The following is a 214,288-nucleotide window of genomic DNA, read 5'->3' as shown; positions in this document are numbered from 1 at the left end:
CTGTCTTTCTGTACCTTTCATGGGACAGAGAGCCACTGCTAAGCATTATACATTCTAAATGATGTAACCTCAAAGAAGCAACATGCTCTCTATAGCATCAAGGAGGTCAGGGGTGTGGGCCTTGGGGCCAAATCTTGGCTCTGTTCCTTATTAACATGTGAACCTGGGAAATTTACTTAATCTCCTCTAAAGTTAGTTTCATTAGCTTCACTGGAATAATTATACCAACCCCATGGGATTGTTATGAGGATGAAAATGGCTACATATAAATGTAAGACCTGGCTGCTAGTAGGCACTAAATAAATGGTAGCAGTGTAGTAACAATATTTTGCTCATCACTATCTGAGGACCAGGAGATAAAACCTCAGGTGAGAGGAGTGAAGAAATAGTGAAAGCTTCATCACATCTATTTCTGGCTTGCCCTCTGTCCTCTTTGTATTTCTCTATTGTAGTAAGAAGTACAAGGGGTGGAGGACACTCTGGAATATTGGGAAGAGCCACAGCCAGGCTTTAGGCCTAGCTCAGGATTTCAGGGAAATAGGTGAAGCAGATCATTTTGCTTACTCTCCAGGCTAGCTCACCACGGTAGTAGAGCAGAGATGGAGTCAGAAGTTTTAGTTAGGAGTGTAGACTATGCCTAGGGCTGCAGAGTTTTCTGCATTGCATTTCCCAAGGCATCTGAGAAAAACAACCTGTGACAAGATGGGCTGCACATTCAGGACTCTCATCTTAGACAATTCTTACACCAATTAAATTAGTAATTTTTAAAAGTTCTAAAACCATGTGTAGGTGGGCAAGGGGACCTAGGTATACTTATATGATACTGGAAACACTACAAATGAGTACACTTTCAAGACAGTAGATGGAATGAGAATTAGGAGAGAAACACGAAAATAATCATATTGGTCAAGACTTCCTTTATATTTAGGTAAAAAAATGCATTCTTCTATAACTTTGAAGGACTAGGGTTGCTGACGTTATTTAAGATTGAGCTGTTGCCCATCTAAGGCCTATATCCTACATCTCAAGATCCAAGGGAAAGAGAGGGCTATCTTTCCCTCAACAACGTGGACACTAATTGGACACATGCTCTCCCACCAATAAGTGAGCCACTTGTCCAGTGGAATACAGGACAACGAGAGACTTGCCAGTGAAGGTGGATCCCGTGAATGACCACACTCTCCAGGTGACTCTCCACCTCAGGCACTCCTCAAAGTAAAGAGGAGGGTGGCACCAGATGACAGTGCATGGGAAAGAATCCTGCACAAAATAAAAGTCAGCATAATTCAGTATTTTAGTCATGCCCATGGCAGTGAGACAATTTTTCCTGAGATTATATCCTAAGAAGTAAGTTGAAACAGGGGTGGGGGCAGGTTTGTGTGATTACTATGCCAACACATTGTAGGTGTGTATGTTTCAACAGAATAAAAACAACCTGGAAATGGTCCACGTGTTCAAACACTGAGGAAAGGTAAAGGTACTTTGGAGTATGGTAATAATAAGCCATTTCATTCAATTCAATGTATTAAATATCAACAATGTGATAGTGGTAATACAAGAATGGATAAGACATGGGCCCTCCCAACCCCTAAGTGGTCACTACGTAGTGTTATTGATAATAGCAATAGGCATTTTTGAGTACCTCCTAGTTGATGGGCTGTGTGTCAGGAGCTGCATTGTTATACAATCCTTTGAGCAATATTTTGAGATAGGCACTTTTCTTCTATCCATTTTATAGAGGATGAAACTGATTTTAACTTCTTTAAATGTATATGGTTAATAAATGATGAAAATAGGACTCCACCCCAGGTTTTCTAATCCCAAAGTTCACACTGTAATAGGGTTTTACAATAAAATTCTAGGAGTTTCCATCGTGGATCAGTGGAAACGAATCTGACTAGTATCCATGAGGAAGCAGGTTCAATCCCTGGCCTCACTCAGTGGGTTAAGAATTCAGCGTTACCGTGAACTGTGGTAGAGGTCATAGATGCAGCTTAGATCTGGCATTGCTGTGGCTCTGGTGTAGGCCAGCGGCTACAGATCCTATTCGACCCCTTGCCTGGGAACCTCCATATAGTGCAGGTGCGGCCCTAAAAAGACAAAATAAAAATAAAATTCTATATGAACACAAAGAGAATGACTATTTTATAGCTTCAACGAGTTATAATTTAACATGCAATAAGCTGTATACACTTAAAAGTATATAAAGTATAAATTTGATAAGCTTTGAAATGCTCCTGTAAAGCCATCTGATCACTTCTCTGTAATTATAAAGTGCAATTTCTAGAGTTTTAGATTTGCTTGACTTCTTTTGACTCAGCCTGATTATATTGAAATTCATCCATAGTGTTGCATATATAAAAATCTGAATTCTTTTTACTGCTGAATAGTATTCCATTGTTTGGATAGACCATAAAATATTTATCCACTCACCTGCTGAATGATTTCGAGATCTTTCCAGTTTTAGGCTATTACAAATAAAACTATGAATGGTCTTATACAAGTCTTTGTATGGACACAAGCTTTCATTTCTCTTGGGTGAATATACCTAGGAGTGGAAAGGCAGGATTCTATGGTTATAATAAAATTATATAATTTTTAAGTTAAACTTTATTATTTTAAGGTAATTGGAGATTCAAATGCAGTTGCAAAAAAAATGCAAATATCCTCTGTTTACTCAGTTTTCTCCCAATAATAAATCTTGCAAAGCTATACTATAATATCAAAACCAGGATATTGGAGTTCCCGTCATAGCTCAGCAGTAATGAACCCAACTATTATCCATGAGACCTCGGGTTCAATCCCTGACCTCGCTCAGTGGGCTAAAGATCTGGAGTTGCTGTGAGTTGCAGTGTAGGTCACAGATGTGGCTCAGATCCTGCATTACTGTGGCTGTGGTGTAGGCCAGCAGCTATAGCTCCGAATCAGCCCCTAGCCTGGGAACTTCCATGTGCCACGGGTGTAGTCCTAAAAAGACACAGCAAAAACAACAAAAAAAAACACCCACCAGGATATTGACATCAAGAAGGTCAAAATACATAATGTTTCTATCACCACAAGGATTCTTGATTTTGTCCTTTTATAGCTACATTCATTTCCCTCCTTAACCAAACACTAATTAGTTCTCCATTTCTAGAATTCATTTCAAGAATATTATATAAATGGAATAATACAGTATGTAGCCATGGGGGTTAGAAATTTTTATGCAGAATAATTCTCTGGAGATTTATCCAGGTTGCTGTGTATATCAATAATTCATTCCTTTTTATTGTTAAGCTGTATTTCATGATATGGATTAACCACAATTTGTTTAACCACATTGTTTCCAATTTTTGCCTGTTACAAAAAGGCTGCTATATACACTCATGTACAAATACTGATATGAACATACTTCTTCATTTTTCTGGGATAAATATCCAGGAGTATAATTACATGGTTATATGGTACTTGCATGGTGAGTTTATGAAGACACTACCAAACTGTTTTCCAGAGTGGCTATACCATATCACATTCCCACCAGCAAAGTGTGAGTGATCCAGTTTCTTCATGTCATGTTGCCAGTATTTAGTGTTATCATTATGTTTTCTCTCAGCCGATGAAAATATTCATGGTAACTTTGGTCACATGCAAATGCAAATTAAAACTGCAACAAAATACTACTGTAGGCACACCAGAATGGCTAAATTTAAAAGACTGACAGTACCCAGCATTAGTGAGGTTATTGAGTAATTAGAATGCTCAAAATGTAAAACCACTCTGAAAACAGTATGTCTGCATGTTATAAAGCTAAATATACACCTACCACATAACTTTGTAATCCCTCTCCTGGATATTTACCAATGAAACATGAAAGCATATATCCATGTAATAATTGCACATGTATATTCATATAGATTTTTTTCATAACACCCCCAAATTTGGTTCAAATGCCCAAGTCATAAATGGATAAACAAATTGTAGCACATCCATTTAATGGACTAGTATACAATATAAAAAGGAATAAACTGAATACAACAACACTCAAAAGATTATGATATATGAAAGAATCCAGATATAAAAGGTGATGATGTTTCACAAAAGGCAAAAATATATAGGGCCAGAAAATATATTAATTATTCCAAAGGCCTAGGGATGAAGTAAAGGGCTTTACCTCAGGAGGAGGAGAACTTTCAGGGATAATGGAAATGGAAAATTTTATAGTAATGTATGTGTTTGTCAAAACTCACAAATCATACACCTTAAAAGAATAAAATTTATTGGATATAAATTATATGTCAATAAATCTGAAAAAAATGTAATCAGTTTTTGCTATGGCAGTTGCAACTAATTTAAATTTGCATCCCACATTATGAGAACACCTGTGCCTCTATATCCTGCTAATAAGAGTAATATTAAACAAAGTTTTAAATCTTTGTTAATCTTATAGGTTAGAAAATAGTATCCCATTGCTTATTTAGCATGTACCTTTTATTTTCTGGATGAGCATTTATTTTCACTGTTAGTATTTTTTATATATGAAATGACTTTTTTTTTTTAATGGTAGCACCTGTGGCATATGGACGTTCCTGAGCCAGGGATTGAATCTGAGCAGCAGCTGTGACTTATGCCCAAGCTGCAACCTATGCCGCAGCTGCAGCAACACCGGATCTTTTAACCCACTGCACCTTGCCAGGGATTGAACCCACACCTCTTCAGTGGCCTGAGCCACTGCAGTTGGGTCTTTAACCCACTGTGCCACAGTGGGAACTCCTGAAAAAACTTTTCATATAATTTCCCATATTTCTATTGTTGGTGTTCATCTTTTCCTACTGAGTTATAAAAAGAACTTAATGTGGAATTTTAATTGAAACTTTGTAATTTACCTTCAGATGTTTTTGCCAATATGCGTTAACTTTATTATATACAGTTTTCATGGAAATGTTACTAATTTTAAACAGTCAGATTTATTTATTCTTTTCCTTTATATAATCCTGGTTTTATATCACACTAAGACAAGCTATTCATACTTCAAGATTTCATATAGTAATCTATGTTTTCTTCTAGTACCTTATGGAATCATTTTTACTGTAAAATATAGCTTCATGCAGAATTTATTTTGGTATAAGTTGTCTGAACATGACTTATTTGAAGAATCTGTCTTTTCCCCACTAATGCCACATAGTCATATAGTAAACTTTTATACCTATTAGACCTCATTTGTGGATTATATTTTGTTTCATTAATGTTTTTATTCATATGTAATAATTATCCATTAATTGTTGGTAATATTCACAACCTTGCCCTAAGAAAGGAGTATGCATCTATCCATCTTCTATTTGCATTTTATCACAAGAAAGCTAAGTGATTTCTCAGCTTAGTATTTTAATAAGTCTTATGCAAAGTGTATCTTTCAAATACACCATTTTATATCCATTACTGAGTGTTATATTTATATTAGATCAAAATAATAACTCTGAAAAAGTAAAAAATATAATAACAAAGGATACTAGGAAATTTTTAATCTTTTAGCCTCAGTGAAATGAACTTACGGTATTATATTTAGTTACCCTATTTAAGACCTCTAACATAACAGTGTTTTTGTAGTTTTATGGTCTGCTCCAAGGAATGATTGGTAATTATGTTTACTTCAGCAAACAGTGATTTTCTGATTGCACTGCAAACCAAGTTCATTAGGACTGAGCCAGAATGAGCTTGCACATTTTGAATTAGACTGCAGAAGAGTCCAAGTAGTAAATGAACCTTGGCACCATTTCCAGATTGGCATGTGAAATACCAAAAGATGCCCTTTGTCCATAGTCATTGCTTCAAATGGTGAAGAATTAATAATGCTTCTGTTCTAAAAGAATATGTTAAAATTGAAAGACTGGTGAACAAATCTTTTTTTAGTAACAGGGTCAGTAAACATGAATCACCATTTGTCTACAATTCCAATAGATTATAAGAGTTGTCCATGGCCTCCCCAGCCCGGGTACAAATAGGGTCATGGTCACAGCAACAACCCCAAGTCCTAATCCTTTTTGTATCAAAATATTTTAGATGAGTTCTTTGTGTAAAACATACAGCTAGATTGTATTTTGAAATCCCATTTAGCAATCTCTGGGTTTCAAAAGACCAATTTAATCTATTTTCATTTATCATGATCACTCATATAATTGTTATAATTCCTACCATATTGTTTTGTGGTTTCTACTATCTTGGTTTTTATCTGTCCCTTCTCCTACTTTATTTATTTTTATTTATTTTTGATAGATTGAGTTTTCTTTACTTGCTTTTTCCTTCTCCAGAGATTTAAGCATTACTGATCATACTTGATTGAAAAATCTAAAATTAGTAAAAATTTCTTCCTCCTTAAAATGTAAGGACTCTGATTACAACAGGTCCCTATGACCCATGTTAATTTGGATATTTTCTCAGTTATGCCTTATTTTTCTGGTTCCATAATAGTGAGTCTTCACTTTTTCTTTTTTATATAATCAACTATTAATTTGATTTATCCACATTGTTTCATTCATATGATTCTTACAGCTCACTTTTTATTCTGGTTTAAGTTTCCTATTTACTTTTATAAATCTTTCTTCAAAGATCTGAGTGCAATAAACTTATCCTTTGCTTGTTTAGAAGGGATTTTAGTTTTTCTTTATTCTTGAAGACAGTTCATTATGGTATAGCTTTATAGACTGAGAGTTATTTTTCCTCAACATTTAAAAATTATTATTTTATCATCTTATGACGGTCAACATAACAACTCTTCAGTTAGTCAGTTGAATTTTTTTCCATTATAAATACATTGTCTTTTCCTCTTTGGTGTCTTCTAAAATTTTCCTTCTGTCTTTGGTATTCTCTACTTTTGGTGACAGTGTGCCTAGTTCTGCATTTCATTGTGCATATCAAACAGGGAGGGGACTTTCTGTACCTTCAGTCTGAAGACTCTTCTTTGGCATATGTGTCTTCACATCTTTATTCCTTCCTTGTAGAACTGTTTTGAGATGTATTTTTGATCTGGTAATTACATCCTTCATGTCTTATAACCTCTCTTTTTTGTTTTCTGCATCTTTAATCTGAATTTGTGTGATATCTAGAGATCTATTTCCAGGTTACTAGTTCCCCTTTTCAATATTTAAACACTGAGTTTTAAATTCCAATGACCATAATGACTGTATTCATTAATAAAAATATTATACTTGGTTCTTTTAAATATTTGCCTCTTTTTGTCATAGTGGCTTTTTCATCAGGGTGATTTCTATTACTGCTTTCATCTCTTTGATCATTTAAACAAATTTGTTTTGTTTAAATGATTTTATGAGATTGTTCTATAACCCAAGTCTCAGACTATTAATTCTCTAGTTTGTGCTGTCTGGTGACCCTTCTTTAAACCAGATCATCTCATGCTATTCGTAAATTTTTATTGCTAGCTTAACTTTAATTCAGGCTTGCTTTGTACGTGTAATTAATGAATTCTGGGGTGTGGAAAGTTCTCCGTGGAACAATGTTGTGGTTTCTTTTTCCTTGCTGGGTGCCCTAAATTAATATAATAGTTATGGATAATGTTTAAACTAAAGTCTTAAACTAGGTAAAAAAAATTCAGATCCTCTACAAACACACTCCTAGAGACCAGAGGTGGAGTGGTCTCAAAGTTTCAGTTTCTTAGAATTTGAAGCACCTTGGCGTCACAATATCAGGCAAATAACCAGCTACTTTACATCTTCCTAAAACCTCATAGGTGAAGTCTTTCTAATTTCCTTTTCATAGAAATACAGAATATGATTTCCTTTGGGAGATCCTAGATTTATTGAGGAAGCTCAGTTCCAGTTCCTTATTTAGGCTCAAAGCTAGATCTCAAAGTTATTCAAGTCACTATAAAAATATTAAAACCCTAATCCCTAGAGTTCCTGTCATGACTCAGCAGAGACAAATCCAACCAGGAACCATGAAATTGCGGGTTTGATCCCTGGCCTCACTCAGTGGGTTAAGGATCCAACGTTGCTGTGAGCTGTGGTATAGGTTGCAGATGCAGCTCAGATCTGGGGTTGCTGTGGCTGTGGCTATGGCCGGCAGCTGTAGCTCTGATTAGACCCCTAGGGAAGCTCCATATGCTGTGGGTGTGGCCCTAAAAAGCAAAAGAAGAAGCAAATAAGACCTTAATCCCTAATTATTAGGCATGATTAAGACTTCCTCTTCTGGTGATAGTGGACTAGGCAATTTGAATCAATCCTTTTGTTGAAGACAACTTTAAAAGTGTCAAAATAAAACAATCAGATTCTTAAAAGTATCTAAAAAGGCAGAAGTTATTGAGGAAATACTGGAGTTAGATACAGAGTAGAGGACCACAATTCAGAGATTTGCTTGTGCCTAGGGAACATTCAGTGATTCAGAAAAGGTAGCTGAGAAAAATTTCTTTCTCTACCTGTTATATTCAGGCCTTCAGTAGATTGGATGAGGCCCATCTCAATAGGCTTTACTCAATCCATCTACAAAATGTTAATCTCAGCAAGACATATTCTCACAGACATACCCAGAAATAATGTTTATCTAAATATCTGAGCATCATGGCCCATCCAAGATGACACATAAAATTAACCAACATGATTGGTTCTTATCTGTAGCCAAGGTTGAGAAGCATTGTTCTGCATATTGCAAAGAATGAAATTCGAAGTCTAAAACTTTCTTGGAGTTCCCATCTGGCTCAGTGGTTAACGAATCCGACTAGGAACCATGAGGTTTCAGGTTTGATCCCTGGCCTTGCTCAGTGGGTTGCCATGAGCTGTGGTGTAGGTTGCAGATGCAGCTTGGATCCCACATTGCTGGCATAGGCCAGCAGCTACAGCTCTGATTGGGACCCCTAGCCTGGGAACCTCCATATGCTGCAGGAGCGGCCCTAGAAAAGGCAAAAAGACAAAAAAAAATTAAAAATAAATAAATAAATAAATAAAACTTTCTTCAAGGAGTAAAGTCATCTCAATGGTCAGGTGCTTCTCATGATAAGTAGGCATATAAGTGTAGAGAATGGCTAAATAGGTCAGCTTGGGATGGAGAAATTGGAGGAAGTGGTATTCTAACAAAGGTTTGCTTTATGGAGATCTAGAAATATGTTCACTTTTGTCCACACCCCCACACTTATCATATTCTAAATACAGAATTTTGATTTCTTTAAGCAATGAGCCACTTCAAAATTCTGATGCAGGTCTGTTGCATTGAACAAGAAAGATGACTTTAATTTTCTAGTATAATTTGAAAACTTGCCATTCAATTACTAAATATTTAAAAACTTTTCAGTATGTTCCCTCTTCTATTCTTATAAACCTTTTATGAGTTGGGAAAAAACCAGTGTAGCCTTCATGAATAAGTAAGCACAAAGAGTACATTGGTGCAAATTCAATGATCATCACTATTTTGTTTTGTCATTTGGCAGCAAGAATAGACTTAACATCTAAACATAATCAGTACTCAATTTGTGATGTTTTATTCTACAATCTAAATTTCACAATACAGAATTTGAATCTGTTTATCTTTTCATAATATATTTAGGCACCAAAGGCCATGGTCGAGTGTGAATCCTGTTTCCTATTGGCAAAGTGTGGATCAGTTCTCCACTTGGTGTAGCATTTTTGTCACATCAACTGGGAAATTATACATGAAGAGATGAGAAAAAACTAGTGATGTATTCTTATCTCAATCAAAGGCCAGCTTCTGACCAACTTCTTGTTGTCATGAAGCTAATCTCAGAGCTAACCACCTCTGGCAGGATAGAAAACAATCTCAAAACAGACTTAGATGATCTGAGTTCTAAATTCCAGTTTCTTATTCTGTATGACTTAGTTAACTTTGGGAATGTTATCGAGGCTCACTGAGTCTCTTTTTATTAATTAATACAACCAAAAATTATCACATTTACCTCACAGGGTTGTCATAAATATTAAATGACATAATCTATTTAAAATCAACAGTGCAGCAATAGGTGATGGTTCTCTCCATCTCTCTACCAGTTTTCTACCACCTTCCCTCTTCCTCAGATAGAATGTACCTGGACTTCACTTGTCTAAACTTATATCTTGGATAATGCCATATAATAGTATTAGGCCAAAGCTGACCAAAATGGGAGGAAGAAAATAATTCATGCCAAATTCCAATATTTGATAGAAATGAAACTGAGGGATACAGTGAGTCTAGATAAATTAGAAGCTCCTGAGAATCATAGGAATGTGAGCATATCAAGATGTCTGTTGTATGAAAAGGGTTGTTGCTGTATTGTGTCAGTCCCAGAGATACTGGAAGAGAGAGAAAGAGACTTCCTTGATAAATAATTGAAATTAATTCGCAAATACTTATAGAGGCTGGAGTCCAACTCCACGAATGTGTTCAAATTTAACTATTATATCTGCTTCCTATAGCTTTCTATTTCAGCTATAGGGAGCAATTATAGTTTGAAGCTACTTGGCCTCACAATATCAGCCAAATGACCAGCTACTGATTTTCTGATTTCAGCCTATCCTTCACACATTGGTACTTGAATATTATCTCCTAAAAATTAAAAAAACAAACAAAAATTTATACAACAGTTTAAACTTACAATTTTGCCTAACTCCCAATATTCCAATAAATTTATATGCCTCTTCCTCATCAAAACCCCATTTTACCTGTCAAAAGGTCTCCATGTATAGCAGAAACTGATACAACACTGTAAACCAACTATATTAAAATAAAAAATTGAAAAAAATTAAAAAAAAAACAAGAGAATACTCCTGAAGCAGTAAACAATGAGACAGACCTCTGCTGTCTAACAGACACCGAGTTCAAAAAGGGGATAATGAAAATACTGAGGGAATTAAGAACAGATATTAATAGTAATGTGGGTTACTTTAAAAAGGGACTAGAAAATATAAGGAGGAGCCAAGAAAAATTAGAAAATTCATTTGCAGGGATGAAAGTTGAATTAAAGGCATTGACTACCAGAATGAATAATGCAGAGGAATGAATAAGTGACTTGGAAGATAGAATAATGGAAATCATCAAATCAGGATGGCAGACAGAAAACCAAATGAAAAAAAAAATGAAAGCAAATAAGAAACCTATGGGATAATATAGAGCAGGCCAATCTACATATAATAGGGATTCCATAAGAGAAGAAAAAGAAAAGGGGATTGAAAAAATTATTTGAAGAAATTATGGCTGAAAACTTTCCAACTCTAAAGGAAACAGTTATCAAGATACAGGAAGCACAGAAGGTCCCAAACAAGTTGAATCCAAACAAACCTACATCAAGACATGTTATAACAAAAATGGCAAAAGTTAAAGATAAGGAGAGGACTTTAAAAGCAACAAAAAAAAACAAAGAGTTTATAAGGAAACCTCCATAAGGTTATCAGCTGATTTCTCTACAGAAATACTACAAGCCAGAAGAGAGAGGCAAGATGCATTCTAAGTTCTAAAAGAGAAAAAGTGGCAGCCTAGAATACTCTACCTAGCAAGATTATAATTTAAAATAGGAGAAATAAAGAATTTCTCTGATAAATAAAAAATAAATGAATGCAGCAATACTAAACCCATTCTAAAAGAAACACTGAAAGGTATCCTCTAAGTAGTATATAAATAGGAAAATAAATAAATAGAAAAGAAATAAGAAGATACAGGATGGAGGAAATCACATTAGGGTAGTAATCACTTTGTTAAGTCAGTATACAAATCAAAAAGTAAAAAAACTTTTTGTAAACACAAGAAACAGCAAAAGGATAATATATGAAGATGTTAAAAAGGACATCAAAATCATAATATGTGAGGAAGGAGAGAAAGAAAATCCAGACTCCTTTTTTTTAGAATGTATTTGAGCCTATATGACTATCAGGCTAAAGCAAGCATATATAGGAAGGGGTTAACATATTTGAAAAATAGAGCAACCACAAACCAAAACCAAACTGTACATTAACAAAAACTAAAAAGAAAGAACACAAGCATAAAACAAAATTATCCAATCCAAAAAAAAAGGAACAAATGAGAAACAAAATCAAATGGGAAAACAAGCTTTAAATTGGCAATAGGAGTTGCCGTCGTGGCGCAGTGGTTAGCGAATCCGGCTAGAAACCATGAGGTTGCAGGTTCGGTCCCTGCCCCTGCTCAGTGGGTTAACGATCCGGCGTTGCCGTGAGCTGTGGTGTAGGTCGCAGATGCGGCTCGGATCCCAAGTTGCTGTGGCTCTGGTGTAGGCCGGTGGCTACAGCTCTGATTGGACCCCTAGCCTGGGAACCTCCATATGCTGTGGGAGCGGCCCAAAGAAATAGCAAAAAGACAAAAAAAAATTAAAAATAAATAAATAAATAAAAATAAATTGGCAATAAACACAAATTTATCAATAATTACCTTACATGTCAATGGACAAAATGCTCCAATCAAAATACACAGAGTGGCAGACTGGATAAAAAAAGGGTGGGGGGCCTACAATACGCTGCCTTCAAGAGACTCATCTTAGGGCAAAGTCCACGTATAAATTGAAAGTGAGGGAGTGGAAAAAGATATTTCAAAGCAAATGAAAATGACAGGAAAGCAGGAGTCACAATACTCAGACAAAATAGACTTTAAAACCAAGGCCATAAAGAAAGATAAAGATATTTAATGAAACAAAGGATCAATTCCAGAAGAGGATATTACACACCTCAATATATATGCCCCTACTATAGGCTCCCCCAAATACTTATAACAAATAGTAACAGACATAAAAGGAGAAATTGATGTCAATACAATCATAATAGGAGATTTTAACACCTCACTCACATCAACGGACAGATCTTCTAGACAGAAAATCGCCAAGGTAACAGAGATTCCAAATGATACAACAGAATGGTTAGAGTTAGCTGATTTTCAGGACATTACATCTAAAAAAACTAGAATATACATTATTTTCGAGGACATATGGAACATTCTCTAGGATTGACCACATACTGGGGCACAAAACTAACTTCAACCAGTTTAACAGTAAAGAAATTATTTGGGAGTGTCCACAGATGAACCCAACTAATATCCACGAAGATGTGAGTTCAATTCCTGGCCCTGCTCAGTGGATTAAGGATCCGGCATTGCTGTGAGCTGTGGTGTAGGTTGCAGACATATCTCAGATCCTACGTTGCTGTGGCATAGGCCATCAGCTACAGCTCTGATTTGACCCGTAGCCTGGGAACCACCATATGCCATGGGGGTGGCCCTAAAAGAGAGGGAAAAAAATAAAAGAAATTATTTCAAGCATCTTCTCTGACCACAATGTCATGAAACTAGAAATCAAACACAGGAAAAGAAATGAGAAAAAAACTGACTACATGGATACTAATCAACATGCTACTAAAAAATCAACGGGTCAACAGGGACATCAAAAAGGAAATTTAAAAACATCTTGAGGAGTTCCTGTTGTGGCACAGTGGTTAACAAATCCGACTAGGAACCATGAGGTTGCAGATTCGGTGCCTGCCCTTGCTTAGTGGGTTAAGGATCTGGTGTTGCCATGAGCTGTGGTGTAGGTCAACAGATGCGGCTCAGATCCCGCATTGCTGTGGCTCTGGTGTAGGCCAGTGGCTACAGCTCCAATTCAACCCTTAGCCTGGGAGCCTCCATATGCTGCAGGAGTGGCCCAAGAAATGGCAAAAAGACAACAAAAAAACCCAAAAAACAAAAAACAAAAAACACCTTGAGACAATGACAATGAAAACACAACCATATAAAATCTATGGGATAGTGCAAAAGCAGTGCTTAGAGGGAAGTTCATAGCAATACAGGCTTTCCTCAAAAAAGAATAAAAATCTCAAATCGACAACTTAACCTACTATCTAAAAGAATAGAAAGAAGAATAAAAAAAGCCTAAAGTCAGCAGAAGGAAGGAAATCATAAAGATCACAGAGGAAATCAATAAAATAGATTTTTAAAAATAGAAGAATCAATCAAACCAAGAGCTGGTCCTTTGAAAGGGTAAATGAAATTGGCAAACCCCTGGCCAGAAACCAAGGAGAGAGAGATTTCAAATAAACAAAATAAGAAATGAAACAGGAGAAATCTCAACTGATACTGCAGAAATACAAAAAACCATAAGAGAGTACCCTGAAAAATTATATGCCAAAAATTTGACAACCTAGAAGAAATGGACAACTTTCTAGAGACTTACAGCCCACCAAAACTGAATCAAGAAGAAACAGATCACCTGAACAGACCAATCACTAGAAATTGCATTGAATATAATAATAATAATACGGAGTTCCTGTCGTGGCGCAGTGGTTAACGAATCCGACTAGGAACCATGAGGTTGCGGGTTCGGTCCCTGCCTTTGCTCAGTGGGTTAACGATCCGGCGTTGCCGTGAGCTTTGGTGTAGGTTGCAGACGCGGCTCGGATCCCGCGTTGCTGTGGCTCTGGCGTAGGCCGGTGGCTACAGCTCCGATTGGACCCCTAGCCTGGGAACCTCCATATGCCGCGGGAGTGGCCCAAGAAATAGCAACAACAACAACAACAAAAGAGACAAAAGACAAAAATAATAATAATAATAATAATAATAATAATAATAATAATAATAATACCCCAAAACAAAAGTCCAGGACCAGATGACTTCATAGACAAGTCCTACCAAACATACAAAGAAAAACTTATACCCATCCTTCTTAAATTTTTCCAAGAGACTGAAGAAGAGGGAATACTCCCAAAGACATTCTGTGAAGCCACCATCACCCTAATACCAAAACCAGACAAAGACACTACCAAAAAAGAAAATTATAGGCCAATATCTTTGATGAATATAGATGCAAAAATTCTCAACAAAATTTTAGCCAACCAAATCCAACAACACATAAACATGATTATACACTATGATGAAGTGGGATTCCCCAGGTTCACAAGGATGGTTCAACATAGGCAAATCAATCAATGTCATACACCACACTGACAAAAGAAAAGTCAAAAAGCACATGGTCATCTCAATAGTTTCATTTGACAAAATCCAGTATCCATTCATGATAAAAACTCTTATAAAAGTGGGTATAGATGGAACATATCTCAACATAATAAAAACCATTTATGACAAATGCACAGTCAATATACTACTCAATGGAGAAATGCTGAAAGCCTTCCTACTAAAATCTGGAATAAGGCAAGGATGCCCACTTATACCACTTTTATTCAACATAGTATTGGAAGTCCTGACCACAGCAATCAGAAAAATAAAAGAAATTAAAGGTATCCAAATTGGAGGAGAAGAGGTAAAATTGTCACTTCAAGTAGATGACATAATACTATATATAGAAAACCTTACGGCCGCCACACAGAAACTACCTAATCTGATAAATGAATTTAGCAAAGTAGCAGGATACAGGATTAATATTCAGAAAAGTTTTCATTTTTGTATACTAACATGAAACATTAGAAAAGGAATATAAAAAGCAATAACTTTTAAAATCACACCACCCAAATTAAATACATAAGAATAAACTTGACCAAGGAGGTGAAAGACTTACATGCTGAGAAGTATAAACATTATTAAGGGAAATTAAAGAAGATTCAAACGTATGGATAATTTGCTGTAGAGCAGAAATTAACTGAAGATTGAAAATCAACTATAACAAACAAACAAAGATAGGGAAAGATAACCCATGCTCCTGGATTGGAAGAATTAATAGTCTTAAAATGGCCATAATACCCAAAGGAATCTATAGATTTAATGTAGTTTTTATCAAATTACCCATGACATTTTTCACAGAACTAGAACAAATAATCTAAAAATTTATATGGAACCATGAAAGATTTGGAATTGCCAAAGTAATCTGAGGGAGGGGGAGAGGAAGCAGGAGGCATAACTCTATCATACTTCAGACAATATTACAAATCTACAGTAATCAAGACAGTGTGGTTGTTTCCATGTCTTGGCTATTTTAAATAGTGCTGCAGTGAACATTGGAGTACATGTGTCTTTGCGAGTCATGGTTTTCTCTGGATGGATGCCCAGGAGTGGGATTGCTGGATCAAATGGGAGTTCTATTTTTAGTTTTCTGAGGAATCTCCAACTGTTTTCCATAGTGGTTACACCAATTTACAATATCACCAACAGTGTAATAGGGTTCCTTTTTCTCCACACCCTCTCCAGCACTTATTGTTTGTAGACTTTTGGATGATGGCCATTCTGGCTGGTGTAAGGTGGTACCTCATCGTGGTTTTGATTTGCATCTCTCTAATAATGAGTGATGTTGAGCATCTTTTCATATGGTTTTCGGCCATCTGTATGTCTTCTTTGGAGAACTGTCTGTTTAGATCTTTTGCCCATGTTTTGATGGGGTTGTTTGTTTTTTTGGTATGGAGGTGCAGAGGGTGTTTATACATTTTGGAGATTAATCCCTTGTCAGTCGATTCATTTGCAAAGATTTTCTCCCATTCTGTGGGTTGTCTTTTCGTTTTATTTACGGTTTCCTTTGTGGTGTAGAAACTTTTCAGTTTAATTAGGTCCCATTTATTTATTTTTGTTTTTACTGTCATGACTCCAAGAGGTGGATCTGAGAAGATGCTGCTGTTGTTTATGTCAGAGAGTGTTTGACCTATGTTTTCCTCTAAGAGTTTTATAGTATCTGGTCTTATTTCTAGGTCTTTAATCCATTTGGAGTTTATCTTTGTGTATGGTGTTAGGGAGTGTTCTAATTTCATTCTTTTCCATGTGGCTGTCCAGTTTTCCCAGCACCACTTATTGAACAAGCTGTCCTTTCTGCATTGTATATTCTTGCCTCCTTGTCATAGATGAGTTGGCTGTAAGTGCACGGGTTTAATTCTGGGCTTTCTATCCTGTTCCGCTGATCTATATTTCTGTCTTTGTGCCAGTACCATGCAGTTTTGACAACTGTTGCTTTGTAGTATCATCTGAAGTCCGGGAGCCTGATTCCTCCAGCTCCGTTTTTCTTTTTCAGGATGTCTTTGGCTATTCTGGGTCTTTTGTGCTTCCAAACAAACTTTAAAATATTTTGTTCGAGTTCTGTGAAAAATATCCTTGGTAATTTGATAGGGATTGCATGGAATCTGTAGATTGCCTTGGGTAGTATAGTCATTTTGATGATATTAATTAACTCTTCCAATCCATGAGCATGGTATGTCTTCCCATCTATTTGTGTCATCTTTGATTTCTTTCATCAGTGTCTTATAGTTTTCAGAGTACAGGTCTTTTGTCTCTTTAGGTAGGTTTACTCCTAGGTATTTTATTCTTTTTGATGCGATGGTAAATGGGATTGCTTCCCTAATTTCTCTCTCTGATCTTTCATTGTTAGTGTATGAAATACTGACAATTTTGGTGCATTAATTTTGTATCCTGCAACTTTGCCAAATTCATGGATGAGCTCTAACAGTTTTCTGGTAGAGTCTTTAGGATTCTCTAGGTATAGTATCATGTCATCTGCAAATAGTAGTAGCTTTACGTCTTCCTTTCCAATTTAGATTCCTTTTATTTCTTTTACTTCTCTGGTTGCTGTGGCTAGGATTTCCAAATTTATGTTGAAGAGTAGTGGCGAGAATGGTCATCCTTGTCTTGTTCCTGATCTCAGCGGGAATTCTTTCAGCTTTTCACCATTGAGAATGATGTTTGCTGTGGGTTTGTCATATATGGCCTTTATCATGTTGAGGTAGGTTCCCCTTATGCCCACTTTCTGAAGGGTTTTTATCATAAATGGGTGTTGAATTTTGTCAAAGGCTTTTTCCGCGTCTATTGAGAGGATCATATGGTTTTTATTCTTGAGTTTGTTAATGTGGTGTATCACACTGATGGATGTGCGGATATTGAAGTACCCTTGTATCCCTGGGTTAAATCCCACTTGATCATGATGTACAATCCTTTTAATGTATTGTTGGATGTGGTTTGCTTGTATTTTGCTGAGGATTTTTGCATTGACGTTCATCAGTGATATTGGCCTGTAGTTTTCTTTTTTTTTTTTTTGTGGCGTCTTTGTCTGGTTTTGGTACCAGGGTGACGGTGGCCTCATAGAATGAGTTTAAGAGTATCCCTTCTTCTACAATTTTTTGAAATAGTTTCAGAAGGATAGGTGTCAGCTCTTCTCTAAATCTTTGATAGAATTCGCCTGTGAAGCCATCTAGTCCTGGACTTTTGTTTGTTGGAAGTTTTCTTTGTTTTTTTTGTTATTTTTTTTTTTTTTTTTTTTTTGTCTTTTTGCTATTTCTTTGGGCCGCTCCCGTGGCATATGGAGGTTTCCAGGCTAGGGGTCGAATCGGAGCTGTGGCCACTGGCTACAGCAACGCGGGATCCGAGCCACATCTGCAACCTACACCACAGCTCACAGCAACACCGGATGGTTAACCAACAGAGCAAGGGCAGGGACCGAACCAGCAACCTCATGGTTCCTAGTCAGATTCATTAACCACTGCGCCACGACGGGAACTCCCGTTGGAAGTTTTTTAATCACAGTTTCAATTTCAGTTCTTGTGATGGGTCCATTCATCTTTTCTATTTCATCTTGGTTTAGTCTTGGAAGATTGTACTTTTCTAAGAATTTGTCCATTTCTTCTAGGTTTCCATTTTATTGGCATATAGTTGCATATAGTAGTCTTTTATGATCCTTTGTATTTCTGGGGTGTCCATTGTTACTTCTCCTTTTTCATTTCTAATAATATTGATTTGAGTCCTCTCTCTTTTTTGCTTGATAAGTCTGGCTAGGGGTTTATCAGTTTTGTTGATCTTTTCAAAGAACCAGCTTTTCATTTCATTGATCTTTTCTATGGTTTTCTTTGTTTCTATTTCATTGATTTCTGCTCTGATCTTTATGATATCTTTCCTTCTACTAACTTTAGGTCTTGTCTGTTCTTCTCTCTCAAGCTGCTTTAGATGTAAAGTTAGGTTCTTTACTTGAGGTTTTTTCTTGTTTTCTGAGGTGGGCTTGTATTGCTTTAAACTTTCCTCTTAGAACGGCTTTTGCTGCATCCCATAGGTTTTGGAGTGTCATATCTTCGTTGTCATTTGCTGCTAGGTATTTTTTAATTTCCTCTTTGATTTCTTCAGTGATCCATTGATTGTTTAATAGCATGTTGTTGAGTCTTCACGTGTTTGTGTTTTTTGCAGTTTTTTTCTTGTTGCTGATTTCCAGTTGTATAGCATTGTGGTCGGAAAAGATGCTTGATATGATTTCAATTTTCTTGAAGTTACTGATGTTGGATTTGTAGCCCAGGATATGGTCAATCTTGGAGAATGTTCCATGTGCACTTGAGAAGAATGTGTATTCTGTTGCTTTTGGATGAAATGTCCTATAAATATCTATTAAATCCATCTGGTTTAATGCTTCATTCAGGGCCTGTGTTTCCTTATTGATTTTCTCTCTGGTTGATCTGTCCATTGCTGTAAGTGGGGTGTTAAAGTCCCCCACTATGATTGTGTTATTGTCAATTTCTCCTTTTAAGGTTGTTAGCAGTTGCCTTATATATTGTGGTGAACCTAAGCTGGGTGCGTAGATATTTAAAATTTTTATAACATCTTCTTGGATTGATCCTTTGATCATTATGTAATGTCCTTCTTTGTCCCTGAAAATATTCTTCATTTTAAAGTCTATTTTGTCTGATAGGAGTATTGCTACTCCAGCTTTCTTTTTCTTTTGCGTGAAATATTTTCTTCCATCCTCTCAATTTCAATTTGTACGTGTCCCTAGAAGTGAAGTGGGTCTCTTGAAGACAGCATATATGTGGGTCTTGTTTTTGTATCCATTCAGCCATTCTATGTCTTTTGGTTGCTGCATTTAGTCCATTCACATTTAAGGTAATTATTGATATGTATGTTCTTATTGCCATTTTATTAATTACTTTGGATTTGTTTTTGCTGCTCTTTTTCCTTTCCTTCTTCTCTTGTTCTTTTCTACCTATAGAAGTTCCTTTAGTATTTGTTGTAAGGCTGGTTTAGTGTTGCTGAATTCTCTCAGCTTTTGCTTATCTGAGAAGGTTTTGATTTCTCCTTCAAATCTGAACGAGAGCCTTGCTGGGTAGAGTAATCTTGGTTGAAGGTTTTTTCCTTTCATCATGTTGAGTATATCATGCCACTCCCTTCTGGCCTGCAGAGTTTCTGTTGAAAAATCTGCCAATAACCTTACTGGGGTTCCCTTGTATGTTATTTGTTTCTTTTCCCTAGCTGCTTTCAAGATTTTTTCTTTGTCTTTAATTTTGGTCAGTTTGATTAGTATGTGTCTTGGGGTGTTCCTCCTTGGGTTTATTTTGTATGGTACTCGTTGTGCTTCCTGGATTTGAGTGAGTGATTCCTTCCCCATGTTAGGGAAGTTTTTGGCTATTATCTCTTGGAATATTTTTTCTGTCCCCTTCTCTCTCTCTTCTCCTTCTGGGCACCCCATAATACGGATGTTGGTGCGTTTAATGTTGTCCCAGAGTTCTCTGAGACTCTCTTCATTTGTTTTCCATCTTTTTTCTCTTTTCTGTTCTGCCTCCGTAATTTCCACTAATCTGTCCTCCACCTCGCTTACTCATTCTTCTGCCTCCTGTGTTCTGCTGTTAGCTGCTTCTAGTGAATTTTTTATTTCAGTTATTGTATTTTACATCTCTTCCTATTTACGTTTTATATCTTGTATCTCTTTGCTCAGTGTTTCCTGTAAGTTATCCATCTTTGCCTCCAATTTATTTCCATGTCTTGCATCATCTTCAGCATCAACAGTCTAAAGTCTTTTTCCTGGAGGCTGAGAATCTCCTCATGGCATAGCTGTTTTTCTGGTTTTTTTTCTTTCTCCCTCATCTGAGTTACAGTTCTCTGTCTTTTCATTTTTATAGGTTTTTGGTATGGTGACCTTTTTACAGATAACAGAGTTGTAGCCTCTCTTACTTCTGATGTCTGCCCCCCTGTGGCTGAAGTCAGTATGGGGGCTTGGTGTGGGCTTCCTGATGGGAGGGGCTGATGCTTGCCCACTGGTAGGAAGAGCTGATTCTAATCCCTCTGGTGGGTGGGGCTTAGTCTGGATGGGATTAGAGGCAGCTGTGTGCCTGAGGGGTCTTTACATAGCCTGTTTACTGAGGAGTGGGGCTGTGATCCCACCTGGGTTGTTGTTTGCCCAGGGGCTTCTCAGCAGCTGGCTGACAGGTGGGGCCAGATTTTCCCAAAATGGCCACCTCCAGAGAAAGGCATGCTGGCTGCTGAATATTCCCGAGAGCTTTGACTTCAATATCCGCCCCCACAACAAGCCACATTCACCCCTGTTTTCCCAGGATGTCCTCCAAGAACTGCAGTCAGGTTTGACCCAGATTCCTTTGGAGACTTTGCTTTGCCCTGGGACTCAGTGCACATGAAAGTCTGTGTGTGCCTTTTAAGAATGGGGTCTCCATTTCTCCCAGTCCTGTGGAGCTCCTGCACACAAGCCCCACTGGCCTTCAATGCCAGATGCTCCGGGGCTCTTTCTCCCTGTGCCAGATCCCCACACGTGAGAGTTTGATGTGTGGCTCAGAACTCTCACTCCTGTAAGTGAGTCTCTGTGAACCAGTTAGTTTTCAGTCTGTGGAGCTTCCCACCCAGGAGGTATGGGGTTGTTTATATCATGAAATCGCCCCTCCTACCTCTTGATGTGGCCTCCTCTTTTTCTTCTGGAGTAGGGTATCTTTTTTAAGGTTTCCGGTCTATTTGGGTGAAGAGTGCTCAGTCTTCAGTTGTGAATTTTGTTGTTTTTAGGAGAGAAGTTGAGCTCCAGTCCTTCTATTCTGCCATCTTAATCCCGTCTCTAAAAGCTTTTTCTGCATCAACTGAGATGATAGTGTGGTTTTTATACTTCAATTTATTAATGTGGTATATCGCATTGATTGTTTTGCAGATTTTGAAAAATACTTGCATCCCTAGGATAAATCCTACTTAATCATGTTTCATGATCTTTTAAATATATTATTAGATTTGGTTTAATACTTTGTTAAGGATTATTGCATCTATGTTCATCAGTGATATTGTTCTAAAATTATCTTTTTATGTGATATCTTTGTCTGGTTTTGATATCAGTGTAATGCTGGCCTTGTAGAATGAGTTCCTTCTTCTGCAATTTTTGGGAATAGTTAGAGAAGGATAGGTCTTAACTCTTCTCTAAATACTTGGTAGAATTTACCTGTGAAGCCATTGGTCCTGGACTTTTGTTTGTTGGGAGTTTTTTTAATACTGATTCAATATCATGACTGGTACTTGGTCTTCATATTTTCCATTTCTTTTTAGTTCAGTCTCGGGAGATTGTATATTTTTAGGAATTTGCCCATTCTTCTAGGTGGTCCATTTTGTTGCTATATAGTTTTTCATAGTAGTCTCTTATGTTCCTTTGTAGTTCTGTGGTGCCAGTTGTAACAGCTCCCTTTTCATTTCTGATTGATTTAGGCCCTCATTCTTTTTTTTTTTTTCCTGGATGCCCTATGGCACATGGACTTCCTGGGCCAGGGATCAGACCTGAGCCACAGATGCAACCTAAGCTACAGCTGTGGCAATGACAGATCCTTAACCCACTGTGCCAGTCTGGGGATTGAACCTGTGTCTCAGCACTCCCAAGATGCCTTGGATCCCTTGTACCACGGTGGGAATTCTCTATTTTTTTTTGATCAGTCTGGCTGAAGGTTTATATTTTTTTAATTAAAGTATAGTTGATTTACAATGTTGTGAAAATTTCTGCTGTACAGCAAAATGACTCAGTCTCACACACACACACACACACACACACACACATACACACACACTCCCATTCTTATATTATCTCCTGTCATGGCCTACCCTAAGAGACTGGATATAGTTCCTTGTGCTATATGAGTAGGACCTCATTGCTTCTAAATATAGTTGTTTGCATCTACTAACCCCAAACTCCCAGTCCATCCCATCCCCTTCCCCATCCCCCTTGACAACCACGAGTCTGTTGTCTATGTCTCTGAGTCTGTTTGTTTTATAGATAGGTTTGTTTGTGCCATATTTAAGATTCTAAATATAAATGATATCAATGGTATTTGACTTCCTCTTTCTGATGTAGTTCATTTAGTATGAGAATCTCTAGTTTCTTTAATGTTGCTGCAGATGGCATTATTTTGTTCTTTTCATAGCTGAGTATATTCCATTTTATATATGTATCATCTTCTTTTTCTTTCCTTTTTTTTTTTTTTTTTTGCTTTTTAGGGCCACATCCAAGGCATATTGAGGTTCCCAGGCTAGGGGTTGAATTGGAGCTGCAGGTGCCAGCCTACACCACAGTCACAGCAAGTCAGGATCTGAGCTGCATCTGTGACCTACACCACAGCTCACAGCAATGCTAGATCCTTAACCCACTGAGCAAGGCCAAGGATTGAACCCACATCCTCATGGATCCTAGTCAGGTTCGTTAACCACTGAGCTATGAAGGGAACTCCGTATCACATCTTCTGAATCCATTCATCTGTCATTGGACATTTAGTTTGTTTCCATATCTTGGCTATTGTGAGTAGTGCTGTTATGAACATAGGGTGCGTGTATCTTTTTGAATTATAGTTTTATCTGGATATATGCTCCAGGAATGGGAGTGCTGGATCAAATGGTATTTCTATATTTAGTTTTCTAAGAACCTCCATACAGTTTTCCTTGTAAAACAGTACAGGTTGTTTACACCAACTTACATTCCTACTAACAGTGTAGGAGGGTTCTTTTACTCCACAGCCTCAGCAACTCCAGCGTTTGATATTTGTAAACATTAATGACAGCCATTCTGACCATGTTTTTGATTTGCATTTCTCTAATAATTAGTGATGTTGAGCATTTTTTCATGTGCCTACTGGCCATCTGTGTGTCTTCTTCAGAAAAATGTCTACTTAGCTTTTCTGCCCATTTTCTGATTTTTTTTTTTTTTTTTTGCTGATGAATTGTATGAGTTGTTTGTATATTTGGAAGATCAAGCCCTTGTTGATTGCATCATTTGCAATTTTCTCCCATTCTGTAGATTGACTTTTTTTAATGTTTTCCTTTGCTGTACAAAAGCTTGTAAGTTTGATTAGGTCCCATTTGTTTGTTTGTTTGTTTTTCTTTTGCCTTGGGAGACTGACCCAAAAAACGTTTGTACAATTTATGTCAGAGGATGTTTTGCCTACATTCACTTCTTGGAGTTTTGTGGTGTCATGTCTTATGTTTATGACTTTAAGCCATTCTGAGTTTATTTTTGTGTGCTGTGTAAAGGTTCATTTTAGATTCATTAATTTACAAACAGCTGTCCAGTTTTCCCAGTACCACCAGCTGAGAGATTCTTTTCCCCATTTTATATAGTTGCCTCTTTTGTCAAAGATTAATTGACATAGGTGTCTGAGTTTATTTCTGGGCTCTTTATGGTGTTCCATTGTTCTGTATGTCTCCTTTTGTAGTAGTACCACACTATGGTTTTTTTTCTTTTTTTATTACTCAATGAATTTATTACATTTATAGTTGTACAATGATCATCACAACCCAGTTTTATAGCATTTCCATCCCAAACCACCAGCACATCCCCCTACTCCCCAACCTGTCTCCTTTGGAAACCATAGGTTTTTCAAAGTCTGTGAGTCAATATCTGTTCTGCAAAGAAGTTCCTTGTGTCCTTTTTTTAGATTCCACATGTAAGTGATAGCATTTCATGTTGGTGTCTCATTGTCTGACTGACTTCACTCAGCATGATAATTTCTATGCCCATCCATGTTGCTAAAAATGGTGTTATGTCTTTCCTTTTAATGGTTGAGTAATATTCCATTGTGTCTATGTATCACATCTTCTTTATTCACTCCAGAATCCAAATTGGAAAGGAAGACGTAAAGCTACCACTATTTGCAGATGACATGATACTATACCTAGAGAATCCTAAAGACTCTACCAGAAAACTGTTAGAGCTCATCCATGAATTTGGCAAAGTTGCAGGATACAAAATTAATGCACCAAAATTGTCAGTATTTCATACACTAACAATGAAAGATCAGAGAGAGAAATTAGGGAAGCAATCCCATTTACCATCGCATCAAAAAGAATAAAATACCTAGGAGTAAACCTACCTAAAGAGACAAAAGACCTGTACTCTGAAAACTATAAGACACTGATGAAAGAAATCAAAGATGACACAAATAGATGGGAAGACATACCATGCTCATGGATTGGAAGAGTTAATTAATATCATCAAAATGACTATACTACCCAAGGCAATCTACAGATTCCATGCAATCCCTATCAAATTACCAAGGATATTTTTCACAGAACTCGAACAAAATATTTTAAAGTTTGTTTGGAAGCACAAAAGACCCAGAATAGCCAAAGACATCCTGAAAAAGAAAAACGGAGCTGGAGGAATCAGGCTCCCGGACTTCAGATGATACTACAAAGCAACAGTTGTCAAAACTGCATGGTACTGGCACAAAGACAGAAATATAGATCAGCGGAACAGGATAGAAAGCCCAGAATTAAACCCGTGCACTTACAGCCAACTCATCTATGACAAAGGAGGCAAGAATATACAATGCAGAAAGGACAGCTTGTTCAATAAGTGGTGCTGGGAAAACTGGACAGCCACATGGAAAAGAATGAAATTAGAACACTCCCTAACACCATACACAAAGATAAACTCCAAATGGATTAAAGACCTAGAAATAAGACCAGATACTATAAAACTCTTAGAGGAAAACATAGGTCAAACACTCTCTGACATAAACAACAGCAGCATCTTCTCAGATCCACCTCTTGGAGTCATGACAGTAAAAACAAAAATAAATAAATGGGACCTAATTAAACTGAAAAGTTTCTACACCACAAAGGAAACCGTAAATAAAACGAAAAGACAACCCACAGAATGGGAGAAAATCTTTGCAAATGAATCGACTGACAAGGGATTAATCTCCAAAATGTATAAACACCCTCTGCACCTCCATACCAAAAAAACAAACAACCCCATCAAAACATGGGCAAAAGATCTAAACAGACAGTTCTCCAAAGAAGACATACAGATGGCCGAAAACCATATGAAAAGATGCTCAACATCACTCATTATTAGAGAGATGCAAATCAAAACCACGATGAGGTACCACCTTACACCAGCCAGAATGGCCATCATCCAAAAGTCTACAAACAATAAGTGCTGGAGAGGGTGTGGAGAAAAAGGAACCCTATTACACTGTTGGTGATATTGTAAATTGGTGTAACCACTATGGAAAACAGTTGGAGATTCCTCAGAAAACTAAAAATAGAACTCCCATTTGATCCAGCAATCCCACTCCTGGGCATCCATCCAGAGAAAACCATGACTCGCAAAGACACATGTACTCCAATGTTCACTGCAGCACTATTTAAAATAGCCAAGACATGGAAACAACCTAAATGTCCATCGACAGAAGAGTGGATCAAGAAGATGTGGTACATATACACAATGGAATATTACTCAGAAATCAAAAAGAACGAAATACCAGCATTTTTAGCAACATGGATGGACCTAGAAACTATCATGCTAAGTGAAGTCAGCCATACAATGAGACAACAACATCAAATGTTTTTACTGACAAGTGGAATCTGAAAAAAGGACACAATAAACTTCTTCGCAGAACAGATGCTGACTCACAGACATTGAAAAACTTATGGTCTCGGGAGGAGACAGTTTGGGGGGTGGGGGGATGTGCTTGGGCTGTGGGATGGAAATCCTATGAAATCAGATTGTTATGATCATTATACAACTACAGATGTGATAAATTCATTTGAGTAATAAAAAAAATGAAAAAAAAGAAAAAGCTTTTAACAAAATTTAACATCCATTTATGATAAGACGAAAAACCTAACATCTAATATCATACACAATGGTGAAAATTTGAAAGCATTTCCTCTAAGATCAAAAATAAAACAAGGATAGCCACTCAGGCTTACTTAACATGGTATTGGAAGTCCTAACCACAGCAATCAGGCTTTGAAAAAAATAAAGAAAAGGGATCTAAACTGGAAAAGAAGTAAAACTGTCACTATTGGCAGATGACATGATATCATACATAGAAAATTCTAAAGACACCACCAGAAATATGCTACAGTTCATCAAAGAATTCAGTAAAGTTTCAGGGTACAATTTTTTTAAATTACTCAATGAATTTTATTACATTTATATGTGTACAATGATCATTACAACCCGATTTTATAGCATTTCCATCCCAAACCCCCAGCATATTCCCCCAACACTGAACCTGTCTCATTTGTAAACCATAAGTTTTTCAAAGTCTGTGAGTCAGTATCTGTTCTGCAAAGAAGTTCAGTGTGTCCTTTTTTTAGATTCCACATGTAAGTGATAGCATTTGATGTTGGTGTCTCACTGCCTGGTTAACTTCACTTAGCATGATAATTTCTAGCTCCATCCATGTTGCTGCAAATGCCATTATTTCTTTCCTTTTAATGGTTGACAGGATACAAAATTAATATACAAAAATCTGTTGCATTTCTATACGCTAACAACAAACTTTCAAAAAGAGAAATTTAGGAAACAATCCCATTTACCATCACATCAAAAAGAATAAAATACCTAGGCATAAACCTACCTAAGAACCTGTACTCAGAAAAGTATAAAACAATGATTAAAGAAATTGAAAATGACACAGATGGAAAGATATACTGTGATCAGAGACTAGAAGAATTAACATTATTAAAATGACTATATTACCCAAGGCAATATAAAGATTCAATGGAATCTTTGTGAAAATACCAAGAATATTTTTCATAGAACTGTAACAAATTTTTATTTTTTATTTATTTTTTTCTTTTTAGGGCCACACCCATGGCATATGGAAGTTCTCAGGGTAGGAGTCAAATCGGAGCCACAGGCGCCAGCCTAGGCCACAGCCACAGCAACTCCAGATCCAAACTGCATTTTCAACCTACACCACAGTTCATGGCAATGCTGGATCCCTGATGCACTGAGCAAGGCCAGGGATTGAGTCCGCATCCTCATGGATACTAGTTGGATTCATTTCCACTGAGCCACAAGAGGAACTCCAAAAATAATTTTAAACTGTGAATGGAAACACAAAAGAGCCCGTATAGTCAAAATAATCTTGAAAAAAAAAACAGAGCTGGAGGTGCTTCTGGTAAACTCATGCTCCCTGACTTCAGATAACAAATCTATAGGAAGCAAAATGGCATGATGCTCCCACAGAAACAGACACGAAGATCAATAGAGCAGAATAGAGAGCCCAGAAATAAACCCAATACTTAATGGTCAATTAATTTGCAACAAAGAAAGCAAGAATATAAAATGAAGAAAAGATCGTTTCTTCAATAAGGGTGCTGGGAAATTAAACAGCTACATGTAAAAGAATGAAATTAGAGCATTTTCTCACACCATAAACATTTTACTATTTTTGATTTTTAACCTTCCTACTAGCTTTGTAAGTGGTCAATTTACTACTTTACTCTATATTTGCCTTTACCAATGAGATTTTTTTCTTTTCATAATTTTCATATTTCTACTTGTGGCCTTTTCACTTGCAGAAGACCCTTTAACACTTCTAGGATAGCTGGATTTAGAGTGCTGAACTCTTTTAGTTTTTCCCTTTCTTTAATTATTTTGATCTCTCCTTCAAATCTGAATGATAGCTTTGCTGGGTAAAGTATTCCCGATTGAGATTTTTTCTCTTTTATCATTTTAAATAGACGTGTAAGATGTGAATGTCTCTAAAAAGAGGAGTGTCTTCCTAAACCATTTTTCTTTTACAATTTATTTTAGAGCAATTTTAAGTTCACAGCAAAATTGAGAGGGATATATAGATATTTCTCTTATACTTTCAGCTGAATAACTTCTTTAAAGTTTTTTTTTTTTTTTTTTAGGATGAAGAATTTGGTTATACTAAAAATCTTCTCCCGAGATGAATCTTTTTAGTAGTTATGTGTGAAAATTATAGTCATTTGATTGAGCCTTATTAAGCCTGTGGAATCCATTCCTGAGTTCAAAATAACGAATTTAAAAATTTTGGGATTCATAGTTTTTAATTGATCTAAACTGGTCACACTTAAACTCCTAATGGTTCTTATATTTACCAGATGAAGCAAAGGATGCAAAAAAGTTTCGCTGTGATTTGTGTCATCCTCCAGGAGTTTCACCAGATTGTGTTTGCCCACTAGCTACAATAAAGCTAATGCATCTACTAACATAAAATAATGCACTGCTTTTGTTGAGGTTTATTTACTATCCTAATGATGATTTCAGTAAACTCAGGGCTCTAAATGACAACCACTTGGATAACTGCATTGTAATATGTTTGCAATTTAGTCAGGCTTAATTCTGTATCTAACAGAATTAGCACCCTACAAATGTTGTAGTTGGTGTAATATGAATGAAAAACAACTTATTTGCATTGTTGTATTGTAGTGTTTGAACATATTAGTTCCAATACCATGTACTTGTAATTTTAAAGTACTACTTAATAGTATTAATATCACTGTTATTTACTGCTTGTTTTAGAAATTAATTTTTATTTTTCAGAATGAGTCAGTATACAATTTTGTCAATGAAAGGTAAGATTGCTAATTCCCTTTTCTGCAAACTTGTAGCTCTGTGATTGCTAATGTTCTCAAAAGAACTTGATACCTACTGGGGTGACTTAATTGAGAGCTTGGTTGTCATACGATTGGTCATTTAAATTCTAAAGATTTGTGGTTTGCCTTATCATTATCTTTGTGTTACCTTTGATAAATAGAAGACCTTAAGTAGAATGTAGACAACTTTATGAATCTTTCACTATGATAAGTGTTTTTTGTATTCTTTTTAAGAAAACTTTCCATATTCCAAATTCATGAAATCATTCGTCTATGTTATTTCTTAAAGTTTTATCATTGGTCTTTCACATTTAGATTATAATCCACCTTTAACTGTTTTCAAATACAGTGTGAGGTAAGGTAAAATTCACATTTTTTTCATCCCAATGAAGCTTTCATTCTCTTCTGATCTGGAGTGGAGTAGCATCTTTGTCATAAATAAAAATTCTATTATAGCACAACTCTGATGTCATTACATAATAAATACAATGGGATGCCGTCTAATTTGACAACAAAATATTCCACACTCCACTGTGTCTTACAAATGTGACATTTAGAGTCAAATTTTACCTGATTTATTTGTATTGACATAATGAGGATGCACTGGTAATAAAAATAAAATAAATGTTGCACTTTGTCCATACACATGCCACTTGAAACATTGTTAAGTTGTAACTGCATCATTACAATTTACAGCGGCATCACACAGCAGTGTGAAGTGATGAGAGGGCTGCATATGCTCTCTGTTGCAATGACTCAACTCTACCCACAAGTGTAAAAGCAGACACTGACAGTATATGAGCAAATAAGTGAGAGGCTGTGTTCCAATAAAACTTTAAGGTTTTAAATTAGGGAAATTTAAATTTCATATAGTTTTCAGGTATCACAAAGCATTATCCTTTTGATTTTTTCCAACCATTAAAAAAATGTAAAAATAGTTCTTAACTGACAGGCTGTACAAAAATAAGCAGCAAGACTGATTTGGACATTGGCTCAAATTTGTCAATTCTTAACCTATACGGTCATCACAATAGTATTTATCAAAATGTGCTTTGAGGAACTCCACTCCTAGGAAATTTTTCTTAAGAATAAAATGTCAAATAACATTATAAAAAGCCATATACTATATTTTACAGTTAGAGATTCATTCTGTGGATTTTTAACACTGAAAACTTCTGTAATAACAAAACACTTTTGCCTACTCCAGCTGTACAAACTTTATTTGCCAGAAAACATGTATTTTCACACAACATTCCTATTTGCCTATCTTAGACCTAAGGTGTTTGATATAGTTGGAGATATATTGCCATGACCTGATGAGTGAAATGAGGTAACAAACTACTGAAAACAAAAATGTTATTTTTCTAGAAAGGGCTGACCATTTATTGGCCCTAACAACAATAACAAATAGAACTTATTAAAAACCTGTACTAATCTATCAAAAATAACATTATACCAGTAATCAGCCAATCAATGATAGCCCCCTCTGAAAGTCAGCTTCAATCCAGTAAGCATGCTACTGGAAGTCAGCCAATCAGCAATCTTATTTAATTAACTACAGTAAATAGGTAAAGGATAGCTAGTCCCTGAACACTTCTTTCCAATCTCCAAGCTTATGTATAAAGAAACAAATAATAAAAATTTCATGGCAGAGGGTGACTGTGCAAATGGATTCATTATTTGGAAACAACTAATTTTTCATTAGCATCTAGTGTTTTTGCCTACCTTTCCAGGTAAAACACTTGAGGCAAACCTAAGTAAGGCTATTTGCAAATCTTGGTATATATGCTATAACAGGTATTTTGAGGAAAGGTCACATCTTCCCCATCATGAAGGCATTTTTTAAAAAGTTTTATTGGAGTATAGTTGATTTACAATGTTGTATTATTTTCAGCTGTACAACAAATATATTTTATTACAAACTATTGAGTAGATTTCCCTGTGTTTTACAGTAGGTTCTTTTTAATTACCTATTTTTTATAGTGTGTATATATTATTCCAATCCTCCCTCCTACAATTTCCCCTATGGTAACCCTAAGATTGTATTTGAAATCTGTAAGCTTGTTTCTGTTTTTTAAAAAAGTTCTTTGTATCATTTTAAATTAGATTCCACATGTAAGTGATATCATGAATTAATCTTCTCTGTTTTACTTCACATAGCATGATAATCTCTAGGTCCATCCATGTTGTTGCAAATGGTATTATTTCACTTTTTCGTGGCTTAGTAATATTCCATTATATATATAATGGACATATTCTTATACATTCCTCTTTTGATGGACATTCAGGTTGCTTCCATGTCTGAACCATTGTAAATAGTGCTGCAACGAACATTGGGGTGCATGTATCTTTTTGAATTATGCTTTTCTCCAGATATATGCCCAGGAATGGAATTGCAGGATCATATGATAGGTCTGTATTTATTTTTTAAAGAAACCTCCATTATGTTTTCCACAGTGCCTGCACCAATTTACATTCCCACCAACAGTGTAGCAGGGGTTCCCTTTTCTCTACACCTTCTCAAGCATTTATTGTTTGAAGACTTTTTGATGATTGCCCTTCTGAAGAGTGTTAGTACTTCATTGCAGTTTTTTGTTTTTGTTTTTTTTATGTGCTTTTTTAGTGGCATATGGAAGTTTCTAGGCTAGGAGTTGAATCAGAGCTGCAGCTGCCAGCCTATGCCACAGCCACAGCAATGCAGGATCCAAACCTTGTCTGTGACCTATACCACAGCTCACAGCAATGCCAGACCCTCACCCCACTGGGCAGGGCCAGGGATATAATCCACATCTTCATGGATACTAGTCAGGGCTGTTACCACTGAGCCACAATGTGAACTCTTTCATTGTAGTTTTGAATTGCATTCTCTAATAGTGATGTTGAGTATCTTTTCATGTGTTGCTTGGCCATCTGTCTTCTTTGGAGAATTTGTTTAGATCTTCTGCCCATTTTTTTGATTGGGTTGTATTTTTTCATATAAAGTTGCATGAGATGTTTGTATATTTTGGAGATTAATCCCTTGTCAGTTGCTTCCTTTGCAAGTATTTTCTGCATTCTGTGAGCTGCCTTTTAGATTTCTTTTATGGTTTCCTTTGCTGTGCAACAGCTTTTAAGTTTGATTAGGTCCCATTTATTTTTGTTTCTGTTTTCATTACTCTAGGAGGTAGATCAATCAAGATACTGCTGCAATTTATGTTCTGCCTATGTTTTCCTCTAGGAGTTTTATAGTTTCCAGCCTTATGTTTAGGTTCTTAATCCAATTTGAGTTTTTTTGTGTGTATGGTTGTAGAGAATGTCCTAACTTCATTCTTTTACATGCAGGCATCCTGTATTCCCTGCACCACTTATTGAAGAGACTGTCTTTCCTTCATTTTATGTTCTTGCCTCTTTTGTCATAGAGTAGTTGACCACGGGCGCTTGGGTTTATTTATGGGCTTTCTATCCTGTTCCATTGATCTACATTTCTGGTTTTGTGCCAGTACCATACTGTATTGATGACTGTAGCTTTGTAGTACAGTTTGAAGTCAGGAAGCCTGAGTCCTCCAGTTGTTTTTCTTTTTCAATATTGCTTTGGCTATTTGGGGTCTTTTGTGTTTCCACACAAATTTTAATTATTTTGTTCTGGGTCTACGAAGAATGTCATTGGTAATTTGATAGCAATTGTATTGAATCTGTAAATTTCCTTGGGTACTATAGTCATTTTGATAATATTTATTTTTCCCAACCCACAAGCATGGTATATCCTGAAAGCATTTTTGACATTTAAGGCAAAAACAAGTTCTGGAGACTGCATGTGTGGGTAGAGAAGCTAAATCTCTGGCTCTCATCCTGGGTCTTTATCTATTGGCTCTTTATATCTGAAAGTAGCTTTAGAAGCCTGGCTATTATTCTGGCAATAAAATTTTGGCAGATTGCTTAACTGCTGAGAATAAAAAGTTCTCACCTTCTGTTCCAGGAAAGGACATTTTCCTCTGCCCATACATCAAGTAACCTCCACAATCAGGTTTTAAACATATCACAATCTATCAATGAATCAGCAACTATGCTTCTGAAAGCTAGAACATTTGTCACCAAGCTAATATTTTTAGTATGTCATTATCGCCCTTCTCAAATTACAGTTAGTCAACTGTTTAGCTCTTTATTGAATACCTATTACGTGTCAGGATGTTCTTGGTCAGTAGTTCTCAATTTTGGCCACATATAGATCAACTGTAAAGATTTTGAAATCATTGTGCCTGTGTCTCATTCACAAATTATCTGTCTAGAATGTAGCTTGAATACTGAATTTTTAATAAAGCTTTACTGATTCTTATAAGAATTGAAAACTGGGTCTTGAAAAGATATTTGTACAACTTTGCTCATAGCAGCATTACTCATAATAGCTAGGACATGGGAGCAACTCATGTCCATATATAGATGAAAGGAAACACAAAATATGTGTTTACCTATAATGGAATATTATTCACCCTTAAAAAGGAATTAAATTCTGACATATGCTCCAACATGGATGAACCTTGAGGACATTATGCTGAGTGAAATAAGCTAGTTAGAAAAAAGAAAAATATTGTATGATTCCACTTAATATGAGGAACTTAGCATCAAAATCAAGAGACAGAGAGTAGAATTGTGGTTGTCAGAGGCTGGAGGGAGGTGTGGATAAGGAATTATTATTTAATGGGCATAGAAATTTGCAAAATGAGATCTGGAAATGAATGGTAGTAATGGTTACGCATCAATATGAATGCACATAATACCACTGAATTACATACAAAAAGGTTTAAGATGGTAAACTGTGTATTACCTGTATTTTACCATAATAAAATTGTGACTCTATTCAATCAATCAATCAGTCTATCTATCTATCAATCTATCGATCTATCTATCTCTTCTGGATTCTTTGGGATTTTTAAAATATAGGTTCATGTCATCTGTGAATAGGCATAGTTTTTCTTCATCCTTACCAATCCAGATGGCTTCTATTTACTTTTCTTGCCTAACTGCTCTGGATAGAACTTTTCTGGCTCTAACCAATACAATGTTGAACAGCAACTGTGAAAGCAGGCACCCATGTCTTGGTCCTGAACTTAGGCAAAAACTTTCAGGTTTTCACCATTTAGTATGGTTTTTGCTGTAAGATTTTCATAACTATTCTTTATTTTGTTGAAAAGTTCCCTTCTAAGTTTTCTTAGTTTTTATCATGAAAATGTATTGGATCTTGTCAAATTTTTTTCATCAGTTGAGATGATCATGTGGTATTTTTCCTCCCTTCTACTAATGTGATGTATGTATCACCTTGATTTAATTTATGTTGAACCACTTTTGCATTCCTAGGATAAATTCCACTTGGTCAAACTGTTTAATCTATTAATGTGCCATTGAATTTGGTTTGCTAATATTTTTTGAGGAATTTTTCATCTATATTCATAAAAGATATTGATCTACAGTTTTCTTGTGATGTTCGTGTGTGTGTGTGTCTTTTGAGGGCTGCACTTGTGGCATATGAAGGTTCCCAGGCTAGGGGTCTAATCAGAGCTGTTGCTGCCGGCCTATGCCAGAGCCATAGCAATGCCACATCTGAGCCGTGTCTGTGACCTACACCACAGCTCACAGCAATGCCAGATCCTTAACCCACTGAGTGAGGCCAGGGATCAAACCCTCAACCTCATGGTTCCTAGTCGGATTCACTTCCACTGTGCCACAACGGGAACTCCTCTTGTGATGTCTTTATAGGACTTCTGTATCAGGGTAATGCTGGCCTCACAGAATGAGTTACAAAGTTTTCCCTCCTCTTCTATTTTTTTTTTTAAGAGTTTGAGAAAGATTGGTGTTGATACTTTGAACGTCTGGTATAATTCACCAGAGGAGCCATCCGGTCCTGTATTGTTCTTTGTTGAAAGGTTTTTTTAAAAGTACTGATTCAATCTCTTCACTTGTTATAATTCTGTTCAGATTTTCTATTTCTTTTTGATTCAGTTTTGGTAATTTGTGTGTTTCTAGGAATATATTTGTGTTACCTAAATTATCTAATCCTTTGGCATACAACTGTTCAGTGTTCTTTTATAATTCTTTTCATTTCACTTATGTCAGTAGTAATGTTCCCATTACTAATTTGGTTATTAATTACTAATGTTTCATTTCTAATATGGTTATTTTTGCTTCTTGTGATTTTTTTGGTAAGCTACTTTTCATTTTAAGTCAGCAAGAGTAGCTTTTCTAGTCACAGAAGTTTGACTAACAAAGCAGGCATGCCTGATTTACTCTTGGTTTGGTGAAATTTTAACATTGGCTTCTACCTGAAATTTTCCTTAGATTAAATATCTACAGAAACTTTTAAGAAAAGTTTGGCCTGGTATTGCAAGTGCTTACACTTCAAATTTGTTTGATTTGTGTTTTGATTTGTGTGGTTTTTTTTAAGGAATAAACAATCTCCCTTACTACTACTGTTTTTAATTGCAAAATTATTATAAGGATTCCAGTTCTGGGTAAGATGGAGTAAGCACACTCCATTCTGACTCTCCCAATGAATGCAGCTACAAAACCTGGGCAGAATACATGCAACAGTTTTCAAGGACTGTGAAAAGTAATTAGTAATAGGTGGATTGGAGAAGTAGGACAGAATTCAAAGTATCACCTAATCAGTGGTGAGTAACCTGTTTTTTTTTCCCCTCTGGTATCCCTGTTTCTATTTAAGCAGCCTGAAATGAGGAAGTGGGTATTGGTGTAGTCAGAGAGGGGTTCCAGAGAAGCCTTCTAGCTCAGGGTCAAAGAGTCTTCTGGTAGCTTTAGGACCACACAATCACCAAAAACTGAAGAGGAAAAGTTTCCAGAGGGGTTAAAGTCTCAAGAGGGTGAGGTGATCCCCACTGTTTAACTCTCACCAACTTCCCTCCACTTAGACCTGGACATGAGGGCAGTTACGGTAAATGCATGGCAGAAAGAAGTAAACAAAGCCCCAGTATTATAGATGGGGAATCTAAAGGGAGCCCCAGGAAGTTGGGAAGTACTGAGGAGAATAATTTCGGGGGGATGCTTTTGACAATTAGCTAACAATACTCCTAGTACCATTTCTGAGGAAGGCACCTATGGTTGTGATACTAAACAACATACTCAAGACTGAGAACTAAGCTAAGAAAAAGGACTACAGACCATCACTCAGGCTGGCCACTGAGAAGCACACAGGTGAGAAAGATTTGAATATAACTGTGAAGCCTTTGAAAAAGGAACTGACATTGAAACCAGAACTCACAGATGGCAGTTGGAACTTGGAGCCTGAACCCACCCAGGTTCACTGCCTGCTAAAACAAAAATATCAACATTCTCCATAGGACTTAAACAAAGCACAGAGTCTCATAACATAATATTCAAAACATTCAGGATGCCATCCAGAATTATTCAGCATATGAAGAACCAGAAATATCTGAACTCATATGAGAAAAAGACAATTAACACATACCAATGCTGATTTTTTAAACTGAAGTAAGTATAGTTATTATATCAGTTTCAGGTGTACAACATAGTGACTAAATATTTTTAGATTATACTCCATTTAACCTTATTATAAAATAAAGACTATATTTCCCTGTGCTATACAGTATATCCCATGTTGTTTATCTACTTTATTACGAGTGCTGATTTGACACAGATGGTTCAGTTATCTGATAAAGCACTAAAGAAGCTATTATAAAAGTGTTCCAGGAAGTAAGGGCGAACACTCTTAATACAACTGGAAAGAAAAATATAAAGTCTTAGTAAAGAAATGGGAGCTATAAAGAATGAACTGAGAACTTTATAATAAAAAATACAATTACTATATATGTTTTGCTTTTTAGGGCTGCACCTGCAGCATGTGGAAGTTCCTAGGCTAGGGGTTGAATTGGAGCTACAGCTGCCAGCCTAAGCCACAGCCACAGCAACTCCAGATCCAAGCCATGTCTGCAACCTACAACATAGCTCACGGCAACACAGGATCCTTAACCCACTAAGCGAGGACAGGGATTGAACCCCCATCCTCACAGATACTAGATACCCAGTGAGCCACAACAGGAACTCCCAATAACTATATTTTTTAAAAATATCACTGGATGCAATTGAGATGGCAAAAAAGAATCAGTTAATTAGAATACAGATCAATAGAAACTGTCTGAAAACAGAGAACAATTTCTTTAAAAAGTACAGAGCCTAAGGAACTTGTGAGAAACTATCAAAAGGTCTTCTATTTGTATTATCAGAGTTCCAGACAAAGAGAAAAAGAAATAGGGAGTTCCCATTGTGGCACAGTGGAAACGAATCTGACTAGGAACCATGAGGTTGCAGGTTCCATCTCTGGCCTTGCTTAGTGGGTTATGGATCTGGCACTGCCGTGAGCTGTGGTGTAGGTTGCAGACGCAGCTTGGATCCCATGTTGCTATGGCTGTGGTGTAAGCCAGCAGCAACAGCTCTGATTAGACCCCTAGCCTGGGAACCGCCATATGCCACGGGTATGGCCCTAAAAAGACAAAAAACAAAAAAGAAAAAGGAAAAGAAATAAGAGCTAATACCCCATTAACTCAGAAAAAAGTATCAAAAACACTTAAATTAACATATGTTGGTGAGGATGTAGAGAAACTGGTATCCTCATGCCAGGCTTGTGGTGATATAGAATGCTGTAGCCACCACAGAAAAGCCTGTCAATTTCTCAAAATGTTAAATATAGAATTACAACATGACTTTGCAATTCCACGCTTAAGAGTATACAAAAAGAACAGAAAAAAAGACTCAAACAGATACTTGTACACAAATGTTCAGAGCAGCATTATTTACAATAGCTACAAAGTGGAAATAACCCAAATGTATATCAACAGATAAACAAACAAAATGTGGCATATATACTCAAGGGAATATTATTCAGTCATAAACAAGAATGAAATTCTGAAATAAGCTACAACATAGATGAAACTTGAAAACTTTATGCTAAATGAAATAACAGAGAAATAAAACAATAAAAAGTCACTAGAGGAGTTCCCATCTTGGCGCAGAGGGAACAAATCCAACTAGGAACCATGAGATTGCAGGTTCGATCCCTGGCCTTGCTCAGTGGGTTAAGGATATGGCGTTGCCGTGAGCTGTGGTGTAGGTCGCAGATGCAGCTTGGATCTGGTGTTGCTGTGGCTGTGGTATAGGCCGGCAGCAAGAGCTCTGATTAGACCCCTAGCCTGGGAACCTCCGTATGCCACGGGTGCAGCCCTAAAAAGACAACAACAACAACAACAAGTTACTAGAGACTAGGGGGAAGAGAAATGGGTATTTAATATCTTTATGGAGATAGAGTTTCTGTTTGGGATAACAAAAAAGTTCTGGCAATAAATAGTAGTGATGGTTGTACAACATGATAAATGTACTGAATACCACTGAATTGTATACTTAAAATGTTAAAATAGTAAATTTTATGTTATGGATATTTTACCAAAATTTTAAAAAGGGTTCCCCACTGACCAAAAAACTTGCCAAATTTGGCAAAAGACAGAAACCTACAGATTCAAGAAGTCAGCAAATCCCAAATAGGATTATTCTAAAGAAATTCACACTGAAACACATCATAGTCAAACTGCTGGAAACCAGAGACAAAATAAGTTGAAAGCAGTCAAAGAAAAATAACACCTTATTACAGAGGAAAAATACTTCAAATGACTGCTGGTTTCTTACTAGGAAGCATGGAGACCCAAACAAAATGGCACACTTTTTAAAGTGCAGGAAGAAAAAAAATCTGTGTACTTGAAATTCTATATCTGGATAAAATGTTATTTAGGAACCAAGGTGAAATAAAGGCATTCTCAGATGAAGGAAAACTAAGAGAATTTGTTATCAGATCTAATCTTAAAAAATAATAATAATAATTAAAGGAAGTTCTTCAGACAAAAGGAAAATGAAACCTAAAGGGAACCAGGCATATCATTAATAAAGGATGAGCAAAAGAAATGGCAAATTTCTGAGTAAATTTAATAAACTATTCTCTCTTGAATTCTTTAAAATAACATTATCTAATGGAGTTTTTAATGAATATATATATATATAATATATATGACAATCACAACATAACACAAGGAGGATAAAAGGAAATATGGTGGTAAGTTTTCTACATTCCACGTTAAGAGGTAAAATATTTATCCAAAGAAAAATGTGAAAAGTTAGGTATGCAAATTGTGTAGCGACTCTAGAAAATAGTTTTTTACCTTCTTATAAAGTTAAACATACATTTAAATGTGACTCAGCAATCCTTCTCAGAGGTATTTACCCCAAAGAAATGAAAACTTATGATCACACAAAAGTATGTACATGAAAATTTATACCAACCCTGCTTATAATCACTAAAAAAGAAATAACTCATATGTCATTTAAAACATGAATGGATAAACACACTTAGTTCATCCATATAATGGATAGTTAGCCAGAAAAAGGAATCAACTATTAATATATACAACAGCTTATATGTATTTCATAGGCATAACACTAAGTGAAAGGAGCCAGTCTCAAAAGGTTACATAAAGTATTATTCTATTTATATAATATTCTCAAAAAGACAAAACTATAGTAACAGAGACCATGGCAGTGGTTGCAATACACTGAAGAATTAAAATGTGAATCAGAGTGAGAATTTTAACTAACATTACTCAGTAAGTGATAAAACAAGTAGACAAAATCAGTTAGGATATAAAAGGTTTGAATCATAAAAATGAAGAAAATTAACATAATGGACATATGTAGAACATGTACCCAACAACAGCAGAATATATATCTTTCAAGTACATATGAAACATTAAACAAAAGTGACATTTACTCAACTATGAAGAAAATTTCAACGCATGTCAAAGGCCGAAATCATGCAGGATATATTCTCTGTATAGCACTATAATAAAGATACTATTACACATCTACCAAAATGGATAAAATTAAAGAGACTGACCATACCAAGTACTGGTGACAATTTGCAACAACTGAAACTCTCATATAATGCTGATGAAAATATAAAACAATGTAGCCCCCATGGAAAAACAGTTCAGAAATTTCCTGAAGAATTAAACATACACTTACCATGTGACACAGTCATCCCACTCTTAGTATTTATCAGAGGTAAATGAAAATATATGTCCATACAAAGATTTGTATTTGATGTTCGCAGAAGCTTATGAGAGCTGAAAACTGAAAACAACCTTTACTGGTTTTCTGTGCTGCATAAAAGAATTACTACAAACTAATGCCTTAAAAGAGTTATTTTATTTAAATTAATTTTTAATAGGCAATTCACTAACATAGTTAAAAAGGTCAAAGATATATATAGGTATAAAGTGAAAAGTCTTCATTGCACTCTGGACCCCAAGGCATCTACTTTCCCTCCCTACTGCAACCTTTGTTTAGAGAGTTTTTAAAGAACTATTTTGTGCATATAAAAGCACACGTCTTTATGTGCATGCATGTAGATGTGTGCACACATGTGCATTTATATTTTGGTGTGAGTATAGAGAATGAATGGTACATGTCAGGCTATTATCATTGGTTATTTGTGTGTGTTGGTTAAGGGGGAAAATAGAAATAAAGAAAATCTATTTCTTTAACACATTTGTATCATTTAACTATTGATCTAATTCTAGTCAAAAGCTCAGGCTTTTGAGGAGCAGATTACCTTTACAAATTTTTTATTCTTTCTGTGCTACAATTTCCTTATTTACAAATGGAGGTACTAATAGTTTCTATCTCATAAGATTTGGGGGACAATTACAGCAAATAATTGATACAAAGTACTTTTAGTCTAAAGCCTAGCATTTAGTAAATGGTTCACAAATGTTAACCATAAAAATAAGCATCTTAAACTAATTTTTAGAAGACAAGAATATTTCAAAAGGGTCTAAGCATCCAAATAAAGAAGCTAGAAAAAGGACAAAATAAACTTAGAGAAATGTGAAAGGGACATTTCAGATCAAGAGTATAAATTCACACTTTAAACTCTCCTTATGGAGTTCCCGTCATGGCTCAGTGATTAACGAATTTGACTAGGAACCATGAGGTTGTGGGTTCAATCGCTCAGTGGGTTAAGGGATCCAGTGTTGCTGTGAGCTGTGGTGTAGGTTGCAGATTTGGCTCGAATCCCGAGTTGCTGTGGCACTGGCGTAGGCCGGTGGCTACAGCTCCGATTGGACCCCTAGCCTGGGAACCTCCATATGCCACAAAGTGTGGCCCTGGAAAAAGACAAAAAAAAAAAAAAAAAAAAAAAAACCCCCACCTCTCCTTATGCTTTATATATGTAAATTATAGATTCGATTAACAACAAGAAGAGGACTGATTCATGCTCAAATACAAAACAAGCATTTCTTTGTGTCATAAACAGAAGGCAACAAAGTAGAAAGATATGGCTAAAGCTATAGCCCTGCAGATTTCTCAGTCCAGGAAGCAGCTAGAAGCCACTGGGAGTGTTTACTTCTCTGATGTGACAAAAGCACTACATATAGGTGGCATGGAATCATGGTATATAGTTGCACTCTGTGTGAAAATAGCTGGTGATCACTGTCTGATGTTACTGCTTATGTAAACCTCTATATTATTGGTGAGATAAACAGAGAAAATTTCAGAGAGACTTGGGCAAAGCTGCATACTACCTCTAATACTGGGCCAGCTGCGGCCCCAAACCACTTTGGGGCAGGAGTTTCTAGCCATGGAGGCCTAATTTTGTAGTAGGGTCCTGGATGAGCAGAGGGAGGAAACTGCCAAACAGGGAGGCATGAGCACAGAAGGAGGAGAGAAGGAAAAACAAAACACTGAAAATGAATCTGCAGGTGAAAATTCCAAATCGTCTGATGAAAATTAATATTAAGAAAAAGGGCTTACTTCGGCAGTACATATATTAAAATTGGAATGATACAGAGAAGATTAGCATGGCCCCTGCACAAGGATGACACGCAAATTTGTGAAGAATTTCATATTTTTCTCTAAATTAAAAAAAAAAAGGAAGAACTAGGATGGAGGAAACCACAATTGGAAAGCAGTCACTTAAATAAGCCAGCATACAGATCCAAACATGAAGATGTTAATTTAAAAAAAAAAAAAAGACATATCATGCAATGTGGCTAAGGGAAGTAAGAAAAAATAGATTCTTTTTTTAATCTTAATGATGTGTTTGAGCCTATATGATTATCAGGCAAAAGCAAGCAGTTATAGGAAGGGGTTAACATACTTAAAAAACAGGGAAACCACAAATCAAAGCCAAACATTACATTCACAAAAACTGAAAAGAAAAATACTCAAGTATAAAATAAATGGAAACCATCCAACCAAAAAAATAAAATTAGAAAAGAGAAACATAGAGTCAACTAGAAAACAAGGCTTAAAATGGCAATAAATAAATAAATATCTATCAATAATCACCTTAAATGTCAATGGACTGAATGCTCCAATCCAAAGACACAGAGTGGCAGATTGGATAAAAAAGCAAAAACCTTCAATCTGCTGCCTACAGGAAACTCACCTTAGGGCAAAGGATAAATATAGATTGAAAGTGACAGTATGGGAAAAGATATTTCATGCCAATGGACAAAGCAGGAAAAGCAGGAGTAGCAATACTCATATGAGACAAAATAGACTTTAAAATGAAGGCCATAAAGAAAGACAAAGAAGGACACTATTTAATGGTTAAAGGATCCACTCAAGAAGAGGATATTACAATCATCAATATTAATGCCCCTAATATAGGAGCACCCAGATACCTACAACAAATACTAACAGACATAAAAGGAGAAACTGATGAGAATACAATCAGAGTAGAAGATTTTAACACCTCACTCACATCAATGCACAGATATTTTCAGGACATTACATCCAAAAAAATCAGAATACACATTCTTCTCAAGTGCACATGGAACATTCTCGAGAATTGATCATATACTGGGGCACAAAGCTAACCTCAACAAATTTAAGAGTGTAGAAATTATTTAAGTATCTTCTCTGATCACAATGGCATGAAACTAGAAATCAACCACAGGAGAAGAAATGAGAAAAAACCTACTACATGGAGACTAAACAACAGGCTACTAAAAAACCAATGGGTCAGTGAGGAAATCAAGAAGGAAATTAAAAAATACCTAGAGACAAATGATAATGAAGGTACAACCACTCAAAATCTTTGGGATGCTGCAAAAGCAGTGCTCAGGAGGAAGTTCATAGCAACACAGGCCTTCCCCAAAAAAGAAGAAAAATCCCAAATCCGCAACTTAACCCACCACCTAAATGAATTAGAAAAAGAACAAGAAAAACCTTAAGTCAGCAGAAGGAAGGAAATTATAAAGATCAAAGAGGAAATCAATAAAATAGAGATTCAAAAAACAATAGACAAAATCAATCAGACCAAGAGCTGGTTCTTTGAAAAGGTAAACAAAATTTACAAATCTCTGGCTAGACTCACCAAGACAAGGAGAGAAAAAACCCAAATAAACAAAATAAGAAATGAAAAAGGAGAAATCACAATGGATACTACAGAAATACAAAAAACCATATGAGAATACTATAAACAATTATATGCCAACAAATTTGACAACCAAGAAGAAATGGACAACTTTCTAGAGACTTACAGCCTGCCAAAACTGAATCTAGAAGAAATACATCAACTGAACAGACCAATCACTAGAAATGAAATTGAGTATGTCATAAGAACACTCCCTACAAATAGAAGTCCAGGACCAGATGGCTTCACAGGCGAATTCTACCAAACATTCAAAGAGGAAATTATACCCATCCTCCTTAAACTTTTTCAAAAGGTTGAAGAAGAAGGAACACTCCCAAAGACATTCTATGATGCCACCATCACCCTAATTCCAAAATCATGCAAAGATACCACCAAAAAATAAAACTATAAGCCAATATCTTTGATGAATATAGACGCAAAAATTCTCAACAAAATTTTAGCCGTCCGAATCCAACAACATATCAAAAAGATCATACACCACGACCAGGCGGGATTCATCCCAGGTTCACAAGGATGGTTCAACATACACAAACCAATCAACATCATACACCACATTAACAAAAGAAAAGTAAAAAACAACATGACCATCTCAATAGATGGAGAAAAAGCATTTGATAAAGTCCAACATCCATTCATGATCAAAATTCTTACCAAAGTGGGTATAGAGGGAACATTCCTTAACATAATTAAAGCCATTTATGACACACCCACAGCAAATATAATACTCAATGGAGAAAAGCTGAAAGCCTTTCCATTAAAATCTGAAACAAGACAAGGATGCCTGCTCTCACCACTGTTACTCAACATAGTATTGGAAGTCCTAGCCCCAGTAATCAGACAAACAAAAGAAATAAAAGGCATCCAAAAAGGAAGAGAAAAGGTAAAACTGTCACTATATGCAGATGACATGATACTATACATAGAAAACCCCAAGGACTCAACCCCAAAACTACTTGAACTAGTCAACAAATACAGCACAGTAACAGGATATAAAATTAACATTCAGAAATCAGTCACATTTCTGTATACTAACAATGAAATATTGGAAAAGGAATACAAAAATACAGTACCTTTTAAAATTGTGCCCCCCCAAAATCAAATACCTGGGAATACACCTGACCAAGGAGGTAAAGGACTTATATGCTGAGAACTATAAAACATTAATCAAGGAAATTAAAGAAGATGTAAAGAAATGGAAAGATATTCCATGCTCCTGGGTTGGAAAAATTAATATTGTAAAAATGACCAGACTACCCAAAGCAATCTCCAGATTCAATGCAATCCCTATCAAATTACCCATGACATTTTTCACAGAACTAGAACAAACAATCCAAAAATTTATATGGAGCCACAAAAGACCCAGAATTGTCAAAGCAATTCTGAGGAACAAAACCCAAGCCAGAGGCATAACTTTCCCAGACTTCAGGCAATATTACACAGCCACAGTCATCAAGACAGTGTGGTACTGGTACCAAAACAAACATACAGACGAATGGAACAGAAAAGAGAACCCAGAAATAAACCCAGACACCTATGGTCAATTAATCTTTGACAAAGGAGGCAAGAACATAAAATGGGAAAAAGACAGTCTTTTCAGTAAGTATTGCTGGGAAACCTGGAAAGCTGCATGCAAATCAATGAAACTAGAACATACCCTCATACCATGCATGAAAATAAACTCAAAATGTCTAAAAGGCTTAAATATAAGACAAGACACCATCAAACTCCTGGAAGAGAACATAGGCAAAACATTCTCTGACATCAACCTTATGAACATTTTCTCAGGTCAGTCTCCCAAAGCAACAGAAATAAGAGCAGAAATAAACCAATGGGAGCTAATCACACTGACAAGCTTTTTCACAGCAAAGGAAACCAAACAGAAAACAAAAAGACAACTTACAGATTGGGAGAAAATCATTTCATTGATGCAACTGACAAGGGCTTAATCTCTAAAACAAATAAACAACTTATACAACTCAATAGCAAAAAAGCCAACTACCCAATTGAAAAATGGGCAAAAGACCCGAATAGACATTTTTCCAAGGAAGATTTACAGATGGCCAATAAAACATGAAAAAATACTCAACATCCCTGATTTTAGAGAAATGCAAATCAAACTACCAGGAGACACCACCTCACACCAGTCAGAATGGCCATCGTTCATAAGTCCACAAATAACAAATGCTGGAGTGGGGTGTGGAGAAAAGGGAACCCTCTTGCACTCTTGGTGGAAATGTAAGCTGGTACAACCACTATGGAGAACAGTATGGAGGTATCTTAGAAAACTATACATAGAACTACCATATGACCCAGCAATCTCACTCTTTGGCATATATCTGGACAAAACTTTTCTTAAAAAAGACATGCACCCACATGTCCATTGCAGCTCTATTCATAATAGGCAAGACATGGAAACAACCCAAATGTCCATCGACAGATAATTGGATTAGGGAGATATGGTGTATACACACACAATAGAATACTACTCAGCCATAAGAAAAAACAAAGTAATGCCATTTGCAGCAACATGGATAGAACTAGAGACTCTCATACTGAGTGAAGTACGTCAGAAGGAGAAAGACGAATACCATATGATATCACTTATATCTGGAATCTAATATATGGCACAAATGAACCTTTCCACAGAAAAGAAAATCATGGACTTGGAGAACAGACTTGTGGTTGCCAAGGGAGAGGGGGAGAGAGTGGGATGGTTCAGGAACTTAGGGTTAATAGATGCAAACTATTGCCTTTGGAATGGATTAGCAATGAGATCCTACTGTGTAGCCCTGGGAACTATGTCTAGTCACTTATGATGGAGCATGATAATGCGAGAAAATAGGATGTGTACATGTATGTGTAACTGGGTCACCATGCTGTACAGTAGAAAAAAAATTGTACTAGGGAAATAATCAAAAAAATAAAATTAAATTCAAAAACTTTTTTTAAAAAAGAAAAAGGGTCAAGAACAGAATTCACTGAATATAACTGTAAGTCTGGACATATATTTTAAATAAGTCTTCTTAAATGGATCCATAATCTAGAAAGAAATAAGGAGAACTCATGAGAACACTTATTGATGGCAGGAACCCAGAGAATTTAAGAAGTTGATTTCTACTTTGATTAACTTACTAAACTGGATGAGCCTGAGCATCATCTTTACAGCCTTGCCCCTTAAGAAGGAAAAGAAAGTTTATGTCAAATCAGAGACTGAGACTACAAAAACTGAGACCACAGAGGTTTACTTCCTGGTGTAAAGATGAATTAGGAGTTCACACTGTGGTTAAGAATCTGGTGTTGTCTCCGTGGTAACATGGGTTCAATCCCTAGCCCACCACAGTGGGTTAAGTATGTGGTGTTGCCACAGCTGTGGTGTATGTCACAGCTGCAGCTCAGATTCCATATGCCACAGTTGCGGCCAAAAACTCCACACTCCTTCAACCACTGGGACTGCAAGAAAAATGACTAGTTTGATAACTGTAGCGTTAGGGGTAAGGAATATTTCCCCTGAGATTTGTATTCACAATCTGTCCTTCAAGCAGGTTTGCATCCTGAATTCATTACTTTGGTAGTCCATAAAATCTCAAATCATGAATTAAAAGTTGTAATGGACTAGTACTACCTCCCCATGCTTGATAAAATCTAACCTTCTTTGGAAGAAACTTCCTTCATTCCACGCCTCTAAAAATTACCATATAGGGAAACTGACATTTAGATCACAATAAAAATAAAACCACTAAATATCAAGGACATAAGACTCTATTAGTGAGAACAGCTGAAACAAAAGAGAGCAGAGTCAGAACTGAAAAAACTTCAGATCTCCTCTACAGAGTAAATAGTACCACAGAGAATCACAAGTCAAAATTGCTAATTTATGGAATATTTTGCTTCCACAATATGTTATTTTTGGAACACCACTGATGAGATTTGTACAATGTGTCCTATACACATAAACCTACTAATATTTATTTTCTTGCAGGAATGACTCACTGTTAGCAGCAGCTATATTTATAAGGAGGCAATAGTGACAATTACGACTCAGTGATCAGACTGTGACCACTTCTCTTCTATGCCTCATTGTGGTCCTGGAAATGGTGACTTAACTTCTGGACTCCACATATCAGCATTCCCAGATCTTACTTTTGGGCTTGACTTCAGAGGACTCCTACAAACCAGTAATGGCTCTAAATCTATTATTAAGCTTTAATTTTCACAGGGGATTTTCAATACTTTTTTCCTATTTCATCAATTTCTTGTCTGGTTTAAACTTGAAACTCAGAAAAATATATGTTTCCCAAGAAATGCTGTGAAGGAATTTCTGAATAGAAACACTTCAGGCCTCTCCTTCATCTAAGTAATTGGTAGGATGGCCATATTCTTAATTAAGTTTCTTGCTTAGCCCTTTTCCTTTTACTGGTTGGGGATGAAAAGTTTGGCTTTTTCCAACCCTGCAAGTATCTGAATTTATTGACTTTTTCTATTCTCTTTTGTTCCCGCTTTCAATCCTACCATTTCTCATCTGAGGTCACTTCTTTCTTAAAGTAACATTGTCAAATGCAGTCAATATAGTAACCAAACCATGTTATTAACATTCTGTTATCCAAACTCCACCAATAGATTTACAACTTCATTAAGTATTATAGTCAAGTTTACCAAATCTTTCACCATAGCAGAATGTGGATCACCTGATGTAACCTTGCCATCTGTCACCTAAACCAAAGCTTAGTTTAATTTACTTCAGGTGTATTTCTTCTTAGGGTAGCAATCCAGGGTTAATTCCTGTATCAGTAGGGATAGGCTTAGTTATGCTATAGGACAAAAATTCTCCAGGGTTAATTCCTGTATCAGTAGGGATAGGCTTAGTTATGCTATAGGACAAAAATTCTCTAGCTGCAATAGCTTAAAACAAAAATGCTTATTTCTCCTTCATGCTATATGTCCATCTAAATAATCAGAAAGGCTCTTTTCATAGTTCCCCAGGGACCTAGCCTGATAGAGCGATTATCATCTCAACACTAAAAAGTCTCCATACCTTAGGGAAAAGAGGGCTCTGAAGAGCCTCATATCAACAATTAAATGCTCCAAACCATAAGTCACTTTCACTCACAACTCACTAGATAGGAACTAGTCATATGGCCTCACACTAGAACTATTTGGTAAATAGCAGGAATGAAAATCTACATGAGGCTAAAATAAGTTGACTGTTTGAAGAGTCAGAGAAAAAAATCTAGATAAATAAACACTATTCCTACAAGTTAATTCTGGAACAAGAAGATTTCCACAAGTATTGTGGTGAGGTAATTAAAATCTATATGGGTCTCTATTTTTCAACATAAAAACTGAATACTCTTCAATTTAATAAATTGTATACTTAAAATTTTAGTACAAGTAAATAAAACATGAACCAAATGTATGAAATAAGAGTTTCACTGCAGTGTCTATAATAGTGAAAATAAAAAAGCAGTTATGAAATTATGATATACCCATATAATAATATAGGGCAGGGGTTGGCAAACTTTTTCTTAAAGAGCCAGATTGTAAATTCTTGAGGCTTGTGGACCATATGGTCTCTGTCATGTACAACTGTGCTGCTGTAGTGCAAAAGCTATGACAGGCAATATATAATCAAATAACTAGGATGTTTTATAATAAAATTGTGTTCACAAAAATTGGTGGCCAACTCTGGAACATAGTTTGCTAGCCCCTGATACAGAGGAATTAAAGTCAAGTTTTTAAGGCAATGGGTAAATACTTAAAATTTTCAAAGTTTAAAATTACAGTTTATGATTACCAAATTCACCACAAATGGCAGGCTCTGGAAACCCAAACCCAAGGTAACTTCTGTGATCAGCAGTCATTCAGGCCATTAACCTCTGCAGCTACAGCTTCATTTACAGCTTGGTCCAAAAATCTTCGTAACGATGACCTACTGTGTCATCAAAGAAGACTAAATTATGTTTAGTGTAGTCTTTTAAATAACAAAAGTGATTTTGTAACACTTTGAACAAGCAATTCAAAGTTACCTTTAGCTAACTGTAAAATTCCACCAAGATATCTCATCCTTCAATGATGTTACAGATGCTGCTATAGATTGTTTAATTCTCTATAAGATGATCCAAGTGAAGGATCTTTGAATTTACAGATTTTGAGCTGAAAATTAAACATTACCGTGACTTAAAAAAACTGTTTGACTATTCTGTCCACATGGCTCTGCAAATGTGCCTCTGCACATATGAGTAAACAGTATTTTAGAAAATTTTTATAGCCAACACATGGCACATGGAAGTTCCTGGGCCAGGGATTGAATCTGAGCCACTGCTGCAAGCTATGCCACAGCTACAGCAATGCCAGATCATTTAACCCACTGCACCAGGCCAGGGATTGAACCTGCACCTTTGCAGCTACCTGAGTTAATACAGTCAGGTTCTTAACCAATTATACCATAGTGGGAACTCTGTAGGAAACGATACTTTAATTATTTCTCTTTTAAGGCTTAGAAATAGGTAAATTATCTCAACTCTTAAGTGAAAAAACAATTCAGTTTTATAGTAATCTAGTAAAATTGAAACACTTGCATTCTTTTTAGTGCCTCCATACATACAAAAAGTTTTATTTCACTGACATCAGTACAAGGAGTGATCCTGGAGTAAGAATTTTGATGTTACAAAAGCGATCATATCAACCATGATGTCAAAAAAATGACATTACCAAATCCTAAGTAATGATGTCAAAATGTCTATTATATAAACTATCTTTTAATTCACATGCTGTCTTTCCTATTAATATTTACTAGCCGCTCTTATTGAGGTGAAAGTCCTCAATTCCTATTAATAAAAGAGATCGGGGCATTCCCTTTGTGGCTCAGTGGTTAATGAATCTGACTAGGAACCATGGGGTTGCAGGTTCAATCTCTGGCCTTGCTCAATGGGTTAGGGATCCGGCATTGCCGTGAGCTACGGTGTAGGTCGCAGACGCAGCTCGGATCTGGTGTTGCTGTGGCTCTGGCATAAGCCAGCAGCAACAGCTCCAATTAGACCTCTAGCCTGGGAACCTCCATATGCCGTGGGGTACGGCCCTGGAAAAAGACAAAAAAAAAAAAGGAGAGAGAGAGAGAGAGATCAGTAGGTCCTTTTCTTTCGGTTAAGAGGTCCGCTATTCCATATGCATATAATATAGAGATAATAAATAAAACTGTAATTAGTACCATGAGTGGGAGGGTTATTTGCAAGAACTGACCCAGATATTTGGTTTCCTCATCTTTTTACTTACTGCTAAAACAAGATGACTCATATCTTGTCAGTTCCTTTTAAAAAATGTTTAGGTCTTTAAAACTTTACAGGGTGAAAAAAATTCCAACTTCCTCCCTAAAACATTGGAGAGATGCAAAGGGGATGAAACAATATAAATAAATAGCATTCAGATTTTCAATGTAAATTAAAAGTGCATCCACAAAATGAATGTTTCTTAATGTCACTGAAGTGCACTTATGTTTAATCCTAATTCTATTGTTTGGTAACAGGGAACTATAATAAGTTCCAGTAAGGCACCCTGGCAGTTAGTTCTTCAGCAGAGTCACTAGAATGCATTATTGGCTTTCACAGTCATATCAAGAAAGTCTCAGTGCTTGTCATGTATGGGCTTTTTATGATTTCATATCCACTTGTTTATGACTTAAGCAAAGTTGTTTTGATCTAAAGGGTGAATTTATTTACATTGAGGAAGTTATGCAAGGATGATGTCATCAACATCTGCTGTTGTCAGTAAGTACTTAGTAGCTCAGCCATTAATGGGTGCTGCTGGATTGGGTGGAGGGGGGAAGCTAATCTATATGAACAGATGGAAGAACAGCTATCATGTGATGGACATTTAAACTTTAAATACCAAGAATTTATGAGGACTTACCGACAGTGTCTAGTCTGGGCAAGGCTATTCTCTGCTGACTTAAATAGCTCGCTCAAGATGTTAAGATACTTGCAGTTGCTGTAGCCAGTCCACTCTTGGTCCTCTGCAGTGTTAAAACTGTATAGCAGTCTCAGGAAGAGATGGGGCATCTCCTGCCTTAGCAAGGCTACTCCTGGGGTAAACAGTGGTGCAAGCCATATAAGAGTCCCTGGAATAATAACATTTGGAGCAACCCAGCTTGCTTACCAAAATCACTGCTGTCACCTGCTAGCTACATGGCCCAGCAGCAAGGGACCTATGCTGGCAGCTGATATCCATCTTTTAGTTGGAAGGAGTGAGTCTACGGAGAAACAATTCATGGAAAAGTACACCTTTGGACTTTATTTCTTTCATCTTCTCTTTGCAAGAACAATATGTAATCAAGCTATTGTTGGTTTGGAGTATGTTATTTATTTATTGCTTTATTAACAGACAATAATTATCCTGTACTATATTGGCTTGTGAGATATTGTTATTATAAACTACAATTCCCAAAATAAACTTTGTTAAGTAAATTAATGGCAAAGAAAATCTCAGTCTCTGAGCACGATTTACCCAGACAAAACAGCACTCTAAAGCAGGTGGAGGCAAACTACAGTTCACTGGCCAAACCCAACCAACATTCTGTTTTTGTAAATAAAGTTTTATTGGAACACAAACAGGCTACATATACATATTGTCTACAGCTGCTTTCAAGCTATGAAGACAAGTTGGATAATTGTGACCACATGGTCTGTAATTATTTATTATCTGGCTCTACACAGAAAAAGCTTGCTGACCACTGTTCTAAAGCACTGCTACTCAAAAGGTTTGGTCTGTATACCTGAATTGTTTGTTTCTGATCAGAAATGAGATAAGGAGATTATGTGAAAACATAAACCAATTATGCTTCCAAAGTACAATGTTTATTTCATCTACTTTTTTGCCTCATTGCTAGACTTTCTCACTGAAGACTTTACACTCTGGTACAGGTTCCTTTTCTCATAGTGGACAGGTATAAACAGTTCATTGATCAAGAACTTTGAATACCACTACCATAAGTATATAGGGGCAGGAGAAGGAACTAATGAAAGTTCAAAAGGAATTACAGTGTCACTTAGAGTTTTTTTTTTTTTTTTTTGGCATGGTGCTCTAGGATTTTATGGCATTAGTTGATACACTTGGCAACTAATTGAATGAGATTCAGAAAGTGGTCTTTACATAGACTTTCTTTTATCCCTGTTCTTCTAACATTTAAAATACTACAAAAGTCTTCTTTGCTACAGATTTATGTTTCAACAAGACAAAGGATGACAGCTAATAAGTCTCTTTCTCCCCATCTTTTCTTGGGAGAAGAAAAGATAAAAATATTTGCCCCCACCCACAAAATATTCAATAAAATAAGTCAATGATATATTTTGCCTATTTAGCCTCTTCAATTTACTGAGCAGTTAGAAAACTATAATATTAAATTATAATTCTCTTTAGTGGAAGAATTTGTAAAGCAAATCTATCCTCTGTAAATATCAGCAGTTTTTTCCCCTGTACTTTAAATCTTAATTTAAAATAAATCATGCATCAATTAAAGAATACAGAATGAAATTCTACCACTAACTTTAACATGAAATTTCCTTGAACAATACACAATTTTGAAAGGCGCCAAAGGTAATTCGACTCAAGCAGCTTTCTGAAAAATAAAATTATTCAGGGACAGATTTTTATTGCAAATATTTACTCAAAAACTACTATGTACAGCAGAACTTTAATAGCTGTTTAAAATATTTAACATTCAGTGAAACAAAATTTAAGAATTCAAAGCACATTTTAAGAAGTAAAAATGTAGCGTTTAAATAAAAGTTTATTAGTACTTCAAAGCAAACTACTGTTACTCATATTATTCATTTCTACATCTATTATTTTCTATATGATTAAAAAAACTGAAAAATCAATTTAGCAGCCATCTTATGGATAAATTAGGCTAAATACCCCAAACCAAATTTTTACATCCTGCTTTAGGTCCCATGTGAAGTTTCTATTTTACAGTTACAGAAAAAGTCACTTTAACATGGCTGAATTCATGCCAGGACATGTTTTCAGTTTACTGCTTTACAATATCTACGTTATACCATACTTTGGTTTGGTTTCCAGACCATTTTTATGGGTCTATTTCTAAAGAAGATCATTAAAACAATATTAAAAGCGTAACAGCTACAGGAGTTTCAACAATAGGTTTCTACTTTATACAACTAGAACATTAAGGGATTTCTGCACAACTTACATACTGACAAAAAGCACAAATATAAATTTTTATTTTAATAATTTCACTTTCACTGAAAGTTTAAGGTAAGCTTACAGCCTGGCAGGCTAACACTTGTATGGAGGTACACAGATTCAAATATTCTTTTTACATGCTTCTGGCAGTCTGGAATGTTATATTAAATCCAAAATTAAGTCTATGTTCATCCAAATTCTTAGATCAACTAATTTAGCACTCTAAGCATGCCCCATTTACCAGCAACATACGAAGCCTTCATTAACAATGCCAATCAGCTATTATTTTAAGTCAACTATTCCCAGAAGGTATATAGTTTCCAAATCTCTTCCTTTAAGTTAATTGAAAAGGATGTACAGGTATTAAGGACTTTTAGCTTAGGATAGATGGAAATTTCGAAGGCTTTATTAACATAACTAATGTTCTTAATAATCAATTCATAAGGACCACCAAGTTCTATATCCTTGAAAACTGCTGAGACTTTTTCATTGCAAACTTAACTTTCATTAAAATCTTATTCATGTTGTAAAAACTGCTTGGAAATTCATACTAATCATGCTATTAATGGAGAACTGACTCAATAACTTAGGTTGAACATCCAGGTAAAGTGTATAATGACCTCCCTCACATTTTTCTACCTCTGAACTCTGCAACAGTACCACTGAGCTCACCTGATATAGCACTGTTCCAAATGCTCTTACCATTGGTACACTAAAACTTAGAATGACTAATTAATTTCAACTTCTTCTTTCTTTTTCATCTGCCAGGTCTCCTGATGTCTCTGTTGTGCTAAGGCTATTTTCTCCAGGAACATCTGTATGATCAGACACTACTTCATCAGTCTTGGCTGACGGATCACCACTACCTTTGTGAAGAATCTCTGTGGCTTCATACTCAAGTACCTCTGATGGAGTCAAAGGTTCCAAATGAACACTGCCTTGCTCACTAACATCAGAACTGACAGATCCAGGTTCATCTCTTTTCCTCAAAAACTGATCAATGCTAACATCACCAGATGTTAACCGCAAATCCTTAATATTCTTCAAAGATAATCTAGCTTCACTGGCATTACATTCTTCAGTCTGATCACATGCAATGATGTTTTCTGAACTGCGGCACATCTTCAACTTTGTTTCCTGACAAATACGCTCTATTTGCTTTTCTTTTTCCACTTTATCTGCATCAGTAACTGAATCATAACTGAAGACATGCTTTGAGCCAGTTTCCTGGTCTTCAAGACAGGTATCATTTTCCTTATCTGAAACTGACATGCCTTCTTCACTTTTTGTTGTTGATGGGCCTTCAAATAAATGTGCATTACATCCATTTTTTATTTCCTCTGAAGAAGCTTCATCTTGTTTACTGAAAAAAAATAAAGCCATTTATTATCTATTCCTTCATAATACAATGTATTTGAAAAACATTAAAATAAAGACATTTTTTTAAGGAAAGGCACATTTGCCCACCAAAAACGAAAAAAAATTCAGGTCCCCAGTCCTTGCCCTGATGTTAGGTTTAGGAGGTAGCCAAATTCCTAGGCAACAGAGTGAGAAACCTCCATGGTCACATATTAAAAGGAGACTGGATGAGTCTATTCACTGGTTTTAGTCTTAGTTACCATTATTTTTTCTTTTCATATTCTTGCTTGTTTTTAGTTAAAATGTAAGTGCTCTTATTAGTTTGTAAAAGTACTTTAAATAAAGAATGAATATATGTAGAAGAAAACCTAGGTTTTTTTAGGCTTAGAGTTTCTTTCCCTATGTGAAATCAAGTTAGTATTCACAAACATTTCCCTGATTTTTAATTTTTTCCCTAGTTTAAAAAGCATAAACACATGCCTAAAATATGTAAATATAAAACAGGCACACTTATATGTGCCTCTGTGTTTACTTTTATCCTTGTATGTTAACAGAAATTATTTATTGAGTCATAAAACATTAGAAACAGAAAATTTTATTACAGGATATTGAATATATTACTCTGTGCTACATAGTAGGATCTTGTTTATCTATTTTATATATAGTATTTTGTATCTGCTAATTCCAAACTCTTAATTTATCCCTCTCCCATCTGTTTTCTCCATTGGTAAGCATATGTTTGTTTTCTATGTCTGTGAGTCTTAGAGAAGATTTCCAAGAGGATGTCAAGCCTCTCCTGTAGACATAACAATGCTTATTTCAACAAAAAGAAATTTAACAACTACCCTTATTTCTTAAATTAATTGACCTGGAATTTAGACTTTTTCCTAATGAATTGCTCAAATATCAAAGCAACTGTTATCAGAGAATCACCTATTATTTACTAAATTATATTTATAAGGCTGTTTCTCTGTTACTTGTTTTGCTGTGACGTGTCTTTAGACTGTTACAGGCCAATGCCATCCAGTTTTATAAGAGTTATAGATTAACACTGTACTTTATTATCTAATAGGTCAAATTACATCCTACTATTCTTCTCCCCAAATTAATATTTGAAAATGTAAAAGATATTTGTACAAGGATGCTCATTAAAACAATGTTTAAAATAGTGAATACAGAAACAACCTAATATCTAACAGAACCATGATTTTTAAAATTATGGTATTAATAAATCAAAAAATATGAATATTGCTTTAAACACTGCTGGTTTCCAAACCAAATCCTATCTGGATTTTCAAATGAATGTTCATTAATCATAAACTAATTTGGAAAATGATCTAAGTTACTAGTATATTATTTTCTATCTCAGTAAATTTTGTTTTTCTTCCAAGTCTTCTAAATAGATCCTGTGCATTTCTCATTTTGATATTATTGTGGATTAACTCTTTTATCCATTATATTTTGTAATCAGATGGTATTTGTATGTTGGAAGAATTCTGAATATTACACCAAGCTACTTTAATTAATACTCTCATTAACTTCAATAATTCTTAGTTTATCATCTTGGATCTTAAAGCTCAATTACATCATCTTCCAAAAATTATATTTCCCTCATTTAAATTTGTAAAATTCTTATTTTTATTGAACTAACTCCAATTTACAAAAAATGTTAAAGAATACAGAGGTGACTAGTCAGCTTTTCCAAATTCTTAGTTGAAGTCTTGCTGACTTTTCCCATCCAGATTTCTAGTAAAAAGGCTAAGTGATGAGGGGGTTAGATTATTTTTCTAGTGAAGTCTAAGAAACATCTTTGGAAGGCCTTACTCCATAATTTTCTTTTTTAGGGGTAATAGATTAATCATCTTATCAGTTTAACAAACAACATACTATAAAACACAGCATAAAGAAGGAAGTAGGGAAATTACTTAAGTCAAAAACAGCTGTATTTGGAATGAAGTTCTAATTAGAATGTTGGATCCTTTTTTTGCTAAAAAAGACTGTAAAATCTGTGTTCTGTAATGCTGTACTTGAACATTAAATTTTTAAAAACCAGTCCCTGAATTTTGGAACTTTTATGTTGAGATCCCACCATAGAAGTAGATTTATAGCTTTTTGAAAATACTTCAAAAATAAGATTTTTAAATTACCTATTCACAATAATTGTCACCATCTTATAACCTGTAGCATCTCATAACTATTTTCGTTTAACAAAGGCAATTAAAATCTGCTAACATTTTATTTACTTATAACTACTTCAAAAAATTTTTAAAGTATGCTGCATGTTTAAAAAACTTCAATTCAAAACCAAGGATCCACAGGATATTTTTGTTGTATTAAAATTTGAAATATTGATTTTAGTTAGGGCATTACTAAAAGGAATACCACATACAAAAATTTTTTTTGCCTTTTTTGTCTTTTTAGGGCCTCACCCGCAGCATATAGAGGTTCCCAGGCTAGCGGTCTAATCGGAGCTGTTGCCAGAGCCACAGCAACGTGGAATCCGAGCCGCGTCTGCGACCTACACCACAGCTCATGGCAACGCCAGATCCTCAACTCACTGAGCAAGGCCAGGGATAGAACCCGCCAACGTTATGGTTCCTAGTTGGATTCATTTCCACTGCGCCACGATGGGAACTCCCCATATACAAAATTTAAATAGCCCTTTGCCAATTAACTAAACTAACACAGCTCAAGTTTCATTTTACATACATGAATTTCAAGAGATTCGATTTTCTCTGTATTTACCTTTCAGAACTTGATGTTTCTGTTTCTCCTTCAGCCATGTTAGGTCTTGCAATTTCCTGAAATGATTAATAATATTTTTTCTTTTTATATTCATAAGTAAGCTTAAACTACTTTTTATTATACTAAACTCTCTAGATAAAAAGAACTTAAGTGTGTAGCCTAGCATACTAAAGAAATAGGAAAACAGTTCCTTAATTTAAAGTATATATTTCTCATAATTAAAAGCAGTATTTTAAAAATTGTTTCCTAAAAATCTATAAGAATTTCAGTACACCAAAAGTTTCTGAATCAAGGATATGAAAGTTATCCTGTTATAATAATATCTGCTTTCCTTTGACTCTTTCAAATATGGGCCATAATTATAATTACTTGACTAGAAAACTAGTAGAACACATCCTGAATATGAATAAATGTCATCCACAGTATTTTATACACATATTAAATACAGGTACTTAAAACATTTCTGAAATTATTATTTTAATTTGGAGCCATGGTAACCCTTTCAATGTTAAACCAGGTGATACTAAAAAAGAGACAAATTAAATATTTCATTTATTTAAAAAGTTATGGAGAGGAGAGAATACAACAAAATTTCAGTAAGCCAGAGGGCAGCCTTACAGATTATAACTATTAGCAATTATTGAGCAAATGTGATGAATGAGGCAGCATGTTAAGAACTTTATCTCATTTCTTCCTCAAGTTAAATACCATAAACTCCATTTTCACAAATGAGAATAAAGACTACATGGGTTAAGTGGAAAACCCAAGGCAATATCATAGTAAGTGGTGAAGTTCAAACCTAGGTCCAGCTCTTACCCACTACAGTGACAGACCTGAGCCTGTGAAAACCATGGTGTATTAATCATATATATGTATTACCTCACTCTCCAAAAACTCTGCTAAAATGAGGGAAAAATATAAAACATTTTTATTCTAGGAGTTCCCGTCATGGCTCAGTGGTTAACGAATCCGACTAGGAACCATGAGGTTGTGGGTTCGATCCATGGCCTTCCTCAGTGGGTTAAGGATCTGGCGTTGCTGTGAGCTATGGTGTAGGTTACAGACACAGCTCAGACCCCGCATTTCTGTGGCTCTGGTGTAGGCCAGCAGCTCCAGCTCCAATTCGACCCCTAGCCTGGGAACCTCCATATTCCGCGGGAGTGGTCCAAGAAAAATGGCAAAAAGACGGAAAAAAAAAAACATTTTCATTCTAAAGATCAATTAAACATCAAAGGATATTAACTGTCAAAAATATTTCAACAAATTTTTACATGGAAACTGGGTAGAGGAATGGAAATTGACCTCACACTGTATAGAAGTTCCAACTAAATGTCTAGGTAGGGGAGTGCAAGGGGAAGAGAATCAATATGCCCAGAGAACATAAGAGATCTGGTACTTGGAGAAATTGAGTAAAATATCCAGCACATAAAAAGTAAAAGTGAAACATGAGTACAACTAAGAAATCTAAATGCTCTTTCCCCAACTTACACAACCGGTACCTATCCTTTACTACCAAAGCTTAACTCTGAACTGGAAATAGTATAGATGTGTGAACACCAGGGATAGCAAAGGGCAAGCATGAAGTACTGAAAGAAAACAGAAAAATTTAGTAAAGGTCCATAAACTGAATAAAGGAACCTACAATTATCTCTCCATTTGGCTCCCAGAATGCAACCAGTCACCCAGCTGGAATCTAGAAGATTCCTCTTTGGACAAAATTATCAGTCTCAAAGACTGAGAGCACCTTCCCCACCAAAGGATCAGTCAGTTCAGCATCAGATTTTCCTGTTCTGAAGTCTAAACAATCACCATGCAGACTGTGCAGGTTGTATAACACACTAATGAAACAGGCAACTGTGCATAAAGCACTGCTATTGCACACTGAAAACACCTGGATCTGTGATTGAGTTGCAAGCTGAACTTAGCCACATTTTTTTCATGGAACAGAATTATTTTAAAGAATGACTATCAAACTATGAATATTTAGACTTGAATATTTAGAAGACATTTTCTTCAAAATTGACAAAGTGAACATGTCACATCAAAGGAAACAACAAACAGTATTTATTGCCAGTAATAACATTCAAGGAAAACAGAATAGCCATCATTTAAAAGTCCACAAATAACAAATGCTAGAGAGAGTGTGGAGAAAAGGGAACCCTCCTACACTGTTGGTGGGAATGTAAATTGGTACAACCACTATGGAAAATGTATGTAGGTACCACAGAAAACTAAATATAGAACTAGCACATGACTTGGCAATCCCACTCTTGGGCATATATCCGGCCAAAACTTTCCTTGAAAAAGACACATGCACCTGTATGTTCATTGCAGCACTATTCATAATAGCCAAGACATGGAAACAAACCAAATGTCCATGATAGATGATTGGATTAGGAAGATGTGGTGTATATACACAATGGAATACTACTCAGCCATAAAAAAGAACAAAATAATGCCATTTGCAGCAACATGGATGGAGCTAGCAACTCTCATACTAAGGAAGTCAGAAAGAGAAAGACAAATACCAGAAGATACCACTTATATCTGGAATCTAGTATATGACACAAATGAACCTTTCCACAAAAATGAAACGCATGGACTTGGAGAACAGACTTGTGGTTGCCAAGAGGGAGGGAATGGGATGAACTGGGAATCTGGGGTTAATAGATGCAAACTCTTGCCTTTGGAATGGATAAGCAATGAGATCCTGCTATATAGCACTGGGAACTATATCTAGTCACTTATGATGGAGCATGATGGAGGATAATGTGAAAAAAAAGAATATGTACATCTATGTGTAACTGGGTCATTGCTGTACAGTAGAAAATTGACAGAAAACTAAACCAGCTATATGGGAAAAAATAAAAATCACTAAAAAAACTAAATGCAATATATGCTTTTGAACTTCCTTTTGTTAGAAGGAATATTATTGTGACCACTGGAGAAACTTGAATGGTGTTTGTAGATTAAACAGTAGGAATGTGTGAATTTTAATTTGTTGGCAACAGAATTCTTTGTACTGTGTTTGAAATTTTCAAAAAAGAAAATCATGGACTTGGAGAATAGACTTGTGGTAGCCAAGGGGGAGGAGGAGGGAGTGGGATGGATGGGGAGCTTGGGGTTAATAGATGCAGACTATTGCCTTTGGAATGGATTAGCAATGAGATCCTGCTGTGTAGCCCTGCGACCTATGTCTAGTCACTCATGATGGAGCATGATAATGTGAGAAAAAAGAATGTATACATGTATGCGTAACTGGGTCACCATGCTGTACAGTAGGAAAAAATAATGTATTGGGGAAATAAAAAAAAATTAAATGACACTTCTCCAGTGGGGAGGAATAAATAAATATAAAAATAAAATAAACAAAATAAATTTTAGGATAATTCGTATCTACTATTCATGAGATTAATGTTAATATTAATGAATGTGATTACTTGATAATATATAATGAAACATATCAACACTTAGAAGATCTATATAACTTGTGAACCAATATATTCCAAATGACTAAAGTATGATGTTATAAAATCATGCATGGATAAAAAATCCAATCAAAGTGTATCACAGAACAATAGATTTTAATGTAACAAAGAACAAAAAAATTCAGTGATATGGAGTCAGGTTCCACACTGCAACAAATCTTTAAGAAAACTTCCATTGTCTACATTTAATATCATAAAAAAGAACAATAATCACTATTATCTGAAAAGATTCTTTAAGTACTAAATGAGGCTGGATATTATTCAGATATTTCAACCAAAATAACATCACAACACTCTGAATGCAGAAATATAGAATTCATTTTTCTTCTATTTAACTAGATATTAAAGAGATATCAAAAGTCCAAAACAATTCATTCTTCTAAGAAAAATTTTGGTCGTGACAAATAGTTATTTTTCAGAAAAATATATCATTTATGTATTTTAAGTAACATTATTTTAAAAATTTCATATTTTCAATTTCTACTACAGTAAACATCAATAAATTTTGAGAGTACAAAGAAGTACATATAAATATACTAGGCATATATAAATGCACTCTGTGGAGGGCTGCAGTGCACAACCTGTATGGCTATGTGAGGTGGCCCTATCCCTACCCAAACACAAGGTTTTCAATGAACTTTTTCATGCTTTACTTTTTAATATGTATGCACAGCCAAGGATCACACACAAGTGAAGACATCCTTTACATCAGAAAGTTCACAATAAACAAGAGAATAAAGAAAGAGACTAGGAGACATCAGAGATTTTTCTGGGACCAAAAGAAATATATATATATATATATATATATATATATATATATATATATATTTAATATCCCTGGAGAGGTATGAGATGCTATTATACTCGCTAAATAAAAACAAAAAAGTATGAAAAAAATTGAAGAAAAAATTAAAGAGCAATTCAAAATTAAATATGTGGTAACTAAAATAAGTAATTAAGTTTAGAAACTCTGTTTTGAAAGACTGAATGAAAAGACAAAAAGATGGAAGGCAAGAAAGAAAATGCCACACAATCAGGGGAATTAGGGCAGGAAGTATAGTGTCAGATCAATTGGAGTTTCAAAAAAAGAGAGAGAAAGGGAGAGACATAGAGAACGGAGAAATAAAAGTCAAAATTTACCAAAGAAATAATACAATAACTTAAATAGCATCAGACTTTAAAAAATACTTACAAAAATGCATAGGAAAAATGTTTTCTCTGTACTTCAGTTAAACCATCATTAGGTAAAATAGTTTTAAATTTACAGGAAGTGAGAAAAGGTGCAACCCTTCTGCAGAAGTTGTTAGAGGACTTTTTATCAAAATAAGGAGTGAAACAAGAAAAGAGGAACTCACAGTTCAGGAAACAGGGCATCCAACACAAGAAAGTGCTCAGGGAAAATCCTGATACAACAATCTGCATTGGAGTTCCCACTGTGGCACAGTGGGTTAATGATCTGGCATTGTCTCTGTGGCAGCACAGGTTCAATTCCTAGCCTGGTGCAGTGGCTTAAGGATCTAGAACACAGCTGTGGCTCAGACTGATTACATGGCTTAGGAACTTTCATATACTATGGGTGCAGCCAAAAAGAAAAAAACAAAAAACAAAACAAAAAAACTATGCATCAAGCTTAGAGAGCAACTAGTTTAAATTGATGCAGATCGGAGAGATCTCCAGACCCTCCAACAAATTTTCTTTTGATGTGCGTGAACATTTGGAAAACATACTTACAAATAGACAGATCACAGGATTTTAGAAAACAGCTTTATGTGCATGGAAAACTAAACAAATCAGTAAAAATATAGTTTTACCTCAGAAAAATAAAATGAAGTATAGGAAAGGAAATCGTAGTATACTTCCTGGCTCATTATACATAATGGTCTCAAAAATTATAATGTTAACTATGCTGAGATCAGTGCTATGCCAAGCCATATAGGAATGAGAGATAAAATACACATAAAATTTACCATCTTAATTGTATAGTTCTGTGGTATTAAACACATTCACATTGTTATGCGGCCATTATTACCATCCATCCACATAAAGTTCTTCATCTTGTAAAACTGAAACTCTATACCCATTAAACAATAACTCCTCATTCTTCCCTGCTGCCAGCCTCTGGCAACCACCACTACTTTCTTTTTGTGACTGCTCTAAGTACTTGATATAAATGAAATCATATATTATCTTCCTATAACTAGCTTATTTCATTAGCAAAATGTCCTCATAGTTCATCCATATTGCAGCATTCCATTCCTTCTCATGGCTGAATGTTTCATGGTGTGTACATAATACATTTTGCTTATCCATTCATCTATTGATGGACATGGTTTACTTCCATGTTTTAGCTAAGATCAATCATGCTTCTATGAAAATATGTGTACAAATATCTCTTCTGCTCTGATTTCAGTTCTTTTGGATATACCCAATAGTGGAACTGCTGGATCATATAATTTTTTCAAGAAACTGCCATACTGCTTTCTACAATGGCTGTACCATTTTTCAATCCTACCAACAATGCACAAGGGCTCTAATTTCTCCACATGATCCTTAATATGTTTTCCGTTCGGGATTTTTTCTTTTTGATAGTAGCCATCTTAATGGGTGTGAGGTGGTATCTCACTGTAGTTTTTGATTTGCATTTCTCTAATGATTAGTGATGCTGCACATCTTTCATATGCTTACTGGCCATTCACATATCTTCTTTCTAGACATGTCTAAGTCCTTGGTGAATTTCTGAATTGGGCTATTTTTATTGTTACTGAGTTTTAGAAGTTTGCTATATATTATGGATATTAATCCCTTATCAGATATATGATTTGCAAATATTTTATGCCATTCTATGCATTGCATTTTTATTCTCTGGATAGTAAATTTTGCTTGTCTTTTTAGGGCAACACCTGCAGAACATGGAGGTTCTTGGGCTACAGGTCACAGCCACAGCCACACAGGATCTGAGCCACGTCTGTGACCTATACCATAGCTCATGGAAAACTGGATCCTTAACCCACTGAGAAAGGCCAGGAATCGAAACTGCGTCCTCATGGATGCTAGTCAGAGTCCACTGAGCCATGATGGGAACTCCTCTGGACAGTACATTCGATGAACAAAATTTTTAAATTTGTACAATCTATTTTTTCTTTCATTAACTGTTCTTTTGGTATAATACTCTCCAAAATCACTGCAAATTTCAATGATGTGAAGCTTACGTCTGATGACGTAAAATGAGAATTTTATCATTTTAGGTCTTACATTTAAATCCATCATTTTTGGAGTCCCCATTGTGGCTCAGTGGTTCACAAATCTGACTAGGAACCATGTGGTTGTGGGTTCGATCCCTGACCTTGCTCAGTGGGTTAAGGATCTGGCATTGCTGTGAGCTGTGGGGTAGGTCAAAGACGCAGCTTGGATCCTGCGTTGCTGTGGCCGTGGTGTAGGCCGGCGGCTATAGATCCAATTAGACCCCTGGCCTGGGAACCCCCATATGCCATGGGTGTGGCCCCAGAAAAGACAAAAAGGCAAAAATAAATAAATAAATACATAAAGCCATCATTTTGAGGTAATGTTTAAATATAATGCTGGGTAAAAGTCCAACTTAATTCTTTTGCGTGTGGATATCCAGGAAGCATCATTCTTTGAAAAGACTGTCCTTTTCCCATTGGTCTTGGCCCTCTCATAAAAATCATTTGACCATATATATAAAGGTTTATTTCTGGGCTCTCTATTCTATTCTACTGATCTACAGGTCTGTCTTTACCCCAGTACCACACTGCTTTGTTTAATGTAGCTTTGCTGTAAATTTTAAAACCAGAATGTTTTAGTCCTGTAGTTTGCCCTGCTTTATCAAAGTTGTTGTGGCTATTTGAAGTACCCTGAGATGCCATATACATTTTAGGATGAGTTTTTTCTATTTCTGCAAAAAACATCTTTGTGATTTTTGTAGGGATTCCAATAAACCTGTAGGTTGCTTTGGGCAGTATTGGCATTTTAACATTGTCTTCTAATCCATGAATGTGGGTTCACTTTCTGTTTATGTCTTTTATCTAATTTCTTTCAGCAAGGTTTTATAGTTTCATTTTTTTTGTCTCTTTAATTCCTACTTTATTTTTTATTCTATTGAAAATTGTGCTTTTTTGTAATTTCCTTTTCAGATTGTTGTGTACAGTAATAAAACTGATTTTTGCATTGACTTTGTATCTTACTACTTTACTGAATGAATTTTAGTTCTAATAGGGTTTTTGTGTGGAATCTTTAGGGTTTCCACATAAAATGGTATCTTCTAATAGATCATTTTACTTATTTTCCAATTTGCATGTCATTTCTTTCTTTATTGAGTAATTGCTCTGGCTAGAATTTCCAGTACTATGATGAAAAGTAGTAGTGAAAGTGGGCATCCTTGCCTAGTTCTTGATCTTAAAGGAAAATCTTTTAGCCTCTTACCATTGCGTATGATGTTTGCTGTGGGTTTTTCTTACATTGTGTATAAAAAGCCAATATGCTGTGGCTTTATTATGTTGAGGTACTTTCCTTCTATTCCTAGGTAGCCTGTTAAGCATTTTCACCTGAATTCTGTCAAATGCATTTTCTGCATCAACTGAAGTGATAATGTGGGTTTTTTAACTTCCTTTTGTTGACGTGGCCTATAACACTGAATAATTTTCCTTTAATTAAAACATTCTTGCATTCCAGGAATGAATCCTATTTGCTCATGGCCTATAATCCTTTTAATATGTTGTTGAATTCTGTTTGCTTAGTGTTTTGTAAAGGATACTTGCATCAATGTTTATAAGAGACACTGATCTTTAGTTTTGTCTTCTTGTAGGTCTCTGTCTGGCTTTGGTCATGGTGATGCTGGCCTCACAGAATGAGTGAGGAAGTGTACCTTCATTCTCAATTTTGGAAAAGTTTGAAAGAATTGATTTTAGTTCTTATTTAGATGTTTGGAAGAATTCACTAGGGAAAATGATCAGGTCAAGCACTTTTCTTTGTTGAAAGACTTGATTACTGATTCACTCTCCTTCCTAGTTATGAGTCTATTCAAATCTTCTATTTATTCATGATTTAGTCTTAATGGGTTTTGAGTTTCTAGTAATTTGTCCATTTCATGTAAATTATCCAATTTGCTAGCATACAGTTCAGTATTCTTATGATTTTTATTTCTATAGAATTTGTAATAATGTATCTGTTTCATTTCTAATCTTTTTTCTTTCTAAATCCTTCTAGCTAAAGGTTTGTCAATTTTTGTTTATCTTTGCAATGAACCAACTTTTAGTTTCATTAGTTTTCTCTATTGCTTTTCTATTCTCTATTTCATTTATTTCTGCATTAATCTTATTTCTTTTCTTCTGCAAGCTTTGGGTTTAGTTTGTCCTTTTTTCTACTTCCTGAGGTTGCACAATTAGGTTGTTGCTTAGAGATCTTTTTTTTTTCCCCCTTTTTACAGCCACACCTGCAGCATATCAAAGTTCCTGGGCCAGAGGTCAAAAAGCAGCTGCAGCTGCAGCCTAGGCCACAGCAATACAAGAACCACGCCCCATCTACAACCCATGCTGCAGCTTCTGGCAATGCCAGATCACCAACCCATTAGGCAAGGCCAGGGATAGAACATGTATCCTTACAGAAACAAGGCTGGGTCCTTAAGCCACTGAGCCATAATGGGAACTCCAAGATCTCTCATTTGTTAACATAAGCATTTACAGACATATAATTTTCCCTTTAGCATCATTTTCATTTTGTTTCAGATGTTGTATTTTTTATTTCATTCTTATCTAAGTATTTTCTAATTTCCCTTGTGATTTTTCTTTAATCCATTGGTTTGTGGTTTTTGTTTAAATTTTTTTTGTCTTTTTAGGGCTGCACTCACAAACAAGGGAGGTTCCCAGGCTAGGGGTCAAATTGGAGCTGTAGCTGCTGGCCTAAGCCACAGCCACAGCAACACCAGATCTGAGCCACGACTATGACCTACACCACAACTCATGGCAATGTCAGATCCTAACCCACTGAGCGAGGCCAGGTATTGAACCCACATCCTCATGAATATTAGTTGGGTTCGTAAACTGCTGAACCACAACAGGAACTCCCATTGGTTGTTTTAAAGTGTGTTGTTTTATTCCTAAAATCTGGTGAAGTTTTCAGTTTTCCTTTTATTGTTGATTTCTAATTTCATTCTGATGATATCAGAGAAAATGACTGTCAATGGCATCTATCTTTTAAAATTTATTCAGACTTAATTTGTGGCTAACTGTGTGGTCTATTCTGGAAAATGTCCCATGTGCACTTAAAAAGAATGTGTATTTTGTCATCTGCAAAATCTAGTAGGTTTATTAAATCTTCTAGTTCCTTGTCTTATGTCTGATTGTTCTATTAATTATTATGAGCAGGGTACTGAAGTCTCCAACCGTCAATGTAGAATCGTCTATTTTTCCCTTCAATTCTGTCAGTTTTTGCTTCATATATTTCATTTTTGATCGTCTGTCATTAGGTGTGTAAATGTTTATAATTCTTATAGCTTCTTGCTACATTAAACTTTTTACTATATAATGTCCTTTTTTTCCTTTGTGATTTAAGTCTATTTTGTCTGATATTAGTAAAGCCATCAACGCTCACTTTTGATTACTATTTGCCATGGATTATCTACTTCATCCTTTCATTTTAAGCTTGTGTCTTTGAATTTCGAGTGGGTCTCTTACAGATAGCATGTAATTGGTTCATGTGTTTTTAGCTACTCTGTCAACCTCTACCTTTTGATTGAGATGTTTAACCCATGAAGACTTAAACTAATTACTGATCAGGAGGGACTTATTTTGTCTTTGTGCTATTTGCTTTCTGTATGTATTATAACTTTTTTGGCTCTCATTTCCTGCACCACTGACTTCTCCGTTTAGTTGATTTTTTATAGCAAAATGTTTAAATTCCTTTCTCATTTCCCTTTGTATATGTTCTACAGCTATTTTCTTTGTGGTTACTTTGAGAATTATATTTAACATCTTAAAATTATAACCCTCCAAGTTGAATTTGTAGCGGCAAACTTCAATAACATACAAAAATTCTGTTCCTTTATACTTCCATTCCCCACTCCTTTTGGTTGCTGATGTCACAAAATTACATCTTTATTTATTATGTACCCAGATATAAACTAATAATTATTTTAAATGCATTAGTCCCCTAAATTGTGTAGAAAACAAGGTCTGAAATTATAAACCAAAGTTACAGTAATACTAAATTTTATTACACTAAGTTTTTTTAAAAATGTATTCATCTCTTACCTCAAGTACAAAAAATACAGCTACAAACCACTGTTACAAAATACTAACTTTTATAATTGCCCATCCACTTACCTTTATTGAGATCTTTACTTTGCCACAGAGCTTTGAGTTATCATGCACTGTCCTTTCATTTCACCATGCAGGAAATGAAAGTATTTCTTGCAGGGCAGATCTAGTGGTCACAAACTCTGTTTTGTTTATGTGGGAATGTTTTAATTTCTACCTTTTGAAGGACAGTATTGCTGGATATAGGATTCTTGAGTTTTTTCACTTAGCTCTTTGAATACATCACCTCACTGCTTCTTGGCTTCCAAAATACCTGAGGAGAAATCTGTGGATAATTTTACTGAGAACCCCTCATATGTGACAAGCCACTTCTTTCTTGCTTTCAAGATTCTCGATCTTTTGAAAGCTTGATTATAATATGTCTCAGTGTGGAACTCTTTGGCTTCCTCTCGCTTGGAATTCACTGTGCTTTCTGAATGTTTAATCACGTATTTCATTAAATTTGGGAAGTTTGTAGTCATCATTTCTTCAAATATTCTACCTCTTCCTTTCTCTTTTCCTTCTGGGACTCTCATGATGTGTATATTGGTCTGCTTAATGATGTCCTATAGCCCCCTTAGACTCTGTTCACTTTTCTTCAATCTGTTATCTCTTTTCCTCAAACTCAGTAATTTTCATTGTCTCTTCAAGTTTGCTGTTTCTTTCTTCTATCTGCTCAAATTTGCCTTTGAATCCCTCCAGTGAATTTTTCATTTTCAGTTATTGCACTTTTCATCTTCAGAATTTTTCTTTGTAAGTTTTCTATTCCTTTATTTATATTTCCATTTGTTCATATACTGTTTTCTTGACTTTCTCCACACATTCCTTTTGTTCTTTGGACATCTTTAAGACAGATGTTTTAAAGTTTTTGTCTAATATATCTGCCATTATGTTCTTTTCAGGAACAGTTTCTGATTTTTTTTCTTTTGAATGGGCCACAACTTGTCTGTTTCTTTTTGTGTGTGACTTTTTTTTTTTTTTTTTTTGCTGAACACTGGACAGTTGAATCTAATAATGTAGTAATTCTGAGAATCAGATTTTCCCCCTTCCTCAGCATTTTCTAGTTTTATTTTTATTTTTATTGTTGTAGGCTGTATCTGTTCCCAGATCAGCCTGAGATGTAAAGTTAGGGTCCTCTAATGTTTTTACTCAGCCTTTCCCTGCACATGTGCAATTGCTGTCTAACTTTACCCATATATAGTTGCTTTTGAATGTTCCAATTTTTAACATCTGGCTCCTGAAAGGGAGGAAAGTGACCAATAAAGAGAGAAAAAGGGCTGTCCACTCAAATTCCTTGGAAGTTACCTCAGCTGTAGGGGGAGTGGCTTGAAACAATGGAGGGGCAACAATACGGTGCCCACTTTTTTGCCTGCAACTCTGTGTTAAGAAGCAGTGATCAATGATAATAGCACAGATTTCCAGTATCTGAAGGACAAGATCTTTTTTTGCCCACCCTGGCTCTCATAAGTTGTGTGCAAGCTGCTCCAGTAACATGTGTATACAGCTGCCTGCCATATGGCTGCTACAGTGCTAAGTGCTTAAACTGAATAAAACTGATTGCAATTCATCTTTCCCCTGGAAAGTGTAAGCCTTCAACAGAACTTACAGCTCCAAAATAGTTACATCAGATAGATTCTGCCAATGCAAATTGTCTAGGTGGGGAGACAGATTCTTGATGCTTCCTCCTCTGCCATCTTCCCAGAATCCTCCTCTCTGTGTATTTTTAAAAGTTTTTCCTCCAGAACATTAAAGTAGTTGAAAAATTAATAAGAGGATTTATGCAGGAGTTCTCTTATGGCACAGTGGAAACGAATCTGACTAGTATCCATGAGGATGTGGGTTCATTCCCTGGTCTCACTCAGTGGGTCATGGATCTGGCACTGCAGTGAGCTGTGGTGGAGGTCACAGATGTGACTCGGATCCTGTGTTGCTGTGACTGTGGTGTAGGCTGGCAGCTGTAGCTCTGATTTGACCCCTAGCCTGGGAACTTCCACATGCCGTGGGTGCAGCCCTAAAAAACAAACAAAAAAGGAGATTTAGGAGTTCCCGTCGTGGCGCAGTGGTTAACAAATCCGACTAGGAACCATGAGGTTGCGGGTTCGGTCCCTGCCCTTGCTCAGTGGGTTAACGATCCAGCGTTGCCGTGAGCTGTGGTGTAGGTTGCAGACGCGGCTCGGATCCCGCGTTGCTGTGGCTCTGGTGTAGGCCGGTGGCTCCAGCTCCGATCGGACCCCTAGCCTGGGAACCTCCATGTGCCGCAGGAGCGGCCCAAGAAATAGCAAAAAGCCAAAAAAAAAAAAAAAAGGAGATTTATAAAACCCACAAAAGTAGTTTAAGTTTCAACACTGTATGCCTACCCAAACCAGAATTCATTATCGTTTTACTTTACTGGCTTTAACGAAAGCAAGTATATCAATAATATTTTCAAAATCTTATTCTTTTCTTATATTGTTTTCAAATAAGTAAACTGCCAGTTTGGCAATTTCTCTTGATCAGTGACACTTTTAAATAATTTAAAATAACTTCAGCTTACTGAAACTTCTTTGCAAAATGCTACTGTGACTGGTATTGTTTTAAATTCTGAACACCACTTTGTGAATCAGTTTTAGAAGACCCCCCAAAAATGCTTATACTGTAATTTTATTGATATTATGTTGCTTTAAACTATTCCACATGAAATTTCTATAAAACTTAAATTGTCAGCATCTTTAAGAATTGAGTCAGTAGTTGCTTTTTGTAAATCAGATGTAATTTATACAAGATAACTTTTCCCCAGTTCAGAAATTCAAAATTAGAAGACATTTCATTTTAATTTTCATATATCTAATTCAAATATGATGTTAGGGCATTTACAAACTTAATGTCTACTTGGCAAGCATTTCTCCCATAATTATCTATATTCTCATTTAGTGATTCATGCATTTCTTACTGCTTTACTTTTTTCACTTATTTTTGAATTGAGGAAGAATATTCATATTTCTTGCTCAAGTTTTACATTCATTGAACACAGTTTCAAACTTACTTTCTCTCATTTCTGTTAAGCAAAGGAATGGGATTTTTTATTAAGCACGCAGCTTTATATATGGTCATGTTTTCTGACTGCAAAGCTTTTATTAAACTTTTGCCACCTTGTTCAAAATATTATTCCATATAGATGATTTGTGTAAAAATCTGTAATATATTTATACGAAGATACTTATGATCTCAACACAATGTATTTTGACATTTGATATTATATCTTCTTATATTTGATAAAAATCTTTAATTTGTGTACAAAGTATCTTGATTGCATTTAATCTGGATGCCCATCAAGCACTTACATGTGATTTTAATGTTGTTCTTAGAACTGATAAGAATATTGAGTATTATCTGCTCATTGAATTATCCCCACTCCTAAAATCTGTAATCTTTGTATAATACTAAAAAACAAACAAACAAAAACAAAAAAAACGATGACCATATTTGAATTCATGGATGCATCATCTTTCAAATCAGGGGAATTTGTGTTGTGGCTCAGTGAGTTAAGAACCTCACACAGTGTCTGTGAGGGTACAGGTCTGATCCCTGGCCTTGTTCAGTGGGTTGAGGATCCAACATTGCCGCAAGCTGTGGCAGAGGTTGCAGATGTGGCTCATATCTGGCATTGCTGTGGCTGTGGCATAGGCTGGCAGCAGCAGCTCTGATTCAACCCCTAGACTGAGAACTTCCATCTGCTGCAGGTGTGACCATAAAAAGAAAAAATCAAATAAAGTTATGATTTTGAGCTGAGCAAGGCATAAATTTGGCATAATTCCATCACCATATCCTAGCCAGGATAAATATTTTTACACAAATATCGCCTCTTTCTTGTGACAAGCTAGACCATTTCTGATTTTTTTTTTTTTTTTTTAGATAACAGCTTTTTTGGGGGGTGGAGGCTTCATTGGCAGCATACAGGAGTTTCCAGGTCAGGGATTCAATCCAAGCCACAGCTGTGACCTACACTACATCTGTGGCAATGCCAGATCCTTAATCCACTGCACTGAGCTGGGAATCAAACTCATGCTGCAGCAGGAAATGCTGGATTCTTAACCCACTGTGCCACACCAGGAACTCCTGATAACAGATTTTGTTTTGTTTTTTTGTCTTTTGTCTTTTTAGGGCCACACCCCATGGCATATGGAGGTTCCCAGATTAGGGGTTGAGTCAGAGCTACAGCCACCAGCCTACACCTCAGCCACAGCCATGTCTGTGACCTACACCACAGCTCACGGCAATGCTGGATCCTTAACTCATTGAGCAAGGTCAGGAATAGAACCCTCGTCCTCATGGATACTGGTCAGGTTCATTAACCACTGAGCCTTCTGATAACAGCTTTAATGAGATATTATTATCCAGGTTTTTCTTCTGTTTTAATTAATTCCAAACTTTCTTCTCTTGCAATGACATCATTTTTAATGTAAACACATCTGGTAATCATAAACATTCATTAATGATGTACTGTATCTGGTTTATATAATCAAAAAGTAAGGAAAAGTATTTTGCTTCCTTTATTCTCAATAGTATTTCAGATTTAGCATGATTTGCTTTAGCATTATAAATCTGTTATAAATTTTACTAGACAAATAAAACAGAATATTTTAATGATTAGTTATATGATTATGTCTTTAGTTCAACTAAATTTAGAAATATTCCAGCACTTGAGCTTCAAGTAATTTCTTGTGACCCTCTGAGAGACAAATTATTTTTGCACAAAACACACAATATGTAACATCACTCATACATATTTTATCAAATTCTGTAAAGCATCAACTATTAAACTATCAATTTGAACATGCATTACAAATTCTATTTTTAAAAGCATTACAACAAAATATGAAATTTTCATGATCATAAATTCTGTTTAAATTTTTCCAATCTTTGAAACCACTTTTTGAGTGGCAAGTATTTGATTCTATTGTATTTTTTTTTCAGCCTATCCTTTTTTCCTTTTTCTCTTCTTTTTTTTTTTTTCTTGTCTTTTTGCCTTTTCTAGGGCTGCTCCCAAGGCACATGGAGGTTCTCAGGCTAGGGGTCTAATAGGAGCTGTAGCCACTGGCCTACGCCACAGCCACAGCAACTCAGGATTTGAGCCGAATCTGCAACCTACACCACAGCTCACAGCAACGCCAGATCCTTAAGCCACTGAGCAAGGCCAGGGATCAAACCCACAACCTTAAGGTTCCTAGTTGGATTCGTTAACCACTGCACCACGATGGGAACTCCCTGATTCTATTGTATTTTTGCTAAAGAGAATGCACAGGAAACAAAATAAAGATAAGGATTCTTTGGAATAATTGAGGCAGTCACAATGAATTAACTCACCACTAGACTTTTTTTTCTTTTAGGGCCCCACCTGTGCATATGGAAGTTCCTGGGCAAAGGGTCAAATTGGAGCTACTGCTGCCAGCCTTTGCCACAGCCACAGCAATGCTGGATCCAAGTTGCATCTGTGACCTATAACACAGCTTGTGGCAATGCTGGATCCTGAACTCACTGAGCGAGGCCAGGGAAGGAACACCCATCCTCATGGACACTATGTGGAGTTCTTCACCCACTGAGCCACAATGGGAACTCTACCACTAGACTATTTTTTAAAACACCCATCTTTGAAAAGTTTTGCCCATAAAAATCTGCATTTTGTACTTGGATGGGCCCATACTCTATTAAAATCATTTTTACTTTATTAGAAATAGGTGGCCATGATGAAGAATTTAAAATTTAATTCAAATGGCATCTTCTTATTTTCTTGTACATGCTTATATTCACTACCTTCTGAAATTTCTAACATTTTATCTTTTTCTCACAATTCAAAGAAAGTTCTTTATTAAACTCTAAATTTCATAATAATTCTATTCTATAAGTGTCAATTTAGAATCTCATTTTAAGGAGCTGAAATATTTTTCTCTACTAAACCTGTTACTGTCCCCCTTAATTGTGATCAATTTCTATATGCATTTTTCTTGTTCTAAACAATGGACCAAGTTACTTTTTAAATGCCAAATTTATTTTTAAGAATTTTGGTATAAATTTTTAAACATTTATTTTTAATTAATACATTCAGTTAAATGTATTAGACATTTAATTAATTTATATGAATTAACTTCATTCATATAAATTATAGTATTTAACAAACATGTCTATAAAAACATTTGTATGAAAAAAATCAATGATTAAAACAACAAAAAACTACATACCATATTTCCAATGTGGTGAAAAAAGAATAGTGAAAATAATTTTTATATAAACAAGTAAGTAACACTAAATTATCAATGTTTTAAGTGAAGAAAGTATGAAGTTTCCTGGAAAGAAAATACTTTTTCAGCGAATTTTGACATTTCATCAAATTTTATTTGTGAAAGGTCAAATATATTAATAAACAAACTTACCTTTGTGTGCTTAACAATATTGTAAAAATCACACAAACATGTATCTGTAATTAAACAAAACTTTCCCATTTACTTAGCAGTACTATGGAATGAAGCTATAAACAGTGAAAACAGCTTGTCACTTTCCCACCTGACTGAACAAGGACCGTCAGAAAAAAACAGCAGGTGAGAGACTTAACTTGTGCTTGTGTTCCCTATGTGCATGACTCTCAGGGTCACACAAGTGCAGGGTTGGATCCTGTCTTTAATTAAAATTTTGAATTTATGATCATCATGGATTACTCTGCATTAATTCTAATTCTTTTTTTTTTTTTTTTTTGTCTTTTTAGGGCCGCACCATATGGAGGTCCCCAGACTAGAGGCTGAATAGGAGCTGCAGCTGCTGGCCTACACCACAGCCACAACAACATTAGATTCGAGCCATGTCTGCGACCTACTCCACAGCTTGTGGCAACACCAGATCCTTAACCTTCTTGAGCAAGGTCAGGCAGGGGTCAAACGTGCTTCCTCATGGAAACCAGACAGATTCATTTCCACTTAGCTACGATGGGAACTTCTAATTGTTAAAAAATATTAAATAAAAATATTCATCTGATTATTCAATTTTTTGAAGCCCCCTTAATTTTCTGCCTGAGTTGAGGCCTCTCTTGCCTCACTCTAATTCTAATTCTGGCCCTGGCTGGGATGCTGGGGCTGAAGGGAAAGAGGAAAGTAAGGATGGTGGTCTAGAGAAGTAAATTCTTAATTATTATAACAGTTAAAGTTCAAAAACTGATTATATTACTTAGAAATATGGAGATAAATATTAAACCAAATAGCTAAGAGAGTTGGAAATGGCTGCCTCGAAACAGCTGGAAGGGAAAAAGGTGAGGCAGATGAATCACTACTTTCATGATAAACTATCTGCACAAATTTTTAATTTGATAAAAATAAAGGTAATTTTATAAAATCTGAAACTCTCAAGTGTCTGAAAAAGTTACAAAGCACAAAGTGACAAAAACATAACAGAAAAAGAAAAATAAATACCTTGAAAATTCTTTATGGATGGCCCCAACTAGCCTTACAGGAATAAAGACTAGAGTTAATTTGCCATTTCATTGATGAAATAACAGAGAACCTCTACTTTGCATATTATGTGTATGTTTGAACTGACAAAAGAATATTTAGAAAAGAGAGAAAAAAAAAACCACCACAGTCATCCTGAGGAGACTCTCGTGTGTACCTACATAACTAATATACTTAAAATATGGTAGTTATCTTATTGGATTACAATTCTTTCATGCCTAATTGTCCTAGATTTTGATCACCTTAGGGATAGGGAAATAATTTTATTAATTTTTATTAACTTTATTAATCTTTGTTCCCACTAGAAAGATTCCTGGAACATGCTATCAAGTGTTTCCTAATAGCTGAGGAAGGAAGCAAGGAAAGAGAAAGGTATCTATCCCTACCTTCGAAGTCTCTTAACCCACTACTTAGTTATAAAGAAACTACGTTAATATCAGACTGAAGGGGAAGAATTATGGTATGTATATATTAGTGAGGAAAGAAGAGCAGTAAAATGTTGCAGTGTGTAGAATATACACAGTGTATAGAATATATACAGAAAAGAGGTTATTTTAGAAACCTACTCTGTAATATGAATTCCAAATACAATCTAGTAAATGAGAGCAATTAATTTTGAAAGAGGAAATGTAAAACTATACAAATGAAACTGATAACAGGAAAATATTACTGGGGTATATAACATTGATTCCACTACAATGCATCTGATCAAAATCTTGAAGATTAATTCATGCTACTGACCATATCACATATCTTAAAATAAATACCTGGACCTATTCAAGGAACTATCCATATATACACTTGGAAGAAGTACCCAGACCAAGATTGTTCTATGTGGACTTCCATTCAATATGACTTCCTTTAACTTTGCTTATGGCTTGCTAAATTTTTAGTATAAGCTTTATTTCTTTTAACAAAAAACAAACTTAAGAAAGCTGGTTTATATATGAAAAGATTGGTTTACTTGACACAGATGAAACAGGGCAATCAAAGGAAAGTAAGAATTTGATGATTTATTCAATTATGAATGCATCAGGAAAGAATCCATGGATGATGCTATGAAATAATGACTTAATAAAATTTCTTCATGTTCATACCTTTATGTAGTTGAAAAGAAAAGAGGCAAACCCTGCTGTCCACAGGGCACAAGTACCAACTGTGACTTGGTGATAGAAGAAAGCATTTCTATTCTCAAGATCCAGAGACAGAGAGGCAGCTTGAGAGCCTCAGAAGAACACAGAACGTCACCCCAATCTCCACCACCTGCCACTAGATTAGCAAACATCAAATAACAAGCAAAAATAGTGCTGCTGGAAAAAATGCAAGAGTGGAGAGAGAGAGACAAACTCTGTGGCTCAATCACACATGGAAAGACTAAAACTGAGTGTGGAAGAAGGACAATTAAAAAAAAAAACAAAAAACCTTCAGCAATATAATTTCCACTCTAAGCACAAGGAAATGCTAGAGGAACTGAACTTGGCAGTGTGAGGGTAACCATGGTGACTAAAAAAAAAAAGCAAAACTCAAATCAACTTACTATTAGGTGGACACAAATCCCATTCTAATGGCCTAATAAAGAAAATGCATGTCTATATTCAGATATAAATACTATTTATGTCAGTCCCACACATAATGTCTTGCTTTCATCCAAATATGTACAGAAAAATCAAAGGGGGAAAATACGCTGTCAGGAGATAAAACAATCAGCAGAACCAGACTTAGATGTAACCCACCTGTTGGAACTATCAGACAGAACATTTCAAATTACTATAATTAATATGCTAAATTCTTAGGAAGAAAAAGGAGGAAAACATGCATGACCAGATGAAATTTTATCAGAACACCAGGAACTGTAAGAATCGATGCAAATGCTATGGGAAAAACCCCAAACAAAACACAATGACAGAGATGGAAAATATTTTTGATAGGTTTATCGGTAGACTTGATACAACTGAAAAATTAATCAGTAAACAGGTTGGTTAATAGTTAGAAATTACCCCAAATGAAACAATAAGGGGAAAAAAAAAGAGTGGAAGGTGGAGACTAGAACAGGATATCTAAGAAAAGGGATTAACATCAAATAGTATAACATATGTGGAGTTCCTGCTGAGGCACAGTGGGTTAAGAATCCAACTGCAGGAGTTCCCGTCGTGGCGCAGTGGTTAACGAATCGGACTAGGAACCATGAGGTTGCGGGTTCGGTCCCTGCCCTCGCTCAGTGGGTTAACGATCGATCCGGCGTTGCCGTGAGCCCTGGTGTAGGTTGCAGACACGGCTCGGATCCCGCGTTGCTGTGGCTCTGGCGTAGGCCGGTGGCTCCAGCTCCGATTCGACCCCTAGCCTGGGAACCTCCATATGCCGCGGGAGCGGCCCAAGAAATAGCAACAACAACAACAACAAAAAAGACAAAAGACAAAAAAAAAAAAAAAGAATCCAACTGCAGCAGCTTGGGTAGCTAGAGGTGTGGGTTCGATCCTTGGCCCAGCACAGTGGATTAAAGGACCCAGTGTTGCCAGAGCTGTGGCTTAGGTCATAGCTGTGGCTCGGAGTCAATCCCTGGCTCAGGAACTTCCAGATGCTGTGGGTGTGGCTTAAAAAAAATGATACAACATATATGAAATCAAAACCCTTGAAGTAGAAGATAACAGGACAAATCAGAGAATACCTCAGGATGAATGCCAAAAATAAATACATAAACAGATAAACATATAGACAAATGAACAAACCAGAAATAGACAAATGATGTTCAAACTGATAAGAACTAAAGATAAAAACAAAATCTTGAGGGCAAAGAAAACTGACACATTATACACACACACACACACACACACACACACACATATATGAAGAAACAAAGATAAAAATTACAGTAAGACATCTTATCTGGAAATATGCAAGCCAAGAGACAATAAAATTACTTCTTTAAAATTCTGAAAGAAAAGTCAATCCAGATTTCTTTACTCACGAAAAATTACTTTCAAAAATGAAAAATAAAGATTTTTTTGAAGGAAAAAAGCATGGAAGAAGTAATTACCGGTAGTTCTGCAACATGATATTTGAAAGGAAGTTTTTTAGGCAAAAAGAAATATGATACTAGACAGAAACTAAGAGCTACATAAAGAAATGAAGAGCACTTGAAATGGTAGAAATGAAGGTGAATATAAAAATATTTTAGTATTTAGTAACTGCTCCCAAAAATAACTATTTAAAACAAAAATGGTAACACTGTACTCTGTCCTTATAATCTAGGTAAAAGTAAAATACATGACAATATTAGAAACAAAAAGAACATACAAACTATCAATATCAGAAATGAAAGACAAGATTATCACTGCAGGCTGCACAGGCATTAAAAGAATAAGGGAGGAGTCTCTTGTGGCACAGCAGGTTAAGGATCCAGCACTGTCACTGGAACAGTTTGGGTTGCTGCTGTGGCACAGGTTCAATCCCTGGCCTGGAAACTTTCACATTCTGTAGGCGCGGCCAAAATAAATAAATAAATAAATAAATAAATAAAGGAATACTACAAACAACTCTATACATATAAACTCAACATCTTAGATAATACGCACCAATTTCTCAAAAACCAAACACCAAAACTGACTCAAGAATAAAGAGGTAACCAAAAAATCCTGTATCTATTAAAGACATTTATTTGCAGTTAAAAACCTTTCAAACAAAAGATAATTTTCTTCGGGATAAAGGACAGTCACTTGGGAGAAGGCTCATATTGTCTAGGTTTCACTTACTGGACAAGATAGAAGTGCTACTTGAAATATAAATGCTGAACTGGCCTGACTTCATAATACTCAGAAAGAGACAAGTAATTTTAATTGAGTGATATTTTTAAAACCGACACCAAGAAAGCAAATACATAAGCAAAATTACTTTTACATTCATTCATTAGACTGTCCAGTAAATTACATTTATATGATAGCCCTGAGTGCTTTATTCAGAGTGCGTGTTTAAGACAGCTAAAACACATTTTTAAAATATCCAAAATATTTCCATTTTAAAAACTATTAAAATCTTTTTCAAAGTTTTAGAAAATAAAATCTTCTAGAAAGATTAAATTCAAATGTGTCAAAGTTTGATGTTTTAATGATTTCAGGATTTTTAAGTCATAAATTTATATCCATTACTTACTAGTTGAACTAAATAACAGGCAAGGGAAATATGTGATGGCTCTGTCAAAATAAAACAATTCACAATTTTATTTAGGGTTAGGTATTTTTATATATAATGAAAACAAAAGCCTCCATTTTTTTTTCTTTCTGATAGCATGCCAGTAATTGTTAGCGATCCACGCACATTGAAGTATTTTAAATATCACACCAACAATAAATTAAAATATATAAACCTTTAAGCAGTACAAAATATAACATAATTTACCTCAGACACAGGTACTTGTTCCTTAGTGGGAGCTTGATTTTTTAATCTTGAAAACAAAATAAATATTGAGTATTTTATTTTATGTTTACAATGGAAAAATATGAAAGCAATTCTATGCATGCTTAAAATAATTTAAATGCACATCTAAATTAATGTGTACATCCACTATAATAGTAAATGACATAAATGTTTTAAGGGAAAAATAAATGCATGAGAATAAATAGGTATCCAATATATATTCTAAATAAATAAATACAGACATGCATTTCTTCTCTAAAAACAAGAACACTTAAGAAATGTTTTCTATTGTATTAAGTACAATTAAAAAAAATTTTAGTAGAACAGTTCCCAAAAAAGAATTACCCTTTAAAAAAATAAAAGCAGCTACGCTTAATATTTATAATATGCATCAGTATTTACTACTATAGGATTCAAAAAGTGACAGGAAATATCTATTGTAAAAATTCAAAATAGTAACGTAATTTCAATATACATTACAATTAACTTACTCTAGAATTTTGAAGAATGTATTCTCTTAAAAACCTTTATAAGCATAGCCCAAACAGTAACTATAATTTTTAAAGTCTGATTTCTAAAAAATACTAATTACACTTCTGACAACATTAACAAAGGCATTTGTTAATCTATAAAATCTTTTAAAATATATCAATTTAACATAAAAGCTAGCTTTCCAAAGGATCTTTGTCTTAGAAGGTGCTGATGCTAAATATTATTTGTTGATATTGCATATTAAACTATTTTAATTTGCATAAGTAGAGCATCTGGCTGATCCTAAATGTCATTAACAGTTAAGTGATTCAAAACTTAGTGAAGGAGTTCCCGTCATGGCTCAGTGGTTAACAAATCCAACTAGGAACCATGAGGTTTCGGGTTCGATCCCTGGCCTCGCTCAGTGGGTTGCCGTGAGCTGTGGTGCAGGTTGCAGACTCGGCTCGGATCTGGCCTTACTGTGTGGCTCTGGTGTAGGCCAGCAGCTACAGCTCTGATTAGACCTCTAGCCTGGGAACCTCCATATGCTGCACATGCAGCCCTAGAAAAGACAAAAAGACAAAACAAAAGAAAAAAAAATTAATGAAGACTTAATGACTATACTTAAGGATTAATATATTTAACATAAGCAACAACTATACTGACTTAAATTTCATGGACAGGAGTTCCTGTCATGGCTCAGTGGAAATGAATCTGACTAGTATCCATGAGTATACAGGTGCAATCCCTGGCCCTGCTCAGTGTGTTAAGGATCCAGTATTGCTAGAGTAGGTCACTGCAGATGTGGTTCTGATCTGGTGTTACTGTGGCCGTGGCCGTAGCATAGGCCAGTGGCTACAGCTCTGATTCAACCCCTAGCCTGGCAACCTCCATATGCCATTGGTACGGCTCTAAAAAGACAGAAATTAACTAATTAATTTTTAAAAATAAATTTCATGGACAAAAATAAAGATATCTAGTACAATATCAATCATTCTAAAAGCTAATCTCATGGTTACTCAATGAAATATGGAGTTGGCAAACACCCCTCTTTATCTGCTCTCTGAGGATACATTAAAGTATTAAGTTTATAAATGCTGTTTTCTTAAATCTTAGTGATAACTGTATAAAATTACTTATTTGCATTTTAGTAATTACATGTAATTGTAACAATCTAAAATAAAACCTGTCCTTTTTTGAAGAGGTACTATATTGATAGTGTTTAAAATAATTGTCAACTAATTTTACTAAATAAATCTAAATGAATAAAACCCGCACAAAAAATGGACAAAATGCACACGTTTTTCATTGTGGGGGTTACATATTTTGTAATTCTCTCAGACAAGTAATTGTGAAAAATGTTCAAAAAGATGAAATAACATCAAGTGTACAGTACAACTTCACTGCTTTAATAACATATGTAAGAAAATAATAGTTGTAAGAATAACATCTATAAAGTTGTAAGAAACATGAAAAATCAGTGGGAAGAAAAAAAAGCGATATTGGATTAATGAAGTTTTGAAATAACTTTGAATGTTAAAACTGATTTCTATTTCTAAGCATTTAAAAATTTTAAACTCAGTTTGAAAAACTGAAACAAATTGGCTGCAAGGCAGTTTAAAAATATTTCATAAAAGCATTTTCCTTTTCAGCTTTCTATTGAAAATATTATCAAAGACTAACCTTAAATTCTTACAAAAGAAACATTACTATGATAATCATTTTTGCATATGGCTATTTTAATAAATTGATTTTTTGCAGCAATTAAAGTGAAAGCTATTAAGCATGTTTTACTACTATCGCTGGCATTTCAATTGGGGAAACTGAATTTTTAAAATATCTCTTTAAGGGAGGTTGGTGACAGGTTTTTATAACTCTTCATTTTACTGGCTAAGAAACTGACACACAAGAACAAAATACGTTACTGAAATAACTAGCAATAAGAGGCTTATGTTTCCAATCTTTTTCTGTGGCTTTAACCATACTAGTATTCTGTTTAAGGGGCAGAATTATAATAACCAGTGAAAACATTTAGAAAAACAAATCTAAAAAAATTAGAAAAGCATGTGACACAAAGTTTCATTAAGTTATAAATTTGTCATTAAAATGTACACTATGTTTTTGTAACTAGAAAAGCATACTTTAAAAAACTTTAATACAACTACTAATACATCACTACACTTTTGAAAAGAAAAATATTCTTACCTTTAATCTTATTCATTAAAGATACTTGCTGAAATAGTCATCATTTCAGATATTCAATTGCTTGGTAGAAGACAGTGAAATTTGCTAAGCTCAAAGTTCTGAGCTAATGACCTGTCATTAGGTAATTACACTTTTCACCTGTGAATGTTGCAATATTTTTTAATAAAAAAATTGTATAGCATTTAAAACAAACACTATTTAAGATTTCAGTGTAAAGAGAACAGAAGGACTGGTTATGAATTTCAAAAACAATCACTAGAAATTAAGATTGTTAAATAATTAATTTTTCTTCTGTATGTAAACCTGCTTTCCCCTCTAAGTTTCAAAATGAAATAAATGTCCCTACTCGTATTTTTCTACAGCACACATGACCAGACCAAAGCTACATGTGAAATGAGTATTTTGGTTAAATTACATTATTGTGTTCTTTTGATGTTTCATTTATACTACAAACATACCATGAGATAGAGGGAAGAGCCTTAAGGGGAAAAATGTTGAGATTCATTTCAGTCAGACCACATTCTTTCCTTCTAATAACATTTAAAAGCCAAAAGTTTCAATGCTAATTTTCAAAATGTAATCTTTAAGAATGTTTGTAAGTAAACTCCAAAAGCTGAAAAGAGGTTTATAACAAGTCAGTAGTCAAGTCAACCAGTTCTCAAGAACTTATACATTCAAGATTAAATCTGGAATAGCAATCATCAGACTAGTAAGAGTAAAACATCTAGTGCACAATTTCTGATTTATTGTTCTGAAATATGTTAAGAGATATGCAGAAAGGATGATTGATCTAAACATTTGCCAGGCTTCATCTACATCATGTACTATGCTAAGAGTCTCAGTCCAAAGTTAAGACACACCTCTTCCTGTTAAGGAGTTCACTGTGAAGGAAATACACTGAAGCAAATGTTTACAGAATTGTCAAGTGTTAGAAAAGAGACATCTATATTGTGGCTATACAAAGGATCAGGATTCTACAAAGGGGAAAGATGCAAGGAAGCAGGGAGACTATTACTGTGAATATGGTTTTACAGCAAAAGCAGGAGTTAACAAAGTAGGGAAAGGAGATTCAAAGCAGAACAAAAGCAAATGTAATACATGACAGCAATTATATGATACTGAATGGTCTCATATTACTAGAATGTAAAGAACAAGGGAGAATAGTCGAAGATGCAACTGAAGAGATAGCAAAGGATACTTCAGGAAAGGTCTTGATTGTCACACTAAAATGTTGGTACCAAGAACTTTTATTCTAAGGTTAATAGAAAGTATCAGATTTGTGTATCAGAAAGAGAAAAGGCAGTATCAGAAGAGGATTAAGTTCCAGTCAGGGAGTATAGACAGGAGACAATTAATGACCGTGACAAGTAAACCAGCAGGAGTGTCAATGAAGAGGAGGAAGGTTTTTTTGGGGGGAGGGGTGATAAAGGAAAACCAACAAAATATAAGTATTGATTGGATAAAGGTACACAAGGAGAGCAAATATGACCTCCTTCATGTCTGCCTTGAGTGGCAAGAGAATGGTAACACCATTAACCAAAAAAGATTTCAGGGGGAGAAAAAGCATATTTTGCAGAAAACATGAATTCAGTTTTGAACTTAACTGAATTTGTGGTGCTTGCAGAATATTCATATAAAAATATTGATCACTCAGATCTACTCAGTCTTGTAAAGCTCATCTTTTGGCACAAATGAAACACACTTCCATAAAGATAACCCCCAAATCATCATCTAGAACATGACCCCTACATTTTCACTATTTATTTTTCAATCAACAATTCAAAAATATCACAGTATATTAGAATTACAGTTGAGTCCTAAGAGAGATTATCCAATTGCCCCTAACCTGTAGATGAGAAAAATGTGAGGCCTAAAAATGCTAAAGTAATAAATCCACTAAGCAAAAGAACAGGTCCTACTTCAAATTTCTACTGTACTGCTTCACAGCCAACTTCCCTCTTAAAATCAGCCTCCCTTATAATCATGCTTGGAAACATGAAAAACATTCTCTCAGCCTCTAGATGATTTCTCCTCTAAAGCATACTGAATATCACTGCCAAATTAATATTACTAATAGACCAATTTATGCTGTTGTTTGCTGAAATGTTCTACTTCCCATACATCAAAGAAATACTGCTATGAAATACTGCATAGGCATATGGTATAGAAATAAACATAGAAAGATTAGGAGGCTAGATTCTGGTTCCAATACTCCAACTATATCAGCTGCTGCCTACTCTCCTGGGGAAACAGGGCCTTCACATTGAAGCTTAGGCCCATCAAACTACTCAGCCAATCACAACACAACAAGGAAAGTACATTTGGAACCACAAGTACAACCAGGAAAGCAAATAGAGTATTTGCTTTACTAGCACTTATTAGTCTCTGAAGACAGACTACAATAATTTAAAATGAGGATCTTCACTTTTAACAGCTATGTGACCTTGAGCAAATGACTTATCTGTATCTCAGTGGCCTCGTCCATAAAACTGGGACAAGAACAGTGCATATCTCATTAGTTTGTGAGAATTAAATGAGTGGATAAATGTAGAACAGTGTATATACTCAATAAAGGTTAGCTATTATGACTTCCATGGGTAGAATCAGCAATTAATCTTGCTGTCTGGAATTCACTTGAGTATGCCACACAGGCCTTTTATTACCTAAGTATGGTCAATATTTTGAGACTTCCTGCCACATTTCCTTCATCCTCAAACAAAATACATTACGTATTAATTCTGATTGCTGGTCAATTTACTCTAGTATGAAGTGATCTAACCACTCCTGAAGACATAGGTATGATTTGGTCATCTAAAGTCGGGGAAGACAGAGTGAAAAATCATTTTAGATAGATAGAGGAAAGAAATAGACAAAAACAAAGAATCAATAGACACAAAACATTTGTATGTATAAATACAAAGAAGAAAATAAGATCATCAGTGGAGGCAGAAGATTCTAATGTCAGAGTCAGGCTATAATTTTGTTATTTTCTTTATTTTTCTGGCAATATTAAATTAAGCCCTGAATATTTAATTAATAATCAATAAGCAACCACTCTCAGAAACAGAAGAGTGAAAAAACGGTAGTAACCCCAGAAACACTGGTAGAATTTGGTTGAGTTTGCCGTAAATGGAGGACTACCTTAAACTTTCTTTTACGTTTCCCTTTCAGTGGTTCTCCCATTATTCCCTGCTTACCAGCTTTCAAAGGCAGAGGTTCACAGTGTCAGAAGCCACTGTATTTTGATGCACAGCTCCTATTTACTGGCTTGCAATTACAAAGTCGGGGCAAATGTATTATACTCATTTTGAAAAGAAAAAACTATTTCACAGTTATAAAGATTTAGTTTGAAACAGTAATGTCCATGGAAGGATAAGAAAATCTAAGGGCATGATCCCCCAATCCCAGTTACATTTCAAATGTTTAGAGAAAGAAACAAGCCCCCATGTATTCCTAGATGAGATCAGTTTGCTTTTTTCCCCTTCTAAATCAAATATATGAAACGTAGAAACCTGACCATTTTGAACACTTAAGACTAATAATTTGGATTATGTCCAGAGGCAATAATTCCTCCAAATAAGTTCAGAATTTCAAGGAAAATAATGGGATGATTCCTTACATATTCTTCAATGGAAAGAGAGGTAGTAGAAATAAACATTTTTTTAACAGAAATCTCATTTTCAAATATAAAACTTATTTAAAAAGTTGTCATTCTGCTCATAAAAGAGCTTACTTCCAGCTTGCATTTATGAAAGATAATTAATGAATTACTAGTTTAGTTGAGAGTAGCATAATAAACTGATATTTCTCTTTGCAACAAATGCACATTGTCTTCTGGTTCAGCACTTCACAAAAATCATATAATGTAAAATATACATGATGTTAGTGGTTTAACTAATTAAGAAACCAGTTTACTGTGTGGCCCTGAGAAGATGTGTACTGAGTGTCTCCATTTCTGACCTCCTTATTCTGTAATTTACCCTGGTGCCATGAACTATGTCTTATTTATGTTTTCATTTCCACCACTTGACAAAGAGTCATACACACAGAAGGCAGGGAATCAATGTTTGATGTCAATGAATCTGTGGAAGGGTTGTCTATATTATACTATGCAAGAGCCATGTAGTTACCACTGGTGTTCTGTATAAAGCTCAGAAGCCAAATATAAGAGTGAGGAACTCACAGCTTCAAGGAAAGTCAGTTTTACATTTTCAATTCTTCCTATTACTCTTTAAATGAGGGGAGCATAATAAAATATAAAACATATTTTTACCTGTAAAACAAATTTTACATTTCTTTTAAATCTTCAAAACAATCATGTGAAGTTTTTTTTTTGTTTGTTTGTTTGTCTTTTTAGGGCCACACCCACAGCATACAGAAGTTCCCAGGCTAGGGGTTAAATTGGAGCAACAGCTGCTGGCCTCACCACAGCCATAGCAACACAGGACCCGAGCCATATCTGTGATCTACACCACAGCTCATGGCAATGCTGGATCCTTAACCACTGAGCAAGGCCAGGGATTAAACCTGTGACCTCATGAATACTAGCTGGGTTCATTACCACTGAGCCACCATGGGAACTCCAACAACTGTGTAAAGATTATTTACAAATGAATAAAGTGAAATAACCTAAACATAAAGCAGGAGAGCTCAGTTTTGAACTTTGACATTTGGATTCCAGTCATTGCCCTTATATTATACTTTGCTTACAACAAAATTGGAAGTCATTGAGAGAACTAAATCAACTTTTAATATCAACTCAAATTGTAGTTTTAGGACATTTGATTCAATCATTAAATAGACAACTTTGGCTGTGGTATAGGCCAGCAGCTGCCACTCCGATTCAACTCCTAGCCTGGGAACTTCAGTTATGTCGTGGGTGTGGCCCTAAAAAGACAAAAAAAAAAAAAAACTTTGCTTAGTTTTCCAAGCTGGAGATATTATAAATTCACTTCAGATTCTTTTGCTCTGAATATTGCTAGAGGGAAATATCTATTTTCAAATTTTTGTCAAGAAAACAAACCTTGTGAAATTTAAAACCTTACTTCTACTCTGTTATAATTCATCTATTCAGGTAAGTATATAGAAAGAGGAGGAAGAGGTAAATAAGGTACAGGAGAAAAAGAAAAGAGCAATTCCATGACTGAGTTACAATCTAACATCTGAGACAGAGATTTTTTTTAAATAAATAATTTTAAAGGCCTACAGCTTATTTCAAAGCTGTACTCCCTTAACACCATACTTCACAGAGGTAAGGATACAGATATTTTTCAGTGTGCAGAATAAAAAAGAGTATGTTCTTACATTTCAATAAATGATATAGAAAATGAGATGCACAGTAGCTTCTCCAAGTTTGTAAAGGAGGGTAAGCTCTTCCAGGTGGTCAAATACCAACAGGACTAAAGTGAAGCTGTAGAAGGATCTCAAATTCAGAGGGGCGGAGTAAAATTATGAGATGAACCATAGTGCGGTCAGTATAAGGTAGTAAAAATTTATGGAAAAATACTATTTATACAATTTATAAAAGACAGGTATGACTTAAATGAACCCAGGAGCATTCATAGACATTGCCTAAAAATACAAGTTTATTGAGTTTTATTTAGACACCAAAAACCTAATGGTGCAACTAATACGTAGTTCAAACAATTAGCTCCTAAGAAAGATTTACTGGGTCACAGAAGTTAACATAAATGATCTATAAAAATGGTCTGAGAAAGTTAGAATGAAAAGTAGGCTGATTAGTATAACTGTATCTGAATAAAATACAGGGAGAAGTAAAATCATGAAGAGTAGTAACAATGACAACTTCATACTTGTATAGTGATTCCTATGTACCACTCACTTTCTAAGTAGTAATATACATATACTAACTCATTTAATTCCCTCTACATGTTAGGAGCAGGTACTGTTTATATGTGTTTTACAAATGAGGAATGAGGCACAGAAGTCTGTAAACTACCCCAAATCATCCATGTTCTAGTAAACTGCAGGTAGTAACTTCAAAGTAGGCAATCCACTGGAGATCCTGTGCTTGTTAACCACTACACCACACCGTATTTTCAAGGGTCTGAGAGGGTTTAAAACGAAACTGGCTATCAAATCTCCTAACCATAGTATCAGAGAAGACCTCCTGAAACTGTTTTAGTAGGAAGTAAAACTTTACAAGAAACTCCTTCACAGATAATAAATGGCTGAAAATATCCTCAAGAAAAGTAGGTAAGTGGGTAAATTGATAAGCGTAAGGAGTTACAGAGAGAAACTAGAAATATGAAAGACTCTTATTAAGCTTCTTAGTGTGAAATCATGTAAAGTAACCACAATCTCCAACAACAAAAAATTCCCTTCCTGTTATAATCAGAGGCAGAATCAGCTAGAATAAACAATAATAAGGATATTGTTTATAATTTCTAAAAATATGAAAATGTACATTACTGGTATCTCGTTACAAACTCCACCTTAAAAATGATTCATAAACATAAATGAAATGTCTAGGAATCCATCTTGGGCAATACCCTATACAACTACCTTTTATTTCCCAGTTCATAAAATCTGAAGAAGCTCATTAAGAAGGGAGAGAACCCAAATAAACAAAATAAGAAATGAAAAATGAGAAATCTCAAAAAATCTAAGAGAAAACAACAAATAATTTTATGTCAACAAATTTGACATCTAGAAGAAATGGACAACTTTCTAGAAACATACAGCACACCAAAACTGAATCAAGAAGAAATAGATAATTTGAACAGACCTATCACTAGAAATGAAATTCAATATGTAATAAACAAAAAAAACTCCCACAAAATTTCAGGACCAAATGGCTTCACAGGAGACTTCTACCGAACATATAAAGAAGAATTTGTACCCATCCTTCTTAAAATTTTCCAAGAGACTGAAGAGGAGGGAATACTCCCAAAGACATTCTATGAAGCCACGACCACCCTAATACCAAACCAGACAAAGATACTACCAAAAAAAAAAAAAAGTAAAGGCTCATATCTTTGATGAATATAGATTAAAATTTTTCAATAAAATTTTAGCCAACCAGAGTTCCAGTCATGGCTCAGTGGAAATGAAACTGACTAGCATCCCTGCAGGTTTGATACCTGGCCTTGCTCATAGGTTAAGGATCCAGCATTGCCATGAGCTGTGGTGTAGGTCATGACACAGCTCAGATATGACATCACTGTGGCTGTGGTGTAGGCCAGCGGCTACAGCTCCAATTTGATTCCTAGCCTGGGAACCTCCATATGCCTCAGGGGCAGCCTTAAAAAAAAAAAAAATTAGCCAACCAAATCCAACAACACATAAAAAAATTATATACCATGACCAAGTGGTTCAACATGTGCAATCAATTGATGCAATATTCCACATTAACAAAAGTCAAAAATCACATGATAATCTTAATAGATGCAGAAAAAGAATTTGACAAAATTCAATATCCATTCATGATAAAATCTCTTACCAAAGTGGGTAAAGAGGAAACATATCTCAACAGAATGAAAACCATTTATGACAAACCCACAGCCAAGATAATACTTGATGGAGAAAATCTGAAAGCCTTCCCATGAAAATCAAGAATAAAACAAGGATTCCCACTTTCACTTTTATTTAACATAGTATTAGAAGTCCTGACCAAAGCAATCAGACAAGAAAAAGAAATAAAAGGTATCCAAATTGGAAGAGATGAGGTAAAACGGTCACTCTCTGCAGATGACATGATACTATATATAGAAAATCCTAAGGTCTCCAGACAAAAATTACTTGATCTGGTCAACAAATTCAGCAGAATAGTGGGATACAAAATTAACATTCAGAACTCAGTTGCAGTTTTTTATGGCTTTTTTTTGTAGGGCCAAACCCAGAGCATATGGAAGTTCCCAGGGTAGGGGTCAAATTGGAGCTACAGCTGCTGGTCTACTCCAGAGCCACAGCAACATGGGATCCAAGTCACATCTGTGACCTACACAACTCATAGGAACACTTGATTTTTAACCCACTGAATGAAGCCAGGGATTGAACCCACATCCTCATGGATAAGAATCAGATGCGTTTCCACTGAGCCACAATAGGAACTCCCTGGAAATCAGTTGCATTTCTGTATGTTAAAAATGAAGTATCAGGAAAGGAATGTAAAAAAGCAATACTTTTTAAAATTGCACCAAAAAATAAAATACCTAGGAATAAACCTGGCCAAGGAGGTGAAAGATTTATATGCTGAGAACTATAAAACTCTAATAAAGAAAATTAAAGAGAATTCAAAGAAATGGAAAGACATCCCATGCTCCTAGATTGGAAGAATTAATATTGTTAAAATGGCCATACTACCCAAAGCAACCTACAGATTTAATACAACTGCTATCAAATCATCCATGACATTTTTCACAAACTAGAACAATCCAAAAATTTATATGGAACCATAAAAGACTGAAGACTGCCAAAATAATCTTGAAAAGAAAAAAAACAAAGCAGGAGGCATAACTCTCATGACTTCAGATAATATTGCAAAGCTACAGTAATAAAACAGTATGGTATTGGTACGAAAACATATACATGGATCAACAGAACAGAATATAGAGCCCAGGAATAAACCCAGACTTTTATGGTTAATTAATCTTCAAAAAAGGAGATAAAGATATAATATGGGAAAAAGACAGTCTCTTCAGCAAGTAGTGCTGGAAAACTGGACAGTGCATGTAAATAATGAAACCAGAACATACCCTCACACTATGCACTAAAATAAACTCAAACTGGCTTAAAGACTTCAATGTAAGATATGACACTATAACACTCCTAGAAAAGAACACAGGCAAAATATTCTCTGGCATAAACCATACAGATGTTTTCTTAAGTCCATTTTCCAAGGCAATAAAAATAAAAATAAACCAATGGGACCTAATCAAACTTACAAATTTTTGCACAGCAAAGGAAAGGACAACCTACAGAATGGGAGAAAATAGTTGCATGTGATGCAACCAACAGGGGCTTAATCTCCAAAATCTACAAACTCATACAACTCAACAGCAAAAACAAACAAAAATCACAAAATGGGCAGAAGACCTACATAGACATTTCTCCAAAGAAGACATCCAGATGGCCAGTAGACCATCTGGTCTCAAAATTACTGATTATTAGAGAAATGCAAATCAAAACTACAATGAGGTTCCATCTCACACCAGTCAGAATGGCCATGATTAACAAGTCTAAAAATAAACATTGCACAGGGTGTGGAGAAAAGGGAAGCTGCCTACACCATCAGTGAGAATGTAAATTGGTACAACCACTATGGAAAACAGTACGGAGGTTCTCAGAAAACTAAATATAGAACTACCATATGATCCAGCAATCCTATTCCTGGGCACATACATGGGAACGACCTAAATGTCCATCAAAAGATGAACAGATTAAGAAGATGTGATATATATACACAATAGAATATTAATCAGCCATAAAAAAGAACAAAATAATGCCATCTGCAGCAACATGGATGCAACTAGAGATTCTCATACTAACTGAAGTCAGAAAGAGAAAGACAAATACCATATGATATCTCTTATAGGTAGTATCAAAAATATGACACAAATGAACCTATCTACATACTACAAACAGACACACATAGAGAACAGACTTGTGGTTGCCAAGGAAGAGGAGGAAAGGAATGGGATGGACACGGACTTTGGGGTTAGTAGATGAAAACTATTACATTTAAGAGTCTCATGCTCTACTGACTGAACTAGCCGGGCGGGACAAAAACTATTACATTTAGATAGGATAAACAAGGACCTATTATACAGCCCAGGGACCTATGTCCATGATAGAAAACAATATTTTAAAAAAAGAATGCATATATATGTATGACTGAGTCACTCTGCTATACAGCAGAAATTGGCACAACACTGTAAATCAACTGTAATTTAAAAAAACCTGAACAATTACCCAGAACAGTATTCTACACACTCTTTCATGGAGATTTCTTAAGAAGTTAATAAGAATTCACAGAAAAATTCTAAGATCAAAAATTCTCACATATATAAGCCACACATAAGCATAGAAAAATTCCATATTAAAGAATCATTAATTTTAACTTGCATTGCCTAAATCCATTTGACCACAGAAACTTTTCTCCCAACTTATTAATTATGGACATGAGTTCTATAGTACAGAATGTGGGAAAAATGACCTTGCTACCTTCCTAAATAGAAGTGTAAGAGAACTACTTTTACAAGAGTACATGAAAGAGTTAAATGTGGTGAGGAATGATGTGAACATTTAATTTTCCCAAGGTCAAAGAGTCTCTGTTTCTGTTACTGGGGATAAGGATGCGTGGCATTCTAAATTCACCTTCTCATATGAACATATTATGACATGTAAGTATAACAAATACTGAATGAAGGAATCCCAGAAACTCTAGAACAAAGTCAGCATTCACATTTTACGAATAGGGTAACTGAGGCTTCAAGGAGAGTGCCACTCCCCTGGTTCTCCTCCCACTTCACTGGCCATTCCTTCTCAGTGTTCTTTCCCAATTTCTTATCTTCTCCCTCACCTTTTATTCTCAGATTCCCTAGAGCTCAGTCTGTGGACCTTGCCCTTTTTCTCCCTCAACTGTATCCCCTGGTGATCTCATATAGTCCCATGACATTTTTCACTGAATTTTAAATTTTGGTATAGCTGTACATTCACATGCAGTTACTAAAGAGAGGTTTCCACGTACACTTTGTCCAGTTTACCCAAAGATAACATCTTATAGTACAAAATTATAGCACAAAAGCATAACCAGGATGTTGAAAGTGGTGTACATACCAATCTTATTTGGCTTTTCCCAGTACAATGAATGAATGTATTCATTCCCATGACATTTTAAAGTGTTAAATGATATTTACAGTCTAGAACACTCTCTAAATTCATACAGGTGAATTATTATGATGTCTCAACTTGGGTATCTAATAGATATCTCAAATTAAAATATGTCCCAAAACGTCATTCTCTTGTGGTATGGCAGGTTAAGGATCCAGCACTGTCACTGCAGCAACTGGGGTTGCTGCTATAGCACAGCTTCGTTCCCTGGCCAAGGAACTTCCACATGCTGTGGAAATGGCCAAAAACAGAAACAAAACCCAAAAAAAGTCCCAAATCAAAGTCATCATCTGTCTCAAAGCTATTACTTCTAGTCTTGTCTATGTCAGTTAATATCAACACCATCTTTCTAGTTTCTCAGACTAAAAACTAGACTCATCCTCAAAACTTTTGCACTTCATAACTAAACCACCAACAATTTCAAAATATACCCCAAATCAAACCTCTCATCACTGACACTGCTAGCAGCCTAGTCTAAACCCCCACCATCTCATACCTGGATTATTACAATGACCTCCTAATTAATCTCCTTGATTTTGTCCTGGGCCTTCTACAGTTTATTCCTAAGACAGTAGCTAGAGTAACATAGCCACTCTTCTATATTTAAAGGTTTATGTTGATTGTGGTTTTAACTGAGGTATAAAATACTGCTCTATTTAAAAATCCTCTAACAGTGTATTATCTCAGAGTAAAAGCAGAATTCCTTACAAAGGTCCATAAGGTCCTATACATATGGCCCACATTACCTTACAGGCCCCAACTCCTATTATTCTACCGTATAATGTCTCATTTGCAGCAAAGCCAATCTCCATGCAGTTCTTCCTTCATATCTTTACCCAAAGGTCATCTCTCAGTAAGATCTTCCCTGACTATCAAATTTTAAATGGCAGCCACCATACCTCCACCCAGTACTCCATGTATCCCTACCCTACTTTTTCCTCCAGAGTATTGACCATTATCTAACATACTGTATATTTAATTTACTTTATATTGCCTGTTTTTTACCACTAAAATGTTAGCTCTGTGAGGGAAGACATTTCAGTCCATTTTTTTAGCACTTAGAACGGTGCCAGGCACAACGTAGATGTTCAAGAAATATTCGATGAATAAATAAATGAAGCCAAAGAGGTGAGGTGTTTTGCCAAACCATGACAAAAAGAGGGCAAGAATCCAAGTCTCTGAAGTTTAAAAATCATTTTGTCTCAGAATGGTGATGGACACAAATGGAAGCAATTTCACTTTTAATTCAGTGGTAACCAAAACCACTTATGCAAGAAATGGCAATCTCTGATCAGTTGAATAAACTATTAAGAGTAACCTGATGGCAAGGAGGGATCAGACTCAAGCTAAAACTCTTTAGCACCAAATTAAAATTCAACCAACTGCCTATAATAAGCAAGTTTTTTACTAACTGCCTTAAGTGTTTTAATTAAACAAATTTTTTGAAAAGAAGTTACAGGTGGTAGAACTTATAAGAAAATGAATTTGATAATACTATAAAATAGAGTCCTAAGGAAGAACAGAAAGAAGTACTCCTATACTGTTACATCAAGAGTGCAATTTTTCATATTTTTAAACTATAACCAAGGTAGGGCAAATACCTGTGAATAAAAAATGAACTTATATTAAAAATGTAAAAAAGCTGTTTCTGGGCAAAATTTTTAAGTAATTTTAAAAATTAAGTAGAAAGAGAGTGAATGACAAAACTTCCTAAAGACAGATAAGGAAATAAAGACTAGCATACCACCAAGTTCACCTATTAAGAAACAAGCTACTTTTAGAGCTTTTGGAAAAATTATTCACTTACAGTAGAAATTAGTTTGGAAATTTAAAACTAATGGGTTTAATTTTTTATTATTAATTGCAAGGAGTATATTATATAATAAGCATCATCTAAATTAGCTTTAAATCTGTTTCAAAGTAAAACTGAAGAAGTTCTAATTTCAAAGCTAAAAAAAAAAAAACATGAATAACACTTTCAGAGCCTGCGTAACACCTATAGCAACTAAGATCACAAAAGGTATTTTGTGTATCGCTAAAACTGAATAAACCAGTATACTATAAACAGTGACCTTTCGATTGTCCTAGAGGAAAAGATGCAAGTTGTACTAAGTGTACATAGCTTTCTGTCTGCAGGCCAAATAACAGGGCTCTGTGAAACAAAGAAATATACCTATTTATATGATTAAATCTATAACTTTTCATATGAAATTATTTATTAGTAAATAATTCCTGAGGCACTTAAACAATAGAATTTTTATTAAAAAAATACCATCAAAACTGTTTATTAGATGTATAGTCAATATAACTAAAATAAACAAAATGTCACCTTTAAAATATATATATGTGGAAATATATTTTATATATCATAAAAACAAGTGCATTATTGGCTCCAATATTTGTAGTGTCACCCCATCCAAAGCAACTATTAATTGCTAAGTAGATATATATGAGATGTACAAATATATAGCTTTAAAACTTGTTTCAAGGTCTGCAAGAAGACATTTTGTCAATTCTTTATAACTTACAACTCACAATTAAATAATTGTAATATTATAATAAAATATTAATAATAATAGTCCTGAAATAAGAAAGAGGGATATAATAATGCCTAGTGGTTCAAACAAGAGCTAAATTAAAAAGCTGTAAATAAGCAGCTGTAGGAAATCTGTAGAGAATTCTAGGTAATATCTTAGAGTTTTTAACAAAACAAACACTAAACAACAGTTTTAAAGAAAAGATTAGAAAAACAGACATCATAAAATAGACATTAATAAATTTGGAGAACACAAAACCAAGCTATCAAAATTAAATTAAATTTTTTAAAAATAAAAAATCTGATAATTGATGTTGAAAAACAATAAAGTTACTACTGGGTAAAATATTTTAAATAACAGTAAAAATAAGTGAAATTTTGGAACACAACTGTAGAGATGTGTTGTTCCAAAGACATGAAAATAACCATGGTTTCCTAACAATCAGAGCTTTTGTATTCCTTGGATGCATACATGGCAGAAGATTAAAGGGCAGCAGCCAAAATGACTAAACTTCAACTTGGATGTTGAAGCACAGATTTTATTTTCTTGGCCAGAAGTGACCCACAAGCTTAAAATCAAGGGCCAAAGCCCCCAGTGGGAAGTTGTGCTCAATTTGGTGGGCCTTGCGACCATCTCTGGCTACATCAGCCTCAGCCTATGGAAGGCCACCCATGAAGGAAGGGAGTCTCCCCAAGATCTGATTTCTTGAGACCACAACCTAGAGCAGGTCCCACAGTCAAATTAGTCACACTCCTTGGAAAGAGAGAACAGGCATCAGTTGTGTCCATCGAAGGGGGACACTGTCCAGGAGTACCCTGGACATTTTTTGAAATCTCTGGGCTGTTTCTCCATCTGAAAAATAAGAAAAATAGCACAATGACAGACAACGAATGAGGAAAAAGACAATCATCTGGCCTAAAAACTTAAGACTTAAAAGAAATTAAGAAAGCAGACAAAACAGACAAAAAGACAAACAGCCATATTATTTGAACATATTATTCTGAAGGCAAGTACAGCAAAGAGAAACACAAGTTATTTTAAGCAAAGTAAGAAATGACCATAGCAACAAAACTTATTTTTGGAGAGAGCCAACTAGAGAAAAAAAAAAAAAAGTATGTTAAGATATGTCAACCTGACACAAAGATAAGGTGGAATAAGAATCTAGTTCCATCTGAAGCTGAAAAGAGCTAAATAATGAGAGCTAGTGTCATGAACTTGGCTGCTGAACTGCCTTTGTGTAAGAAAACATCTCAGAACTTTGAACTTAGGAAATTCCAACTTGTCTTGCACCAGGTCACGAGCTCCATAGAGCAGGAACCTATTTCAACAAGCAGCTTTAAAACAAAAACAAAAACAAAATACTTTAATATTTTTTCATTTCTATCAATGATACATTTAAAAATGCAATAGAGCTAAAATCCATCAAAGTAAAACAGTGAATAAAAATCAAACTTACTCAGAAAGATGTTCAGAAGTTGGAATACAAACAGAAACTGAAATTAGAAGAAAAGTTTTATATTTAAAACAGCATATGAAATATGATGATTTAGAATAATGATTTAGTAAAGCGCACATACTGTGGCTGACCAAAAATACTGGAATAAATATTAAAAATCCAAAGTAACACAAGTATATACATACCTTTCTCTATTACAACTTGACAAGTATGAGTTTCATGTAGACTTAAGTGTGTAGCCATATTATCTAAGCCAGAAACATCAGCTAGGAAATCACAATTAAGGCACACTAGAGTAATGCCCCTATAAAAAACAAAGCAAATAGTAGAGAAGAAAACATTTTTATCTTTTATGAAAATCCATATACCATTTCAATGATTATTTTTCCATGATTTGCTTTCTGTATAAGTCACTTCAAATTTTGTTATATAAACCTGATATAACTGAAATGATTCTCTAGAAAATGGCAGAGTTATATTCAAATAATGCTACCATTTATTTACAGAAAGTGTTTTTACTTTATAAACTTTTCTCTCTTATACCAGTTACCAAAAGCTAAGAGTCAAGAGACATAAAGCCCCGTTTTGGTTCACTGACCACAGGTGCCACTTTGCCAAGTCACAATCTATCTGTGCCTATATCTATCTGCAAAGCAAGAGTACAGTATATAAAAGGGTACAATATATGGATTAGTTAATACATATTTATCAAGGCTGTCTTTATGCATACTATACTATTACACTGTATTGTGAATATCATGATAACAAAAAAAATACAGTGTAAGCTCTAATGAGGAATTTATTTAGTGTTTATCTAGGTGGGGAAAAATTAGAAATGTGAAGGCTTTAAAAACAGATTGTTGTTGGAGTTCCCGTCGTGGCTTAGTGGTTAATGAACCTGACTGGCACCCATGAGGATACAGGTTCGATCCCTGGCCTCGCTCAGCTCCAGAGTTGCCATGAGCTGTGGTGCAGATTCAGCTCAGATCTGGCGTTGCTGTGGCCAGCAGCTATAGCTCGGATTGGACCCCTAGCCTAGGAACCTCCATGTGCCACAGGTGCGGGAGAAAGGAAAAAAAAAAAAAAAAAAGATTATGTTGTAGCTGCTATCACAGTGTACTGTGCGTCAAAAACTTTCCCATATATTATTTAGTTTAATTCTCACCATAACATTCAAGGTTGGTATCATTTTCATATAACAATGAATTAAGTAAAGAAGCTAATTCAGTATTGAAGTCCAAAGTTTGAGTTCCTCAGCATCCCAGTGCTGTGAACTGGCCCACTTGCTTGGATCTTAACTACGCATTCCCTTAACATAACTTCATTGAGTACTATAGTTCTTAGATGAGATATGCAATGATTACAAATTTTCAGAAAGGTTAGGAAACAATGGTTTTTGGTGAATAGAGGAATAGTTTTTAATACTTACTGGATTAAATTGCATAGCATTTGCTATTTGAAGTATTTAAACATAATTAGCACATTACAGTACATAAAACTTGTATTAAGATTCTAATTTTTTTTTTTTTGTCTTTTTGCCATTTCTTAGGCCGCTCCCGCGGCATATGGAGGTTCCCAGGCTAGGGGGCAAATCGGAGCTGTAGCCACCAGCCTATGCCAGAGCCACAGCAACTCGGGATCCCAGCCGCGTCTGCAACCTACACCACAGCTCACAGCAACGCCGGATCGTTAACCCACTAAGCATGGGCAGGGACCGAACCCGCAACCTCATGGTTCCTAGTCGGATTCGTTAACCACTGCGCCATGATGGGAACTCCTAAGACTCTAATTTAAAATGAGTTTAAACTTTTAATTTTTAGTTGAAAGGTATTTTAAAATTTTATTAAGTCTGCAAAGATATGCAGATGTTTCAGAGAATTTAGACAGCCACTATATTTACTAGAATTAAGCATTGGGGAACTTACAGATCAAGCATCTGAAGAACTATTAGTAGAAAATCAAATATATTAAACATACAAATGATACGTGTTAACGGTAACTGAACTGTAAATCAGAGTTTTAAAAAATTTGTTCTGTTCAGCTTAAACGAAATTTATCAAAAAGTATATAAAGGCCCTCTTGAAAGTGACTATTAAAATGTACTAAATTTCTGGGAGTTCCCGTCATGGCGCAGTGGTTAACGAATCCGACTAGGAACCATGAGGTTGCGGGCTCAGTCCCTGCCCTTGCTCAGTGGGTTAACGATCCGGCGTTGCCGTGAGCTGTGGTGTAGGTTGCAGACTTAGCTCGGATCCAGCGCTGCTGTGGCTCTGGCGTAGGCCAGTGGCTACACCTCCAATTAGACCCCTAGCCTGGGAACCTCCATATGCCACGGGAGCGGCCCAAGAAGTAGCAAAAAGACAAAAAAAAAAAAAAGTACTAGATTTCTAAATGTAATATTTTTAAGCTTAAGAAAAGTTAGGATTTAAATATTTACATTTAATAATTAATTACACTCTCTCATATTAAAAAACTGCCCTCACAGACACTAATAGTCTCAATGGTAAATAGTAGCTAAATGCCTATTCCACCTGACATAGTTAATTGGACCAGGGGTAGACCGCCTGACTCAAGCATTCTCTGAATAGGGAGCTGTAATTAGGATTTATAATCAAATTTCTTGATCTGGGAAAATGTGAGAGGCTGGAAATACTGTGTTTGGGGGTTATCAAAACAGAAAATGTGTCTGCATTGAGAAAGATTGGAGCCCATGTCTGGAGAAAATAGTAAAGACAAGATCATCCTGCTTCAGCAAGTCAGACTAGAAAGAAACTGTCAGTAACAGATGACTTTATGTTTCCTTATATATTCTGGCTGTATCTCTTCCATCTAGGGGTCCAAGAGATTCTTTGGAATTTTTCTTTGGTGAAAAAAAAAATAGATCATATAATATGATTACTATTATTGTCAGCTTATTAACAAAGCATAAATACATTAACTTCATCACATACTTTAAAATTTTAAGTGTTTTACCAAAATACACAAATAAACAAATAACATACCTTAGATTGACTTCTCCCCTAAAGCTCTAGTCTAATAGTATGCTTTGTATTTTCCCTAGATATCACATTGGCACATAAAAATCTGACGATCACAAAACTAAGATCACGTACTTCCGTCCCAAATTAACTCTTCCTGACTGGCCTCTCTCATGATGCCATTTCCTCTAAAAATAAACTCAACCTATAGTTACTCTTCTCTGTCTCTTCTGTCTCTTCTTCCTTAAGCAGTCAACATGTCAGGTATTTTATATCAGCAATTTATTGAGTAATTATTCTGTGCTAGCCTCACAATTTTAGGCATACCATCTCATGCAAATCTTACAACAATCCATAAAAGATGATATAATTTATCACCTTTTTATAAGGGAAAGAGTTAGCTTAATATAATCTACCAAGGACACAGATCTGGTAAAGGTCAGGACCAGGTTTGAAATCGAGCCCTTTCATTCCAGAGCCCAATTTCTTAAAGATGTAATACTACCTCACCATTTTAATTCGGATCCATAGTAGATTATTCATAACTACCACAAAAGTCCTAATCCATAGAATTCATGCATCTGTAACTTGCCCTGCTGCTGAAGGTCAGAAGAAATTCAACATTCCTTCAGTGTCACTCAATTCTATATAAAGCATCAAAGTTTCTCCAATGCCCTCCAAAATTAAGTCCAAACTCCTTAGCCTTATTTTCAACACTTTCACAATCTGGCCCTAAACTTAAAACTACTGCCTGCCCCAGATATCCATCTTATTCCATTATACGAGCTTCAATGCTCTATCTATTTACTATCACCATTTCCCCTGTGTGCCTTCTACTTTTTCATTTCTGTGGTTTATTCATGCTGTTTCAACCCAAATGCCCTGTACCTCTTCTATTGGTATAAACAATAACCAGCCAAAAAAACTACTACCTATTCAGATCATTCCAAGAAAAGTAATCTCCTCTTTGTCTTTTTTTTTTTTTTTTAAGGGCTGCACCCACAGTGTATGGAAGATATATACCTTACTTTAGTCAACAAATATTCACTGACTGCCTGCTATGTGTCAGGCACTAATCAATGCCTGGCATAAGCAAAAATCCAAACCACACACATTCTATTGAGAGGACAAGAAAATAAACAACACTGTATGGGATGACAAAAAAATGATCCAGAGAAAAATGAAGCATACAAAAGAGATAAAAAAAAAAAAAAACACTGGGGTAAAGCGCAGGAGAGAGGATACAATTTTTTTTGGCGGGGGGGGGCTGTACCTGCAGCTTTTTTTTTTAAGAGGATGCAATTTTAAATCAAGTGGTCAGGGAAAGGCTTGCACATCAGAATAGAAGACAAACGAGATAAAGGAGCTAAGTGTAGAGAAATCTGGGCAAGAGTAAACTAGTCACAGAGAATAATAAGTACAAAGGTCTTAAGACAGAATATAGTAGGTACAAAGGTCCTGAGACATAATATTATCCCCTCTTCCACCTTTTCCACTAATTCAAAACATCAAAACAAGTGCTGGCTAACCTTATATGTATATACAGCTTGGTACAATAAAGACACTGGTGGAGTTCCCGTCGTGGCGCAGTGGTTAACGAATCCGACTAGGAACCATGAGGTTGCGGGTTTGGTCCCTGCCCTCGCTCAGTGGGTTAACGATCCGGCGTTGCCGTGGGCTGTGGTGTAGGTTGCAGACGCGGCTCGGATCCCGCGTTGCTGTGGCTCTGGCGTAGGCCGGTGGCTCCAGCTCCGATTCAACCCCTAGCCTGGGAACCTCCATATGCCGCGGGAGCGGCCCAAGAAATAGCAACAACAACAACAACAACAATAACAACAACAAAAGACAAAAAAAAAAGACACTGGTATTTCAAGGAGCAATGGCAACATGAGCAAAATAAATAAAGAGCAAAGGGATCCAAAGAATTCAGAAGACTATGAAAAGCATGGTGCTCAGCAGATTCTGAGTTAAGCATGTGGTAAAACAAAAGTTAACTATCAATGTCTTTAGAAATATTCATCGACAATTCTTTCTGCACAGTAAGCAAGTTGTACACTTTTATTTGAAAAAGAAAAGGAATGATAAAGATTATACATTAATTTTAAGAATTCCAGTGTTTCAGAAATTTACTTCAAAACTGATAAAGTGTTAGTCACTTCACTAAGTATTTTAGGTATCTTTTTATTTTTCAAATATTTCTGGAGAACCTTATTTTTGTTCTCATTTTACAATGCAAATACACAGGATTTTATCTTGATACCACTTTCACCCCTCACACAAATTTAGTGAGAAAATATGAACTAATCATACCTTCAGCCTAAGGACACAATGACTAGAACTCTGTAATATCCAGCAGCAATCATTTAGATTTCCAAACTGGGTATCTCGACATGAGTTTAAACAAAACTTATAATAAACCACAATAAGATACCACTTCATGCCCACTAGGAAGAATATAATCAAAAAGAGATGATAACAAGTGCTGACAAGTGGAGAAAATAGACCCTTCATACACTGATGATGGGTATGTAAAAGAGTGGAGGTACTTTGTAAATCAGTCTAGCAGTTCCTCAAAGGCTTGACATAAAGTTGACCCAGCAATTCTAATCCTAGACATACACTAAAGAAAAATAAAAGACATGTCCAGACAAAAACAGTTACACAAATGATCACAACAGATATCCATAATGGCTTTAAAGTTAAAATAACCTAAATGGACAAACAAACTATCATATATCCACACAAGGGAATATATTATTCAGCAGTAAGAAAAAGAGGTACTGATACATGCTATAACATGGATGAATCTTGAAAACACTATGATAAATAGAAGACATAAATCATAAAGGGTCACATATTTTAATCATTCTACTTATAATAAATGTCCAGAATAGGCAAAGTAGATTACTGGTTGCTTAAGGATGGAAGGAGTTGGAAGGAAGTAAGGATAACCACTAATAGGTACAGAGTGTTTTTTTTGACGTGATCAAAATATACTAAAATTACTGTGGTGACTACACTACTCTGCAAATATACCAAAAACCATTAATTGTATAATTTAAATGTGTGAAATGCATGGTATATGAACTGTATTTCAATAAAAATGCTATATATAAAAATTAAAGTCATATACTTTTTGAATAGAAAAAAACTTAAAAGATCAACTAGTTACCTGAGATCTTCTGAATACTTCTTAAAGATACAAAACCTTTTACTTGGACGATTACTATGAAAGCTGGGAGAGAGAAAACAGATTTTATTAATTTTATTATACAGCAAGTCATATTAATTTATAATTATTTATCAAGTCTATACTTAAATTTCAGGTTTTGAATAAAATATCATAATAATGTTCACCATCACTGTTTAATTCAGTGTTTGAACTTACATTCCATTTTACCTATTTATTTTCTAGTGAAACATATTTCCCTAGGCATACTTTTATATAATCCCTCATCCTCACATAAAAAAGGAAGTACTTGAGAGTTAAAAAAAGTAAAGAACATCTTAAAATTTTTGCTATTAACATTTTTGCTATAATATGAATGGTTATCAATAATGATCATTTTAAAAAATCATTTCCAATTTCAACATGTTTGTGTCAAGGTAGGAGAGTAGAATCCAAATGATCTTGGAAAGAAACAGTACTTGAGCTAAATGCCACTGTTTACCATTTGTAAAATCAAACATTTAGAATCCTTTGCAATCACTAGTAGAGGTTAAAAAAAAACAACCACCACCAAAAAACAGAACTCAGGAGCTAAAACAATGCTTCCTCTAAGCACAGAATAGAAAAGAAAATCCCTAACCAAACTCTGTAGCAAATGATAATTAATTTTATATCCCTTTTTCAATCTGATAAAGAAAGCTTTCTTGTACCAGAAAGCCAGGATTAGCTTTATATAGCATTATTTAGCAAAGATAAAAGTGGAATCATAGACTAATAACACCAGAATCACCTGGGAGTTTCTTAAAAAATGCAGTCTTGTGTCTCCCCCACAAACCTACTGAAATAATCTCTAGCAGTGGGGCCCAGGAATCTGTTTTTACAAGCTTTTTCAGTAATTCTTATGAAGCTCAAGTTAGAGAAGCTATAGTTTGCAAAGACAGACCAAGTAGCCAACACACTAGGTCAACTCTACATCTCAGATACAAGGTAACCATCACCAACAGTGCATGTATGTATGGAAAAGAATATAATCCTTAGACTATACTCAGGTTTCTAATAGTTATTTCTTCAATTTGGGGATAACTACTATTAAGAAGTTTACAAATTCAATACAACATGACAGAAGTAATTAAACTATTTTTCAGAAAGAGAACATCTGGGGGGTGGGAAACACTGAAATTATATGCAAAAATTTATGGACACAACCGAATTTCCTCAGAGGAATACTTTCAAAATTTTATCTGATTCCCAAAAAATGTGAACCAAGTAAATTATTTTTTAATGAGATTTAAAAGTAACTTTTAAAAGCTCTTTCTTTCTTCTTCTCAAACACAGTTTTGCTTTCTTTATTTGATTAGAGGAGAGGAAAAAAATACATTTTAGGGTCTTTTGATGGCTTCTATTTCTATATATAGCTTGTACCTTATTAAAATTTGATACTTATAAAATTTCAATTGTCTGAATCTAGTTTTAATTTAGAGTTCCCTATCTATAAAAGTCATATTGTCACTTTATTCCATACTTATAGTTTTGTTTATCATAGGAATGAGAAAGTAGATCTATAGCTCACAAATAAAAAGGGAAAAGAAGACCTTTCTTCCTCTTATTAGAACTGCCTAAAAGTAACAATACAGAAATAGTCTAGGAGATAAAACTTAACATTTTTATTACATCACAGTAAAAACATAACATTAAAATCCAGGTTTTAAAAATTCACCACCTGTTTATATGAAACTCACTAAACTGTTCTCTAAAAATAAGTGAATTTTATATTATATGAGTTATACCTCAATAAGATTAAAGGAAAAAAACTCACTCTAACCATGTTTTCTTAATAATCTTGATTTGGTATAAATAAAATTTTATTTCCAAAAGAACACAAAAGGAATGATTCCCTAAATATTCAACAATATTGACAACATGCCTACTTATTTAAGACACTAGACTAGAGATTAATGATACAGTGAGAAAGGCAAGTTGTCTACCTTGGAGTTCATTGTCCAGGGTTTGTGGGGGAAGGCAGTCAAAAAGCAGCTAGCACAGGATAAATGTCTAATAAATATCTGCTAAACATAGTCATAAGTAATTACCATGAGATAAACATCAACAGTGACACAAAATTTTATGGTTGCATGAAGGAAAGCTGCAGGTAAATGGAGAAGTCGGCTAACAATTAGTAGTACACTTCAATTAGGAAGATCCCTGTACTGACTCACTCTAGGGAAAGCAAAGAAAATAAGAGTTGAAGGCACTGGAAAAGTAGTTAGGAATCAGATATTAAAAAGTTTTACAGTCTCCAGAAAATTTGAGCTTCATCTTATTAATGTTAAGGCAAAGAATTTTAAGCCAAACAAATGACCTGACCAGATAATAGTTAACAAAAGGAAGGAAGAAATGGAAAAGGGGCCAGGGATGGGTTGAAAACAGGAAACTATTTATGATGCCATCACAACAATCTGTTCTTCTAATGACCATCATTTAGTGCCAATAAATTTATATAAAACATATAATGGACTAAAGCATATCATAAAAATTAATTTAGTACTCTGTCTTACCTATTGTATAGGAACAAAGTGTTAGATCAGCTTTCTTCTTTGTTGGAAAAATTTTAAATCCTTCAAAGCCTAAATGAAGTATCATTTATACAATACCTTCTGTTATTTCTTATTTAAAGAATTCAACCTTACCTTCTCTGGGCTCTCAGTCATTTGTTTTATCACATTAAGCTAGGTAAATATATCTCTCCCACTAAATTGTGAAAGTTAAAGACAAGGACTTTACCTACAATACCTAATAATGACAACTTAGAAATAATTGCTATAATTACTTGAATATCTCCTAGGTGCAAATAATTTTATAAAGTACCCTAAGTACATTTTTTCCATTAAACACAATAACTTTCTCTTCAAGAAAAGCAAAATGGGAGTCATTTAAGTAACCGACCCAAAGCTACACAGGTAATAAATAAATGGTAAAGCTTGGTTTCAAATCCAGCTTTGTCTGATTCTTCACCACTAGCTTATCACACTTTCTAGGAAATAGTAAACTGTGCTAGAAAAAGAGACTGAGTACTTGTATCTTTTTACCTTAATTCTATTACATGTAGAGAAAAAGCCTTGTTTCTTATATGTAATGTTGAAGAATAATAGCAATATTACACAGCAATCCGTTTGCATTTTTTTCAGGTGACTTCTATTTAACAACCAAACCCAAATAATGCTACTTTTTTAAAAAAAAAAAATCACTTAAAAATTACGTTTAATGATGTACTTCTCTGAAGTCTCCTTCCAAAAATGTTCTAACTGCAAGTTTTTTAATATCCTCTTTTGAGATTTTATTTAAAGACTTTTATAATTATAATGATACCACTTGCTATTTCTAATGTGCTAGGTGACATGGCAAATACAAAGTGCCCATTTTTTTCAAGGAAATAATATAGATACAAACAAAATAGTAAAAGCCAGAAGAGATAAGTGACACACTACTCAAAGTATGGAATGATCCCTATGAGTGGTTGTGGTGATCAGATACTACAAAGAAGGTAAAGTGAAAGTAAGGACAGGGGCATCCCAGGGACTAACAAAGAATAAGGAAAAGCCATTGTCAAAAATGATTATGGGAGAAAGTTTATTCTGAGGAAGAGCAGTCAACTGATGGGGATGGGAGTCTTTATAGAATGGACTGGGGCAGACATGAGACAGGAGAGAAAAAGACCAATTCAGAGTAGTACAGAGGTGGTATAAGATAAGGATTAAAGGCACTCATCCTCCAAAGAAAATGAAGTTTCTGTACATACAAAACTCAAGCCTATAACAAGAATCCACACTGGGCAGAGGTAGTAGTTGGGCCTTCAATGTGAAATACCTTAGGCAGTGAATGAGGTAAGGGTACAAGTGAGGTTGAAAAAAAAGAAAAGGGATCTACCAAACCCTGAGAGTGGCAATGAAAGCTTTCAGTTCCATATGAGGTTAACAATGAGTAAGAGTGTATGTCATGACAATGAAATGCATAGTTGGGGCTCACTGGGAATTGGGATAAGGGTAGAAAGGAGCTGGGCTAACTGGGAATGTTTTTGAGTAGAATGGATTTGGAGGTGAGAAGCCTATGATAAATGGGAGAGGGAAGAGTGGAATGACCCTTGGTTCAGGAAAACAAAATATTTTCTGGTTTGATCCCCTATAAATTAAGGGCAGAATTAAAACCAAATTTGGGCAGCCACATTTCTGTCACAGAATAAGACATTCCACACAGGAGTATACTGTGAAAAGGATACCTGGGGCCTGATTTAAAGGAAATGGGTTATAAGTGAGGTCCACCACAGTATATGGGAGGCAGCATGGCAGAATGCACAAAGTGTTGTTCAAGAAGCCATGATACACAGTGGCAGGCTGAAAGAACCTCATGAACTTACGAAACTTGGGACAGGGAATTTTTTCTAGCTAGTATTCCACATTCATACAAATGATGCCCTGAAAGAGTATCTGGATGGTAGTAATGTGAATTCTGGAAAGGTGACATCTGGTTTATTTAGGTTCTTTTTAGTGAGTCAAAAGTAAAAACATATATAAAATAATTAGAAATAAAGAGACCTCAGGGAAACTAAGGAATGAAAGTGTAGGTTTTAAAGTTGAAAGGTACAAGTGACAGTGGTCATGTTATCAAGAAAAGAAATGAGAGAAAAGAAAACAAAAGAGCCAAGAAGAGCCAAGAAAAGAAAAGTGCTAAGAAGAGCCGAGGAAGAATAGGCAATGAAATAGAAGTAGCCAGAAAGGATGGAAAAAAAAGTGGTAAGAGTTTAGCACAAACTGAGGAAAACAGTTTCAAAAGTCAGTGAGAGCAATGACTCTAAGTGGTAAAGTGAAAAAAAGTGAATAATTGTGATGTTAAATACATGACAGATAATTTTAAAGAGGGCATGTTAGTTGGCAGGTGGGGATGATACTCAAAAAGGTAAAGAAATGAATTAACAAATAAACTAGTAACATATACTTTTTACAAATGTTTCATGGTAAGAAGACAAGAAATAAGGAAAGTAAGGAAAAATTGCCCTGATCTTTAAAAAATAAAAATAAATAATTAAAAAAAAAAAAACTGAAAATGTAAGTAGAAGGAACCTGGTAGACAGAAGAGATGAAGTTGCAAGGTAACTGAATGAGGCTGTAGAAGAACTAGAGGAATAAGGGGCAACTTTGGAGAAGTGGAACATGTGGAACTAGAGGGATAAAGTTAACTTTGGAGAAGTAGAACATGTCTGATTTCTGAGATCAATGTCTGGATGATGGTAAAGGGGAAAAAAATTGAGGCCAAAAAGATTAATTAAAAGGATGACCTCCAATTGAATAACTAGTAGGCCAGTTTAGGAATGAGAAGAGGCTGAAAATAAAATTTTAACAGTACTAAAAAAGGGTTTAATAAGATACTGCAGGTAAAAATAAAGAAGTATTTAAAAATAGATAGGATCCAACTGAAGTTAAAGATCACGAGTCAGAGTTAATTGAATCCAACACTGTTTGGTAGTCTAGAATTGAGCATAAAGTTTAGAGGAAGATGTTCAAGCCTTTGTCCTTTATACCAGGTGAGTATGACTAGAGATGTAAAGGATTCCAGAACAAAAACAAAGCAGCAGTCAAAACAGGTGACCCTCAGAGTGAGGATGACTATAAAGTTAGACGGGTGTTGCTGGACTAGAAAAAAGAGTCAAAGCCCAGAAAGTCATGGGGCAATGGGAATTCAAAAGAAATGAAGAACATATATGATAAAATTAAAATGGTAGTGTGGAGAGAAATGGGGTACAAAACTTAAAAGTTGATGTAAAAGCACGGGTACTGAAGAAGTCAAGGTACCATGAAGACAGGATAGTCGTCGAGGAGGTTAAAAAAACTGTGAGAAAAGTGCTGAAGCCATCAAGAAATGTGAGAGAATCCTTAAAATGAGGAGCTGGATAACAGCCAGAAAGTAATAGAGGTCATGTTGTGATTTAAAAGAAAATCCTTTTATTCGTTATACTCTAACTTTTGAAAAAAAGGAAAACTCACTTTGAATAATCAACCTAACTGGCTTATATCTAAGCAATTTTTTACTATTAAAAAAAATAAAAATCTATCCTGAAGAATGGCCCTACTAAGATACAAATGAAAATAACATAGACTGCGAAGACTTTCTCTACATAGAGTAAATACCTGGACTCAAATAATCTAAGTTGAATGAATTAATGAAAAAGAAGTTCAGCGGTGGCACCCTAACTAAAAAAGTCTCTCATTTCACTGAATGGATGCAGTATCTATAGCTTGATGGATGCACAGATAGACAGATGAATTACAGAGAAAGAGAAAGAAAGCAGCAGACCCAATGAAGTTTCTAATACCTCTGGAAATCCTGGAATCTCTCAAAGTGACTTCTTTGAAGAGAGTAACACTCACGATATTCCGTGTATTTGTTTCATAAATATATTTAAAACATTTAACTTCCTATCTTTGGAAGTAACCATTTTTGAAAGTTTACTATAGGAAAAAGAAAATTCCCATATAAAAGCTATTTTCCCTAAAAAGCTAGCCTAATTTCATTAGTCTGTTCTTACAATTTGAGTTCTAGTAACTATGAATTACTATGCTGAAAAATAGTACCAAAAATGATCCCAGAAGTTCTCTATTGCTCCCTGGAGAGACACACTGGCTTCTAAGAGAAAACTGTTTTCAAAAACAAACTTACTGAACTATAATTTTAATTGGTACTTAGAGATGTTAACTCATCTTACCTCATCATATGATTCACATAGGCTTTGCTACAGCTAGTGTTGTATCTGCAAAAACTACAGTGGACATATGTAGGAAAGTGGTTTGCAAAATCTTTTATTTCAGAACAACACTCAATGCACTTGTGAACTCCCCGACGATACCTTATGGAGATATAAAGGAAATAATAAAAATATATTTTAAAACAAAACTAATAAGGGAAAGCCCTATTAATGTTCTGTTAATTAAAGCCAAGGTGCTTAAATTAATATCTTAAAAGAGACTTATAATTTGGAAAAGTCTGCTATGGAACAACAGCTAGAATAAGTATAAACAATCTAATATCACCTAATGTTTCTTACTGGAATAAAAGGGATTATATTAACCAATTCAAACATTACAAGATATAAGCACAACATAAAACGTCAGTATAATAAATGAATATTAGAGGAAAAAAACTAATTCGAGTACTGTTCGACAGTTGTAAAAATATTTTTTTATTATTTGCTTGGCCTTTTAAGTGACAGTATAAAAATGTACAAGAGAATTGGGTAATGGGGTAAATTTATATTAAGTTTTCATACTTAAGATTAAATTAGTATTGTGTATCAGGAATAAAAGATTACCTTAAGTTTCTCAATGCTGTATTGACTTTACTTTTTTTATTGCTACTAGCCAATGTGCTTTGTTTCTTTTGCATATTAGAGATTTTTGATTTGTATTTAGGTTTACTTCCATTAGGCTTACTTGTATTAGGTTTACTTGCAATGGATTTAGTTATATTAGGTTTACTTGTGTTAGATTTTGCGGGATTTTTAGCAGTTATATTTTTAGTCCTTGGAGGTGAGAGCTGAAGTGTAGAAGTGCTTGCACTAATGGAAGGTGTAGTTGAAGATCCTGATTGAAGAGGTCCAACTGAAGCTCGTATAGTAACCTGCAAAAATGAAGATAATATCTGCTTTAGAAAATTAATCATTGCATTACTGCTAAAATATCACTGAATAACAAAAATTTTAAATCAAGTATTTAGAAAGGGCAAGTATAAGGGGATAAGTCTTTCATTTATTCTAAATGTTCCAACCAATTAAATGAAATTAAATTTGATATTTACTCAGTTGTAATACTACATTTTTGTACTGATATCAGTTATATGTTAACAGTTATTAATGTATAATTAGGAGTTAAAGCAAATTATATGAATATTAAAAGAGCATATTCCATAGCTATTTCTATGTTCTGATACAACTTTAAAAATTCACAAACACAGAGGTTAAAATTTAAATCTCAAAGCCTAAAAATAACTCTAGAAAGGCCTACATTTACCCTTCAGCAACTATGATACAAACAAAGTAACTGTGACTTCCTCTTTCCAGGGGCTCACTGGGCAGGATGTATGTTTACAAAGGTTACAGGACAGGTTATATCAATTGAGTATACTGTATGGAGAATTTAATAATATTCAGAATTTCCTTAAAGGGAACTAATACAGGCTTATCGTTTTGTATTCAGAAATTACATTTGCTGGTTGACAATGGAAAACACACTTGCCTACCAATGTTCTCATTAATTACGTGACTATACTCCCTCATGTATTTGAGGAACAGCTTATGAGGAAGTACCATGAAAAAATGTGCTTTGGTATATGACTAGGAATCAAAACGCCCTGAAGTTAAATCTAATACTAATCCTTCCTAGACATGTGACCTTGAATAAGTAACTTATCTTCTCTAAGCTCTTTTATCTATAATAATGGACAATACCTGCCTTGTCTACCTCACTGGGTTACTATATGGATTGACCAATAGAATATATTAACAAGCATTCTGAAAGCCTAATTCTAAGGTGCTATAAAAACAAGTAGTATCATTATTATTATTATTATTATTATTACTATTATTATTATTAAGGGAAAATATGAGAGAGGACTGCACTGCTTACATTAGTGTTCTGCATGTCTAGTCCCAGCATGGAATGAATGGATTGCAGGGAAGGATGCTGGATAGCTTCTCTTGCTCTAGGTCTTCAGAGCATGGCTTTATACTGTTTTAGTTAATTCAAATAACAGACATACCCACATTCAAAGGTAAGTACCCAAAGCCAAATATAAATGTTTTGGGGATTATTTCACTTTGGATTATCCATGCCTCTGTTTCCCTCCACTGGAGCAAATATTCAAGAGCTGACTGTGTATAAAGAAGTCAGAGAAAACAGAGGTATATAAGGCAAAAAGGGCAAAGTAAATTACAATCATCAGTATGCAGTCAGACATGTGTTTGCTCACTTAAAACAATGCTATCCAGCAGCAGAACTTGCTTTTCTGAGAGAAGACTCAATAATAACTTCAATAAATATTTGAGAACCTATAGCATTCAAGGCACTATACCAGGTGCTGAGGACACAAAGATAAATAAAACATGATTCCTGATCTCAAGCATCTTATAGTTCAGCAGATAAAACTGCTATACATACTGCCAACTGGAATCGTTCAAAAATAGCCTATGTAATATTGACAAGACCCACTGACCTGGGAACAGTTTATCTTAGCCACACTTTTTACACAGGAATACTACTCAAGCGCAGTATACACTATTGACCAAAAATCAATGGTTAGTATTTTCCCCCTAACCACAGGAATAATAAAACCTAAAATTAATGTATAAATTAAAATCAGAAATCATTTGTAAAGTATAACATTCAATAGAAAAAACATGCAGGAGCCATTTCTATTAACATACAAAATGTTAAAAATATAACATATTCAAACTCACTTTTGTTCCAGGAGGCAATCCTTCTAATTGTTTAGGTTTTATAAATGTCCTATGATGCTGAGTCTTATGGTCCATTTTCTCTTTGCATGTTAAAAACTGAAGTCTGCATTTTGTACAACGATGTATTCCTTTTTTCTGTTTAGAAAAAGGGAAGAAAAATAATTTCTACAACCACAAATCCTGTATCTTGAAACTGCTAATTTTAAAACTAGTATTTTACATCTATCATAAGTAATAGCAAAATACTATTTTATTTTTTAAAACCCTTTGCACTATATTTAGGTTTCAAAAATGTCTATTCAGAAATTGAACATAAAAGTTGTATCAACCGAGTCTAATGAAAGTTCTCTCAATAGTGGTGTGAAAGCTCATTTAATTATAAAGTACTTAGACACAAGATACTGTGAAAATGAGCTATGCTACATTTTTATCCCACAAAAAAGGTAAATTCTTCTTAATTTTTATTTCCAGTTGGTTGACAAGTTGGAAAAATAAGTTCAAATATCCTACCACACATTCGAAGAAAGATGTTACAACAATGGCTGTATAAAGCAGTGACATCTAATGAAACTTTCTGCAACTCCTGATGAGAATGTTCTAGAGCTGCAATGTCCAATATAGTAGCAACTAGACCTCTGGTTATTGAACATATATAATGTGCCAAATGCAACTGATAAACCAAATTTTAAATTTTATTTAATTAAGTGTAAACAGCCACATACATCAAGTGGCTATAACACTGGACAGTGTGGATACGGAAGCATAAATCAAAACAGCTATTCCCAATCTACTTACTGGTTGAGACACCTAGACGGAATCCCTCCTCAAACCTGATAATGTTATTATTCCACAGATGGAAAAGAGGATCCAAGAAAAATCTAAATAACTTTCCTATAGCTATTCAGTGACATTGCCAGAGGCCTGATTTAGTATTCCTTCTACTATAAAATAGCAATTACATTCTTTACCTATATGCTTTCATTAAGAATTATTCATATGCATACATATATATAAACTAAAAACAACACATACAAAAGAAGCTATGATCTAGCAGATGCATCACTATTTCCAATTAAATACAATCCATCTTCTTTGGAGAAATGTCTATTTAGGTCTTATGCCCATTTTTCAATTGGGTTGTTTGTTTTTTTGTTGCTGAATTGCACAAGTTGTTTATTTTGGAGATTAGGCCCTATCTGTTCCATTGTTGGCAAAGATTTTCTTCCATTCTGCGGGTTGTCTTTTCGTTTGTTTAATGGTTTCTTTTGCTGTGCAAAAGCTTTGGAGTTTGATTAGGTCCCAATGGTTTACTGTATCTTTATTGTCATTATTCCAAGAGGTAGATCAAACAAGATGTTGCTGTGATTTATGTCAAAGAGTGTTCTGCCTATGTTTTCCTCTAGGAGTTTTAGTGTCTGGCCTTGTATTTAGGTCTTTAATCCATGTTGAGTTTACTTTTGTATAAGGTGTTATATAGTGTTCTACTTTCATTCTTTTACATGTAGCTTTCCAGTTTTCCCAGCACCATTTATTGAAGGTGCTATCTTTCTTCTACTGTACCTTCTGTCCTCCTTTGTCATAGATTAGTTGTCCATAGGTACTTGGGTTTATATCTGGGCTTTCAATTCTGTTCTATTGGTCTATATTTCTGTTTTTGTGCCAGTACCATATGGTTTTGATGACTGTAGCTTTGTAGTATTGTCTAAAGTCAGAAGTTTGATTCCTCCATTTTCCTTTTTCAATATTGCTTTCCAAGCTCCTATGTTTCCAACATTGCTCCTATGTTTCCAAGCAAATTTTAAAATATTCTGTTCTAGCTCTGTGAAGAATGTCTTTGGTAATTTGATAGGGATTGCACTGAATCTGTAGATTGCCTTGGGTAGTGTAATCATTTTGACATTTATTCTTCCAATTCAAGAGCACGGCATACCTTTCCATCTGTTTGTGTCATCTTTGATTTCTTTCCTCAACATTTTATAGTTTCAGAATATAGGTCTTTTATCTCTTTATGTAGGTTTATTCCTAGGTATTTTATTATTTTTGATGTGATTGTAAATGGGATGGTTTCTCTGATTTCTCTTTCTGATCTTTCATTATTAGTACATAGAAATGCAATTCATTTCTGTGTATTAATTTTGTAGGCTGCAACTTTGCCAAATTAAGAAAAAGGCAAATACCATAGGATATCACTTGTTTGTGGAATCTAAAATATGGAACAGATGATACTATCTAAAAATAGCAAACAAAAAACAGAAACAGATCATGGCCAAGAAGAGAAGACTTGGGGGTTCCCAAGGCAGAAAGAGGAGGGAGTGGGATGGATGGGCATTTTGGGGGTATTTTTGGATATAAACTGTTAATACTTGGAATGGATGGACAATGGGATCCTACTGTACAGCACAGAGAAATGTATGTGATTGGGTCACTCTGTTGTACAACAGAACTTGATAAAACATTGTAAATCAACTATAATAATAAGTAAATAAAATGAAAAAAATAATTATAATCAGTCATTTATAAAATTCACACAGGTAATATACTGGCAAGTACCTAACATAGTTATGGGCACATAGCAGGCATTTCATAAATAAAATTCTTCATGAGGTTCGAAGCAATATATAAATATAATAAGTTTGTATTACTATTCCAGATGCATCTTGAGACTATTTTAGAAGTAGGATGCATTGGATTATATTGGAGGTACAGACATCTTAATCTAATTCATTCATATGTGCTAAAAGAAGAGGAAGAAAAAGAGAAAACTTGGGCAAGAAACAGATACCAAGTCAATAGGACAGAGAAAGAGTTCTCCAAAATGTAGTACCCAGAACTATTCTCTATCTATAATCACTCCCTCGGTTACCTCATCATTTCATGGCTTTAAATACCATCTATCCAACTGAACTGCCTACCTGACGTCACTACTTGATGTCTAATATGCATCTCAAACCAATATGAACAAAACTGAACTCTAGATTTCCTCCCTACCTCATGCTCCCCAAAATATGTTCTTTCCTCAGTCTCTTCACCATATGATAATATATGAAAATTCCATACTTGCTGTTGTTTAGGACAAAAAACTTGATCACTCTCTCTCACTTCCCATTTCCAAAACCCATTAACAAAACTTGTCACTCTACCTTTAAAAACTGTCATAATAGTTTTACTTATTACCTCCAAACACTGCTACTGTACTTGCCCAAGCCACTCACCTTGACTACTAGTATAATAATCTCCTATCTTTCCCCTGTAATGTATTTTCCTTCCTATGGTCTATTCTCTCCATAGCTGCCTATGATCTTAAAACATGGCAAATCTTTCACATGCTTAAAACACTAATGGCTTTCCAAAGTCCTAATTCTGCATACAAGTCTCTATATGAACTGGCCTGCATTCTATGGTTATAACCTTATGTCCTACTACTTTTCCTCTTACTACTTTACTTTGCTTCAGCCACAACTGGCCTCTCTGCTGTTTTGTGAGTGCCCTAGGTACACGCTCACTTCACTCTGTATATAGTGTTACCTCTCCCAGATTTCCACATGGCTTACTCTTTTATTTCCTTCAGAGAGGCTCTTTTTTGATCACTATATATAAAAAACAGCAACAATTCCTCCACTCCCAACAACTCCCTAATCCTTAGCATTCCTTATCTTCCACATCCACAGTACTTATCACCAACTAGCATGAATTCAAACAAAAGGCACACATATTTATTGTTTTTCTCCACTATAATCCAAATTCAAGAAGCCACAAACTATACTTTGTTTATGTAATACCTAAAAACAGTCCCTGACCCTAGTAAAGCACTTGGTAAATATTTGTTAAATAAATGGACAGTGGGCAAGAGACTGATAGAAAGTACATATGGACAGCCGGTTCAATTTAACTATTTCCAAATGACTGCCATTCCATTCAATGAACATTTGTCCAGAAGCCTGTGACAGACTACATTAATCTACTATTTCCAATCTACTATTCCCTTAGTTGGATACAAGTCTTACACATCTCTCTTGTGTATGTATGCATTTAAATGTGCAAATGGTAATAAAGAGACAGTACATTTTAAATAACATATTCAATCAAAGAAACAGTGGTCTATTTCAAGGGTAGATAACTATCTCTGTTGATCTTTTTGATAAGCAAACTACATATTGTTTAGAAGACCTGAAGGACTTAAGGGTAGTTCTAACTATATATAATTTCTGACCTTAGACCTAAATAATACCAATATGAAATCTGACTCTGTGTTAGAACCATAAAAGCTTGGGCTCAGAAATCAGATTTTAACTCTGTGACACGAAGCAACTTGCTTTCTCCAAGACTTTGTTTCCTCATGTACAAGTGTGACTGTGAGGATTAAACAAGATAATACCTGTAAAGCACTTACTGCTGCCAAAGGTAAATGGCTGCATGTTAACTGCTTACTGTTTTTATTAAAGATCTAATGAACATATTTCACACAGCCAAAGTCACTTTCATTGTTTCTTAAAATTCATACAAACCGGATTGTTAGCTCTAAAAATCACCTAAGACAATAATATATCATCTTAAAGAAAAGCTACAACCAAAGTCTTCTAAGACAATAAAAGGAGCCATGGAATCAACAACTTCTATTATTTAATACTGCACTAATAATGTCATCTCAATTACAAGTTTTTGTCTAGCTATTATTTTCCAGTCTTTTGTAAATTATCAAACTGTAAATAACTTGAAGGATGCCTGATGATCCTTCTTATGAATAGATTTTCCCTCTTAACTGCTAGCTTTCTACTTCCTAGATCCTCCAAACAAATAAAAAAGAAAATTGGGCACCCATGGCAAGTGAAGACATAAAACTTAGGGCATACAAACTGATAATAAACCACACAGCCCACATAGTGGGCTCATACCTCACTTTCATAGTTATCATTCTTCCCACATTTACATTTCCCTCTGGAACTTAGTAAAGCACATGGGGAAAATGATGTTAAAAGCCCCATAACGAAATGAAACTACTTTTTTATACTTCATTGTCCTTTCAAAATACTAAAGGCCAAAGATGAAACAGAGTACAAAGAATACTGTTCCCCAAACTTTGTTCAAGAAATGTTAACAGATATTGTGCAAATAAAGGGCCAAATAAATCTCAGAAATAATACATACTATATTCCTTTGAGAGATTTACAGTGTCTATTAGCATACTGAAATCTCTGAGGAGTCCTGTTTTAAAAAAAATAAACTACTTAATTTTATAAATCTAGGCATTTACCAAATTCATTTATCAGTAGCAATTGAAAGGGGTGAGCATCTATTAACAACTGATGGAACATTGCTGGGGATACCTAGAATAGAAAGATCTTGCCAGAACTTCTCAAGGATAGGTAGCATTCCAGTCACAACATAGGTGATCCCAAATTCATTTGTAAATTCTACTTTTATGATGTTTCCCAATGACAAACCACAAGTAGGTTTCATTATTATCTAATGACTGGAATGGAAAGCAAAGTGAGCACCAATGCTGAATAAATTGACATGCCAATTTAATCAATAAGAGGACAATGTAATGAGCTAATCAGTAAGGTGGCAAAACTTGATTTTATGATCAGATTCAACAAATCCACTGATTTTGATTTGAAAAAGGCACTGTTGTTGCTCTTTCAAGAACTTAAGATCAGGAACAGTGTTCATAAAATTTTTCAGCCCAAACAAAGGATGATTTAATTGCTTAAGGAAAACAACCAGTAAGTATAACATCATACTTAAGAAAAGGGTACATAAGCACTAATATTGCATTCCAAAAAATTACGCAGCAGAACTGCCAGAAGTCATCCACAAAACAAGTTATGCACTGAATATAGTTCTTTGGCAGAGTCCATAAATCAAAGAATAAGTGTCATTACTATTTCTTCTATCACTGGCAGCTATAAAAAACCACCCCTGATCAATGATGTCAACATGTCTTCTTATAATATAGGTGCTAAAAATGGAAATACAGTTTGAAGAAAAAGAGGAAAACAAGATTGAGTCCTCAATCTTTCCTTTATCAGTTCAAACTCTTCTTCTCCTCTGCTCCTGATACTTACCTTTGAAAACATCCCCATACCCATTCTTACCCTCTGAAATATCCAATTATTTGGATATTCCTCCACTCTTCTCTTTTTTTCCTTCAATCCAAGGTTTCCTATTTTTAACTATCTTTCAGAATTTTCATGTCTGAGCCACATCTTACCAGAAAGGAAGCAAGGAAAGGAAGTAGAAGTTTCACACGTAATTCAAATTAATTGGAAATTAATTATGTTATTTGGAACAACAATGCTTCTCTTGCAGAACAAATCTAGTTAATGTTATATCACATAATCTATCTTTCCCCTAAAACAATAGGAATGAATAAGAACTAAGGAATCTCACCTGATGCTTCATATAATGATGCATATAGGGTGTTGCAATTTTAATAACTTTGAGGCAAAATGGACACAGCAAGTTCTTAGTGTTTTCATGGGATGTCCTAAAATGAGTTTCTACATCAGAAAATGATGATGATCTATAATTGCAAACCTATAAAAAAAAGATTCAGTTTAATCTGATTATTTCATAATGATATCCAATTTGAAAGTAACAATGATAAGTTATTTGTTGAGAAGAAAAACATTCTACATTCACCTCTGATGCCTACAAAACCAAGAATCCCACTAATGCAAACACCAAAAGACAATGTTTGAGACTGAAGCTACCTTTCAAAATTTAGGGGTAGCTTCCAAAACATAACTAGATAGTCTTCTTTTTATGAGATACTTATTATCCCCAATCTTGACTTGAATTTTCAAACTCTTGACAACCCTTGTTCTATAAAATTCTTTCTGTTATATAAAACAGCATCTTCCTTTAGATTATAAAAGGTCTCCAGGCTATGTCAGTGATAATTTATTTTTAATCTTACTTTCCTATTCCTCCAAATTCTAGAAAAATACTAGTCCCCAAAGCACATGGTAGGGTTCTCTGAACTAAAAGCATTTCATATTTTCCTATATGCCTACAATCTTCCATATATGGTTAAGATAAGTCCATGTTTGTCTTTCTGCAACATGGTTTTCTTTGCTAGTACAGGAGTGGGCAAACAGGGGCTTCTGGGTCAGTTCCAACTCTGCTGACCACAATAACAGTGTATGAATTATGCCAAAGGCAGACCTCTTACTAATAATTAATTTTCAAAAGAGATTTTAATTTTAGTAACCAATTTCATCTAAATGATTAGAAAAATAGGAGTTCCAGTCATGGCTCAAGAAACTAATCTGACTAGTATCCATGAGGATGAAGGTTTGATCCCTGGCCTCATTCAGGGGTTTAAGGACCTGGCATTGCTATGAGCTATGGTGTAGGTCGCAGATGTGGCTTGAATCCTGTATTGCTGTGGCTGTGGTGTACGATTCAACCCCTAGCCTGGGAACATCCATATGCCATGGGTACGGCCCTAAAAAAACAATAAATAAATGATTAGAAAAATAAAAGAATATATTTCGTGACACACGAAAATTATATGAAATTCAAATTTTAGTGTCCAAAGTAAAGTTTTATTGAAACCCAGTGACACCCATTCATTTACTTATTGTTGATGGCTGCCTTTGTGCTACAATGGCAGAGTTGATTAGTTGCAACAGAGAACATATGACCCCCAAAGCCTGAATATTTACTATCTTGCTCTTTATAGAAAAAAATTTGCGAACGCCTGGCCTAACAGGTTTAAATTTTACAACTAAAACGACAGATAACAAAAAACCAAACAATACATATACAATAAAATATGTGTATACCTGGCAAATATATGGCATTTCACCAGGTTTATGATTGTCCTTCATATGTTGTAAAAGAATATGCTCTGTTTCAAATGATAATTCACATATTTTGCAAATGGCTAAAAGTGGGGAGAAAAAAAGACATTACACCATTTTAAGATATATATATACACACACACACAGTATCAAAACATTATGTTATACACCTTAAACTTAATACAATGTTACATATCAATCATACTTCAGTATCTTTTAAGTATCCTCTCCAAGCAAACAAACAAAAATACACACACATTTCATTCTGTACATCTGTATCAACAACAACAATGGTAGAATTGATGGTAGTGGCAGCGGTGAACAGTTCCATAGCTGTTAACTATGCACCAAGCATAGTTCTAAGCACTGTACCCTCATTAGCTCACTTAACTCCCATGAAAACATTATGAAGTGGGTATTTCTATTAAACTCATTATTCAGATATTAAGTGACTTGCCTGAGATCACATGACGATCACATATTAGAAGGAAGAGCTGGAATTTGAGCCCAAGCTGTCTTGCTCCAAAATCTGTGATTTTAACTACTACTGTGTTTACTTTCTTATTCAGGTTTAAATGAAGGACAATGACTTCGTATTTGAAAACTATGACCTTAGGCTTCTAATTTAGCCCCCAAGATATATATATATATATATATATATAAAATGCACAGGTTATTAACCTTTATGAATTTACGAGAGACTTTAATTTTAGTAACTAATTTTATTTGAAAGTTTATAAAGGTTAAAACTTTATTTTTTCAGAGTTCCCATCGTGGCTCAGCAGTTAACAAACCCAAAAAGCATCCATGAGGAAGCGGGTTCGATCCATGGCCTTGCTCAGTGTGTTAATGATCTGGCACTGCTGTGAGCCCTGATGTAGGTCACAGACATGGCTTGGATCCCGCATTGCTATGGCTCTGGCATAGGCTACTGGATGCAGCTCCAATTCAACCCCTAGCCTAGGTACACCTCCATATGCCATGGGTACAATCCTAAAAAGACAAAAACAAAAATAAAAAAACTTTACTTTTTCAATTTTGCTCTCAAATTCCAAAGTCTTATTCTTATTTTTCTAACATGCTTGTTCAGGTCTTCTCATAGTTTATACCACTAAAATCAACAATATTCAATATTTAAATGAAATTATAACTTACTAGAAAATTCATGGGGTGTGTGTGTACTTTCAATGTGACACTGCAGTTGAAATGGTGTGGGAAACTGACGATAACAGTGCTGGCAGGTGGTGTGGTTTTCCCAGCTTTCACTGCTCTGCTTCTCAAGTTCCAAATGATGTTTCATGTGGTTCATAAACCTATAAATGATTGTCAACAGGTGCAAAAATTCAGATTTAAAAAAAAAACCTCACAAATAAGTACTTAAATCTAAATCTTAAAATTACACATATATTATGGAAAATACAATCTCAAAAGGCTTAAAGTCCTCTAGAAAAGTGTGTACTTTAAATAATCACTTTCATTAAGTAGCTAAGTAAACATCACTTCATCTTTGTTTTAAAATAAATTATCATTAATTTGAAATATCCTAATTTGCTCTCTTAATCATTTCATTTTATTAAAAATTTTTAATGAAAAAAACAGCAACTTTCTTTTCCATACAAGAAATACTACTTACATTTTTAAATAAAATACTAAAAGGAAGGAAAGTCTACCACCAAAAGCAGCCACAGAGTCATGAGAGAAATCTTTTAAGGCTGTGAAGATATACAATAGATTCCAGCTGCTTAAAAGACAAATTACTAGTCTTTTTACTTGTGTCTTAGTTTCCAAATGCATGTAATAGCAATTTTAATGCCTACAATTACAAGAACCTTTTGTCTTATTTAATGATGCCGGTTTACTGTTAGCACAGACTGTTCATTTTAACTTACAGACTTTGCCCTTTGTAGGCAACGTCCATTTTTCAGTTTTACATTTTGCTATTTCAGCTTCTCTAAAAGGCTTCTTATGAGCAGGAACTGTGACCTTCAAAAGCAGAGTGCAATAAAAATGGAAATACCTACTTTAAAAAGCTTACTGAAGCTTTTTGCTAAATTTGAAAGTAAAGTTATTCAATCAAAATAATTTTTAGACTGGGTCGACCATTAACAATTATTCATTTTGAGTCACTAAAGAAAATAAGGTTGAAACTACGTGATGACATCATCAATCTGGACAGCGATTATCATAAAGATTTTAACATTATTTCTTTTCCACACCTCTCACAACACCACTATTTAGTACAAGTTATGGTACGCTTTCTGAAATATCTTTTAGCCTTCCTTTTTTTTTTGGTCATTTTAGGGCCTCACCCATGGCAAATGGAGGTTCCCTGGCTAGGGGTCAAATTAGAGCTGTAGCCACTAGCCTACACCACAGCCACAACAATGCCAGATTTGAGCCACATCTGTGACCTACACCACAGCTTACAGCAATGCTGGATCCTTAATCCACTGAATGAGGGCAGGGATCGAACCTGCGTCCTCATGGATGCTAGTCTGATTCACTTCCATTGAGCCATGTCGGAACTCCTTCCTTTAGTTTTAACACCAGCTGTATAAACACCTATAGTAAATCCTGGTCTTGGCTGAATATTTACACAGAAAATGTCACAAGCCATCTGACTTTCAGCTCACACCTTCCAACAATTAAAATGTATCTGTATAAAGTAATCTCTTAATTAGCAAGCTTTCCTTCAATTATTGTATGGGCCCCCATCAGGAACTAATACTGATTAAACTGACAAATGGAAATGAGGGAAACAAAAAAAGCAAACATCCTGCAATGACATTCACAGAATGAAATAAATCTGTTTTGGGTGACACTCAATGTAGGAAAAAAAAAAACAAAAACAAAAAACAGTATGTTGACAGGGCAGAGAATAGAAATCTGAAACTATCAATTTCTTACCATCATCTACAAACACCCAGTTTTAAATTTCAAGGTAAAGTATTATTTAATATTTACTCTCCTAGTTTTAAATGTCAAGGTAAAGTATTATTTAATATATATCAATTCTTTGGTTATCAACTGTTTTCCATTAAGGTTACATTTACTAAAGCATCAGTATTTCAAAAAACACTCAACTCTCAGATGTTAAAAGATGCTGTTTGCTTAAAATTTCTATATATTATGATACTCTAGAAATATGTAACTAGTATTCTGAAACAATTATAAAAAAGAAACTTTTTACTTTTTTAACTCATATGTTTAATATTAATGTGTTAATCTCAAAGGAAAATCCAAAAACCTACTGTGGAAACATCATATCATATACATAATACTTAAACATAATAAAGAACTAAGTAGGTGAACTATATTTCTATGCATTTTACTATATTTATCAGCATGATTTTTGGTGATTTTACTATTAAAACTGTAAAAATATTGGAAACAGGAGACAGGATTCTGTAATACTGTTTCAGTGTTTTATCACGAAGTACAATATCCCTTCTGTTAAACTACTTGGACCATTAGCTACTGCTGACTGTAAAAGGTCTGATAAAAGGAGATAAATCTGAAAAGTCATATGAAATGATGTATGTAAAAGAACTTTTTAAACTTTAAAGCACTACAATAAACAAAATAATTGTTATAGGAGTTTGTCGCAGTGTATTTCAAGGTTTCTTAATATGTTTCTTCTTGGACCCAAGAACTCACTGGAAAATAAAATAAATGCTGGGCCTAGAAGTAACCTACAAGTAGCTAATTACAAATAATAATTATCAGGGAAAACATAAAAAGGTATACATATATATGTTTGTACACATACACGCCTTATCTAAAGGAAGGACACTGATATCTGGAATTTACTTTGAAATGCATGAAAGAAACCCAAATAGTTTGAAAGAAGGATGAATAGATACATGCTAAAGCAAGTACAATTAAGTGTTAATGGTAGAATCAAGATGATAACTAAACAAGAGTCCATTATAAAATATATTAAACAATGCCAAATGCTGGAAATTTTTATAATAAAATGATAGAAAAACCTTACCAACTATAAATTCAAGCATATAACCAATGAAAAATATCCATCAATATATCTTTTTACTTTGCTTTTGTTACTAAATCATTTATTTGTAGGAAGACAGCTACTAACATGCCATTACAAAGTATAACTCCTAAAATTTAAAGTATACATGTATGAAATTTTCAAAATTCCACTGAAATTAAATCTCTCATTTTTAAAGTGGTTAAAATTTAAAATTAAAGCAGTCATGTTTCTTAGAATTGAGACTTTGCTAAAGAAGACTCATTTTCCTGCAACGTAAATGTTCTAAAAATTATAAACATGAATTGAAAGATTTGAGCATTAAGTAAGATTAGCATATAAGAGGTCAAACTTGAAAAAACATAAGTGGTTCTTCCTGTGATATAAAGAAAAATAAAATTCAAAGGCAGCTAAAAATGAAAATTATCTCATGAAAATTCCTAGATCACTGACAATAAAGGGAAAATGAGTTAATTTTGTTTTATTTGAAATAGTTTGTCATTTCTTAAGTTATTTTAAAGAAAGAAATACAACTACATTTAACATCAACTCTAAAATACAAGAAAGGTCAAAAGCTTTTCAGTAGGACAATCTGCCTTTATTCTTAGTACAAAGTATTAAAATCACCTATCTAGAATAACATTAAAAATGGAAGATAAAGATAGAACATTGATATCTGTACCATTCCAATTTTTAGGTAAAAATAAAAATGAGTGTTTACATACCTAATATTATTTTTAAGTATTTTCAAGCAACTGAAGCATTTAAAGGTTGTGTAAGTCTTCTGTTCTTCCTGGACATCTCCTTCATGTTTTCCATAGTAAAAGTCATTAACTAACATGATCAATTTTCCTTTTTCTGAATCAATAGTCTTATTTTTATTTGCTGTACTTGAAAATTCTGTTTTAGCCAGTCCCAAAAAGTTATTTATCATATCTGGACAACAGTACTGAAAGAGAAAAAATAGAAGCCTTATTTATCTCTTTAAAAAATTAGATACCAAAATATGGTTCTTTGTTTATAACTAAGTCCAGACTATGTAAAGCTATGCTTGGTGATATATCTGAAAAAATATTCACCAAATGCTTGTGAATATGTGTAAACAAATTCTAAAAAATTTAAACAGTAAACATCTATTATCTTTAAAAAAATTTAAAGAAAGAAAAGAAAAATCTTAAAACTAGGACTTGGCTATTGATCTAATAATTTTTCCTTACAATTTACCTTTCCAGATGTAAATATTTAATAATACTTAAATTAACTAAACATTACTCATATCCCTGCCATTACAGAGTACAGAAAGGAAGTGTTGTTTTACATGCCTGAATGTGAATGTTTAATTATCAAGTGATATTCTAAATTTCATAGCATCTGGTCGAAAGCAGACACTGAGCACTGCTAACTTGCCATTCCTTTGACTCAAAAATGTTAGAAAATGTATGGGCGAAAAAAACAAAAGAAGCATCAGTTATATCTTGAAATACTGAGTGCTTAAATATTTGAAGGGAAAATTTAGATCCTCGTGAATTAAAATCAAGATGTCACATAAACTGGTTCTAATGTAAAGTACTTTCATATATGAGCTTTTTTTAAATAAGATAAAACTAATTTATTGCACATATTTTTCAATTTTAGAATTTCTCTAAAGCAGTTTTACTGAAAAGGCAATCCTAGGAAGACCTGCATTGGGAAAATCACAAGTGCTTGTCAAAATGCTAACTCCTGGGCCCACTTCAAACCAATAAACCACAAAGTCTACAGCTAGGGCCCTATATCTGTATTTTTAAACAAGCCACCCATGTAATTCTTTTACAACAAAACCAACTGATAAACTCTTCCTAACCATGTTATTTAGTAAATTAGTAGCAACATAAAAAAGCTTGAAAATCCAAACATAACTCTATTCCATTTAGATAACAGCATCTACTTCCTCTCCTGCCATATTGAAATGTTAGATTATTGGTGAGTCTTTCTGTCATATGGGGAAGCTGGGCTTTTGATGCAAGACAGATCTATAACATTTCCTTCAAATGCTCTTATTCACTTGTCAATTTTGAAACCTATAAAGAAAAACACACACTAAAAAAAAATCTAAAACAGATCCAAAAGAGGGAAAAAAATACTAAATAAAATGAACTAACAAGAAGTTATATAATTTGTGCTAAGGAGTTAAGGCTACACCCATAAGCTAAATGAGAATAAGTACATTAGTTCTCTCATACAGTATGATTCTCTGTAGTCTACAATTCTGAATAGAGTTGAAATGAAACCACAATAAAAAGAGAGAAATGAGAAAGGCTTTGCTGTTTCTCGATTCTTCTTCAGACACATATAATATTTAAGAGCTTAAAGTTAGGAAAGTCAAACTGTTACAGAGGACTTTACAAAGCTCAGTTCCTTCTTAAAAAAAAAATACTGTTTTTGACTTTAAGGACAAATGGAGAAAAGGATGAATCATGGTAAACCCACTAGCACTATCAGAAAAATGATTTAATACATGTGTCTTACTACATATGATGTATACCAGTAACCTTATTTTGATAGACAAAACTCCTCACTTTATCTGCAATTTTACCATAGGGATGATCTCAAACATCAAGAGGAAAAAATTATAATGCACAAAAATAACAATACAGATGAGTATCCCTAATTAGAAATGTGGATAATCTTAACATACTCAAACATTAAATCTGGCTTTCAGACTGCAGAACTTATTCTGAGTCATATTTGAGAACTGATTCTCTTCTGAAATCTATAAAATAATCTAAGTAATCTACATCAGAGTAGGCTTCAAGGTTTATATTCTTCTGAAATGTCTAATTCACATCTAAAAAAGTTTAAGTTACTCTAAATACTCAGAAACTCATAACAGATGATCAATTGTTGCTGTTCTTCCACTTTTTAACAAAAAATTAAGACAAGGATCAGATTTCTAAAATAAACATACAAAATTTCATTCACTGTCTTCTTTTCATCTATTTATTTTTGTCTTTTTAGGGCTACACCCACAGTGTATGGAAGTTCCCAGGCTAGGGGACTGAATCAGAGCTGCAGCTGCTGGCCTATGCCACAGCTCACAGCAATGCTGATCCTTAACCCACTGAGAAACCCGCATCCTCATGGATATCAGTTGGGTTCGTTACCAATCGGGTTCATTACTACTGACCCACAACAAAAACTCCCATAATATCTTTTAAACAATGTTTCAGAGCTCTATAAAACAGATGAATGATAAACCATGGACAACCAAGAATGGACAAGGTACACTGAACTAGGTTGGTGGATTTAGTAATTGAGAGTAAAGCAAAATATCTTACAGAAAATATTCAAGAGGCAAAAAAGCAAGTTAAAAAATATGATCTATGCCGCAGCTGGGGCTACCTCGGATTCCCTAACCCACTGCGCTGGGCCAGGGATTGATCCCACACCTCTGCAGCAATTCAAGCAACTGCACTGGAATGCTCATTAACCCAGTGCACCACAGCAGGAACTCTACTAAACTGTCTTTCAAGAATGAACTATAGTCAAACTGTTTTAAACATGAAAAAACTCAAAAAACACTGTTCTGTGTCATTTTTTTCTTTTTTTTATTCTTGAAAGTACTTTATTATTTTTTATTTTTTAATTGTTATTTCCCCAATACAATTTTTTTTCTACTGTACTTCATGGTGACCCAGTTAAACATACATGTGTACATTCTTTTTTCACACATTATCATACTTTCAAATGATGCAACTGACAAGGGCTTAATCTCTAAAATATACAAGCAACTTATACAACTCAACAGCAAAAAAGCCAACAACTCAATTGAAAAAATGGGCAAAAGACCTGAATAGACATTTCTCCAAGGAAGATATACAGATGGCCAACAAGCACATGAAAAAATGCTGAACATCCCTGATTATTAGAGAAATGGGCCATTTTTGAGGAAATTACTAGAGGATGGATTTCAATCAAACAAGAGATAACCAAAGAAATCACGACAAAAAAGACTGGTGATGAACACTGAGTATATTTCCTGTGGAAAAGAATTAAAACGAATAGGAAAATAAGGTTAAGAAAACTGAATGAAAATGTTACATGCTCTGACAATGGAAAAATGAAAACTGAGAAGGGGTTAAGGGACAGTAAGTATGAGGTCAAGAAAGTTTATAGATTGCTTCAGGTATGATACCAGCACATCAAGGAGTATAATTTAGAGCTACCAAATAAAGAAGTAGAGATATGAGTGTTTTGAATAGTACAAAGGTAAACAGAATGATAATACTGATTAAAATCAGTAGGAGAGAAGAAGGTAAGGATGAGGTTAGGAATAGGAAATTTAATGCTACTTTAATCAATTTTAATAGTAGAGAATGCCAAAGGAATAGAGGACTACTGGAATTATATTAACATTAAAAAATTAGGAGGAAAAGGATAAACAGGAGAACAAAAATACAACTCCCCTAAAAACCCAAACTACATACATATAAAGCAATGGAAGGAAGAGAGGAGGGAGGAAGGGAGGGAGGGCAAAAAAATTGTGACAGAACCAAGATCAAATAACTCCATCACACCAATGAAAATAAATTTAACTCAATTACTGAAACAAAAAAGATTTTCATATAGGGTCACAAAGGATCACAACACTGCCTAAATAAAGCAAGAGACGTGCTTAAAGCAGAGTGACAGAAAGGTTGAAAATAAAAGGATGAAGAATATGCTAGACAAACAGAAACCAGAAGAAAACAATGGTTGTGAGCCTAAAAGGCATTAAACTTTAAGGCAAAAAAGGACATTCTATAAAAATGCTAAAGAATGCATTCACAATACAGTTGTAAAAGAGATCCATCTGTATCACAAAAAACAGCAACAATCTTGAAACAAATGCAATACACTAAAGAAAATATTGGTACTGAAAGATGTGGATTGAGATGTGGTATTTTTCAATTCAACTCAATTTCTACAGAGCAAGTAGACAAAAAAAAAGTGAAGATATAGATATCAAAATAATGTCCTTAATAATCTAGATCTGGTTAATAAACATCAAATTCCATACCCCAAAAAAGAAATAACATACCTATCTTCAAGTTTTCATGTAACATTAAATAGCCCATATACTTGTCAAAAGGAAAAAAAATAAGTCTTTGGGAGAATTTGAGCTTTTTATCTTTAAAGGTTTGAATGCCAGTTATGCCAATTAACTGACTAATAAGACAATAAGAAAAACGTCTATCTCAAAGAACTTTATAAGGACTAAAAGGAGTAATTTATTTTAAGCTTAATAGTCTGGGACTTCCTGTTGTGGCATAGTGGAAATAAATCCAACTAGTATCATGAGCATGTGGGTTCAATCCCTAGCCTCACTCAGTGGGTCAGGGAATCCGGCATTGCTGTGAGCTGTGGGGTAGGTCGCAGATACAGCTCAGATCTGGCGATGTTGCGGCTGTGATGTAGGCCAGAGGCTGCAGCTCTGTTTTGGCCCCTAGTCTGGGAATTTCCATGTGTCAACAGATGCGGTTCTGAAAAGACAAAAAAAAAAAAAAAAAAAAGCTTAGTTGTTTTGCACATGGTCTCACATAAGTAAATTGTTATTATTGTAGCATATTTGAATTATGGTTTAGGTAGTCTTCATTAAAAAAACATGTCTGTGGTATAGTCATCTACTTATAATAAAAGCAAAAAACTCATTTACAAATAATCTAAAAATCAAAATTTTTTCAAAATGGAAATTAACCTTAAAACTTTAACTGATACATAAAATGCATAAGCTAGAACATGTCTCCACAATTTTATGCTTTCCTGTTCTAGAGTTGGTGACTATTCTCTAAGATGTCTTTATGATAAAATAAATATAATAAGCTAGCCACATTAAACTAAGCTTAGTTCAATAATATATCTTAAAGCTACCTTCCGCATGTCATCATTATAGAGATTCCATCATTTTTTAAAGTGCTACATAGTGTTTATTATATGAAATTTTGGTTGATCCTAATATGAGTAGTCATAAACAATGTTATAATATTTTTTAGAAGTACAGAGACATTTTGGAAAATAGTTGCCAATCCCTTTAGGTACAGTGTATATAATATGCTACAGGTTACATACAAAACAGAAAGGAAATAAGTTTTCACCTGTTTATACAGAAAGAAAGTCAGGGAGGACAGAAAATAAACTAATAATTATTTTCTGGAGCCTAGTGAATTAAGGACCCGATGCGGGTTTGAACCTTACTCGGTGGATTAAGGATTCAGCATTGCTGCAAGCTGCTGCACAGGTCTGTAGATGCAGCTCAAATCCAATGTTACAATGGCTGTGGCATAGGCCTGCAGCTATAGTTCCAATTAAACCCCTAGCATGGGAACTTGCATATGCCACAGGTGTAGCCCTTAAAAAAAGAAAAGAAAAAAAATTATTTTCTTTGACGGTCACACTGGGAACCAGGTAAATAAGAGAGTTTTTATTTGCATGCCTTTGTAAACTAAATTATCATCTGACTGTATTACCTACTCAAATAATTAAAGAATTTACCCTTTCTTTTTTCTCTCTATCCAAAATGCAAAACATAAAAAACATCAGATATCTCACCAAAATATTATATAAACAGGAAAACTGAAAGCACTTGCACAGGTTAATTCTCATATAAGAATAAAAAAAGTGCAATTATCAGGGACTACACATTATGAGCTGGAAACAGTGACAGACCAAAAATAGTTCTTTATGTAAATAAAGAGACTGTATTTGAAATTCTTAAAAAGTTCCTTTTTTTTTTTTTAACTTTTCTGGTAAAATACTGAATTTCAATAAAGATCTATCAATCTCTGAAATGGTGAGCAAGAACTTTTCCTTTGATATTTCCTTTCCATTGCATCCTTCTCCTTCTTTCTTTTTTCCATATGATCTACACTGCTTTTCTCTTTCTCACTTCCTTACATTGATATTGGGCACAGAGGAGGAATAAAGGCTAACTTTATACAGACACAGCAGGGTACTGTAATATCTACTAAAATATTTTAAGGGAAGTACTACCTAAACCTCCAATTTCATTTGTACTTTGAAAAGTTTTTAAAGTCTAATTTTAGGAGCTTCCTGTACAATGAAAAGCTCAAATTAATTTATAGCAATTACACAAAATATATTCTGGACTAAGTTAAAACAATTATATCATATGAAACGCTCCACCATTTGGAGTTTATATCTGAGTGTTGAAAATTAAATGCAAAACTAAGATTTTCACTGTGTGACATGCACATTTTAGCATGGACAATAAAGTAAGGTAACTAAATGAAATTATTAACTTATTTGAAATATTAAACACATAATAAAAGGCCTTTTTAAAAAAAGTTTTAAGTGCACATAAGCTAGTAAATAAGATGTTCTGATTAATGCATTGTTTTCATTTAAAATTACAATAAGTATACATTATAATGGATATGAAATTAATCTTTAAAATTTGATGATTCAGAAGGAATTTTAAAATCTTATATGAAGACAATCATGAATATAAATTTTTACATAAGTTATATGTAAATACCAATATGAGAATATTTCTTATCCAAATATTTGAACAAATTATTATTTACTATAAATCAATATTTTTAAGGATTTGCAAATCTTTTTTTTTTTCTCCTTTTTAGGGCCACAACCATGGCATACGGAGATTCCCAGGCTAGGAGCTACAGTTGCTGGCCTATGCCACAACCACAGCAACACCAGATCCAAGCCACGTCTGCAACCTACACCACAGCTCAGGGCAACACTGGATGCTTAACCCACTGAGCAAGGCCAGGGATCGAACCTGCAACCTCATGGTTCCTAGTCGAATTCATTTTTGCTGTGCCACGATGTGAACTCTTTTTCTTTTTTGCAAACCTTTTTAAAATTAAGTTTTGAAAAAGTTTTACCTTCATGTGATTTTTGAGAGGATCCAAAAGATTGAAATGAATGTTGCACTTTGGACATGCTCTTGGAAAAGGTGTCCCATTTTTAGATTGATTTGATGAGGTATTCATACCTAAAATAAATTCAAAATATACATGATTCAAAATACATCACTTTTTAATCTTTAAAAAACACTATTAATAGTACTACAATTTCCATAATTCATATATAAATACTATGATTTCTTTTTTATATGCCACATTGTATATTTACCTTTTGATGGCATAGCCTGGGAAGAAGTCACTGAAAGAGATTTAACTGAAGAAAGTACAGCTGAGGAATTTGTTCCAGAAACACCTTCACTAGGCTTAGACTTTTTTGGATTAACACTGTTTACTTCAGAAGTAGAAGGACGTTTCGATAAAAATGAACTTTCATTTATACCTACAATGATTTAAATAGAGGGAAAATATTTTTAGAGTTTAGAATATTATTTACAACTAAGTATAAATACTTTGGAGCTAAATTAAAGGTAATATAATTATCATGTAAAAATGACAATAAAAATGATAAAAACAGATATATCAAAAGTTAGGGGATGTAAAGAAATTGTACAAACATCTACATACTATATCTGTTCAAATAATTCATAAAATTAAACTTTCTATGCAAGACAATACTAAATATGGCTTCAAATAAATATCCAGGAGTTCCTGCAGTGGCTCAGAAGGTTAGAAACCCAAAATATTGTCTGTGAGGATGCAGGTTCAATCCCTGGCCTTGCTCAGTGGTTTAAGGATCCGGCGTTGCTGTGAGCTGTGGTGTAGGTCACAAACACAGCTTGGATCCCCGCTGCTGTGGCTGTGGGGGTAGGCCGGCAGCTATAGCTCCAATTTGACCCCTAGCCTGGGAACTTCCATATGCTGCAAGTGTGGCTGTAAAAAAAAAAAAAAAAAATAATAATAATAATAATAATAATAAAATAAAATAAAAAGAGAGAGAGAAAGAAATACCCAAACAGCTATTACAAAAGAAGACTGAGCAAAATATGTCAACCAAAAAAATGTTGGGTGCTTAAGTGAATGAGTTTGCAAAAAAAATTAAAAATCCAAAAATTTAGTAGCTTTTTATTTAACAATTTAAAATGTCTAACAAAAAGTTAATTATTCATCCACTTAACAGAAAGGTGGTCAACTCATGGCTTTAGGTTGCATTATCCATTTATTCCTACATACAAAGTGCAAACAACTAATTGTGAATGGTAATACCGCAAAATGGAAGGAGTCAGTGCAATGGTTTTCGAATTATCTTTTCCAGAGACTAATGGACTTCTCTTAGGGAATATAGTGGGTGTGTTTGACTCTCGTTTTACATTTTATTTATTAGACTTTTGCATAAAATTTTGTTTTTACAGGGACTTCATTCCTAAAAATGGTTTTAAGTTTGAAAACTATCATCTTAAAGCTGAAGGATTTTAGTCTTATTAAATAGAGTATTACCCAGAGAAATGGGGATATTTAGACTGTAACAGGATGGGGAAAAGTTCTCCTTGGAAATAACACATAATTGTACTTGATAAAAAGGATTTTAAAACTACATATCATATTTTAATATTCCAAACTACATACTAAAAGTAGAAGCAGTAAATATATCAGAAATATTCCAGGCTCTTAAATCAAACAGGATAAGTTCAAATCCAGGCTATCACTGACTAGCTATTTATTCTTGGCTTATTTAACTTCTTTGAGCCTCTGCTTTCTTCTTTTGTAATGTAAGAGTTGTAATACCTTATTTTAACAAGCTGTTTTAAGATCAAATAAGATAGTGTATTTAAAGTACCCAACACAGTATCTGCCACATAGAAAGCCTTCAATAAAAAAAGACAGCTATTATCATTACTAACAAAATACCTTATATTATTAACTTACTTTAGAGGGGAAAATTATTCTAATCGATTCACTTGTCAAATTTTTAATAAGGGGAAATATGCTAAGAAAATAAGAGTATTACAGTAGTTGGCTCCTTTGTTTCATCCTTTGAGATAACAAAAAATTATCCCCCCCTTCAAAGAATATGATTACTGATAGCTATACTATGGTTACTTGGGGAAGGAAGATTTTATGTAATCACATTAGCATTCTTATGAGATGCTTAGGTTACTTGAAACACCAATGAGTGCTGGTATTTTGGATTAAGATCCTGACTATATAATATAAGATGCTAGAGAGTACAAATAGATTGTTTTAATATAAGAATTTTTTAACCTAAGAAATAAAATTACTCTGCATTTATGAATTTTAAATTCTAACCCTTTAACTTATCTCTATTGTCTTTGGCCTGTGTTGTTTCCTATACTCAAAACCTCTATTTCTGCTAGTAAAAATCCTACTCTCATTCAAGATCAAACTCAAACCCAGTTCTCTCCAAATATCCATGATCACTTGACCCTGATTAGTTAATTGTACTACTGAACATATTGTACCTATTATAATTCAAATCACATGTCTGTTTTTGAGTCCTTTAAAGCTTATAATGCATTTCACATTTTACTTATCCTTTAGTTCTCAGAGTGCCCTAACTAAAAGCAAGAATTAAAATTATATCTACAAACGGCTGATTGCAGGTCTGGAGAATGAATGCTTTCAATATGAAAAATAAAATCTCCACCTTAATACTGTAAGAAAACTGAAGCAAAGAGACTTGATAAAGACTACAAAAATCTTAAGAATAACAGTTCAAATCTACAGACTAAAGTTTTTCTCTCTGCAGTAAAAAACTCAGAAGGAGAGCAGGAGTCACTGTCCTTAGTCCCAAGAAGTTTCAGGAATTAAGGCTTTTTCTATAAATAAAGTCCATGTGATTTGTAAAATCAGACTTAAGACAACTCTTTTTTTCTCCTTGTTTCTTTTGGTTCTTACCTATTTTACTAACTAGTTTTTACAAATACGGAAGTGATAGCCAAAGAAATGAATATCAACTAAACATTATCACATAAAAAAACATTTTTCGCATTAATACTGCTATAAAAAAATTGGGCAAGTGTTTGGTCACTTTTCCACACCAATTTATTAGTAAATAATCTAAAAATTCTCCCAAATCTTTACTTAGTTAAATATTTGAAATACATCAAAATTGCTAATATACAAAGTATAACTGCCTGCACAAGGAATTTTCAACAAGATAAAATTCTTTCATAGCATACTAATTTATCTTAGGTTAATGAAAAACTTTGTTATAGTAAATAATAAAAATAGCCCTTCTTCAACAGGTAAATTTCATTACTCCTTCAATGGGTACTTACTAAGTTCTGACTACAGACAAATTCATTGCAGCCATTTCATAATAGTACTCTATAACCATATTTCATATCTAAATCATTCATTAAATAGAAATACACCAACCAGAGTTCCCATCATGGCTCAGTTAACAAACCCAACTAACATCCATGAGGATGCAGGTTTGATCCCTGCCCTTGCTCAGTGGGTTAGGATCTGGTGTTGCCATGAGCTGTAGTGGAGGTCACAGATGCGGCTCAGATCCCCATTGCTATGGCTGTGGTGTAGGCCAGTAGCTTCAGCTCCAATTCGGCCCCTAGCCTGAGAACCTCCATAAGCTGCAGGTATGGCCCTAAAAAGACAAAAAAAATACTAACCTAGTTAAGAAATTAACTATATACTTTTCCACACTAGTGGCCACGGAACCTAATAAATACTTCTTTTAACAGAGTATTTAGGGAATCAGATGACTTATCTAACTTATAGAAATTAAGATTTTTCAGAAGTGCATTGACTTGGAGAACAGACTTGTGGTTGCCAAGGCGGAGGGAGTGAGATAGACTGGAAGTCTGGGCTTAGTAGATGAATTAGGAGTGGATAAGCAATGAGATCCTGCTGTATAGCAAAGGGAACTATATCTAGTCACTTGTGATGGAATAGGAAGGAGGATAATGTGAGAAAAAGAAAGTATATATATATATATATATATATATTTATGTGTGTGTGTGTGTGTGTGTGTGACTGAGTCACTTTGCTGTACACAGTAAAAAATTGACAGAACACTGTAAACCATAAGGGAAAAAATAAAGATCAGTAAATTTAAAAAAATAAAAACAAAAAAAAAACAGAAATTAAGATTTTTCAGCCCATGTTTAATACCAAACAAAAATAAGTTCAGTTGACTAGCCTACTTAATTAACAAAAAGAAAGAAAATACTCTATTATTAAATATTTTATTTAAAATTACCAAGAAAGGCATTCAAGAACAGTCAGCTCCATTCCACCTTGCAATATGTGAAAAACTTAACATGAAGGGATGCACTTCAATACAGAAAGCCAACTCCATTTGCATATTCATCAAGTTTCTTTTTCCAATTTTTTTAAAAAGTGCTAAAACCAACCTGCTATAGAAAGTGTTGTTCCTCCTTGGTAATGTGGTAAGCCTGTATCCTGGGTCAAGTCAAACAGTAATTCTGAAGAATTATTAGTTACAACTCGTGATGAGTTGGTTATATAACCCTGTCAAAATATTTCAAAGGGAGAACATGACATGTATTCAATGTAGTTATAATTATTTTTTCATAAACTTTTGTAAAGGCAAATTTAACTGTATGCCAATATTTTAAGGATAACCTTTGATGATTCCATTTCTAGTATGTTATAAAACACAAAGGCAATTATTGATATCTGCTAAAATTATCATCTACTAAAACTGAAAACAAGCAATAACTTAGAACAGGCTTATTCCTAACTAGAAAATTTAAATGCGGGGGGGAGGGGGCAAATTCTCCTTTTTTTTTCTAGGTAAGAGTTACTAAAAATGCAGTATTCCTATCAAAAAGGAAAACAGCAGAACTTATCAAAATCTTTGGGTAAAAGCAACGAACGAAAATAAGAAAACATACTGACCTAAGTACAAACTTAAAAACTCCTCTATCTTTAAAAACCCCACAGATAAAAGAGCAGGGCAAACAAACTGGAAATTAATCTGCAGTATGGTGCATCAGGGTTAAGGATAAATATATTATCTGGTAAAAGTTTTGGAATCATCTTTATTGGCAAAATTTATAAGCCAAGGGTCAGGAAGAGAAAGAACGGGTCCCCCACTCTTCTCACCATCCCACAGAAAGCCATTCTAGGCCAGGCAATCTCCTATCTCATTGGGCAAATTATGAAAGCTGCCTGGTCAGCAGGGTGAATAAGTAAGAAAGCCATGCACACAGGGTTTAGAATGGAAGTTGTTTATAGGAATGATCTGGGACAGCTGCTCTGCTCCTGGAGGCCTTAGACTCAAGGAGTATCAGCCTTTCCATCAGGAGAAAGGGTGGTCCCAGCTAACAGAAAGGTATCAAGAAGAGAAGAGTGAAAACTATGAGATGACTCATAATATAGTCAAGTATAAAGTAGTATAATTTTACATGTTAGCCACCACATATATTTAGTATAAATAATTATAAAAAGCATAGTCAATGTAAGTTAGGACTATAAACAGACTGCGAAACTATTATATGTTAAATATTCTGATATACACACATAAACACACACACACACACGATTCCAAAGCTATTTATAAAAAGACTAGAGAATAAGTTCTCAGAGTGACTTTTGAACCATTTTATACATCACAATATATATAACAAGCAAAAGCTTTAAGATTTATAATGCTTAAAGATCAAAAGGGAAAAAGTCACTTAAAAACAAAAACAGGCAAAGGACATAAACCAAGGCATTTCAAAAGCAAAATACAAATTATCAATACATACAAAAAACTTTCTTCCAACTTACTAAAGAAATACAAATAAAGATAATGGCAATTATACAATACAAAATAACTGCCAACTTCTCTTACAAGTATCAAAGTCATGATAGACAAAGAATAAGAAACTGTACAAAAATATGAAGAGACTAAGAAGAAATAACAAACTGTAACGTGTGATCCTGAATAGGATTCTGGGAAAGAAAAATGACATTAATATTAAAACTGGTAAAATTTGAACAAGGCCTACAACTGAGTTATAAGATATTAGCATTAGGGGAGACTAGGTTAGGGATATATTGTATTATTTTTCCTAAGTCTAAAATTAGTTTGAAATAAAAATTTATGAGTTAAAAAATAATAGCATATACTATTTGCAAAGTAGAATGTTTAATGTAAAAAGAGAAATCCATGTCTGTGTATACAGTATGGTCCTGATTGATATACTTTATACTCTGTCTTCAAGGGACAAAAAAGAAATCAAAATACAATATGTACTCTTCTTTGTTTCTAAACTTTCCCACCAAAATACATATTACTTCAAAATAAAAACAGGAGTTCCCGTCATGGCTCAGCAGAAATGAATCTGACTCAGAACCATGAGGTTGCGGGTTCGATCCCTGGCCTCACTCAGTGGGTTAATGATCTGGCGTTGCCATGAGCTGTGGAGGTCAGAGACAAAGCTCAGATCTGGCGTTGCTGTGGCTGTGGTGTAGGCCGGCAGCTGTAGCTCCGATTTGACCCCTAGCCTGGGAATTTCCATATGCTGTGAGTGTGACCCTAAAAAAAAAAAAATAAAAAATAAAAAAATAAAAACAGAGAGCCTTCCTTTTGTGTTTAAAAATTAAAGAATAAAAAATTTTAAGAATTTTGGTTTACTATTAACTTTTCTGTTGACATTGGTTTGTCCATAAGAAGCTATTGAAACAAAGATATGGGTAAAGGGAGTCAAAGGTACAAGCTTCCAGTTATAAAATAAATAAGTCATGGGGATGTGATGGTCACCATGGTGACTATAGTTAACAATGCTGTATTGCATATGTGACAGTAGCTAAGAAAGATCTTAAAATTTCTTATCACAAGAAAAAAACATTCTGTAATGATGTACAGTGACAGACTAACTAGAGTTTGGTGACTATGTCACAACATATACAAATACTGAATCATTATGTTGTAAACTGAAACTAAAATAAAGCTGTATGTTACGTCAATACAAATTTTTTTCTTAACTTTAAAAAGAAGAAATAAGCCTTCTTGACCAGACTTTGCAAAAATTGCAGATTTGTGACTAAATAAATGATTGTTGTTTTTTTAAAAAAAAAAAAAAAGAAAAGAAGTTGTTATGGGAATATATTGAAGTAACCCAAATTACTCCTATAATTTGAGGCCTAACAGCCAGATATTCACATTTAAGCCTTAATCTGTGGTATTTTAAAAAAAAAAAAATCCGTAATGCCATATGACTTAATTATAACCAAGCACAATCTTTCTTCAAGATAAATATCTTCTTCAGGAGTTCCCACTGTGGCTCTGCGGATTAAGAATCCAACTAGTTTGAATGAGGATGCAGGTTTAATCCCTGACCTCACTCAGTGGGTTAAAGGATCTGGCATTCCACGAGCTGCTATGTAGGTCGCAGATGCAACTCGGATTCTGTGTTGCTGTGGTTGTGGCATAGGCCAGCAGCTACAGCTCTGATTTGACCGTGAGCCTGGGAACTTCGATATGTCACAGGTACAGCAGTAAAATGAAAAAAAAAAAGATAAATATCTTCTTCAAATATTTATACTTAAAAAAATGGAAAATATTCACTTGCATTTTCAAAATCAATTATTTAACATAAGTATAAAGTTAACTGTTAAACCTTTTCCTAGGAAAACAACTCATTAATTTAAGCACCACAATTTCAGAGAGGAGGCATACACAACAAAAACTTGTTAAAATAATTATCCAACATGAAATTTTTAATGTCTTCTAAACAGTTCAGGAAAATATCAAACACAACAGTAAGGGTAGATAGGTGGTAGACTGGGATCCTGAAGATCCACACATTTATTGAGCTACAAAACTCTGGGCAAGTCACTTCTGAACTTCAAGTTTTAAACCTTTCAAACTGGAGTTCCCATTCATGGAGCAGTGGAAACGAATCCAATTAGGAACCATGAGTTTGAGGGTTCGACCCCTCAAACTCATGTGGGTTAAGCCTTGCCATGAGCTGTGGTGTAGGTCAGACATGGCTTGGCTCTGGCATTGCTGTGGCTCTGGAGTAGGCTGGCAGCTACAGCTCTGATTCAACCCCTAGCCTGGGAACCTCCATATACTGCGGGTGCAGCCCAGAAAGACAAAAGACAAAAAATAAATTAAGTAAATAAAAATAAAAAATAAAACTTTCACACTTAAAAAACAGCCACAATTGTATTTTAAACATACATGTATTTCATGGTACACTGTATGTACATCATCAAGTAGTCGTCACAACAGCACTAATTAAAACAATATTATACCCCATTTTATAAACAGGGTTAGGTGTGGTAACATAAGGTTCCCAACACAGCCCCACTTATTACTGATGAAGCTATAATGGGAACGTGGGTCTAATTATAAAGGATATAACCTTAACTATATCACACTGACTTTTTAAATGATAATAATATAGCCTCGCTATGTGAAAGAAATTTGAGATATTGAAGTATAGAAATAATACATGGAAAACATACACACATAAACACAAAACATAAAATGAAAAGCTGTAATTATAATTTATTAAAAAACAGTGGCTTCCAAAACTTGGAGTGAATTCCCTTACATAGGATTCTCAATTTACTCTGTAATACATCCCCATCATTCTTAACTGCACAGTCTAATGTATGCACACATTGGAATCACCTGGAGAGCTTTTCAAAGTATATTATTTCCAAGACCCATCCACCCAGAACAACTGACAAAATTTCTTTTAAATTAAAAACGCCCCAAGATCAGGAATCAGCAATTGAGGTGCTCTGATTTAAAAACTATGCCCACAGAAGTAAAACATTTTGAATTAGAAAAAGCTCTAGTTTCTAACTTTTATAACACCAAAGATATCAATTCTCACTTTGTTATTTTTTATTCCCTGGGTTCAATGTTGAAAAGATTTTTATCTATCAAAGCAAATTAAGTAATAGTTTCTTCTGTTGATTTTCTACCCCAAGTGCCAAACAGTTTACAATAAGCATGAGAAAACCACCAAGTTAAGTTGACTCCAACTAATAACAAAGAATCTTTACATTTTGGGTAGCTTGCCATCTTAGGATTCAGGATTTGACAGTCAGAGGTCCGGGTAAAATTTTATCTCATTTTAGAAATGAAGAAAATAAGGCTCAAAGAGGTTTTGACAATGCTTAAGAATAAGGCAGAATCAACATTCAAGTCTCTTGCTTCAATCTAAGTTTTAAAACTACCAGTCCAGGGCTCATTTCAATACTAATTATTTCAGAATGCTAAAACCACAGAAAAGATTCAGGAGGAAATTGGGGGGGGGGGAGTGTTTACCCAAAGATACTCTTATGTTTTTATGATACATATCATCTTCAAAATATAAGTGGGAGTTGAGTTTATTTAGCCATGGACTTTCCTTTTTATGAAATTAAATTTAATAGTCTTCCTGAAAGATACCACCTCAAAATATCAATTTTTAAAATATGCAGATTACCTTACAGTAGTATGATATGAAATACAGGAAAATACTAAAAATATCTGGATTCAACTCTGGTTTTGAACTTGAATATCTGCCAAGAAAATTTATAGGTGCTCCGGTAGTTGTTTCACTTATTGTTAAAAAGAACAAACATTAAAGGAAAGTTTACTATTTCTCTAAGGTCAATGCCAAATACCTTATTAGAGCATGAAAAAAGCACTGAGTAATTAGATTCCAACTAATAACAAAGAATCTTCACATTTGGGGTAACTTTTTGTTTTAATACCTCTAACTCCTTGGTTACATAACCCCTTTACAAATTTAAAAATTACTGAGGACTCAAAGGATTTTTATTTAGGCAGGTTATTATCTACTGATATTTACTATATTAGAGATTAAAACAGAATTTTTAAAAATACTTAATTTCATTTTAAATAATAATAAATCCATTACAGATTAACATAAATAACATTTCTATTAAAAATGGCTATTAGCAAACACACACCAAAAAAGTGAAAATAGTAGCATTGTTCTACATTTCTGCAAATCTCTTTAATGTCTAGATTAATCAAAAACTGCTATACTCTCATATCTTCTGCTTTCATTCTGTAGGAATACATGGTTTGCATTGAAAATATAAACTGGCTTCATAAAGATTGATATTTGAAAGGAATTTTCAAATAGCACATTAAGATAAATGTTGATATATTTCTTTGATACTATACCAAAACTCAAGAGTTGTTATTTTCCTAAAAGTCTATTCCAAAACAGAATCTGGCTCCTTATCCCTGAATTTTTTAACTTTGTTACATTAAAATCTATTGTCTATCTTCCACTCTAAATGAGTATTATCCACTAATGGTTTTATTGTATCATATATCATTTAGAAAATACTGAGTTTTTTGAAGTATGCAAAATGTCCAAAAGTCAACAGAGTTCACTATACAGTATCGAAAAATCATGTTTATTAACACCATCACCCATCAGAAAAATCTTTATGTACTGGGAAGCTGTCAAGATCATGATGGCAGATACAAGTTGTTCAAAATTTTAATTTTTGCTTGATAGCTCAAATTTCATCAGTGGCAAGAAATACTTTTGAGTTCTTTTCCTTTAAGTGACAGGTGGACTTTGTTCAATTTTGAGGAACTGTCTACCAAATAAGAGAGATTGAAGAATTCATTGTGCGAGGTCAGACAGACACTAAAGTAGCTCCCATGATCCTCACCCCTATTCATGTCCTGTGCAATGTCCTCTGTGTGCAAAACATATGTGGCTTGCTTAAAACCAACAGAATATAGCAAAAATGACAGAATATACATAACTTTTTTGTATGTGATTATGCTAAGGATTCTGCTAAGGATTCTCTCTCCCCTGCAGGCTTTGAGGAAATAGGAAGTCATGTTGGAAAGAGCCACCTGGCTATGAGCCAGCCAAAAGCCAGTAAAATACTAAGATTCTCAATTTGACAACCCGTAACTGCTGCCAATAACCATGAGAACTTGGAAGCAGATATTTCCTCAGTTGAGCTTCAGATGAGACTGCAAGCTCAAAGCCCACACCTTGAATGTAGCCTTGAGACTTCATGAAGTAGGAGATCCAACTAAGCAATGACTTGACTCCTGACCACATAATCTGTGAGATAGTAAAAATATGTGGTTTTATGAAAAGATGCTCAACATCACTAATTGTTAGAAAAATGCAAATCAAAACTCTGAGGTATAACTTCACAACAGTCATAGTGGCCATCATCAAAAAGTCTACAAACAATAAATGCTGGAGAGGGTGTAAAGAAAAGGGAATCTTGCTATAGTGTTGGTGGGAATGTAAGCTGGTGCAACCACTATGGAAAGAGTATGAAGATTCCTTTAAAAACTAAACATAGGAGTTGCCATTGTGGTACAGTGGAAGTGAATCCAACTAGTATCCATGAGGATGCAGGTTTGATCCCTGGCCTCACTCAGTAGGTTAAAGATCCAGTGTTGCAGAGTTGTGGTATAGGTCACAGACACGGCTTGGATCCCACATTGCTGTGGCTATGGCGTAGGCCAGCAACTGTAGTGCCAATCTGACCCCTAGCCTGGGAACTTCCATATGCCCTAGGTTCAGCCCCCCTGCCAAAAAAAAACTAAATATAGAACTACCACATGATCTAGCAATCCCACTTCTGGGCATGTATCTGGAGAAAAGCATAATACGAAAAGAACGAAAGATACATGCACCCCAATCTTTACTGTAGCACTATTCACAATAGCCAAGACAAGGAAGCAACCTAAACCTCCAACAACAGAGGAATGGAAAAAGAAAACAGGGCACATATATTCAATGGAGTGTTACTCAGCCATAAAAAAGAATGAAATAATGCCATCTGCATGGACCTAGACATTATCATAGTAAGCAAAGTATCGCAGTAAAAGAAAGACAAATATCATATGATATCATTAATATTTGGAATCTAATTTTAAAAAGATACAAGAGAACTTACAAAACAGAAACAGATTCAAAGACTCTGAAACTAAACTTTGGTTATCAAAGGGGAAATGGTGGGGGGAGGGAAAAATTAAGGGGTTGGTATTAATATGCACACAGTACCTTACATAAAAAAGATAGGTAACAAGGACCTACTAGGGTAATTACTCAAAACTGTGTAATAACCTATATGGGAAAAGAATCTGAAAAGGAATGAATATATGTGTAACTGATTTACTTTGCTGTACACCTGAAACTAACACAACTTTGTAAGTCAACTATACTCTAATAAAATTTGTAAAAAATGAATAAAATAAAAATAAAAAGGTATGGTTTTAAACTACTAAGTTAATAGTAATGTACATCATGGTTTGTCAGTCATTCTTTCAAGTAAAAAAATGGTCTTCTGGGTAGTTCCACTCAAAATTCAATCACTTTTGAGGGCTTTTCCTCAAGATAATCACCATACTTTAAACACAGATGTACTTTATGCATAGTACCCATTTGATAACAGAAAATATTTTTAAAGACACATATATTCAAGGGTAGAAAGTTAACAAAATCAATAACATTTTAATACTTCATCAAGGGAATTGAGTATCACCAGAATAATTTTTATTGTGAGTGCATGGTGGTGACTAATATAAAAATTACTATACATACTAAGGCACCATCGGTTAGCCACCAGTGCTTTTGCATCATCAGTGTAAAAGGTTAATACGGTGAAAAAAAGCAAATAGTGTCTTTATGTTATTATGACAAATCTGTTGAGCCCAAACCCATGAAAGAATCTCAGGAAAACCTCTGGGTACTAAGGCTACGACACTAGTTTGAAAACTTCTACACTAAGGTAATGCTTCCATTTTTTTTAAGAGTATACATTTATACATAACAAATATGTATATTATGTATACAAATACATGTAAACTATGAGTTCATCTATATTGAAATCCAAGACCTATCATTTGCCAGTTGTGTGACTTTGAGTGAATTATTTAACCTATGTGGGTCTCAGTTTCCTCAACTATAAAACAGAGATAAATAATAGTGCCTAATTCATCTTCACAGGAACACTTAAGAATTAAATGAGATTAATTTATGTATAGCATTTTTTAAAAATTTTATTGGAGTAGAGTTGACTTACAACATTGTATTGATTTCAGATGTACAGCAGTCAATCTGCCATACATATAAATATATCCATTCATTTCTCCCATATAGGTTATTACAAACTAACAAGTAGACCTTCCTCTGCTTTACAGTAGGTTCTCATTAATCATCTATTTTATATGTATAGCATTTAGTACAAAGCCTTACACATATTAACAGCTCAATAAATATTAACTATTACTTTCTGTTAAGTTATTGAAAGTATGTTTCAGAATAAAAAGCTACAACAACCTCTCAACAATACTCCCAATTAACTAAGAACACTTGGTCCAGTTTACAATCTGAAATAGTTTGCCACTAGGCAATATTCATTACTGATTATAGTTTTTATTCATGTTTTGATAGCAATGTTTTCAATACTGTACCTGTTTAATTTAAGCATATTACCTGATACAAGAAAGCCTGGGTAGTTTGTTCTTGCAATTATTATTTGGGTACTAGGTGAGCTATAACAAAGATATTGACAGCTTCTGATGGAGATTATGATTCTACTGGATGATTACCCAAGGTAGTCCAGAATTTTAACTGGGCATTGTTGATATTGATAAATAATATCCTATGTATCCCTGAGCTGACTGTGTAGTTTCAGAAACACTTACAGGTTTAGACAAAGGCTGAACAATAACAGAACTATCTGAAGATCTAGATTCAGGATGAAAATTTACTGGTGAGGCAGCCACCGGATTTGATGTTGGGTTCGTGTAGTGTTGACTTGTAGACTTGAATGCAGCAGTAATACCTGTATTTTAAAATTACACAATACATTGAATATATTCCTGTATAATCAATGATGTCAAAATACTTCACTTTAAAACTAAAATCATAAAATAACATACCTCGGCTGAGTGCGCCATTCTTTATTCCCCTTGAATATGAGCTGGGGTTTACTCTATTCAAAATGTCTATAAAAAATTACATGTATATTAAAATTCATTGTTTGAATGACATACACTAAGATAACAGAAAATGTAAACTGATAACAATTAAATAGCTTCCTGGAAGGACTATACAAGTTAACACTGATTACTGAATACAGTTAATTTTAGACATATATATCTTTATCTACTAAACAAAGATTATAATTGTTTTATAGAATAAGAACAACCTTTCTGACTGTAACTTAAACTCCAAAAGCCAGAAGTTAAAGAATGATAAATATGACTACCTATAAGTCAAATGTGCTGCATGGCAAAGAAATAGTCCATATAATTGGCAAAAAATTTCCAAAGATATACTCATATAAAAATTATCATTGAAGGATACATCTTTCTTTGGTTCATGAAAGGGCTGTACATATGCTCAAGTTCAAAATCAAACCCTCGTCCAATGTCCATATCCTACTGACACCCCTATAAGTCCTCAAGTGTCATAATGAGGAATCTCACTGAATTATCTACACCATTACTCATGTCCTAAAAGGGTAACTATCAGAGAATACAGACCCAAATGAACACCCAGTTTACCATAATAACTTAAGGGGGTTCAAATGTACCACTACATCAGAAGACAATCAGAGCCTAATATGACTTTCAGAATCAGTTTAAAGTTCCTAACTGTATGTGAACTCTGTATCTTAGAGGTTATTCGATACTCAAACTAAAATTTAGAAGAATGAAGATTTGTCTAAAATTGTTGGTCAGAAAAACATAAAAGCACAAACACCAGACTTCTTTTTTTTCCCTCAGCAGAAAGAGTCCAGCTCCCATAAAATAATTCTATAAAATAAAGGGACATACAAAAGTAAGACTGTTTTCTGATAGTGGCAATACAGTGCTCTATACTTAAGTACTAGAGGTGTCCTGAAAAAAAAATCTGCTCAAATAACTTGACATCATTTTCATATAGAAATTCGAGATTAAGTATTTGCTCAAACCATCAAACTATTGCTAAAGTACTTTTTGGTGATTGTATTCTACAAAACAAAAGTTTTTATCTTCCTTCCTGGCAACTGTATATAAACATTTAACTTTTACTCCATATGTTAAAATATGTTATGGTTTATACGCAAACAATAATAAAATCATTTAAATTCTGCATCTTGGTACAGGAAAGAAATTCCACTGGGATCAATACACTTTTGACAGAATTCTTTTAAAACTAATACACATTATACTACTTAAATACAGTTAACAGTCATCTACAATCAGTATAAATTCAATTTAAATATTAGTTGTCATGTTTTCAGTAAGAGAACTTGAATAACAATTTTGAAATATGGTAATATTCTAGTATAAAATAATCAGTGACTAGAAACACTAATTAAGAGAATACATATTTATGTTCCACCATCATCAACAAGCATGCCCATCATGAACTAGTTCAATTTATAATCAAAATGGCACTCCATTAAAATCTTCATGAGAGGTTATCAATCTACCACAGAAAATGCTACCAGAATTAAATTGGTGAAACTATTCTTCCTCTGATAAAACTGAATATAAGTGCCATTCCAAGTTTAGAAGCAACAGAAGAAAGAACTAGGCTTTCAGAAAATTTAAAATTAGTCTCTTAATTACACTTTTAAGCACTGCCTTGTGAAGAAAACACTAGCATGCTGGTTAAATTCTTTACTAAATTCTCCCGACTTAAACAAGCAAACATGTAAATGCAATGGAAAGAGATCCATTTTCGCTTTCTTCCCTAAAATCTGTACATTGTTTCTATGCACTTTTATACATTCTTGAGTGGACATTTTAACCAGAGTCATTGGTCTTTAACTTTATAACAATGCCAAAGCAAATTCCTTTAATTGAAATCTAATAATTCACAAAGGTACCAAGGTATTCTGCTACAAGGCCAGAAGGATTTAAGTATTAACTAACTGTTCCATCACCCAAGTAGGATGGTTGTAGACACTGTCCTTCTATCTCAAGGAATATAAATGCCAGCTACTGGAAGATGGATATAGTCAGAAAATGCAGCCCCTGTTGACACGCAGGCCAGAAACTGTGCAATCATTCACTGCATATACATTTTATAGCTATGTACAGATGACATTGCAATGAGGCAATTGCTCAGATGTGAGAACTGCTATTTGAGACTAACCCAAATTTATTTAGTGAAATGGGATTAAGATGGCGGAATAGAAGGACTGGAGATCAACTTCTCTCCTAAAAACAATAAAATTCACAACTAAAGACTGAGCACTCTTCACCCAAATGGACCGGAAATCTTAAAAAAGATATCCCACTCCAGAAGAAAAAGAGGAGGACACATCAACAGGTAGGAGGAGCGATTTCACAATATAAACAACCCCATACCTCCTGGGTGGAAAGCTCCACAGACTGGAAACTAACTGGTCCACAGAGACTCACCTACAGGAGTGAGAGTTCTGAGCCCCACATCAGACTCTCACATGTGGGGTTCTGGCACGGGGAGAAAGAGCCCCGGAGCATCTGGCACCGAAGCCCAGTGGGGCTTGTGCGCAGGAGCTCCACAGGACTGGGGGAAAAGGAGACCTCATTCTTAAAAGGTGCACACAGACGTTCATGTGCACTGAGTCCCAGGGCAAGGCAAAGTCTCCATGGGAATCTGGAAATCTGGAAAAAGTCTTTGACAAAATCCAACACCCATTTCTGATTAAAAAAAAAAAAAAACCCTCCAGAAAGTGCGCATAACAGGAACCTACCTCAACATGATAGAGGCCATATATGACAAACCCATAGCAAACATCATTCTCAATGGTGAAAAGCTGAAAGAATTCCCACTGAGATCAGGAACAAGACAAGGATGCCCGCTCTCACCACTACTCTTCAACATAGTTCTGGAAGCCCTAGCCACAGCAATCAGAGAAGTAAAAGAAATAAAAGGAATCCAAATTGGAAAGGAAGAAGTAAAAACTATCACTATTTGCAGACGACATGATACTATACCTAGAGAATCCTAAAGACTCTACCAGAAAACTGTTAGAGTCGGAGGATACAAAATTAATACACAGAAATCAACTGCATTCTCTTTCTAACAATGAAAGAGCAGAAAAAGAAATTAGGGAAGCAATCCCATTTACCATCACATCCAAAAGAATAAAATACCTAGGAGTAAACCTACCTCAAGAGACAAAAGACCTGTACTCTGAAAAACTATAAGACACTGATGAAAGAAATCAAAGATGACACAAATAGATGGGAAGACATACCATGCTCTTGGATTGGAAGAGTCAATATTATCAAAATGACTATACGACCCAAGGCAATCTACAGATTGAATGCAATCCCTATCAAATTACCAAGGATATTTTTCACAGAACTCGAACAAAATATTTTAAAGTTTGTTTGGAAGCACAAAAGACCCAGAATAGCCAAAGACATCCTGAAAAAGAAAAACGGAGCTGGAGGAATCAGGCTCCCGGACTTCAGATGATACTACAAAGCAACAGTTGTCAAAACTGCATGGTACTGGCACAAAGACAGAAATATAGATCAGCGGAACAGGATAGAAAGCCCAGAATTAAACCCGTGCACTTACAGCCAACTCATCTATGACAAAGGAGGCAAGAATATACAATGCAGAAAGGACAGCTTGTTCAATAAGTGGTGCTGGGAAAACTGGACAGCCACATGGAAAAGAATGAAATTAGAACACTCCCTAACACCATACACAAAGATAAACTCCAAATGGATTAAAGACCTAGATATAAGACCAGATACTATCAAACTCTTAGAGAAAAACATAGGCCAAACACTCTCTGATATAAACAACAGCAACATCTTCTCAGATCCACCTCTTAGAGTCATGACAGTAAAAACAAAAATAAATAAATGGTACTTAATTAAACTTAAAAGTTTCTGCACAGCAAAGGAAACCCTAAATAAAACAAAAAGACAACCCACAGAATGGGAGAAAATCTTTGCAAATGAATCGACTGACAAGGGATTAATCTCCAAAATTTATAAACACCTTTTGCACCTCCATACCAAAAAAACAAACAACCCCATCAAAACATGGGCAGAAGATCTCAACAGACAATTCTCCAAAGAAGACATACAGATGGCCAAGAAACACATGAAAAGATGCTCAACATCACTCATTATTAGATAAATGCAAATCAAAACCACGATGAGGTACCACCTTACACCAACCAGAGTGGCCATCATCCAAAAGTCTACAAACAATAAGTGCTGGAGAGGGTGTGGAGAAAAAGGAACACTAGTACACTGTTGGTGGGATTGTAAATTGGTGCAACCACTGTGGAAAGCAGTATGGAGATTCCTCAGAAAACTAAAAATAGAACTCCCATTTGATCCAGCAATCCCACTCCTGGGCATCCATCCAGAGAAAACCATGACTCGCAAAGACACATGTACTCTGATGTTCATTGCAGCACTGTTTACAATAGCCAAAACATGGAAACAACCTAAATGTCCATTGACAGAGGAGTGGATCAAGAAGATGTGGTACATATACACAATGGAATATTACTCAGCCATCAAAAAGAACGAAATACCAGCATTTTTAGCAACATGGATGGACCTAGAAACTATCATGCTAAGTGAAGTCAGCCATACAATGAGACAACAGCATCAAATGTTTTCACTGACATGTGGAATCTGAAAAAGGGACACAATAAACTTCTTTGCAGAACAGATGCTGACTCACAGACATTGAAAAACTTATGGTCTCTGGAGGAGACAGTTGGGGGATGTGGGAATGTGCTTGGGCTATAGGATGGAAATCCTATGAAATCAGATTGTTATGATCATTATACAACTACAGATGTGATAAATTCATTTGAGTAATAAAATATGTGTGTGTGTATATATATATATAAATAAATAAATAAATAACTTATTTAGTGTATTGTGACATTTTAAGCAAAGTATTCCGAACTCTTCTGTTTCTGGCTTTAAGTAAGGAAAAAAAAAGATAAATGAACAAAGAAATAAATTGTTACTTGGCTCCACTACAAATTACCATTTCCTATATGAAAAAACAGCTAATCTTGGTACATTTCTTTTTCACACATCTGGTCTTTTAACCTCTTACCTTCTCCCTCAAGCCCGTAACAAAAATCCTAATTCTAAAATTCTTACTAGCCTTCCAACCAATCTCTGATCCACAAGTCCTTTCAAAGAAACTAGGACTTAAGTAGCCATGAGACATTTCACAAGTTTCCCTATTAGGAACGTTATCTTACAAAACTGGGGTTCACTAAAAGCAAATGCTCACTTGAAATTGCTGGTTTTGAACCTGATATCTCTCCAACAAAGATGGGCTCATCATCATCATCATCATCAACCTCTTTTACTTTCTTCTGCCATGGTTCCAATTCTTCTTCTTCACATTCCATAAAGAGCTCTGCCATTTTTTAATTATCTAATGTTCAAAAGAAGAAAAGTAAAGTTTATTTTCAAACAGAAAAATACATTTTTTGTAATACATAGTATGATATTTGAGATCTACTTTAATAATCCTAATAGCAACTTCTGAATTGATATTTATAGTCTGTACATGGTAGCAACAGTGAGAAATCCAGAGCTCACTCTCTAAGATATAAACTAGTAAAATTTAAATAAAGAGATGACAAATAGATAAATAGGTAGGTAGAAAGATAATGGGTGACAGTAGTTATTTACAGTGGACAGAAAATTTTAGAACAATGTAAGTTGCAGTCATGTGCCTGGAATATGATTTTATCTACAAAAAAAGACTGCACCTAAGCATTATCTGAAAAAAATAAATAAATAAAACAAAACACAATAACAAAAGGGAGATGAACTAAGAATAAGAGGTGATAGGTGGGAGAAATAACAGAAAAACAGAACCAAATTCAGGAATGCCACATACAAAGCAAAGCAGAGATGAGGTGCTAGACTAAAATAAAAAAACAAAGTGAGGCTTATTTCATTTGGGGAAAATTAAGACATTCCTCACCTGAATAAACAAACCAAAGAACATACAGTAAATATCACTATCCTAGAAGTTCTGATCAAGCATAGATCACCCAAGAAGAATTTTAGTACCTCAGGGTTTTTTTTTTTGGGGGGGGGGGGGGGTCTTTTTTTTTAGGGCCACACCCACAGCATATAGAGATTCCCAGGCCCGGGGTCAAAACAGAGCTATAGCTGCTGACCACAGCAATGCCAGATCTGAGCTGCATCTGCAACCTACACTACAGCTCATGGCAACCCCAGATCCTTGACCCACTAAGTGAGGCCAGGGATCAAACCTGTGTCCGCATGGATGCTAGTCAGATTCACTTCCACTGAGCCATGATGGGAACTCCAAGTATATCAGTTTTAAATACAAATAGACAATCAATATAAGCACCAGAAATTTTAGGAAACCCTCCTCTCTTTCAGAACAAAATCAATATGACAGATAAAGAATCCAAAGGAAAGAGATAATGCAAAAAGCAAGACAAATACTAGAGAAAATATAATTAGCATTTTCAGAGATATGAGACCAAAAAGGCTGTTATAAAAAATAATATTCAGGAGTTCCTACCATGGCTCAGTAGGTTAAGAACCCAATATACTGTCCATGACAATGCGGGTTCAATCCCTGGCCTCATTCATTAGGTTAAGGATCCAACATTGCCACAAGTTACGGCACAGGTCACAGATACAGGTCAGATCTGGTGCTGCTGTTGCTGTGGCATAGGCCGGCAGCTGCAGCTCTAATTCTACCCCTAGCATGGGAACTCCCATGTGCTCCAGGTGTGGCCATTAAAAAAAAAAAAAAAAAAAAAGCAATATTCAGAAAACAAAAATAGGATTAAAAATGATAGCCAAATTTTTTAATCCAGTTTTTTTGGGGTTTTTTTTTTGTCTTTTTGCTATTTCTTTGGGCCCCTCCCGCGGCATATGGAGGTTCCCAGGCTAGGGGTCCAATCGGAGCTGTAGCCACCGGCCTACGCCAGAGCCACAGCAACGAGGGATCCGAGCCACGCCTGCAACCTACACCACAGCTCACGGCAACGCCGGATCGTTAACCCACTGAGCAAGGGCAGGGACCGAACCCGCAACCTCATGGTTCCTAGTCAGATTCGTTAACCACTGCGCCACGACGGGAACTCCTTTAATCCAGTTTTAAAAATTAAAATGTCCATGGAGGTGGAACTAAGCAAAATAAAAATTTACATATACATACATACAAACACATATATATGTATATTAACCAAATGAGAAGAAAACACAACGTTATTAGAAAATCAATTTCAAAGGTGCAATATTCAACTAATAAAATTTACAGAAAAAGAACAGAGAAAAAGCAGGGGATAGGTTCTCAAAGAAATAATGCAAGCCAGCTTCGTAGATCAGAAGACAAAAATCTCTTGGCCAAAAGGCCCCACTAATACTCAGTGCAACGATCAAGAAAAAAGGTATACCAATACATACCATTACCAAATTTCAGAACAAAAATGATAAAGGGAACATCCTCAGATCTATATGGGGTTCAAGGCAGGGAGGGCAGAAACAGATCATATACAAAAGATCACAGGTAGTAAGAACAGAAGCAAGACAATAAAGTAATACTTTTAAAATTCTTACCAAAATTATTTTTCAATTTAGAATTTTATACCTAGTCAAACTTTTCATCAAGTATGAGAGCACAGACCAAGAACATCACACAACATTTACTTCCCACGTACCTCTTCTCAAGAATCTACCATAAAATCCACCAATACATAAGACTCAACCAAGAAAGAGGAAGATACAGAATGCAGAAAAACACAGCACTCAACACAAAGTCCCATGACAACAGAAGTTCAGTGGGCTAGAGAACAACTAGTCCAGACTAGATCAGAAAAAAGTACTTCAGAAGGAGCATGTCTATGAGACCAAAGAAAAGATGATTAAAATATAAACTTTTAGACTACCTGACAAGTTTTACTATATAGACAATTGAATTGAGAGGCTTTTGAAGGTGTGAGATTTAGCTACAGATTTTAATAAAAGTTAGTAAATTAAAAAACATGAAAAGCATTCATTGCTGAGCAAACCAAAGAAAAAAAAATAAAAAGAAATATATCCCTTCATATGATATTCCATATATAATAGCATATCAATAGCATATCACCATGCTTATCAGTGAATGGTATTTACATGGTCATCATAATGAAAATATCTAATACAGACTTAACCAAAAACTGAGAAAATTATATTGGGAGACACCTAGAAGGAAGGAAAGGGTAGTTGTAAGAACACAAAAATCCTCATGATAGAACATTACTAGAAAATGGTTAGAATTGATCATGCAACAGACAGCATACATACATATACATATAAACATTTGCAAGAAACTATGGTTCGGAGTTCCCGTCGTGGCGCAGTGGTTAACGAATCTGACTAGGAACCATGAGGTTGCAGGTTCGATCTCTGCCCTTGGTCAGTGGGTTAACGATCCGGCGTTGCCGTGAGCTGTGGTGTAGGTCGCAGACGCGGCTCGGATCCTGAGTTGCTGTGGCTCTGGCGTAGGCTGGCAGCTACAGCTCCAATTGGACCCCTAGCCTGGGAACCTCCATATGCCGCGGGAGCGGCCCAAGAAATGGCAAAAAGACAAAAAAAAAAAAAAGAAACTATGGTTAAACCACTTAGAGCCTTTTTTTTTTTTCACTTAAAGTCTTTTTAGGTTGTTTGACTTTTAAAACTATGCGTATATATTACTTTAAGCTGAGATGAAAGAGAAAAAGAAAGAGTAAGAGGAGGGGGAAAAGAGTAACAGTACTGAAGGTCTAAAGTAAAGTAATAACAATGGAGATGGACACAAGTGATGCTTAACTAGATATATGAGGAATATATATATATATGAACGGGACAGGGGAAGACCGCATAAGAGAAAAAAACAAAAACAAACATTAAAAACACCTCCAGGTTCTCAGGGTTCTGGCTTAGAAAATATCTTTAATTTATCATTTAAATGTAGTCACTTCTAAAGGTCATTTTTTTATTACACTAAAGTAATGCCACTTCTAATTCTGACTCAAAATTAAGACCATGTTCTACAATGATCTTAAAGATAGTACTAACTGAAACAGTGCTTTCAGAGAGTATACAAAGGAAATACTTTATATTTAAATAGGTGCCATTCTTTTACAAATTAAAAAAAAATTTTTTCCCTTCTATAAACATGTATCACAAATCATTTCTTGAGAGTTCCTGCTGCAGCACAGTGGGTTAAGAATCTGCTGCAGAGGCGCAGGTTTGATCCCCAGCCCAGCACAGCAGCTTAAAGGATCTGGCAGCTGCAGCTTAGATTCAATCCCTGGGCCAGGAAATTCCATATGCTATGGGTGCCCATTAAAAAAATAAAAAACAAAAAATCACACATCTATAAAACATTTCTGGGTCTAACATTATTTAAATATTTAGTAGTCCACCCTCCAAAAGAATAACATAAAATAAAAGTTCTTCTCATTTTTCCAAACATTATGTAAATCATGAAATGATCCCTTTCTTTTCTAAACTATTTTACTTATTATATAGGCTTAAGTCGAATGATTAAAAACACTACTATATGTTTACGGTCAAACTGAGATCCTTGAAAGAGTATTTATCATCTACATATTAAGTAGGCAGTGGGGACATAGGATGTAATAATCTACAACTAGAAAACCAGGTAAGGTCAAGCAATGCCTAATAATAAAAGATTAGGGAAATTCACTGTATATTAATAATAAAAGCATCATTTAAATCCAGATGGTATAGGTTATGAGCTGAACTGTTTCTCCAAAATTCATATGTTGAAGTCCTCACCATCAATACCTCACAAAGTGACTGTATTTGGAGGCAGAGCCTTTAAAGAGGTAATTAAGTTAAAATGAGGTTATGAGTGTGGGTGCTAATCAACTATGACTGGTATCCTTAAAAAAAAGAGGACATCAGGACACAGACACATGTATGAAGGTAAGACCATCTCAAGACAAAGGAAGCAGATGACCATCTAGAAGCCAAGTAGAGAGGCCTGGAACAGACCCTTCCCTCAAGGCCTTCAAAAAGAAACTACCCTACCAACATCTTGATCTTAGACTTCTAGCCTTCAGAACTGTGAGAAAATAAATTTCTTCTGCTGTTTAAGCCATCCAGTCTATCCTCTTCACTCTTTTTAACAGTTAAATGTTAAATGGCAAATGATATTGCCATTATTAATATAACAAGGATATATTGTTGAAAAAAGAATTTTTAAGATATGTAGTAGCTTTACAATATTTTTTTAGAAATAATTAGTTTTTGTCTATGCATGAAACATGTGATTATGTTCCAAATTGATAATGCTAGCTATTTCATTTCTACTTTACTAATTTTTAAATTTATATTATTTCTTTTTAGGTGAGCATTTACTACTCTAACAATTTTAAGTGTTTTTGTCTTGAAGGAAATGTGCCTACCTCTCATTCTTTCTCCTGAAGAAAAGCTATCAGTACAAAAGCCACATACACTAGTCTCAGTCATGGCAGCAACACTTACTTTTCGGCTAAAAAGGGTTTTTGCACATCAAGTCAGAGTTGACTTTCTGTAAACTGTCACCTAAGTACTGCCACAGTGATACCAGTCAATTTTATGAGCCACTGTAAGTAAAGCCAAATACTGAAACATGAAACTTGGGATTCAGAAATTCTTGGATCTAATTTTGATCTCCAAACTCATCATGTGACTACAGACAAGACGGCAAGTTATATCTCAGTTTTCCTTCCTATAAAATAAAGATAACTATTATTAAAGTGGATTTCATTAAATTAAATGTACAGGTACTTAATTTTTTGTCTTTTTTTTTTGTCTTTTTAAAAAAAGCTCAATTTTTCAGTTTGATATAAACATATAACTACATAATTGGTTCATTCCTCAATGAATCCAAATTTAAATAAAAATCATGTTTCTATTAAGCTCTTAACTACTTGAAGAAGTCTGAAATTATTAAATTACAAAGTTTTTTAAAAGCATTCTTCTATAAAAATGAACAATCACATAATGTGCTATTTTAGTAAATTTGTATTTTCAGATACTGTGACATTAATCTTCATCTGTTACCTACTCTTCACATTTCAAATATAATTATTTCCATAAGAAAACATAATTTTAAATAAATTTTAGTTTCTATTTTTGTTTTTTTAAAAATCAATGAATTTAAAAGGAAAAAAATTAGATCATAGATTAATTCATTCAAAAATACTCAAACTAATTATACTTATTGTTTTCTGCATACAAGGTAATGTGTGCTATGTTCTAGGGAAAAAACAAAGATCAATAAGTCATAGTATTTGCCTAAAATAACTTAAAACCTAGTATGTCTATAATTCAAAATAAATTCCATTAAAATAAACATTATTAAAAAATCTGAGGATTTCCCCTTGTGGTGCAGCAGAAATGAACCTGACTAGGAACCATGATGTTACGGGTTTGATCCCTGGCTTGCTCAGTGGGTTAAGGATCCGGCATTGTCGTCAGTTATGGTGTAGGTCTTTGAGGCAGCTTGGATCCTACATTGCTGTGGCTGTGGTGTAGGCTGGCAGCTACAGCTCTGATTCGACCCCTAGCCTGGGAACCTCCATATGCCACAGGTGTGGCCCTAAAAAGCAAAATATATATATATTTTTTGTATATATATTTGTGTATATATATTTTTCTGCTAATATTTACACACATTCACACAAATTTTTAAAAACCTGTTTTAGTTATAAAGCAACAAAGTAAACTATTAGATGACAGAAACCTAAAATATTGAGATACACAGCTAATTTAATCTTTACATTCCTCTTTATTCCCAGGCTGACAAAAATAAGTTTTCTGGCTTTTTAATTTCCAAGTTATTTGGAATGAATTAGTCCACAGGAAAAAAAATATTTTAACCTCAGAAGTTATTGCTATAAACGTTTAAACTACTAATACAAGAGATCCTAGTGAATATTGTGTTTAACTAAATTCACCAAGTTCTGAGGTCTCTTTAACTCAAATATTTGAATAGTTGTAACTTGTCCCTAAACTAACATTAGTGAGTGGTATGTATATGTCAAGTAGATAAATACAAGACAATTCTTACTCAGCATTAAGGACATATTTATACCAAGAATATAGAATATTCTTTAAGAGACTTAATAACGAAGTCTATGAAACTCACATATTTTTTAAGTGATCATATAAATATCATTTAGCAAAACTCTAGTATTCAATTTACAATATTCATTAATAAGTGACTTATCCCAGAGTTCTCTTGTGGCACAGCACATTAAGGATCTGGTATTCTGGTATCACCACTGTGGCAGCTTGGGTTGCTGCTGTGGTAACGGGTTCCATCCCTGGCCTGGGGAACTTCCAAATGCCACTGGCACGGCCAAAATAAATAAATAAATAAACAAAGACCTAGCCATATGAACAAGATATCCATGCCTAGGATTACAGGAATGACATCAAGATAACCTACTTCAAAAGTGTGAGGACCACAACTGCTAATTAGGAAAAAAACCTCAATTAATACACTAGCAAACACACTAAAAGTTGGCAATTAGAACAGTAATTTCAAGAGTTCCTACTGTGGGAGTTCCCATCGTGGCTCAGTGGTTACCAAATCCAACTAGGAACTATGAGGTTGCGGGTTCGGTCCCTGCCCTTGCTCAGTGGGTTAACGATCCGGCGTTGCCGTGAGCTGTGTAGGTTGCAGGCGTGGCTCGGATCCCGCGTTGCTGTGGCTCTGGCGTAGGCTGGTGGCTACGGCTCCGATTAGACCCCTAGCCTGGGAACCTCCATATGCCAGCGAGAGCGGCCCAAGAAATGGCAAAAAGACAAAAAAATAAATAAATAAATTAATTTAATTTAATTTAAAATTCAGTTCCTCAGTTTCACTAACAACACTGCAAGTGTTCAAAGCCACATGTGGCTGGTAGCTAATGCACTGGACAACGCAGCTACAGATCATTTCTACTGGATAATGCTTGTCTAAAGAATCACTGCCATACTTCATTCTGGTTAATAAACACAAACAAAGAGTTTCATGGATTCCTTTGGCATGTCACTGGAGCATGTCAAAACCATCACAGTAAAAATCTCTTAAGTCACCACTTCAGAATTATGGTGGTAAAGCACAGAATCTATGAAGGATTAAATCAGCTAATACTGAAGTAAAATACCCAGCAAAGATATGCAGCAGGGATGGCAAAGCTCCAAAAGGTTCCTATAGCTTCTGCAGCACACAATTGACTCCAACATAGCCAGAAAAAAAGAATACACTACACTTCAGCTACTGACTCAGGTAGAAATTTCATGCCCAAGTTTAATACATTTGTTTCTAAATGAATTCCAAATAAGTGATTTAAAAAGACTTTTTAGATAATTCACTGGCTTTTGGAGAATGCTCACATAAATAATTATAAATCCTACTTTTTAAATTGTTTCTAGCTTTTATATATCTAAAATTAAACCGTATCTTTTTTTTTTTTTGTCTTTTTGCCTTTTCTAGGGTCGATTCCTGCAGCATATGGAGGTTCCCAGGCTAGGGGTCTAATCAGAGCTGTAGCCACCAGCCTACACCACAGCCACAGCAATGCAGGATCCTAGCCGCATCTGCAGGCTACACCACAGCTCACGGCAACGCCGGATCCTTAACCCACTGAGCAAGGCCAGGGATTGAACCTGCAACTTCACGTTCCTAGTCGGATTTGTTAACCACTGCGCCACGAAGGAAACTCCAAAAATTAAACTATATCTTAAGGATTGTATACTACGAAAACTTTTAGGTCAAAGGAAATATGGGTCCACATTTTTACTTTCAGCCATTGATAGAGATAATCTGATGCAATGTCACTGTGTTAAATAATAAACATAATGCATTTAGTCCCATTTATTCTCTGATAAGGGAAAAATTAAGAAATTCCATAAATCGGAGTTGCTGTCATGGCTCAGAGGAATCAAATCTGACGAGTATCCATGAGGATACTCATGGATATTTATATATAAAACTTATTTCATAGAATTACAATGGAGATTAAATGATAATTTACATAAAGCACATAGCTCATTGTCTAGCACAAAGAAATCACTCAATAAATCTTAACTGCTTTTACTTCTGGGCTCGATCTCACCTTAAAGAACTCTAAGAACAGATTATGATGTCATTATTATAATGGAATTTATAATCTATCAGCTGAATATTTAAAAATAACTTGTTATATGAGATCTTCATTACAGTAGTATTTCTCATAATAAAATTTTAGTTTTATAAATAAACTTTCCAGAATGTGGCTGTCAAATCTATCCTGCTGTATTTTCCTCTTTTTAAAAAAGCATTTATAAACTATTTACAATACTCATTAACATAAAAAAATTTCAAATCTTCATATGCATGTAACGCACACCTAAAATTTGTCAACACTGATAAATTATGTACTGCTAATCTCATAAATATCTAGTACAAAAATACCAAAATATAAAAATTAACATTTTTATGTTAATTTGCATAGTGTCTTATGCCATTTCCATTTTTTAAAAAAGCACTTTCATTCTACATACATCCCTGTAATTTAATTTCTAAAAAAAAAATAATTTTAAAAATGAGTAGGCAGTAAGCAGAAGACAAAAGTGAATGCTAGAAATATGATAAATGGTTACGTTCTCCAACTAACTGGAACTCAAAAGTTAGAGTTACCCAAGGAAATAATCCAAGAAATAATCACATTATGAAGTTAATCTTTGTTTTTTCTCATCATAAAAATGTTTGTTTGGTTTTTTTGTCTCTTTGCATTTTTTAGGGCCACTTCCCACGGCATATGGAGGTTCCCAGGCTAGGGGTCCAATCGGAGCTGTAGCCACGAGCCTACACTAGAGCAGCAACACCAGATCCAAGCTGCGTCTACAACCTACACCACAGCTCACCACAATGCCAGATCCTTAACCCACTGAGCAAGGCCAGGGATTGAACCCGAAACCTCATGTTCCTAGTCGGGTTCGTTTCCACTGCACCACGACAGGAACTCTAACGTTTTAATTGAGGGCTGCATTACTAACCAAGAAGTTGGCAATACCACAACCAGGTATGATTAATTTAACATAAAAGGGAAAAAGCAAAACAAAAAGACAATCATTTCAAATAGTGAAAATTTACATTCAAAATCAGTGTAGCAGATAAAAATAAAATTCACCTAACATAAATTTAGTCTAGGATTAACATGCTAGCTGTAAGAAACATTAATATACTTAGAAGAGTTTTCCAGCAGAATGATTTGGATGACAAAGGGTCATTGGAACACTGTTCAAAAGACGTCTGATCTATCACTTTTCTCCTCTTACAAATTTCCCAAGAAATCAAGCATTCAAATTACTCCACTGATTTAAAGCTTTAGTTTATGCTCTACTTCATTTAATAAATAATTTATTTAGTCTTTGCCATTAATGGCATACTGAAATAGAGGTCTATATTTTAGAATTCTAATCCCAAATGAATAGAGCTTTTAAGGATTCAAAGTGGGTTCTTAGCTATGAGTAAAAATCTAATATTTCCAATCCTGCTTTTATGATCTCTCAATAATTTCCAAATATCTCAAGGAAATACCAGAAAATTAATTTTAATGTTCACTATTTTAAAACCACACAGTCTTTTAAGGGAGACGAGTCATTTTTAAAACTCCAGTTTTTTATCACCTTAGTATCCACCATCACCTATTGATTCCATCATGGAAATTAACTGTAATAGGATTAGAAAAGCAGAGAATGATCATGTCTACTTTGACATTATAACACAAATCACACAAATAGAAACATTAAATCATAAGCAATAAACCCATATTTAATTGCGAGACCTCAAAAATTTGATTTCAAAAAATTCAGGCATTTAAATATAAAATTTTACAAATAAATTACTATAATTTTTATTTATAAACATTAAGCAAATGAAATTTTAAGTCAGTATTTCCTCCTTCTATGGCTTTTGTTTTACTGTTAGAAAACTAAGCATCTTTTATATAATCTGTAACATTGTTACTATTAAAAACCACAGACTTTTACTTGAAAAGGACATATTCCAACCACACAAAATACACAACTGAAAACAACTGATGACCAGCACCTATGATACTGCATATAAAATACTGAGGGGTCACGGAAACTCTATATAAAATGTTTTATCAAATCTCACCCAATTTCTCAAAGACTCTAATTTTTATGTAAAGTAGAACAGTGCCTTCTGAAAATGGTCAAGGAGAAAGGGACCTATAAAAGGGAGAATATGGATATACATCATTCTATTTTTTTAATAAACCAAAAATTTCAAATGTTATTTTTAAAAAGGATGATAAACTCAGGAATCTTAACAGTAAACAGGCAAACATAGAAAGGGAAGGACTGGGATTCTGCCTTGAAAGAAGTGACATACAAATGAGATCAGAAAAAGGATAGGGAAAATCCAGGTCCTAAAAGAGGGTATCCAACCTATTTCCAAGACTACAGCTCCAAAAGCAATAATTAGGCCAGCTTCTCCTGTCCATGTCCTAACTTACAGAAAAAAATTTCATTCTCTGAAGGAAGGTAATCAAAGAATCACCACTTTAATTCAGAGAAATTCAGATGGATTGCTCAAAGCCTATCGGGAATCAAAATATGCCACTTTGGCAGGCTTTAAGCTGAAGGCAATTAAGAGGCAGAAAACACAGAAAGAGCTCTCTGCCCTGCCACTATCTGTATAAAAGCAGGACATACATTTTTCATTGTGAAGGTCTTCCTCTTCCCCTCTCTCATACCAGGAGGAAGAAAAACTACCGTTATCATTGTAGACAGAAAGTCGGCACTGAGATGGGTCTGCCAAACAAACCTTACTAAAATAGTCCTTATCTTCCATTAGCATCCTCCATATATTTATATCCCATCAATTTACCACTCCTAGAAGCCCAAACCCCTTTTCCTTTGACCTGCCATTTCTCTCCAGAAAAAAACGGTATATAAGCTCCTATGTCTAACCACCTCTTTGGATCTTCATTTTTTTTTTCTTGGATGAAGACCTCTAGTAACATAAAAATTAAAAATTAACATCAAATAAAATTTGTATGCCTTTTCTCTTATTAATCTGCCTTTTATCAATTTATTTATTTATTTACTTTTGTCTTTTTAGGGCTGCACCTGCAGCATATGAAGTTCCCAAGGGGTCCAATCGGAGCTACAGCCTCCAGCCTACGCCACAGCAATGAGGGATCCAAGCCAAGACTGCCACCTATACCACAACTCATGGAAACTTAACCCATGGATCCTTAACCCACTGAGCAAGGCCAGGGATAGAACCCGAGTCCTCATGGATGCTAGTCAGGTTCATTAACCGCTGAGCCATGACAGGAACTCCAATTTAATTTGAAGATCCCAGATTAATCTAAGAGGATAAAGGAAAAGGGTGTCATACAAATAAAGACCTTCCTGTATACAGATTACATTTATAGACTGAACAAAAAGTATTATGCATGTTAATAACAAATGAGGCTTTCAAAAGGTCTCAAAAGAGGAGGATAAAAGGAAAGTCTAGCATAAATTTTTTTGGTATTTTCTCAAAAAACAAAATTTACAAAAAATATAAATTGAAGATGTACTATTTATCAGTTTTAGTTACCAGAGAGCCATTAAGTCCAAACTTCATTCAAAGAGTATATTTATTAAGCATGCACTATGTGCCAGGCAGGAATACGATGATGATAAAAATTAAGACACAAGTCTTGCACTCATGAACCTTACGGTCTAGAGACAGACAAATACAAACAGATTAAACTGACAATGGTAAGTGCTATGAAGGCTATGGACAAAGAATTTAAAAATTAGGTCTAGTTGGCATAATCAAAACTGGCTCCCCTAAGAAAGCAACGATTAAATTGTTACTTGAAGAATGAATTGGAGTCAACTAGGCAAATAGGAGAGAGAAGAAAACATTCCATCCAGAAGGAAAAGCATGTGCAAAAGATCTATGACCCAGCAAACAGGAGAAACTGAAAAGAAACCAGTGTGACTAGAAAGGAGAAGCAACATCCAAGACAATGAAAATAAGACAGGAATCAAACAGCAAAGCACTTTGGATGCCATGTTCAGGAAATTTTGCCCTTATCCTAAGAGCTATGGAAAGCCACCAAAGAAACTTTAAGCAGGAACTGATATAATCAGATTTGTGATACAGTGTCAAAGTAAAAGAATTTAAGTCTAAAATCAAAGAGGTGGTGGTTTTATTCTATTCTGTTCTAATCAATCCTCACTAGGAATACTGTGTATTCACCATGACTCTTTCAACTTAAGAAAACCCAGCTCAACCTGCCTTCAGCAAAAAGAGAATTTATTGGCTCATTAACAGAAACAGCTGCAAGCACATTTCAAACGATGATATGTAATCCCGTTTTTTCTTTCTCCATTCCTAAGCTTCACTTCCTCTACTCTGATTCTGTCCTCAGAAAGGGTCCTCCCATTGTGAGTGACTATAGCAGTTCAACTTAACTCTTTTCAACGTTCGAGATCCAGACAATGAAAAGACAATCATTTGTCTGATTGGAGTTGACCGTCTGGGCTAAAGTCATGCCCTTTCCTAAACCAGTCATTACTGATCCTCCTGGTAGAGACCCAAGGTATGGGGTGGGGGGCAGAAGAAAAGGGGAAAACTACAAGATAAATACTGGAGGACAGGATGGTTCCCAAAGGAAAACTAAGACATTTGCTAGCAAGGTAAGGGAGGTAAGGGTGAATGGATGCTGGGTAGCAAAAATTACACATGACCACTACAAGGAATTCTAAATGAAGCTCTGTCTCAGTCAAAGGACTGAAATATTTAATGTAGGAGACATGAGACTGGTGAGACAGGGGTGGCAGAAGTGAAAGCTGTTTATGTATATTGTAAAATCTGTCATAAGAAAAAAGGCAAGAGGAAGACTTGTTCCTTGGGGTTCAAGTAATTGTAATAATAACAATACTGACAATAGTTACTTAATTTGAGTAAACTAGAGAATTTCATTCCTACTTTGAACTTCAACACAACTACGTAATTCCTTATATACTACAAGTTATAATAATTATAAATTATTTTTACAATAACTATCATCATTACCATTTGCTAATTAATTAAATAAAAGCATTCAAACCCAGGCACTTCAAAGATCAGAGATTTCCCCATACACTATTTGCCTCCACCAGGAACAGGACCAAAATTACAGAGAGGCAGAGTTCATCTAAATATAAGAACAATTAGCTGTTAAAATATCAGGAAATGAGATGAACTTGAGATGCGATAAATCTCCAGAAAAAAAAATATGAAAAATTCAAGCATTATGCAATTGAAAATGATCACTTTCAAGATGCCCAAAAATCATTCTTCCAACCCTAACACTGTAAATATATTCATCTAGTATATGTAAATTTTTGCCTAGAGAGAAAATAAAGGGGGATATTCAGTTAAAAAAAAAAAAAGCCCTAATTGAGAATGCTGAATTATGAAAATTCATTTTGGAATTAGTAATAAAGTATTCTGGTAATCTACCTTCCATACCCACACATTTTCTAGAAACTCTCAAGTACACTGTAATGAATAAAGCAGTTGGGGTGGCACTCAACACTGAGAATAAAATTCTTGAATGAAATTAAATCATGTAAATTCCTGAACAAAAAGCAGTAATTGATAATTTTAAATAAACAATATAAATTGCATTTTAATAAATAAACTTGTTTGATGGTTTAACTCATAATTTGCAAAGATACTAAGATCTACTTCACAGATACTAATTCAGAGCAAACATCTCAAATCATCATGAGAACCAACTTTTTAGAATTTTAACATTTTTCTTAACACAAACTTTTTTTTTTTTTTTTTTTGTCTCTTTGCCATTTCTTGGGCCGCTCCCGCGGCATATGAAGGTTCCAGGCTAGGGGTCCAATCGGAGCTGTAGCCACTGGCCTACGCCAGAGCCACAGCAACGCGGGATCTGAGCCGCGTCTGCAACCTACACCACAGCTCACAGCAACGCCGGATCGTTAACCCACTGAGCAAGGGCAGGGACCAAACCCGCAACCTCACGGTTCCTAGTCAGATTCGTTAACCACTGCGCCACGATGGGAACTCCAACACAAACATTTTTAATGAAAAATTAATAAGTAGAAAGCTTGTGTTTCAGCAGACTGCTTAAATTTACAAAGCAATCCAAATCAACATAGGCATTAAAAAATTCTATGAAAAAGCAACCCATCTTAGAGTTCACTCTGCGGCTCAGCAGTAATGAATCCAACTGGTAACTATGAGGACACGGGTTTAATTCCCGGCCTTGCTCAGTGGGTTTAAGGATCCAGTATTGCCGGGAGCTGTGGGGTAGGTTTGCAGATGTGACTTGGATCCAGCGTGGCTGTGGATATGGCTATGGCGTAAGCCGACACCTGCAGCTCCAATTCAACCCCTAGACTGGGAACTTCCATATGCTGTGGGTGCAGCCCTAAAAAGACCAAAAAAAAAAAAAAAAAGCAACCCATCTTTACAAGGTATAGGGAATCTCTCTTTGCAACATCTCCACAAATACAACTTGCTACTAATCCTGATCCAGGCTGCAGTCCATTTGCTGCAGTTATTAACGCCCACTTTGTCAGCCAAAACCAAGCTGAGCACAACAGGACAGTACTCTACTGAAAGCATCCATCTTAAGATCCTAATGACCCCTCTAATAGACAAACCAACTGTTTCTTCCATTTTCATTTTCCTTATCTTGCATCTATTTTAAACCAAATTTTGTGAGACATCCTCGTTAGTAATTTTTTATATGCCAGTAGACTGGTTCTCTATACATTTCCTCCTTTTTAACTCTTTACAGGGTCTCCATATTCCCTTCCTCCTTAAACAATGTAAAATCAGGTTCCGTAAAGTTCCCACCTTAGCCCTACACAAACTGTTCTCTAAAAGACAGATCTAATAAATTCCATAGTCTTAGCTAGCAATTCTCAACAGCAGTCTATAAAATCCTCAAATATTAACTTCCAATGCTGACTCCTCAACTGTTTCAATCCTTCATGTTTTAACTCCTGAAAACGGCTAATACTTAAACTTACCTCAAATTCAGTATTTCCAAAACTGAACATAAATCTACCTTAAAAATTAGTTCTACAGCATTATTCACTATAGCTAAAAAGTAGAAACAAGCTAAATGTTTGTCAAATGATGAATATTTAAACAAAATATGATATATCCATACAAAGGAATCTTAAAAAGATGAAGTAATGATATATGTGACATGAATGAACCTTAAAAACATTTTGCAAAGTGAAGTCAGTCACATATGTATGATTCCAGTTATGTTTTCCCCCTTTTAGTCATCATATGTTATCAATTCCCAAGTGCTATAGTCTTCCTTCAAAATATTTCCCACAACCAACCTTGCCTTTCCATTCATTAAGTACTTGTTCAGGCCCTTAAAACCTCACACTTATAAGATTCACTATATGCTATTTCTCAGCATCTGGATCTATCTATTTTTATCCATTCAATATGGAACCACCAAAATTAACAATTTCCTAAAATAATGTGTTCACTGTATCACCTATTAATTCCAAACTTTTCAATAACTCTCCACCGATACATGCAGAGCTGGGTTACCCTAATGCCACAAGCTTCCAGAATACAGTGAGGCTCAGAATAGGCCAATGCTCCAGGAGCTGGCACTTCCACGGGTAGTTATGCTGCCACATTTGCACTGTCTAACCCAAGGAAAAGAGAACATGTAATTTTGAGCTAGAAAAGCTGAGGGTGAAAAAAGACATAGGCATCACATCTTAAGAGTATTACAGTGAACGAAATGAACTTTTTCTGAGACTCAATTTCCTCATCTATAAAGGATGGATGCTGATATACCACCCATTTCAAAGTATTATTTAGAGGATGAAATGTAACTATCAAACACAATAATCTCTAAAACACTTTTAATCTCTAAAACACTACATTAAAAAAATAAAGATTAAAAAGATATCTTGTGTTAGAAGGTCTCAAAAGAACACAAATACTAACAATGCAGTGTCAAAAGTAGTGCCAACTTTCTTATTTACCTTTTTTCTATTCAATAAAGTTGGGAGATCTATTGCTTATTTTTCCTCATGGAACTTAACAAAGCCAATTCCATGTTGCATTCTGTTCCATGAAGACCTTTCTACTAGCAGTTAGCAATCCTTTTTAGCTGAAAGTCAGATAATCTTAAACCTTGAAAAGGAAAAGCAAATGAGTAAACAAAGAAGACAGGGATCAGGATATTCCTAAAATCCTCAGATCTCTCCCAAACCCTCCAGGTTTTGCTTCTCAAACTTGCCAAAAGTTAAGAACAAATACCAAAAAATAAGGGACACACAGGGTAGAACCTAAGAGTAAGGAGCACATTATTTCATAGACTAACAACCTTTGCTTTGGATTAATATCCCTCAACTGAAAGACATGCAAGCAATTATCATGATGAAGAAATCAAATCTGGCCAAAAAAAAAAAAAGTGTGTGGTTGTGTGGTTTATTAACTTTTCAATAATTTTTACTAAAGGTATAGTTGATTTATAATATTGTGCCAATTTCTGCTATACAGCACAGTGACCCAGTCATACATACATATACATTCCCTTTCTTATATTATCTTCTGTCATGGTCTATCCCAAGAGACCAGATATAGTGCCCTGTGCTGTATCTTTTTCTAAAGATAAAGCCCACAAACCCAAGTTGAGAAATTTAACAAATATACATTAATTTACTTAAAAATTACTATAACCCACTGCATATTCACACGAACATTATGTAAAATAGCTATATTTCCCAAGACAAAATAAAGAAGAGTGGTTCTGTTTTCAATTTTTACAAATCTCAATAATTTTATGTTCATAAAGACAGCTGGATTCTCTTATGTGCTTCTGATTCAATCTGTTACACTACATCGTTGTGTCAAAGTGAGGAAACCCCAGATTCATAAGGTAGGTAGAGGATAAAGGCAGGGCCTTGAAGAACCTTTGAAAGCACCTCAAATCCCCAGACCATAAATATCATTTCAAAAGTCACCATCTGCATTCACCATCATGGTGTATTAAACCAGAAAAGGAGAAATGCTTGCAATGAAATGACTGAAAAATTTTCTATTGAAACCAGTTCACCAAAAAGCCTAAATACTACACCCTGATCCTACAGGGTTCCAGTTAATCATTTTTAACCATGGAGGATCTCTTAAGGTAAACTATGGAAGGCAAAAGAAAAAATGGTAAAAATATTTTAGAGTGGAAACCCCAAGTAACAACTTTCTAAGTACTACTTGCATTCATTAAGGTCAGAGTGCAAAAGGGTGAAAAACTTCATGGTACCATGAGGCAAGCAGGTTTAATGTGTGTTGCAAACCAGCAGACCTCTGCATCTCACCATACAAACTAACGGTCAGTATACTATCAGAGTTCATAGGAATAACTTTAGTTTTTTCTTTCCTTAGCAGTTTTAGTTTTAAAAATTGATAACGACTTTCATTGTTCGTAGACATCTTCAAATAACAAAAGGAAATTTTACTCATTACTTTAAAATAGAATAAAACTCTATCTTACTATGTGGGTCTACAGAATCCTTTTACAAATCTAAGATACGTAACAGAACCTTAGTGATTTTACTTTCCCCACACCTTGAAATATTTTGCTAATTCCATCATCCTAGGTGTTTTTTCACCACTGCTCATCAATTTTTCCTAACTATGCTTTTGAAAAAAACTAAAATAATAAGAAAACAAAAGAATTGCTTAGAAAGATAATGCAAGAGTGAAATAAATCATCCTAATGCATTATCCTTCACCTTTTTTTTTTTTGAGTTTTCTAATTGTTGGTACAAAATACTGCATTCCAGATTTCTATACCAAAAAGGTATATAGACGATTCAAGGTATTATCTTTGCAGTCTGTATCAGGAAGGAAAAACTTTACTTGTACCCTTTTAGGTACCTTGACCTGTGAACTAAACTAACAAAAGACAAATCAACAGAAGAAAAAGCATATAATTTTTATTAATATTTACATATACTGGAGTTCACAGAAAAGAAGTAAAACTTAAAGAAGCAGTTAGACTTGAGAGTTTATATACCATTTTAACAAAGGAAAGGAAATTGGGAGTTTGAGAGACAATACATCATAGGGAAGAAACTAAGAAATATGTGGTGGAACTAACGGAAGGTAAGTTTATTTTAGCTGGGTCTGTTCATGCAAACTCATCTCATTGTCGACCCTCCATCTCAGGTCATAAACATCTCTTCCCTTCCTGGTACAGTGAGGAAAACACTCACAGAAAGAAATGTATGCCCTGCTTCTAGGCAGTGACCAGGAGGAGAAAAAACTCTTCTTCTGTTGATTTCAACTTCATTCCACTCAAAATAATCCTTACATCAAAGGCATATTTTAGGGTGGCATATCCTGTTCCTCTTCATCTGTTTTCAATTAATAAATACAGTTAAGAGCTCAGAACTTTTTGGCGTTCCCATTGTGGCACAGCAGAAATGACATGAGCTGTGATGTAGGTTGCAGATGCGGCTCAGGTCTTAAGTTGCTGTGGCTGTGGTGTAGGCCAGCAGGTATAGCTCCAATTCGACTCCTAGCCTGAGAACCTCCAGGTGCAGCCTTAAAAAGCAAAAAAAAAAAAAAAAAAACTCAGAACTTTTTATTTTCTGTCCATCTGTCCACAATGGAATAGAAGAAAACTAATAGAGGAGCTATTTTTTTTTACAATAATTAGATGAACCTAAAAGATAAATGCAAAGATAGACAGCAAGCAATGTAATAATGATAGTAAAATTTGGGAAATCTCAGACTAAGTACTCAGATGAGATATTCTAGATTTTCTCAAAAGTCAACAATCAATGAGTGAACAACATATTTCTAAAAACTAAAAGGAAATATAATATTCTCAGTCAGTAGGAAAGACTTTATCATGCAGTATTTTTACAAGAATGCAGATAGATCATGCTTTTTTGCTAAAAGGACATGTGACAGTATTCTTTCATCCTTCATGTTTGTGGGCTAAAATTCACTTGATACAGTTTATAAGCAGTTAAGTATTGAATGCAGGTGTATACAATGGTGACTAGAAGGAAATTCAATGATGTAGAAATTTTTCAAATTTACTGGATTATTCTAATTGATGCTTACAAATCTAAAACTGAAAACATCTTGCAATTATGAAACAAAGAAGATGGCCATCTCCCCTTCAACAAAATTTTAAACCATCCAAAGTTTCAAAAAATTCTTCAAGTACTGCATTTGATATGCACATTGGAGAAAGAAGACCCAGAAAGAATGATAAGAAGCTTTTAGGGAAGTACTTGAAATCTCCAATCACTATTTACAAGGTAAATGTGTTCCACGTTGACTTATGACAGTTGATGAGTTAGTTGCATTCAGACAATGTTGCTCATTTCAGGTATATACACCTTCAAAATCAGGTAAATATGTAATAAAAATCTGGGCAACATGTGAAAGTGAACATTGTAAGATTTTTCACTATTTTTCCTGGTATACCAAGAGTTAAAAAAATCCTTAAAGCAAAATTGTTTGGCAAAAATCAATAAAAATCCAAAACGATATTTTTGATATAAGTTACCAAGTAAACCAATTCATCACATATATCTTTAAAACAACTTGGAAGTTCCCATCATGGCTCAGTGGTTAACAAATCCAACTAGGAACCATGAGGTTGAGGGCTCGATCCCTGGCCTTGCTCAGTGGGTTTAGGATGCCGAATTGCTGTGGCTGTGGCTGTGGTGTAGGCCAGCAGCTAGAGCTCTGATTAGACCCCTAGCCTGGGAACCTCCATATGCCACAGGTGCAACTCTAGAAAGACAAAAGACAAAAAAAAAAAAAAAACTTGACTGAAAATCAAGTATTTTTGAATCCTCTGAAGCAGGAAAAAAAAAAAACTATTCTGGAATACATATTAATGCATATGTCATAACTATTTCTCATCTTTCAAAAGTTACTTCAAATAACAAAATACAACAATCTCCAATTTCCTGTCATCTAAAACTGTAACTTACTTTCTATTTACAAAAACTATTATTCCATGTAGGTACATCCCCTGTCCAATTTGTATAGAAAAAGAAATCTTGGCATGGTTCTAAATGTTCTCTTGAATAAAGAAAACAAGTGTGGTAGAAGAGGGTACAAAATTATTTATTGCTTTCCTTTGACCTCCTCTCCTCTACCAAGAAAGCCAATGCTGTAGTAAAGCGCTAGGCTGAAGAAGCAGGACTGGGCTATAAACCCTAACAGGAAAGAAAGCGTTGAAGTGGGGATGCTGAGGTTTGTATTCCTTCCCCATCAAACTGCCCCAGAAGTTTTCTATTTCTCACAGCTCACTATACAAGAGTCTTAAGCAAACTTTCAAAGTCTGTCTACTATCTACTTCTGTCTGTCTCCTCTCCCCAGTCACCCTGGGCTCTAATGCCAACTGGAACAGCAATTACAATTTCCCTGAATTAGATAAATTAGTCCTATCCTTCAAAACTGCTCCCCTCCTTTATCCCCAAACACCCATTTCTAGAGAACTACTTCCAACCATGTTTTACGAGATTACTGCAAATTCATATTAAATACTAATGACAAAAATATCATCGCATAGATTACTTGCTAATTAGCAAAAGGAAATGTTTACAATGGAAAGACAGTCTGTCACCACCTTACCCAAGAGGTAAAAATTAGGAGTAGCAATAGGATAACCCTACTTTAAGTACCTTCTGATGCTGTAGAAGGTGCAGCACACTGCAGGACTTGTTAAGTATTCTTGCCAAAAATATTTGGCCTGATCTACTCAAGTCTTTAGACCTAACTTAGAGTTTACAGAAAATACAGGACACAGGGTACAATTTAACCTCATGAGGAAGAAACTGCCAGTAAAACACAGAAGGTAGGTTATTCTACATGCCTACTAGCCTGGTCTCTTCAAAAGGTCAACGTCATTCCAAGAAAAAAAAAAAGAGAGAGAGACAACTACACTAAATTAGAAGAAACTAACACGAACTTAATTCATGACTGGATACTGGTTCCAAAATAAATGACTAAAAAGGACATTTGGGGGACAACAGGGAACGGGTGAAGAAAACGTGAATACATACTACATACATTTATTAGATTATCCGGGATTATGTAGGGATTATTTTTAATTTTAAATGCGATTATGGTGTTGTAGTTACAAAGAAAATCGGCCTTAATTTTATAGTGTATGTACGGACACGCACAATACTTAGATGTGAATTGTTATGAGAGATGAAACACACTTTGAAAATGCTCACCAAAAATAATGTGAGGTAAGTAAAGCAAATACGGCAAAACAGTAACAACTGTAAAAACTAGATGGTAGGTATGAATGCTCAATTGGGCTATTCAACTTTTCAATGTTTGGGGGAAAATAACGTGAAAGCTTTTAAATTTTGTTAAAATTTAAATTAATAAATGAACTCATAAAAATAAAAATGCAAAAGAGGTGGCAATGGAATAGAATTTCTTAAATTTTATAGGTGAGCCTCCTTTGCTCTCCTCCTCACTCACCTTGTTCTCATTAAAAAAATAATAATAGTAATATAGTCAATTGAGCACTGAATGAAGAATCAGAAGACCTAAGATTCTAGAAATGATTTATCGCTTCCCAGCCATGACTTCATTAAAGATCTCTCACCCTGAGCTCTCTTTCATCTTCAAAATCAGTCCTATCAACACACACAACACTGCGCAAGTGGTAAGGAGTTAGCAGTGACTAATACAAATGCAAGATAAAATTATAATGGTATTTGTACCGATGCTTTAAAACATCGAGAGCACACAGGCCCAACTTAATTCGCTCAGCAAACCTGCGCCTTGGTGACAGGCACAATAAGTTTCTGCTTAGGTACAGCTTGAGTTGACACGGTAATGACCCAATGCAGGACATCTCACAAATGCGGAGAGATAGCTTTTGTGCTTTAAATCTCTCCTCTTACGTTTCAATTTTATGTTTAATGCCGATAGAGAACGTCAAATCCTCAATACACAGTTCAAACCTGAAAACAATGAATAAATAAGGTTTAAGTTCACAGGTTTGGTTTTTTTAAAAAAAAAAACACCTCATTGCAAACAAAGAGAAACCCTTTGGACGAAGGTCTCCCGTGCTTGCAGAAGCGGCTTCACTTTGACGTTTCTCCTCTCTAGCTGATTTCTCCATAAAGGCGTTAACACTTGAGATAAGTTGGGAGGAACTCCTTCCACCCTAAAAGCAGGATAAAACCTCAGAGTGAGCTCATTCTTTCCATCTCACCAAGGGAAATCTGCAAGCTCAGTTAGGAAATTGTGTATCCAAGTCCACTGCGCTCCTCAGGGCCCCTTTCCCGCAGACAATAACGGGACGTCTAGGGCAGAGCGGGGAAGTCCTTTCACAGGAAAGAGGATGTGAGCGGGGAATGACTGGTCACCTGGGCCGAGGAACCTAGGCCCTAAGGTCCCCGAGGCCTCCAAGTTATGCAGCCCCTTTGGTCCCTGCCTCTGACTGAAGAGACTCGGGGGAGCGCTGGAAGGAGAGGAGCGTAAGTCCCCGCCAAACATCAGCACAAAACGTAAGAAAGACCAGTGGAGTAGCCTCCGAAGAGTAAAGCCCAAACCAGACCAGGGACAAACAGGTCCTGGGAGGCGAGGCGGGGAGGAGGCGGCGGCGGCGGCCTGCGCGGCCCCGGCCTGCGGCCCCGAGCCGGCTGCCGCGTCGCGGCGGGATCCCTCCCCCGCCGGGGCCAGCGCAAGATGGCGGTCCGGCCACCGCCGCGCAGCCGGTCTCTTCCCCCGCGCCCTGGACGCTCTCGGCGACCCGCGCCGGCCTCGACACCCCCAGCCCGGCGCCCCCGGAGTGAGGCCGCGCAGGCCGCGCGGGAGGGCCTCTGCCTGCTGCAGCGCGGGGCGGGCGAGGGCGGGCGGGGGCGGGGGGCGCTTACCGTGAGCGGAGCGGATCGGCCTGACTGGGGCCCTGAGGAGGAGGAGAAAGAGGAGGAGGAAAAGGAGGAGCACGAAAAACTACACAGCAGCGACGGCGGCGGCTCCCATTGCGGAGCAGGCAGCCGAGCCGTGGGCAGGGGGGGAGCTCTCGTGGAGCCGGCGCGCTGCCTCATGGGTAGGCTCCGGGTCAGCCTCCGCGCGTCCGGGCTCCCTTTATTCTTGCAGATGCGGGAGGCGGACGTGGGCATGTGCGTCGCGTCGCGGGCCCTCGAAGGCCCCGGAGCCCTACCACGCGCCTGCAGAGGCCGAGGGCCAGGGCCAGGGCCCCAGGCACAGCTCCGAAGCCTGGGCAGCGTCGAATCTAAAGATATGGAAACGCGAGTTCTGGGGGCTCCCCATGTGTAACAGCTAGTTCTCCGCAGGCTTGGAAAGTAAGAAGGTTTAGAAAGAGAGGCGCCATTAAAAAGAAATTCTGTGCCTGAGCGGCGAAGACCACACAACAGACGAGAAAAAGAAATGGAGACGGCTCTTTTAATAATTGGCTAATTTTGCCAAATTTGTATTATACATGCGAGTTTGCTTGTCTCCTTTAGTTCCTAACAGCCTTTAACAACTTTACAAAAAAAAAAAGATACCTGTAATAACTTTACTAAATATATATATGTGCATTTACAAGAACACGTGCTAAGATACTGCTTGCATAAATACTTGCTAATGTATTGTACTGTATGTAATACTGTAATGGATATAGGTTCTGATATGTACGGAAAGTTTCCTTTCTCAGTTGCCCTCACAGGATGGATGGCAGTAGTGGTCACGGTCTCAAGAGTGACCTGGATTTGAAATCTTGTCTCATTAGCGCTGCTTAATGTACACCAGCAACTGCATTAACCGTTCAGTTACTGGAGCATACTAATTCTTCCTGCCTATTTGAATTAGTTTCATCTTTCTCAACCAGAGTGTCCCCAGCTCTTCTCTGGCAGTTATCATTACAGTTGTTTCTTTATTAATTACCATTCCCAGATCAGTCTTCCTCAAAGACCACTTAAATTAGTCCTAAAAACCTGGAATGGCTACAGATAACCAGGACCTACTCTTCTCCCAAATGGCCCATCTTTCCTTTTCTTCTTGGCACTGGAAATAAACTTAATAGGAAAAGATAGAATAATCAAAATAAAACTAATGGAAAACTAAAAGTTCAAAAATCTTAGAACATTCTTAAGTCATATTTCAGATGTTTCAAATATAGTTCCTAATGATTTGCAAAATATGTTACAAAATGAGGATGAATTTAGGATTTCACGCTGTTTTCTACAGTCTGGTCCTCAGTTTGCAGAGACAGAAACTTAATGTTGTTAGCCCCCAGAGCCAATTTGAATCCAGTGGGATGATTCGTGCCAACCAAACTTAACTAGACACTGATGTATAAACCAGTTTATCTCCTTTTTTTTTCTTTTCCCATGAAAATCATAACTGCTATGGAGACAAGAAAACTGTGTATACATTTTCACTCAAAAGAAACATTTACATGAGAAGTCAAATTTTCAAAGATGTCTGGTGAGTATGAAATCAACACACAAAAAGTAAATTGGATGGTTTTTACTTGACTACTCAATCCTCATACTCCTTCCTTGGCTTCTAGAACACAGCTGTCTTGGTTCTCTTGACATACTGTCCACACCTTCCCATCACTTTTTAGTGCTTCTCTTCCTCTGACTTTTTATATTTCCTACTCTTTGACATTCTCTATATGCTAAGTATCTTCACAGTACTGATTCTCCTAGAGTGAGATCATCTGCTACTCTGACTGTTATGGATATAGGTGATTTCGCAGCTTCTATTCCACAGCTCTATTGTGTTCATCAAAATTTGGATGGAATAACCACCACCCCCAAGTCCAAGATTACTACAACTAGCCTAAAACTATCAGAATTACCCTCACCTCCTTTTTTTTTACTTTTTTTTTTTTTTTTTTTTTTAGGGCCATACATGTGACATATGGAAGTTCCCAGACTAGGGTCAAATCAGAGCTACAGCTGCATGCCTACCCCACAGCCACAGCAACATGAGGTCCAAGCCACCGTGACCTACACCACAGCTCACAGCAATGCCAGATCCTTAACCCACCGAGAGGGGCCAGGGATCAAACCCACATCCTCACGGATAACAGTTGGGTTCGTTACCACTGACCCACATTAGGAACTCCCTACCCTGATCTCCCTTTGAACCAGGTTTTGTTTCAGAAACCAACCAGGATTTTTGTTTGATTATAGACAAAAGAAAAAGAATTGTTTCTTTCTCTGGATGATATGGCATTAGAATGCAAATACTGGGAGAGATACAACCTTTTATGTGTGTGTCTACTGAGAGCCAACTGAGAATAATGCTAACGTGTGGAGGGGGAAGCAGTGGATGAATCAATCATAGAAAGTCAATCCATGAACCTCCCAATTAAACCCAACCTGAACCCCATGCAATAGCTAGACTTCTCTGTTATATGAGCCAATAAATTCCCTTTTTCTCTTTAACCTAAAGGGGTCCAGAATAAGCCACTATAGCATAAAAATTATTTTTAGCCAAAAGCATTTGAGTACCTGAAATCCCTTATCTTCCTAAAACCAGAACCTCCCAAAAGAACTCCATTGTCATAAATCTCCTCCCTGGGAGCAACCAGAAAAGACTGACTTATCACTGGAGACTATGAGAATTGTCACTACACCTAAACAGACATTGTCACAAAACTATCATATCTCCCATCTTTTCTCCTAAGGGCCCATTTATCTTTCCTAAAAGTCATTTATTTTCACATAAGTGTCTTTCCCCTTCCCCTTCATCTATTAAAATAGTATATAAGCCCTAAATGTGATTCTCTGAGTCACATTTCTTTGTGAACTCCCCTATATAGTATGTGATTAAAATCTGTCTTTTCTCTTGCTAACCTTTTGTCAGTTTAATTCGCAGGCCCCCCAGAGCTAAATCCAAGAGGGTACAGAACCCTGATAAAGCCAGTTTGAGTTTGGTTTTATGTTATCTGCAACTGAAAGCATATTAACTGTGGTGGAGACAATGATAAGTATTCACTGTCTTATTTTCCTGTTATATACCCAGGAAGTCCAAATTTCCTAGCTCCCTTAATTCTACATTAGGCCAAGTAACTATTTCTAGCCAGTGGAATATAGACTTAAGCAGTGATTACCTAATCTAAGCCTGACCCTTAAAACCTCCAGTGATTTATAGTTCCTTTTTGTTTTTCACACATCAGTCAGCCAGATACTGAACTCTGAGGAGGTAAGGAATGGCAGCAATATTAGATGAAAGTGCCCTGGGTCTCTTAACGATAGCACAAAGCACATTTATCACACTGATGCTCATTGTACTGATGAGAGAAAAATATAAATCTTTATTGGGTTAAGATACTAGGATTTGAGGATAGATTGTTACAATTGCAACCATCACCTATCCTGATTAATAATAGAAATGGTGGCCTACTGTAACAAAAAGCCTAAAATACGAGGTATTAGTTTAGCATAACAGTCATGTAGGAATTAATGAAACACAGTAGGCTAAGTAACTGTAGATTCATATTAGGCACCAGCTAAACTGTTTCCTACAAAAATTAGAAAGCAGTTCAGAAAAGTACATAATTTGTAGCTCTAAGGGAAGAATTCAGAAAGCAATATTAATAATGGATATTGGTGGTTTTTATGTGATTAGCAGGGTATTACTAGAAAGAGATTAGTGTAGAAGAGAATTAATCAGTTTACAAACAAATGAAAGAGAATAGAGAGAGTCCAGTATTTGAAAGCTTTGCAGGATTTGAAAACACAATACTTCTATATTCCAAAGAGAAAGGGATATGATTTAAAAGGCTTTGAGCATGGAAGCCTCAGTAGGATTTGAACAAAGTGACTCAGCCCTTAGGAAAGATCAGATTATATATGTTTATTTCAGATAGAATCTACTGTTTCATATAGCCTCAAAGTAGCAGCCTATCTCCAGCTTCATTGAGATATAATGGACAAAATTATATATACTTAAATGTGCAGTGTGATGATTTGATATACATATCCATTATGAAATGATTACTACAATCGGGTTAATTAACACATCCATCACCGGACATGATTAGCGGGTGTGTGTGGGGGGGGTGAGGAAGCCTAAAATCTACTCTCAGAAAATTTCAAGAATACAAAACAGTATTACGCTGTACATTAGATCTTCAGAACTTATTTATCTTATAATTGAAAGCTATACACTTTAACCAGCATATCTGCAAAGCAGCATCTATTAAATTAAGAGAAAGAAGGATTTGATCAAAAAAGTACAGAAATAAGGCAGCTTTTAGAACTATATCTCCAGAGAAAATATTGTCACTGCTTCAACCATTACTCTTAGATATCTATCCACCTTTTTGGGGGTGCTCCCTTTGCCTCAAATTTCATTTTAATTTTACTTCCGGCAGTCAAGATCTACAGCTCTTTTTCAGAGGACTATGCTTAGACCATTGGAGCCACTTTACTGCCTTCACAGAAACTGGAAGTATCTGGGAAATTACCCTGGTAAATATCCCTTAGGGCCAGCTCTTAACCAAGGACTGATAAATGCAGATGTGTGAAAGCCCTGAATACCCTGTCTTGGGTGGGAACAACTTTGAGGCATCATTTACACTCCTGAATTCTCCTCTAGGATCAGGCTGAAGCTACTTCTGTAGCTTTCTAAAGTTGTATCCTTGCTTATGTGCATGTTAAACTATTACCCCAAATCAAAGCTAGCCTTCTTAACTCAGTTTTGTAATGCCGGGGGCTGGGAATCTGCAAACCAATTGTGTACTTGGCCAGCTGCTCCCTGTTATGTTCTGCCAACAGAGGACACTTGAAGGAGACAGCAAGAGTGGAAGAGGAAGAAGGGCTTTGCTCCTTCCTCTTTACTTCTGTTTGCTGTATTTTCCTGTCATGATGTATCCAACAATTTTTCATTAGTCCCAGCAGCAGCAATTCATTCCAGTAGCAGAGGCCAAAATCATTTTACAGTTTCCCCAACACTTGCAGAATTAGTTTCATTGCATCCCCATAGAGATAACAGTCAACACCAGCCACCATCATCCCCTCCCCAAAGGCCTGGGTCCCAGCTCTAAGGTACCTCTCCTCCAAGCTCAGAAATGCCAGCACCAGCTGAAGAGCGCCCTTTTCTCAGAGGTCTGAGTTTGAGCTCCATTGAGCCTTTCCTCCAGTTTGTTATAAACTGCATGTAAGTGTCTCCCCAAACTTCCTATGTTGAAACCCTAATCCCCAGTGGGACAGTATTTAGAGATAAGGCCTTTAGGAGGTGCCACTCTCCTCCTCTCCCCTCTCCCATCTCCGCTTCCTTTTCCTGCCCTCCTCTCTTTCTGTCTGTGATATAGCAAGAAGGCAGCTGTCCACAAGCCAGGAAGCAAGTCCTCACCAGACACCCTATCTGCCGCACCTCAATCTTCGATTTCATAGCCTCCAGAACTACAAAAAATAAACATCTGTTTTAAGCTGCATTACCCAGGTATTTTTGTAATAGCAGCCCCAGCTGACTAAGATGGTGTTAGTAATTCAAATATCTTCTCTTTGTTCCATCAGTCCTGAGGTGGTCGCTGCTTCCTATGGTTGCTACCTCCATAATATTTATGTATGTATGTATGTTTGTATATCTTTCTAAGGCCGTACCCACAACATATGGAAGTTCCCAGGCTCTGGGTTGAATCAGAGCTGTAGCCGCTGCTGGCCTACACCAACAGCTACAGCCACAGCAATGCAGGATCCAAGCCACATCTTCAACCTGTGCCACAACTTGGGACAATGCCAGATCCTTAACCCACTCAGCAAGGCCAGGAATGGAACCTGGGTCCTCATGGACACTAGTAGAGTTCTTAACCCACTGAGCCACAATAGGAATTCCCCATCCATAACATTTATTGGTGGAGTTCCCGTTGTGGCTTGGCAGAAACGAACCCAACTAGTATCCATGGGGACAAGGGTTTGATCCCTGGCCTCACTCAGTAAGTTAAGGATCCAGTGTTGCTGTGAACAATGATGTAGCTCTCAGGTGCAGCTTGGGTATAGCATTGTTGTGGTGTAGGCCTGCAGCCGTAGCTCTGATTTAACCCCTAGCCTGGGAACTTCCATATGCTGCGGGTGTGGGCCCTAAAAAGACAAAAAATAAAATAAAAATGTAATGGTTTTGCCTTTAATGATTCTTTATTTTAGATTCTCTTTGTTAAGATAACTAGTATGCTTCTGTCTTCTAACTGGATCCCAAGTGATACAGTTGTCTTCTTCTCCTCCCTTGTTCTGCTATTCGCATTCCTATACAATATTCTTAATGAGTCATTGTTCGCAAGTCTTCTTTTCAGGATCTGCTTCTGGGGAACTCATTCAAAAACAGGCTCAGAGAGAACTTCAGGTGTTGTTAATGGCATATTGAGTTGAATGGAAACAAATGGATCAGAAGACCTCTGTATTTTTTGAGGAAATTATATTGCCAAAGTAACCATGCACCTACTCTAAAACCATTTTAACTGATTAAGTTATAAAGCCATCTTTGATTGACCCCCAGGCTCTTCAAGTATGAAAGCCATAGAGTCTCCAAAGAAAGCAAACTCTCATTCAGGTATGTCCTTGGAAAATTAAAGACAAGGAAAACTTCCCAAAGGGTAGAGGCAGAGAAAATTGAGAAAGAGTGTGTGTGTGATGGTTAATTTTATGTGTCAACTTGGCTGGGGTAAAGGATGCCCAGATAACTTGTAAGACATTATTTCTGGTTATGTCTGTGAGGGTGTTTCCAGAAGAGATTAGCATTTGAATCAGTAGACTCAATAAAGAAGACTGCCTTCACCAATGTCAGTGGGCATTATCCAATCATCCAATTGAGAGTTTATTTACTTATTTATTTGCTTTTCAGGACCACCCACACTTATGGAAGTTCCCAGCCTAGGGGTCAAGTCAGAGCTACAGCTGCTGGACTACACCACAGCCACGGCAATACCAGGTCAGAGCCAGTCTGTGACCTACACCACAGATCTAGCAACGCCAGACCACCGACCCACTGAGCGAGGCCAGGGATCAAATCCACGTCCTCATGGATACTAATTGGATTCATTTCCACTGAGCCACAATGGGAACTCCTGAGATTTTAAATACAACAAAAAAGGCACAGGAAGAGTAAAGCTGCCCTATCTGCTTGAGCTAAGATGTCCACCTTTTCCTGCCCTCTGATATTAAAGGGCCTTTGGACTCAAACCAGGACTTACACTATCAGTTCACCTGGTTTTCAGCTTTCAGACTTGGACTGAATTATATTACCAGTTTTCCTCTTTCTCCAGCTAAATATACAGATATATAGATATTACAATGGAAATTTATTATACAATATATATATTCTATTGGTTCAGTTTCAGTTTGTCTGAAGACCCTGTCTAATACAGAGAGTTATCTTCCCAGAGAAAGAATTAGAGCTTAGTCACCTAATCAAGAAAATTTCTTCATCCCTGGAATAGAGGGCCTTCAAAATGATTGGTAACAAGGATCTCAGAATTGCTCTGGAGCGGTGACAGCTGTGCCTGACATTCTTCTCCTTTCCATCCAACGGTGTTTGGGGCAGTTATCTCCTTCACTTCTACCGTTGTATATTAGGTATAAGACTGGTGGGAGGAGTATATTGTTTGTCTTTTTAGTTCATAGATCACCAAACCACAAGAAGTCACATCTAGATCTGATGGAGAGATCTGTATGCCACCTGGGATTTTAAGCTACATGCAATGACTTGATGGGACTTGGGTTATATACTTTGGAGATGGGTTAGCTTGAGGGAGGACGAGAACAATGGGTACTTGGGACCCGAGAGGTGGATTAAGGCAGAGACTATCACTTCATTTCTTCCTTGAACATTTCCCATTTCTCTTACATTCAAATAGCAGCGTATGGCCAGTGCGGGCAGTGGAATGTCATCAGAAGCAATTTACACCATGCTACTGAAAGTGTAGTTCAGAAACCAGTGTCTTTCCATGACTTGTTTGTTTCTGGTCCATAACAAGTTAAGTACAACAAAACTGTTTCTAAATAGTTAAGTGTTTAGAAATTTTTATAGAGATTTTACGTTTTCACAACATTTTTATTTTCTTTTACAAAAGTAACAGTCTGAAACAGATTGGAAAGTTTTTTTAAAAGTTATCCTTTTCTACAGATAGTTTGAAAAGCTCTATTCTAACATCACTTCTGGCCCGTCCTCTGAAACCACTTAAGATTCTTCCAAGATCTTTTTATTCTTCATTTGGTACAGAGGATCCACCAGGGTATTTTGAATCCCTGGAAGACTGTGGAGGTACAGGAAAAAGTAACCTGGAATTTTTGAATGACTGATGGAACAGAAACACTTCCCCCACACATCAAGACCATGAAGTGAGTAATAAACAAAAATTAGTATGTTAAGTCATTGAGATTTGAGGGACATTTGTTTGAATATCTAGTGTTATTATGCAACTACATTGTTACTGAATTTTCAGGCCAGTGGAATGTCATCAGAAGCAGTTTACACCAATGCTACTGAAAGTGTAGTTCAGAAACCAGTGTCATTCCTAGGACACTGACTTTTATTTCTATACTCGTGATTCCCGAATTCATATCTTCAAAACATTATAGCCATAAATCACATACTTGACAGTCGCATTTGGATGTCTGACAGGAACAAAAAAGTCAACATTTCTAAAACGTAACCCATTATTCTCCCTCTCTTCTTCCTTATCTAGTCCATCCTATTGAGCAATATCACCATCTCTCCAATTGTCCAACCAAGAAACCTAGGAGTAACACTCAGCTTCTCTTTCTCTAGTGTCCACCATAACAAATCGACCCTGTACCAAGTTCTGAAGATTCTACCTTCATTATCTATTCTTGATTTCTTTTTCCTCTACTCTATCTCACTTCAGTGAGAAAATTTTCTATTGTGTACTCCCAAACTAATTTATTCTAGTGTCATAAAAACAACTCTCTAAAAAACAAATCTAAGTATGTAACAACCAAAATTTAAAAATACATCAATTTTTTACATAGTTCTTAAGATGAAATCCATGCTTCTGAACATGGTGTGCTAGATACCATGAATTGGCTACTTGACTACTTGAATTGACATTCCACTATCCTTCTAGTTGGAGATAATGGAAAGCTAAAAACTATTTTCCCCATACAGCCTTGCCATTAGAGAGAGTGATGGGTCTAGTTGTTTCTGCCAAGTTGATGCACTTACACCAAATTTGGAAGAAAATGAGATGGAAGCCATCTTCTCTTATTGTATTGAGTTATAACTGATATAGGTCATTGTATAAGGTGTACAACATAATTATTTTATGTACATATCTATTGCAAAGTCATCACCAAAATAATTTTAGTTAACATCCATTACCTCAACATAACTACATTTTTTTCCTGTGATGAGAACATTTAAGATTTACTTTCTTAATTTAATAGCTTTCAGGTAGACAATACATGTTAACTATAGTCAAGCTGGTACATGACTGTATACTACATCCCCAGAACTTATAACTGGAATTTTTTACCTCTGGACTACCTTTATCCACTTCCCCCATTCCCTACCAACTGTCAACCACCAATATATCCTGTTTTCTTTAAGGGTTTTCTAGGTTTTTGTTGTTGTTGTTGTTGTTGTTTTAGGTTTTACATATAAGTGGGATCATACAGAGTTTGTCTTTCTATGACTTATTTAACTTCATGTAATGCCCTCAAGTTTCAAATATGTTGTCACAAATGGCATGATTTCCTTCTTTTTATGACTGAATAATATTTCATTCTACATATATACCACATTTCCTTTATTCATTTATCCAACAGTAGACACTTTGGTTGCTTCCATGTCTTGGCTCCTGTAAATAATGAGACAATGAACATGGGGGTGCATATATCTCTTCAAGACTGATATAGTTTCTTTTAAATGTATATAACTAGAAGTGAAATTTATGGATAATATGGTAGTTCTATTCTTAATTTTTTTTGAGGAAACCCCATACTATTTTCCACAGTGACTGCACCAATGACATTCTCATTAATAATGTGCAACGATTTTCTTTTCTCTGTAACCTCAGCAGCACTTAATCTCTCTCTCTCTCTCTTTTTTTTTTTTTTTTGGCCAGTCTGTCAATCTGTGGCATATGGAGTTCCTAGGCCAGAGATCAGATCGGAGCCACACTTGTGACCTAAGCCACAGCTGCAGAAATGCTGGATCATTAACCCACTGTGCCAGCCAGGGATGGAACCTGGGTCCCAGAGCTCCCAAGATGCCACCAATCCCTTTGCACTACAGCAGGAACTCCTCTCTTGTCTTTTTGATAACAGCCATCCTTACAGGTGTGAGGTGATATCTCATTGGGGTTTAATTTGCATTTCATTGATAATTTGTGATGCTGAGCACCTTTTTATTTGGCCATTTGAACATCTTCTTTGGAAAAATGCTTATTCAGCTCCTTTGCTCATTTTCTAGTTGTATTATTTATTGTGTCTTGTCTTTTAGTTTTTTGTGTGTTTGGGGATTTTTCGCCTTTTTCTTTTTTCCACTTTTGAGTTGTATGAGTTCTTTATGTATTTTAAATACTTACCCTTTATCAGATATGTGGTTTGAAAATATTTTCTTTCATTCCATAGGTTGCCTTTTCATTTTATTCTTTTTATTTATTTATTTATTTTGCTGTGCAGGAGCTTTTTTAGTTTAATATAGCTCCACTTATTTATTTTTGGCTTTTGTCATTTATGCCTTAGGTGTCATATCAAAAAAATTACTTGTAAAGACCAATGTCCAGGAGCTTTTATTCTATGTTTTCTTCTAGAAGTTTTATGATCTTCAGTCTAACATTTACGTCTTTAATCCATTTGAGTTAATTTTTATGAGTGCTATTAGACGAGTGTCTAGTTTTATCTGTAGTGAATATCCCATTTTCCAAGAACTGTTTATTAAAGAGACTATCTTTACTCCACTGAATATTCTTGGCCCCCCTGTTAAGTATTAATTGTCCATATATGCATGGGATTATTTCTGGTTCTCAGTTCTGTTCTGTTGGTCTATGTGTCTGCTTTATGCCAGCACCATACTGTTTTATTACTATAGCTTTGTAATATAGTTTGAAATCAGAACATATCATACCTCCAGCTTATTATCCCTCCTCAAGATTTTTTTTGCTATTCAGGGTCTTTGGTAGTTCCAAATGAACTTTAAGAGTTTTTCCTACTTCTGTGAAAAATGCCATTTTCACAGAAATAGGAAATCTTGGAATCTTTATAAGGACTGAATTGAATCTATAGATAGCTTTGGGTAGTATGAACATTTTAACAATACTAAATATTCCAGTCTATGAATATGGGATATATTTCCATTTATTTTGCGTCTCTTTAAATTTCTTTCATCAGTGTCTTCTAGTTTTCAATGTACAGATCTTTCATTTCCTTGGTTACATTTATTCCTAAGTATTTTTTGCCTTTAATGCTATTATAAATGTGATTGTTTTCTTTCTTTTTTCAGATAATTCACTGCTAGTGTATAGAAATGCTACTTATTTTTTTTTGTATGTTGATTTTGTATCCTGAAACTTCACTGAATTCATAGATTAGATCTAACAGTTTTACATGGAGTCTTTAGAATTTTCTATACATAAAACTATGTCAGTAATTCCCATTGTGGCTCAGTAGAAATGAACCCAATCAGTATCCATGAGGATGCAGGTTTGATCTCTGGCCTCACTCAGTGGGTTAAGGATCCGGAGTTTCCATGAGCTCTGGTGTAGGTTGCCAGTGCGGCTTGGATCTGGTGTTGCTGTGGGTATGGCACAGGCTGGCAGCTATAGCTCAAATGAGACCCCTGCAGGTGCAGCTCTAAACAAACAAACAAACAAACAAATGCTGCAGGTGCAGCTCTAAAAAATCAAAAAACAAACAAACCTGTTTTGTGTGTAGAGATGATGTTATTTCTTTCTTTCAAATTCAGATGCCTTCTATTTTTTTTATTGCCTAATTTCGCTAGCTGCAATTATTATTACTATGTTAAATAGGTGTGATGAGGGGGGACACACTTGTATTGTTTCTAATCTTAGAGGAAAAGCTTTCAGTCTTTCACCAGTGAGTATAATGTGAGCTGTAGACTTGTCATATATGGTATTTATCATGTTGAGTTATGTTCTTTCTATACCTAATTTGTTCAAGAGTTTTTATCATGGATAGAGGCTGAATTTTGTCAAATGCTTCTTCTGCCTCCATTGAGATGATTTTCATCCTCATTTTATGAATATGGTATAACACATTCATTGATTTGCATGTGTTTAAACATTCTACCATCCCAGAGATGAATGTCATTTGATCATGGTGTATGGTCCTTTTAATGTGCTGTTGAATTCAGTTTGCTAGGATACTGGCATTAATTTTTCTTTGAATGTTTGATAAAATTAAACAGTGAAACCACTTTATCCTAGACTTTTCTTTGTTGGGAAACTTTTGATTATTGATTTAATCTCCTCACTCTATTAGTCTGTTTGGATTTTCTTTTTTCTGATGATTCGGGTTTGGTAGGTTGTGTGTTTCTAGGAATTTATCCATTTCTTCTAGATTGTCCAATTTGTTGGCATATAACTGTTTATAGTAGTCTCTTATGACCCTCTATATTGTGGTATCAGGTGTAATGTCTCCTCTTTCATTTATAACTTTATTTTGGGGTCTTCTTTCTGTTTTTCTTGGTTATTCTAGCTATAAGTTTGTCAATTTTGTTTATCTTTTTTTTTTTTACCACACCATGGCATGTGAAAGTTCCTGCACCAGAGATCAAACCCATACCACAGCAGTGACAATGCCAGATCCTTATCCTGCTGAGCCATCAGGGAACTCACTATTTATCTTTCTAAAAAACTCTCTCTTAGTTTTGTTAATCTTCTGTACTATTTTCCTGTTTTCTCTTTCACTTATTTCTGCTCTAATCTTTATTATTCCCTTCTTCCTGCTAACTTTGGGCTTAATTTGTTCTTTTTTCTAGTTTCTTGAGGTACAGAGTTAAGGTGTTTATTTGAGGTCTCTTTCTTTTCTTAAATGCATGCATTTATCACTATAAATATCTTTCCTCTTAAAACTGCTTTTGTTGCATCCCATAAGTTTTGGTATGTTGTGTTTCCATTATTGTTTGTCTCAAGATATCTTTTATTTCCTTTTGATTTGTTCCTTGAGCCACTGGTCGTTCAGGGGTGTGTTTAATTTTTACGTATTTGTGAATGTTCCAGCCTACCTCCTATTATTGATTTATAGTTTCATACCATTATGAAAAGACTCTTGGTATATAATTTCAATATTCTTAATTTTTTTGGCTGTGCCTATAGCATGTGGAAGTTCCCAGACCAGGGATCTAACTGGCACCACAGCAGTGACCTGACCTACTGCAGTGAATTCAATATTCTCTTCATCCTTTTAACCTCTGAAAACTGTATTGATGTCTCCTCTCTCATTCCAGATATTGTTAATTTGTGTCTTCTTTCTTTTCCTTTTTCTAATCTGGCTAGAGTTTTACTAATTCTTTTTTTTTATTTCCCATACCCCATATTGAAAGTTTCTTCCCATTTCTATTTATCAAACTCTTTTTCCTCTTCTAAGATTGGATTCATATTCCATCATCTGCAAAATCTTCCCTTGTTTATTTTCCTGACTTGTATCAACAGTGTGAATTTCTTCCTTCCTTCCTTCTTTTTTTTTATTTTCTTTTTAAGGCCATACCTGCAGTATTTGGAAGTTCTTGGGTTAGGAGTCAAATCAGAGCTGCAGCTGGGGCCTATGCCACAGCTTGTGGCAATACTGGATCCTTAACCAACTGAGCGAGGCCAGAGAACAAACCTGCATCCTCACAGAGACAATGTCAGGTCTTAACTTGCTAAGCCATAACAGGAACTCCTAAGAGTATGAATTTCTTAATGCCACTGAATTGTAACCTTAAAAAGAGTTAAAATGGTATGTTTTAAATTATGTGTATTTTACTGAAGTTTATTTATTTATTTATTTATTTATTCTTTTTAGGGCCAACCCACGGCATATGGAGGTTCACAGGATAGGAGTCCAATCGGAACAGTAGCCGCCGGCCTACACCACAGCCACAGCAACGCAGGATCCGAGCCTTGTCTGCACCCTACACCACAGCTCATGGCAATGCCAGATCCTTAACCCACTGAGCGAGGCCGAGGATTGAACCCACATCCTCATGCATGCTAGTCAGGTTCACTAACCACTGAGCCACAATGGGAACTCCATGTATTTTCCTGGAGTTTTTTAAAAGCATAGTGTGCATGTTGATTCATGAGGGTGTGGGTATATTAATCTGACTAACATTAAAATTTTATTGGGAGAATAATGCAGCCCTAAAAGACAAAAAAATAAAAAATAAAATAAATAAATAAATGCAGCAATGTTGTATATGTTAATTTAGAACAAAATCACTAATGAACTTTTTTTTGTCTTTTTTTTTTTTCCTATGGCCACACTCACGGCATATGGAGATTCCCAGGCTAGGGGTCCCATCGGAGCTGTAGCTGCAAGCCTACGCCAGAGCCACAGCAATGTGGGATCTGAGCCGAGTCTGCGACCTACACCACAGCTCATGGCAATGCCAGATCCTTAGCCCACTGGGCAAGGCCAGGGATCAAACCCACAACCTCATGGTTCCTAGTTAGATTCGTTAACCACTGAGCCATGACGGGAACCCCTGAACTTTTAATTATAGTATAAGTTTCGAGGGAATCATTGAAAATTTTGGAAAATGGAATAGACAGGGAATCTGCAACCTCAAAGTGTTAAGCTGTGCTATATGAGAAATGTATTCAAGTGGGGCAAGGCTAGAGGCAAGAGAATCAGTTTAGTCTAGGTATGTTCATATGTGCAATATCTCATTTCCTCCAACAGCAGCTTTATAAGGTGGGTATTATTATCCCCATGCTATAATCAAGGAAGCTAAGATTTATTCATGTTCATAATACTAGTATATGGTAGAAGTACAGTAATTTGAAATCAGACCTTTTAAGTTCAAATCTGGTGGAATGCATGGATAGCAGAAATAACATGGACTTGGGAATGACACAGACCTTTGTTTGAATCCCAGCTTTGTCTTACAAGCTATGTGGCTTTAGGAAGATTATTTAGCTTGTCTGAGCCTCAGTTTTCTCATCTGTGAAAATGTGATAAAAATATTTATCTCCTAAGGATTAAATTCTAGGTATATAGATAAACCCAGTACATAGCACCCAAGAAGTGCTCAATAAGTGTTCATTCACCTTCTTTCTCTTTAATTTCTGATGTTTATCTGACATTTGTTTGCAGCATACATAAGAATCAATAAATTGATTCTTGATTGTCTAATGATATTTAATGGTTTTTGTTTATAAATTAAGATTTTTTCACCTTGAAAAATGATATATTTTCATATATTAATCTCTTTCTGAATAGGAGAAAAGCACATTTTATTAATTAAAGGCACAAAATTCTAAAGCAAAATTATGAGCATGATTTGAAAACTCACGTACATATTTATTTAACACCATTTCCTATCTTTAAGAAGGCTTTTGGAAACTTATTTAGAAAGCTGAAAAGTATTTGAATACCAAGTGGCTTAACAGGAATTTTTTTAATGAGTTAAGTGTAAATGAATCAAAAACACATGAATTCTATTTTCTGTAAATAACACATGGTTATGAAAATTGAAAATATACTTGGGAAAAAATGTCTCCTATACACAATTAAATTAAAACCCTTAAAAAAGAATGTTCCTCCTAGTGAGAGAAGCCCCATTAAGATGCTAGAGTATTATCTCTTAAATTGTCTGTCTAGAAAGAAAATATAGACCACAGTCTGTCTTACATGTTTGATTTTTTCAAGATAAAATTACTTTAGGGTGGTGTCTAAGGCTGCATCTGATGAAACTTATTTTCATTTTTACAATGGGCAGAATTAATCATTTTCTTTTGGTGTGAGAGAGAAAGCAATTGTTTTCATCAACATAAATTGTTTAGGAGTTCCCATCGTGGCTCAGTGGTTAACGAATCCGACTAGAAACCATGAGGTTATGGGTTCGATCCCTGGCCTTGCTCAGTGGGTTGAGGATCTGGCATTGCCATGAGCTGTGGTGTAGGTTGCAGATGCGGCTCAGATCCCGCGTTGCTGTGGCTATAGCATAGGCCAGTGGCTACAGCTCTGATTAGACCCCTAGCCTGGGAACCTCCATATGCTGCTGGAGTGGCCCTAGAAAAGGCAAAAAGACAAAAAATAAAAAATAATAAGTTGTTCATATGGGAGCAAATCTAGGACCTCGGATATGAGAATAGTGGGAGTAAGTGAAGGAGTGTTGGCAAAATGTGGCCCCACAATTTCCCAAGTAGAACAGCTTATATTGTCAGAAAGACAGGAAAACTAGTCAGTTAAATTTCACCACAATATTAAAACCTTTCACTAACAATACCAAGTAATGAAAGTATCTCTCAATATTTCCCTTACATTAAACCCATTTCTCTTCTCCCCCACCTTTCCTCCTTCCCCCTCCTCCTCACCTCCCCCCTCCTCCTTATCTCCCCCTCTTCTTCTTCTTCTTCTCCTTCTCCTTCTCCTTCTCTCTCTCCCCTAGAAGAAGGAGATAGCTACCACATTTGAGATCCAGGTGAGGGAATCATAATTTTAAATATTACCATTCTTCTGGCTGAAACAATCTAATTTTTCCATTTGGTATTCAGAAAAGTTTCCACTCATTTGAAGTAGTGGACATTGCCTTTATAACTTTAAATCTTCCTCTCCCCTAAGATGATAAAATTGACTGCATTTTGTTGGCTATATAATTTAAAAGAACATGCAGGTAAAATTTCATTAGAATAAAGCATATATTTGTGAAGGTAAGTGACCCTAATATATGGCCAAATGGACAGTGATTAATAGGACCAGAAGCAATGGTAGAAGGATAGACATATAGATCAATGGAACAGAATTCACAGTTCAGAGATAAATCCTTACATTTACAGTCAACTGATTTTCAACAAGCATGCCAAGAAAATTCAATAGGGAAGGAAGTCTTTTCAAAACATGGTTCTGGGACAACTGGATATTTACATGCAAAAAAATAAAATAAAATTGCACCCCTACCTTATACCATGTACAAAAGTTAAATCTATCTCAAAATAGATCAAAGAGATAAATGGATCAAAGGCCAGCTTGAATGAATCAAACTAAACTGCACCTGGTTACCTAAGAGCTCTGATGGACATATGCAATAAGATTCATATTGCTTTCATGTCTGCTAATACAATATCCATCCTGCAGCCCATGGGTCAAGGAGTAACTTCCACTTTTGAGTCTTATTCTTTAAGAAATGCCATGGATAGTGAATCCTCTGGTGGATGTGGGCAAAGTAAACTAAAAACCTTCTGGAAAGTATTCACCTTTCTAGATACCATTAAGAACACTCATGATTCATTGGAAGAGGTTAAAATATCAAAATACACAAGAATGTGGAAGAAGTTTATTCCAACCCTCTTGGATAACTTTGAGAGTTCAAGACTTCAGTGGAGGAAGTAGTGGCAATTTACTGTATTCCATGACAAGGAATTTGGATTTAAATATAAAGGCAATAGGAAACTTTGGAAGAGTTGTGAGCAAAGGAGGGACATGATCTGACTTGTGTTTTATTTTATTTATTTATTTATTTATTGGCTGCACCTATGACATGTGGAAGTTCCCAGGCTAGGGATCAAATCCACACCACAGTAGCAACCCAAGCCACTGCACTGACAACACCGGATCCTTAACCTGCTGCACTACAAGGGAACACCCGACTTGTGTTTTAAACAAAACATCCTGGCTGCTGACTGGAGTACAAATTATATTGCGTGTGCTTGTTCCTTCCAAATTCAATCTCTTTCCTGAGTGCAATTAGCTACTCAGCTAAAAGCTACATTTGTCAGCTTTCCTTGCAGTTTTCTATAGATATGTGACAATGGAATGTGAGTATAATGATGTATGAAATTGCTGATCACTGAATAAGGAAGAAATCTTTAGCCTAAATGTCCACTCTTTCCTTCCTGGAATCCACAACTCAGACACAGCATTGACCGAGTGTGGACTTGAGATGACCGTACCCAAGGAGAAGGAGAAACAATCGTTTAGAAGCAACCTGGAATCTGAATCACTGTAACAGCAGAGCTTCCCATCACTCTGTGAGACAGAAGGGAATGTTTTTCTTTAAGCAATAAACCATAGTATTGTTGGGCCTCTTTGTTACAGTAACCTAGTCTTGCTGTAACAGCAGGAGAAATTAGAGTGGAAGCAGAGGGAAGACCTAGGAGACACTTATAATAGCCCAGTCAAAAGATGATGATGGCTTGAATTAGAGTCTATGCCAGCTGGGTGGTTTTCTCTCACATCCATTCCTCCCCCTTCTATTCCTCTGCTGGCTGGTCTCTGCTTTTTGCATTTTCCAGACTCCCTGTCAGATGGCTCTTGGCTGCATTTAGGCACTGTTTGGAGGATGAGAGGGAAGGGATGGGGAAACCAGGTCATTTCTTTCTGTCCCTCTCTCTGTCTTTCTCTCTCTCTGCTACGGCAGAATTTCTAGCAGGGATGGAATGGTTCCAGCTCCTGCCATATGATATTACCATGGATCCAGCTTCTGGGTGAGCATGACCTCTCCTCCTTTTGTCCTGCCAGCCTGGAAAGGGAAGCAGCTTCCTATGGTCGTTAAATATCTTGGTTGCCCCATCATCCTGTTTGGCTTATCATTTCTTACATCACTTGTGTAACCAAATTCCCTGCACTAAATACCCTCTGTTTTAAATGATTTTATGCTTGGACTGACACAGGAGGAGGTGGTGGATAAGTGAGAAGTGTTGGAATCAGAGCATAATTTGAGGTAGAAGAGACAGGAATGATGAGGGATTGGATAGGAGGTATGAAAGAAGAGTTTAAAGATCAAAACAGAACATTTCCCTGCAACCTCCTAAGCTGCTTCTGTCTTCCCAGTCTCAGAAAACAACACCATCACATACCCAGTTCTAAAACAGAAATCTAGGCCTCAGAATCCAGCTTTTATTCATTGGATTCTGCATCCAGGTCATCATAAAGTTTTATTCCAGCTATTGTGATATGTGGGGACTTGTCTGGAATTATAACTATTCATATATACTCATCATACCTAATTAAAAACCATAGACTAGAAACAGTCAAATTCAGAAATCACTGCTAATTTTAAAAACTCTAACAAACTTTGCAAAGTGTGCTTTGAGGAAAAATGCAGACTCTATGTCTAGATTAGACAGCCTGGCCCCTGGACCATTCCCAAGATAGTTTCAGGGAGTGTAGGGAAATACAAAAACTGAGGTTTTGCTACATCTGCTGGGAAACCAGAGCATTTTTAGGTAGGCTGAAACATGGGAACTAGAGCATGCTTGTAAGACTAGGAAAGTGGAAAGTGACAACCAGTTACAAGGGCTGAGAATCAGAAAGCTTTTATTTCCTTTTATTTGAGACTACTGAAGATAAAGATAATTTCTGGGAAGGACAAAGACTTCTCTACTTAGCTGTGTTACTGAGGATGCTGCTGTTAACCTTTCTGAGCTTCAGTTTGCTAAGCCATCAGAGCCAGGGAAACCATTACCTACCTTGCAAGACTGTTTTATTAAATCACATGATAGGCCTTAGAACATGGCATATAGCATGTGTTCACACTGCTTTTTCTTCTCTTCCCTTCCACTTCTCCCTTGTGAGTAGCATTGTAGAGTAGATTAACTGTAACTATTTGTAACTTAGTATACTCTCAGTTAACAACTATTGCTCTTTAGTAAGTGGTGATTAGGAAAAACTGGGACAGCCATATGCAGAATGAATCTTGACTGCTATACATCATGCACAAAAATTAACTCAAAACTGATTAAAGACTTGAATATAAGACCTGAAAACATAAAACTTACAGAAGGAAACGTAAGCAGAAATCTTGGCAGGATTTTTTGAATTTGACAGAAAAGCAAACGCAACAAAAACAAAAACAAATACATGGGACGACCTTAAACTAAAAGGCTTCTGCACAGCAAAGGAAACCACCAACAAAATGAAAAGGCAACCAACAAAATGGAAAATATATTTGTAAATTATATGTCTGACAAGGGGTTAATATCTGAAATATAAAAAGAACTCACAACTCGATAGTAGGAGAACAATCTGATTTTTAAAATGAGCAGAAGATCTGCAAAGATATTTCCCCAAAGAAGATATATGAACGGTACAGGTACATGAAAAGATGCTCAACATCAGTAATTGTCAGGGAAACGCAAATGAGATATCACAATGATATCCTCTCACACCTGTTAGAACAGCTATGATCAAAAAGATGAGAGTAAGTGTTGGAAAGAGTGTGGTGGGAATGTAAGTTGGTGCAGTCATCATGGAAAATGATATTGAGGTTCCTCAAAAAATTAAAGATAGAACTACCATATGATCTAACAATTCCTCTTCTGAGTATTTATATGAAGAAAAGGAAATGCTAATTCAAAAAGATCTAAGCACCCCTATGTTCACTGCAGCAGTATTTATAACAGCAATACATCTAAGTAACCTTATTGTCCATTAACAGATGAATGGGTTTTTAAAATGTGATATATATATATATATACACACACACACACACACACACACACACAGTTGGAATACTTGTTAGCCATAAAAAAGAAGGAAATCCTGCCATTTGCAACAATATGGATGGACCTTGAAGGGAATTATGCTAAGTGAAATGTCAGACAGAGAACAGCAAATACTACATGATTTCACTTACATGTGGAATCTAAAACAAAAACAAAAAAAACTAAACAAGACAAACAGAAAAATCAGCTTGTGGATACAGAGAACAGATTGGTGGTGCCTGAGGCAGAGTGAGGGAGGTAGGAGAAATGGGTGAAGGGAGTCAAAAGGTAAAAATTTCCAGTTATAAAATGAATAATTTGGAGTTCCCGTCGTGGCGCAGTGGTTAACAAATCCAACTAGGAACCATGAGGTTACTGGTTCCGTCCCTGCCCTTGCTCAGTGGGTTAACGATCCGGTGTTGCCGTGAGCTGTGGTGTAAGTTGCAGACGCGGCCCGGATCCTGCGTTGCTGTGGCTCTGGCGTAGGCCAGTGGCTACAGCTCCGATTGGACCCCTAGCCTGGGAACCTCCATATGCCGCGGGAGCGGCCCAAAAAAATAGCAAAAAGACAAAATAAATAAATAAATAAATAAATAAAATGAAAAATTTATGGGAATGTAATGTACTACATGGTGATTATAGTTAATAATATCGTATTGCATATTTGAAAGTAACTAGGAGAGTGGATCTTGAAAGTTCTTATCACAAGAAAAAGGTATGTAACTATGCATAATGACAGGAATTAACTAGATTTATTATGGTGATCATTTTGCAATATTCACAAATATCAAATCCTTATATTATACATCTGAAATTAACACAATATGCCAATTATACTTCAATAATTTTTTTTTAGTTTTAAGTATACAATTCAAGGATATTTAATGTATTCAACAGAGTGGTAAAGCCATCACCACAACAAATTTTAGAACATTTTCATTGCCCCCCCCAAAAAAAACCTAGTATCTTTAGCAATCACTCTATATCCTTTCTGTATAGCTTTGCCTATTCTGACATTGTCTATAAATGAAAGCATACAATATGGGGTCACTTGTGACTGGCTTCTCTGACTGAGCATAATGCTTTCAAGGTTTATCTAAGTTGTAGTATGTATCAGTATTTCATTTCTTTTTATTGTCAAATGACATTCTATTGTGTGGCTATTCCACATTTTATTTACCCACTCCATCAGCTGATGGACATTTGGGTTGTTTCCATTTTTTTGGATATTATATTTTCCTTTTCTTTAAATTAGTACTAAAATGAAATGACTAAAAGACAGACAAGAAGAAAAAAAGTATTGAATCCTGGAAAAGTTTTCAATAAGGTGAATGACAACTGAATAAATGAGTTCTCAGAACACAATATTCAGTATGGGTATGAGTTCTATTGACTAATCATTTCCAAAGTCATCACTACTAATGAAATGCCTTTCAAAATACCTCCTTATTCCAAGTATTTGTGTCTAAGTGCTTCTGTTTATGGGACAAGAAATTGAAATGACTGCCTTGGCAGTATAACCACAGTTGTATAAGCCAAGGGATTAAGAGTACTTTTGAGAAGAAGTAATGATGTGTTTTCTGTGGCCATGGAAATAGTGGTAAATTTATACATAATGTATGGACATTCATACTGTACCTTATGAGAATGTCAATCAAAACAGCATTTCTGTCAGGAGATCGTTTCCAATTCACAAAATGTATTTTTTACAGTAGAATCCTTGCTGGGCTTAGATCATATTGAATGTCCACATTTCACTGTCAACTTATTTTTAAAAATCTATTTCTAAAAATGAAAGCATGGATAATTCTGACTTTGAGCAACAACTCTCCATGGCAGCCTGGTACAGGAAAGCCTAAATGTAATTCTAACTTCACTCTGTATATAACACAAGTGCCTTTGATATTGCAAAATCCCAAGGTGCTCCTCTTTTTAATTTCCCTTAAACTAGCTGATATGGCCAGTACTGCCTCACAGGATATAAAAAGAATAGAAGCTAAGCTTGCATACCATAAGAGGTATGCTCTAGAAAGAACAGTAAGTCAATGGAGTTAGTGTGGAATACAAGGATTAAAAATTCCATAAAATCAGAAAGGAAAGCAAGAATTAATTTAAAGGAATTTTAAAAGATTTTGCCTTCTCACTAGGAAGTGCTCACAAACTAAACTTTAGGTTTGATTTGCCTACAGATATATTTATATAATTTTAACTATTATTAAAACACGAGTAACAACTTGACTTGCATTCTTTTTACGCAAGTCCAACTGGATCAAATTGTTAAGTGGGCAATGTTTATCTTGGGTGTTCCTCAACTTCCATTTCCATTGTTTTCTTTGCCAGTGTTTCTTCTTCTAGAAATGTTTTTAAAAAGTGACTTACACAAGGTTGTTAATGACAACTTACTTAGTTTCTAAGAAATATAGGCATTTTAAAATGGCCACAGTAACACAAAGAAATAAATTATTACTGATGAAATTGCACTATGCATATAGAGCAGAGGTATATTTCAGGGCCTTCCAGAATCCACACTATTTTTTTTTTCACAGTAAAGCAGGACCTAAAATACACCCACAGACATAAAAAACTGACTTGCAGAACTCCATAATGAGTATGTTTAGATAAAGGGGAGTTCTTAAATCACAATCTCAATATCAGCCAAGAACAGCTCTTTTCCTTCAATTCTGAATCCTGTGGAAATGATTGGGTGATAGAGAAGACATTAATGGTATGCAATATACATAAGTAGAAATGAACAGCTTCAGATCTCTTTCTGTGAGTGGTGCTCCCAGTTCTGCCTTCTCATCATAATGATCTCAATTGTAATTGTTGGCCAGGTTTCCTAAGTTCAAATATCAATAATAATACCTGAAAGTATTTTCTAGCTTGTAGGCTAACAAAAACAATACAGCATCTATTTGAAAATGACTATCCTAAACTATGGAAGGAGAACTTTTCAGTTGAAAATAGTGAAATAAAATTGCCATTTCTTCCTTCTCCTCTAGGAAATCACACTAAAGAATGAGAAAGAGAAATGCAAGCAAGAATGCACATGAAATTCTAAGCCACAAATAGAAAGAAGGACTGCCCAAAGTAGTGAAGATCAAACAGGATGTGGCAGGAAGCAGAAGGGGATGCCTGTGAATGCAAATTCCTGAGAGAGCTGGCACTACCCCCAAGATGAGGAGCATGCCCAAAATATGGAACTAAAATCCTCATGTGTCCTAACTGGGACAAGGTATGTGAGATAGTGACAGAAACCTCCATGTACTTATTTGATTCTGAGAAACAGACATAACAGGACTCAACGAGGACTCCTTGATGAGCTATATTTTAAGAAATAGCCTGTGGTGAGGAAGAGGATTAGAAAAAGATTCTGAATGCTATGAATCTTACAAGGTGCACATTTCTGTTGGCCAGAGAGAGGTAACAGTCAAATGGACCCTCAAACTTAACTGAGGGCTCTAGGGAGAATGCTGCTAGCCTTGGACAGAGCTATAGCATCCCTAACAAATGAACCATTTGCAAATAGCTGGGCAAGGAAAAGCCCACTTATCCAACATGAGAAATAAAAAACAAACCACCCAGGATGTACATAAAAGTATTACAAGAGAAGAGGAGAAAAGTAACATGAAAACAAATGCAGATGAACACTGATCAAAGCATTATTTTCATAAAACAGATGAAAACTCTGTCTAAATGTTTGCCATGGATTTAAACAGTTAACAAAGCAATTCATCTATAAAATAAGAACCCACATATACATAGAATATATTTAAAAGCCTTAAAAAAGGAGGGGAAAACAATTATACTGAAGGCTGGTTCTTTGAAAAATATCAATAAAATTGATAATCCTTTAGCCAGGCTAACTAAGAAAAAAAAGACATAAATGGCTAATTTCAGAAATAAAAGAGGGGACATCTTTATAGATCCCATGGATATTAGAGGATAATGAAGGAAGACTTTGAATAACTCTATATCCACAAATATGACAACCTAAGTGAAATGGACCAATTTCTTGAAAGACACAATATGCAAAGATTCACATATGAAGAAAGAGATTATCTGAATTGGCCTATATTTATTAAAGAACATGAGTCAGTATTTAATAACCTTCTAAAACAGAAAGCACCAAGCAAAGATAGGTTAACTGATGAAATATACCAAACATTTAAGCAAGATAAATGAATTCTCTACAATCTCTTTTAGATAGAAGCAGAGGGAATATTTCCTACCTCATTCTATGAGCCCAGCATTACCCTAATCAAAACTACACACAGACGTTACAAGAGAAGAAAACAAAAAAACCAGTATCTATTATGAATACAGAGAAAAATTATTCAATAAAATATTAGCAAATAAATCCAACCATATATAAAAAATATTATTCACCATGACCAAGTGGGATTTATCCCAGGTATGCAAGGCTGGTACAGCTACTGAAAGTTAATTAATGTAATATCCTATCAACAGGCTAAAAAAGAAAAATTATAGGATCATATCAAAGGTGCAGAAAAAGCATTTGACAAAATCTAATATGCATTCATAATAGAAACTCAGTAAGTGAAGAATAGAAGGAATTTCTTCAACATGGTAAAGAATATCTACCAAAGAACCTACAACTAACATAATAGTAAGAAAGTAAAAGTTTTCCCATTAAGGTCAGGAACAAGGCAAGAATGTTCCCTGTCACCACCCCTTTTCAATGACATACTGGAAGTCCTAGTTAATGCAGTAAGACAAGAAAAAAAAATGAAAGTATACAGATAGGGAAAAGGAAATAAACATGTCACCTATTTGTAGGTAACATGATTGTCCATGTAGAAAATTTAAAGGAATCAATAAAAAAAAAACTTCTGGAACAAAGGAACAATCACAGCAAAGTTGCAGGACGTAAGAGTAATATACAAAAGTCAATTGCTTTTCTGTATACCAGCAATGAATAAGTGGAATTTAAAACCAAAAACACAGGAGTTCCCGTTGTGGTGCAGTAGTTAACGAATCTGACTAGGAACCATGAGGTTGTGGGTTTGGTCCCTGGCCTTGCTCACTGGGTTAATGACCCAGCGTTGCCATGAGCTGTGGTGTAGGTTGCAGAGGCAGCTCAGATCCTGCATTGCTGTCGCTCTGGCGTAGGCTGGCGGCTACGGCTCCAATTAGACCCCTAGCCTGGGAACCTCCATATGCCACGGGAGCAGCCCTAGAAAAGGCAAAAAGACAATAAATAAATAAATACATTAATTAATTAATTAATTAAATTAAAAACACAATGCCATTTACATTAGCACTCCAAAACCCCAAATTCTTAGGTATAAATCTAACAAAATATGTATAAGATATATATGAGACAAACTATAAAACTCTGATGAACAAAATCAAAGAAAAACTAAATAAATAGAGAAACAGGCCATGTTCAATATTGAGGAAGATAATATTGTCAAGATGTCAGTTCTCCCCAATTTGATCTACGATCCAATTAAATCCCAACCAAAATCCCAGCAAGTTATTTCTTGAATATCAACAAACTGATCTTAATATTTATATGGAAAGACAAAAGACTCAGAATAGCCAACATAGGCTTGAGCAAGAAGAACAAAGATGGAAGACTGACACTATCAGATTTTAAGAATTACTAAAAGCTACACTAGTCAAGACAGTATGGTAATGGTGAAAGAATTGACAAATAGACCAATAGAACAGAATAGAGAGCCCAGAAGTAGACACACATAAATATAGTCAACTAACCTTTGACAAAGGAACAAAGGCAATACAATGGAAAGATAGTCTTTTCAACAAATGGTGCTGGGACAACTTGACATACACCTGCAAAATCATGAATCTAAACACAGAAATTATCAAGCATTAATTCAAAATGGATCATGTACCTGGATGTAAAAATGCAAAACTATGAAATGTGTACAAAAGTGGAAGATGATATATGAGCAAACCTAGATTATCTTGGCATGATGATGATATTTTCAATACAACACCAAGGGCACAATCTATGAAAGAAATAATTGATGAGCTGAATTTCATTAAAATTTAAGGCTTCTGCTCTGATAAAAACATCAAGAGAATGAGAAGACAAGTTACAGAATGAGAGAAAAATATTTGCAACACACATATCTGATAAAGGATTGTTAAGCAAAATATACAAAGGATTCTTAAAACTCAATAAGAAAATAAACATCCTAATCTTAAAATGTGCCTAGCCTTAAAAGACACATCACCAAAGAAGATTTACGGATGGTAAATAGGCATTTGAACAGATTCTCCACATCATATGTCATCAGGGAATGCAAATTAAAACAAGATAACAATATAAACAATGAGATACCACCAGTAGAATGATAAAAACCCAGAACACTGACAGCACCAAGTGTTGGCAAGGATGTAGATCAACAGGAACTCTCAATATTCTGGTGGAAAAGCAAAATGGTACAGCTACTTTGGAAAACAATTTGGCAATTTCCTATAAAACTAAACATGGGAGTTCCTGTCATGGCTGAGAAGTAACGAACCCAGCTAGTATCCACGAGGACTCAGGTTCGATCCCTGGCCTTGCTCAGTGGGTTAAGTATCTGGCACTGCCATGAGCTGTCGTGTAGGTTGCAGATGTGGCTCAGTTCCTGCATTGCTGTGGCTGCTGTGGTGTAGGCTGGCAGCTGTAGCTCAGGTTCCACCCCTAGCCTGGGAACTTCCATGTGCGTCAGGTGCAGCCCTAAAAAAAGAAAAAAAAAAAAAAAAGAAGACTAAACATACGCTTGCCATATAATCTAGCAATCATATTCCTTGGTATTTACCCAAATGAGATGAAAAGTTATGTCCACACAAAAACCTGCATGACAAAGTTTACAGCAGCTTTATTCATAATTGCCAGAACTTGGAAGCAATCAAGATATATTTCAGAAGGTGAATGGTTAAATAAAACTGCAATAATCCAGAAAATGGAATATTATTCAGTGCTAAAAAGACATGAGAATGGAATATTACTCAGTGCTAAAAATAAATGAGCTATAAAGCCATAAAAGGACATGAAGGAAATTTAACTGCTTATTACTAAATGAAAGAAGCCAATCTAAAAGGCTATATATTGTATAATTCTAAGTATATGACAGTCTGGAAAATGAAGACAGTAAAATGATCTGTGATCGCCAAGGTTGGGGCAGGTAGAGGATGAAAAAGCAGAGCACAGAAGATTTTAGGGTAGTGAAAATACTCTGTATGATACCATAATGATAGATACATGTTATTATACATTTGTCCAAACCCATAGAATGTACAGCATCAAGAGTGAACCCTAATGTAAACAAGTGATTATGATGTGTCAGTATAGGTTCCTCAGTTGTAACAAATATACCACTGGTGTGGGGTGTTGATAATGGGGAAGGCTATGTATGAGTGGTGACAAAGAGAATACAGAAAATTTTTGTACCTTTCTTATAACTTTTCTATGAAAAAAAAAAAATGCTCTAAAAGAGAAAAAGTTGGGAGTTCCCGTCATGGCACAGTGGTTAACAAATCTGACTAGGAACCATAAGGTTGCAGGTTCGATCCCTGGCCCTGCTCAGTGGGTTAAGGATCCGGTGTTGCCTGTGAGCAGTGGTGTAGGTCACAAATGCAGCTCAGATCCTGTGTTGCTGTGGCTGTGGTGTAGGCTGGTGGCTGCAGCTCTGATTAGACCCCTAGCCTGCGAACCTCCGGACCAGCCCTAGAAAAGGCAAAAAGACAAAAAAAAAAAAGAAAAAGAAAAAGTCATTTAAAAAAATCAAAGTAAGCAATTCTGACATATGCTACAACATAGATGAACCTTGAAGACATTATGCTAAGCAAAATAAGCCAGTGACAAAAAGACAATATTATATATTTTACATATATGACATAATTAGAATAATCAGATTCATACAGATGGAAAGTAGAATGGTGATTGCCATAGGCTGCAGTGGAGTGGTTAGGAATCAGGAGTTAGTATTTAATAAGTATAAAGTTTCAGTTGGGAAAGACAAAATAGTTCTGGAGATGGATGATGTTGATATTTGCACAGCAATGCGAATGTAAATAATGCCACAGAATTGTTAAAAGTGATTAAAATGGTAAATTTTATGTTATGTATATTTTAGCACACTATTTTTAAAAATTTAACAAAGGGACAAAAGCAGAGATACAAGATTCAGGAAGATATAGACAACAAAAGGAATTAAATATGAGCTGGCAGTTATCTAGGGGAAATAATGGCTTTTAAAATATCAGAAATGAAGTAAAAATTGGAAGTACTCCAGGAGAGACCAGATACGAATGAAAATGGAAAAAGGAATACAGAGGTTAGATATAAGAAAAGGAAGAAAAATGAATGAAAATAAATAAAATGGCTAGAGAGGAGTTCCCATATGGTGCAGCAGAAACAAATCTGACAAGGAACCATGAGGTTGTGGGTTCAATCCCTGTCCTCGCTTAGTGGGTTAAAGATCTGATGTTGCAGTGAGCTGTGGTGTAGGTTGCAGACATGGATCGGATCCTGCGTTGCTGTGGCTGTGGCAAAGGGCGGCAGCTGTAGCTCCAATTGGACGCCTAGTCTGGGAACCTCCATATGCCGAGGGTGGGGCCCTAAAAAAAAATAAAAATAAAAATGGCTAAAGATAAAATGATATCTAGAGAAGATAGGCAAGTCAACTAATATTCTTATATAATGAATCAGAACAAATATTTGAAATATAATTGAAAAAATGTTCATTTTGAAAGGGCATGTCAGGTCTCAGACAAAAATTGACACAAAATGGTCAACACAGACTTATCTTGAACTGTGAAGAAAAAGAATAATCCTTTGACAACAGGCAAAAATAATGTCATCTATGAAGGTAAAATCAAACAGGCTGACATCAAACTACTCCATAATAAAATGCAATTCCAGAAACCTGGAGAGATGCCTCTAAAATTATCAATGAAGAAATTATCATCCAAGAAATATCATCCAAATTGTTATTCAAATTGTTATTCAAAGCCAACATATAATTTGTAATATTCATGAACTCTGTGGAAATGAGAAAATATTTGTAATTCATATCACACAGTGCCATTTTTTAAATCCATAAAGAATCTTACCTTTTAAAAATCTATAAAAAGAACTATATGCTCACAATTTTAAAGACAGACCACATGGAAAGTTTCTTGAGGAAAAAAAAAAAACCATATGAGAGATGACTGAAGAAGAAATGAAAGCTTGAACAGTCCTGTAACTATTAAATGTATTGTATTAAAGCAGTTTAAAATCTCCCCATAAAGATGAGATTAGATAATATGAATAGTTAGAAAAATACATTTTCCTAGTGATCAGGTGAAAGGTCACGGCTAACACATTTCAACATGTGAAGCAGATAAACAACTATGAAAAAGAACTGTAAAAAAAAAACTTAAAATAAGTAATATGGTATATCTCAACAAAAACTATTGCTATTCTAAAAGCTATTGCCTGGGCTGCTCACATGCTGATGTGTCAGGATGTCCTTTGGGGCAGAGGCTGCCCCCGTCAGTCCAGTCATAAACCTCTCCTCACCTCTGCCAGGAGGGAGAACATCTCCATAGGCAGCATTTTTTGGAAATGAATGAATTACAATATAGCAAATAAGGAAAAGGAGTGGAAAGAAGATATTTGTAAAGTTTAGGGGTTGTGAAAGCTGTATTACTGAAGATTACTAGATTTTTTTAAGTATGAAGGGAAAGGCATCCCATATTCCTTACTTTAGTTATATTATATATTTTTTCAAGGCTCCTTCCCATCTTTATTTTCAGTAGGGCTCAGTCATTTACTAGGCATCATTTTTAAGATACAGGAAGAAGTTTAGTGGCTGAACCAGCTACACAAAGAAAAGAAGCTCTAGCCTCTTCTTACATCTGAACATTTCTCCTCCAGTGGCAGCACTGCAAAACTGAATCACATGAACAAACTTCAAAAGAAACTTCAACCACTCACCTGAATAAGAGCTAGGGGCTTATTTGTCCAAATTGAATGTTTACTGACTAAATAATCTGTCATTATGGATAGCAACTCCAAATTCATTTTGGCCTAAAGTAAAGAGAACTGAATTTAAAAAAACAAACAAAAAAAAAAACCAAAAAACAAAAAACCCCTCTATACATAAACCAATGGATAAGTGTGCAAAGAATTTGAATTGTTTATGTAAAAGGAAATATAAATGGCTCTTAAACATATATGGGAGTTCCCTTCATGGGTCAGCTGTTAACGAATCTGACTAGGATCCATGAGGATTCGTATTTGATCCCTGGCCTTACTTAGTGGGTTAAGGATCCAGCGCTGCCATGAGCTGTGATGTAGGTCGCTCAGATCCCACGTTGCTGTGGCTGTGGTGTAGGCCAGCCACTGCAGCTTCGATTTGACCTCTAGCCTGGGAACCTCCATATGCCGTGGGTGCAGCCCTAAAAAGCAAAAAATGAAATAAAATTTAAAAATAGAACATATATGAAAAGTGTTTAATCTCATAATAAGAAAGGCAAATTAAAATTAAACTGAAACATTATCAAATTGAAAAAGATCACAAAACTTGGTAACACTCTGCATTAATGAGTGTGTTAAAGAGGCATATTTCCTATATTGCTGATAGAAAGCTAAATTAGTACAACCTCTGTGTAGGGCAATTTGGCAACATTTATCAAAATTACAAAAACACAATGAGATCCTGCTGAGTAGCATTGAGAACTATGTCTAAATACTTATATTGTAACAGAACGAATGGTGGAAAAAAAATGTATACATGTAGGTGTATCTTGGCCCCCCATGCTGTTCAGTGGAAAAATAAATAAATAAATTTAAAAAATAAATAAATAAAATAAAAATTACAAAAACACATAGTTTTAGAATAAATAACTATACCTTTGGGATTTGTCCTATAGATTATTTGCATATATACAAAATAACATACAAGTTATTATAGCATTATTTGTGATCGCAAAAATCTGGAAATAAATATCAATGTGGAGCTGATTAAATAAACTATAATGCATCCATTTAGTGGAATACTATGCTGCTGAAGATGCATAAAATTATTATCAACATGGGATTAGTTCCAAGATATAGTTTAGTAAAAGAAATAAGCTTCACAGTATATGGAAAATAATCATTTGTATAAAAACTACATACATTTACTCATATATACATTGAAGGATGTATAAGATATTGGAAATATTAGTTGCCTCTGAGGAGGAGAACTAGGTAATTAGATAAGAGCTAAATAGAACTTACTATTGTCTATTCTTATACTTCTGGGATTTTAAAATATGAATTCATCACTTAAGAAGAGAGAGAGAGGAGTTCCCATCGTGGCGCAGTGGTTAACGAATCCGACTAGGAACCATGAGGTTGCGGGTTCGATCCCTGCCCTTGCTCAGCGTTGCCTTGAGCTGTGGTGTAGGTTGCAGACGCAGCTCGGATCCCGCGTTGCTGTGGCTCTGGCGTAGGCCAGTGGCTACAGCTCCGATTGGACCCCTAGCCTGGGAACCTCCATATGCCACGGGAGCGGCCCAAGAAATGGCAAAAAGACAAAAAAAAAAAAAAGAGAGAGAGAGAATGAATACAAGCAAAGTGTGATTCTGTCATTTATATCTATTATCTTTTTCTGGGGAATCTATGATCCTCTTAGCCAGGAGTGGCTAAGGAAGTGTTCTGAACTATCTCTTCTTTTACCAACCCAGTTTTGGATTATTTATCACCTTCTTCTGAGTCTTATCCTATTTAAATTCCTGTGATGGCCTGAGTCAGAAGAGTTTCCTTGAAGCAAGGCTTTTAAGATTTAAAAAAATTCTTTTTCAGAGTTCCCATTTGTCTCCACATTAACAAGCCTGACTATTATCCATGAGGACATGGGTTCAATCCCTGGCCTTGCTCAGTGGGTTAAGGATCCAGCATTGCCATAGCTGTGGTGTAAGTTGCAGACACAGCTTGGATCCTGTGTTGCTGTGGCTTTGGAGTAGGCCAGCAGCTACAGCTCTGATTCCACTCCTAGCCTGGGAAATTCCATATGCTGCAGGTGCGGCCCTAAAAAAAAGACAAAAAAAAAATTCTTTTGCTTATTCACATGCAATCACTCAAAAATTCATACCAAACAGAAGTCTTCACAGAGTTCCAATGATATCTGCTTTCTTTGGGCTGCATCCACATGTGGAGGTTCCCAGGCCAGGGATCAAACCTGTGCCATAGCAGTGACCTAAACCACAGCAATACAACACCATATCTTTTAATTGCTAGGCTACCAGGGAACTCTTATATCTGCTTTTTAATTGTATTGAATTTAAGGAGGTTTCTTTCTATTTGTTTCACAGTCTTCCAAATTAGGAGTAATTCCCTTCTCCAGGATAAGCCATATTCTCATTCTTTTAAAACAATAAGATAGAGGAGTTCCTGTTGTGGCTCAGCGGTAACAAAACACTAGTATCCATGAGGACATGGGTTCAATCCCTGGCCTCACTCAGTGGGTTAAAGATCCAGCATTGCTGTGAGCTGCAGTGTAGGTGGCAGAAATAGCTTGGATCTGGTGTTGCTGTGTCTGTGGTAGCTCCAATTTGACCCCCAGCCTGTGAACTTCCATATGCTATAGGTGTGGCCCTAAAAAAAAAAAAAAGACAGAAATTCAGGACTCTAAAAAACAGAAACTGGTCAATAGTGATTAATATGCCATTTTATTTTCTATCAAATCCATGTCTGAACAATAATTATGTTTTAGTTTTCAGTGTTTTGGTGAAAGGTGGAAAACCTCAACAATCAAGCACTCCAAGCCCTGAGTTTATGTGCCTTGCTCATGAATGGAAGTAGGCTACAGAGGGGGCATCAGGTAATCCCAATAGGATGTTTCTAGGTTATTTCTCTAGCAAATTTGGAGGGATATTTTGACCCCTTACATTTTAAAAAAATATAATTTTTCATGAGGTAGAGATTGTAGCCTTCTAATGAAATTTACTTAAAATCTCCTGATGCCCTGTTAAGCCTCCACCCATGGCAAAGTCTCATTAGACCTGCCCATGCTAAAGCCTATTTGATATTAAAACAAAAGAAAAGGTCTCTGCCTAAGTAGATTACCAAGCAGGCCCGACTTCTAAACAAGGAGAATTTAAGCATGGAATTTGCATATATTATTCATTCTCTCTCCATGCAAACAAGCAGATATTGCTCAGTGAACTTTGGCCTATGCTTAAAAACAATGCTTATAATATTAATATCCCCCTTTCCATGGCCACTGCCAGAAAATTTTCAGGCTCCATTGGGAATTTTCACAGTAACTCCCTCTCAACACTCTCCAGTATCTTTTCTCTAAAATGCCACTTGGAACTTTTAGGTGGAATGATTTCTTCGCCTCTGTGTGGCAAGTTTCCCCTCTGTACAATCCATATCTGCTTCTATGTTTGGCATTTTCCCTGTTATCTTAGCTTTTGGTTAAAAGGGTAACTCTCAGGTCAAATTTAATAATGGATTAAACACTGTAAAGAAGTAATGAGATCTATGTTTTACTGGTGTAGCACTGCTAAGCACCTTCCATTCCACCTGGATGTAGCCAACATGAGCTTTGTAATGAAACTGTTATAAGTGTGCTAATGTTATATAATGTTGGTCATCAGTTCTTTGAGTCATATTGTTTCCCACCTTGATTTAGCACCTTGGTCCCTCCATGACCATGTCTACATTTTGCTTATGAAAAAGTATAACTTATTATTGTCCATTTTTGACCTTAGGAATTTGCTCAGTGGGGGTGAGACAGAGTGAGTGGTATTCCTCTCACCCCTCAATGAACACTTAGGAATGCTTCATTACCTTTCTGACCACACTAAGCTACTAGAAAGACTTGTGTCATCTTAAACATAAATGTGGTATCAGTTAGAAACTGGAATATCCTCATTTAGAAATAATCACAATTCTTAACTCCACTTTATGTCCATACTTGCTTTTTTTTTTAAACTAGAAAAAGAAGTATTTGAAAGCTTTCTCAGATAATTGTGGATATTCTTTCTTTGATACTATGCCAAAACTTGACAACTAGTAGGTTTTTGGTTTTTTGGGGCTTTTTGTTTGTTTGTTTTGTTTGTTTAGGGCTGCAGATGTGGCATATGGAAGTTACCAGGTTAGGGGTCAAATTGGAGCTATAGCTGCTGGCCTAAGCCACAGCCACAGCAATGACTTCTGCAAGCTACACCACAACTGACAACAATGCCAGATCCCTGACCCACTGAGCAGGGCCAGGAATCAAACTTGCATCCTCATGGATACTAGTTGGATTCATTTCCACTGTACCACAATGGGAACTCCAATAGTTTCTTAAATGTTAGTTACAATATGGAATCTGAAACCACACAAATGAACATTTATACAATTACATTAGAGTCCATTCATTTATCTTAAGCTTTGAATGAATCTTTAACTCAGTGCATGTTTTTAAACATCATGCATTGATCATTTGGAGGATATTAGTTCACTGAATTACATAGATTTTACAAATGTTGACATATTTCATTATACAACATCAAAAATCATATTAGTTACCATATCACAAGTAGCATCAGAAAATTTTGTTTTTTATTTTTTTCTAGTTGTCTAGTATATAGATGAGTCTTCAATTCTAGAGCTCAGGAAGAGTTTCTCATTAGAGATGTGAATTTAGGAAACATCATTTAATAATCACAGGGCTGGAAAAGATAACAAAGGGAAGAATGTATCTAGAGAAAAGGATGAGGACTTAGTCCTAGGCATTTTAACAAGGGGAAAAAAATCAGCAAAGACTACTAGTCGATCAACGAAAAGAGAAGGAAAACTAGGAGTTTGTCACTTTCTGGAAGTCAAATGAATAAAGTAATCAGTTGTGTAAAAGTCTACTGAGAAGTTGAACAATATGAAGACTGAATATGAGGACTGCCAGTGGATTTGGCAAGATGGAATTAGTGGATTTCAACAAGAGCAATTTCAGAATAGGAGTAGGAAGTACAAAAGCTTAATTATAATGTGTGGCAGCTTTGGAAATATGTCACTCAGATCTCCAAGTTGCAAAGAGCATAGCTGACTGACAGCCACAGCTACAGCCCCTGTAAATCTATCACTGGATTTGTGCTCAGACCAAGCTTTCCACCGGCATCTCCTAGCCAGTGATTGCACCTGGAATGGTAAAACAGGCCCACTCTTGTGGGATACAGGATTCCTCTAACCGGCAACTTTGGTTTAAGGACTTCCTGTCAGCCTCACCAAAACTTTCTTAGAAATAGAGCTGCAGTCTGAGGTTCTTCTTCCTAATCCTCTTTCCTTCCTCCCTCCTTTATGATATAGGCATCAGACCTAAATAAGTGTCCAATGACTCTTCCCAATGATTTCTACTCTTGCTTTTACCTCTCATAGATATTTCCCCCAATCAATTTCATACCCATCTAGTCTCATTTGGGTATCCACTTGTCAGAGTACTCAAACTAACACAGTATATGTTAAATACAGAGTAGGTGGAAACGAACATTGTAAAGAGGAACAGAGGGAGTTCCCACTGTGGCTCAGTGGTACGAACCTGACTGGGATCCATGAGGACAAGGGCTCCATCCTTGGCCTCACTCAGTGGGTTAAGGATCTGGCAGTGCTGTGAGCTGTGGTGTAGGTCGCAGATGCAGCTCGGATCTGGCATTGCTGTGGCTTTGGTGTAGGCTAGCAGCTGCAGCTCTGATTCAACCCCTAGCCTGGGAACTTCCATATGCCACAGGTGCAGCCCTAAAAAGACAAAAAAATAAAATAAAATAAAAGAGGAGCAGAAAAATTACACCTGGTGGGGAAACATGAGGTCTAGGTTTGCTGCTGTCATGATGTTGTGTAGCTATGAGCTATTACAGCACATTTGTATGTTGGTCAGGACTATCCAATAGAGGAGGAAAAACTAATGATATAATAGACAGAGGAAAATTCTAGAAATGAAGTACTTGAGTAGACAAATGAGTATGGGATCTGGTGCACAAAGAGAGAGGTCACCAGCTCCAGTATCTCTTTCCTCTGTACCTCCCATGTTGGGCTGTACCTCACAAGCCTGCAAGCCTTGTAGTCACCCAGCCTCAAGACTTAGAGTCTAGAGATAGCAACAGAGACATCAGTGGTTTACTGGATTCTGGATCTTACACGTCCAAAAAAAAAAAAAAAAAGGGTCCTGGAGTGACACCCCACTGAGTATGACAAACACCGTCCAGGACGTGGCAGCAATCTTCACTAATTGCGGAAGAAGGAGGTGACCATTTATGGGGGAATTGTTGTCAGGTTGGCTCATCAATTATCAGGGAAACCAGGAGCTGGGGCAGAGGGCAAGCATGTAGGCAGTTACTGATTAAGTCCTATGATTAAGAGAATTGGATAGTCCTATGAATGAAGTAGGCCTGGTGGAACAGGGAATGTACAGAGAGCGAGAGAATGGCCATTTTAAATGGCCTGACCATACACTCCCCCAGCTCTTCAAAGCCAAAAACACACCTTCCAGGGTAAAAGTAGTTTGAAATGTTCTTTGACACACATTATCTCATTTGATTCTCACAACTATATATGAATTGGCAGGCATTAACACTATATGCATAAAAGGTAAAAAAATAAAATTCAAAGTGAATTTCCAGGGATTGAGAAAGAGTAGACCTGAGAGATAAAATTTTGTCTTCTGACTCCAAGCCTGGTATTTTACTATTACACTGCACTGCCTCTAAGAAAACACAAGCTGTTGGGCAGAGGGTATGAGGAACAGGTGGGCAGGGAGTAATTACACAGGGTTGAACATCAGTGTAAGGGGTAACTGGAGTTCATATTTAGTTCAGAGCTATTGAATAGACACAATCAGGCGCAAACATAAAGTAGAATGAGAGTCCATCTGCCTGACAGATCATTCTGAAGACACTAGCCAGCCAAGACAAAATATATGTGTA

The 214,288-nt window shown here is 35.4% G+C and overlaps 1 protein-coding gene and 1 non-coding gene across 6 annotated transcripts; one reads left to right on the top strand and one right to left on the bottom strand.

Annotated features, from left to right (window-relative positions):
- The first annotated feature begins 42,326 nt into the window (after positions 1–42,326).
- On the top strand, positions 42,327–42,429 carry LOC125121817 (U6 spliceosomal RNA). The gene has a single exon (XR_007133668.1). It is a non-coding gene; the product is annotated as a U6 spliceosomal RNA (small nuclear RNA).
- Positions 42,430–52,523: 10,094 nt separating this feature from the next.
- Positions 52,524–176,823, bottom strand: ZNF280D (zinc finger protein 280D). Of its 5 annotated transcripts, none has more exons than XM_047766273.1 (21): positions 176,676–176,807; positions 169,782–169,932; positions 152,995–153,141; positions 147,666–147,731; positions 147,429–147,568; positions 138,160–138,277; positions 134,037–134,207; positions 133,787–133,896; positions 126,629–126,852; positions 123,068–123,225; positions 121,895–121,995; positions 120,495–120,641; positions 114,105–114,239; positions 111,963–112,270; positions 111,360–111,500; positions 104,609–104,671; positions 98,644–98,762; positions 98,459–98,495; positions 80,918–80,963; positions 58,256–58,311; positions 52,524–55,514 (listed from the first exon to the last, which is right to left on the bottom strand). In XM_047766273.1, the coding sequence occupies exons 3-21, from the start codon at positions 153,128–153,130 to the stop codon at positions 54,890–54,892; spliced, it is 2,901 nt and encodes a 966-aa protein (XP_047622229.1). In that variant the 5' UTR covers positions 153,131–153,141; positions 169,782–169,932; positions 176,676–176,807; the 3' UTR covers positions 52,524–54,889. The 5 variants fall into 5 exon arrangements, 4 of the variants coding, with proteins under 4 accessions (XP_047622229.1, XP_047622228.1, XP_047622230.1 ...); XR_007133084.1 differs by lacking the exon at positions 169,782–169,932 and adding an exon at positions 80,672–80,712 and having other exon boundaries at positions 55,498–55,514; positions 176,676–176,822; XM_047766272.1 differs by lacking the exon at positions 169,782–169,932 and having other exon boundaries at positions 176,676–176,821.
- Positions 176,824–214,288: the final 37,465 nt, after the last annotated feature.

This window comes from Phacochoerus africanus, chromosome 2 (genome assembly GCF_016906955.1).
Source record: "Phacochoerus africanus isolate WHEZ1 chromosome 2, ROS_Pafr_v1, whole genome shotgun sequence".
Classification (NCBI taxonomy): Eukaryota; Metazoa; Chordata; class Mammalia; order Artiodactyla; family Suidae; genus Phacochoerus; species Phacochoerus africanus.
Note: the sequence above shows the minus strand (reverse complement) of the source record. Positions and strands in the feature narration are given on the sequence as shown.

Excerpts from the sequence above, each read along its gene's own strand:
- ZNF280D (XM_047766272.1), bottom strand. The coding sequence starts at position 153,130 with ATGGCAGAGCTCTTTATGGAATGTGAAGAAGAAGAATTGGAACCATGG. Across the intron at positions 133,897-134,036 it reads CCAGGCTATGCCATCAAAAG|GTATGAATACCTCATCAAAT; the intron begins GTAAATATACAA and ends AATTTATTTTAG. Across the intron at positions 98,763-104,608 it reads AAGTATTCAGAAGATCTCAG|GGGCATTACTCTAGTGTGCC; the intron begins GTAACTAGTTGA and ends TGTTTTTTATAG.